This window comes from Gymnogyps californianus, chromosome 4, assembly GCF_018139145.2.
Source record: "Gymnogyps californianus isolate 813 chromosome 4, ASM1813914v2, whole genome shotgun sequence".
NCBI lineage: Eukaryota > Metazoa > Chordata > Aves > Accipitriformes > Cathartidae > Gymnogyps > Gymnogyps californianus.
Genome location: NC_059474.1, coordinates 48,786,421 through 49,074,778, shown reverse-complemented (window position 1 = coordinate 49,074,778; position 288,358 = coordinate 48,786,421). Strand labels below are relative to the sequence as shown.

General features: G+C 41.4%; 4 protein-coding genes and 1 non-coding gene across 7 annotated transcripts; 2 read left to right on the top strand and 3 right to left on the bottom strand.

The window, feature by feature from the left end:
* Nucleotides 1-101,346: 101,346 nt before the first annotated feature.
* Nucleotides 101,347-221,605, bottom strand: DCHS2 (dachsous cadherin-related 2). Its single transcript, XM_050895588.1, has 20 exons — nucleotides 219,776-221,605; nucleotides 171,715-171,906; nucleotides 163,166-163,397; nucleotides 148,438-148,674; nucleotides 146,047-147,066; nucleotides 144,439-144,626; nucleotides 143,840-143,939; nucleotides 136,998-137,155; nucleotides 134,974-135,817; nucleotides 133,775-134,014; nucleotides 128,439-128,573; nucleotides 127,986-128,195; nucleotides 125,899-126,756; nucleotides 119,845-119,955; nucleotides 116,769-116,980; nucleotides 115,125-115,276; nucleotides 112,113-112,243; nucleotides 110,314-110,600; nucleotides 106,493-106,631; nucleotides 101,347-103,973 (listed from the first exon to the last, which is right to left on the bottom strand). Exons 1-20 carry the CDS (start codon nucleotides 221,603-221,605, stop codon nucleotides 101,347-101,349), a joined length of 9,903 nt encoding a protein of 3,300 aa, XP_050751545.1.
* LOC127016338 (U6 spliceosomal RNA) lies at nucleotides 108,769-108,871 on the top strand. Its single transcript, XR_007766486.1, has one exon. It is a non-coding gene; the product is annotated as a U6 spliceosomal RNA (small nuclear RNA).
* Nucleotides 221,606-247,867: 26,262 nt separating the features above from the next.
* On the bottom strand, nucleotides 247,868-264,225 carry PLRG1 (pleiotropic regulator 1). Of its 2 annotated transcripts, none has more exons than XM_050896152.1 (15): nucleotides 264,168-264,225; nucleotides 262,175-262,281; nucleotides 261,813-261,955; nucleotides 260,700-260,753; nucleotides 258,971-259,064; nucleotides 258,451-258,541; nucleotides 258,156-258,257; nucleotides 255,823-255,915; nucleotides 255,330-255,479; nucleotides 255,112-255,213; nucleotides 254,496-254,598; nucleotides 253,794-253,902; nucleotides 252,119-252,258; nucleotides 249,082-249,275; nucleotides 247,868-248,073 (listed from the first exon to the last, which is right to left on the bottom strand). In XM_050896152.1, the coding sequence occupies exons 1-15, from the start codon at nucleotides 264,174-264,176 to the stop codon at nucleotides 248,014-248,016; spliced, it is 1,551 nt and encodes a 516-aa protein (XP_050752109.1). In that variant the 5' UTR covers nucleotides 264,177-264,225; the 3' UTR covers nucleotides 247,868-248,013. The 2 variants fall into 2 exon arrangements, with proteins under 2 accessions (XP_050752109.1, XP_050752110.1); XM_050896153.1 differs by having other exon boundaries at nucleotides 260,727-260,753.
* Nucleotides 264,226-269,670: 5,445 nt separating this feature from the next.
* Nucleotides 269,671-277,115, top strand: FGB (fibrinogen beta chain). 2 transcript variants are annotated; one of them, XM_050896154.1, is made up of 9 exons: nucleotides 269,671-269,782; nucleotides 269,857-269,858; nucleotides 271,362-271,550; nucleotides 272,820-273,003; nucleotides 273,589-273,816; nucleotides 274,405-274,518; nucleotides 275,069-275,191; nucleotides 275,377-275,662; nucleotides 276,571-277,115. In XM_050896154.1, exons 1-9 carry the CDS (start codon nucleotides 269,671-269,673, stop codon nucleotides 276,797-276,799), a joined length of 1,467 nt encoding a protein of 488 aa, XP_050752111.1. In that variant the 3' UTR covers nucleotides 276,800-277,115. The 2 variants fall into 2 exon arrangements, with proteins under 2 accessions (XP_050752111.1, XP_050752112.1); XM_050896155.1 differs by lacking the exon at nucleotides 269,857-269,858 and having other exon boundaries at nucleotides 269,671-269,736; nucleotides 271,347-271,550.
* Nucleotides 277,116-279,714: 2,599 nt separating this feature from the next.
* Nucleotides 279,715-286,643, bottom strand: FGA (fibrinogen alpha chain). The gene is made up of 6 exons (XM_050896150.1): nucleotides 286,593-286,643; nucleotides 284,619-284,747; nucleotides 283,374-283,557; nucleotides 282,931-283,076; nucleotides 280,887-281,967; nucleotides 279,715-280,514 (listed from the first exon to the last, which is right to left on the bottom strand). The coding sequence occupies exons 1-6, from the start codon at nucleotides 286,641-286,643 to the stop codon at nucleotides 279,805-279,807; spliced, it is 2,301 nt and encodes a 766-aa protein (XP_050752107.1). The 3' UTR covers nucleotides 279,715-279,804.
* Between the last annotated feature and the right edge of the window lie 1,715 nt (nucleotides 286,644-288,358).

Below are 288,358 nucleotides of genomic sequence, written 5' to 3'. Positions count from 1 at the left end.
TTGGAAACCTCCCCACAGCTTTCAGGGTTCAAGCTATCTGGGCTCTTGAAACGCCTTGGATTTGACAGACTTCTGCAAGCTCAAAGGTGAGTTTCTGCCAGGTATGGCCAGAGGTGGAAGCTGCCAGGCCCTTAACCCTGGGGCAGATGGATCTACAGGGAGGCAGGAGGATGTTTTCATTTGGGCTGAGGAATGATAAGTCTCCCCATCCTGCTCGGTGGTCAACTCGTCTGGAAAAAAGTGGGTTGTACAGGACCAGTCTATGGACCAGCTCTAAGAGGGGGATGGATGGACATGGAACCCAGATGGAGGTAGGTGCCTTCCTTCAACAGGGTGTAGGTGTTGGTTAGACCTTAAGCACTCGTCTCACTGCTGTGCACTGGCTGATTTCCACTGTCTCCTGCTCATCCTGCCGGTTCCTGGCACCCAGGTTTGCATGGGAGGGAGACTGCCTGCCCCGGATGCGGGGCGGGGGCAGCGAGCGTATGCCCTCCCAGGCTCCTTCAGGTGTGGGAGGTGAGTGGAGGCTTCACCCTCAGCTCAGCTCCCAGCCGGGAGGAGGTGGAATGGGAGGGCAGCCAGCGCCGAGCCCCGGGGCAGGCAGTCCCCTTGCCCCCACGCAGCTGGTCGCCAGCAGGCCAGGTGTCCCTGCGGGTCTGCAAGGCTCTGGCTGCAGGCCCCCAGCGAGCTTGCAGCCGTCGCTAAAACCTTCTGTATCTATCTCCCACCCTTTTTTTTTTTCCCCCTTTTTTTTTTAATGCAAGTGCAAAAGCCCAAAATGACTAACGTTCCTTCCAAGGCAATGACCACAAAACAGAGAATCAAACCCACAGAAATGCTTTCTTTTAAAAATTACTCACATTTCATCAAGCTTTGCTTATACCAAGGTGACACAGCCAAACCCACTGATGGTTCAGCTATGTGGCCTGAGAAATGTAACTGCATTAACAAAGCTGCTCTCAGATGTAGAGCAACACTTTTCATCTTTGTTAAAATACCACATTGCTACCCCATTCCTAGCCTGTCAGCATCCCTTCTCACTGGCCCTTCTGCCTGTCCCACTGGAAATTAGGCATATGTTGTCAAGCTCCTTACAGCTATATGAGCTAAATATTCATCCCAGAATGCCTTAGAGATGTGGGGAGAACTGCTTCTTTGCTCTTCCTTTTTCAGAAACCTAACTAAATCTTGCTATTGTGTGAGTTACTTTTTTCTTTTATTAATAACACTATATTTCATTTCATCCTACACAGCAACAGTTGCAGGCGGCTGCCCAACACTTGTACTCTTAAAAAGGGAAAACAATGCAAAGAGAGGATGTCCCCGGAGGGAGATCATGCCCTGCCCCAGCTGCTCACACATGCAAGACAGATTTTTTCAAGCACAACAACCGGTTGGGAACATGACTGCCGTTCATGCCCTTGGAAACACCCCTCTTTGCCTTGCAAGTATTTGGAAACTTGGCTTCGACTACTGCAAGGGTGGTTAGGGACTTCACTGGTTTTGAGCACTGGCATTTCACCTGAATGAGTGTATCAATGGTCAGTGGTGTGACACTGGGTGTGACACACTCAGGGGTGGGACACACGTACGTACCCCCACGGGGTAACGAAGTTTGAAGAGAAGGGCCAGTTTCTTCTGCCCTGTCCTGACTGGAGCTGAACAGTCTCTGATGGATGAAGAGGGACTTGCACAGAAACTGAGCAGGATCTGGCAAGCAGTTTTGTTGTTCTGCTTTTGGCAGTTTAGCAAAAAACAACCTCGGTACTCCGGTAGAAAGCTAGGCAGTTAGATACTTGCTCAACATCTGTGTCCTTGGGGTATCCTTCTTATTGAAATGGGTAACATTTTAGAGCATATACCTTGTGTGACAGCTGGGAAAGGTAATGCTGATGTTATTAGCAACTGCTGCAAGGCTTGAACAAAAATAATGGCTGGCCACAAAAAACAGATTGGCCACAAATTCTGCAGATAAGTGGAGGTCACCGGGGTCTACAGGATGCAAGATGTGTGCCATGGGGACCAGAGACCATATGGGGAGAGGCAGGAAAGGCGTAAGATGCTTGGCACAGCAACTCAGCTTTTCCCTGTGGATGTGCTGGCGCTGAACGTCTGAAAGCAGAGCGGGTGCACAGTTTGGATGCTTTGGCGCAGTCCCCAGGCTCAGCATACGCCTGATGCTGTCTGCATTTTCGGTCTCATCCTTGCCCCCAGCGGATAAGAAATCTTGGAGATAATTGGCTCTTCCAGTGGCCTGTAATGAAAGCAACATTATTCCTTCACAGAGGTGTCTTTATAAAGCAGCAACCAAGGTAAATGCATACAGTTGTGTACTACTTCAAAATGTGCTATAAAAACCATGAACTAAGCTGTGCATAAGGAGCAGTTTGGATGACTATATTTTTGCCATTGAATACTTTAGATCAGCTGTTATAGCTACAAGAATAAACTCTTATGTACTGAAAGAAGTTGCCCATAGAGTATATATGCGCATAGAGTGTTGAAAGCAACGGACTGAGATTCAGGAGGAAAGGTTCAGCTGCCAACCTCTCCACAGGCTTCCTTTGTGCCTTAGTTCTCCACCTGTGAAACAAGGAAGCAGTACACAGGGGAATGTAGGGATAAGCATATCCTTACAACTTAAGACTCAGTTTAAGGTTTTGGTGAAGCAAGCACTGGCATTTATCACAGTTCCAATAATAAAACCTGTCCAAATAGCACACAGATGCTAAAATGACGGGAACAGCATTTTTGCATAAGTAGAAATGTTTTCCTGTAAGCAATACAGAAACCATCAATAGCTGTCATGTCATTATCTCAATGTGGTAAAAGCAGTTTTATCACGGAAGTTTATCACGGAAGAAACATGTCAAAACCCTTTCATTGGTGGAATATTTAATTTTCTTTTTAGTGAGTGATTAGAATCATCAAACTATAGAAAAACATAGATTGCAAAGGATGTTTGGAGGTCATCTGGTCCAACCCCATGCTGAAAGCAGAGCTGACTTCACAATTAGATGAGGTTGCCCAAGGCCTTGTTTGGTGAAGCTTTGCGTCTGTCCGGGAGCGGGGATGCTGCAGCCTCTCTGGACAACCTGTTCGTGTGCTGAACTGCCCCCTGCAAGGAGAATCCTCTTCCTTCTTCCAAGAGACAGGTAAGAAAAGACCTATTTCCTGATTGCCAGAAAAGCCCAGATGTAAGTTGGACACTTCATTCTTTAGGCATCTTAAAATGCAGGTAGCTGTGCATACGCCTGGAGACAAAGACTTTTGCTTTTCAGAGCCTGACCTGTTCTAGTGTTGAGCAATTCCTGACGAAGGCTGGGAGCAGTCTCTCTGCTGATTTTTTCAAACATTTGGTGAAGTTTTTCTTTCTGTTTGTGACTTTTTAATGATAATTCAGTTGTAAGACTCATTAGCTGCTTGCTTTGAGAGTTGGGGTTCTGGGTTTTTTTTTGGTTTGGGGTGGTGGTTTTTTTTGATTGTGACATTGGCCAGAAAACTTACCTGATTTTGCTTTTAACACTGACAATGGGAAAAAAAATCACTTTCACTGTAAGGTCTCACAAATCATAGACCTGTCATTCTGACAGTTGTAGACATGTGAATAAATTTTTCTGGTAGGACAACATGCGGTGTGAGATAATATAGGAGATATAGTATATAATAACCATTATAGAGAGGGTAGGATGAGAGTAAAAGTAGTAGTTTACTAGTTTTGAGTAGCTGTTACTGGCACCTTGGTTCAACCTAGATCTAGCAGGCCGAACAGAAATTACAGGATCAGAAAATATCAACATGAAAGACACGAATGAAATGAGACTATCTATAAGCAAAATTTTAGTAGAATGAGTGTGAATGTTAAGTAGCCAATAAATGTTAATTTTTATCTTATTTTGAATAACAGCAGATGGTTATAATAATATCCAATTGCCTTCTATAGATTAAGATATTTTGTGTTATTGCTGAATATGGTAAAAGATGGGTATGGCCCCTTGATGGTGTTCCTCTGTTCTGGGATGCCTCTTCTTTTATCCCTGTCTTGTAGTTTCCATCAGCCTTTCAAGGCAAATTTTTATGATATGGACAAAGGATGGCGTATAATCTGAGCTACAGAGATTGTTGGGTTTTTCTCCTGATTTGTAAGGGAATGGTGTGCAATATCACCTTAAGATCTAGAAATAGAAGCTCACTTTCACATAAATACAAAGTAATCCTGATAATTCATTGACAAACAGCATCAATTCCTGTTTCTGCGGGCATCAGTCATTAGCAAGTTTCTGGATGCTACTTAAGCTGCAACAGCATGGGGGAAAGGAAAGTTTCTTGTGTCATTTTCATTGGCCTTCAATCACAAGTTATGAGTGCGTTATTTTCTGGTCATGAATTTTGTTATGTATAAGGTTGTCAGATATTTTGGGACTTGGTGATTTATGTTTTCTGAAAAATGTAGAGCTTTCAGACAGCTGGGTTGTTTGGGGCTGGAGGAGCTAATGTAGCAGAGAAGGCACCCATTTGGGGAGAAATCTGTGAGAGATATGGTCTGCATATGAAGAGGACAAGCTACTGGCACAAGAATTATAAAATTACGGATAGCTATATAAAATACCAGATGTGGAGAAGTGGGATGCCAAAAAAGCCAACAAGATCTCGGTGGGAAGCTTTTGGCATGTCAACATTAATGATCGAGCAAGACACCATGAGAAAGGAGAATTTTTTCCAGGAATCAAAAACCAGGGATGTGGTTGCTGAAAGCAAGAATTCCAGGAGAGGGAAGGGGGAGAGAAAATGTCAGATAGAGATGTACAATGCATTGCTGGAAAGCTTAAGCCTTAAAACATTTGAGTAAGGGCATTCCAGTTTAGAAGTCATTGTGTTAAGGATAATAACCTAACCAAGAGAATCCCGAATAAATGGGGAGTAATTGCGTTGCTCCGCTGCATGCTCCAATACTACTGCCATAACACAGCAGAGTCCCCGTGGGTGAGGACTGGGTCAGGACGTTGCTCGTGAGGACCTGGTGTGCCTAACTTGCAGGGGTGAGGCAGGTATCATCTCACCTGTTAGCAGGAGACTGCGGTAGCCCTTGTGTTTTACAGGTAACTACATACAGGCATAGCTAGAATAAGCAGGATGTCTTCTACCAGTGGCAGACCACTAAACGGACATCCTAGCTTATTCATAATTCTCACTAATGAAGTACCATAGGGATATTTTTGCTGGGATAACCACGTTGGCTCCGAAACGCTGCTTCTTTCTGGAATGAGAGTCCAGTTATTATTGGTATGTTTCTAATATGCTTAAGGCAGTCACTTTTCCCACACTCTAATATTGCAGCTCCACATTTTTGGTAGTAGCCAGTCAGATGTGTTATAATTATGAATCAGACATTGGTTTTAAGGCTTGCAGACCTCTCTCATAAAGCTTTAATTTCCTCAGCCATTTTCAATATTCATAGATCTGTCACATTCGCAAGGTATCTAGACAGGGTACCACCAACTACCAAGGCTGTGCCAGGCACAATACTGTATTATGTCTGCGGATTGTACCTAATTAAGCCCTAAGTAGGGCTTGACAAGTCACTGGCACACGATCCAAGTCTTTCCTATTTATCAGGGGTACAAGTGGTTTGTGGTCAGTCGAAAGTTGAAATGACTCTCTGGAAGAGCTTTTTTATACATTTTTCACATGCTTCTCTTACAATGAGACACTCCTCAGTCTGCAGAGAGTGATTTATATCATCAGCGAATGTCCAGGAGCAGTATGTAGCAGCCCCGCCGGTCTGACCGGGTTGCAAGAATTCAGTAATCTGCAACGCAGTTATAGCAGGCGGCTGCGAGCGGTTACGGGAAGGGAGCACTGGTGTGCTTCAGGTAGGGCTTCCGCCCAGCTGAAAACATATTCTCGTATTATGTTCAAATATCAGGTGCTTTCATTTTCCAGGAGTTCATTCCAAGGATATATTATTGCCATTCATAACCCAGCATTCACTTCACTTTGACATAGATTCAGGAGTTTGCATTAATTTATTACTTTCTTAGGCCAATTTACCTTTTCTCAGTCTGCCCTTATGCCTAGTTTTCGTGCATGTTGTCTCAATAGTTCAGCTAGTTTTGATGTAGCCCAATGTTTATTGCATTTTAGACCTGAATACCAAGTGTCTCTGGAAATCTAGACCAGCTTTTATCATGTTTCTCTTCTTAATGGCAATATCCCAGGACTTTGTCTGTACAAGCAACTATCCCTTTCCAGGTGCTGCAGTAGCCTTGTCATTTCCTTTGGAATATATTGGGTGCAGTAGCGATGCCAAAAGGAAGTCTGCGGAAAGATTACCATCCAAAAGGCATAATAAAAGTAGTTAACTTGGCGCCATCTGGGTGTAGAAGCATCTGCCAAAAACCATTTGCGGCATCTAAAAGGGGAAAAAACTTGGGCATTCATCTTGGAAAGATGTCGTCCACTGTGGATAGGACACTGCATCTCTCAAGCACTTTGTTTCGTTGATTTAGGTCAAAGGATATGCTGACTCGTCCATTTTTGTTAAGGCCTTATAACCGCTGGTAAACACCGTTCAGCGGGTTTGGCTATTTCTTCTGTAACACTGACAGGGCTTGGACCGTCTGCTCCTGCTCTTTGCTTGGGAAGCACTGAACTGAGCGTGTCGTGACTCTCTAGACACCTTAAGGAGCTGTATTGCATTGCGTAGTGGGGACATGAGCTTAGTGGTCCTCTTTCCTCCAGTGCTTTTTTGTTTTCTTTGGGCTGATATAGCAATGCCATTGGCATATCTTACCGAACAGTTAATTTTTGAACCTCTGGGAACAAACACAGCGCCCCGAGTGTCCTGTAACCTTGCAAATTACTACAGGTCTTACTGGCATGTATGTTCATCCATGACTGCAAGTGACCCAGTCACTCGTTATTTGGTTTTAACCAGTTCTTTCCCACTTCTCATTTCTGAATGCCATCCTGTGCCTCCCCTCAGGGACTTTCTTCTTGTTTCTCCTTTGCCTTCAGACCCAGGAGACTGCTTTCTACCTATTTATTGTCCTGCTCCAATCTCTAAAAGTCTGAGAGGACCTTATTCAGCTTTTATTGCCCAATCTACTTCCCTCCATTCCTGCTGGAGTGGACACCACCAATATGGTCTCAAGGCCTCTGTTGACTGAAGCTCTCGTCCCAGAGATGTCCTTCTTCCACTAGAAATCTGTCCCACCATAGCAGAAAATGGAGGAGTGAGGGCTCACAAGGAGTTTTCATTGCTGTCAGTTAACAGCTAGCCAGGACAAGAGGCCCTCAAATGCATGTGCATTTTCCCATTGTTTTCCCTGGCAAAGAATTAATTCATGTTGCAAAAAAATACTGTAAAATTTCTTCCATTTCCTCCTGTCAATTTAGCCTGTGCAGGAAGGTAAGTTGTGAGTGTGCACACTTTCGGCTGAGACTTCACAGACAATAGCATTGCCAAAAGCCAAGAGCTGTCATAGCAAAAATATGGGTTTTTAAAAAATGAGAGTTGATATTGATTGCCTTGCATTTTATTTGACCAGAGCAAGGGGTCTGGTTTTGAGAAATCATCATGCCCCTTTAAAAAGATCAGGCCTTGGTCTCATTTTAAAGCACTCAGAATTGAAAATCATTCCTGAAAATGTTGACTTAAGCTGCTGCTATTATACAAAAGGCATCACAAACTTGTTTGACCGTCAGAACTGAAATTTTCTTCTACCTCCAAGTTCCAGACCCACATCCTGCACACTTTCTTTATATCCCTCTGTTAAGTACTTCCAGTTGGACTTCTCAATGAATAAGGGAGTTAGAAGTTGACCATATCTATGCATGTGTATGTTCCTATACATATCCATGATCAGGATTGACATGGCCCAGTATATATGTGTATATTCTTGTTAATTCTGCCTGTGTGAGCCTACAAACTGAGATGCTTTTGTTGCTGGAACCAAGAGGGAGAAAGATGAAATTACTGTAGCCAAGTAGAAAAATGTAAGATATGGGAATTTCCCTCCTGGAGGAGTATGATACTAGAAAACACAGGGAAAGCTAGGAAATCTTAGCTAAGAGACACTGAGATCTTTTCCTCTTCTTCTTCTTTTTTTTTTTTAAATGTGAGAAAAAGAAGGAAAGAAAAGGTTGTAGTGGCCCCTTTCCATTCCTGAAACTCATGCCCCTCATAGATCACAGGACTCTGTACACCACAATAAGCAGCTCTGAGTGCAGTGTGCTGTAAGTAATTTAAAAGCTACTTTAAGAGAAGTGCATACTTTTCATGTTTTATACATTTCCAAAAACATCAATCATTCATTTCTATTTGCCTGTTCTGCACAATTAAAATTGAAAATTAAATGAACAGAAAGGAATGAATAGAATAATCTTCTCTGTCTTTCTCTCTTTCTCCCTTTCTCCCTTTCTCTCTTTCTTCCTTTCTTTCTCTTTCCTTCCATCCTTCTGTCCCTTCTCCTCTCTTTGGTCTTTCCTCCATAAATGAGACTGAATGTGTGGTATCACTCTTCTTATGGTATGGACTGAATCCGTGCATGTGGACAGATAGCTCAATGTTTGGCCAATGCGGTCACTTGATAAACAATGAAATTTAACCATCTGCCTGAGTCCTATAAAACATGTGAACATTAGACACGCAGCCATAGGATGCCTGGAGTTGTCATTTGAGATTGTTGCCCAGATACCTTCGCCTGGCCTGCCCTGGGGCTTTTCATAGAAACAGCTAAGGGGAATGGCTTCCCTTCGCTGGAAATCTTGGTGCTGTCCTCCAGGACGGGGGGTCTGGGTGCCTCTGAGCCCCTCTGCCCCCGCGCCCGCAGGCTCTGCCCCCTCCCCTTGCACCAGCTCATCCTCCATGACCCCAGCACAGGCCTGCTGGAGCTGGTCACCAAAGCTTTCCCAGCCAGCACTGCTGGTGGCCCCACAACAGCGAGGACACTGTTGAACACGTATGGTGGAATGTATGTGGTTTTCTTGGCAAGGCAGTTTGAGGAAAAAAGTTTTGTGTGGTCATGAAACCTCAGATGTGGATGGCCCCAACTGAATGCTATTAGACAAGGGAGTGGCTAAGAAAGATCATTACCATTCAATATGCTTTTATTTTAACGGAACTACTGAGTGTTAAAAATCTTTGAATGTGTGGGAGATCCTCTTGGTAGCGTCTAGTTGCATCGTGACTTTTCACATCAACAACATGCAGCGTGTTGCTCTCAGAAACCCTCTGGGGATCAGAGATGAGGTTAGTTTGCCCTCCGATCCGCTTTGATTGGTATTTATGACTCGAATGAGGGGTGCTTTTGAAAGAAAGCGCTTGGGTCTCCTTTTGTCACAGTGACGGTTAATCTTAGTATTGATAGGTGTCTAGGCATTTGTATTTGCCATATGTTTTTCTCTTTAGCTCTAATGTTAAAGATTTGAGGGGTCAGTGAATTTGGCACACATGTTTTTTCACTTGACTATGTCTTTGACTATTAAGTGTTTCTAAATCCTAAAATAATTGAGGTACACATAGGTTCAGATATTTATCTTTAAATATTTGGAACAACAATAATAACAATAACAACCTGCAAATCCTTTTTTCATTATACTTTTCTAGTTAATGACTGGTTTTGCAGGAACCATAGTCCTCACCCCTGTAAAGAGAGACATTGTCAGGAAAAGTCCTGTGCAGTTGGAAGTTTTCACCAAGAGGTGGTGCTAACAATTACCACAGTCAGAATAACATCCTTGTAAAATCTCTATAATCTATTTGCAACCGAAATTAAAGGTTTTATGTGGGCATGTGCGCTTATGCAGTAGTACGGCGTCCTTCTATTTATGAGCTGTGTAATTGTACGTTTAGTCCTCTTTCGGCATAGGAAAGCCACACTATAATGTGTAATTATAACCTTGGTAAGCGTAACACCATTAAAGTTAGAATAAGTGGTGTGCGCAGCAGAGCAATGATAGGGTGATGACAGAGTGACATGCTATAACCAGCACGGCATAATAAGAAGAGTCTTGTTGTTCCTGCTATTAAAAAGGCTGTTCTCTGTACCAGCTAACTTTTGGTTCCACAGGAGAAGGAAAATGATGCTAAGCCTCACAGAAGCGCTGGCTATGTCTGTAGTGGTGACATTTGCTGGACACTTACCCAGAGGCTGTTAAGGACCTAGACGTGTGGGGGCACTGGGGGTGGCAGAGCCTCAGGAGGTCCCGGCAGCCCTTGGGGGCAGCAGCACTGGCCATGCCACGGGTGGACCTTGCTGGGGTGCTTGCCTCGGGTTGCTCGTCCAAACCAAGCCCTCCCCGAGCACTGAGCACCCACCTCAGCCTTGGTGGGCAGGAGGATGTGCCAGCCAGAGGGCTGTACCAGCAGGTCCCTCCAGTGCAGAAGAAAGCCTTTTTCACAAGCCGGTCTGGGGCTCGTTGACTGCTGTGGGTACAGATAACTGACCCTCTCTTTGCCCCCTCTGTTTTCCCAAAGGCAGGGGAAGTAAAGCAGTAGGTGCTCACTGATGCAGGGTGCAGGAGCCTGCAGCGGGCGGCGTGGTGGGGGCGGTGGAGGACCCACCGGCGCCCCATGTTGTGGGGCTGATGGCTGCGGTGGGGAAGCGTCGTCGGCCTCACCAGGGAGGTGTCTAGGTGAAATGCTGGAGGCTTCCCTTCAAAGCTTCCTGTAGGTGGAAACAACCAGCAGTCTTGTTGTGAAAAGCAGCCTGGGGGAACCCAAACTTTGCCCAAGGAAGCACAAACTTTGCTCGGCTTCTTTAGTATTGCTGCCAGTGGTGAATCCCAGGCTCATCTCTGTGCTGGGGAGTTTCCACTCCTCTGGTACCTGTGGGCTGCTGTTGGCCGCATTGGAAGTGCGTACCGATTAACATCACTGAGGAAATTAAAAACCTTAGTGTGGGTATATGGCCTAAACTACACTGCAAATTGAATTAAACTCTCTGAAAATCCTGCCAGAGAGGACATCCTTTTACCGATTAAATCCCAGCCTTGCAAGCACTTTTATATAAGATTGCAGAAGAGAGCTTTAAAATGGTCCTTATGGCATTTTTAATGGAGGCAAGTCCCAGGGCTGGTTCAAGGTAGCTGGTCCAGTGGTTCTGTTTTCGCTTTGGCAGGAGTACATCACTAATCTGAAAGCTGTTGACAGTCTTCTCAGTGATGCTTTTTTTCCATGTTTGTGTTTTGTATTTTCTGGCTGAGTTAGCCCGTATCCTGTAAACTTTCTTATTGTGCTTCGTACTCATTGCAATGACATCTACTGTGGAAGGGAGAGAGAAAGCTTATTAACCACAGGCTCGCCTCCTGCTGACTGCAGTCGGAGACGGCCTGGGACAACACTTCCAGCAGATGTTTCTGCTTTATAGATCAATGGAAACTTTACAGAGATATTTCCCTCTTCAGTCCAAAAGCGAATGCCAGCAAGTCTGAGATCCAATAACTTTGCGCTGGACACCAAGAATTTTATTTGGTTTGTTATATTTTTTTATACACACACAAACTAGCTACCAGAAAGTTGTCTTTAACATTGCTTTAAATGGCATCTCTTACAGGAATAAAGCTGCTATCCACTTGCGGAGAGCAGTCTTGCTGTCTTTGCCCGCACATGAAGTATTAGTGTAGGCTAGAGCCCGGCGGAGACGGGCACGCACAAGACACAGACCATCAGCTGTCATCGTGGGGTGGTATTTTCTGGTTCTGAGTCTCCATGGACTCTGTGGAACAAATCCGTATTTCAAAGGATAAAAGAGAAATGCACTATTATATCCGAACAAAGGGGGGGAAATGCATCTTTCTTTCTGCAAATTATCTTCTTGCTTTCTCAAGGAGGGGCTGACTGGGGAAGAAGGGATATGGAGAGGAAGGGAAAGGGAAGGCTTAACATCTGTGCCCACTCGTGACTCCACAGGGACGGGAACACACGACCCCTTTCTCAGCACAGCACTCGTGTCTGCTACGGCTTCAGATGCGGTTGCTCCCATGCTACAAACTTCCCTCAAAGCAACTGCAAACAGGAAATAAATATTTTTACTATTTCAACCAAGAAAGCTTGTCTATGGTTTCAGATCACCCATGTGAAACCAGCATAACTCTCCAGGACTCCTTTTTCTCTCATACTTTGCTGTTTGGGTAAAGGAAAACAGACAGTTGCAACTGAAGGAGCTGCTTCATTTCTGTGTGTGTGTGTGTGCTGCAAGAGTGGTGGCATCTGTGGGAAACAGACTTTCATACATCCCACTCTTGTGTGATAGAGACAGGGAGCCTTTTGGCTCTACAAATGTCTGTAGGAAACTGCAAATTCAGAGACACATCTTTCAGTGATAGAAACCTCAACTATGTTGAAACCTCAACTGATGTTTCAGTGATGGAAACATCAACTGTCCTGTCAAAGGAGACTTAAGTTAGTGGGAGTATTTTTTGTAGCAGCAAGTAACAAAATAGTCTTCCAGTGATTGCCTGCCGTGAAGGAGCTGGAGACTTCCTCTGACTGGATCAGGCCAGATCTGGAGATATTTAATGTTCCTTTAATGTTTAGGGATCTGCATATTTGGTGGGATATCTGCATGAAGAAACAGCTGTGCTGTCTCTGGACATCATCTTTTCTCAAAGGGCATCTCTCTTTTGAATGTATTGCAGCCTTCCCTTTAGGGAGAACAGAGAGAAGCAAGTAGACCCCAGAAGTACGTGCACGGACTGCACAATAAGAAAAGTTTCCTATAATTCAGTTGGCATTTCTGTGTTTGGTCAAAAAGCCCTTGAGGCCATGAAGTTTGAGAACGCCGATTTCTTTTAGTGCCTGGCTTTTAAATGCCTGCTATTGTGAAACACAGTGGTCAGTCCAACCAGGTCATGCCAGAGACTTATAAATGCACAGTTCCCTACCTTGTCCTTTCCCAGCTAAGTTTCATTGTACTTACGGTATTTAGCAAATAGCATTGAGATTAGAAAAGATATGAAAAGCTTATAATTTGCTTGTTAATCGAAGTAACCATGATCATCCAATTTACATCTGAGGTTCTGGCTACTCCTGTCTTCAGAGAGTGGCCTCATGAGCACCGGGCAGAAGCAAAACCATTTAGTGCTGTGGGGAGCTCAGGCAGCTGCAGGTATCCTTTCTGGTCAAAAATGCTGTAGACACACTCCTCATCTTCCTCCTGCCTAAGGTCTGGATAAGGTGCTTGGGATGGTTATTCCACACAGGATGGTTATTTCACACACCTGCAGAATCACCTGCGGTTTCCTGTACGGACGGGTACCTACAGCATCACTTCCAGTACACGGCAGCAGCTTTCAGGATGCCCCATTGTGGTTTATATTTGGCTTCTCCTTAAATATTTCTTCATGCACCAGCAAGTCCCTGATGCCCCTGAGCTCATTTTCTAATAGCATAGGCAATCTCGATTTCTCATTTCTTTTCAAAAAAAAGTCTGCAGCTGACAGCCCATATGTCCCTCTTGTTATTTTATAATTTAAAAGTACTAAATATAGATCTGATTACCTCTCTCCCTCCTTTGCCAATAGGCACTTTATTACATTGATAGCTTCACTCACTGGCCCGTTATGCTGGTATAAAGGGAACCTGCAGCTGTGTGTCTGGGCCTTCACTGCAGTCTGTTTAAAACTCCAGATCACCAGTGCAGCCTGTGGTCATGTACTCTTAGGCAAAGAATGCCGTGTTTAGTACAGGCAGAATGCAGAGCAGCCCCTTGTTTAGTGGTGCTGTCTCCTGCTAATCCTCTCCAGGAATGAGGGTTGTTGAGCTGTGTAAGGAGGCACTGAGCCCCTGCATACTCCATGCCAGGAGGTGGACTCTGCAGGTGCAGAGCTTGGAGTGGGTCAGTTCCCAGGGCTGGGGCTTAAGGTGCAAAAGCGGGGCAAGTCCTGTGTCCCTGTGAAAATCTGTAGCAAAAGAGCATCCCAAAGATGCCTGGCTGATCTCCCCTCCCTGCCTTACTGGGGAGGAAAGGGCAATTTTCCTTGTAACATGAAGATCTCTCTCTCTCGCCTTGGCCTGTAGTGTTACCCATGCAGGAGGAAGTAGCTGTTTCTTTCACTGGAGGCCACTGCAGCATCACCCACCTCTGGTCTTTGCACTGTTGCATTTCAGACCATTGCTCTAGAGGCTGTGTTTCTGACTATGACCTCTCTTCTAGGTTTTTATTTGATATACAAATACTCTCTTTTAATAACAAAAAAAATCTCCGCTGTTCCCAGGGCAAGTTTGTCATGCTCCTTTCAGCAGTGGCAGTAGGTGGCGTAATGTCCTTTCCAGCTATTACGAGCCTCCAGTAGATGAAGACATGAAACCTTTGACACCCAAATACTGTAGTCAAAACCTTGTTCTCTGTTACAACACACTGACATTTTTATTAGCATCCGTGAGACATAAACTCATGCTTTTAGGAGGACCTCACCAGTATCCCTCATGGAAGAGTCCAAGGGCTTCTCAGTTTTTTAGTTACTGTCTTACTAGCTCAGGGCTGAACTTCTTCAATACAGTCCTCTGATTAACTACCTCACACCTTTTAATGCAACCAGCATCTTATGGTCCTGTCTGCAGAGACACACTTTCAGGCTTTCAGGTCAAGTAGCTGGATTAAGCATAAATTTCCTTTTCTCATTCAGTATTTTGAGGGATGCTTGTCCTTTTTGTACCCATTTCTGCTGGCATACCTAGAGTGTCATGGTCTTAGTCCTGGTACCTCTCTGGCCATTCTGCTGTGTTCATTTTCCTCCTAGGAATGTTATTTCTATTACACACAAAGCGTATTTTTAATTTTTCAGCTTTAGGCCAGCACACTGGTTTTTTCAGTCTTGTGCAGAGCCTCTACCCCTGCTATTTTCCTTCTGATCAAAACTTTGTTTATGTCAACCTTTGCACACTTTACACCATCAAAAACGTAATGCATTCATTCAAATCATCAAAGCCATTGGACTTCCAATCCCCATGGAGAAGAGGTGTCTTCTCCTTTGTTAAATGAGCACAAATGTGTGCTCCATTTGTGTAGTGGTACCTGCCAAAACCTTGTATCAAGCACAGTAAAAACATTTGGCATCAACCACCTCCCCAAAGACTTCTCCCCTTGGAGGGGAAAATTTCAATTTTCCGTGTTACATTCTTTCAATAATGTGCATAAATGAAGCTTTTTAAGGTTTGGCTGTGTTTCTCCCCCTCTGCAAAGACTATGAACTCACAGCTTCTTCTGCTCTCTCTCTGCTCCCTTGCTTCTCCTTCCTCGATTTGGTAAGACTTGCGTTTTAGCCATTAACACCCTGTTTCCTGTGGTTTTCCTTGTAATGTTAACGTTACTCTTTCTGGCACTAGTCTAGTCTAGAGCTTGAACACTCCAAGGAAAGCTTGTGATGGAGCTGGCCTCTTTTCCCAAATGCCAGCTGTCTGCTTGGTTGCTGTTATATGCCACAGCAAAGGTATCTCCATATACAGTTCCTCCTGAATTCAGACTCTGTGCACCTCTCTGACCTGAATGTCTTCAAACGGGGTCTGGGGCTTTCTGGGGTGGCCAGAGCATCATGAGCTTCAGTCTCGGTGGATGCTGGGATCCCCAAGCATCCTCCTGTGGGACTCCAGTCCCAACCCAACAGCTTGATAGCAGCTCAGACACCTGAAAACACAAATGGGCATTTGCCAAAGGGCCGGAGCTGTCAGCCACATCTTAAAAAGAAAAGTATGGATTTCAGTACAGGACTGAGCATCTTCGACGAGGATTGTGCTCCTGGCTCTATCACTGGCCACTGTTCATCTTTGGATAGGACACTGCCTTTACGATGCCTCTGCTGCCTTATCCATAAAATAAAGGTAACAATCCTAATCCTTTCTGTAAAGCGCTCTGAGACTCACTGGCAAAGGAGTTGTGGCGCTGCAGAGCTAAGTCAACTGAAATGGCTGCATTATTTTTGCTGAAGCCTAGAGCTTCTCAAAAGCCTGAGCTAACTGAAGCAGTAGTTAGACAACAGGAGAAATAACTGGGTCGGGAGCTATATTTATGAACGACGGCAGGGTCATATTACTCACTGTGAATAATTTATCTGACAAAGACATATAGTTTGCATAATTTTCTTAAAACAATGTACTGTAAATATTGCAGTCTGCTGAATAATTTGAGAGATGAGTCAATGGGATTTGGTTAAGATCCAACAACTTTTTGAATTATTGAATTCCTTGCTCCCAGACGCTTACTTGAACAGCACCAGTTGCCAAGTGAGTAGATTCCCACTCACTCCAACTGGAAGTTCCTTTCGCAAAGTGGGTTTGAGAACTCACTCAACATGGTAGACAGAAATCTGGCCCTTCAAGGATCATGGGCTACTTGGCTGCTGTTGCAGACAGTACCCCACCAAGTCTTGCCTGTTGCAGTAAAACTTGTTTTGAAGAGTGGGGGCTTGTGGTAAAACCTTGCCTTTTGCTCTAGGCAGCTGAGTAACTCTTGGACTGGTCTTTGTGCGATGTTAAAGCTCGAGCGTTGCACAGTAACGTTTGCTCACATGAACATTCCTGCTCACAACGGACTTCTGTGAGCAGCACAACAGTTAGCCTTCATAGGGCATTATTCTGAATTTAACTTAGCACCCTTGAAAACTTTCAAACCCTGTGTTTGTTGGTTCCTGGACCCTCACTGTCTTCTGGTTAAATAAACCTTTGTGGCATGAATAGTGCTCAATAGTATCTGTTTGAATGTGTTTGAATGAAGAGCCTTAATAGTTTCTGAGTGTTATTCTTTCATTCATAGTCAGAAAAAAGCTCCTGCATCTGATGGGGACAATGACAACCACTCCCCTCTGTCAACTCCTCTTTTTCACCATTTGATTTCACAAGACAAATCGGGTCAGTGCACTGAATGGCCGTCTGGTTTCTGTAGGACCTGCTGGAAGTGGCTCAGAAGAGTGCAGTCATGCTGAGCCAGCTCTCCCGCAGGGAGAGCTGCGCCACTGGGAGACAGGACCTTGCTGAGGGCTGCTGCAAGACATGGCTCTGCATCCTATTTTGTTTCTTTGGAGAGATCATGTTGCAGTGAGAGTAACTATGTCTTGTCCACCAAAAGTCCCCTTGATCATGATCAGACCTGTGCTCCCCTCCTACCCAACAGATCAGAGCTGCTCTTTCACCTGCCTGGTTGAGCTGCATGGTGCAACCCTCAGAGCTTGGGGCAGGTCCACCAAATCTTTTCCTTCACATTCATTTCATTATTATTGCCTTCCTGTTTGCACTGCCTTTCCAGGCAGCAGGAGAGGCAGAGATGCTGCTCCTTCCTGGAGAAGGACAGATTGAACTCTCATGAGTTCCCTTGGCTGGGGGAGTGGGGCCATGCAGATATTGCAGGAGGAGAAAGGAGCATGGGATGAGGAGGAGACTGAACCTCCAAGGGAAAGAGCAAAGCAGTCAGATAGCAGGGAACGAGAGATTATAAAAAAAAAAAAAAAAGGAGAAGTTAAGCTTTGGAAGAAGAGGGGGGAAACAGCTTCTTAAATGCAACTAGCAAGGGTAAAGACTGATTTCTTCCCAGATCTCCCACTGTCTGTGTGTACGCCCTGGAAGAAATTCCTTCATGACCCTGGGCTTCAGTTTTGCTGCTCCAAATTTAGACTTTTCTACTAATTTTTCCATCTCTGGTGTAAATAACAGGACATGGTGTATTATCTGGCATTTGGAGTTAGAGAGGACAAGACCCACAGGGAATCACAGGGTGCTTGCACTTTTAATGTGCTGCCCCCTCACTCACTCACAGTGAAAATGTTGGTATTCCAGCCCTGCCCTGGGCATGAAATACAGCGTCTTAATTCAGCACTGAAATTACTGCCCTTAAGTGAACGCTAACCATGTGCCCAGACAAAAGGAATGCATTTGCTTGGTCAGTAAACATCTTTTTATGGGCATTAAAATAATTTGGTTTCCATTTTCTCCTCACCAGGCAGATTTTATTTAGTCAATACCGAGGCTGTCAGGCTGCGCCGTTTTATTCTTTGCCGTGCCCCGTGAGCTGTGTTATTGTGCTTGGAGCTCTCCTTAGTGGTGCTTCAGGACAGACCCAGGCACAGAGCATGAAAAAGCTCAGCTGCGCACGGTTGCTGCTTTACTGGCATTGTAGCACCCTCAGCAACCTACTCAGAAAGCTTAGAGCTGACTTTGCATTTTTTGGCCTTGATCTCTGGCACTAAAGTTAATTGGGATAATTCAGAGTTCACACCCATCTCCCTGAGGGATTGGTTTAAAAACACATGTAATGTGAGTTTTAAAATAATTTCTTTTGATTGGAAGTATTTGGAAATGTTCCTCTCCACTGGTTTTAAAAGGTGTCATTTTTTTACGAATGCTGAGATGTTGATTAATAAAATTCCGAAAGCATTAACTCAATTGAGTGGACTCCAACTTTTCCTTTTTTTATTATTATGATTTGTGAAAATAAATGCAATAAAAAAAAAAAAAAATCCCAGCAGCTCTGTTAAACTGTATCCTCAGCAGTCTTCCTCCTGATAGCCCTACCAGATGTTTTATGATGCTAGACACAGGGCCGTTTGCTCTTTTCTCGGGGGAAGGCCGAGCGAAGCCTTGGCTCGGCACCACGAGCCTTCAGCTTGTGACCCTGTATCTCAGGCATGTCGTACACTAGCCTGTACCCTGGGAAGGGGCCGGGTGGTTTAGTCTCCTGGCTTTTAAGACACCTCAGGGAGGAACAGGTTTTTGGACGGCTACCTTTGGTTGCCCTCTTCCAGCCTCCCAGGGGCAGCTTATGGAAAGTGATGCTCAGGTCCGTCTTCTCCACTGCATGTCCTGGGGTGGTCCTGGGGGTCATTTGGGAGGATGGCAGATGCAGGCTCTGGCTCTACCCAGCCAGGGCCACCTCCCGTGCAAGGATGGCCATGGCCACCCAACGCTGGGAGACCCACCAAGGGAGACCCCTCTCCCTTGAGGCTGAGCTTCTGGTTTTGCTCTTCCCAGGTCTGCCATGAAATATGCCCTCTGAACGGAGCCGGAGAGGCTGCAAGCCTCTGTATTTGGGAGGGACGAGGGGGGTGAGGACTGGGGGAGGCGGAGGTGGGGACTGCTCCTGCTCCTAGCTGCCGGCCGGCCAGCTGAGGAAGGATTTATTGCCCTGGCTGCATTTGGGATGCAGACCGCTCAGAATAGCCATCCATCCTACATGTCCAAGTGAGCTGCCACAGGAGATTCATTTGTAAGCCGGCCTACCTTCTTCCTGAAGTTTCTTTCTCCTTTATACTGCAAAGGCTAATATATTGTTCAAATTAAAGCAGGCCTGGGGACCAAAGACAGAGCTGGTTATTGAGTGGAATGGACTGATGAGGAGTGGGTAATATATTTAAAGACTGTGTAGGAGCCGCTAGGGATGATATAGCCTGATTTATTTGATTTAGTATAATTTATAGTACACCAGACTATGTTGTGATTCTTCGGGATTTTTATCAGGAAATTTGCATTCAATATTTAAGGATCTCTGGGCAGAAACACTCTCATTCTTTTATTATTTTGGCTTTAAACATATCATGTACCACAGAAGAATTTATAAGTGTATAAAGGGTTTTAGTAAGTTCAGATGGCAAAACCAAAAAGTTTGAAAGCTAAGATCAGCAAGGGAGGAGGATTCCTGCTTCACCCTTTCCCAAAAGCATGGGTGGACTTCGTTAAAAAAAGGCAATACTGTATCTGCATTAATTCTCCTTTTTTTTGTCTTTAGGACAGAGCCAGCATTGGTAGAGTTGCTGACATCCAGAGGCCAGTGGCTCAACTGGTGTAAATCAGCACTGAGCCTCTCTGCTTGTGCCCACTAAAAACCACAGATCTGGTCTGTTGTGCACCTCCTTCCTTTCTGAAATGGTCCTTGATTTTAGGGCTGGAATTTTGCTTAGTGGAATAGATGATAGTCCTTTTTTTTTATGCTCTAAGCATGATTTTTACATCGTAAAAAACTTGTGTTTTGTAAGTTAGTCCTCTAATAATTTCCTCCTCTTTAGAGACCGTCCCTGAGGGGAGATACCTCAGGTGAAACTGGGGCTGTCATTAGAGCAGAAGTGGCTTCAGCACAAGATTGGGTCTCTAAGCACACCATCAGGGGAGACTCAATCTTTTTTTCCTGGAACTTTAAAGCTTTTCCATACACAGAGCAGGAGGGGGGGGCGGTCCCTAGCCTGTGCCCTACTGAGGTACCTCATGATGCACTGAACATCTCAGCAGATGCCGTGTCCAAAATATCTTAAATGTTCATAGAAGGATCTCGATCTTAAATCTCTGACGTCATGGTTTCAGCCGCTCTGCTGGACCTTCCCCTGACGTGATCTATTTGTAGGTACGTTCCATGTTTTTGAGGTTCGCATCCCATTAAAGCATAGCGGGATGCAGCCCTTGAGCCCTCAGCCTAAAGGTGTTCAGTTGGGAAAGTCTGAATCCCTGGTGATCTGCAAACTGCAACACTATTTAAAACCTTTGTTGACAGTCAAGCACATTGAGTTTTTAAAGTTTTAATAGGCTTAGAGTTAATTCTGGAGTCTACCAACATCTGCGTACATCCGTAATTTACGAGCACCTCTTACTTGGTTGGTTTAGTAAATTGTACCTAAGAGTGTTTTTGAAACTTTGGCAGCTCCACGTAGAGTTTCATGATTCATCTGTGCCTTTGCCAACTGTTTTGGTTCTTTTCTTTTTGCTTCTTTCTTTTTTTCTTCTCCCCTTTTCCCCATTGGAAGACGTTCTTAAATACTTAATTCGGGGCTGGGGTTTGGAATGCACTTTATCACACACCTTTTCTGTGCCAAAACCCTTTACACACTCTATTAAGGACAACTTTCCACATACTAATGTATTTATTTGTGAAATTGCTTTTAAAGCTGGTGTAGATGGCAGAAGGCAAAACACGATGGGCCAAGTCCACATGTGGAGGAGCCCTGCCCCCTTCTCGCAGCTTACACCCCTGCTACGTGCAGGCAGGGCCTGCTCTCCTGCAACCTCTCCCTCTTGCAATGCCAGCAGCGTGAGCAAGGCAGCCGCATGCGGTTTTGAGGAGAAAAGCGATGGGCTGGGAGCTGTGGGAGGAGCTGTGGAGGGGAAGGCGTGGGTGGGTGTGCACCATTAGCGGCAGGTCCCCGAGGTACCACTGGGTGCCTGACTTCTGGCCAGGGACATTTGCTTCGGCTGGGAGGGTCCTGTTGAGAAAATATGGGACAGCTGCCTGGAGGCAGCCAGAGAACATGGAGGCTTCCAAAAAAACCTCTTTGTGCCTTTGCCCTGGACAGCCCTTAGGAGCTGGGCTGGGAGCCGTCAGTCCGGTTTATAGCAAATAGAAGAGTCAGTCTTCCTCGCGTGTATGAAACTTTTAGTTTCTGGCAGTTCTTGTCAAAATAATCCTGTTTTCCTCAAAACATGTGAGTGTTTCTGGGCTCTCGAGAAGGCTGACTGCCTGACAAACTCAGCGCTTGTCTCTTCAGGCAGCTAGAGGTGGCGGGGGCACAATGGCGACGCTGGCTGCATTGGCGGCTCTCATAACTTCCCTTGTTATTTTTATTGTCTCAGCCTCCAGAGTGCTTTGATTAGGTTGGAATCCTAGCTTTTGTATTTTTTTTTTTTTTTTTAAAGCACGTTCCTAGCCCTTGTGGCTCTGGAAAAAGTAGCTGGAAAACATGCAATGTGCTTTGGATGTGCTAAAATCAGAAAGGGAGCAAAGAGAGCCCAGCTGGGACTGTGGGCACGGGACATGTCTTTTTTTTAAACTCTAGATTTTTTCTCTGCCTTGCAATAGCCTCAGTCTTCTTATCATCCTTTTAGCAGAGGTGTGAGGCCATGGCACAGCTTGCCCGAGGTGACACAGCAGGGTAGCAGGTCAAGAACATGCTCAAGGTGTCCTTGCCACGTGCTGCGCTGCTGCTGCCTCTCTGTCTCACATGGGCATTTCCCAAGGGCTGGGCTGGTGCAGACGTTGGTCACGTCGGGAACAGCTGGCAACAGAAAACCAAAGAGTTAGGAAAGGAGTTGTTTGCATCTCGTAGCAAGTCAGCTCGCTTTCACTTCATGTTTCCACCCCAAACCTCATAATGGTGCATTTTCAGTGTGTCAGGTTTTGATACCTCCAGCCTTGTTGTCACACGCTTGCAAGACCCGATGCAACACTTTTGCTGCAGTTGGCAACTCGGTAAAATTTGCCTTTTTCACCTGAATTTGACAGCATTAGTCTGAGAGCATGTGCCCTCTCTCCCTCTCAGATGCCACCTCTTTCTGAAAGGGTGGAGCTTTCGGCGCGTCTCATGGCTGGGCAGTAAAGCAGTGAACATGCAACAAGATGTTCCCAGCTCTAAGGAGTCAAGGTCTAGGAACTACGCTGTGAAAAAAAGTCAGATGCGAGCCATAGAGCCATTAATTGTCAACAACTTGTGCTCTGCTGACGCTTGGGTTTGTTTTACATTATTCCTATAGTGAAACAGGAGTGGCTGACGCTCTTGTACTTATGCTGGTTGATTTGACTCAGGCAGATAGCTCTTCTGGGCTGATAAAAGAGGATTTAAACTGAAGGGAGACAGAGTAAGGAGTGGAAAAAGATACAAAGTAGGCCTGGTCCCATCTTAAAAAAACGACTAATTCACAAAGAGTTAATTTGAGCAGGTTTATATTTATCTGTCTGATATTTATCTGTCTGGTATTTATCTGTCTGACTCATGGTTGATACAAAGAACTGGCGTCTACTCTGTCAGTAGAAGTATTTTATTATTATTAATAACTATTTGTTAACTCTGGCATCTATAGTATGCCAGGCGCTGTGCAAAACCCAAGGAAAGCGTAGTGTCTCCCCAGAGAGCTTATACTAATCTATTCTATTGCAACAATATTTTTTTAAAACTGTGTCTAAATCATTCTTCTAGCAGTATTTAGTACAGAGGTTTACACTTCCCCATTCATGTTTTCATGGCAAACAGATTTGCCACGGTGAAAACACTATGCAGTTCAACCCAGCTATATTTTACGGAGTTTCTTCCAGGCAAACCATTGGAAACCATTGCTGCAGAGAGGCTCTTAACACACAGTTAACTTTGAGATCTGCCTAAGCATCATTAACTTTAATGGCCCTGAGCACATGCTTCAGGCTAAGCATGTGCTGAAGTGCTCTCCCAAATGTGGACAGGATTAGGCCCATACAAAGTGTTTTGGTGAAATGCGGTGTAAACCTTTAGAGAGATTAAAATCCCCAGGGATTCACTGTGGAAGTGGGTATCACATTGTCTGTCACAAGGGGCCGTGCTCAGATGCCTCATCAGACAGCGCGAGCTGACCCTCCCATTCAGGACCATTTTCCCATCTGAGGGATACCGAAATCTCCATCGACCCTGGGGGCCTTTAGCAAGGGTGGACTCTGTTTTGCTGCATGGAGAAGCACTGTAGTACTGCCCCACATGTAGGAGAAATGACTCCTAAGAGAGTAGATGAAATCATGATGGGCCAATAGTGGAAGATAAAGATTTTTAAAAAAGAGACCTTCATTGAGCCTGACTAGAACTAAATCTGTAGTTAAATAAAGGCATATAATGAAATAGAAGCAAGAAAAAATGCAAAAACTAGAAATAAAAATTTATATGCACTAAACAAACAGTATCATCCAGTCTCTAGGGGAGAATAACTGAAAAAAGATAGTATTGGAATAACTTAAAAAATAGAATAATGCCTAATGAGGTCCTTAGGGAACTACTTATGTAGCCTGCATGAACAGCTTGATTCAAAAAGGAGTTTTGCCCACATTCAGAATTGTGTCCAATTTAGTCTTATTTATTTAACACCTGAAGCCAGCTTGCGTCCACTGTTGAACTGCCATCAAGAAGCACTGGAGATGCCTGACGGTGCCCTCCTGCCTCGTTGGGAATCACAAACCAGCAGATCCATGATAGCACTTGCCTGATGGCAAATGCGTTTTGATTCTCCACTGGGTCGCTGCCCCAAAAGGACCCTGTGTGTCTGGACCTTTTGTGAGCCTCTGGAGAGTCGGAGGCAGAAAGCCTTCCTAATGCAGAGAAATTTCTGAGCTAACTTTTTTTGCCACAGGAACATGATGCGGAAAAGGGGTGCAAAGGAGACGGTGGGAGAGAGAAAAAACTTTGGGCTGCCACGAGATCCTAGATTGGCTCACCACATCTCATACGGCTTCTCCCTAAATTTCTGAAGATATACCCCTCACTGTAGGGATTTTTCTATTATATCTTTAGAATAAGTTCGAGTGGGCTTTGGCTGTTCATTATAGGGAACACAGGCAGAAATGAACTGTTCCTTAGGAAACCAGCTATGCTGTGCTGGACGTTATGGAGAAACAACATAAGCCAAGCCATAGCAGAGACTCTTTTTAAGGTTTATGAATGACTATTTTTCTGGCTGATGCTTGTGAAATAAGTCAGGTTGGCACAAACAGTTCACTGAAGACTTTACTGAATGCCTGAAAGCCCTGAGAACAAAAAGACTGCTGCAAGCCTGTGGGTGGGACATATGAGTGAATAAGCAATTTCTTTCCCTCGGATTTGATTATTTTTATGTAAATACACACAGACATAATTATAGGTAAGACCACTTGGATAAAATAGGTGTGCGAGGGCAATTGCATTTATTTCTTTTGAGTCTCTCTAGAGGCACAAGGCTTCAACAATCGAAGTCCTAGAATCCCAAAATGGTTACATTATGAATATCCTTTGTTTTTAAGAAAGCTCAGTGAAAGTCACCTCATTTTTCTTTTTAGAATATACCATCATAAAAAGGAAATCTTCCAAACATTAGTCAACCACGGCATGGCTTTGTAGAGTGTTTTAACTTGTGTGACATGAAGAAGAGTGTGATGCACGTTCTCAAACAGCTCTGTTTGTAAAATTATTTACTAAACAAGCAAGAAAATGGTTTATTTAGAAGCACTAAATGACAAGATTGAGAACTGGAAACCAATAAGAAAGAAGGGAGCAATAAAATATTGGGCAGCCAAATGACTGTGGCTTGATATATCTTGTCTCAGCTTTTCTTTGATTTTCCCAAAAGAAGTTGGCAGTGACAATAGAAAGGCTGTGAACAATGTAACAATATGATGTACTCATGCCAAAATGTAAATACAAAAGAAATATTTTAAAATACCCTGTCTCAAATTATCTGCAAGAAGCACAAAAAGATGAATCACATTTTCAGTTCTTTGGAAACACAGAGAAAAATCAAATGCAGAGCTTAAGAGTTTATCTTTACATAGGTACAAATTCGTTATTAAAAATTTGATCCCAATTAGAGAAGATCAAATGAATAGTTTGATGATGGTTTATATTTATATATCTGTCAATAGTTTGACGGATGGGGTACATGAGTGATGTGTTTCATCATGATCCCAGTAAATTGAATAAAAGCAAAAATCCCCCAAAATTCAGAATGTGCCTCACACATTTCTTTCTCAACAACTAAGGATATGAATGAGGACGTATTGACTTTTTAATGAATTTCAAATTCCACAAATGGGAGCCTTTTAGGATCAAGATATTAGGTGAGCATGCAATATGACATTTTTATAAGGTTCTCAGATACGGGTCTTAATGCAAGAGGTTCCAACTCACTCAGATGGACAGTAACTCTTCACTAACCCTGGATTAACACAGGCACTAGAGAGAATATGTAGGGAGGAGAAAACAGTCTCAAGCCAAAGGCCCACCCTATGTGCCTATATATAAAGCACAAGAGACATAAAGAGCTTTATCTACCTTTCCTTTCCTAATGAAATCTGTTTTCACAATAAAACAAATGCCTCATTTGTATTATTTTCTTACAGTATGCCATGAAATGGTTATTTATTCAAAAGCATTTCGAGTGAAAGCCAATGAATAGGTCTGCAGAGGTTCCAATATCTGATCTCCTTTCCTCGGCTCTGAGTCTGTTGAACATGAGTCCAGCCCAGCCAGCCTTGAAAATGTGAAGTTTATTCCCAAGCTAGTGTCTCTGGATTCATGGCTTAAGCAGACAACATGCTGTCCCAGGGAGGCTCAGGGTCACAGCTGTTAAAATTGCTGGGTGCCTCGTAAGTTAGGTGGTGTACTAGACACTCATTTGAAGCACCAGAGTTTGTTCTGTTTTCAGAGGCGGGTTGAAAGTTTTACCCTCTAGCATTGCTCCTTGGCCTTCTCTGACCTATGGCCAAAGTACCAAGCCAGTTTGCAGGTGAAATTGTATTTCCCATCAAGACCGTGGGCCTTGGTCACCACTCGAATACTCTCTTTTGCTCTTGCAAGCCAAAGCATATATTGTAATACTGAAGCAAATATTTACCATTTGGTACACAATGCTCTATAGTCTTCCTGTGGTCTTCGACAAAATTCACTTCACTGGGCTTGTTTTCCTAGATAAAAGCTAGTTAAGGAAACAGATGGATGATTGCATGTGTGTGATGTTGAACTCTAAGAGGAAAGTCAAATGCTTTGCTTTTTGCTCAATGTGAACTCAATCTGAGATCATTGGGACTTTGCTTTTAGGAGGTTCTTTTTTCCTAAAGTAACCCAGTGGCTTCCAGCAGGTCAATGACAGAAAGACAAAGTAGTCTAAGAAGAATACTGTGATAGTCCTCTCTTCCACCTTTAGTCCTTAGTTTTTTCAGCCTGACCTTAGGTTTTTAGTGGCTACAATTTTATAAGCAATATGCCTAGGTCAGTCCATAAGATTAAGAAAACATTACACATAAAACGTGTACCTGAGTTATTTTTATTAGTTTCTCAACTCAGCAGAAATGATTAGATTTTGTGCAACGCACTCCCACAGCAAAAGGATATCACAATATGCTCTGATGGGCAAGTGTAGGAGGCTGTAAATTAAGTGAAATATACATTTATTGGGATCATCCAGTTTTACTTTGTGAGAAAGCTGGTTGTCTCAAAATAACCCTTGCTGCTCTTTCTTTTCTTAAGGTCGTACAGATAGGACATCTGGCACAGGCTCAGTCCCAGTGCAACCAATAACATTAACCCTGAGCAGCCCAAATTATGACTGGGTGCAATATCTTGCCACAATGCAGCAGCCCAGTTGGGTTTACCTCTGCGTTGCCAATTACTCCGCTTCCATTGCTGCAACCACCCCCACAGAGCAAAAGAAATCAAGCACAATTTCCTAGTTGCCAACATTTCAAGGACTACATGAAATAGTTCTATTTTCAGTAAATATCAAGGTCAGGCTGATTGCAAGGCCTCCACTCCAAAGACCCTTTGTGCTAATAAAAGCCCATTATCTTTGCAAAGTTAGTCACTATTTCATTGTGAACAAGGGCATGGCAGTCTGCCCCTAAATTAAAAACTAAAGCCAAATCCCATTTGTTCTGCACCCCCTGTGGGTTATTGCTATAATCTCTAATTGACAATGATTGCATTTTATGAATCCATGAACAAATATTAATTTAATTTACAGCATGTCCAGTTTTGTTAAATATCAAAGATGGTATGTTATGAATGACATCAGCAATAATTCTGCCTTCGTTCAGGACCATTTCTGCTGCCAGTCAAGGCTCGGACTCAGCACTTCAGCTGGCAGCTGCCTGCAGGCACCAGATGATGCCCAAGCATCTGTCTTCCAGCGAAATGGATGTTTCTTTTTCTGAGGGCGAGGGGACACCTCATTCCCCGCATACCTGGGAGGAAGGTCTGCCTTCTCCTGGAGAGGGGCAGCCTCCAGAGGCACCTGCCCCATGTTGACTTGACCCACAGTACACAGAGTTGTGCTGAAGTAGAAATTCTTTCCAGGGCTTTGAGGTAACGTGGGCTGCCCCCCAGCCCCAGTGCAGTGCCACTCCTCCTGCTTCACACGGGTGCTTCACTGGTCTCAGAGATGCTGTTTTCACACAGCCACTATAGCAGCCTTTCCACATGTGCCTCTGGAGAGGGTGCTTTGCAGTCCCTAGGATCATCTTCTTGTGGTACAGGATGGACAACTCAGCCGGCAGCAACCACCTTCTTCCAAGGCACTGGGAAGCTGGAACACCCTTTTCTAGTTCTTCACCATTTTTGGCCCCAAACTTGGCCGCTCTGAACCTAACTTGGTACAACAGCTGTCCCACAGAGTGTAGGAAGGTCAGGGAAACGCTGTGTGTAGATCCTGAGCTGTTTACCTGAGAGAAAATTAAACTTTTCTTCCTTTTAGGGGACCATGGATCTGGAGAGGAAACTTCAAGATAAACGGTTTGGCCATCAGTGCTTCGCACGCTTTTTCTACCTATGCCTCCTCCCCTGGACATGTTCTATGCTTGTAGTGCATCAGCCTCAGTCCACCTTCTTCCTCCACTTGCTACCCCTCAATGGACCTCCCACTCTTGCAGCTGTGGATACAATCTGAAACTGGCCAGGATGCTATTGCTTGATTTTTGTTCTTCATTTCCACGTCTTCTCCAGGAGAAAGAAAAAACCAGCCACTGGGGAGCACACAGGACAGAACAAGACAGTGCTCAGTGTTACTAGGAAAAGTGTGGGAAGGGAAGAATCCCTTATGCTATTGAGACAGGAGGTATGGAGACCCTTGCCAGCAAACTCTGCCACCACAGCAATGCCTCGCAAATGTTGCAGACATCTGCACGTGGCAACAGAGATACATCTTGCTCTCAACTTAAGCGTCACATCACATCAGCATGTAACTGCACTCATAAAGTTGCCTACACCCAAAGTGAACTGGCTCTGTGCTGAAAATATCCCGTTACAACCGGAGACTCTGGAAGCAGGAAATATACTGTCAAAACGTAACGGTCCAGCTTATGGCTTGATTGAACTTTTTATCATCTTTGAAAGGCATGACAGCTGGTGTGAACTTTTGTATCAGATATCAGTGCTCCCCACTCCAAATACTTCCATGTGACTGGCTTTGGTTAAAGAAGGCACTCTTGCTGAATTTAATTAGATAGAAACACAATTTAAGGGCAGATACCCCCCCTTCTCGTTACCAAGGAAGATGGCCCGGAGCATTGCTTCGTGCCCAAGAGTCTCCCTAGCACAGCTTTCTGGCTGAGAAAACAACATGCTACATCCAGAAAAAATATGAAGGCTATATCTGTGCCTAGAAACTGTCACACTGGTATCTTTATAAATTGTACTGATATAAAAACAAAGTGCCTTAATTTAATTACGTGTGTTTTCCTTGGTTAGTGTAAGATGAGTTCGGGGGGGGGACCTTTTTCCTATCAGACTGTCTTGAAAGGCAGAGGCCTCGAGGCGGACCCTGTCTGTGCTGCAGAGATGTACGCACCCACTGCAGGGCCACGGGATGCTCGCCCGTCCCCTTTTTGTAGGACCAGTCTTGCTCTTCCCACATGCACTGTACCCATGGCTTGGTCGGTGACATTTCGGTTACAGCAACAAATTCTGGGTGAGGGAAGGTTATGACTGGGCCTGGGAAAACCATCTGAGCGGAAGACTTTATTCAGCAATTGCCTTTCTTTTCCTTCTTTCTTTGTGAGTTGCCTGCAAGCAGGTGGGACTTTTTCCAGATGAACTGCTCACTCACAAAGTGAGTTGCCTGGCCATCCTGAGTGCAGCTTTCCGGGCAGACCCACACCCCGAGCCTCTCGGTGTGCGAGGGCAGTGCATCCTCTTGCCACAAATCTGCAGGGAGAGAGAGCTTGCCCTGGCCTGGTGCTGCTCCGTGGGCTGGTGTAGGGGAGTGAGTGCAGAAGCCCCTGTGCTGCACGGCTGGGAGGCTGCTGTGCCCTCGCCGAGGAAGTAGATGAGTCTTTAGTACAAGGATAATAATGGTTTCTAACCTTTCTGCAGATTACACAGAGGAGGAAGACTCTTTGCAGTTGTGTATCTTAGTATAAGGTGCACCAAGTACAGAAATGCATTTTGAAGGAAAACAAATGCTTTCATTTGGCATTTCCAAAAAATACATGCACTTCGTATTACCCACTGACAATCCATCCCCTTTTAATGTCTGCAAGCAGCTCGTGATCTGTAGAGAGCTGAACAGCTTGCTAAGAGCTTGCTGATCAAACCTGCTTGGTTCTGCTCAGCCACGTGGCATATTCCCATGAACATGGAGCAAAAGCCCTGTGCTCTCCTCAAATAGTCTCCAAAATTATCTTCCAGCTTGCAGCTTTAGCAAATACTCTTGCCACAAGCATGTCCACTGTATTTGTAAGTGAAAGGGAACAGGAAAGGGACATGGAAGTCAGGCTGTGAAAACAATCTGCCATCCCTTTTTTAGAGAAGATGAGACAAGAGCCTGCAAAGTTTGGGAGAGCTAATGCTGCCGGTGCACTTGAGTGGGTGACATCTGCAATGAAGGTAAGCATGAACTAAAAGCCACAGCAAAACATGCCTGGTGAGGTTCTGGCCCGAGCATATTAAGGAAGAGGTAGGACAGATCCCCATTATCATACTGAGCATCCTGGGAAATGGGAGTCGCACCTAAGAGCGTTCACCAAAAATAGTAATGTTTGTACAGGGTGGCAGGCACCGAACTCCCAGACAGAGCTGAATCAAACAGCTGGGGATAACTAGACAAGAAAACACATGGCTGGAAAGATAGCCATCAAATTCCTCTTACTCCTTTCTCTGGCACTTTGTTCTCTCTGCAAAATGTTGACAACGTTCCTTAGACAAAAGGAGACTAGAAACGGAAAAAGTAAGTGGATAGGCCATGGTTACAGCTTATTTTCTTTCCCCAACAGGGGAGTATTGTATAACAGAATTTTGTTCAAGTATCAGTTTTATTCTTAAAATAGTTATTATTCTTCATACTGCATATGAAACAAGAGCTATGTTTTGGGTCTAACATACTTCTTGATAACGGGCTGTGAGTGAGCTTTTTAAAAAGTCATAAATAAAAAAGTATTTTTATTAAATTCATTCTGAATTAATTTAATTTAAACTAAATTGAAATTAAATAAAATGTAAAAGGAGATATGAAAAACCCCTTTTTCATGTGTATTTGGGCAAAACAGACATCTGTGGACCCAGGGACTCTGAGTACAAAATCTTCTGTCCTCTGCTCTCTGATAAATGAACTACAAAACTGGAAAAAATGACAGGTGTATTTTGAAGATGGTGACCAGGTTCTGATATCAGGTGTAATCTAACACTGCTGGATTGCCGTGTTACCCAAAGTCAGAATGATATCCACTGGGAGACTGAGGGTGTCTCTTTAAATGACACGTCCATGAGCTGATGCAAATACAGGATCAACAGTGGAGATGTATAATGCAACAACCATCCATGTGTCTGAGTGCTCCTGTGTCAAAACAAGGCTACTGTGTTTCAAGAAACCTAAAAGCCCTGAAAGAGGAGAGATCTTGTATGGTTACACTTCAGAGCATTACAAGTACTCTACATCTAAAGCCAAAACCTAAGCGGCAGAATTCCCAGATCAATCTTTCTAATTTTCTTTTCTGTTTTGTTGGGTTTTGGGGTTTTTTTTAGTTTAGTTTGGTTTGGTTTTTTCCTTGCATTGGAGCAGAAATATTATCAAAAAAGCATCTCTCAAAGTGATTTCAATACTTCCTGCAGTCCTGAGAAAAGATATATAAACCTGAGAAAAATGCTGGAGGGGTGAGACAAAGTAGCTTTGAAAGACTGTGGTTATTCATGGGCAGGTTGTGTAGCAGGGGCAATGTGCTTCATTCTGTGCAAGACAAAAGATTTAAACAGTCCTTTCTCCAAATATATTACCGGTATAAAAGACAAGATGTTGGACCTAATTCAGTTTTCATTCATTCTATCCCAGTTGAAACAACTTTTGGAAATTTAGTGTGAGAACAGTTTCCAAAAATAAGTAAGAAGTTAAAGGATTGATGATGGAGATGGCAGCATCCATGGGAAAAGGGTCAGGTGGCCACAGTACTCCCTCGCCTTCTCTATGCCTCAGAAAACTTTGTCTGGTTTTTGCTGAGTTTTGAGTGAAAATGGAATTCTCTGGTATTATTAATTTTGTTTTCTTTGGGTCACCTTTCCCTATATATTACCTCAGCAAAATAAACAAGTGTAAGGAGTTATAGCTTTGATTTTGAGGTGGGTATGTGTGAAATACACTGAGTCAGGAGGGCTATGCTAACCATATGTACTGTTGTATGTATGTCACATAGACAGATGACCATGAACAGGAAAATGCAATCAATCATGCCGGCACTTTCTTCCCAGCCCTCCTCTCATGTGCCTACACCAGAAAACCATTGATATGCACACATGTGTAAACAAAAGTTGGCATATTTCTATTGCTTTTGTATTTTTTCAGATCCTTCTGTAACACAAGGGATAATACTTGCCTCTCATTGTTTTAAGTGGCAATAATCCACTTGCTAAGTGGAAAAACTACAATGCAAAAGGTTTTATTTTAAAATACCAATACAGAAAACAGATTATTGCTGAAAAAACAAAGTTCTGATATCCAAGTATTATAAGAAGAACCTTTTTTTAAAATAAGTTGCTTGATAAAGCGAGAGGCTAATAGCAGTGACCTTAAATCAAGTTTAATTTAGGCACAGTTTGTGTAAACTTCCCTGAAAAGCTTTGCCAGGCTTCTGGCAAAAGATTATTCTTCACCTGTGTATCACTCCTTGCTAATGCAGCTGGCTACACCACCACCGGTTTTGTGATGTGGAGCTCCAGGTGAAGTCACCAGCTCTCCCCACCATGGTGAGATCCTGAAAAACGAAGATCCTGAAAGATCCTGAAAAAGTTACCTGCCTAAGGAAACCCATCAGCTCTAACAGGACTAACCACCTATCTTAATGCTTCCAAAATGGAGATCTGCTTCAGCTCTCCCAAAGTTACTTCCTGATGCATCAATCACGTATGTGATTGTCCAGCTAAACTGCACTAAACAAAAGCTATTGACATATATCCTAAAACCACTACTTGATCTTGAATCAAGTTTACGTGGCAAGCTACAGAAATTACTTGTCTTTCAGGCATTGTGAATGCACAATTTTTGGAGCTGGGAAGCCATTCAGTGTGCTGGCGCGACAGCATATGAATTCTGGAGATTTGGGAGCACCAGCGGAGGGTCGGTTACACAAGCAGATGCCTTAAGCAGGGCTGCTAAGTGGTTTAAATGAAACCAACACCATGCCACATAAAAAACTATTGCTTGTGACAACTCTCTTCCATGGGGCAAAGAAATTAAATTCTTCCCAGACACCTCTAAGGAAAAGAAATCAGTGGGCTCCCTTGAAAGACCTCCCTCCTTAAAAGTTTGTTACTGGTTTCTGTGGCCACTTTGAGCTGCTCTGCTGTTATTAAATGACACTGAAATTCCTTTACTGGCCATGGTTTCAACACTCGGGTAGTCGAGGTTGTACAGCCCTGGGAGCGTTAGCAAGGTAAGTGGTGAGATGCATTTGCCCACAGGTTACGCACAGCTCTGTGCTGCCGGGGCATCTCACCGTGAGCTCTTTCCACCTCTGGCCCGTCTGCATGGACACCAAGCAGCACCATCACAGGTGCTCGGTGGCACCGTCCTCACCGATTGATGCACGCGCCCACCACATGCATGCCTCTCCCGAACTGAGACTCCTTTCTTCCTCATTTAGCTGGATTTTCATAAAATAACCTGTTGCTTAAAATAAAAAAGAGTGGGCTTTGGGTGTAAAAAGCTGGAGTGCTGACTCTACACCATCTGGTGACTCCTTAACTGCAACCACGCAGCGCAGCAGAAGCCCTCTGAGGGAAGAGGTGACTAATAAGCTGCACAGAGATCCTGAGCTGGTTAGGAAGTAACGTTAGATTTCTGCTGTCTTCACTAGTTAATGTGATATGTAAATGAGTAACATATGATGTGAAGCCCTTGCTGTCTGTAGGAAACATATGCCAGTGTTAGTGCTTTGGAGGAGGTGGTTTTCCTAATGAATATGCTCTTTGTTTGAGAATGGCAGTGAAATCCCAGTTTTCTTCTATCATCTTGTGCAACTTGTCTAAAGCAACACTTGTTCCAGGGGATGGCAAATGTTTGAAATTTGAACGGGATTGGCTCCATTAGCCTGAATTTGTACTGTCACACCCTGATTTCCACACTGCAAGAAATCCTAGCCCCTTCTTCAGCTGCTGGAAATTGACTTTACAGTGTATCTCAAGCCAATAAGAAATCCCTAAATCCGCTGATTTGTACCGAAGCTAGAGGTAGCATAGCAGACATGTGAAAGCAAATTTAAGGCAGAAATTTCAAACAGACACACCATGAGTTGGATTTCCACATTGGACTGAAGCACCTAGGCAAGGGGCTTGCTTTTTGACCCTGTTCAGTGTCTCTCGGCTCCCGTGGATTTCTGTGAAGACTGGCAAACGGTCAGTGTCTTTGCAAATCAGACCGGTAGCAAGGTACTGACTAAGAGCAAAGAACACTACTTTTAGACATCAAGTTATCAAACTGCTTTATTTAAGCTTTCTGCTGTATGGCTCATCAAGTTGCAGTGAAAGCTGTTGACTCAAGTAGCAAAGCTGGGGAGGTTCTCATCACGTCTTCCTGCTGACTCTCCATTTTAATTTCTTGTATCTTCCATTTGTCCATGTGCACAGCCTTCCTGTGTTTCTCTTATGTGAGGCCTCTGAGGAGGGGCTTCTATTGTCAAAACTGGTAGAAGGAAGAGATAAATGCAAAGAGACAGAACACAGCCTCCAGTCATGTCTACCTCGAAGGGGATGGATTGAATTTCATCCTGAGTGAGCAAATTTTGAGCAAATTTTAAATTTTCTAGTATTTTCTCCAGCAACTTAATCCTTAAAGTCATACTCCAGTAGTTAAGAAACAGAAACATACCACAAATCTTAGGGATCCAGTCAAAACAGCAGAAATTTCTGATGATAAAATGTTGCAACAAGCTATTTCCCAGCCAGCTTTAAAGCAAGAATTCTTAGTAAGGATGCTTTTGTAACTCAATTAAAACTAAATAATATAAAATTGCCCACTGCAGAAAGAGGAGTGTTGTTTGCATCTTATATACAATTTTTTCATTTCAGATTCATTTCATTCAGGTGTACTCCTGGGGAGTAATAATAGCACATCCATGGATTCTCACATTTTTTCAATGTGCTGTGAAAACATCTGCTAGTACTCATCAAAATCCTCTGTGGTTGGTTGTCCCCATTTTACAGGTTGAAGAAATTAGACAGGCAGGGTAAAGGACTTGCCCAAGACCACACAGGGAATCGGATGACAGAGTAGGTATTAGAATCATAATTTCCTGGCTCTACTTCCAATTACTTTGTGCCAAGGAAAAGGCCTTTTTTTCTAATGTAACACCTTGGTTATTTGACTTTGCTCTTTCTCTCTCTCTCTTACTCTTGCTCCATCTCACCTAAAATGTAATTGAAAAAAAATTCTCCCCTTTAGTGTGCAGCTTTGTATTTAATCTATGGTGCCAAACAGATCAAATAAATGTTGTCACCACTCCAGAAAGAGCAGGGAGAGTTTATTTAGCTGATGTGATGGCATAGGTGAGTTATAAAAACCTCCCAGATTTTTGGCAGGGAGGTGACCTCTCGAGCTCTGATTAAACTCACTCGTGTTAATCAGGCTGGTCTGCACAGTTTCCCAGGCAGGACAGGTGCAAAGCTGACAAAAACAGCACGCTGAAACCACAGTATCCCACTATGGATGTCATCCAAAACGCCCACCTCAATTCCTCATTTTTCTTTTCCTGTAGCTCTCCAGCCAAACATGCCTCTATATCTGATTTTGGTGACAAATGTTGTGATGGGGTAGGAAAAAGGTTACTATGCCCTTCTAAATTAAGTCCCCAGAGAAGGTATTTCTTTATGGTCCTCCTTTGTGCTGTGAGGAAACCTTCTTCCCGTATTTTAAAGGCGGAAGTTACTTCATTTGCTATAAAGGTTGAAGGGATTTGATATTAACTCATCCTCAAGATTATCATTTTTTTTTTAAGTCAGTAACCATTGCTCTTTTATAGATGCCTTTCAGTACATTTTTGGAGGAGTAGTTATCACCAGTCCTGGAGATCAGGTATTTGTTATTCTTGTCCTATTTTGTCCAGTGCCTTGTTAGCTGGAGCATCCAGTAATAACTAGAGACTCATGAATTAGAAGTGATGTGAAACAGCCCTCTGGGAGTCACTGCAACTTCATTTGTGAGAAGTTTTGTAATGCTATTCCTGCATTTTTCGCCTCGTAACAAACACAACAGTTCAGTTCTGGCTTGCTTTGGCAAAGGGACGCAGATGGATGATAATCCAAATCAGCTGTGCCACAGAGCTCACGTCCAGTGCCTGGGCTATCGAGGCTCCAGCCTTGGCTGTGCAGTCCAGCCCGGGCAGCATTGCTGCCGGCGCTGCCTCCTGACCGGGTTGGGGCACGCTAGCAAAATGGTGAGCAGGACCCCACTGTGCCTGGTGCCGCTGCCATGAGATACTTGGGGATCTCACGCTAGCGTGGTCAGCAGAGGTGCTCCTCAGCTGGTGTTACATCAGCCTAGCTGTCAAGTGAGTAAGTGTAAGTGTGCCCGCGCTTACTCTCATCCTCTCCATCCCCTCTCCATCTCATACTCTCATCATTCTCCATCCCCTCGGCATAAGCAGGATCCAGCCGTCATGGGGAATTTAACTTGTGCCTGGAAATGTGTGTGGATTCAGTGCTGATTGTAACGGTGCAGTCCATTTACCTTAATGAAAACAGCTCAACTGAGCAGAGAAATACCTGTGTGGAAGTTGCAGAGATGACATCTCTTGCACTGGATTAAGCATATTGTACACTTATAGCAGGATCTGGAAAGCTTTGATTGAGTTATCTGTAGGTTAAACACATTAGCCCATTCTTAAGCTGCCTTAAACCCCTGTTACTGTTTTTCATCCAAATTATGAGCAGCCTTGCAATACCTGAGTGGTGCATGTGGCACTCTTCCTCGTCTGCCTCTGCAGTTGTTCTTGCATAGAAATGGATTTCTTATAATGCAGAACTCCTTAGTGCTACGTTATCTCTGACCACAAAACTGGACTGCATCCTTCCTGTGAAATACAGAAATACAGTATCAGAGTTTTTTTAGATTTTAAGCTTCCCAGCAAATGATTACTAAAAATAGTTTACTGACTCTTTAAAGTGTCACAAATACAGCATAATGGTCTGCTGCCTCAGGGCATGGGCTGCTCCTTGGGGTGGTGTCTAAGCAAGCACTAATACCCGCTAATACCCATTAACCTAATGACACCGTTCATGCATAGTATCTATGAGCAATTGGATGAGGACATTAGAAACTGTGTAAGAGATACATGAGTTTGTGCTTGTCACCGTACTAATCTGCAAAGTTTGTACATACTGCTGCTGTTGGAAAAGCGACAAGAACGGGATGCAGGAAATTATACGGACAGAGATCTGTCACCGCCACATCCAGACCAGCAGAGAAACTGTTCATTAATGACATACTTAAACAAAAAAAAACAAAAATGTGTTTGGTATAACGGAGTGGATTAGTTCAGCAATACATGTTCAGCAGGGGAGAATTTCAGGTTTATATCTAAGTAAACAAATGGTTACTTATCTTCTCTTGTACCAGGTGGTATGATGTGCGTCTTGTTCTTCTGCTGCTGTATCATAATCCCCGATACATATATTAAATGTATGTGGATCAAGCTGTTTTGGTTTCTAATCATGCTTTTTAAGAGGAGTCACTGGACATAATGGTCTATTTATAGAATATTCTCAGGTTTTATATTTGCCAGAGGTGGCAGCAGCGGGAGTACAGTTTGTCTAGTGCCAACTTTTCACAAAAGAAAAGCTTCATAAATCACTTCCCCGAACTGTCAGTGCTGTTAGCAACTCCCTCTGGCGCTGTACAGCTGAGGGGGTTATGTTGAGCACAGCACTCCTCTGCAACCAGAGGAGTCCTACTTTCGTTTATTTTTCTTTCCTAATTACCTATAGTGAGGGAAAGCTGGTCCAAGCTGAGGAACCTTTATAAAACACATTGGATGATCAAAAAACCGTGACAGGCCTCTTCAGTGCCTTACAACTAATTGTGCACAGTAGCCTGCATCTCTGCTAGAGTCAGCCTGGCATCACTTACTCCTTCCTAAGCATCATGGTAATGAGCATTCCTTGCTGACTTTTAAAAAAAAGTGTTTTTGAAAAAGAAACAGTGTGGGTGTCTGGACCCGAAGTCATATAGCTAGTGCACACCTATAGACAATGCACACAAAAGCTTCCCAGTGTCAGATGAGAAGAACATGGGCCATAAATTCTCTGTTCTTAACTTGTAGCCACACAGATGTTTTTCATTACAGCAGATGTTGTGTGAAAATTAGCTTCAGCTTGTGGCTGAAAGTGGAGGAGCATTTGTAGACAGGGGTTCAGGAGTTGAAGGCTATTTTTAAGACTCCTGTACGTAAAACAAAATCTTTGTCCATAGCAAGGTGGTATAGTTGACTCAAGATGCAGATTGCATGCACAGAGGGGTAAGGAAAATATTTAGCTTTGCACAGCCGCCTTGTACGGGGTTGCTTGTAGATGTGGCATTTCACATAGCTTCTGCTTAGTGTTTTTATCTGCTTCAACCCATTGCTGTGCCAGTTGTCACATGGCATGAAGAGTTTCTCTGCTGAATATCAGGCAAGGAAATGAAATGAGACGCAAAAGCTTATCTTATCTTACATGCTGCTGTTCTTTCCCGCGCTGATGTGCAAAGAGAAGATGGTGTTGACTGGCCCTTTCTCCCGGCCCTGGTGCAGAAAGCCAGGAGAGTTTCCTCGCTACAGGCACAGACTACAGTAGCATTTGCACCCGGCTGATGTACGGGACTGCCCACCCCATCTCCCCAGAGCTATAAGGCCTGATTTCGGTCCATAAAGGTGCATGCATGCCACAGGTGGTATTTCAGGGAGCTGGAGCCACCAGGACTTCCCTACCAGGCACCAGCTCTCAGAGGAGCATGTGTGTGCTGACATCTGAGGCTGACGGGGGAAAACCACCCCTACCGCCTCGGTTGCTTCTCCCTTTGCCCCCAAATACATCCGTCACGGCTGGGATTCGGCCACCTTTTCCAGCAAGATGACACAAGTGCCCTTGGACTCGCCAGGGTGGGCGATGGGGTGCGGAGGCACAGCCGGCTGAGCCGGCCACCGCCGAGCCACCAGGCATGTTGGGCAGCTCTTTGCATTCCTGCGTGGAGCGTTTGCCTTGGCAACCGCTGCTCAGCATCCATCTCCAGCTCTTGGAGGGAAACCTTCTGCAAATCTGAATATGTTGGGGAGAGAGAAAAGCGTCTCACAGCGGCTTTGTCCTCGCAGCGTAGCCAGCCTCCAGCAACCACCCTAGCAGCCCAGAAACAGAAAAGGAGAGCTGCTGCTTCCTTCCTCAGAGAGCACTGTTTCACAGACATCTGAGCTTTATTCTGCCTTTTGTCCTTATTTCTACTTTTCCCAGAATATGCAGACAGAGCTATCTTCCATTTAATATTTGGTATATGAAGATTTATACAGACTCATTTTCTGCTTTTTGAAACTCCCCAGTTAGCCAGTTCAACTCCACTGTACTTGAACATTTGCTTTCAATAAGAAAAAATGTTGATTAAATCAGTGGCCTGGCCAAATCTAGTAAGTTTTTTCTGGCAATACCTTTAATGAGTCCCATTTATTAATTTTTTCCCCCTACCTTACTTGTGTAACAAATTTCCAGATATTAATGTCAAGAAAGGCAATATTTGGCCTGTCATATGAGAAAAGTAAAAACAAACCAGCACACTTCCTTTTGTAGTTCTGGATCTCATGCTCTCTTAATACCTATGAAAGGACCATTTTGTAAAGTATAAATTTGGAGCTAAGTGTTAAAGCATGCTGGTTTATACACGATTATGTACAGGCATGTATGTCCTTATATATACACATGCATATTTTAATGTGTACATTGTAATCAAGCGACCATTGACCCATGCAGTCTTTTTATTTTTGGCAGGTCTTTACTGCCCCCTCCCCTTTATCTCTGGGGATTGTTCTTTAATGTAATTATGCTAAATTGACCTTCTCTTCGTGGTATTTAAAAAAAAGAGTCATCGTTTTTTAAGCGTTCATATATTATGAGTCTGTATTTTTTTGCTTCAAATTAAAATGACATTTGATTGTGTTTCTAAAATATTATGGCTAGATAAATGAATTACACCAGAAAATCCAGAAGAAACAAACAACAAAAATAATAATAAACATCAGCTGTCACCTCAGTCCAAGCTCACGTATTATACTTTAAAACTTTATTATTTCAAGCGGACATATAATTACAGGAAGGTGGAGGAAGAGGCCATTACTGATGCAAATGCCAGTGAAAATCCATCGGTCATAGTTGTTTGTCCTGGGAGCGCATGGTTCCCAGGGAAGAGAGGGGGGTAAAGGGGTCCCTCCTCGCCCTGCTGGGAGGAGGTCTCTGGGTTTAGCATCTCTGTGGGGCTCGTGCAGGACGCTGGGCGCATTGCCCCAGAGGAGGAAGGTGCAGTGCCGCACTACCGTGGCAGCAAGAAAGGCAGCACACGTTGCCCGACAGGCTCCACCTTGGCTCTGGTGGGACCACCCGCCACACTGAGAAGGTGGTCAGGTTTCCACCACGGCTCTGTCCTTAAATTCCCAGGTAGAGCCAGCAGCGGTGTCAATTAGCTCCACTTCTGGTTCTGTTTTTGTGATATTTGCCTCCGTTAATGGAAACCGGACTCACACTATCAATTTATTTCTCATTCTGTGGGCCACCAGCTGGTAACGATATGATTCTTGTTTACTGCTGACCTTGGCTGGATGTGAAAGAGTGACTTAGATGTAAACGGTTCCGTCTCCCCTTCCCAGACCCTTGAGCCATTATTTCCTTCTGCCCTACCAAGCAACGCGCTGGTTTTAATACAATATATTGCCATCGCTTTGAATATTTATATGCTTGAACCATTTAAAAAATCTATTCACATTAGTCTGGTTAGGCAAAAATAGCCCAAAGACAGCACCCACTGCCAACATTTTCTTTGGTTACTGCTACCGAAATTTCCCATTTCATTCTATGGCTGAATTGCAAGACAGTTATTCCTTATTAATCGTGAGCATAGTGCCATTAAGACTGCCAAGTAACAGTATAGCCAATATAACTCCTACTCACTTTATAAAGACAAACATTAAAGTCATCACTTACTTTGTGGCTAAAAAAGGGAAAAATGCAGGAGCATACCAGATGAACCTCAGACATCGCGCCCTTCAGCACTTGCCCCAAAATGCCGCGTTGCTGTAAATGCTGTCAGCTGCCAAATCCACCTGGTTACTGTGGATCCTGACGTCCTGGCCGTACAACGGAGGCAGTGGCTGTGCGTGCCGAAGCTAAAACGCCCCTGTGGTGAAACTGCCTGTGACTGAGGATATGTGAGGATACACCTCCTGGTCTCGTGCCACCAGACTTTTGTTTATTCCTGTATCTAAAGCTACACTTAAAGCCGTATCAGAGCCAGTTGCTTTTGTGGACCAGTCTGTGGCAGTGTCATAGGTTATTCTGACTTTTTAAAATCATGTTTCTCTTAAATTTTTCCCCTCTGTGGGAAATGGACATTTGGAAAGCTCGTTCCAGTTGCAGATAAAACCAAATGTTGCATTGGATTTTCCTACAGGACAGAAAGTCTCGTGTTCAAGAGGCTCCAGACAATATGCAGCACTACACGGTGCTTAAAGAGGAAGAGGCAAGCTTTCCTTGGGAACTGGTTTCCGAGGTACAGTAGCTGGGCTCTGGGACTCTGATAGATGGTAGCTCATCATTACCATACTGGTTTGCAAAGGCAGAGTAAGCTGGAATATTTCCACCTGCTCCCCACCCCCAGATTTCCTGGAAAAGGATGGGGAATCTGTAGTGATTTACTGGGGTTAGTGTGGCATTTTGAACTTAATAGGCTGCGAGATCACGGCGGATGCTTTGGGTGCCCTTCTGAGAAGAGCACAGCACAACCTTTCTAGCAGGATGAATAACAGCCCATTTAGCAGAGGGTGGTGCAGCAGCATATTCTGCTGTCTGCTTAGCCTTGGAAAAATGCATCTGCCTAGAAACAGGGTCTGAGGCTGGGGTTTCAAGGCATGCAAATGTCTTACTGGTGCTGAGACGAGCCCTTCCTTTATCGGTGCGCATATTTCACACATTCAAAGTACCTGATCATTTCTCAGCTTAAAGAGTTTTCTGCATATTAATTAAAGGAAAAGTGTTTTTTCTCATTTATTTCATTATAAACTTTTACAAAGTGACCATCAGTGAATTGTTGTGTGTACTTTGGCACATACTTCCTTTAAGCTTCAGTAAAACCTACTCACACACATTAACAGTATACACACAGGCATGAATCACTATTAATCCTTGCTCAGGGGAAGGAGTTTATGGGGTCCCAGCTGTACAGGGCTGGATGCTAAGACGCAAGGTCTTGTTCTTGTGGAGCCACCTGCAAGTTTCCGAACCCAAGGGGCTGCCTTTGCTCATCAAGGCAATAAAATATACTCTTGTTCTTGCTGGCATGAGGGGTTTTGAGAATCGCAGTCCTGATGACGTAATGGGTTGCAGCGCACAGAGCGCGATACTGTCTCCGGCTCCCCCGTACTGAGCGCGGTGAGCTCCTGCCTGCTGACTCTGCGTGAGCCAGGCGCTGGAAGGAGCCCCTGGGACAAGAGGGATGGCGAGCCACAGCGGTCGCCCAACAGCAGGGATGCTGTTGGTGCAAATACAAAAAGCTTCGTTGTTCAACTGACAGTGGTTTAGCCAGAAAAGGATTCAGACCGCCTGCCCCTAAAATGCGGGGGTCTGCGGCTGGAGATAAAGGAGCCAGGTTTAGTCATGCTGCTTGCGCGGCAGGCTCTGGGGATAACATCCACAGCCACCTTGGCACAAGAGCACACAGCCTGGAGCAGCGCTGCTCAGACAGACAGCCTTTATTCCTCCAACTCCCCCAGGACGAGGGCATGACCAGCTGGAAGTGGTCACTTCCATTCTTTTGCTTTTCTCCTCCCTTGGCCCTGAGCGGGCCCTTAATGTTTCTCTGGTAGCACAAACTGCCATAAAAACTTCTTTAAAAAGGATGACTGAGAAATTCCCCGGCCTTGGAGGAAACTGATGTCTGAATGCAGATTTCAGCCCAGCGGGCACCCTGCCCACATAAATGTCTCCTCAATAGACTGATGCATTGGGCTGCTTTGCTTGGACAGGCAAGTATCTATGTTATACAACTGGTAAAATGGGACCCACAATTGGTTTTTAAAACACATTTAATAACATGCTGTATGATGAAAAAGTAGCAGTTATATGAAATATCCAGCTTGCTGGTACTAAATGAATACTTCCACTAGACTTTAATAATGTTCTATGGGACGATAACCTCACAGCTGCCTTTTCAAAGTGTTGATTAAAAAAAAGCGAAGGACATGAAGGAATGGTCATAAATTGGCAACGACACTCATTAAACCTGTCTTAGAGCAGCCTCTCCCTGCCCTGGGCCAGGGCAGGTTGCCAGCAGGGAGGCAGCGCGGGGGCTCGCTCCTCCCTGTCTGTGGCCCACTGATGGAGCCGGCTGAAATTCAGCAACTGCATTCCCACTTGCCTACAAGCCCCGAAACAGGGGAAGCAGCGAGGCGGCCGAGCACTGGCTCCGTGCGCTGCCCGCGTACACTGCCAAAGGAGCCTTGGAGGGAAAATAAGCGTCTCGCATGGAAAAAGGTCCAGTTGCAAATTATGCTGTGCGTGGGATGCAGAAATCTGGGAAGCTTCGTAGCAGGCAGCCGCTCTGGGGCAGGGCCGCCGAAGTCCAGTTGCGCCCTAAGTGATGGAGCAGGGACGTGGCTGCACTTCAGCTGGGACAGGTCACCTCTCCTGAGGTATTCACTTCAGCTGGTTTTGAAAGATTCTGGAGCAGAAGGATAAGGCTTTTTAAAATATAGGCCATATATAAATATTTATGTGGAGCTATGTAAGGGGTACTATAAAAGGGCTATTTTTTCAGTGGGTATTTGAAAATAAATCTGCACTTTGTGTAGTTTGCAAGCCCGCATTATGTTAAATATTTTGGGGTTGTGTACAGCGACTTCTTCTAAGACAGGCTATTAAAAAGGAGACACTAGTGACACAAACTTGCCATTAAAAAGCAACATTTTGTGATTAAATAAATGAAAAAAAATCAGAACCCAGCTTTCCTAGGCCAAGGAAAATGGTGATGTGCTTACAGTATATATTGTGCTGTTATTGCCGTATCCATAATGGAAGGTTCCTCTTCATCAAATCCACTAAAGCCAGGCCCATTTGCTTAATGAGTCTTGCCTTCTGTCTGGGTCAGAGGGAGACGGGCAGAACTCTGCTCAGCAGAGAGCAATAACATTTCCACAGAGGCAGCAGGTTTTGTGGGGAGAGAAGAAACTAATTTTTAGAGAAATGCATCCTTGCAAATGTATGCATAGGTCATCTTGGCCAAAATAACCTTAAGAGTTACTTACCCCTTAGGGGGTTTAGCTGAAAAGTGTTACAAATACTGATAAAGTATCCAAGTAGAAAATTTCGTAAGATGACTTCAAACACACATGTGGTAATCCTTCTCCATTTCAGTGTAGTGAGTATAAAACCTTAGCACTTCAGTCTTTATCACGTCCTGCGGTTCTTATCCAGACAGAGAGGGAGTGGGGAGAGGGGAGACAAAGGGGAATGAAGAATGAGGACAGAGCCACTGAGAGCTGAGCAGATTTGGACGTGGGTGTCACTGAAGCGTCTTCCTTTCTGTCGTTTGTAGTCAGCCTCTTTCTTAAGGGACATAGGTACCCCGTGTGGACTCTGGTGGAGAAACTGGCTTTATGAACCTCTGTGAGGATTCAGTTTGTTTAATAGGGTGATGTTGAAATAATCAGAGGATTCTGCAAGAATTTTCCTGGTGTGAAATATCACCAAAATTGATCTTATTTTGAGAATTCCACTGTTATCATTTTCCACTGTGGCTGATGAGAAATGCTTGTGAAACTATGTGCTGGTCAAGAGAGCTTCTCTTTCTCAATCCCTTCATCAAAGCAAACTAAACAAAGTCTTTGGACTAGGGTTTTTTTTTGCACAGGCGTCTCTGGTGGGCAGAACCTGTCCTGGGTGCGAGACCAGCCTTGGAGCTCCCCAAAGGACCGAGCATCCTAATGTTAGGCCAGGGCGCGCAGCTATGGATGGCAAAACCATTCTGAGATGTGCAGTGAAACTGCTCTTCACCCCTACTGCGAGGTTGCAATAATCCTTCAAAAGCACTTTGGTGCACCTCTCCCTCGCAGGGCATGCAAAACACAGGAGTGACAGAATGGATCTTGCAGAGAAGTCGTTCATCGCTCATTAACGTCTCAACTGTGGTGGGTGCAACGATAGTGAAAAATGCCAGCTGTTTGGGGGTTTAATAGCAGTTCTTCAATGGATGGTGAATTGTACCGAGTCCTATCATAAACATTTTCTGACAAGCAACTCATTACCACAAAGCTAAGACTTTTAAGTGAATGTTTAAGTCACTACATAATCATTTTCAGGATGATATCAGAAAGTAGAATACACATCTGGTAATGTTATTCTTGCACAGTAAAACTCTGCGAAGTGTGCGGTTAATGTACAAACCCCAACAAAGATGCATTTTGATGAAGGACTCATCTAAAAGTCACTGAAGTCAGATACACTGTGCTTGGGGATATGCTGGGAAATTGTATTTACATTCCCTGACTGCCATTAATTTCTGAAATGTCTTGTCCTCTTTTTTCCCTTGTGGTCACAACATTTCAGAAACAAGTGTGAAACAGCAGACAATTAGGTTTTGCCACTGAAAAACTAAAACTCCTGTGTAAGTAATCATGGCTGGGAGGCTGGAAAGGATGGATGGAAAAGAAACACTTATAGAGAAATACATTTCTGTGCATTAGAGGTGACAGAGCCTGAGGCTGGTGGAAATGGTTTGGGTCAGACAGAGAACATGCTTTTTAGATCCCGGCACCTACCTCACTTCTGTCTGTGCAATGGGACTATAAATGACTGAGCTGTACGTAGCAATCAGGGTGGTTTGGAGGCTTGCGAAAGAGTCTCCCACCTTTTTCTGCATTGCCAAGTGAGGAAGAAGAGGCTTAAACCTGGACAGCTTTGGCACAGGGTGCAGAAGTTGAGGGCGCAGCAGCAGAGCTGTAGGGAGAGCTCCCACACCGTCACAGCTGGGGCAGACACGGGGGCTGCCGGCACGGCTGGTGACCCCAGGGGGAGAAGGCTGTCTGGCAGCCTCACCCATGAGGCATCCCTCACTGCGACCTGAGACAGCGGTTAAAGTTGCAATCTACAGAATTAGGTGTTGCGTCCTCTCTGCTGGTCCATCTTGAAACCTGTTAGGCTGCCTAGAGCCTGACTGGTGTTTAGAGTCGCAAAAAGAAGAGAGGAATAAGAAAAAGTCACACCCATCAATTAGTAATAAGGGCTGAACTGCTCTGATCCACGATTCGTTAAAGAATAGCAGTAAATTATAGACAAGTAACTGACTTCTAACATCTAAATGCTACAAGCTGAAACTAAATACAAATTTGAAGGGATGGTCTGCACTTAATTTCTTTTTAAGTAACATGCTATAATATTTCTTGAAGGCCTTGTATATGACTGAATTTTATTTTAACTGTAATACATAAGGCAAGATTTAATGGCTGGCTTACAAGAACTAATAAGCATCTAAAGGAAGCTATCTTAAAATGTCAGTATGAGCCTGGCTGAAAAGAAATGTCCTGTCTCTAGTCATCTGTTACACTCTGGAGTTAAACAGACACACAAGTGCTTTTTCCTGGAAGCCATCTGCACAAATATTGATTGAGTAATTTCATAAAATTCCGATTTAGTAATTTACCAGTTGACGAGGTGATAGTGCACAGTGTAGGTCTGAGTTCCCTGGCATTTCTACTGCAGCTAAAACAACATTGATGTGCATTTCTTTCGCCATTAGCATTATTGCAAAAGGAGACACTGGAATCAAGTCCAACATAACCTATTGAGAGACTCTGTAAAATATTTTCCTATTAACATCAGGATAAAAAATAATGTGGTATTCCAGAAAATTGAATGGCACTTACATTCCATAATCTTCATCAGACCAGCTTGCATGGGGTTTTGTTTTTCCTTTGCCTGGTTTGAGGCTGTTTATATTAATTCCATCCAGTTTTATTTTAATTAGTTTAAAATTCTAGGGACTCAAGATCATCACGGTGTTTAAAAGACTAGGTTTCAGCAGCCGTCAGCAGTGGCTTTTTCATCCCCCAACTATTTAAGAGTTGCAAACCTTTTTTCATTTTTCCTCCCTCCAGACACGGACCTTGCCGTGGTGACTCATGCCTTCGTGACCCCTGGCCGGCAGGCAGCTGCCTGCAGCAAACCGCCGCTGGGGTTTCAGCCGGGGCAGCAAACCGCTGCTGGGGAAGCAGCCGCAGAGCTTGCACCCACCCACCGCAGCACGTCCCTCCACCACCTCTCCCCAGCCCCGCGAGCCCTGCAGAACGGCGAGCTGGCAGCGCCCTTAACCTGCCTCTTGCCATAGAAACGGATTTTTCCAGGGATGAACTATCCCACTGTGGATCCATGATATTTTCCAGTTTCATACCTTAGTGAGCCACTTTTTGAGGAAGTATTAGAGATATTTTTTGTTCCAGTCTCTTGTCACTGATTCTTGCCTGATTTCCACAAGACTTGACCAATTAAAAAATGGATCTAATCTAAGAGTAGAAGATAACTAAGACTCCACTATTTACAAAATATGGAGAAAGAGTACGACTTCTTTTAATATACCTTTTGGTGAACTGAGTAAGTGAGCAGCCTGGTAGAAGAAGCAGGGTAAGGCCCCACGAGGCTTTTTTAATAGTCACAGTGTGACAGAGGCAGAGTTTGGGTGCCCAGTCCAAGGAAAGTATCCACAAAGATCATGCTGTAATTCATGCTGAAGAAAAACTTTTCTGGAAATGAAGACTCATTTGGTCCTGAAAGTCTGCAGATCCCACCTTAGACCCCAAAACGGAGGCTGAGGCAGGCACAGGGGGGCAGCTGAGGCACTGCACTCCCCCTGCTCCACCAAGAGCCAGAGTTAAAAGAGAAATGGTCCCTTCTGCACTGATGCTCCTGTCACTTCGGCATTGCCCCCATCTCATGCTGCGTTTTTGAAAGAGCAAGTTCTGGTCAGCAGAGGTGGCTCAGGAGACAATGCCAGGTGCGGGTGCTCAGAAGTGGCCATTCCTCTCTGCTGGGGCGGTGGGACCTGGGCAGCCCGAGGCACACATAGCTCTGGCCTGTGGTTGCATGGGGCGTTTGCAACCCAGCCAGAACCCCACAAAACTTTTTTAGGTATCAGCACCCCGAGGGCTCTTCAGCTCAGCCTGTAGTGTTAGGAGATGGGCTATGTCAGCCTCACATCTGCAATGGGCATCTCCACTCCTCCCAGAGCGAAGGTAGGGGCTTAGAACTGGCAAGCACGGATTTGCTTTGCAGCATGGCTTTCCTGGTTTGAGTGTTTGGGGGCTGCAGCCCTAAATACTGACAATGAGAACATGAAACCTGGCAGGGACAAAACTTCCAACTAGTATGACTGGCCCCCTGGATCCATCCTGAGCGTGTGTGATCTTCTGTGCACACGGGAGCAGCCACCCGTGGCTCATGAACACTATTTTAGATGTTGTTCCTCCCTTCGGTCCAGCATGGGTTGAATCCCGTGGGTCACTTCATGGCTCATTTATAGACAGTCGGGATAAGAGCAAGGAGACTGCACCACGGGACTGGTAAGGTCAGAGAGTTATGAAATCCCAAGCAGAGAAGACATAGGGGAGACACGACTACCTGTAAAAACTTGTTGCCAAACGGAGTGGGACAAATTCTTCTCTGTGTCCATTGCAGATCAGACACAAAAGGATGGGCTGTCACTTCAGCAGCTGTGACTTAAGAAAAACATTTTACCAGAAAGGGTAGTGAGTCATGCAATAAATTGCTCAAGAAATTTTTTCAGCCCTCAGCACCAGGGGATTTAGAGAAAAGTTAGATGAACCATGAACACATTAGGTATAGGTGACCCTGCCTGGGATGGGGAAAAGGCCTCCAGATGCCCTTCCCAGCCCTCCTCCCAGCAGACTCGCGGTGCTGTATGTAATCCCATTGCATCTGGGCCTGCCATCCTTCTTGCACAGGAAGGGAAATGTCCATCCTTCTGTCACCGTTACATAGCTGAATACATATTAAGTGAATGCATATGCATATATATGTAGCATATATTTCACAGTTCAGTTATAAGACAGCCTTCCAACTTAAAGCTCCCAAACTGTTCACAAAGGAAACCTCTTAAAGTATGAAGTGAAAAGAAATCTCACTTGCACATGCCACGGCTCATACTCTGTCGGCTGGAATAACACTGATTTTTTAGGTCTTAAGGTATAATGTTTATTATGCTTATGTCACACTGTGACTTTGTTTAATAGGAAATAAAATGATATGAGGAACAAAATGGGAAAAAAAAACCCCAAAGGATCAATTCAAGTGAAGACTTGGGAAAACATTGTCATTTTATGAATTATTCCAGTGCTCATAGCTGAATCTTAGCTGACGGAATGAAATCTGATCTGCTCTTTATACAAACACCAGAGGAAACTGGAATCTGACCTTGTCTCGGCCCTGTTTCACCATTTGCCTCCTTTGGGAATCTGGGATCAGCCCAATGTTATCTGTCGAACAATGCCCCTGTGTCAGCTCCCTGGCCCGGGCATCTGAGCAGAGCTCCTTCAGATAGGAGAGAACGGGGAGCTTGTTTTGAGGAGAAATGAGCTGTTCTGAGGACAAACATCCACCCAAATTAAATTAGCTGTTAGCCTAGAAATAGGACTGCGGAGTCCTCAGCCGAAATGCAGCACTGGAGCCATTCATTCCCCACAAAGCTCTCCTTGATGCTGCAGGGCATTTTCTCAGGATGAACCTGGGGCTCCGGTGGTTCAGCAGCAGAACGGGGAAGAGGAGCTTCGAGGAGAAACCTGAACTCATGGGGGTCCTGGGGAGCACATGAGGATGCAGCGGTGAAGGGATGAGGTATCAGGATGAAGCTCAAGGTGCATTTGAGGTTGATCCACCTGGAGGGCTGTCAGTGAGCCATGCCAGGGCTGCATGGTTTTTCTAATTAACCACAATACAAAGCAGAAGCCCAGCTGCCAGGAGCAAAGTCTTCCGGGTCCTGTTTACCCCAGGAGCCCCACACAGGGCCCAAATGTAGCTTTTGCAGACTTTCAGAGCCCTTCTATAACCAGAGTCCCATTTCCACTTGTAATCACTACATTATACAGCTCTTCAGGAGAAATATTTTAATCTGTCAGTCTCAGTTCAGTGATGCTTTAAATTTATATCACTGACAACAACTGTATTTATATATATTGAAAACCAAAGTGATTAGCATCTGAGGTTCACCAAGCCATGAGAAGGCAAATGCTCAGCTACGTTGCTTGACTGTGAAATATTTCACATAACACATTTTTAATAAAATATTTATAAGTGAAAACACATGATTTCTGTTTTTTGGGTTAATAGATGGAGTGAAATGTTCCATTAACCTACCTTTTAAGGTCTCTTTTCAGGAAATCTCTGTAGATGGTCACATTAGGATGGCTTTTTCTTTAGTTGAAATTACAAGAGAAAAAAACACAATTACCTGTATCACCACCTTAAAAACTAATAAATAACAAACCCAGCCCATTTTGCGGTAATAATATTAATACATGATATGAGACACGCTGCCATTTCACCTGAACGGTTAAATGTTAGCGGTCACTTAGGACTGACCTCACCCTTGCAGAGCAAGGAGCTCAAGGTGAAAGGCTCCCAGGGGCGAAAGGTGACTCCAGCAGCCAAAGCGCCCTGTGTTTTCCAGCAACCCAGGGTGAGCCTGACTTTACAAGAAATGGTCTTTCGGAAAAGCAGATGACAGCCGGACTCAAAACTTGTGGCATTTTGCTCACGGCTTGTCTTATGTAGCCTGTGGAAACTTCAAGTTTCTGCATGCTCAGCAGTGCAGCTCTGGTCCCCAGCAGATGTTTGCAGCCCTCAAAGGATATGCAATAGTAAACCATGGCAAACGCTGCCCTGAAATGGCAATTTTCCCCAAGCTCATCCTTCACCGCTCCCTCTCCCGTGGGGAGGAAGCCTCCAAAGGGAAGAGCACTGACTTACGAAAATCGCTTGGGCAGGGCCCAGTAAGTCTTATTGCTGCTTGCATTAATGAAGTTGTCAGTGGTCCCTCTGCGTCACAGCCCCCTTCAGCCACCCGGGTTTTTACTGTGCCTGGGGGAAAGCCCACAACAGCCGCTCATGCTTACAGTGCCCCTCCAGAAAAGCTTGCCTGGGGCCCCAGGAGACACGTTTGTTGGTCTGTGGTGGAGCGTGATACCCGTCCCTTTGATCCGGTAATAAGTACCTGTTTGTCACAGAGCAACCCACCTCTGATCAGATTTTTTACATGCAAGAAACACTGAATCCACAAAGCAGTAGCTAAAGGCAACACTCTGATAACTACCATAGCTGCCTTTTAACAGGGCTTAAGTCACCAGGGAACATGGACTAATTTGCTGTAATTCAGTTAATATGTTTAGTCTGAGCAACATAATTTCAGCCCAATAGACACCTGAGAAATCCCTCATCAGTGTTAAATGGGAGAGGGTCACAGCAGCACCCGAGGTGTCCTAGCCTGGGGGTGCAGGGCTTTGCTGGCTTCCCCCAGGCAGGGCACAGCCCTCCTTTGGGGCAGCCCTGGGGTGCCCCGGCCGGGTGGCTGCCCCCTGCCCTTTGCTGCTCTTGGGAATGCAATCTTCACTGCCTTGTCTTTTTTCTTTCTTCTTTTTTCTTTCTTCTTTTTTCTTTCTTCTTTTTTATATTTTACACAACCAGAATAATAAATAAATAAATATCTGAAAGTCAGTGGCAACTTCTAAGCAAATAGGCCAGATGATTGGTTTAGGTCTTGAAAACCCTATCCAGGGTCCACCTGAGTCATTGCATGACCCTCATATACTACTTCATGAGTCACACACCAATTTGCACGTGAGCGCTCACTGCTTGTCGTCTCCCTCTGAATGCAGTTGACAGTGGCTTCAAATATCGTTGTCGCTGCTTCTGGGCAACCAGGAAGATCTAGACCCCAGGGGTGGGGAATTTCCTTCTGCAGAGACAGATGAGTTAAGACAGATACAAGATACCATATCCCCGTCTAATTTATTTTGAAGTATGTACATTCCTGAACAAGGATATTAGATGGCAAAAGCAATGAGAGCTTAATAGCTCACAGATGATGTGCACACACACACTTTGCAAACTCCAGCAGACATCTGTAGCCCAGTCCCCAGCTTATGCCCCGCACTCTTTGCTTTCCTCAAACGTTGCTCCAAGTGTGTAAAAATGCTAAGTCCTACAGCCACTCCCCTCTCCCCTTGGCCTTGGCAACTTTGCAATGTGAAATGAAACCCATCTGAAGTATCAGCAAAGCTTTATTTTTTTTTTTAATTCTAAGGCTCAGATGTCTGTTGATAGCAGATGCTCAAGTTAAAAGTCATCGATTGGCTTTATCAGTTAAATGAACTTACTGCTGGGTGTGATCAAAAATAACCTATTATTATTTTCGTATCTATTACTTTGGCTACGTCATATAAAGCCAGACTTGAAACCTGACTTTACATGTATTTACATTGGTTTGACATGGGCTTACCTCCACTGAACTCAGTGATGCCCTTTCATTAATTCCAGCCTTGTTGGGAGGGATCAGCTCAGCCCATTAGGTCTGCAGGCACATATGTAAATCTGACAGGCAGCATATAAGCATACCAAGGCTTTTTTTTTTTTGCCGTCGACAATAGCAATCAGAAAGTCTACAAGCAATCACTACCCTGTTCAAACATACAGCAGCGATGGCTAACTTGTTTACAGATGCCCGGTAATATCTAACAGAGCGCTATGGCTACCTCCTCAAGGGTGGGTCCCAGGGACATCCACTCAGCAGAGAGAAACCCAACCTTCCCATTCTCCAGAAGTCCCAGCTGTTTCCCACAACTCCCAGAGACATTACCTTGGTGACAAGGAGCATACACAAACCTTGTCCCAGCTCTGCTCACAGTTCCTGGGAGACCAGTGCTGCTAACACAGAAACAACCAACCCTCCTTCCCTCCCAACATGCTGGCTCTAATAATCACTTTAATTGCAACTTTGTTTAACATGCATCTCTTATTCTAGGTCCACAAAGGTAATAATATCTCAACAAAAATCCCAGCTAAAACCTCAAAACTTAGTCCTACTGACACCAATCAGGCTGACACAGGAGGGAATTAAAAAAAAACCAACACTGAAAGCTATGGTGATATACAAAGAAAATTGTAAAATACTGTTTCCAAACAACAGTACTTTGTTTTTAAACAAACAGCTGTGTCACGCAGGGTGCTGAGGTGGCAAGCCAGCTGATCCTGCCCTCTGCATCAGAGGAGTTTTCTCCGCCTTTGCCAAGTGGTAAGGTCCAGCTCCTCTCCGGGTCTGACCCTGAGCAGTAAATGGCATTAAGCAAGATGCCTTCTGAGCAGGTGGAAATTTTGCTTGAGTGAGGACTGCAAGATTTGAGCCAAAGCTTCCATGGCCATTTGCAAATTGCTGTGAAACTTTGTGCTGTAGGCGCACAGGAAATTAAAAAGCATTTGGGGGCTCTTACGCACTGATGAACACTGAACACGCTATGCAAACCATGTCAAACCCTTCAGCAATGCCTACAAAAGGCCCAGCCCCTTCCCCATTTCAGCAGCCTTTTACATCTTTGGCTTCGAGTCTTAAAAACCATCTCCAGTCCTGGCATCCCTTGCTGCCAACAGAACTCCAAGGGAAGAACTTCAGGGGGAATCCAAATTTCAGACATAGGTATGCACCTTTGTTCCCTCTCTTCTTTTTCTTCATGTTCTTCCAGAGAGTACCTTGTGAAAGGACACCTGGAGTATTTTCAGAGCAGACATTTCAAAACTTGGAAAAATTGGACTTTATGCTCAATGTTCAATAGTTAGAGGTGGAAAAGGTCTGTGCAGCAACATTTTGTAGTAGCCATTTTTATTCTGCGTCTGGATATAATTACTTTTATGGGAAGAATACACATGGTTCACATGCTTTCAGCATCTTTGTAAGCTTCGTTCATAGTCTATAAACAAATACAAATCTCCCAAGCGGGCTCTGTACACTTTTCTGGCAAAAATCAGAGATGAATATTCCTATTTCCTTCCTCATTTCAACCAAAAGGACGTTTTGAAAGGGTGAGATTCACCATCCTTAGTGAGCATAAAATTAAACTATTAAGAAGACAACTGCTTCTCTTTACTTTAAAAAAAAAGTAGACGATGCATGAAATATTTTCCCGTGCTATTTCTTTTGATTCAGTATTCAATCTGGACACAAGCTGTATTTGTCAATTCATACAGAGACTATAGGCTGAGTTTCACAGATCTGAATGCACAAGTCTAGGAAGGATGCTCTAGCAAGGAAGGGAGCGAGCAAACGTGGGCTTGCAGGCAGAGGTTTTCTGGGTCAAAGCTTAAAGCAGCTGTGGCTGGAAATTTGACCAAGAAAAAGGGATATCATCACCAACCTTGAAATGTAATAGTAAGAATTTGACATCGTCGTGCAGTTCATTTTTCATAAAATTCCTCATTTTGCAAATATCTGGCAGGCTGAAGAGAAATGTGGGGATTCTAACTGCGGTTTCCACTCATTTATTAAGTGCCTTTGCTCAGGTGATGTCTAGAGCTGGATCATTTCTTACATCCTCAAGAATGGATGGAACTTACTTGTTGCCAGTAATAATAAACGGATGGGTTTGGTAGCTCATAAAAATAAAGTCATGCCTGGAGAGGAATGGTGAAGCAGCCTGACAAATCTTCTGAACAGCAAAATGAACATCAGCTCAAGTACTAGGGAGGTGGCTGTTCCGGATGCTAAAAATGCTGACTTTCTCTTTCGTTTGACAGTGACATACAACCAAAATGTTTTCCTGAGACAGCACAACAGTAAAGGAAATTTTAGGTGGAATATTAGGAAAAATGTCCTAATGGTGAGGTCTACTAGTCTGTGGCATATCTACCCCAGGGAAATGATAGAGGGAAGCCTAATTGCTTGAATCATTTAAAACTGGATTGGAGAAAACACTGGAAAACACACTGTGAATGAAGAACTACCTTCCACTGGCAGATCTCTGATTTCTGTCATTCTTCAAAAAGCCACCACCAGAGTCATTTTGGGAGTGATGGATTGCTGTGGTTCGGGTGCCAAGGCTTCAAAACGCCGCATCAGTCGCATCTGAAAGCAACCGGGAAGGCACAGGGGCCATGTTCGGTACACGTGGACTCATCCTGCTGCGATCGTGGGAATCAAGCTGAGACCAGCCCTTGCACCTGGGAACTTGGCCAACAGGCAGCGTGCAGCGTTTGTCAGCCTCAAGACGCACCAGTTACCTCCACCTCCCCCAGGTGGGTACCACGTACGTGGCACGACAGCATGAAGTTCGGAGCCTCATGGTCAGAGTTCTTCGAGGATTGAGATGGCTTTTGCTTCTTTTGAATTCCAGGATTTTTGGCTGAGGTTTGATTTGGTTTTAGGCTTTTTAAGTCTGTCTGGAGCTGAAGGACTTGTACAACTGTTCACCTAATGCATCAGGTGAGGACACCTTTCCTGAATCAGTAATTAAAGCCTAATGCTAGCTAGAGCTTCCAGACTGGAGAACCCTCCATTGAAAAGGCCCTGCTACTGCTGCCCTGAACCTTGGAGGGTCCCGTGTCACCAGAGGGAGGAAGTTTCCTGGCTAGCAAAGAGACGAGCTCCCCAGGAACATGGGGAAAGAGCAAAGACCACAAAGGTAATGGGCTTCCTGATGGAAAATTTGGGGTTGGGTGGAGATGCTCAGACTGGGAAGAAAGCAAACAGTCTGGGCAAACTGTGGATACTGCCATAGCTGTCCTACACCAGCCTGATAGAATGGGCGATGGTTACTGCTGAGGAAAGCAATGGCAGAAGGGGAAAAACACATCGAGCAAGTCCAGAAACCCTACTGTTCATTTAAAAGAAAGCATATTAAAAACTATGACACCCAATCCCATCATTGCTTTTACAGACAACCTCTATAGCTCATGCAAACCTGGTCCTGTCTGTTCCCCTGCGGAATAAAAATAGGGAATGAGAAAGACAGACACATTTTATTCTGAAGGTTTCAAGACTGACAGTCGGTTCGGGAACTCTGCTAGTTTCCAATCCACTAGTTAGTTCTCCGCACCATCTCTGTGACCCATCACTGTCACCCCGAATAACGGCGCCTTCAGCCTGCAGAAAGTGCCTTGGGGTTTTTCACTGGCAAAAATGAAGGAAGCACAAAAATATTTTCAATCAGTACTGGAACAAACTTCACATTGCACAGCTGCAGTGTAAGTGCCATCCCCCAGAGACCCTCTAGAATTTGATTAAGGTATATGGAAACTTGACTCATATTTTATGAACATTCATTTTTGTGATACATTTTTAAACGGACAGTATATATTTCCATCGTGTGGAAGAAATGAAGGCTGTTATTTTGACAGGAATAACATGTTTCTAACATGCAGCAGGTATTGACGGCAGCTGAAGAAGCAGCACAGGAGCTGTGGCATTAGCTGCTGCGGGGGACTCTTTGGTGGGAGAAGCACCATGAACCATGGTAGAAATCACAGTGATTTCATTTTTTATTTTTAAAAAGAAGAATAATTGGGAGGAGCAGAAGAGCTTTAAAGAGAGAGGACATGGTTTCCCAAGCCGCCGTGGGGTGTGGTCCCCGGGCTGGTGGGAGCAGAGCCAAGTGCTCGGCAGCAGCAGGCAGGGAGGGAGGCAGGGGCACATCCCGCACCCACTGGCGAAAGCCCAGCCGAAAAGCTGTGATGCGCTCTGGGACAGAAAATAGCATCCAAGAGGGATGTGGTCCCACCTGTCTGCCCACAAAAAAGCCTTTGGGCTGACATCTTATCAGCATGGGGGGAAATAAATTAATAAATGGGCAAATACATAAAAGCACATTGGGCTGATTAATAGCAAAGCTGGGTAATGCTCAGCAGAGCACGTGCTCCTTCGGGCCATACCACGGGCTGTGAGAACCGCTACCACGTGCTGCACCAGCCCCAGAAAGCGGGGGGCATGCAAAAACTGCCTCCCTGTAGCCCCTAACATTTCTGCAGGCTGTAACCACGAAACTCGCAGGATGCTCCGGCAACGAGAACAGGCTCTGCCCTGCCTTGTACCTGAGCCCCCAGGGAAGTCAGGGGAGCTATCAGAGATTTACACCCCTGGTGACAGCAGAATAAACCCCGTTGTTTGCAGAAAGATGGTTATGCTGTGGAAGACATACTTTGCTAAAACATCATTGTCGCAGTAGGAACTCTCTCCATCTGTTTTTATGTAAATAATTTCAAAGTGTATGATTTATGTAATGGATTTTGTTTGAATTAGTTTTCACCAGTGAGATGAGGATAAAGATTTTCTTTTATATTACACAGCTGGTTTTACTTCTTCTTAGCATCCGATACTTTTATTATTTCTATACAAATTCCTTTACTGCAGGAGATTTATTACTTATAGTAATCTTGCGTGGTGTGAATTTCTTATAGCTCATTCATTTGGTCTTTCATGTGACTACTCTAGACTGGAGATAGAATAAAAATGAGGAGATCTAAATCTGGTAAATATTATGGGGTGGTTCGTCAGGAGTCATGCCTGCTGTCTCTTTCACAGTATCCAACATTGTATGCACATCACTCAAAGAACTAACTAACTAGTTAATTCAAACAGAGCAGTAGAACCGAATTATTTCATGCATCAAGATCCCTCAGAGATGTTGAAAATGATGAGGTTTCAGAGACAAAGACTGTTTTTATTACATAGCCAGACAAGGACCCCTAAACCCACAGGTGCTAATGCAAATAATAAATAACAAAAATTGCAGGAGCAGTTTTAGAAAAATGCACTGATGCTGAACACAAAGCTGCATGGGTCTAGCTGACAAATTGTTTGAGTACAGCAAAATTTTGTTAGGTGATAGAAGCAATAACAAATTTGGCTTGATTTCCTGGGTCATTTGGATCCAAAGAAGAGAAGATAGGAGGAAGGGAATTATGTACATTCAGATAATTTCTTTTGGCAATTTCAGAATGAAACCTTTTGATGCTTTTGTTTTGAAACAACATTACTTTTAGAAATGTTATTTGATTTAAAGAATAAAAGTAGAAATGATCAGAAGAGCAAATAAAATATCTTTGCCATAGTACGTGATGTTTCATGCAGCCCAAAACACATGCATACTGACTGTGACATCCGATTGCTTCCTTGGCTGAGCAGCTCTTTGCACATCCCTATGCGGAGGATCAAAGTTTACTGACAGAAGTCGTACAGGTTCAAGTTGCATATACTGATGCTTCTTTGTACTACACTAAATTACTGCCCCTCCATCTAGAAGGATAACCCCACAAGATTTTATTGCCTGCCTTAAGAGTCTATTTGGTACGTATCAAAATAATAGCATTTGTAAATGAAGTGTGTGAGAGGCAAGGGCGGAAATGTTAAGTAAGCATTGCAGAGCTACAGCAGCAGGGCAGCACCATTTAAAACAGACTTTAGAGATTAAGGAGTGTAAGCAATTTCTAGGTATCAGCCGCATTGATCTCTTTACAAATAAGCAAGAGCAGTGAGATAGACAGCTAGAGAGAGGAAGGCTTGACATAGGAATTTCTTTTCATTTCAGTCCCAGCCCTGGCTGTGCAGGGGACGGATTAAACCGTGGGAAAGAGAGAGGCTGAGGATGACAAACTAATGCTCTCTTGCAGAAAGATGGAGTCCACGAAGCCCCACGAAGCCCCTCTGCCTCCCACAATGCCCATTTCACATGTAATGGCAAGGGAGGGAACCTCAACTCACTCCATCCCTGGAAGCCTCCGGACTTATTGCTGTGTATAATCTTATTGCAGGCCAAGGTAAAAACCTGTCTCCGAAAGCCCTGACCCTACAGTGGTCTGGGGAACAAGATCTGGCAGCGTGATCCAATCCCACCCCTAAACACAGGGCACAGGGTCACTGAGCATCGTAAGGTGTGCAGCTCCATTTCCACTTTGGGCTACCACAGGACCAGTATCAGATCTTACTTAAATCCTCTCTCTGGGTGTGGTACAGACAGGATGCAAAGTATGGACCTGACACTGCATCTCAAAAGCCAAGGGCTGAAATAGTCTAAGTAAAACCAGTTCTTCCTCATTTCACTCTTTCGTTTTAAGTGAACAGATTAAACACTATGAAGCCGGTCCAGATAGAGTAAAAGGTACAGAGCAGAGTGAAATACAAGCAACGGCAGAGAGAAAGATGTAGAAATTGTTTCTGGGCAGTGTCTGTTACCTTTGCCTGCTTTAAAAGCCTTGTCAACTATACTGGATTACTATATAGACATACTGAATATGCCTTCAGTTTTCAATGCTTTTTCAAAAAAAATGAGTAGGTAATTACTGATGTATTTCACCCTGATTAAAAAAAATAGGATTGCTCATTTTTTTAGTGGGAAATGGAGTTAAGCTTGCAGTTTCTTTTTGGAGGCTGTAAGTACAGTTTCCTGTACTTACATCCTCTAAAAATTGAGTACTTTGACTTTAAAGCAGCCACTGGAGACCAGTGGATCAATGTATAGGTGGATTTGCCTAAAGAGTTACTGCACTCTTGCCACAAGGTTAGCATCAAGTTATGTTGGACATAAAACAAGGGAAGTAAGATGACTTTGTTAACTTACGGTATATGTTTCATTATTGTACAACTCCCCTGCTTGTGGGGAACACTTTTAATCTCAGCTTCTATCAGCTGTTACAGCGTAAAGGTGGAAGAAAAAATACACAGGACTTCCTGAGGTCTCCTTTGAGTTAGGAAAATAAATCAGGGTATGTCTATTTTTTAAGAATTAATTTTGTTCCTTGTCTGTCCTCAGTATTGCCACAAGAACATTGTGTTTTCCTCAAACTGTTGTTTTGTCCATCACATTTGTCACAGCCCTTATAGGTCTGCTTCTATTCTATAGACCGGTCATTAACCATTGACCGCACGTATTTGATAGCTGGTACCCAAAACTCAGCCTGTCCTCACCAATTGACTCCATCCTCTAAATCATGTGGTGTAAAGAGCTCCACGCTCCAAACCAGAGGGCAGAGGAAGCAAGGTGCTCCTCAAAACAAGATGATAACTTTCAGTAATAACCTTTGCAAACCTAAGAGCGAGGCAGCATGGGCTGGAGCACCCTCTGCTGGCATCCTCTCTGCTGACTGCTTGCATCGGGGCGCTGCACGTTTTGGTTGCTCCCACACATCCCTGGGCTCCACAGCTTATTGTCCCCAGGGGACATGGTGGCCACGGATCCTCGCTCCCACTTCCCTGCGGGGCGTGGGACATGGCGGCATCCCCTGGGGGGATGCAGCAAGGGGAAGGAGTGTGGCTTTCCTCCTCCACCGAAGAGTGCCCAGGAGCCCAGGGGGCTGCGAGAGCAGGGGTCCAACCTTGCCGGCCACCCTCTCCAGCCGTGCACCCTCTGGGGACGCTCAGGGAGCACAGCCGGGTGCAGACACACACCCAAGGCACTTCTCAGCCAGCAGCCCCATAGGGCTGCGCGTCCCCCACGCTCCCACTTCCCTGTGACCTGAGCACGGGAATCTCGCAGCCGCTGCTGGAGCTTGCCGCTGCTGGAGAGGCGAGCATCTCAGCAAAAACAGCTGCTTGTTACAGTGCGATCGCTTTCCCAAACTCAACATTTTTTGCTTTCTGGGTACCGCTGACCTTGCCTGAGGCCTCCCCTGAGCGGAGGGGAATAGATTTGTGCAAGGTTGATTGGCCGCCAGGAGAATTAAATATGTTTATTTTTTCTCAGCACGTTATCGTAAGTATTCTCCCTGTAAAGCATCCTTTCACTGTCTGTCTTTTTAACTGTCAGAGGACATTCACACATGTTCCCTTTTCCCCCATGAGCTGCTGCAAGCTCATTTCATGTACGGATTTCTTGCTACAGGCACTCCACAGAGGACAGAAGGGCCCAGGCAGATGTGGAGAAATCCTGGTTCGCGTGGAGGTCTCCACAACTTGGAGCATCTGCAGGTGCCAAAAGTAACTTTTTGCATGGCCACATTTTACATTTAATAGTAACCGGATAAAATACACAAACACTAGAGAGAGTGCAGAGGAAAGACCAGCAAGAGTGTTCTCAAAAATGTGACCTGTGAGGAAAGGCCAAACAAACTGAGGCTGCTCAGGACACCCTTGAGACGCAAAGACCAAGAAAGGGGAAAGTAACTATCCCGTCATGCTGCAAGGAGAAAGAATACATTGTTCTCTGTGTCCCTGGGAATAGGACAAGGTGTAGAGGGCTCAGCTTACCATGAAAAAGGTTCAGATTCGACATTTTGGAGACCTTCCAATAGGACAGATAGCACAGCACTATGTCGAGTTCTGTGTGGGGTCTCTATGGCCAGGACCAAGCAAGGCTTTTCTCAAGAATGAGGGAGGTATAACTGACCTTGTTCCAGTGCGCTGGGGTGGATCTTGAAATCCTTTTCCAGCTGTGTAAGTCTTAGTCTCCTGGGAGCAAACTCATGCATCCCTGGTGCAGCCTTCCAGGAGGAAACACATCTGTCCTCTCAGAGGCACGACTTGGGTGTCTGGAGAATTGGAGAGAAGCTATGGATGAAGTTATGGAGCAGATGAAAGTGGATGTCCAGAATTACAGGTTTAAATATAGGCAGAAACTATGCCCAAATTCTACTGTAGCCTCTTAAACATTTTTTCTCCCACTTTGGAGCTGAAGATTAGTCCTTCCTACCACAGTCTCATGAATAATGTTAATAAAGACCAGGCCAATGTCTAAGCATGCTCAGTGTCTCCTAACATTTTAGGCCCCAGTTGTATTTTTATGCGTTATTCCTGTACACATTCTCAACCTTATAAACTAAATCTGGTTAGAAAAACTCAGGGGCCATTTTAGACTCCAACAGGCAGACAGAAAGTTTGCTATGTTAGAGTAGACTATAAGGACTCTTTGTCTGTGTAAAATTGAGAATTCCCATGGTCAACAACTAGATGTGGGAGGAAGGGGAAAGCAAGGAAATTTTTAAGGAAAGATAGCAGACTGAATGCAAGACTAAGTTTCAAATGTTTCCAAATCTCTGTCACTAGCATCAGTGTACTTAATAGAAATCATGCTAATATGAAAATGTTTTCAATTCAGCTATTATCTTTTCAAATTTTATTTGTTTATTTAGTCATGGTGTTAACAGTAAAAATATCTTTTCAGCACAGTGCCTTCAGGGATATTAAAAAAAGTTCCTTTTTTATTTCAGGCAGCTCCTGAGAATAGTGTATGTGGTTTATATAGATGCGGCAGATCAGTAAAAGCATCCCCTCACAAGACATACAAATCCAGCATTTTGCATTTTGCACTCATGCAAAGGGACAACAGAAGAAAATGATGAAAGACACAGACCAACAAGCCAGGAAAAATCCTACAGTCAAGCAACACAAAGAGCCAAATACTCAAGCCTCTTTTAAATTAGGTCTTCCTAACTTGTATTCTAGATCCCAGTACGTAACTCACACCAACTTACACTCTCACCTGTTTGGGTGTAAGTCTGGAAGAAAAATGTATACTTCAGCTCTGGATTTCACCCTGCATGCAGAACCCCATATATGCCTCAAATGTCTCAAATGTGTCTCTGGCCAAGGGTTAAATTTTAATCTGCATTTTGGAGTACCTTTGGTGGTGAGTGAAAAAACTCAGGGAGAAAAGAAACATTGCTGTAGCCACAAGTTTTTTAAAATGTCATCTATTTGAAACTGTCCTGAATGCTGTAGAGGTAGATTAATCCAGCTGGTGAGGTAGATGAATATGTTGCATGAGGCTGATCTGCTCGTATACTTCAGGTAATTCATTATACAATGCCACTGATATGTGTAAGAAAAAGAAATGGCAGGAAGTTTCTCCCAAGCCTATTATGTACATCTATGTGTAGATGTATACAAGCAAAACGTGGATGAACTCAGTGATCGTCAAGCTGGCAGCATGAAAAAGCTTCTTTGTTATGACTGTACACAACTTAGGGACATTTTTTTCTGAATAAGGGAAGTCTCTGATGATGAATAATTTCTGGAAAGCATACCAGGCTGCTTGTTATACATTTCAGCACTATGAAAGACGACCAAGTTTTGTAAAAAAAAATCACCGTATCTTACCATTATCTGTATCCTGCCAATATATAGGGCACACAGCTGAATCCTGAGTGGAGAAAAGCAGTGACTGTAAAATTTGTTACAGAAGCTTATGCCTTGAGATAGCGTTAGTCTCCTATTTGTCTGAACTGCATCAACACTGCAATGAAAACAAACCAAAGTCTTAAGAGGCCACAAATGCAACATTCTCTGCTGCGTTGATGAAACTTTTAATTACAAAATGAGTGAAGCTAGTTAAGCTCCATAAAACTGTCAATTGTGTTGGTCTAACACAATTACAGCCATTGCAGAAACATACCTTTCTGCTAGCTCTTTCCCCTTTCTCTTAGGCATATTGCTCCAAAAACGTGGAAGAACAGAATTTTGAAACTCCACAAAACGCAATTTGCATCACTGGTTTTGTGATGCCGTTGTTAACGGCCAAGATCAATAAACTGTTTAAGTGTGTTGGTATGCTTTGCTGGCTGCACATAGGTATGAAATGAACCCAGTTTCTGGTGTAGCCTTGTGAACTGGAGAAACTGAATGTATTGGAAGAAATCCATATCCGCTCACTGGAAAAGTGGGGAATTTATCTCTGAAAGCACATTTACAAATTTGCTAGCTGTTGAATGAGATCAGTACATAAAATGGATCACATTCATTTTTGGTGCGATTATGTCATCCTCAAAAATGGGTTGAGCTCTACATGGCTTAAATTCCAGATCTTACACTTGGTCCCGTAATTTTTCTGCACGGTTTTGTAACAGCAGTGTCCATCAGTGAACTCAGCTTCAGGTATGCTAAAACTGTCAGTCTTAAATTCATAATTCATGAAGATAAAACATTGTAGGATTGTGAAATAAATATGTGTGAATAAAAATATTCTCTAACAGGAGCTGCATGGATTTTAAGGGAGTTACACCAAGAACGCTTCTGGCCAATTATTTGATACTAACAGTCACTAGATGCTAAGGAAAATAACTCATGAAATACTGCTACACGAGTTCTCACAGAAATGTCTGTTATAATGTATTTCTATGCTGCACAGCTGAGCAAAGAGGGATGCCATGTAGTGTCCTATATTACATATTAGCAAGGAAAGACATTGGCCGTACTAGGCATGGGGAAGGCAAAGCCACTGTTATTTTTGAGTCAGCTAAATACATTTTGATGTTTCTGAAATAAGATAGCAGGACAAGTCCTGAGAAAGCCAGGCACCTGATAAAAAGTGATGCTTAGAATCTAATCCAACAATAATGGCCAAATTTCTACAGGGATAACAGACAAGGCTCCCATAGGCTCCATCTATGGTAGTAAATTAAGCAGTGCCAGGAAACATATTGTGGTAGCAGTCCTTACCTGTTCTCCCAAACAATTCCTGGGCATGGTGGACAGAGATTGCTATCTCCACATTGCCCTTGGTGGGCCCATATTTACCAGTATGCATCTTCCAATGGACGTGTACTTCTTGCTTTAACAGCTCCCATAATGACTCTGTCACTGCAGCAAACAGTTTGATGAAAAAGAGCCTGAGATCTGGAGAAGAGGATCTTCTTAGAGGTCCCTCCCATGTTCTCTGCAGTCTCATCTCGCAGACGCACTTGGAAAAGTGAAATTCTCTGAAACAGAGGGCAGAGAGCTGGCTTTTGTCAGTGCATCCAGCACTCCTGCCCACTCACCCTACCGTGCTTGGCAGCTTCCTTCAACAGGTTTTGCAGGTGCTGAGGAGTGAGAGCTGTGTGTTTCAATGCAATAGGAGCATTACCCGCTGAGGCTGCGTCCACTTCCCCAGAAGCACCTGGTGGCCCTGTTTGAGGAGCTGAGAGCGGACAGAAATGCCGCAGCCACTCTTGTGGTGAGCGGATGGTGCCTACTGCCATGGCCCTGTGTTTCTGGGATGAGTTGACAAGCTGTACGACGCCCTGGGATTGCATTCCCCTCAGAGCTCCCAGGCAGGGGATTGTGCTGGTGCCACCTTCTGCTAGGGAGTTGGAGGACACCGGAGGGAGGCGCAGCTGCTCAGCACTTGGCCACCGCTAAGGCTAAGGACCGCAGTGCCAGGATGAAACCACCTCCAGTTGCTACATCTGATTCCCTGCTTGCTTGCACACACGCTGAGTCACAAGTCACTTCAAGAAGTCAAAAGACAGCACAATAAACAGAGCCAAGAATCAGACCAAATAGGACTGAGGTCTCTAAAAGCCTTAGTCATATGGGTAGCTCACAAAAGAGTTTCTTTCAGCTCCAGCCTCGTACCATCAGTGTTTGCTTGTAAAAATCAGCATCTTTTGTTCTGCTCTACCGTATACATTGGCTGTAAGTGGCTTTTTTTTTTGCCCTTAAAAACAATCAGCACAAATTGAAGGCATCTCAGGCACTTGCTGAAGTCCAAACAACCATTTAAATTACATGGGGAGGGCTTACCTACCTCTGCGCCTCTGGCTGAGTTGTGCTGTTCAGTCCTGGCGCCTTCCCAAGCACAGAAACACCAAATGCAGCTGAAAGGCCCCACCAGGCTGAAAAACAACCAAAACCACTACCCAGTTCCTGTCCATACAGGTTTGTCTTGCCAGCCTCCACTGGTTTCTTTTCAGGTTTAAGCACAACTGTAAAGACTATCTCTTTGTCTAGCTGAGAACTTAACTAATGGACTGGATATGCCTAATGACGTGGGTGTAGGTCGTTTGCTCTGGACACTCTCTGTCAGATAGGCATGTGGTTTTCAGTGAAGCCCATTGGGTTACTGGGTTTTTTACAGCCCAGGGGCAAGTCAGTGTGCTAGGCAAAATGTTAAAATCCCAGAGCCCAGTTACACAAATAAATACACAGTTAGCGACATCCAGCGAAGGAAGCCAAGCTCGGCTCTTCCTACACCAACCCCGGGATTTACAAAATTATTGCCCTCAGACTGGGCACACCTGGCTGCACGCAATCCCCTTTCGCCCCCCTGTCACAGGGCAGTAGCTGGATCTCCCCGAGCTTTGATGGAGGCTGCCTGCGGTAGCAGCCCGTGGGCAGTGCTAGAGGGACCTCTGGTGAGCCCTGGGTGGGGGCAGTCAGTAGCAGCCCGTGGGCAGTGCTAGAGGGACCTCTGGTGAGCCCTGGGTGGGGGCAGTCAGAAGCCACCTGGACCTGTCCTCAGGGCACGCTCAGCCTGAGCATCACAGCTGCACGGTCAACCTCTGCCAAACCTCAGTGTGCTGTCCCCAGCGTGACGCTGCAAGTGAAGTAAAACCAGTCACATCACGTAAAGTCCAGTAAAATCACGTGGGAATCAAATGCTGGGTTTTTATTCACCTTTAAAAGTAATTCAAGGTTAAGCCTCCTCAGTGCCCTTTTTTCAGTCAGACGTAATATGCCCTTTCCTAAAACCAGATTGATTTTTTTCATAGGAATTATATATTTTTATATATATATGTACATCCACATATATATACACATATATTTAATATTTGATAGATAGACAGCTATAAATAGTTGCATTTAATTAAGGTGGTACTCCCTCCTGGCTGTTCACATCTGCACCTGCTTCATACCAATTACGTTCTGGGTATCTTCACAAACCTCAGTTGGGATTCTGCATGTCATGGTGCTCACTTTCACGTTTCTCTGGTCTCACTGACAGTGCCTACACAGTGAGGTCCACAGGACCTTTCCTCTTGGGAACAAAGGTAAATCCTGTTGTGTTTTTTTTTCAAGGACCATGTTTCTGTGTCATCTGAAATTCCTAACTGGCTTCATATCTAAAATATCATTTGAATGCGCAGTTTATTTCTACTGAATACCAGTTTGCCACAGCTGAAGGCCCTTGAAACCCGTGTTAAATCATGGCTTACCTGCAGTTCTGTTTTTCCAATGGTACTACACACAAAAGAAGTACGTATGGCAAAGTACCCACTGCAACTGGCAGCTACATGAGGCCTGCTGTAGTATTTTAGTGGTGAATCTTGGGGCCAGCCCATCATCATGTAAATCCACACTCCTTTGTTGGTGCTGTTTTGTAGGAACCTGGTACCATTAGTGTCTCCCTCCCAAGTCCAACAAAACAGCTCATCAGTGGGGAACCCACCAGCCCTGCTTTGCAAGTGAAAGGCTCATCATGAAGTCTTTCAGTATCAGCAGGCTATTTAAAAATGGAATTTGTGGCACTCTGCAAGAGACTTCTGTAATTTCAATTAGGCTTTCTTTGGAATGGGCTATCTGAGAAAAGAACAGTTTTGGAAAATAAAGGCTTTATCTACTTATTAGCAAGTCAATAAAAGCCATGAAGACTCCAAACTTCTGCTTTGGCTTTGTGTGCGTTAACAGGCCAAACAACCTAGCTTCATTTGAAACTGGTTTCAAATTACTTGCAGATGGCTGGATGTAGATGAAAGACTGCATAAAGGTGTTCCTTATTCTATTCTCTACTCCCTAGACTATTGGGCTATGTGCTGACACTTGGATGCTTGTTTTACAATATCATTTGACATGTGGGATTTATGTGTCAAAATTTCATTTAAAGCCAAGAAAATGTCAACTAGCAAGTACAGAGAAGCAGCAAAAGACTGTGCTTTTCAAGACAGAAGTCAGTGAGTCGGACACTGCCAAGTCTTAACCCTGTACCAGGCACACACAGACAAAAATTTGACCCAACTGCCAGCAAACTAAGATTCCTTTGGTGTGTTCTGCTGAGATTCCATTACTGCCTTTATCATTAAGAAAATAATGTAATAAAATGAGACCTTTTCCCTGAATGCATTAATAAAGATAACTTGTTGGTCAAGCTCCAAAACCACTGGAGCCACATTTAATTTACTGCTTTTAGGGATTTAGGATTTGGTTTGCTGCTATGTTCAGTCCACTGCAACAATATAATGGGAAATTGTAATGGCATGTTTAAAAGAAAGGGTTCATAATCTATCACTGAAGCTTTAAAATGTCTTGTGCAGACATCCACAATTAAATGCTACCAAAAATGGGCATTTCACATGGTTTCACCACAGCTCACCAAAGGGGGAAGGGGGGAAGATCCAAATAATCATCAATATAGCTTTTTGTGCTAGTCACCTTAAAACAGTTTGGGGAAGTGAACTGCTAGAACAGCTTTTAAGGGCCTGCAACCCCATTCTGCTGCTCCTCATATTAAGAGTCTCTGGGTGTTACTTCATAAAATATCGGATGGCATACCACTTCATTTCCAATCAATAAAAATAATAATGAGTTATGTGAAGGTCTTTCTGACACCTTATGACTAGCTGTTCAGAAAGGCACTGGTCTTTTGTCCATGCCTAGTTCAGGCAGGGAAGACTTTGCTATCGCCAACACATAAAGCATTGAGAGAACCAGAGCACCTGTGGAGCACAGGACCATGGGCCTGTCACATCATAACAGGGATAAAGGTGGTAGGAAAGACCTGAATCCCATCAATCTCCGCATAAGAAGAGCCCTGCTTCTTAAGGGCCTGACTCTGCAGCCTACCACATTGAGCAGAAACTGCTCCAACAGCTGCCTTCACTTGGGCTTGCTGCTGCCTTGCGATGGGGGAAAAATGGGGAATTGAGTATTGGCTTGTTTGAAATGTCCCTTACCTGTAAAGGAGATCATTCTTCAGCGTGAGGTTTTAAGGCAAAATGCCAGCCTGAAGGATTAGACATAAACTGGCACGGCTTCGGCTCACAGACAAGAGATGGGCTCAAGCTATCCTCCAAATGCCACGTGCACTTCTTCCCTCCTCATCCCGGGCCAGCAGGAGTCTCCTCTTTCTCCTGCTCGGGCGCTGGGAGATGACAGCAGGAGCTCCCTCTCTGCACCACTGAGCAGTCTCCCGTGACGCCATGACGTGATCCAGCTCTGGGTGAAAACAAAAAAAAGCTCCTGACAGAGAGCTAACACCAAACCCACCCGGTTCCTTTGGATTTATTTTAAGACTGTGGGTTTTGGTAAAGAATGTCTGACAAATCCTTTCAAATTGTCCTAGGAAACGTGCCCGTCTCTTCGCTTTCGGGCAAGGGAGGAAGGAATTTGCCATTTTAATTTTACCAGCGGGATTGATTAAATGCTTTGTAGGTCATGCTGGAAAAAGGCATTCTTCAACCCAGGTGACAAAAAAGGCCTTATTTAGAAAACACAGCTTGTACAGAGACTTGCTCTAGCTGCAGAATTAAACAAACACATTGTTTTTCATTTGCGTTCAGGAGTTTCCATTTGTGCAGCTTTTGCCAGAAGACTGAAGAGGTCTGTGATGTGTAATTTACTGCTCAGTGATTTTAAAGATGAATATTTGGATTCTCATTGATATTTGATTTTTATTGCTCATTTTGTTACCAGGGAGGTTTCCACATGCAGCTTTATATAAACTCGGTCTGGTTTCTTGTTCTGTCCTCAGGATACAGCATGTCTTGTTTCGCTAAGAGTTTGGAAACAAATGCTCTGGGTTTTTTTGGTTTGCTTTGCTTTCCTTCCTCTCTACAGCTCATGCTTATACTTTCTATTAATTCCTTGCTGAAGGTAAATTCTTTATCGTTGGGATTTCTGTCGGTAGTTTTGGGACTCCTCATCCTTGCAGACCTGGCGAGCCAGGCTCCCCACAGCAGCCACAGCAGCAGTGGGGCATGGGGGACGCTGTCCGCATCCACACTTCTGCATGTCCTAAAACCTACCTGAAGCCTGCGGGCTTGTGTCTCCAACATGGGCCCACCATGACCAGCGAGAAATGGGTGAGACCCTGAACAGCCCAATCGCACCAGGGTCCTTTCTGCCAGCTCAGCTTTATCACCGTATGGATGCTGTGAAGTCCACCCTGACCAAAGCGGCTTTTAGGAAGCTCTAAGAGGTGAAAGTCCACAAAAAGTCCTGAGGGACCTAAAGTAGGGCTCAGATCAAGTTTAGAAGGTTAAATCCAAAACACTAATCCCGACAGCTCATGCTCAGCAGGCAGCTGACCTACTTGGGAGCATTGGGACCTGGACGCCCCATTGATAAGGGCTGAGCATGGTCCTGCTGCCCACACTGGGAGCTGCCCCAAGCCTTGGCAGCTCATCAAACCTAAGCCAAGTCAAGGCCCACTAAAGAAAGCCCCTTAGGGGGTCGCTCCAGCAGATGCCCAAGTGCATGCCTAATAGGTGTTGTCAGAATAGGACTTTTCACAAAACACAGCAGCAACGCTCTTGAAAGGTGGACAGAGGGAGGTGATACCCCTTTACACAACAGCTGAGCGGCTGTAACGCTGTGCCAAGGAGCAAGCAAATCCACTTCATTTCCTCCTCCCTGCGGAGGGCTTACAGCTCACCAGGTTCCCCTGATTGTGTTTCACCTGGGCGCCTAATCAAACAAACCGTTCATGAAATAAGAGCTGACTGAGCAATATTTCAAACCCTGCAACTCTACGTACAATAGAAGTAGTTTTAAAATTACTTGCCAAATTAGGTCAAGCGAGCCAGAAGCACTAACTCCTAGCCAAAGCCCTCAGTGCAATTTTGAAAGTTGAAATAAAACTTTTAGGACTCTTGAAAGAGCAGGAGATGAGGGAAATGACATTCACATTTATTACAGAAATGTAATTCATAATCCCAGTGGTGTGAATGTTAATGCATTTTGATTGATTATAGCGATTTCTTTGTGAAAGCAAAAAGATCTCTGGACCTGAGGACACTACAAAGAGCAAATGAAATGTCCTGTAATCATGGCTATGACTCAGGAAAGCAGTTAGGTGTATGCCCTTATGTTAAGGACCTGCTTAAGTGCTTTGCTGCGTAAGGTTGTGCTTAAGTCAATGTGGTTTTTTCCTGTAATAACCTTTGTCTTGCCTTGTTCTTAATGAATGCATTCTGTTTCTGCTTCATTTGATTTTTCAGAAAAACAGCTTTCTAGAAATGGCTAAAAGCATTTTCAAAGATTTATCACTGATGTTTCTTATCCACCATTAATAGAACATACAAGAATTGTCTCTAAAAATTAACACTGACTTCAGTATGTCTATCATTCCACACAAAAAGCATGTGTCTTCCAACACAACACCTCTGAACACCTCTCTTGACACTAGATATTTTCACCCAATAGTGACCTCTAATTAATTTTTTTCCTCCCTCTTCCTGCACATTGGCTTGTAGTGTGGAAAGGCTGTGGCAGGCAGAAGTACCTGTCTTGTTCTGTGGGTATTCCACCACGGCATATGAACCACCTCCTATCTGTCGCTCTGTTTGTAGAAAGTGAGGTTTATTTACTGTCACAGACACACACAAATAGCACTGAAGGCCAAAAAGACATCCAGAAAAGTCTGAGTTACAATGCAATTGCATTGCATCCCTTACTGATCCTTCTCATGAGTACCTGGTGCAGCACACATGCTCCTTTAGGCCATCATCCAGCAAAGCACTTAAGCGCTCCCCTAACTTTAAGCATAAGATTAGTCCCATTGATGTCTATGACAGATAATATGCTTCCTCTCACTGTCTCTGCAGTAGATAGGGGAGAGATCAGATTTTACCAGATCCATGTATATTTGGAATAATAGGTAAAATAGTATCTTATGTCCACATGTTGTGCAGTTTTCTATCACTGATAAACTCTTGAATTCTTAGAAACAGGTAACTTGGCACTGAGTATATTCCTCTCTGAGAACTAGATGCCCGCTAGGCCTGAGGTTTTAAACCTACACCACCCTTCAGTCATTCTTGTACAAGAAATACAGTGATTTTTAATTTAATGGGAAAATGCCTAAGTGGATTTTCCTTAAAGTTGCACATATGAGAAGTATGTGTCATTGTTCTTTTGGAGGGAAGGACTTCTAAGCACCTGTAACTAAAGTCTTCAAAGGAAAGTGCCATGCAGAAACATAAGCAGAGTGGTTTCAGTGTCATTTCCCTGGACATCAGCAGTAAAGCAAACTGTGACCATTCAGATCACTAAAAGGTTTGCATTAATGTATCATGATTCCTGTAAATTTCTCCTATGAATAAGCATGCTTTCAGATTAAGAACTGGTAATTTATCTCTACTGGCTGCTCCACTCTTGTTGCTTCAGCTACACCCCCACCCTGGGGATCACAACAGGGGGTGATTGCCTGCATCTGACAGCTCCCTCCAAAATAATAAAAAAAAAACCAAACCAGAAAAGGGGGGGAAGAGAGAAAGGAATATAATTGCTAAAACATGGGCTGTACTCAGAAATTGCTTTTTTTCCCAAGTAATATACATTGGAATCTCAAGTAAATGGAGTGTATAATTCTTTGTGAAATGGACACAGAGTTAACACAGAAACAAATACTCAGAAACACAAACCGGCACATGCACACATATGCATATATGTCTGTGTTTTACTCAGACACAAACAGAAACTGTGATTCCTTTCATCCAGTTAATTGTATGTCTTCCCCTAACATCTTACTTTCTGTACTTTCAAAGCCTTATTTTTTAATTAAAAACACTTAATTTTTTAAATTTTTTTTTTTAACAACAAAGCCACAGCAGACTTGTGGTAGGCTTCTGGAGTGCAATTACCCAATTCCACAGCACCAGTCCCTTTTCTTTTTGGATAGTAGTCACAGACTCCAGATGCCAATGTACTGAGGCTAATTTTTTCCATCAGCAACATCTAGCTATTTGGCAGGCTGCTCCAGCATTTTTGCTGGCTGCCTCAGAGTGGTTAAAAGGCAGCGCTCTCCATATATTGCCTGGGAAACTGATTTACCTGGGTGGTATTTTAATCAATGTTTTGCCCTACCCATCCATTTTATGCAATGGCTTCCTACTAATAAACATGCCTGTGAATTATCTTCTCATTAGATTTCCACAAAGATATATTTTTATTTGTAGTCGGAATCCTGTGCTTAAATGTTCTTTCGTGATTCACAGGCTCCTGTGGTCACAAATCCAGGGTACAAGGATTCCTGCACCCCTGTGTTGAGGGGCAGTGGAAGCCATGCAATTAATTCTCCTCAATTTACCAGCCAGCCTGAGAGAGACAGAAGGGAAATGGTTTCAGACTGATCCCAATTTCAAATTGCATTTGTTTCATCAGCAGAATACTTCCCTTCTCAGTGTTACTTCTAGTTGACTAAAACATTCTACATGATCCAAAACTTGTAGAACAAACTAATTTCCAGGTGAAAAACTATTAAAAAATCTATTTTTTTTTTCTAATTTGCTTGGCAAATGTTGAAAAAAGGGTGTTCTTTTTTGTTTGGTTTCTCTTCTTTTTTCTAACCAGAAGCGTTCATGGAGTTTTATAAGAATTTACAAGTAAATTTACTTGCCTTGAAGCTTCATTTTTTATCCAGAACGTGTAATTAACTTCATATTATACCATAAAGCTGACATAAAAATAAAAGATTGGTGCTAACTTCATATATATATGTAAAAACACATAAACACGTATATATACACACATATACATACATGCATGCTATTAGGTGCCCAACATCCATAGTTTACTTGAAAATATATAATGCTTAAGCTGAGTGACATAAAATTGGACCTCAGTAAAGGCAAGCAGAGGGCATGGTTCAGTTGAGACAAGGGCAAGGCTGCAAGGAGAATCAAGGCTCTTGGTGCCCACGTGGCACTAGATGAACAGGACAGACCTGCATCTGGGGATGCTTAGGTTAGATACCAAGAAAAAAGTTCTCACAATGTAGCTAGTTAAATGCTGTCCAAGCCTGCCTGTGGAGGATGGAGATACTCAAGATCAGACCCGAGAACTACTTGTTGGAAAAGGTTTGGGTGCAGGTGATGTCACAGGACAACAGGAAAGAGCATCTCGGTGATCCATAAACCCAACCTCCACCCCAGCTCTGTGAGCCTGGGACTCCAGGTTTGCTCTCCTGGCTGTCCTCACCTCTTTCTTTCACCGGAATTTGCGTCCCTTGCAAGTGAGAGACAACAGGCCATTACTTACATCCCCTACAATCAAAACATCAGGCGCTTTCCAGGGAACGACGAACGGTAGTCTCTCCTCACAGGAAGTCAACCATGTGCTGCTGTTCACCTGAAACGCTGGACATCTTTCCCATGAGCTGAGTCACGATGATTAAGCCTTCTGCTGGTTTGTATAGCATACCTTCGCATTTTAACTAGGGGTTCGGGAGGAGGGTTCTTTGGAAAGGGAAGGATGTAATTTTCATTTTTTCCCTCTGGCACTCCCTCCTTTTGGGAAAGTCCCCCCATGGAGCTGAAGTGTGGATAATTTGCTTTTGCATCAGGAAAGGTGTCGTCTGTGCACCACGTATGCCGGAGGACAAAGCGTCCCTTGGCTGCGGGGCATGTGCTTCGGGGCAGGCAAATAGCCATGGGCGGCAGGCGCCTCTCCCCACTGCCCGTGTATGGGAAGCGCTGCCCTTTTCACTGCCTGTGCACTGCTCTGAGCTAACAGGAGGTCTCCTACCTGCCCCTGCAGAAGCAGGTATCTCTGTGCATCTGTGCCGTGCGGGTGCAGAAAGTGTCAGGGAAAAGCACCAGTGACCTGGTTTTAATGTGCACTGAGACCCCTCCACGTCCCTCCAGAGTGATGGCACTGCTGGGTTGGCTTTACACCCTGTGATGGACTTTCTCCACATGAGAAACAGGTTCTTCATGCTGGAACTTTTCTTCCTGTCCACTTTTTCTGCAATCCCAGCTGGTTTCAGTGCCATCAGAGCCTTCACAAGAGCCGTGCCTGCCTCCCCTGGAGCTGGTGACAAGCCACACGAATGGCCACACGAACATTTTGTCTCATTCCTGTGCCTGGAGCCTTTCTCCTCCCCACCCCAAATCACAGCCTTACCCAGAGCTGGGGAATGGAGGTGAAGCATTAAAACACATTTTGCTCTGTGCCAGTGAAAAAAACATAGCAAGCAATCATATTTTGTAGAAAGTAGCAAACAATAATTTTTTGGAGGACTGAGTGCATCAGAATGACAAGAAATACCTCTTGAGCTTTCTCTGAAGCGAGATTTCATATCCGTCCCTGACATGGTAGCATACAATGTCCATCTTCTCACCAAGGTACCATAGTAGGAAATAAGATGATGACTGGAACAATCTGTAATTTTTATTTTAAATTAATGGAGGGCAGGTCCTCTTTAGGATGAATTGAAAAGTCTCCCTCTTGCCTTCACCAGTGATTTAATGTGCTGGACTGTGCCCAAGTGTTGCCAAACCACCTGCAGGTTGGTGCCTCCTTGCTGCAGCCGGAGCCCCTGGGGAAGAGCTGGCAGTGCCAGGGCTCCCACTGGAAAACCAGGACAGCTGCTCCCTCCATTTATCAGTTTCGCAAGGAGCCTGCTACCGGCTTTGGGCACCTACATTCTCCTGCAAATCTGGCTCCACTGTCAAATACGACTTCTCCTTATGGTCTGAAAAAATGCATCATTTTCTTCCTTAACAGCAGAATTTAAGAAACTTCATCCCCATGTCAAATGTGATATTGCAAAATTGTTTATCATTTATGAGCAATTATATATCACTTGCAGCCTGACTTCCAGGGCTACTTAGCAATCTCAGTTTCCATTTAACTCAGCTGGGTCACCTCATCCTCCAATGCCTTTGGCTCAGTTATATTGTCTTACAAAAGATAAATTTACAGATGGAGACCCAAGGGTTAAATTGTGTAGGGTATGAGACCAAGATAAACCTATGGAGGCCTAAAGAACTCATGGTTTGATGTCAGCCATTACCTCGCACTGGCATTCTTGGGTCATTCAGAAATGTAAGTAAGTTGCACAAGCATGCTCTGTCGGTATTGCTATTTGTCCCACGAAGTGTTTCTCCTCGGCCAGTGACAAGTCAGATCCTGGGACATAAATCCCAATGCTATTTTATCACTGGGTGCTGCCACGCAGAAGATAAAACATGCTACTCTCCCCGTTTTACTGTCAGCCCTTTCTTCCCCAGCAGCTTGTCACATGCCATTCACAGATTACACAGCTTTCATCTACCCAGCGGTGGACGCCTGCCTGCCGTGATTTCGCATGCTCACAGCTGTAGGTCACAGGGAAGACTCAACGCCATTCACCCCACTGATGCAGCCGATGATTGCTCCGTTGCGAAGCTCGCTGGCGGGCGACCAGGAATAGGAAGATCCAGCGCTTACAGTGAGCAGCAACACTGACATTGCGATGCTGTCGTGTAATTTGCAAACTTGAGGCTGCAGCTTCTCATGTCCTTAGCCAGTAACAATTTGATGACTGCCTTCATACCGGCTGGGCTCCAACACCACAGGGCTTCACCTTTCCAAGAGCGGCGGCAGCAGAAAGGAAATACAAAGAAATCTGAGAGCAGTGTGACACGCGGAGGGCTTTGCTTGAGGGTGGCAGTGCCTCATCCTTCATTTTTACTGCATTATCTGTCACGGATGTCCGTAGGCTACGGCTTCCCGGACTCCTGTAAGATCAGGCTCCGAATAGGAGAGACCAGATGAAGATCTTTAACTGAGGGAGAGAAATCAATTACCATGATAGATGGGTTGTTGCAGTTAGAGGTGAAGAAAAGAAAAACAGCCAGTGAGCTCTCCTACAGCACGCAGCAATAGTCCATGTGAAGCAGCTGTAGTTCCCCTTCGGAAGGTGTTTCCAGCCACATGAAGCATCCATGGCAAGCAGAGCCAACGTCCACCACCAGCCAAGTGTGCTGCCAGGAGCATCTCCTGGCTGACTCACAAGCTTCTGAAAATTCTGCCTTGAAGAGATCATACTGGTTTTCATGTACTTGCATGGCTTGATGCTTAGAAAGTAGTCATCCATCAGCAAGGAAAAGTGGTGGTGAAGAAAATATTTTTTCCCCTTTGATAAATCCGCTGATTTTCTAAAGATTTTTTCATTATTTTTATGAACGAAAGTGGGTAAAATTAAAAAATAATAGCACTGAGTGTATCACATCTTAGGTGCTCAACATGAGAGGCTCCGACAGTGTCAGGTCTTCAGAAAGCATCAAGCAGTAACCTTCTGAAAATAAATCCTTTCTAAAGGATGTGGTAGAGGTATCCAAGAAATTTGACCCCTAAAATAACAGCTTATTTTAAAAAATGTTTCTATAACCCGGGAATCACTCAACTATAATGTTGATGTAGCAATAATTAATCAATCAAATTCTGCTGGATATTTGTACATACAGTCATTGACGAGATCATTACTTTCTTATCTCTTCTTAAGCTAATGTTAATATTCAATTGCTTGCATAGAACAGGTTTAATCATTATTTTAGGTATAAAATAACTTGTTTTTATATTAAAAACCCCTGCTTATCTCCTATACCTTCTGTCCAGCAGATCTGAAACACAGCACTTCTTCAATATCAAGGAAAACACTATATCTGAGGTGGTTTCTCAGTGCTCAATGAGAAAAACAGGCCTTGCCAGATATGAATAGTGGCCATGTGTTAGATGATGGAGTTTCAGTGTGCTTGTTTAATTTGCAATCATACACAAACTTAACAGTAAACAACCTCAGCAAATAATGAGCATTTGATGTAGAGCATTTTTTACTAGGGACAACGAGCATGAAAGTCAAGATGAATACATTGCTTCAATTTCACGGACAATGTGAATTAGAAACAGGCTGCATACATTCTGTTTTAACTTAGAGAATAAAATGTTTTCATTGTCTAAAAAACTAGATTTATTTTCAATAACACTCAAACCCTATTTTTCTTCCTCCTAGTGATTTTCCCAAAATTTTCACAAGTAGGGAGCAGCTGTCTTAAATATGGCCAATTAATTTTGTTACTTAGTTGGCTGTGAGACAGTAAACAGTAACTTTCTTGCTATTAATTGATAGCTACAGAAAAGATGCAATGGATCACCTCAGACAGCTCAGATCAATCTTTTCGTGTTTAACATTTGTTTTGAAAACACAACTTTGCAAGTGATAGATGCGAGGAAAATTGGCTACAGTCTCCTTCTGCCATATTGGCTAGAAATGTCTATATTTAACACCTAACAGACTGATTTCAATGTTTGGTGGCTTCCTCAGGCAAGTTTCTCCTATGTACCAGTCCCAGCCCATATCTAAAGGTGCCGAAAGGACACTATAGTAAGAGTGTCAGTTTTCAGAGGTAAGAAAGAAGTAGGTGGAAGCCCCACTTCTATTCCTGCTGTCACATCTGAGAGCTGAGTGACTTCAAGCCACTTCTCCTGGTCTCCCTGCCCTTCCCTCTCCTGCAGGAGAGAGCAAGGAGCACCACCACACTCCTTGCTTGATGACTGCCGAGCACCAGTCCAGGGAGCCTTGCTCAGCCCCTCTGTGCCCCACACTAAAGCAATTACACCAGCAGATTGCAAGAGAGCGTAAAAAAAGATGCAAAATCCACCGAGATGAGCCAAATCAGCTCAAGCCTGCAAAGTAACAACTACTATTCGTAGAATAAGAAAGAAAAGGCTGCAGCATAAGTACCCCCACAGATGTAAAATGTGCATGGGAAAGAATACCACAGCTCAGTAAAGCAAGGGGAGAAAAGCTCACTAGGAAGAGCACAGGAGCAGCAGAGAAGGGCTGCGCTGAAAGATAAACAAGCAAGAAGATGGGAAGCAAACCCTGGAAAAAGAGAAAAAAAGACAAAGAACAGATGGTGGTGAATAAATAAAGCAGAAACCTAGCAAGGATTATAAAACATTTTTATATAAACATCAGTAGAAGAAAGAGCCCATAAGACTGGTAAAATATAATTTATTAACTCACAGTCTGTGCATTTTGTGGTGCCCACCTGATTGGCAGGTGTATGAGCCCAGCTGCCGCAGAGAAAACTCACTCTTCAGGTGTGCTGCTGTGTCTGGACGGAGGTGTTTTGTAGTTGTTTTAACGTGGATTTTTGCCTACATCCACAGGCTGTGATTTTGCTCAGAATCTCCCCACATGCTGCAGGGAAAGAGACTGCCAAAGACAGTTCAATTTGCAGCTAGGACCAGGGGACTCTCTGCCAAGCCTCTGTAAAAAAGGGTGTTTTCCCACTTCTTCAGGGAGGATGACTGTGGATGTCACACATGGGACATTCAAGTTAGAGGACTGAATTGCTTAGAGAAAACAAACGTTTGGGGAAAACTTGAGCTCTCTGAAATTGGAAAATATTCTTGGTCTGGACACAACCAGAAGAAACAGTCCATCCTTGGTATACCAAATATCTCTACAACAGAGAAGATATACTAATAACTACCTCGCCTAATAGCTATTAGTTATGAAACTGCAAAAATGTGTTATTTTTACTGAAGCAACAAAAGTGAGACACGTGGAAGGATGATACATCCTGGTGCCTTCATACAGGGACATTGAGACAGACACTTAACCTGCAGTACAAGCTCTGTGTTAGGCCATGGACAGAGGGTGAGGCTAAATCAGTTTATTTTGCACCCTGTGGTCAGTTTGAAGGCTGGGGTCAATGAGAAATTTTAACTGGTGAGTTAGACTGAGAGAGTTAGCCCAAGAATTATGTTTACTGACCACATTGGATCCTACAAAGGCTATTTATTACCTCTTACTAAATAATTAAACTTACTACCGATGGCACGACCAACGCCTGCAGTGTCTTTTGTTGTTGCTTGAACCTGCTGTTCCCCTTGAAATACTAGAGCAGCTGCCAAAAAACAGCGAGTCTACTGCTGTTGGCAATTGTGCTTGGTTGTGTTTTATGTGCTGTCGTTATCTTGTGCTATTTGTGTGTTATGTTGTTATGGGCATCTTTCTGTGGTACCCCTCTTGCTTGCAATTGTTACAGAAACCCTTTGTGAATGTGTTGTGTCCTGAGACAACAAATCACAGTGGTTTCTTGTTGTTGGGTTTAACCTTTATCAGTTCATACTGTTGCCTTGCTCCAGTTTCTCTGGCCTCAGTTGCCAAAGCTACAGGAACTCTAGCTCTCAGTTTTTTGTTTAAAAAATACACGAGAAGCAACGTGTTGTTATTGCTGTCCTGACATGTCCATATGGATTAGACGTGGATGGATAGATAGATAGATAGATAGACAGACAGATGGCTGTGCAGTTTTCTTCAGGAGCCATTATATTATTTACTAACATTTTTGCCCGTGCAGTGGATTGAGCACAACAGAGGTTAATAGTTACCTATCCAAAACTGCACTTCGTGGCAAACTGGCTAAAATCATGCCTCCCGCCTGGAAAGTGACATGTAAAGCATTGTTCGAGTACAATAAAACCCCAAAGGCTAAATATGAAATGGATAATATTTAATGATGAAAGTTGTCCAGTCATGTCTGACTAAATTAGATGTATACTATTTCTGTTTAGCTATAGTCCCCTCTAGCAGGGGGACTATGCTAGGGGACTATCGCAGGGGACCGGCAATACCTGTTTAAAATGAGAACATAGTTCTTGCAGTAAATGTAAACCGAGAGGAATTTCATTCACCTCTGCCCCCTCTGAGGGGGCAGGGATTTTTCTTGGCCACCGACGTTAACTCTTTCCTTTGCCTGGGTACATATCCTTGGCATGTGTGATCAGCTTTATTGGTTTTGTCTATTCTTTTAAGGAAAGAATGAAATGTCTTTCCTTGATTTTACGCTTTTCAATTGACCCAAACTTATGATTTTGAATATGCTTTCCTCCATGCCCAAAGAATCACCCATCAGGCATCCTAAGGAAGTCCTGAGTGGGACAGGTGGGAGGTGCAGTCCCAGTTAGCCTCGCTAACAGCCTCAGCGACTTTCTAAAGCATCTCAACCCCACGGCATGACCGGCCACCACAGCCTGTACTTTCTTAGAGACTGGACACTTTTGCAAGGTTTGTTACATCAAGCTGATGTGTACAATTCCTAGTTCTTTTCCTCAAATACTGTAGAAAATCCTTCTGCAAATACCAACTCTATTCCAGGCTTCTATTCAATTTGCAAATGCTGTACACATCTGTGTGTTAGTCATCTGGAGGTGAGGGGAAGGCATTGCAAAGGCCGCTTTTGGCAATGTCAGGATGTTATTTGTGCCATTTAACTTTGGCAATGTCAGGATGTTATTTGTGCCATTTAACGTGGGCTTCACACAAATAGACACTAAACCTTTAGCGCCATAGCCACAGCTGCCTTCTTTCTTTAAAGTTCTTGACTGTAAAACACTTTGAAGTGTTTGTTAGTGTCTGCAGTGCATAAACTGCTGATCTAATGCTTTAGGTTTTAAATCAAGTTGACACTTGTATCAGTCTTAGTAATTCATTTGCGGTTGCACAGAAATATTTCCAAACATACACATCACCCAAACCAATTCATTCTGAATGCCACAAAGAGAAAGGAAGGCTTTTTCCCACACAGTGCATAATTAAATGGTGAAATGCATCGTTCTTACCTTATGGAAACCAGAAGTTTAAAGGCATTAAAAAAGAGATTAGGGCAGTTAACAGAAAACAGGTTAGTGCAGTGGCTCTTGAACACAATTTTGCCCATACAGCTTGCAGCTTACGACGTGTCACGGCAGATGCCAGGCCCCCAATGGACCATACTGCGCTGGGTTTGGTACTCTTCTCCCAGGCATCCGCTGTTGGCCACGGCTGGGGCAGGATGTGGGAGGGTTCCTATGATCTTCGCCGCCTTCCTTGGGAGCTGTGGATACAGCAAGCCTTCCTGCAGCTGCCTCTGGAGCAAAGTTGCAACACTCTGGGAAGAGACTACCAAAGCGTTTGAGCTGTGTCCTTGGGAGCAGGTGCTCTTTGCTCTTTCTTCTGGTGGTACGCGTTCCAGCTCCAGTACCATCACAGAGTAAGATTGGGCTAAACGTGCACATGGGTGCAAGGAAAAGGAGAGTCTTTCCAAAGCCAGACACTACCACAGTCCCTCCACTCTGGGACTATTGATGAATGTTTATGCTCACAGCACTGACTGTTCATTAGCAGAAGCTGTCATTTTTTTCATCTGAGAACACTTAGCTGAAGTGTTTTGCCAGTAAATCTCTGGCACCCCTCTTCACAAGGAATGCCAGACACAGCAAACTGCTCACTAGTTGCTGCATCTACACTTTTAAATAATTGACAGTTCCATTTTGTTCATTTTTACAGAGACATTGATGTATCTGGCAGTTCCTTAAGAGATGCCTCTGTGCTCAAACTGAAGCCACATCTGAAGAAACAGCAGACTGGAGATGCAATATTTCTTTTTGCTCTTCCTCCTTAATCTAAATACCTTCAGCCTGAAATGCCAAATATTGGACTCTACCATCTCCTTTATCTCTTTATGTATAATAAAAAGGAAACGTATTTCCAAAGATGACATTTTTATTGTGAAATAACCTGTTGCTTTTTAAAATACTGTTTTAATTTCCTCTCTGTTTTCCCAAACTCTTCACAGTCTACCCAAACTAACTTTGAGTTTTCTAATGCTGTCCATCATTAAAAAATAAATAAATCTGAGCCCACATTATTTAAATTACTAAAATCCACTGGGGCCTTTCTACAATCTCTGACTTGTTTCTTTTTCGAGGAAAACGTGGTTGAGAAGAGCTGGAGGGAGGGAACAACTGGAAGGGGACAAGCAGTGGTTGACGGGAGGTTTGGGGACAAGTTTTGTGAATGGCAATTCTGAAGACAGGAAAGATGGAGGTTTTGCTGTGTTTCCTCAAGGGAGCCACCCTCTATGCTTGCCTGATCTCTTCCAGGCCCTTGTGACTGAGCCATCACACAATGCAGTTGGGTGTGCCAGTCTGCAATGTCGCAGCTGTGCTGGTGGCACACAAACTGAAATTCAACCTTTTAATGTAGCTAGGACTTGACTGATCAACATTGTGGAAGAGTGGGGCCTAAGCCCTAACCCAGCATCCAGAGCTAAGAGCCAGCTGAAGGACTTGAACGCGGGCCCAACATGCTCACCACATGGAGAAGGCAAGCAGCCACATGCTGTAATCCTAACCATCCTGTTCAATGGTCACATCTCTAAATATCCTATTAGACTCCACGGCAACAAGCAAAACCAGAACAAAAATGTAGAAATCTTGCAGATCAGTAGATGTGCTCTGAGCTTTTGAAAACTAGACCACTTGGATTAAACTGCCTAACTTCATAATTTTGGTGGGGCAGGGAGGGAACTTTAGCCTTAAACTCTTTAGTTTATTATCGTATCTAAGCTCTTGCTCACATTTTTGATCAGATGGAGCAGATATACTCAAGAGGGAATATCACTCTCTGGTGGGGTCTTTACGTAGTTTTGCGTAACAGACTAATGATTTTACTTGGCTTGTTTATAATGTTCTGTTGACTAGAGAAGGGTGACATTTTTTTGGAAGAAATGCTTTTCCTCTAAAAAATGTTTATTCAAGTCAACCAAAATTCTTTGTGATTTGGCTGATATTTTTTGGCCAAAAATAATTAAACCTTCAAACATTTCAGAAGTTTGAATGTTTTGGTTTGTCATTAACTTGAACTGTTTTGCTTCCTGCTTTACTAAGGACTTCTTTTTAAAAATAAAAATGCTTTTATTCAGCCCTCAATTAAATCCATTTTTGGTGGTGGTGATGATTTTACAATGACTTAATTCACTGAACCTTCTTCACCCCTTCCTCCAGTTTTGGGGGTTGTCTACCAAAACCAAAAGCTTATTGTCTTAGTATGTCTGCCATTCAGGCAGTCAGGGATAACTATTTGTCCTGCTTACTGCAATTTAGAAATGCCTTCCTAGTGAGACTTGCTGCTGCAAATCATTAACACTCCCTAATCCAGCTGATCCACAAGAGAGTTCATAGGCAAAGTAGCAATGCTCAAAATGTTCAGGGAGCTTATGATCACTGCATGGGCACTATGCTCCAAACCTGAGTGCGCAATTTCCTAGGTTTTCCTAGAGCTGGGTCTATTTTTACCTACATGAGACTGTTTGTGTGTCTAGACCTTCTTTTATTTCATTAAATATCTCACACAGGAAGTTGTTGTTCTTAATGCCCTCTTGGCTCTACTTCTCATGCCAGAAGAGGCAGCCTCTCACTTGTGAAATGGGGCTATTGCCTCCTCCTAGAGCTTCAGTGTTTTAAAGTTAGCAGTTACCTTGGAGGTGAATGCCCTAATCAGCAGTTTAGAGGGTCAGGCTCACTCTTATAAGGCCTTTCTCATCTGACCAAATCTGGATTTATTTGGTGCTCAGCAGCACAACTTCAGCAGAGAGAAATGAGTGTCACTTAACAATGCTGTTACCACTCTTGTGGCTCACCTCTAAACCCAACCCATATTCGACATATTCTTGAATAATGAGTGCCAGAAAAGGACAGAGTTTGCACAGCAGTCACTGTGCCACCTACAAACATGAAAAAGTCCCCACACCACGTAATATCTCCTTGATTATAGATGCAAGGCTGAAGGCTCAGCTCACCTTTTTTAGCCAGAGGATTGTACAGGGAGCCTGAGTTAATCCATTAGCCACCACAATTCCCAGCTCTTTCCTTGGATTGCTGAGTACTGTGACAAATCTGGCCAACATTGTGCCAAGACAGAGGGTCGTATCAGAGCAGAAAGTATTTGACTGAGCCCCTTTTGCCATAACACATCCCTTGACTACTTTTCATTCACGGTCTCTGGATTAACTGCAACTTACTTTTCAGGCCATTGATAAATGGTAGGAAACTGCATGAGTCCAAGATCTGATCCTGTTCATTTCATTGACTAGGTCATACAGATTTTGCACTCCTCTTGTGTCGAAACTAAAATATAGCGTGGAAAAACAAGTAAAATACCAGGAACCTCACATCAGTACAGCAATCATTAGCAAGTAAATTCACAGCCTCATCACAGCTCTATCAAATTAAATTGGTAAATTCTCTTTTCCCTCACCTCAAGTCTCTGTCTCAGCCTTTGTGAACTGGCATGTATTTTACTGCTGTTTAATTCCCTCTTGAGTCACACCTCAGCTTTTCCAGCATTTTGTTCAGCCAGGCCAACAAGTCCACAGTGATGACTCCAGTTGTGTCCATTTAAACATTGACTTAATATTTACATTTATATGAGGTCCCCAGGGTGTGGGGGACCACCACATTTAAAAACCAGCCCCTTCTCAGGTGCCTCTTTACAAATTCTTATGGTCTAATTATTGAGACCTGTGGCTTAACCTACTTGACTACTGTGTTAGTGGAAGGCATTTCACCATCAGCCAGCATAAAAGCATTGCTTGCTTGCCTCTTCTATCTGTCAGCTCCAGTATATGGCTGACATGAACTTCAGTGCTAAGTCTTACTGCTTAGTTTCATCCGCTGTGGCTGACCCAACGGGATTAACAGCTTGAGTCATTCAACAGCAAAGCCAGCTGCAAACCCAAGAACCAATCCCCAGCTCCTCATCTTCACACAGCCACAGGAAGGCAAGACCCTTCTCCAAGCATCCTGTGCACGAGCTCACTGAGAACAAACTCAGCATGTCCATCTAACTCCAAAGCAGGGTGCTAAAAGCACTCAGGATATTTGCAATGACAGCAGCTGCAGCGGGAGGGCTAAGCCTGTGCTTCTTCCATGGAACTCAGGACAAAGCAGTAAACATTCAATCTTCTCACAGGAAGTTTCTCTTCACGCTGCTGTTGTTTTGTTCACCCAAGTTTGAGTGTACTGGATCAAAGGTTCATCTAAACCAGCAAATCTAGTTTTTCCAGAATACGTTCCCAAGCTTCAGCCAGTTGCAGCTGAAGGATTTCCTGAGCCAGAAGCAATGTCTTTCTATTAAGACCCCTGGGCAGACTTTTCTTCCACAAACTTTTGCAGGAACTTTTAAAACTTTGCATACAAACACAGGCGTATATTATGTGGCACATTTTTGTTGCTATAGATACATTGGTTTAGAGGAGACTACGTATCATTGATAAGCAAAATGATTATTAGAGCAGCTGCTTGATAGGGGCCAAATGGTTACATAAGCAAAATGAATCCAATTAAAAGCCCATTTTTCTCACAACCACAGTCTTCTGAATCATTCATTGTTCAGGCTGAAGTTTTCCATGCCTAAAGAGAGGGGTTTTTTTCTTATCCCCTTAAAGTCAAAGCAAAATCCCTGCAACCATTTTTAGGTTATGGGAGAGTGATTCTAACCAAACTTTTTCCAGAAGAACTACAGTAAAAACAGATGAAATCTGAAACTTGGCCATGACTGAGTAATCAATGAAAATTAGTGTTCTTGCATGCTTTGAAAGGAATTGGCTTTAATTTAGCAAAGTTGTGGCTTTTCAAAAACAGCGTGCTGTATACTCATGGCTAAGATGTTGTCTACAGGTGGATGTACTGCAGGGGTCAATGAGCACATGTACTGATTTCAAAGAGATCCCTATGTTGCTGCAGAACCTGTCACTCACTGAAGTCACCATGAAGAAGAATAATTCTCTTTTATGATGTTAAAAAAATATCATCCAGGGCTTGCTTTCACAAGATCTGAGCTAATCCAGCCCTTGAACTTCCTCCAACCTCCATCAGGTGTGGGAGGGCCCTGTGCATGCTCAGACTGCACGAATAGGGTAGCAGAGGTAAAAGGGAAGGAATCAACAAACCAACTATGTTTTTTAAGAGCACTACTGAGTCTGAAAGAATCAGCTTCTCACTCTTTCCTTCTGGGAAGGAAATCCTTGCAGCAGCTCAAGGCGGGAAGGGAGAGTCCCCCCTCAGAAAACCCAGTGGTTCCCCTGAGATACAAATGGTGGTGATTAGGACCCCTTAAGATAGGTCTTACCTCATAACTCTTATTTCTTGGACAAGTGCTTTAACTCCTTTGCAGCCACGGAACAGGATGAGTCCTGGGTGAACAGAGGCAATTGGAGATTCCTGCTGTTCCTTGTGCACTCTGTGGGACACTGACAGTGGCTGGGTCACCTTCTGAGCACGGCCAGTGTCGTTAGGGAGTCAACAAAGTTAAACAGCTGGTTGCTTAGCAGCACATCTCCAGAGGCATCTGTTGCCTCTGTAAGGAATTCACTGACTGAGTAAATAATTCAGACTAGGCAAGAACCTTGGTAGGGCCAAGCGCTTAGGAAATTGATAGGCCGGTGACCAAGTTAGGCTACTTGAACTACCCCCTCTGCTTTTTGGAGTGAATATTTCCTTTAATGGTGGCCGCATCTGACTATTTTTAAAGCTTGGTTGTGCTTGAAACAATGTAAGAAATTGTGTAAGACAACATCCAGCAAAGCAACAAACAAAAACCAGCCTCAGCTGCACCCACTGACATTTTCTGAGAGTTCTCCTGAAATACCTCCTTATACCTAGGCACCACTCATTTGCACATCTTTGTTTACTTTACATGAATAAATGGTTCCCACAACATCTGAAAGGTTTCACTTCTGGCATTAATCTTCAAAGAAAGAAGCAATGCTTCATTCTTATGAAGCAATTTCCACCATGTCAATTTATAGCTCTTTAAAATAAGATTCCTCTTCTGGGAATCATTTCCTTGGACAACTAATTACAAGAGCAACCATTTTTTGTCAGAATTTATAAATGCAAGAATAAAGAAAGATAACACCATTCTGACTCATCTGAAAATTCCTATTGTGCTTTTTTCCTATTTTTAAAGTCTTTTTAGCATTTGGACGATGCATGACAGATTACTACCTTGAATTTATACACCAGCAGGAAACGCTGTTATCCAGCAGGCAATACTGAAACACAGAACTCTAGAAGTTATTTATATGATTTACGCTTATCGTACATTCTTTTTTTTTTCCTCAAGAGCTCATCTGTTCTTCTAGTTTAATATATTTATCTATTTTGTCCTTCATCAAAGCACACAATGTCAAGTTCTGAGCCCTTTGAGGAAATGAAGTGCACAAAAAAGGTTGGCCAGTTAATATCACATAGAAGATTATGCAAGAACATGATGCTAGAATCACTTTTAATATTAAAAATGCTGTAATGGATGACCTGGGGCAGGGTTAGGTATGAAGAAAAGAAAATTTCTTAAATTCTGTAAAATCTTAGGTTTTGACTGCTTTACAAGTTTCAACTCTTTTGCAAAGATGCAGCTATAACTGAATAAAACCTGTTAACATAAATCCAAAGATAAACAATCCATGACGATTCCTATTTCTTTCAAAATGCAGAATTACTTTCAATATTAATTTTAGCAGTATTCCACATTGAAGTATAATAAGCATCTGGTACAAAATAAGCAACTTACGTGTTCTTTCCCAAACATCCAAAAAATATTTTAACGTTGGGTTAATCAACCTCTAATTACCAGTGTAGAAAGGACTGGAATACTCTGAAGCATCTCAGCATAGGCAAGCAAGAACCAAGTCAGACTCAATAAAAGAGTCAGCTTTGAAATCCTTTGGCAACATAATATAGTTGTTTCTTTTCCAAACTCTAAATTACCTTTTCTTTTATGGGCTCCCAATCCCACTAGTTGAGTTCTTAATTTTTGTCACTTGCCATAGAAAGACTTTGATCATGTGCTAAATGGTTTTACAATAAGTGGGTAGGACTGCAAGTAGCAAGATACAGAATAAGGAATTTATCCTCAAGAGCCTTTCTCATTTTGATGGGTTGCCTTTGATCCCACAAAGACCAGATTACAACTTTAAAGTCCGTCCTAGCAGTGGGTGGATCACCTCAGGAACCGACTAGAGAACAAAGCGCATTCCAAAGACAGAAATTGCAGGACCTGGCTTAAAACTCTGAGCTGCAATTCAGGGACTTCACCAAAAAAAGAAACCTGACACTTGTGCCAAGCCATCTGACAACCACAGAATGTGGGAGAGCATTCAGCTCGCTTCCTTTTTTATCTGTTTGTCCAGCCTCCAGCTTTCCCCTTCAAGATCACCAGGTTTGTTCTTCAGCAGCCACTGTCAAACAAAGAGTTATTCTTTGAATTGTATTCTGTTTTGCCTATACCTTGTGCAAATGACAGGAACTGTTTAACATTTACGTGAATGTAACAGAGAAAAGAATCTGGCCTTCCATTCCTTAGGGCAGCTTAAATACTGAGGATGCTTTTACAGTGTTGAAATACTTCAAAACTGAGGAATCGGAAGATGAAAAAGGGAGAAAAGCATTCAAAATGTCTACAATAAAAGAAAGAGAAGGAAATAACAGAAGTTAAAGATTTTTCCTTCGGTGAAAGCCAGCAGGGAATTCTTGAAATTCTTCAAGGTACATTGAGCTACATCTTCTAGATCTAAATGTGAAACTGCACAGGATTTAAGCACATGCTTCCAAAAGCATTTCAACCACTGGCAATTTCTGCTCCCACAGGAAGGCTACCTCTTTTCTTCTTGTTCCTCTACATCTTCTGCAGTGTCTTTATTCAAGTTGTTTCTGACTTGTAAATTTGTTTTCTGAGTAGTGAGTTTTGTGAAAATCATAAAGCGATAGATTTATTGCAGAGGGAAGCATAAAATGATGTAATTTTCATGTTGTTAGCACTCTTCCATGTATCTAAGAGAACCATCCTGTCTGAGAATTCCCACTGAAGCCCTGGGGGAGAACTGGATTCAACTGAATTATCCCCAGATGGCTAAGTTATAGTTTTATACTTACAGGTATTGAAAAGAGGGAAACCTTGTGGATGATGCCAAGAAGCAGAAGAGATGTTAGAGAGAAGAAAAAGAGTGGGACACCTCTCTCCTGTGTCCCATCACAGAAACAGGGCCCTGGCTTGAAAGCTGTTTGGGGAAGGGAACTGTTTGTATTGTGTTTGTATTGCAGCACTCTGACCAGGAGGAACATCCATAGGAAAAAAACAATTAATTAAACCACCAACAACCCATTTAAAACAACAACAAAGCCTGCTGGGAAAGTTTCTGGGGAGGAGATACTACTGTTCTGTTTGGGATGTTTCCTCCAAAATTTCCACAGAAAACCATCCAGATTTTAGGCTCTAACACATAACATCCAGTGACTGATTCAGCCCTTGAGCCACAGATGACACTTTGCAGACTTTCAGCAGCCAGGAACTTGGGATCCAGCTGTGGTAGCTTCATTTGCACAGAGGACTCAGACCCCAGTCCCTGCGAGCAGGGTGCCACTTTCCCCAAGTCAACTCCTCTCCCCCAAAATAAACTATGAATCTCCCCCTTGGAATTAGCCTGCTCTGAATAAATGCTACCGATAAGCTTAATGACCCTCCTAGGCTGCAAACAAGAGATTTAATTCCATTAAAAAGCCAGGAAGCTCTTCCTACCTAACTGTCTATGGTTAAAAAAAAATCTCTGTCTGTGGCTGATCATGAGATATTCCCCTTTAAGAAGTGTTTCAAAAGTTCTGCAAATCATTTTTAGAGGCTTCTAAATGCATTATTTATAAGTTCCTTTCCTCTCCCATAATTCTTTATAGCTGGAATTGTAGCATTAATGGAGCTTGGCTTTACAGGCAGAGACAGAAATAGAAACAATAAAACTTTAAAACTTACTAAAATATTTTACAAATAAGCTGCTGTAAAATATCAGGCATCTACAGAGCACACTGTGGTGTGAAATATTCTAAAGGCCTTATTGTTGCTTCTTGGAGATGACCTACATAACTCACTCACAGCATCTTCACTCAGAAATAGTGCATCTTTCCAAATACACGCTGAGAGACTTTTTCAGACCACAATCCGAAAATGTTACAATCTTTGTCTATATCCCATATACATATCTTTCTTACTTTCACATCTCTAAAATGGAGTGAGATGATTCAGTAATGCAATACTTAATAGAAAAATGTGCTTTCAGTCATCTGACTACAGCTCCCCAATTTGAGTTCAATTCCCAAAACAATTTTTGGCAGGAAGAGATATTGCGGGGGGGAAACAGAGGCAGGGAAACAGAAGAGGAAAAATAGGTAGATTCGTGAAATTGGAAGCTTAAATAAAATGCACCTGCCTTTGAATTTTCATGCATTATTTATTAAATGTGATCATCTCTATTAGATTTCAAAATACCTTGATGAAAATTCAAACAAAATATTTTAAATATCTGAATCTCTGAGCAAATTTTGAAACAACTCTATTGATCCAAAATTCACATCAAGAAATAGCAGTTCTTGATAGCCTAATGGATTAAACAGAGCTCTGTGAGTTATGGTGCCTTTAAGAGCACTGAAGTCTGTGCCAATACTCACGATCCTGGACACCACCATCTCAGTACATTCTCTTTTGTATTTGCATTCATGTTTTATGCAACGTTTTCAAATGAGAGTATTTTCTTTCTCTGTGCAAATCAAGGTAAATTCTTTCTTCAAATACAACTGTGTGAAGCACTATTAATTCAAAAGTGTTCAATACATCTTTCTGGTTTGTACTACTGAAGAAACATGAAGAACCTCCAACATTATCTGGGGACAATAAGCATTACCCAGTTCATTATTAAGTGAAGGGAGTGGTAATGTTACTAAGGTCAGAGAACACATACGAGGATGAGTACAGCTGAATTAAAAGCTGGGGTATTGTGCGTTCAAGAATCAAATAAGAACTGGCTGCAAATGCTTCAGGTCTACATATGTTAAGTTGCAATAATTTTTGGTATTATAAGAATATTGGAATAACAACTGAATTCGATTTATTTCAAGATGCTGAAAAGTAGGTTCTGATGAGAGTCACAAAAATTATTCAAGGACTAGAGAAAATGACTCATGGTGTGACAGTAGAAAAGGTCAATATTTTTAGTAGGTAAAAAAAGAGATTAAAATAGATTTGGTTACAGTGAGCAATCATAGCAGAAATTCAGGTGCTCCTTAATCTAGACCAGAACAAGGTATTATAAGAATCGATAGCTGGAAGATGAAGTTTCACAAATTCATATACGAAATTAATCCAAATTCCCTCTTATAAACTGACCAAGCTCTGTTCCAATCAGGCTTGTGTCTGTCACTGTCTCTATTGGAAAATATTAAACAATCCAGAAAAATCTATCTGTGAAAAACAATCCAGAAAAATCTATCTGTCTCTACCAATGACCTTGCTCCAGCTCTGTTCTTCCCTTTTTAAAGGTCGCCCTTTGCTCCCTCTCTAGTAGTGCTCTCCCCACCACACTATTCATCTAACTGACAATACACTCTGCAATAAATGTATAATGTTGTAATTCTAGAATTAACTCCTACTTGGCACTGTGTCAAATGCTTTTCTGAAACTCAAATACATGAATTCCATTGAATTTATCTATTGAGTTATCTCCTCAAAGATTGCAGAGTTTGGGCACATGACCTACCCTGAAACCTGTGCACAATACTATTGCATCTGTGTGTCATGATTTTTCTCCAAAGCTGATTCTAATCTGATGGAGGTAACCATTCGAGGGTTGTGTGAATCACTTTATTTTTCCCTTCTTTGCTAGGGGGACTTCATCATGATTTTCTAGTGGCATTCTCTCTTCCCTTCCTTGATGCAATTATTTAAATGCCATGCCATACCATGCTGTTGGGCATGTTAATTCCACACACATATACTCTTTCACAATCTTAGGACAAAGGCTATTCTTTCCCTTCTGTATGAGCACATTAAGATCTTTGAGGTATGTTTTCACGTTATGTGTGGTCTCTTTTCCTTCCCTGCCCTTACTATTAGCTCTGTCCTGTTGTTCATCCCACGGTCAACATCATCACTAGCTTTACTGCAAATTAAGACTAAAAATGTTTTCACTTGAGCCAGGAGCGATTATTTTTAACCTCTACCTCATTTTTCAGGGGTCCTACTTCTTTTCTTTCTTTTTATAAGCAAAGAACTGTTGGCAGTTTGTTGTAATTTTCTGAAGTCTATTCACTGACTTTTTGCAATTCTTACACTTTGTCCCCTTTAAAACATAAACACTCCTTACTGGACAGTCCATGCCCTGTTTTCATTGCCCTGGATAATCTTTGCTATCCAGACAGTTCCAGCTAATGTTCACATCTTTGGCTTGATACAATACTGAACTTCCTCAGCATTCAGACTGCTGGGTCCCAATGTCTTCACCTCTATATTTATGAAAGTTTGCTCTTTGAAGTCAGTAATCCTAGAATTTAGCTTACATGACACAGTAGGGAATATGATCAAAGCTATTTTGGGTAGTGTAGCTATGTCAGTGTGATGTTCCACTTGAGCTAATATACTTTGAATCTGTTAGCCTGAGCAAAGCATGTGGCAGTACAGCTTCAGATATTCACATCATCCCATTCAGAACTAATTTGGTTCTCTTTGCTGGCTAGATACTGTTGTGTAGACATAATTCTTAGTTACATACCTATTTCTTCCTTTTATCTGAAAAGGTGGGGTTTTTTTAATTTAAACAAAACTAACTTTTGATTACAGATACAAGCTTGTTTTCTACAGTGAAGTCTTCCATAGCGTGTTAATTACTTATCAAAATAAAAATTAATATAATCACCTTTTGTCATTAACTTTGTGAATAAATGTGTTAGCTCTATATGGTCCTAGCATGATTAGTAATATCTGTTCACCAGCCATGCATATATTATTACAGAGAAACATCCCAGCAGTACAATTACAGAAAAATCCTATGTGTATGTATATACCTGTGTCTAAGCCAACCTTAGAGACTGCAGCAAGCTCTGTAACCAACCAAAACCAAAAGGAGCTCTTTGGCTACCTTCTCCCAAAGTAACAGTAATCCAAAACAGCTTTATTTTTGCTGTCCCTTCCCATTTCTTTACAGCCTACCACATTAGTAATGTACGGTGCTACCACATCACCTTTTGCCTTTAGTTCTGCTCTCCCTGGACAGCACACATTTTTTTGATACTCGTGATCCAATTGTAATTACTATACTTGATTTCACATCCTGCATGAGCAGTTGAAGTTTCACCATGCTGCAAAGTATCTTTTTGAGAAACGTACAAGAACTTCAGTTGTGTCTGTCTAACCTCATTCAATACCATACCTGACATTTCATCACCCGCTGCATCATCTACCTGATCACTATTCTTGGTGGTAACACTTCTTTCTTACCATAACAGAGTTATAGAATAATTTAGGTCAGAAAGGGCCTCTTGAAGTCTATAATTCAACCTCTTGCTCAAAGCAGTGTGAGCTTCAAAGTTGTATCAATTTGATCAGGGCCCCGTTCAGTTTTGCAAACTTCCAAATTGCTTGTCCATTCCCCTTGCCTCTGTGACCCCTTTCTCCCTTATCTCCTCCCCACTCACCTGATTTTTCTCTTCCATGTTCTAGAACCAGGCTTGAGAAATTATGTGTGTCCTCGCTGACCTTCTCTGCACTGTCTTCCCCTATCCTCTTCTCCTTCTTGACAGACCGGCACAACTCTGCTGAAGGTCATCTAGGCTGCAAGCTCTTGAAGCCTCAACCTCTCATCACTATCCTTGACGGACTCCAGCAGAGAGTTTCTTTTGTTGTGAGACTGCAGGTGAGCAAAGGAAGCATTTTGTTCCTCAGAGGTTATTTCTCAGTGTCAGGTCTTTAACATGTAATTCTGTCCCTGGCAGGCAGCACAACACTGTCTTCTGGACCAGCTGAGCTGGCAGGCACTTAGTTCTTCTTAACAGGGAGTCCTCACTAACAGAGATCTGCTCCATGTCTGTATGTATCTTTGCTCTTCCTTTCAACTGCAGTTTATCCCACCGTCTCTTCTCTGTCATAGACTGTCACATATCACCCTCTTTGTTCATTGCTGAGCCTCACAGCATCTCTGCTTAGGAGATACACACAGTAGACAAATGTACACACATTTCAAAAGCATGTAATCAGCAGTCACTGGAAGGATTTTGCTCAGATTATTCATAATGAATTTCTCTCTTAGGAAGAACACCCCATAATTTGTCTTTTTTATTATTTATTTGAGGTGGTTTTTTTGTAAACTAAGCACCTCATTGGGTGATGGGTTTGATGGTGTTCTACCAGTCCCCACTATTGCCACAAAGCATCACTGATTCTGCCATGGGATACAATACCAGGCACTTTTGTTTATACATGTGAGCATTATCATTGCTACAAAACAAAAGAGCTGTAACAAAGGACAGCAGCTCTACACTCCCCAAAGCACTACCTAGCAGTCTTGGCTATCACAGGATCTTCCTAAGCAGTTAATGTCTCAAGCAGGCGGATGAACTGGACGTGCCTTTTACTCAGTCTCATGTTTTAAAATTCAATTATCAAGATGTCCTCCTTGCTTCATCATTTCATCTTTACACTACTTGCAGTAATCAAATTTCCTTGTTGCTTTTTGTTTCTATGGTATAAACATCACTACTTAACTCAATTTAAGTCACAAAATACCTCATTAAACCCCATCCAGAAACTGTTGGTAAGAAGAGGCTTGTGTTACTAAACCCTCATTTATATCTAATTATAAAGATGGAACATACCACATTATTTTAATAGGAAACATTCACATCTTGGCTCACACCTTAACTGATTAGGGATCAGAATCCCCAATTTTCAGTTATTAAAACTAAGTTACAAGAAACATACGAGGGATGAAAATGGTGGACACTGGAACATTTTAGCTAGATATGGAAAAATCTGGAGGAAAAGTGGGTGAGTTCAAACATATCATTGATCAATCACAGTGTATGATATTCAGCAACAGTTATAGGTAGTTTTCTGCAATTCTGCTGCCAGAGTAGGCTGCTGAAACTTATCAGTCTCTACCCAGTAAATGTGTGATCAGCCAATGGCACAAGATGCTCCATTAGTGTGACAGAAGCCGAAGTTCAAAGTGCAAAAGCTATATGACTGCAGAGTTCAGATTAAAATTGAAAAAACACATGCACCTCTCAAAAAAACCCACAAAACACCCCAAAACCCAAACAAACCCAAAAAATCCAACAACCACTCAACAACCCACTCAACAAACCCCAAACCTTTCCCGACTACCTTAATGTTAACAGTTATTAGGATCATTTTGAAAACTAATTCTACCCAGCACTTGACCTCAGGTGAAGCGCTTACAAGACAAAGACAAGTAGAAAAATCCCTGTCTGAAGGCATGATTATTCTGTGCATTCAGTAGAAGCAGTAGCAAATCAGGCAGCAGACTGTAGTTTACATAAAAGTAGAACGAGGAAACAGTAAGTGACCTTTCCCTTACAGACCTTCTCAGACTTCTCTAAAAGTCACTCCAAAATAAGCATATAAAGCAAGGCTTGCATCAATCACCATGAAGCATAGAGGAACCTCCCCTCCAATCCCCCCACCCCCCCCACCCCATGCTGGTTCTACTCTCTTTTCCAGGCTCCTGATTTCCCTTCTTTTAATGCTCCTTCCTGCTGGTTTACAGCCCTGCACTCCAGGGAGCCAGCTCTCTGCTGCCAGTGACTCTTGTTACAGTACCAGGGAGGCACACATGTTGTCCATTTCTTCCAGGTGCGTTTTTTATTCAAGTCCCACTGAAATCAGTGGAAGAAGTCTTGGGGTGTTGGATCAGAACCCAGTATTCTCAAACCTTTTGAAATTAAATGAACCCTACAGTTTGTTAAAAGGGAGATGCTGGAAATGAGTCTACACCCAGCTAGACGGGGCTTGAGACAGGAATTTCTGAGGTCAACGCAAGCAAGCTTAACTTGCTACTCATTTCTTTTGGTTATGGCACCAGTAAGACCATTTTAGAAACTCTTTTGAATTTCCCATTTTAAAGTTTTCAATGAAGTGCTGTAGGCATATATATGCAACAGCAAGGTATTCCTCCAGCTTGGGCTAGTGAGTGGGCATCATCAAGCCCCATCCATTCTCAAATGTCATCTTTATATAACAGCTACTGTTGGCTGACCAGCTCTCACAATCAACAGCTCAACTTCCATTTTCTGAGTTTTCTGAGAGCTTTTCATAGGCAATTAACATGCATTTTTAGGGAAGGTGACCAGGATTGTGTTAAATACTCTAAGCTTCAAAAAAAGTGTTAAACCTAAGATTATTTTCAAGTGGATAAGGTGACATGGACATGGATGACAGTTTTAAGTGTAGTTTGTAGTGCAGCAATCCTTTGTTTTGAACATAATATTCAAGAAATTTGAGTTTTCCAATTGTAATGAGATTTTCAACTGATGTTTTGAATACCATGGTGGATCACTTCAGTCCTTTACTATGACATCTGCATTTTCAGGCATGTGGTTTGGCATCTAATGCTTCATCCGGCACAGGAGTTGTTTGGGTCAGTCAAACATTTATACAGTAACAGGGCAGCAATTTTGATTTTCGTGACTATCATCAGCTAAAGGATTTGGTATTTTCTACATTGCTCAAGTAACTCATAGGTGTCAAGAAACAACCATTTTGCAATTCTAGCCTACTCTGATGCCTCTCTGTATTCCTTTTATATATATATATATATATATATATTCCTCTTCTATTATGTTTTATACATTTTAGAAGAAAAGTATCTGACATTTTATGAAGAATAGCCCTAGCAGCAATATAAAGTGCAAGTCTAAAACAGAAAGTTTTAGATCCTCAGTTCTCCTTTCTATAAGGCCCCTTTTCTTTTGCTTAGGCATCCACATTTTTTCCAACGTTTTTAAAATGTTGTATGTATTTATGGTGGAATTTTCAAAGCCACCAAGAGGATTTGGATGCCAGACTGCAGCTCTTTTTAATGAGATCTGAACATCCAAATCCATACACAGATTGAATATACATTAGGCTTTGCATACGTGCTAGCAAACAGCTAGCAGAGCTAGCAGCTATGCAACACCTTAGTTATTCCAACCATATCATCTACAGGGAACTAAGCCACATACTGCCATAGTGAGTTGGTTCTGTTGTGCCAGATACTAAGAGCAAGAAGCTGCAAAGCCATTTCACTTGCAAAGTAAGCCAAATTCTAAATATAAACCTCCCACCACAGTATATTCAATTACAAAGTCGCAACTGCCTCCCATTCCAATTAGTGTTTTTACAGGATTTTAGGGAACACCACCCTCCGTTCTCAGCCAACCAGTGCCAGTTCCCTCCCCGCAAGGATTCTCCTGTGTCCTTCACCCCCAGGGGGCCAGTTTTCAAGGAGCAATGTAGTCAGCACGCATTGGGAGGAGGTCTAATCCCAATGGCCCCGCACGCCTATGATGGCCAACTGGATTGCCAATTGGCCTTTGACTCCATGAGCTGTAGAAGTATAAAGCCATACGGGCGCAATCATCAGTCTGGTGCTAGTTGATGTTCTAGTAATGTTTTTTGTCAGGGCAGCATTTTTTGGCTTACAGGTCTCCCAAAGAGAAAAGTTAAACATAGTTATTCAGGAAGCTACACGTCAGTTAAAGAAAACAAGTGACATACAGCACAGAGAATTGATGGCAACCAAATATAAATGATAGTAGGAATCGGCAATGCAATAGACTTAGCAACAAGGGTTCATTTTTATCGGAACTATTTTTCTCTAACACTGCTTTAGGAACAATTCCCGTCTTCAGTGAAAGATAAAATACAAACTAAATATGAACTTGTGTAGGTAACTAGTGTTTTTAGTATCATTTTAGAAAATAGGTACATATATTTTTATAATCTGTAAATGATGGATTCCCTAAAAATATGAAGGTTTTTCCTCTTTGCAAAGGAATCTGCTTGAACGTCAATTTAATGATTACTACTGGTAGATGGAATTTTGATATCCATTTGGTAGTGATTTACACCAGTGTTTTCAAGGCTGCCAACAAGCAAGTCCAGAAGGCAGGCAGCCAAAATTCCAGAAGAGACAACTGTCTTTTATTTTATAGCTTATGCATTTTGAGCTTAATATGATTTTCCACTAACAAGTTCTGTACCTTCTCCAAAGTGCTAAAACTGGTGTACAGAATTGCAAAGTAACACAGCCTCTTCGAGGCAAGCTATTATTAAACTCATGGTAAATTATAGAAGTTATACTGTTTACTTAGGGAAAAAAACAGTAAGGTTAAAAGAACTACACGTGATTTATTGCAGACACTTGTTTCAATGGTCACATTTTTAAGCTTGACTATATATGAAACAACAATATATCAGCTAAGTGTTGTTTCCTGTTTGATACAGAATGAGCAAAAACATAAGAGACAGGGAAAAGATTGCTGTAACACTTAAGAGGAGCACAAAGTATGCATTGGTTATATAGTGCACTTGATAAATAGGATGCAAATCATATCTAATCTTTTCAGAAAGGCATTGAAAACAAGCTGCATTTGAGGGAGCAAAAAGGGCACAAACAGAAACAGGGTTTTCTCACTTTTCAAGCAGAACTATAGGAAGGGGGCACACATTAGCATGGTGATGTCCAAATCTTGTGCTAAATATGATGACTGAATGCTTTCTAATGATTTCTAATGCTAATAGTATTCCATTTGCAACAGCAATGTTAGTGAAGAAAAAGGTACTCATCCATTAGCCTAGACTCCATACATGAAATGAAGCCCTAGCTACCACTTCATAGCCATCGATGTGAAAGATCAAACACAGTTTTGCTGTGTAAAGTGTTTATTCTTCCACCAATCACCTATTGGAAAGATGAGCCCTATCAGGACAGCATGCGCTCATTGCTCCTCAGAGCAATAGCTGCCACTTGACCATGACCACCTGAAACTAAAATCAGATTAGCTGAAAGTTGTTGACTGTATAGAAAAGGTAGTTCTGTGTGCCATGTGTGCTTCCTGAAACTATAACTGCACAGAACTGAACACCACAAAGAACACCTCTCATTCTATCATAAATTACTTTACAAGTTCAGACATATAAGTCAAAACCAAACAGGCTGTAGATAGCATAATGTTAACAGGTGGAGAATAATATTCATTCTGAAATAATGGCCTTAAACTGATATTCTATGTTCAGATATGAACTGGGAATGACTCCTCTTCTTTGCTTTCCTCTTCCCTGCACAGGTTTTTGTCTGACTATAGAACTTATCATCCTGTCTCCTTTCTGAGTAACATTTGTCTATCCTAATGAATTCCTAAGCTACGTCTTGTTTCATACTCCACAGCAGTACAAAGAACAAATGCCAGCTTTAAAAGAAGCATTCTTGCATAGCAGGATGGATCCTGTTGCATGACAGTACAGTGCAGGTGTAGCTTTAGAAACAGGATCTTATTCAAAGACAGGTTATGAGCCCACAGGCTGCAACTCTTGACATGCATGACTGAGGAAACGACAAAAGCCACTGCACACATGATGCTGATCCCACAAGATCACTCAGCCTAACTGCACTGTATGCTTTTCCTCCGCCTGTTATGACCTGTACAATATATACCTCTGTACACACCCAGCTTGTAACAGATTCCCAGGCACCAATTAGACCCTTCCCAATAGCCCAGTTTTAATACATGTGATGCAAAAGACTTTTAAATATACACTGAAGAGAAACCAGAGTTACTCTAGATGTATTTTCTGTGTATTTTATTGATCTGATACAATATACAAGCATACACAGCAGTACAGGCATGTGTATGTGTCTGGATATACATACATACACAAAATGCCATATGTATGATACATACAACAAACAAGGCCAGATTATCTGGTCTTGCAAAGATATGCTTAGCACAGGACCAAAGACCAGGGTGGAGGCATACAAGCCCTTCAGAACTGTAACACTGTCTGTTCCTACAGTTGCCTGGGGACCAGGACAGCTTCTGTAATAGGACAGAAAAACAATAGGTATCTATTTTAGATCTAGTAATAGAGAAGATGGTTGCTTTTATCTTACCACCGGTTATTCTGTTTTCCAAGGGTGATCTGTTATTATTCAGATAATCATGACTCGCTGGCTTTACACCAGGAGATAAACGAAAGGTGCACAGAAACTGCTAAGCAGGATTCCACAGCACAAAGATAGCTAATAAAGCCCGCTGGGGAGCCATGGCAGATGATGAAACTGCACCAGGCCCAACAGGTTGTTGGGAGCCAGGGGCTGAGATGTGGGAAGTCTGGGCAAACACTCGAGAAAGAGCTCAGTAAAAATCCTTGCTTTATTCTTTGCCCACCCCCAGTCCTGCCATACTTACACATCCCTCTAGTACCCTCTTCTAATACCACCACAGAAGCAGTCAGAACCCACCAGCATGCTAATAAATTTTTTCCACAGTAAAGAATTACTACCATTTATTTATTATTGACATATTTTATGAGAAAAGCAGTAAAATTGGTCAAGTTGGTTATCAGGCACATGGCTGTGTGATTTACATAGGAAACCACAGTTGTTGGGAGCCAAAAGAGGAGAAGCCTCATGGCCTCACAGTGTATTCTGGGAAGAACAAGATGGATAATTACCAAGCTTGTGGCTATTTTATATTTTAAATTTTTCAGCTCATGAAAACAGAAAGAATACTGGTGATATAGCTCTGACAGGCATATTTTGCTTGTTAAACAATAACAAAATACATTTTAAGCCATCTTTTTTTACCATAAACTACCATCAGTTAACAACCTACACCTGAATTTCTTCCTCTGTTGCAAGTTCATGGCTTAGATCAATATGACACGGTCCTATCATTTTCCCATCAGACATTACTGGAGAAGCAGTAGGCGTCTGCACGGTAAGTAAAGAGAGAGAAGGAGAAAAACTGGGGGTCATGGCTGGTGGAGGGTATCCAAGATTATGGATAAGGGGAGAACGAGGGTAATTTTTAAATGCTTGCCCTGATATTATATTTGGCATTCGTGGTGGCACTGTCCTTATGCCAGGCTGAGCTACTGATGTTATCAAGGGAGGAGGGAAAACAAGAGATGTCTTCTCCTTAGGGAAGCTATGAATGTGTACGTTTTCGTCTTTCAGTTTTGCAATATCATTAAACACTGAGGCAAGAGGTTGAAATCTGGGTTCCCAGCTGAGCACATAATTCCAGTTATAACCACCTCTGAGATCCTCATCAGAGGTGCCAAGAGTTGCAAGCGAATCATACCCAGAGTCCTCCCTATCTGACATCAAGACATGTTCTCTTGTGAGGTCTGTCATTATGTCTTTCTCTTTTATTCCAATTTTCTTAAGTGTTTGAGACAACATTTTACGTGCATAGGCTGTGTCACAGGCTTCTTCTCTGCCTTCTCCTTTAATAGCCTGCACCCTCTCCATGCTTTGTGTGGTAGCCATGACATCCATTTCTCCAGACTGACAGGAGAGCTGATCAGACTCTCTTGAGATCCCTGAATCTGGCACCCGTGAGCCACGCTCGCTCAGCACTGAGCCGGTGCTCTTTCTGCAAGGATGCTCATTGATCCTTTTGATTTCCTCATCCTCTGCAGTTTCTCCTTCAGCAGAACCGTGGCCACTGGAGTCCGAATGCCTGCAGGGGACACCATCACCCTTCCCCTCTCCGATTCCTGCTAGGCTCAGCCATTCTGCTATGGCACCCATGGGAAGCATACTGCTCTCAGTACTTTGGATTTTCTGGCAGTCCTTATCTTTGCTGGCTGAATTCATGTCAGTAGCTGAGGAGGATACTGCTTCTTTTTTCACACAAGAGTTCATCAGATCTTTCCGCTTATGTCTCAGAATAAGTGCAATAAGACTGACTGCAAGCAGTAGGAACACTATCAAGGAGACCGAAATGCTAACGGTCAGGCTGTATGCTGACACTATGGGATAACTCTCAGAAGAACTGGAAACATTTACCAAAACGGTGCATACTGCGAACTTTGACTCAGTTTTGGGGCTATGAGCTCTTACCAACAATTCCAGGGTGTCATCATTCCTTTTGCTGCCATTTTTCTTTCTGTGAACAGTTTGAGTCAAATAAATATTACCACTGGTTTGATTCACAGAAAAGAATGGAGAAGTTTTTAGCAGGGAGTAATGAACAACTCCGTCCAATCCACCATCACTGTCTGATGCTGTCACTCTGCCAAGCAACTGGCCTGCTTCGTTCTTCTTAGGGAGATTAAAGAAATACTGATCTTGTGTAAACACTGGGTCAAATTCATCTCTCCCCTCAATATCTACCTGAACTGTAACGGTAGCCAGTGAGTCACCTTTGTCTTTTGCTTGGATTATAAGACAGTACCTATTCCGACTTTCATAGTCAAACATTTGCTTTGTATGAATATCTCCTGTCAAAGGATCAATGAAGAACATGTCATGGTCTCTAGGAGCTTCACGATGAGCCAAACACGAAGACTGGATGGAGTAGGTAAGGTGTCCATAGGAGCCTTTATCAAAATCCAGTGCATTAACAGCGCACACAAAAGAAAAGGTAGGCAGATTTTCACTGACAATGCAGCTCAGGCTGGGAAACAAAAACAGTGGGGCATAATCGTTGTCATCTAGGATGCTAATAAGAACAACAGAAAAAGCCACATTTTTTACATCAGCTCCTCCATCTGTGGCTTGGATGATCAAAGTGAATTTCATAGTATCCTCATAATCCAGTGTTTTCATCAAATCCACTGATCCTGTTTTCCCATCCAAGCGAAAATGTCCCCTGTCATTTCCAGAGATGATAGCATAAGTGATCTCTGCGTTAGTGCCTGCATCGCAGTCATTTGCTGAAACTTCAGCGATGTGACTACCTACAGGGATGCTTTCTTTGACATGAATATGGTACTCTGGGCTGCTAAATACTGGAGAATTATCATTAACATCCAGCACAGTTATTAGCACAGTAGCAGTTGAATTCAATGAGGGTGTTCCACGATCAGAGGCAAGGAGGATCAAACGGTGAGAAGAAGCCGTTTCCCTGTCAAGAACATTGCTCAAAACAAGACTGCCAACAAGTTTGTACGATGTTTCTGACTCCATGACACTTGTTTCCACGCAGAATAAATTCTCAGCATTGCCATCAATAATAGAGTATTCAACATATGTGTTTTCACGTGTCCAATCGCAGTCGATGGCTGAAAATGTGAGGACACTTTCTCCAACTGAGGCATCCTCGCTCACACTGAGATTGTACAGAACCCTTGTGAACTGAGGGGCATAGTTATTTACATCTTCTACGTGCACCTCTACAGAGGTAACTGCACTCAGAGTGGGACTGCCACCATCCGTGGCTTCTATCAGGAGCTGAATAATGGAAATCTTTTCCAGCTGTGTCACTGGTCCCGAAGCAAACACTGAACCTGAAAATAAAACAGAATTAACAAAAGCCCACTTCACATTCACTAAGGCAAGTAAATGTGATTCCAAAAGCTGAATCTAATCAGTCATGTTTGAAAATGACTCAACTGTAATGGCTGTATACCCCAAAGTAATTCTCTCACATCCAGAGAGTAGTGGGTCAATGGCTCAATGTCTGGATGGAGATCAGTGATGAGTGGTGTCCCTCAGGGGTCTGTATTGGGACCAATACTGTTTAATATCTTCATCAGTGACATAGACAGTGGGATCGAGTGCACCCTCAGCAAGTTTGCAGACGACACCAAGCTGAGTGGTGCAGCTGACACACCTGAGGGACGGGGTGCCATTCAGATGGACCTGGACAAGCTCGAGAAGTGGACCCCTGTGAACCTCACGAGGTTCAACAAGGCCAAGTGCGAGGTCCTGCACATGGGTCGGGGCAACCCCCAGTATCAATACAGGCTGGCGAATGAAGGGATTGAGAGCAGGCCTGCGGAGAAGGACTTGGGGGTACTGGTGGATGAAAAATTGGACATGAGCCAACAATGTGTGCTCGCAGCCCAGAAAGCCAACTGTATCCTGGGCTGCATCAAAAGATGCATGGCCAGCAGGTCAAGGGAGGTGATTCTGTCCCTCTACTCCACTCCGGTGAGACCCCAACCTGGAGTACTGCATCCAGCTCTGGAGTCCTCAGCACAGGAAAGACATGGACCTGTTGGAGCAGGTCCAGAGGAGGGCCACAAAAATGATCAGAGGGATGGAACTCCTCTCCTATGAGGAAAGGCTGAGAGAGTTGGGATTGTTGAGCTTGGAGAAGAGAAGGCTCTAGGGAGACCTTATTGAGGCCTTTCAATACCTAAAGGGGACTTATAAGAAAGATGGGGACAGACTTTTTAGTAAGGCCCGTTGTGATAGGACAAGGGGTAATGGTTTTAAACTAAAAGAGGGTAGATTCAGACTAGATATAAGGAAGACATTTTTTATGATGAGGGTGGTGAAACACTGGAACAGGTTGCCCAGCGAGGTGGTAGATGCCCTATCCCTGGAAACATTCAGGGTCAGGTTGGACGGGGCTCTGAGCAACCTGATCTAGTTGAAGATGTCCATGCTCATTGCAGCGGGGTTGGACTAGGTGACCTTTAAAGGTCCCTTCCAACCCAAACTATTCTATGATTCTAAGAAATCACAGCTAACGCTGCAAAGCCAAGGCCTACCTACAATGATGCAGTATCAAATACACATACTGCATTTAGATCAGCAAAAATTTCTCTTCCTAGTAGTAGGCTGAATGTAGAACCTGCATAAAATAAAAGGCAAAACAAAGCTAAGGAAATAAAGGCTCCTTATTAGAGATGGCTATGCTGTGCGAGTTCATTACTGAAGGTCGTTAGTTCTGTTTTGCTTGCAATCCAGTAACAGCATTATGGACTTGTTTGTTATTTAGACAGGTTTCCCAATAAGTTATGTAAACATATTCCATTCAAATTGCTTATTTAAACATGGAGGTTGGACTAGATGATCTTGAAAGGTCCCTTCCAACCCAAACCATCATAAGCCACCTACTTCTACTTCACTCTTCACGGTGTATAGCTAAGCACTACAGAGACAACGCTGTGTGACAATTTTCTGATCACAGTTGAAAACAGCCACTAGCCAAACATAAAGACAGGTTGGCGAATACAGAGTAACAAATGGGTAAAAAAGAAAACAGCTTCAACTGGGTGAGACATTTGTATATTCAGTGTTTGTAGTTACCATCACCCAACAAACAATGCATTCAAAAATTCATCTCATGTGAACACCTGGGAACAGCAAATAAGCAATAAGAACTTGCTCACTGAACAATAGTTGCACATCATTTTTGCAGTATCTAGTAATCTTTGAAGCTGATATTCCCAAAAATCTTATGTAGACATGCATACAAAGAGAGAGAGACACACAGTTTTCCACCTCCCAGAGTGTTGCATTAGGCCAGAAAATTTAAATTGGTAAATCTCTTAACTATTGAAGAAAATTATGTACTTTGGAGAGAGTGTTCTCAATTTAGAAAACTTCTAAATTCCATTTAGGATTATAGGATAACATAAGCTCTCTAAAGAGGCAATCTTAAAAACATTCTGTCCAAGCTGTAGAGAAGCTCCATTACTCTAGGTTCAACTTATACTGAAAAATAGTAAGTATGAACGTAAATTGAATGAAATCTAATACATGAGCTGAAATGTTATGAATCAATGCAAAATGTACAGCAACTTTTCTATCAAATCACATCAGAGGAATAGCACCTATAGGATGTTGTGACTAGCTGCCTCGTGCATGGTTCAGGGACAAACTGAGAACTCCAGCCTTTGATGCGATCAGTTCTTCAGTGATAATGGCAGACTTAGCCAAAACATATGGTGGACTTTGGCCACCAAAGATTTCCAGAACTCAAGTGATCACTGGCAACAGGTGAGGAAGTGCAATAGGACTCTTCAATTTACACTGAAAAAGCTGAAATAATAAACCATGCTTACAGACTCACCATTCTTGTGATCAATGGAAAATCCCTCAGAGGAAGAGAGGATTTTGTAGGAAATCATTCCATTATGCTCCAAATCCCTATCCACAGCAGAGACTGTCAGAACAGTGGCATCCATAGAAATGAGCTCTGACAAGCTCACCTGACATACAAAGCAAAATTACAGTTTTGATAGAGCTTAATAAAAGATTTTGAACATAAAAAATACATTTTCCTTCATTTGATCTTATTAGGAAAAAACAAACACAGTTCCCAGCTTTGGAAAAAGTTTCACCTACCCCTTTTCTTCTGGGACAAAACTATAAAGAGTTGAGATATTGAAAATGATGCATACAATACAGCCAAAATTTACAGTAAACTTTAAACAGTAGTAAAATCCATCTAGTTCTAGTTCATTATGACAATGACTTCAGAGAATCACTGAATCTCTTTTTTCAATAGTACACTAATGGAAGGAATACCTGCAATGGATGGCAACTAAAATTGGCTTTTCTCCCTGCTTTCAGAAACACTTTGATTTTCGTACATGGAATACAGTCTGCAGTCCCTGTCTGGAGTATATGATTGACCATTAAAAAAACCAACAGGTACCCTGAAAATTCCAGCACCAGAGCACTTAATCATCACTGGATTATTCCTAGAATTCAGTTTTTCAGAATGCTCCCTTTTTTCTTCATATAATCTGGGAAACCAAGAAAGTCCTTTCCCTTCTTAAGAACTTCATTATTTGAAGTCCAGATACAGTACTTCTGTGACCAAAGTTTCCTTCCACCTTATAAATCCAATTTCAATTGAACAGTATGATACAGCGGCTGCCTTTGTCACAACTTCAAGTGTTAGTTTAAATCATTTTAACAGAGCGATTATATGTCTATAATAGCCATATATACATATGAAACTATATATGAAAAGTATAAATACAAAAACATTTGAAAGGACAATAAAAGGGTAAAAATTACAGGATGATGAATAGGGAATTATACATATCTTTGACCGAAAAGAAGCAGTGTATCTTACTGACCAAGCAACACATCAGAACATCAGGATTGTGGAGAGAAAAGCTCAGCTGTTTATGTTAGCATAGTCAATAGAGCTACACTGTTTTGCATCAGTTAATAACCCTGCCTGTAATGTCTGCTCCGATCTACAAAAAAATTCCTAGCACTTGAACAAGCAAGTAGTTGCCTAAACTATTCTCCAAAGTCAGACACATACAAGGGTTGAGGAAAACTTAAGGCAAGGTCTAAAAATCACTTGAGCATTAATAGTGCTTTTTTTTTTTTTTTTTTTTTTTTTTTTTTTTTTTTAGAATTTAGACTTACGAGTTTAAGTGGACAGTTTACACAAATCCTGACAACTCAGGCACCTGAAAGTTTCACAGGTGCCTGCAGTATGTCCCATAGTTATCTAAGTGACTAAACTGCTGTGCCTGCACATGCTCAGAGGTTGAAATTTCTTTACTAAGCCAAATGTTTAGACTTATTTCTTGGCTAAATCTGTCTGAGATTTATAAATGAAGCATTATTAAATCCAAGTCTTCTGTAGTGCCTCATATTTTTGGCTCTGAGCACATCCACCACACACAAAAAGCACCAAGTCAAGCAAACAGCTGAGTTCACAGGATCGCAGAATGACTGAGGCTGGCGGGCATCTCCAGAGGTCATCTTGTCCAACCCTTGCTCAGAGCAGGGTCACATAGAGCAGGGTGCCCATGACTCTGTATAGTTGAGTTTTGAGTATCTCCAGGGATGGAGACTCCACAACCTCTCTGAGTAACCTGTGCCAGTACTCAGTCACTGTTAGAGTTTTTAAAAAAAGTTTTTCCTGATTTTTAAACAGAATTTCCTGTACTTTAGTTTGTGCCCACTGCCTCTTGTCCTGTCACTGGACACCACGGAGGAGAGTCTGGCTCTGTCGTCTTTACTCCCCCCACTAGTATTTACACACATTGGTAAGATCCTCCCTGAGCCTTCTCTTTTCCAGGCTGAACGATCCATGCTCTAGGCTCTCTTGGGCCTCAGCCCAAGCCACACAGCCTAGCCCCACACAAACAAGTCCTAAGGAAACAACTCCGCTGGCAACCTCACCTTTCCTGTGGCAGCATTACTGCAGCTTAACTCCACCTGGAGCTCTAGGCTTTGTCTCTCTCCTATCCCTAACCCTAACTCCAAGCCATTTCATGTGCTGAGCCTTAGCACAAGCCCCACAGCCTTAGGGCTGATGAAATCAGGCCAAAACCCTTTTAGTGGCCTACCCTTGAGAGCCTTGTATGATATCATGCTCACTTTGGTAGGACGTATACTAAAATTGGAACAATACAGAGAAGCAGCATGGCCCCTGCGCAAGGACGACATGCAAATTCATGAAGCGTTCCATATTTTTTTAGGGATCTGGGGTTGCTGGTCGACAGCAGGCTCAATATGAGTCAGCAGTGTGCCCTGGCAGCCAAGAGGGCAAACCGCATCCTGGGGTGCATCAAACACAGTCTAACCAGCCGGTCAACAGAGGTGATTATCCCGCTATCCCGCTGTATTCAGCGTTGGTGCAGCCTCACCTTGAATACTGTGTGCAGTTCTGGGCCCCACAATTTAAGAAGGATGTGAAGGTCCTTGAATGTGTCCAGAGGAGGGCAACAAGGGTGGTGAAAGGGCTGGAAAGCATGTCCTATGAGGAGCAGCTAAGGACTTTGGGCTTGTCTAGTTTGGAGAAAGGAGGCTGAGGGGTGACCTCATTGCTCTCTACAGCCTCCTGAGGAGGGGAAGTGGAGAAGGAGGTGCTCATCTCTTCTCCCTGGTATCCAGTGATAGGACGCATTGGAATGGTTCAAAGCTGCACCAGGATAGGTTTAGACTGAACATTAGGAAGCATTTCTTTACCGAGAGGGTGGTCAAGCACTGGAACAGGCTTCCTAGAGAGGTGGTCAATGCCCCAAGCCTGTCAGCGTTTAAGAGGCATTTGGACAATGCCCTTGACAACATGCTCTAACTTTTGGTCAGCCCTGAATTGGTCAGGCAGTTGGACTAGATGATTGTTGTAGGTCCCTTCCAACTGAAATAGTCTATTCTATTCTATTTTATACATGCTCCAATTCCTTTAATCATCTTAGTGGCCCACAGTTGTCCATAGTCGCTAAACCAGCTTTGTTTCAAAACATTGTCGGACAACTTGACTTCTACAACAGTCTAGCAGTTCAAATGCTTGTCCAGAAGTCCAAAAGCTGTGCTCTGTACCCTCCTGAGTCTAGCAGGGGATGTTGGGGAGGCCAAAACTCATATCCCGCATTTCCTAGATGAGTGCCGTTGCTATAAGGCAGGATTACACATTACAAACTGTATGTGCATAACCTACCACAGGGGCATTTGCTACATCTCTGTGGAGCTGTGTAACTGAAAATGAAGAAATTCATGCCATAGTAATGAGGCCAGAATAAATGTACCAACTTGTTTACCGTTCTCTCAGAAGAAGGAAGTTCTGAACACTTGGACCCTGCTCCCCAAACTGGTCTGGATTATATCCAGTAACTCCTAGTAATGAATGCATGGTGTATGGAGTACAGCTAGCATTCACACCACTTCCCTTCTGAAGTCAGAAACCACAAACATGAAAACTGAACAACTCCCTCAGTCCTTTTAGCAGAATTCCAAGGAAGGGGCTGGCATTTCCCAGAAGAACTCTGCTTTGTTTCTGCTCAGTAATAGTTCGCAGAGACCTTCCTTCTCAGTGCTCAAATGCATTTTAAAGACAAATATAAACAAGCACTCCTAGTATTTATCATCATATACGGAAAGACATCACACGTTTGTTTCCATTTGCCACGTTCCCACCTGATACGAATCCTGAGTAAACACTGGTGGGTTATCATTGACGTCCAAAACAAGGATGGTGAGTTCTGCTTCTGTTTCATGTACAGAATCTGAAACTATGATTCTCAGCTTATACACAGCAGTTTCTTCAAAATCTAATGGTTCCACCACTGTGACTACACCAGTGTGTTGATCGATGGCAAATTTCATTCCAGGACTATTATCATAAATAAAACCAAACTGAAGTGCTGGCCTGGAGTCTGCATCACTTGCTGACACCCGAGTCACTGTAAAACCAGGCAGGGCATCTGAAACAATAATTTTCAGAATGTCATAGCTAAAAGATGATGTTACAGTTTCTGAAGATTTTGCCTATTTTGCAATATTGAATCTTAGATATATGTAATCTTTCTGTATTAGCTTTTGGTGTATTTTTACTTTGTGTTTTAGAATAAGAGCAATATCCAGAAATGCTATGGAAACAGTAGTGGATTTCTTCAAATGCATCTCCTTTATCCCAATTTTAATTTGGGTTTTCTTTAGACTTTCCCAGATCCAGTGTAGCCATAACTGTTTCTTCACCAGCAACAGGAATTTCCATGGTTTTCCACAAGCATGTAGGTGACAGGAATTTACTGAACAGTGTGACAAGCTTCCACAAGAATATTTAACTGAGGCATCAGTGTCCCCTGGCCTGTGTAGAACCAGTGAATGCAATTCTGAAGCTTTGCCAAAAGAGGAGAAGGTCACTAGAGAAAAACAAGACCTCCAGCCAGACCTACGTGGCACAAAAATCTGAGAAGCTCAAGGTATAGTCCTATAAGATTGAGAAACTGGATACAGGCAGCTTTTGTCATGTGCCAAATTGACAGCATCGGGGATTGCAAACTGTACCTATCAGTGATCATCTAACAAAGCCTGGAGCTAACAGAAACTTAAACCATTTCCCATTTGCATGCCTGGGGCATTAAGCTTCAAAAATGCTGTGCAATGTCCTAAAGCAAGTGCTCTTAAACAGAATACAAAAACCTAAATAAGTAGCCAGTAGTTTACAGCTGCTGTGCATCCATGACTCCCGTACTTGTCATTACCAGTGGGAGCTAAATTTAGGAAAGGCTAAAAAATATCACTAGAAAGGCAGCCTTGATATCTTTTGTTAACAGGAGGAGTACTGGAATTTCAGCACCTAAATCTTCATAAATTTTCTGCTGTGTATCTTAATGCATCACATGTATGATGCCTGTATTTGAAAATGCTGGGCTTAAGACTCAAGGTCTGCAAATGTTGAGCTAATGTCACACAACATACCAGATGTATGCTGGGATGAGAACTCAGGAGGTCCTGGGTCCTCCTCTTCATGATCATCTACTGGATTAAGCTACAAAGCATTTTAAAGCTTCATTCAAATTTACAGAAATTATTTCTTTCATCACAATGAAGTTCAAAATGTCTCATTTCTAGCAATGCTGGTTTTAACACCAAGTACTTTTATTGGAGAAAAGCAGAAATTGAAGACATCTGAAGAATATGACACTGGAGTCCAAAATGAACAGATTACAGATGTATTTCTGCAGAGTTTGTTTTCCTCTTTCTGAATTGCCTATGGTTTTGTTCCAAACTATTCTTAAACACAATGTCTAAAGATTAAGAATAATGCCTCTGAGGACAAAAGCAGATCACAATTTACTTTGATATTTCAGTATTAATATGATCCATTATCCTTTTTACTACAGTTGCTTGGTTACACAAATCATCAAAAGCACTATCGTTATCTGACAAATCCCAGTCTTAACAAAACTTAACTGTAGTATCACACTTACTTTCTGGGACCTCCACTTCACCTAGTGGTTGGACAACTGGAGCATTGTCATTAACATCTAACACTTGTATCCTCACAATACTTGTAGCAGAAAGTCTGGGGTTTCCTTTATCAGCAGCTTGTACAACCAACCTACAATTAAAGGAAGCAGTAATTGTCACTATTGGTCAGAAATCACCGAATTATCCACCAATGTTATAAGCAGGCGAAAAATTACAAACAAAAAGATTAGCCCTTTCTGCTCCTCATTGCAAGTCTTAAATTCCATCTTTCTTTCTGTAAGGTTGACTGTCTGGAGTTTTATTTTTTGTGTCTTGCATGAAAAATGTCCAGAAGATTCTAGGTGGCAAAAACATAACAAAATCATACAAAGAAAAGGAAGTAGTCATCTGTATTTTGATTTCATACCAAATGTAGGTGGTTAAAAAAGCTAGCAAGACTCTTTCAAATAACACACATTTCTCCAGTTGGTAATTCAGAGCAGGAATTAAAACTTAAGTACAGAATTGTCCTTTGGAGGAACCTGGATCTCCTCATTGTTTATAAAGGGACAACAGGAATATGAAAATTGGGTAATATGAAAACATCCAACATAATATTCAGCCAAAATGTCTGCAGAGATATAGAATAGCCCCCCTATTATATTATAAATGTAAGTGATAAAGTGAAAAACCTGAATACATGCACCATTTGACAATAGCAAAGTTCCCACTGATTTTAGTGGGACCAAAATCTCACTGTAAGATTAAAAGAGTTTGCCTGTACACTTCCATTTTACACCTGTGTAAGGATGGGTAGTAGATTCTGTTAACAACCTTTTGATTTCCACAAATAATGTAGCACAGAAAATGGTAAGTAACGACCTGATAAACATGGATAAAAGGATGCTTACTCTCTGTGGGAACTAGCTTCTGAACAATAAAGAGCAAATGTTTATTGTAAGCAAAGATTATTTGGAAGACTTCAGCACTCCCCAGTATTAAAAATTATCCAGAAGGGAATTCAAAATTAAATCTAACTCAAAAGGTGCTCTAAAAAAACGAACAGACAAAAAAATAAAACATCAAGCTATGCGAAAGGATATACAAGTCAGAGCCTGGCATCTCAATTAAATGTTTTGTGTACTAACAACGGTTTGCCTGTCATGTCATATTTTCTGGGTCTCCCTGCAGATCTTCTGAATGCTTTATTTCTCCTTCTTTCTTCTAAGTCACAGTTTCTGTTTAAAGTGTCAAATAGATATTACTTCCTAAACGTTCACATGACAATATGGAATACCAAGGCTGTAACTCAAGCTGTGGATTGCAGCACTTCCATTCCTGAACCACACCAGCTCTGCTCTGGGTGTCCTTGTGGTTTCTGACGCCAACAGAACACATAACTTGAATTGCAGGCTAGTATTCAATCAGTGACCATGTACAATTCCATATAGAAAGTGTATTTTTTCTAGAATGAATATTGGTAAGGTATACATATGGAAATATTTTACTAAAAATAATCACTTTCTAAGGTTTCAAGAAAAAACTCTCATAAAAACATCTCAGCCAAGGCATTAAAATTAAGGTTCTGTCAACACTTTCATTATAACTCCTATTATAAGGGACTTAGAACTTCTGGGGATGAAAATGTTCAATTTAGATAAAATAAACAACTCCTTGCAAATTTGAAAGAACCAATGGTAACATTTTGAAATTAAACAGGAAAACAGTTTTGAAAGCTTCTTTTGCTATTCACTTTTCACCTAACAATGTACAGATTAATAACGTATTAATAAAAAGAAGGAATATGAAGCTTCAGATTCCTCGAACAAACTGTCAATTTAAAAGGCTAGAATTCCAACATAAATATTGAAATAAATCAGGCTCCCAGTTAAAGACACATTTGAGAATTATTATGCTTACATGTTCAATGTTTCATCAACAGTAAACATCTTTCCTTTGAAGGATTTATTCCAGGCATTCTTTTAAAGTACTAGTTACAAATAAAATGTATTACGCTATTTAAATGACTAAAAATCAGAACTGATGTTTTTGATTCAGTGAAAAACTGAAAATTAAACTCCAAATGAAGTGTTATGTATATTAAGTTAAAACAAAGTATTTCCTTTAGGACACTATTATCAAATTACACTGATATTAAAAAAAATATCATATTCTGTTGATCTTTTTGATGTGGTTTTCTAAAAGTTATTCTGGTTCATCAGAATTCTGATTGGACATTTTAAAACTTTGAGGCCCCAGAGGATAGGAAAACTTGCAAATACTTTAACTGATGCCACAACCATATGGAAAAAGAAAAGGTAATTTCTACTGACACATACACAGATATCTACTTTTTGTAGAGATTGCAGTATATTAAAAAGGTGTATTAATGAATCTGCATACTCATATTTTCTCTTCAAGGCATGATTTATTTGCTTTCTAATTCCAATTATGGTATGACCTGTAAAGAAAAATTGTCATATCCACTTGATCATATTTACTCACGGTTTCTTGGAAAACAGGAAAAAACTAATACTTAGTACAAGACAGCTTGTAGATGGAAACAGCTTACAGAAGCATCTTTATCAGATTATGGAGAAGAAAATTTGAACTATGTTCTTGTTAAAGAACAGAACATGTCCCTATTTCTCGGATTTGGTTTGAGTGTTTTCTCTGTGTCTTTACATATTTATAAAAAATGGTTCCAGAGAGGGAATGGCTGTACAGTTCTTAATAAACTAAAATCCAGGAACTGTCATCATTCCTATAATGAATCATCACACTCACTTATATCAGTAAGTGTTGCCATTGATTAAACAAGACTACATTTCTTCCCCTAAATTTGAGAAGTATGCTAGAATCCATGGTACAAATGGACAGCTTTAGTGCTGTTCTCAATTCTGTCTGGCTTGCACTCAGGCTTTGTGGGTAATGGATATCAACAGAAAACTGTAAAATACGTAACACAAGCAATCTCAAGTTCAAGTGAACAAAAAGAAGAATACATTTTTATAAGAACCTTGCATACAAACCTGTAAGATGAAGTGTTTTCATGATCTAGGACTGTATTAGTTGTTAAAATCCCTCGTACCGAATCAATTAGAAATATTGCATTTTCATTACCAGATAAAATTGAGTATTCAGTTTCTCCATTCAGCCCACTGTCAAAGTCAGTTGCAAATACCTGTTTGGGAGCAAAACTGAGGCTTAATTCAAAATGGCAGAATGCGATTTCAGAAAGAAAAACTTTATACTACAGTCATCTATTTCTGGTTACTTTCCTTTTGACTGCACAGATTCGAGCAAATAATCATATTGGTCCCCAACATGAGTGTCATGTGAGGTCACAAAATCTGCTCATGAATTGCAATAGGATGCACATGAATTCTTTCCCTGAGTAATTTGAAATTCAGCTACATAAAGCACTAGGGCTGAATGTAATCATTTTACACTGCTTATATTACTATAAGGTTGCTGTTAGAATGCTGTCTCTGTTTAGTGCACAAAAATGCACTTTCTCAGGGGTCTGGGGCTGGCCCTTAAAGTATTACTGCTACACAGACAAAGGATAAAATAATTAAATTATTAAGTTTTCAGAGCTTTCATGGAATAGTTCATTAATTACTTTTTAAAATACAAACCAGAAAATGTAAAAAGGGCAGAGGCAAGCTATAAAACCAACAGAATAAATAACATTCAACAGCAGTGAACAGGTTTCTCAAAGACTCCTCTGACTCTTTGAAGAGTTGTCCTTGTACTTTTCTGGTTGCTGAACAAGCATTATAATGAGTACGGGATCCAAACCATAGCAGAGGCAACCAGTCAGATTGAATAAAGGCAACATAATAGAATGTATTCTGTCATAAAATTTTGACTACACATCTGGGTTGACTGCCTTTTGATTTTTATCCATTCCTGGACATATGTTTCTCTAAATACAATGTCCATCAGTTTCTAATCACTTTGCCCTGGAGGCATTTGTAGCTTTCCATTTATTTATTCTCTAGAGGAGGAATATCTTTAGTACCTAACATGACCCTCACTGTGACCTGACTTGCAATGCAAGAACATGTACTGAGGAAATTATGCGTTTTTCTAGTCCAACTGATGTCTTCTTTTGCTCTAACATGGCCAGCTGGAAACACTTTTGGAGAATGGATCCATTCAGAGGAAGAAGTGTTTGCACATTTAAATTGAGACAAGCTGCTCTTTAGGCATCAGATTTTAAATTGAACACTTGGGTTTGACTCTACTAGTCTGATGAGTTGAAAGTATTCTTTTTATTGCTATAGCCCTTTCAGTAGACGCATTAAGGCAATATCCAGCCTATATTGTAACCAGAACCACAGCTTTGAATAGTATTTTTCAACTACTTGAAGAGAGAAATAGAAAATTAAAAAAAAAAAAGAATTTAAAGTCCAGCTGCACAACTATTAAGAAGATAAAGAATTCTTTCAACTTAACAAATCTGAATGAAAGATCTGAAATGTGGCCTAGAAAAAAGTCATTGCATATTTTAGATATTCAAGCAAAGTAGTAACAACATCAAGAACTCTACTCTCGTTTTTTAAGAGACAGTGGTCCACAACAGACCTAGCAGGACGGTAGTCATGACAGATCAACCAAACTTCTTTTTAACTACAGCACTGGGCTCGGGAAGATATATTTCCACTTACCTGTATGATGTCTGTTTTAGGACTTTGGCCTTCCCATACTGATGCTTTGTAATAGCTTTGCTCAAATTTAGGTACATTGTCATTCACATCTTGTATCAAAACTGTCACTCGACAGAGCGCTGAATTCAAGTTATTTTCAGCCAAAACTGAAAGATGTATTTTATTCTTAACTTCATAATCAAGAAACTTTGGCTCTTTTACGGTGATCGCACCTGGTTTATTAAAATAAAAATAAAAAAATATCAAGATGTGACATATGTATTCAGGAAAAATCACACACAAATGCAGTTATGAAGTCCCTAACATATACGGTCTCCTCCACTGAACACATGACAGAATTCCAGCAAGCTCCCCACCGTGTCCTTCCTCTACCTAACATCAGCCCCCACATGCTAGTTACTGTACAAATCTTGGATAGCTAAGTTTTCACTGATCAACCACCACGTTGGCAATTTCCTAAAACAAAGCCGATTTACTTCTAGAGGAATAGAGAGGAAGAAAGTGGCTGCGCGACGTGTGCTCCTTGACACATGACAGTGAGCCAGCTGTGTCTGAAGAGACTCTTGGCCCTCATCTGAGTGGCTACACCTAGCCCTCCATCTATATCCAAATCAGGCAATAGCTGTATCAATTTCTGTATCTGACTGACATACAGGTAAAACACTGACTCGTTCTGATGCAGTGAGCCTCCTCCTGTCCGAACTGTTATTCTATCAAAAGTAATCAGTGAAAACTATTGAGACTACAAGTACAACTAGACATCTCCACATTAAATCTGAAAGGTCCTTGGAAATCCATGGTCATTGTTTCGATGTTCTAGGTAATATAGTAATATACTCAAAATTCTTCATTACATCTAAACATCAAACATAGTTTGTATGTTAATTTCATTAGAATTCAAATTCAGTTTTGCATTGATTTTTCTGTAATGATGCCATGAATATCTATGTCCCAAACCTAAGAACCCATCTACTGTGGCTCTCCAAGCTAGTGTTTTTTAGTTTTCCTTTTCTAAGATAAGCAGCAATGATTGGCTATTGTTTATGGATCTGTCCAGTGTTCAAGAATTGCATCTCGAACATAAAAATTTCAAAGCACAACACTTAAAAATTATCACATTGTGTATACAGAAAAAGCAAAATACATAGTGACAGAAGGAATACACTTCAAGATGGCAGAGAGTAATTGAAAGACTCTGGTGTAGAGTGGAGCAAACAATCAAGTTTGAGGTACATCACCTAGAAGGAACAAGTGAAAGAGCCAGAGTTGCTCATTCTAGAGAAGTACACATGAAGAAGAAACAGGGTAACAGTCTTCAAATATGTAAAGAATAGGGGGTTTGCCTTTGTCTTATGTCTATTGTTACCAGGTTAAGAAGTAATAAGTTTAAATCGTTTCAACAAACATTCAGATAAGTATGAACAAAAACTTTCCAACCGCCAAGACTTGTACAGATTATTGAGAGGGTTTGCAGAATCGCTATCACTGCAGGTTTTTAAGAACACGACAAACTTCTGTCGGATTTCGGCACAATTATTCCCCTTCTGTGTCAGAGGACAGACTAGTTCATGTCTTTGGGTCACTTCCTACTATGCTTTATATGATTCTACAATATAATAAATCCCCCTAGAATGGAAGAAAGTCTTCTCCAAAATGGAGTTACTTAACATCAGTGCTTGAAAAGACAAGTAGAGCAGACCTTTGGCTTTTTAGAATACCTAAGATAGAAAGGGCATCAATATAGCTCAAAATACTTCTGCTGTAGAAACAATGGATAGAGAGTTACTGGTGTCAAAATTAATGCTGAGGTAAGAACTGCTCTTAAAAGTCCTGAAAGGCTGCACTTCAATTAATGTTTTCTAAGAAACAGAAGAAAGGTTCCAGAAGAAAGGAAACAGAAGAAACCACAATGGCTCAAATATCTCAAAAGAAGACTTGTGACATCCACTGCTATAGAAATTCCACTATTGTTTGTGAAGGGAGTGCTTATGAGACTCTTAAAAACATCATGTAACCATTTTTCAGCCTGGCTTGATCCAAGAAAGGAAAATTCCATTTGATATTTTTTTTTTTTTTTGGAGGTGATATTGGAGAAGATTCACTTTCTTGGGGATATACTTGTCTGGGTCTAAGATGTTCTTTAAGATTAATCTTTCTAGCTTTATTTCAGTGAAATAAGGAGGACTTGGAAATCAAGCATATGCACTTTAAGTGTCCCTCATCTAAACAAAACAAAATAATTTTAACTGTCCATCAGCATCAAACATGATAGCTTTACAGGAGTACACCACATGATGCCTGGAGACATCAGAATAATCAGAGATTAAAGCCTCCAGGAACTCAGAGAGAAAGCCACTTGTTAAGAGTACTAACTATTTACATTATTTCTGAGGAAAACTGCTTACAGTGGCTATATGCCCTCCCAGAAAGACTATAGCTATTCAGAAGGCAAACTCTTTTGTTGCAGATGTTTAGGAGCTGAGAGGCTACCAGAGCAGCTATGCTCTCTTATGCACCTCAGATGAGAGCACATAAATGCACATAGGGAACGCGCTGCTTTCCTGCCACTCAAAGTTCCTGACTGAAGAGCAGGTGAAAGCAGACCTGCTGGAGAACGCAAATACAATCGCCAAAAAAATAAACAAACTTGACTTTCAGAGTTGTCAAGGTTTGCCTGAAACAAAGAGCATTAAACTCAACACGGGTCTAATGCTTCCTACATTAGGAGTCTTTTCAAGGATTGGGCAACTTTATGATGAGAAACAAGATGGAGTCTCAGCTTGGATCACAAAGCAGTAGTTTATCAACTCCCAACACCTGCTGCTCAATAGTTAATCAGAACTGAGCATTTTAAACAGGTATACCGGTGTTCAATTTCTTTCCACATGAAGTTTACAATAGTGCAGGTCTCTCCACATCCCTGGTTTTACTAAGGATTTATTCACTGTAACAAGAGAGTAATACTCTAAGATATCTACCCCTTGTTCTTGTGGTAGGAACCTGCTATATTTTAGAGACCACACTCTTCAAGCTACACACAGACACTTGAAAAAAATATATATTTATAAAAGTGTACCTGTAATGGGGTGTATGGAGAATATGCTTTCCTTGTCACCGAAGATGCTGTATTTTATGTTTTCTCCTGTAAATTTGCGTTCAAAAGCTTCTACAGTTAGAAATGATGTACCTATGGAAGCAATAAGACATTTTGATCATGCCCACTTCAGAAGGTTTTATTCTCATTATATTACTGTGATTAATAGCAGATGCACAGCCAAACACCTATGTACTAGACCAGGTGCTTATTCATGAATTAAAATAGTAGACAATAAAAACAACTCCTCCATGACTTTAACTGCATTACAACTTCATAGGCAAGGCACTGTCTATCCCTCCTCACCCAGTAAATTACTCATCTGATCACAACTTCATCACCTGCCTAAATAAAACGATGACTTTTAACTTTTCCTAATTGCAAACTCCCAGGTACCACTGGAATTACCTCTTACCTTAAGTCGTATGTATTCCTTTCATTCAGGTTATGCCACCTTCGGTCATTTAAATCTCACCTTTTCATGAATTCTTTTAAGGAAAATAGTCCTTTTTTTGTGCATCATAGGAATGCATGTTACCCCTGAATCACTATAAAGAGTTTATTTTTCCTTCATTTCTCTGAATTCAGTTTGGATTTTTGAACAATATTTTAAATGAAATATTCTTTAAAATTTTAGTTAGCCATCTTTTGACAGAGAGAATGAAAAGATTAAACTACATGCATAGCTATGTGTCAATTCAAGCAGAATCCAAATTCCATGAAAAGAGCAATAATTTAATATAGAATACAAAAGACATGAAATAAAAATCCTGTTTGAAATAGGATCAGAGGAAAAATGTGGAACTGAATACATTATCCTGCTCAGAATCATCACATTTAACAAAAATGTAGCAAGTTTAAAAAGCATTATCAAGATTTCCAAATAACCATTCTTTTCAAGTGAGTTATGAAACTGTTTAGCATATATGGCAATTGATTTTAATGGATTTTAATTATTTAATTTAATTGTAATTGATTCCATGCAACTGTGATGGAGTGAGGTTACTGTGCAACCTGAACTCTTCCAAACAGCATTACAGACAACTAGCTATTTTATTACATTACAAAGGGCATGCTGTTCACACTCAGTGTCCTGGATGTTGGAGGAAAGGACTTTTATCTTTAGTCTAAAAATGAGAGGAAATGTTGCTCTTACAACTATCTGCTACCTTTTTTATTTTAGCATTGTTACTCATTAATTTTTAAAAACAGGAAATTTTGTTTTAAGTGGTTTGTCATTTGCTCCTAAAATCTGACTGTCAAAAGCAAAAATATGTCAATTTTGACAGATGTAATTTTCTGTACTAGTCAATATAGTTATAAGATATTTACTAGAAAAGTTCTGGAAGTAAGATCCAACCATCCAATAGGTAAAGACTGATATGAACACTGCATTATTTTTTTAGGAACTAAACCAGGGGGTTGTAGATTGAATTTTCATTGCCAAGCAACTTTGATTTACTACAAAAGCCTGCAAGGGCAATCATTCATAGCATCCTCAGAGCAGAGTTAAAGATAAGAAAAAAATTCAAGGTCTGAAGAATGTCACTATTTATCTTCTAACGCTGTCAGCAGTCTTTTTGTTTGTTTGCTTGCATGTTTAAGAAGAAAAACTACCAGAAATAAAGGAAGCAGCAGCATTTCTACTTGAATCCCTGTTTTTCAGGGGTTAGGTTAATAAATCGTTGCTCTGGGTCCTCAAATACTAACCCTTTAAGTTTCATATTTTTCATGTAGTTAAAATTGTTGACAACTTCTTTTTGGCAGAGAACAAATTTCTTCTGTTTCTGCTACCTTTCACAGAAAATGACTCCTTCAAACAGTGAATTTTTACAGTTCATTGTCAAAAAAATATGACCAAACTCTGAGGTCTGTTGTGACACAAACAGGCCCCATACAGGTAAATAGCAAAAGACAGTACCCATCCCCTGGAGCTCACAATTTCAAGTATACATGATTCAAATACTGCTTCAAGCAGAGGTGACAACATGTAACACTTAACCTGGAGAAAATTAAGAGGAAGGTAGCTTTCTGGCTGCAAAGCACACTGAAATGGCACGACGAGGATGAGATTAGCACTGAAGCTAGTGCAAGGAAGGAGGGAGATCAGGATCATAGCGGAAAGCAGTCAGATTGGCTTGAAACGCTATGCAATCGACTTCTGAAGTAGCTAAGAATATTAAAGGAAGAGTGATTTAAATGTTTATATTTAGGTTTTTTCCAGTTCAATCACAGACAACCTGATTGCATTTGAAAGTATCTCAAACTGCTTTAAATAGCCTATACACCAACCTTTACATTATGTCTGCTGACTTGAAACTGGAGCATGGCAGCATGGACAGTATTTGCCTACCTGGTCAAATAGGCTCAAAAACATTCGCTGTACTCTGTGTTAGGACATAACATATATACCAGAACTGAGCTACTATATCACTATATCACTGTTTTTCTTCTCTCTTCAGTACTCATTATAGTAGTCTCTTTTCCCCTCCTTTGTCATCTAACCCTGGTTCATCCTTGCCATTATTTCTTGAGACCTCTTAATTGCTCATGAAAGAAAAAGCTAACTGGGCACAGAGAGTAAGAGATGACTTACAGAATAAGAGGCTACATATTTTATATCTATTAGAAAAAAAAAATAGAGGAGTCAACAAGTTTTACTGGTGAATCTGTCTCTGAGGAAGTGCTACGCAAACAACCATTCAAGTGAAAGCTTGGTGAATAATAAAGGTTTCTTACCCTCTGGAGACCACAGTGACTTGCTTATTTATTGACTGGCTTCTAAGTGCCTGTTGTAATGCAGTTTATAATATGTAAAGACATTAAATATTCAATATTAAACAAAAAGTAGAAGAATGGGGTTTTCTGAAGGTCATTAAACTTTGAGGTCAAACACTTAAAGAAAATCTGACCACAAGGATCAATTGCTGAGGCACTCACCCAGTGCCTAAACTCACCCAGACGAGTTTAGACTAAATTAAAACTAAGGACCCTTGGCTTATAGCTTTCATTGTTTATACTATTCAGATTTTTGATTCTTTTAAAAATAAACTTAGAGTTTTCCCACTCTATTAGTTAAAGTAGAAATAAAATTAGGAGGAAAAGCCACATTTACTAATATCAGTTCTACAAATAATCAGTACGTAATGTAAATCTCCCCTGGACTGAATACACTGGTACCATTCATATTTGTAGGGGTCCCAGGATCACATATATCCTGTAAGCTCACTTCTATGAGAGTTTTAATTATAATCATGCTTTCTTCCCACTGAAATGTAAAATATTTGATATTTACTTATGCTTATATAAATAAGAAAATACTACAAATGGAGCCAAACAGTATTAGTATTTGGTAAAATCTCTCATATTCTTAAAAGAATTTGATCTTCTTAGGCAAATAGACTTTTATTAAATATACAAACTAACATTTTGGGATGAAACCCTCCTGTTTACCTTGAAGCTTTGCTAAATTTTCTTTAATCAAAACAAGTTAAATTGAATCTTATTTATATTTTCTATAGATTGAATGGGAGAACATGTGACTGTGGCATTCTGATACCACAGTTCCTTGGGTCATTTCCATAATTTCAGGCTGGATTGTCTAGCCTGACCCAGAAATGTATCTACACTTAGGAAAATTTAGGATCAGATCAGTTTATCTATTGCCACAAAGCCCTGATTTTTATTTTCTTTCTTTAAACCTAACAAAACCTACCTTCCCTCTTATTATTTTTAACTAGAAAGTAATTTTAATGCAGGTTAATCCCATCTCTCCTGAAGAGACCGAAACCCCAGGGCCTTGACCTTACACTCCCCTGGGAAGCCTGACAAACAGGTTCTCACGACACTTTCTGAAAATACGAGCCTGCTGCAGCAAAGGAGAGACAAAATTGAGAGCCCAGGGCTCGCCTCTGGAAACACCCTGGTCTCTCTGCTTTCCGGACACCTAGGATGGAGGGCCCCCGTACATCACCACAACTGACTCTCAATGGGTAGATCAATGAAAAGACAGAAAACGAAAGATTAACACACATTGCCATGACATCCGAACTGTATCTTCTGGAAGCAGCAATTCCCCCAGGGCAGACTCCTTTGCAAAGTGACACACAATTAATTACTGTACAGTGCTGACTCTAGTAAAACAGGGCTTGGAGGCCTTGGGGTATATCTGTGACTCACATTCACAGAAAAATTCAATTTTAGGGTGTCCAAAACTACTTGTAAATCCTGGTCAAATTCATGGTATAAAAAGCATTTTTTAAATGTCAGGACAAATGTGTTTAGGGATTTTTTTTTTTTTTTTTTTTTTTTTCATTTGTAATAGAAGCAATAAATGAAGCACTGGTTTAAAAAAATTTAAAGAACACTAAAGAACTTCTTATCCTGCAGGTTCCATACTCAGAGTGCTCAGTATGGAGTAAAAGGGAAATAAATGCTCCTCTGCCTGAGGAGACTTGAATCTACACCTTTCATATTTCAGGAGAGTGTTTTAACCACCAGGCTACAGCATGCTCCACTCTTTTCTGATGGAAGTCTTCCACTTTTTCCAAAATCCCACATGTTTTTTGACAGACAGTGAGAGAGCTAGAAGGATGCTTGGTGGTTTGATCACTCATCGCAACTTTTAAAAAATAGCCTGAAACTAAAATATTTCATCTATGGTTTAAAAAAAAAAAAAGGTCACTTTAAAAAACAAAAATACACTTTATTGCCAGTTTTCGATCTGTTAATTGAAACATCAGTAATACTCACAGCATTATCCTTATCTTAAAATACACTGCTGAAAATTTGGCTTGCAGTCCCAAACAGGCACAGAGGAAGGAATGGCTGAGTAACCACAGCAGTAATTACTGCAACAGCCATCTTCACCCTTCATTCTCTATTCTGTTTGTAATTATCCAAGGATATTGATCGGTTTTCCAAAATCATTAACACATTTATTTTTTACTGATTCCTAATCAAATATATAGGCTGTTACTCAAGATCTAAGAATTCACTAGTCTCACAAAACCCATTGGATATAAAGGAATATTGCTTTCATTTTACTGAGGGAAATTTGAACTACAAAGAGAATAAACGACTTGTTCAAGATGCACCTCACGAGGCAGTGTTTGAACAAGAATATAGCGCAGGTCAGATCTCTAAATACATCTAGTCAATTGTACAGTGGGATTTGTGGACAGAAAAATGTGAAAGGCATGCCTTTCTGCCCCTCATTAGGATGAGCCCATCCTCTGAAGCAGGAAAAGGTACTTACCATATCTAATTGGCAGGAGGCATAACTACTAATATTCTCTGAATGAGAAAAAGTAGAGCAGTAATTCTCATCATTATACGGAACAAAAATAAATAAATCTGTAAGCACCTTGTGACTGAAGCTGGTTTGTCTATAGGTAGCATTCAATAGCACAGGCTCTACCTAGAGATACACTGTAGAAGCCTGTCTGAGTGACAATGTACCACAGCCTCCGAACTTCTCTCCCCTTCACCCCACCCCACCCCCCATTCTCCTTCTTCTGGAAAGTCCAAAACTTCAGTAAGGTTTTAGAGTATCTCTGAAAGCTACTACAGTTCATGAAGGGTTTTGCAAAAACAAGAAATGTCATCTTGCAACTAGTACACAGCACTCGTCTCGTCTGAGCTTGTGTGCATTGACAAGTGAAACGACAAGTAAACGCTGTCCACCCATCATTAAAGTCATTTTGCTATAAGAGTGAACCCACTGATGCTCAGGGCTTCCCAGGCTGAGGGATGGAAACACACCACCTTTGACACGGGAGCTTTCTGTTTAATGTGAGCATCACTGTTGTATATGGGCAGCAAACTCAAGAGCCAGACAATGCCTCCAACTAACAGACCATGATTCTTTTTCATGCTGGTGCACTGGAAAAGGGCAGACAGGTATTTGCTACATCCAAATTAACTTTTCCCTGCTGCTGCACAGGAAAAAGGTTTCCCTATACTATTCATTACAATTACCATTCCAAAAGGAGGGATTTGCAACCGCAAGAACACTAATTGGGATTTGATGCCCACCTGCTGCACTGTTCTCAGGCACGCTTGCTTCATACAGACTACGGCTGAATGAAATCTCCTCCTCTTGTTCTTCTGTAAAGATAATGACCATAGCTGTGGCTGTTCGAGGTGAGATACCTTGATCTGAAGCCATCACTAGCAGCTGGGTACTGAAGTCCTTGGAAGCCAAGGGCTCCTGAAGAATGACGTCACCTGTCTTCGCGTCGATCTGAAATACAGTTTCCGCTATCATCAAACTAAAAACAACAGCTCCGTTTGATCCCAGATCCACGTCCTCCGCTCTCACAGTGGCTACTGTCTCATTCACAGGGGTTTCAGCAGGCACAAAGGCCCTGATAGGATTCTGCAAAAAAATGGGATCATTGTCATTGACATCATCAACGTGCACCACAACAGTGACAGTGGTGCTTCTTGGCAAATGGGTGCTACAGTCACTTGCCACAGCCCTAAATGTATACTGGGACTTGGTCTCCCGGTCCAGTGCCTTTGTAGTAACTATAGACCCCGTTACACTGTCGATAGCAAACGTTCCGAAGGTGTCATCAATGAGGGAGTACGTAACTTCGCCATTCAAGCCATCATCTTCGTCAGAAGCAAAGAGGTCCAGGATGGCTGAGCCTTCCTCTAGGTCTTCTCTCACAGAGATTTGATAGTGGGTCTTTGCAAACAATGGGCTGTGGTCATTTTCATCCAAGACCGTTAGATAGAGCTGTGCAGTGGAGCTTCTCGAGGGACTGCCTAGGTCATGACACTCAATTACAAGAGTAAAATTGCTGACGTCTTCTCTGTCTAAGCTACGAGTGACCAGCAGTTTTCCTGAAGTGTTATTTAGTGTGAAGTATTCTCCAACATTTCCACCTTTCAAACACATAAAAAATAAAATGATCACAAACAATTGCTTTTGAAAAAAGAATCCCTTGTGAATACCGCGATGTTAATTGCAATAACATGATCCAATTGCTCGTACAGCTGGTGCACTCATGTGCCTTTCACATATTTTATTTCTCTTATACGAATTAAAACGTGCATTTCATTTAAATCAGTGGGTGGCAATGACAGTAAATACAGAATGTCATATCAATTTACAGAGTGGCTATTTTGCCAGATGTATGTCTTTTTTCCCAAAGCAGCACACCTTATAAAATCTCCTGCAACTATGCTGCTGCATAAAGTGACCTCTTCCCAACCTTAGTTACAAATTCCAGAAACCTATAAAGCATTGCTGACAATTGTAATTACTTGCTCCTTGTTCTCTTCTACAAACCTGTCTCTTGGAAGTGAATAGTTGTGCAAGGTCTTGATTTGGGGGGTGTAGGGAGGGGGAGGTAAATATGAAGCAGTCAACAGAAAAGTCAGTGGTTTTAGTAACAGTGAATGGCATACTTTATAACATGTAGAAAGACCAAAGGTAATTAAATTAAAGATCATAAAAGATAGTGAAATTAAAACCAAGAAAACAAAGGAATTCATAACTGTTTCTTCAAAGAAAAATGCGTTGGCTGTTACAACAGTAGCTATCTGCCTACATTTGAGCTATTGCTGAAAGCCACAAACCAAAGTAAGCACAGCAAACTTGTATTTGTCCAAAGATATTACAGGAGGCTTTGAACAGCTGTGGAGCTTACATTGGCATAGTAGACACAGGGAGAGTTTGGCAATATGAAAACCAAGTATGACATTACTAATTGCTGGGTGAAAGAAGCTCTCATGAAATAAAATTAAATAAATAAAATTAGATTAATTCTTGTACTTATTTGCAGGGGTATATTTACATTCAGAAATTCCACAACTATAACAAAAAAGACAAAATTATGCCTTCATGATTAATGCCTCCTTCTAGCATTTGGTAGTTTTTTGGGTTTTTTTTCTGTACTATTTCAAATCCAGAAAGCAGACTGAAAGTATGCCTGGAAAGTGCTTATTAATGCTGACAAAGGGGTGAAAGACCTTTTTTTTTTTTCCGCATGAAAGAAGCATGTGGACAAGACGGGAGCTAGGGAGGGCTGGTAAAATCAAGACTAGTCTAAAATTTGGATACTGCTGTACTTCCTGATTTATACTAACAAAAATGATGGAGTGTAACTTACCAATTATTTTGTATTTCAGAGCTCCGTTATTGCCATCATCCATATCTACAGCCCGGGTAATGTAAATGACAGAAGGCTGTTGGTTCTCTGGAATACGGATCTCAGAGGCAGGAAGAAGAAATGTGGGAGAGTGATCGTTTTCATCCAGCACTGTGCAGATAACTGTCACCGTGCTCGACAGCGATGGGGTTCCACTATCTCGAACCAAAACTAAGATTAATAAAAAGAAAGCAAATTTTATACAATGGTTGTGGGTGCAATAGATGTTCCTTAATAATAGCAGAACAGGAGAGTTGTTTGTGCTATGCAAAAAGCACATGCTCTTCTGTACCTGAAGATCTTACCAATTCCATCTAATTCAGACGGCATGAAAAAAGGTAACGCTGATAGTAACACCACACCCATTCTTACTTCCCCATTTTACAGGCACTTATAGATATTTCATGCTGTTACCTTTAATACTGAAAACCTCCTGGGTTTCCCTGTCCATTGATGCAGTTGTTACGAGTTCTCCACTGTCCGAGTTCATCTTGAATTTCTCATAACCAGTTCCTGGTAAGACTTCATACCGAAGCAAGGAATTCAGTCCTTGAAAGCAGAATGGAAGTCTTAGTAAAACACAGCCACTCTCCTCACATCCAGGTCTACAGATTTCTCTCTTTCTTCTCCCCCTCCTCGGGAAATGGGTTATGGATGAAATTATTAATTTTAATGCAGTGAGTAACTGCTTCTTCATTAGCACAAAAGATCCAAATTCAAAATTTGGATCTTCAAAATCCTTGTCCAGATGCTGCTTTGTGCCTAAGTTTTCCAGCCACTCAAAGTGACCCCAGCAATATTTCTAGGCACCCAGGGCATGTCTCCAAACAAGCTGACATATCAACATGGTGCAAGAGAGCATTAACTTAGACCATGGAATACATGCGTTTGTCTTCTGCTCTCCCCGAGGTAGTTAGTTTATTTCTCAACAGGATGTCGGGCAGAGTACCGGGCTGCTCTGGCCGCTCTGGTTCTCCACTTAACTTCACTTAGAGCCAATGTAAGTATCTCTATACAGTACGACACTGAATAGTATAAACATTCAGAGAAAACATCCACTTCTTGGCATGCCCACCACTTCTAAATATTCATAATACTGAGCAGTCAGGTGCCTAAGTCCCATCAGGGCTCACAGGGCAGCCATCTCCTAGTTGTCTTCAACAGAAAAGCCAATTTGGTGGACATGCCCACAGCACATCTCAGGCCTTTTAGACTGCTCCCACTTGTAGCCAGTCTCTGAAATGATACTGCTTGGTTTTATAAAGTCGTACAGGATTTCCAGAAGGGAAGGTTAAAGAGTTTCCTTCCCTCCAAGTTTTTGTGAATGCCAACTCCATTCAGTTCCTAATCAGACCTACCATTTGTATATAGTACAGGGATATTAGCCTTCCTATCTTTCTCTAGGAAATAGGCTAAAACTGTACAGGCTTTTAAAAACTTTTCTTTCAAAGTTGCCCGCCTGAGTCGAACAGGAAATGTGACTCCAGATTCTTACCTATTATGGTTATAAAATAATTTCTTTCATATTTCTTCTAGTTTCAACACCCTCCTGAGGAAAGTATAATGTCATCTCCATCACACTTATATTATTAACTTTAATGAGTTTAATCCTACATTATACTTGAAGGGCTTGTACCATTGTGCGCTTCCCCCCCCCCCCCCCAAATTTTTCTAAGTTTCAGTCAATCATTCCGTGTTTTTCCAACCAACAACCAGTCTTTTAGTAGAGTAGGTAGAGACAGTTGGTGCACCTGGAAAACTACAGCACTCCCAGTCATACGAAAACTGCTATTCAGAGTCAAACACCGCCTGCCTGTTCTCATCTGCTGCAGTCAAAAATAGGACAATCTGCACTGGAGTTGATGGAGAAACACCAGTGTACTACTACAGCACTAAAACCTACAGTTTTTAACATCCATGATTTCCTTTGTTTGCCTTTGAATAGCTTTGCTGAATAGTTGACAATGCTACTGAAATTTGATTAAGAGAATTATTACTGTAAAGGCATTTGCACCTAAACTAAGTCAAGGGAGGGACATATTGACACAATACACAGCAGAAGGAAAAATTAGTTACAGAAATCCTTCAAGCTTTCCAGAAGAAAGGAGAAAAAACACAGCAGTAAGGACAATCAAGGAGAATGTCTTGCAAGTTTAAGGTTACCAACACACACTATCTGATCTGCCCGTATTAGATATCATTCAACTACATTTAAAAAGACATTCACAGCTCTGCCTGCGTTTATCTACCCTTAATCACCAATATGCTACAGATGGAAAAAAAAGACACGTGACCCTGCAGGGCTGATATTAACTATTAGCCTTTGGTCTCCTGCAACTGAACTGCTTCAACCCAATGCCTTCACTGGCAGATTTCACAAGGGACATCTTTATTTACAGACAGTGCCAAAAAAACATACAGGTGCCATCCAAGTTGACTATTCACACACTGTTGAAATCAAAACTTAAAACTTAAAGACACAGATATGTGACACCTTAATTAAATTTCTTTACCAAGCACTTACTGCCTCCTTTCTCATATCCAGCTGCTAGGAGCATACACCTAGCAGTAGGAGAAAGCTGCACACCATGCCCAAGAGAGAGGCGTGATGACTCTATGAATTCACATACCATGGCACAGCAGCTGACACATTTGCACTTGATCTAACTTGTTGGTTAATTATTCAGTAGTGCTAGTCACATTTTGGGAGCTGAAATTACAAACTGAAATGAGAAACAAACTATTGTCCCTGCGCGTTATGAGCTGGAAGAGGAGCTAAGCCCCTTCCTTGCCACTGGCCAGTGGCAAGGAGCCCTTTCCCTGCAGGCCAAATGGCAGGGTGGATGCATGGTGACTGAGCTGCAGCCAGGGAAAAGCTTCAGCCCCTTTTTCTGTTCCCCCGCCACATCACAGGCATCCCCTGTGTTCCCACAGCTTCTCAGAAGCAGCAGCCATAGCATTACATGTCTAGTGCCAACATCAATGAAGAAGCAATGGGAACAAATGTCCCCCCTGCCCCAAATCTAGGCTCAAGTCTCATCTTTATAATGCTAGTGTTGTTAAGACCATGGTAATCCATGAATATGAGCAAGACAAAATGTCTGGTGAATGGCAGTAAGCCCTGTCTCATACCTCTAAGTCAGCGGTCCCTATTAATCTTCTGAGATTTTTCTCCTAAGGCTCCAGACATAACTACTGAACCACAGAGGTGCACATCAGCTTAAAAGCAGACCTTGACAAATGCTAGTTCAGTTCATTCAGAGCTTCTGCAAAGACATATCTCAAGATAAATCCCTGATGTATCTTATATATGCTGCAGGTATCTTTACTTTCTCATGCATTTTTTCCAGCATTTACCCATATTACACGTGTCTTTACACTTGCATTTACTTGTGTTGTGCTGTTAGATGTCGGCCTTCAGGTGGGTGGAGAGCTCCCACAGTGTAAGAGGACTTAGAGAAAGTGAGGCAACATAGAGTTGCAGTAAGTGCAGCTCTTGTAATGTGCAGGAGGGAGTTGGCTGAACAAGATGTTTCATGGATATCCAGGCAAAAGAAAATCATGACAAGCAAAAATTTTAGTAGCGATTTTAAAAAAAAAACAAAAAACCCCCCACCTTTTGAACTGGAAGAAAGCTTAAAGCTTCGGTCAAACACAAAGAAAGTGATGGCTGCTTGCCTTCCCTCTTCCCTTCACAGGGAATGAAGTAGAAAGACAAATAAAAAAAAAAATTGATGATGGCTGATATTGTCAGCAAAAATTATTCCTCCCTGTGGTCAGTCAGGGAATATATGAAGTAGGAAAAAAAAAAAAAAAAAAAAAAAAATCTGTGATGGGGGGAAAGTCCTCCACTGCGACTATGCAGATATTACTGGGATGTGAACTGCAATTTAAAGAGCGAATAAAAATAAAGTAAAAAGAAGTGATATAAAAAATAAAGAACACCATGAGAGGAGTCATCTTATTCACAAATTCTGTTCCAAAAACGTAAGAAAAGTGAGTAGCATTATATTTATATGACTCCTATATGAATCTTATTTTCTTACATTATGAGCATCACTTCGGTATTTGTTTGGAACAATACTGTTACACTCACATGACATGGGGCCAAATCAGGCAAATGTGAGAAAAAGACCCAACAGAAGGACTGTGGTTACTGGAAAATGTACTTTAAAAAAAAAGCAGGAAGGAAACATCAGCCACAACAGTGCTCCAGCCCAAAGTGTCTGCACAGGCAGGCGCACACTGTGCCACCCAGTACACTTGGAATGCCCTTCCTCTCCACGCTGCCAAACCACCCCCACTCCCTCCTCCTAACGGCTCCCAAAATTTCCCTTCTGATGTATTTCCCACAAGATGTGCAATAAATAAATATAAGAGACAGAGAAAGGAGGGAGAGGAATTCAAGCAACTTCCCACTTCTTTTCTCTATTATCTTGCAAATTTTTACTTCAAATACTACCTGTTTTTTTAATAGCGTGATCCACAAAAGAAAGAAAATACTTGGAAGAGCGAGGTACAGAGGTAGACTGTAACACTGCTCAGTTGTCATGAAGATTTTCATAGACAGGGCTACCCACCCATTCCTAATTTCTAAATACTTTCCATACTTGTGGGGAAATGTCTCTTCTATATAGCACCTCTATTGAGCTCATATCAGCTTTTTGTATTCAATACGTGCTCATTAAAATGACAAATCTTACTGAATACAGAAAATTATTTTACTAACTAGATCTATTGTTTTATCTACTTTTTGGACAGCACAACCTTAAACAATTCTAAAGATGTGCAGAATGTGAACCCACAGTAAAAAGAAAGTAATTCACAGAGTTGAGACCACCTTTGGGCCAATTGCAGCAATACTGTAATATTTAATTCTCTTTCCAGATTTTCTCTTTACTGCATAACACGGACTCTGTGTAACTGCTTCATGCTACACCAACTGTATGCACTGTGCACGGTATTACTTAAGATGAGACGCTCTCCAGCACACAGACTACCTGTAACATCATATGCATTTTAGGTATTTCAAAAGAGCAGGTAGTTGAAGAACTGGAGGGAATTTTTTTGTTGCTTAGCAAAGACTCTCTCACATTTAGTCCTTACCCGTGATTCAAAGAGCATACGAACCACCCCTTCTCACTCATCTATTCTGCGTATGTTTGAAAAGCAATGCATTAACATTCTTCTGTATGTAAAATCCTACTTGAAATCCAGAACGGCTTCCACGACCCCTTCACAGCTCAACTAGCTGGAAAATCTTGGATGACAGTGCCCCTCTCTGGTCAGAAAAGATTAGTGCACATTTGCCGGTTCTGTTACAAAACCAGGAAGGACCCTTGTCTAGTGAACTGTTTTAAAACTATCCAAAATGCTGTGACTGAGAGCAACAAAACGTTCAAATATTAACTTTACCTGAGTTGAAAATTGTTCGCTGATTTATAACCAGAGCACACCGGCTATCTTCACATGAAACTACAGTACGCTGAGCTACTCTGCATCATGCAAGCGCACATTTTACATTTAATATACCAGTCGGAGCTGAAGCTACCTGAGTGTGCAAGCCAGAATACCTCCAAGCCCTGAATAAAGGTTCAGGGTCTGAATCAAAAGCCATGTTTGGAAACTCAAAACTCATACATTACCTTGGGAAAAGCACAATGGCTGTACACGCAAGCACAACAGGCAGCAAGATTTGATCGGTCTGCTATGGTCCACAATGAAATTAATAGCAAAAGGATAGAAATTACCTGCATCTCTGTCCACAGCTTCCACCTTTATGACAAACTCCCCTGGATCTTGGTTTTCACGAACTGCAGCCTCATAAAGTTGCTTCAGAAATATCGGGGTCTCATCATTCACATCAAGAACAATGATGGTTAGAACCTGCGTGGCAGAGAGAGCTGGGCTGCCGTCATCAAGAGCCATGACTGTCAAACTGTAGTGCTCCTGAATCTCACGGTCCAGAAGCTGGGCTGTAGTTAAGAGTCCTATTATAAAGAAAGAAGGTATTAAAAAAGTATTCTGGTCCAGATTAGGATCCCAGTTGCTCCAGCACTCACAACTTCAATGTAGCATCACCATGTACGCTGTGCCACTGCTGCAAGTCTTCCAGACTTTGGAGTCAATCATTACCTGTGATTCCCTTTAGAGTGCTAACTGGCCCAGAAATACTCATTTTGACATCAACGGCAACTGGGATTCATGGAATATTCAAGTGAAGTTCAAAGATTCCTTTTTATTTAACTTTGGGCTTAACTTTTTAACTTTATTTAACTTAAATATTTGCCTTCTTTTGCACAGAAGTTATGCAATTAGGAGTTCTACAAATCAGTGTCAGCTGTATCACATAATGGATTCAAAATCAGAATAAGAACCAGAAAATATTGCAACTATTAGGGTGAGATTTGCATTTGTGTGCAGATGGTATAATAGTTACAGAACTCATTCAGGAATCAGAGAATTCCAGAGGGCTGAAGAATGAAATTCATCAGCACTTTGAGCCTCCACTGAACATGTTCCACCCACAGTGTAATGCATATTCCTTGATCTTGACTTTGCCTTTCTCCGTGTGTATGTATAGCAACATATGTGTGTGCACATGCTTTAAGTATGCATCATGCAAAAATGAGAATGAAGTATTTCACTGCACACACTTTCTTCCCACATTCCTTCATGTGCTATTGGAAGGCACTCCAGTACACCTACACAACACAGTAATAGTGTCATGCAGAAATTTTTGAGCTGAGTCTCACTGAGCTTGCCTACTGCAAGTAGTACTGCCATGCTCGTGTGGTGCTCTGCCCAAGGTAATCACCCCTGAGGACAATAACTTAGCTGGGTAGAGTACCATAGTAATGTGGTATTTTAGTATTGCATTGTATGCACTCCCAAATATTACTGTGAGAAGCACAGTACAAGAAACTCCAGAGAACAGAAGTTACAGTACCTGTGATTTTATCCAATACAAATGCTTTGTTTTCATTGCCTGAAAGAATGTGGTATGTAACTTGTCCATTTCTTCCCTCATCAGGATCCTTTGCAATTATGCGGTGCACAAGGAAGCCCACCTCCACATCCTCCACGACATAGGAAAGAGGCGAAGACTTAAAACTGGGACTGTTGTCATTGATATCTAAAATAACAATTTTCACAGCCAGGGAATCAAGCCTGCGATCAGTCAGATTTATTGCCTGGTCTGCTGCAGACACTGTAACGATCACAGAGCGAGTAATCTCCCTGTCTAGTGGAAAAGCTGTGGTCAAGGTGCCATACAAAGGGTGAATAAGAAATGGATTTTCACCCATGTTACTCATTTCTAGGGAATACTGTATTTTGCTGTTCAGAAAACTGCCATCTCCATCTTTTGCATTGAATGTGTAAACCAGAGTGCCAACAGGTACATTTTCCTCTATGCCAATTACTACAAAGTCGTCTTGAAAATACGGAGAATGATCATTCTGATCTTCTACATCGATACTTAGGAAGACAGTGTTATTCTGTGGAGGATTATTATTATAATCCTTAATAATAACTTGCAAAAGGAAGTGTGAAGCTGTTTCATAGTCAAGTTCCTTGGAAAGAAAAAGGTCTCCTGTCAAGCTATCTATTTCAAAATGAACATCATCATCGTCATCTTTAGCGATACTGAAATGCAGTTTCTTGTTAGTTGTTAGATGATTATCAGGCCACTTCAGAGAATTCAACACTTGTGCAGGTTTAAAATTTTCAGGTACAACAAAGTGCTTGAAATCTTGAGAGAAGACAGATCTCCCACTGGGAAGTGGGATTACCTGCAACAAAAGCACAAAGACTGCAATATTTTCCCATTGTTATTATGAATAGTGTAATGAAAATTGTTTTCCTTAACTGAGAGTTTAATCATTTATTATTTGTGACTATATTTATCCTAACTATGCCTCAAAGCCAGAAAACAAACTCAACATGCTCCGTAAGAGTTCAAATAGTCCTTGGCCAGTCATTCCGTAACTCTGTCTTTCATTCCCATGTTAAAAAAAGGGACAAGACTGTCTCTCACCCTCTGAATCACAGGGGTCCAAAGACAGACGACTTGAATACTGCTATCTCTGCCCCTACTCTGAAGCACTTCAACTGTCTTTCTGCATAGGACAGCATCACAGGGACAGATGTGACAAAGAAAGCATGGTACGTTACGCAGTTTGCCAAATACAGATAGCTGGGTTTTTTGAGGGTTGCTTATGTCATTAGAGGGTTTCATTCATTATGGATTGCTGCAGCGTTCCAAGTTAATGCTTTAAAATGAAAGAATCTCTTTAACTGTGGGAACTTTTTGCCTTGTCTTGACTGAAGCATTTTTTCCCAAGCTATTCAAAATTAACCATCTTTTGGGTGACATGAAAATAGCAGCCTCGGTGACATTCAACCTCTGATAAAGGAGCACGCAGGCGGCCTGGGCAAAGCAGCCCCACTGCGGCTCGATGAACAGCAGGTGGCCGGCTGTGGAAAGAGCACACGCTGGATTTCACACTCCCATGCAGAGCAGCCCTGTATAAACCAGCACAAAGGAATGAGCTATCCTTATACAGGGTTACAGAGACAGAATTTAGAAGAGAGAGTAACATGGGGGGGGATCTACTTTCTCCTCCACTTTCAGTCCCTCTTGATATTTGCTTTTCATTCTGTCTACCTGGATATTTTCCTTCTCTTTTCCAGTGTTCGTAATGACCTCCTACTAAAGCACAAACATCTATTTGCACGACAACCCAGAATGCTGTTGTATATTTTTAACAAATCAAAATGAGTCTGCCCTCTCATTTCCTCCCTCAACAGAAAAATGGCTGAAGAAAATTACCACAGTACCATTACAAGGTGCTTATAATTTTGAACTTCTTCCTTTCTTCAGCTTATTTCCCTAGCTTCTCCCAAAACTGTTTTTTCAAAGAAAGGAAGTATCTAACATAACTGTTCTATCTGTACAACATAAACAAGTACCTGGATGTAAACGGCAGCATGTCCTTGAAGTGAAGGCACCCCCTGGTCCCTGGCTGTGACCATCATTCTGTAGTCTGATCTCTCAGCATGTGACAGAGACTGGGTTGTTCTTAACTCCCCACTGACAGCATCAATCTGGAAGTATCCTGTATCCTCTTCTATGGGGAAAAAACGGATATGAGTTATTGCAGATCTCTTCAGCTTGCCTCCACAGTACTGAAAATTGTAATTAACAGTAAGAAAGAGCAGGACCCAGAGGAAAGGGAACCTGCTGCACTCATTTTGATCTCTCTGGCTCATTTGGTGCACCTCTTCTTCCTTCGTTGAGTACATAGTTATTATAAACCACTTACTCTGGATTTAGAAAGCTACAGAGAGAAACGCCATGGAGTACTAAAGCAACTGCTCAATTTTGTACCACTATTATTCACACCAATGGTGTGTGCATCAGGAGAGCACCACACACTCCAGGACTGGTACTCCTACTTCCAACATAAGTTGGCAGGCAGTGCCAGAGAAAGAATTAAGTCTTAGTCTCTGAACTGGCATGAAGGGTCAAGTAAGTGATGCTGGATAGATACACAGCTGGCTCACGTCCCTCGCAGACTATAAGTCAGCAAAGAGCCCTATGTACCCCTAAGACACCGTAACTGCAGTGATGCTGCCTGTCCTGCCTGTACTCTGAACCGGGAGCTAACTGGGGGTAGCTAAAATCTTACAGTAAATTGTTGCAGCGCAACATGTGAATATTGGAAATTATGCTTACATTCTTCATCAAGGACTGGCCTCGTGCTAATAACAAGCAACTTCTGATTAAAATTACTAGTTGCAGATACATCATATTACATTTATTCTAGAGTTGCAAAGAAAAATTCTACAATAGAAGAGTAAATAGCTCTTTGTGACTTAGAATCATACAATCATTTAGGCTGGAAAAGACCCTTAACATCATCAAGTCCAACTGTAAACCTAACATTACCAAGTCCACCACTAAACCACATCCCTAAGTGCCACATCTACACATCTTTTAAATACCTCCAGGGGTGGTGAATCCACCACTTCCCTGGGCAGCCTGTTCCAACGCTTGATAAGCCTTTCAGTGAAGAAATTTTTCCTAATATCCAATCTAAACCTCCCCTGGCGCAACGTGAGGCTGTTTCTTTTCATCCTATCACTTGTTACCTGGGAAAAGAGGCTGACACCCACCTACGCCCATTTTCAAGGAATGCAATACAAATTACTCTCCAATTTTTAGAAAAATGGGGAAGTATCTATTACTTTGTATACCTTACCAGAAACTGAGAAAATTGACTTTGTTGTAACTACTTCTCTCTTAAAATACTACGCAAACAACTTTTTGCTATGCGCATTTTTAATAAGCTGTGCTAAACAAGTGGGTTAAACAAAGTCATGCAGCATAACATTCTAATGCTATTCTAATAAGCAACTGTGGTAAAAATAAATTCAGTGCAGATGTAGTATACAAAACACCCATAAAGAACTATATTTCCGTAGGCACCTAAGTGAGCATGAAGCTGTTTACGTTCTCCAAATCTGCACATGCAAATCAGTTACCTGCACATATAGATGTTCATTTTTGTATCCAATCACCTCACCTGCAACTGTAAAATATTTGCGCCTGTATAATTTGAAAAAACACTGAGCAGGCTAGTTAGAAAACAAGGTTTTCACAATCAACAAATAGGAGTTTTTTCCAATATTGTTCTGCTATTTCTGACTGACTATAGGTTTCTAATGCTCCATGAGTCCCTTCTGGATTGACTCTTGCAGTCTGGAACGTAATGAGGAAATTGCCAACAAAAGGAAACAATATGTAGAGACAATTATATTGAATGAGACAGTCCTGCATTCTGCTTTTTTCATGATAGTTTCAAAATATTAATGCTGCTATATTACTGTTTTCATAAATGGCTTTTGGTTACTTTCCTGGTTTAGGTCCCAACAGTATGTCTACATTCACAGCTATGCTATTTTGTTCCATATAATGTTTCATGACACAAAATCCCAGCTAAGCAAAAGGCAGAGGAGATATAAAAACCAGAACACATAATGTGAATTGCATGCGTGTATTTTTAACATTTTGCTAAAACTGACATTTAAAATAACTGATAGGGAGAACTAACAAGAAAAAGAAAACAGTAAACAGAAGTGCACAAAAACTATTCCCTTTGTATTTCTACCGAAATGGAGCTACAGTTACCAAACTGAACCAAAAAAAAAAGTTAAAAAAAAAAAAAAAATCAGCAAACAAAAACATTACAAGTACATAATTGCAACCTAAGCATGAGGCTATGAGTATTCACCCTTGCTTCAGCAGTGATGAGGATAGTCAGTACCCCTTAGCATAAAGACCAATACGTGTTTTTCTGTTTCAAGTAGCAGAACATAGATAGCTAAGCTCAACTGAAATAGGTGTCAGTCCACAGAGCTTCTGAAGGGTTGAAGCTTATTTGATAGGAGAAAGGAATGGTCAGAATCTACATTTTTGAATAAACTAAAAGAGAGCTCGTCAGAAAATAAATTACCAATAGCGTTACTCACTAGAGACGACAATTCCACTAAAATCCAAATATTGCATGAAATGGTCAGTTTTGCGCATATTTTGGTGGTGATAAAAGTAACAGGAAAGTCTGATAATGTTGGGAAGAGATATTGCATAAAACCAGAACCTCTTGGGACTTCCATTTTCAAATTGTTTCTCATTTTCATCTTTTTTATCTGGTACTGCGCTATAAAGACAGTCAAAACTGAAAATCTTATTTCTGGTATTTTTATCAGTCTATATTTTAATTTATTCACGGGCAATTTCAAAGTGTAGCCATTTGATTCCAAATCAGAAAAAACTTCAAGGAAAAAAACCCTTATGAAATGGATTTCCCTTCATCCAGACAGACTAATCAAACTTTTATACTACATTTTGTAGCTAAAACAATTTCTTCAATTTCTGAATTTCAAAAGCCTACCTAAAGACAGATCTTGCTTTTCAACTGATTTAATAGATGACATGTACTAAGAGAAGAGATAGACCACTTTTGAATAGTTTTGCCCAAGATTACTGAGGGCAAGTGCATGTGAGTGGTGGCTTGCTCACTTTCTAAATACACTCCAAATCCTCCTCCTCATTCTTTTGGAAGTTCAAAGTGAGGAATAAGGGAAAAGGCGGTTTTAAGTTTTACACTTAAAGAGCATGTCATTCATTGCTCTAAAAGCTCATGCTCCCTGCACTTCCAGAAACATTTGCTCAGCTTTCATCTCTGTAAGTCATCTGAATTAGGCAACTGCTGCTTATATCATACACCCTAAAGATGTCCCTTTATGTATGAAAAGGAAGAAAGTATAGGAGAAATGGATAAGAAAGAAGGAAATTGAGAAGAGCAGATGAAGCATGGAACAGAAAAAAATTAAAATCTCTCTATAACTAGACTCTAATGGCCCCAGTCTTTTCTTGTGCTTGCAACTCTACCCTAACCTGCCAATAAACGGATACGCTTTTTCACTTCAATTTTCCACCTCTGCATTGTCCAACCTGTTGGTCAGGCTTTCATTTACATGAGGTTCTCCCAAGCCCAGGCACTTTCTCAACTCTGTGCTCTCAAACATAATCACAGAAACTGCAGCTTTGGACAAAAAAAGATGGCCTGAGAAACCCCAGGCAATGTGTGGCTGTGAACCTTGGCAGAATATTCAAGCCTTCCAGGGACTGGCATTCAGGCAGACTGGCCCAGAAAGCAGACAGAAAGTAAGACTAGAGTTCTCTCAGTTATTCGTGACCTCAGTACGCAGTGATAGTTAGCTGCATATTTTTACCTAATTTCCTAAAGAACTGTATCTTTCCCAGGTTTTAAAATACTTAGTGCCTTGGCCATCTCATTCTCCTTTGAGATGAAAGAAAAGTTGTTTCTCTTAACGGAAAAGAGGAAGGCAATGCCATGGCTTCCAAAGAGCTTGAACACCACGGGGCTGCTGCAGAAACACAGCCCTCTGCAAGTCTAGGAATGCTCCCTGCATGCTGATTGCAAATCACCCTGGAGAACAAGTACTTGTCCACAGACATATGTACAACAGTTGCCAATTTCTGTGTGTTAGCAGTGTAAACTAGGCTTCTCCTAACACTCTGGTGGTCAAGTGCTAATGTATCCGCAGAATTGGTTCAAATATAACTGTAAAAGCCTCTACTTTGCTGGTGCTAGTCTTAACACACAAAGCAATAGTTTATGATGCACTATAAACACAGACTAATTTTTGTTATAAATGCTATACTATAACCTATTGACAGTCGTAAAGAAGGTCAGGCAAATCACTTTGCAATTGCCAGTGTCACTAAGGAATAGTACACATAGCTGGGATTCACCTCTCTCTGAATTAGGTTACTCTTTCAGTGATGACACAAAAGTAGAGGTATGGCCATATGATTGTGCATTTCCATACACGTGAATGTTTAAGGATGACCTGTTTTGATTTTCTGGGAAGAGGGAGGGGCATTTTGAAGGAAACACTTCTCTGAAGGCTAAAATTAATCTGTTGTGGAAGCCTCATAGTTCTTTTACAGATTTTTCCTTATGTAATTTGTTGGCATTTGTCATTAGCCCTCCTGCATAGCTTAATCTATTGCTGCTATCTTGGCATTTCTTTAAGGTCTCAAGAACATTAAAAATTACCCAGTGACTCTTATAAACTTAACAGCTGACACTGACACTCACAGCTCTTAATCTTGTGGCAGTCCCTCAACTGTTGAAAAGAGCACTGGTCTGCATGCTATCCTCCAATTAACCTGATGTCTTTGTGTTTAACAAATATGGCTGTAAATCAGATCATATTTCTTCTTCATATTTTAGTACTGAACAATGTCCCAAAACTAGAAAATACTATTTTAAATATAAACCAGGCAAGAACTTTACCATGAAACAGAAGACCAGATGTTGAAGGCTGTGAGCCAACTAACAACAACAACAAAAATTAGTATCAGAGAAGCTCAGCTGTTTCTGGATTTGTTTATCGGGAAAATATCTAGTTCCAAGGCTGGGAGGGCTCTTTCAGTGTTTTTTTGCTGCTGTTTTTATCCTTTTGTTCTTTCTAGAGACAGCACTTGCAAGACCCATCATATTTTATGTTGCTAGTCATTTTTGTAATTTGAACTCTTACTTACTCCCCTCTGGGGCTCTACAGTGAAGCCAGTAAGGAAATCCAAAGTGCTGTTTAAAGGAAGGGGATATAGTTAGATATACAGAGAGGCAGAGACCCCTGAAGAACACTTCCCATGTTGCCTGGCCATCACCCTTCAAACAAAGGGTTGGGTACTACTCCTTCCCTTTTTCTTAAGGGGGACCATTTCATGCAAAATATTATTATTCACAATGCAGAAGTCTACGATTCTCTCCAATTCCCTCTGGAAGAGGCAGTCACTTGTATCCAAATTAAGGGAATAATAGTATGGCCATAAACTGACCCTACAGTCTTTTATTATCTACATATATTTCAACTGCAAAATTTTCAATAGCGTTGTTAAATGTCTCAGTTTTTTAAGCATCTCTTGGTGGAAGAGAGCAGAGTTAGTTCTCCGGCCCTTGTGGATTTGGATCTTGAAGTCCTTCCATTACACCACAGAAGTCAAAAGGGTACATAAAAACACAATATAACATAATCCACAGCAATCTTTTGGTAATTTCAGCCTTGGCAAGGAGAGGCTACAGATTCCCTTGCTCTTTAAGAGTGAGGAGTAATGTAGCTTTGCAGCATTTTGTTCTTTGCAGTGATAAATAGTTGTAATGAGTTTAAACCAACCAAGCCCACATTTGAGCTCTGCCTACACAGAAAAGAACACCTGAGGAAATGCACTGAGTGGATGGAAATATGGGAAATGTTTTCTTGCTCTGATGAAACAGTATGCTCTATGTGCAAATTACCATAGACTACAAATATCAAGTTTAAAAGGTATTGATTACATTAAGCTGGTAGAATAGAGCAGGTACCAAAATAAAAGAAGTAGTTCTGTTCTTGGCACCTCTTGCTGTTTTGAACCAATAGCAAAGCAAAGCAGGAGGAACAGGCATGTTCTCCTCACTGGTTACAGACGGAGTTCTCTTTTGCATAAAAGTGTAGCAAGTGGTATGCAGCAAAAACAGAGATCACATCTATGTCTCTTACCAGTATTAATGCCCCAGTCCCACTCATGTTCTACTTCAGGACTGCTCTGTTATTGATTTCACTGCAAACAAAACTGGATCCTACAGCTTACCCCAGAAGCGAACTACTACATGTAGGAATTAGGGGGAAAACTAAAGAGGAGAAGTGTTTTTAAGCGGCCACGCTATGTCAGGCTAACACAGTGCTAAAAAAGGGGTGAAACATGAACTAAAACCCACAAGCCTCACTGTTTGCCCAGATTATTTGCTGATCCTTCTGATCCCTGTCTCAGACTGTCATGAACCGTTCTTTTAGCAGGAAAATTTTCAATTGGTCATGGGAAAAGGGAGATCATCTTTCCTTTAAGATGTTAAAACAACTGACTGAAACACTAAACTGTACAGTACAAGATCACGGTCCTAATCTTTTCTGAGTGCTGTTTGAACGCTCTTTGGCCAGCCACACAAGCAACCAAACCCCTGGGAAGATGAGGCAGAGGAGGAAGGGAGGAAAGGTAGCTGCTTGCACCTCCTTAGGTACTTCATAAGACATATGATGGTCCTGATTCCTATTTACACAGGCATCTTTATTCTAACAGACACAAAATAGACATAAAATCCTGTATGTATACATGGCACCTCTAAAACTCTAGTTATTTCAATGTATCTTTTCTTATGAATAACACTTTAAATTCTTACCTGATTCTATTGAATATAATACAACACCGTTGTTTCCAGAATCAAAGTCTTTTGCAAAGACAGTGGTAATAAGTGTCCCTGACGGCTGCCCTTCCAAAACCTGTCATCAAGCAGTTTATAAATAATTTGCAAATATACATGGATAACAGCGAGTCTTAAAATAAATTCCTTGCCATAACACAAGAGTTTAGCTGTTGCTCTATTTTCCATTTCAGTAATATTTACAGTCAGTGCAAAGAGCATTTCAGGAAACGGTTAAATAATACAGTTCCAGCAATCCTCTGTTACGGTCTGCATACATTGCTAATTCAAAAATCTTTAGTACAGCAGACTCAGATGTCAGAAATCGAAAGAGATTCTACCGTATACATAAATAAAATTATACACGTATATCCTTTACATCTAACAGCATACAAGGTGGAGAAGTGTAATCATTTGATAAATTTTGAAATTCCCAAATATACCCGAGTCTCAATTAAGAAAGGGTTACGTTTCTCTTTCGGTGCCGCGCTGTCACTGTTTCACAGCACGGGGGGTTTGGGCTCCTGCCACAGGGTGGTGCTCGGAGCAAGGCAGCACATCCCGCCGGCAGCACCCACCTTGAGGTGCAGCTCCTGCCCGGGCGCCGCCTGAGGGAAGAGGGGCTTGTTGTCGTTGAGGTCCCTCACCGCGATGTACACGGCGGCTGTGGCGTTAAGCCGCGGTGACCCGTGGTCGGTCACTAGCACGGTCAGCTGGTGGTGAGCTTGTTTTTCACGGTCTAGTGCAACCCAGTTTATGATTTCACCTGATGGACAAAGAAAATGAAGAAGAAAGGCAGTTGGATATTTACTATATGCTAGCACTCATCTTACTACATGTAATCATACATTTAATTTAACGTGGAATAATGATACATGTCTTCTGATACACCTTACTCCTGACATTAAAACCTCAGCTTTCCAAGCTCCATTCCATAGAAACGTTCTGTCAATCACAGTTTGCACTTGTACTTTAGTACCATATTACATCCTTTACTGTACAGCAGATACCCCAGAGCAAAGGTATAAAACAGTACGAACCAATGCGCTGACCTTCCAAAGAAATCCATCTGGCCTTTTCTTCACCACACTTCAGGACAGATAATATATGAGCACAGGGTTTTAACTGCTGACAAATGGCCTTTATTATGCCCCTGGGTTAGGAAATTCTCAACACAATGTCTGTACATTAATCGGGAACCTTTATGTCTCCTACACATTCTGGTAAACCCAGTGAATAAATCTGACCCAATCTTCTCTTCATCTGCTCAACCATGCTCAATATAGCTGTAGATTTGTGGCTCACCAAAGTCCTTCACACAGATAACCACACATTATTTTAAGATCTTCTTGGTTAACTCCTGGTACCCTGTTTGCCTTTAAACTTCCATAAACAGGAACCTGCTTTGAAATGACAATTTGATTTTGAGATTCATACAGAGAAATTCTGTGAGCTTATTCACTCCCCATGAGGACAGAACATCCGGGAACAGGAATTTTAAACAGCAGATCTTTGCTCGCTACATATCATTTTGCTAAACCGGACTATTTACAGTGCCTGTGTTCCTTACAGGATTCCCTTCGTCCAGGCTCTCCATGCTGTGGTCTGTGGCGTTACACTGTGTGGACACAGTACCTATTACTCAAAGCATTTGGGATTCACTGCAGAGTACAACCTGTGCCATGAAAAATTTCTCTCAGCCAATTTGATTTCTGTGGTGCCATGTACAACATGAACTCAGTTTTGATGTAACTTACAGAAGTTTTCACAAATATTTTAAATCATTGTAACTGTCAAATGTCATAGTTACCTTTACAGTTATTTATGGCTGATCTGTACTTTTCAACTGTACTTGATCACAGGCAATTAAGTTCCTCATATGAACTATTGAAGCTATAACTTAAAACTCCTTCTTTTCATTTGTTACAGTGAAACACTGAAACTTATGACCAAGTGACCAGCATGAAGTCATGAAAAAATCAAATCCTAAGGGTTAGTTCATTCTTCATGAACATGTATAAGATCTATTTCATTCCCCAAATTGTGAAGCTCTGAGTCAGAATATTCACATATCAACCCAAGAGATTCACAGCAGTTCCTGAAAGCTTTACACTTTACTTCCATTCCTTTAGGGAAGGCTGCTTTCCAAAAGCAATATTAGGCAGATTACAAATCATAAAAGCTACCTGTGTTGGAATTAATCTTGAAATACTTTCCATCAGACAAGAGGAAATAGGAAAGTTGTCCATTTCTTCCCGAGTCTTTGTCAACAGCTGTAATGGTGCCAACCACTCCCCTGGGAACTGGATTTTCCTCCATTTCAAAGAAGTAGCTCTCACGCATAAACATGGGAGAATTATCGTTTTCATCCAGGACATTAACTATTACTGATGTACTTGCATTTTGCCTGAGGTTTTCATCCTCGGAGGTGCTGACCAGGGCTCTAACGCTTAGTATCTGTGCACATTCATAGTTTAAACGTTTCCGAAGATAAATCCAGCCAGAATCAGAGCTGATTCCAAATGCAACAGAATCTGTGCTAGGCTCTAAGGAATACACCAGCTTGGAGGTCACGCTATGTGGATCAAGTGAGTGGGCTTGAACCTGAAGGATTCGGGCACCTGGAGAGGTAGCTTCACTGATTTCTACTTGATACACCAAGTTTTGAAAAACCAAAGTAGGGCCCATCTTCTGCTCTTCAATAATCACCGTCAACATCAGCAAAGAAGTCAGAGGAGGACTTCCACAGTCTTCAGCTGCTATGTGTAGAGTATATTCCTGCTGCTTATCTGTAAACACCGTCCTGGTGAGGTTTACCACTCCAAGGCTTGGATCAATGCTAAATGCATTTGACTGCTTGCTTGCAATACTATATTTGATTGCCCCATTTAGGCCACTGTCTTTGTCTTCTGCATGAGCAATGTAAACAGCAGTGCCAGGAAGCTGGGTATGTGAAATAGTTACCTTATCAGATTTGGTAAGAAATACCGGAGGGTTGTCATTAATATCAATCACAGATATGTTGACCTGGGTGCTACTGTAGACAGGGGAGTTACCCAACTGTGACTGAACGGTGAGCACCACAACAGACTGAGTTTCATGGTCAAGCTGTTTTTTGGTGCGGATGATACCGAACTGGGGGTCAATAGAGAATCTTCCATGTGGATCACCGGAGGAAATTCTGTAAGAAACCACTTCTAAAGAATCTAGAAATGGAAATAATAACAAAAAATGTAAAAAAAGATGAAAGTGATAACATGAAGGTTGGTAAGAACATCTGTGAAGAATGCATGCTATTAAATTCAACAGAACAAATGTAAGCTACACAGATGTTTGACTTTCTTGGGCTTTTTATGCTTCCTTCTTCCTGTCCCTGGAGTCCTTCAGTAAAATATGACTGCATACAGTTTGTCCTCTTGTGCATCGTTTGATTTTCATCTCACTAGTATGATAAAACTCCATAGAGAAAATAGTATAATGGCCTCTTGTTTTGCCCTGATCTAAAATACAGAAAAAACACTCCCATAAATTAGTCTCATGAAAGTAATTTCACTACACATAGGCATTCACTATAGCAAGGAATGAAACAGGTGGCAGTTCTCTGAAAGAACTGCATTTCACCGAACTTACTGTTCATGGATGACCATTGCTATAACCCTTATACATCAGATGCTACCTAAAGCAAAAGCTATCTAAAGGTTCAGGCTTATTACCAAGGCTGCTCCACAGGTGCTACCTCACCCTGAGGACAGTGGTCAATGCACTGTCCTTCCAAGAAGAAGAAAATGGGAGGACCTGACTAATCAAACTTATATAAAACCTCTGCCTCTACCACCTTACATGTACAGATCCATCATCAAGCTGGTACATGGACTCATTGCTCCCACTGGTCTGCATAGGAACCAAATATATATGGCTCTTAGGACAGGGTCTTTTATGACTAAGGCCTGGCAGGAGCTAATGCATTTCCCTCTAAAAATGATAATGAAAGCAAATGGATTAAATAAATTTTCAAAAGGTCCCATAAACATTCATCTGGACTTCATCATTTAATTTGAGAAAATGTGGGGCGGTTTTGTTTTTGTTTGTTTGTTTGTTTGTTTGGGATTTGGGGGGGGGGGGGTGTTTGGGGTTTTTTTGCAGCAGCACTTCATATAGATTCTCTGAAACTTCTGAATACTCTCTGATCATGAGTATTGCTCTGAGTTATGTCTTGTATGGCTAATGCTTTAACACAAGCCACACCCTCACACAGACCTTTCCTTACGCTTTCACAACATGCTTCTCATCACCCCATTTACAATTACAGAAATCCATCTGGAAGAAAACGGAGGCAGTTGCCAATCCCCATGGACTACCAAGGAGAGCACCACGAATCTCCATCTGTTCTAAAGAGCATCCTGATACAACAGCGATTACACCAGTTGCTGTAGATACCAACAGTAAATACTATTTAATGCTCGACAGGCTGAATGAATAATATGCAAGTTTAAAAAACAAAAAATTATCTGCAGATATTTCCAGTTAATGGTCACAACAAAAATGCAATGTAATCTCTCACTGAGCATGCAACTTACTTGGAGGCTCTCTGGCCTTTACGGTGCCAATCAGGCTGTCTTCAGGTGCATCTTCGGGAACAGAAAAAGTGTACCGGGACCTCTCAAATATGGCAGGCGCCGAAGCGGTCTGAAGGATGTTTACTGTGACAGCTGCATTGATGGCAGAGGGAAGGCCACCCCCATCCCGTGCAGAAACAGTCAGGAAGAGCGCATGACGCTCCAGGTGGCCAAGAGCTGAGATCAGGTAAATAATTCCTGAAAGTACACAGAAATAAAAGAGCAATGAAGTAAGTTAAAATTCAGCAGGCTGTCAAAATAGTTTCAACACGTACCACTACTCTAAGAGAAGGCCAGACAACGTGGACAAAAAGCAGCACTCCCAATTCCTTTTTGAGAGCCAAATTTTTTCAAATTATATGGTCTTTACCATGCACAAAGCCACTGACACACAGCAAGTTCTGTGTCAAAACACAGTGTCCATAATTCTGATTTTAGAAACACAGATTCAGCTAAATCTTTAACAACTTCATTGAGTCAGTGGAGTTGTTCTGAGTTTTCAGCAATGTTAGGAAACACACAGTTTTACCAGCACTAGTCTATAGGAATCTGGAAGTGCATTAGGGAAAAAAAACCACTTTATTGTTTCAAAAGAATAATTTATCTTTGCAAACAGTAAAGTTAACTTTATTTCAAACAGGCTGTGGAGACACTCTGCTCAAATAAGTCCCCAAATAAAACATCCACACAAATGGCGTTGAAGCCCCAAAATACAAATCTTAGGAGCAGTGGGCTCTGTCGAAAGTATCTGGGAAGCAATCACCTGCTGTCTGATCACAAGTTTCTGGTAAAATACCCTTCAATAGTGAATTCTAAGGTCTGTTGAATTTGTAAGCTGCTAACAATTACATTTTATATAAAGTATATGAAATAAGTAATTCTTTGAAAAGAAAATGCAATCTCTGTCCAGAAATACAGCACTTTGGATGTGTCCTCCTCAAGATAAATACATTTTCATCCTTTAACTCCGATGAATGAGACTAGCTGTCTCCAAATACATTCTCTTCTGACTGCTAAAATAAGTCTTTAGTAATATCAGATAGTTATGCCCCATTTTCAAATACTCTCTATACAACTAGAAAAACCCACATCTAACTATTATTACCTAAGATGACAGGATGGGTAGAAAGAATGAACATGGCAGGAATCCTGTCCCATCTTCTTCTACAGTAAAAGCTTGTATGAACTTCAGAGAAAGCTTTGTTTGAGTGAAGACTTCAGTCTCAGCAATGAGAACTACATCCAAACCATAGCTCTCTATGGGATGTTCATAGCGTTCCACAACAATTATTCAAAACTGATACTTTATTTGTTCTGTGACAGTCATTCATTGTCCTTTGCAAGGAAATTAAGGATTTATAAATTAAGATATAAACCCACAAATACATCATTAGCCCTCAGAGCACTCTAAAATATCTGGTTTAGATGAAGTGAACATAAATACTTAAAAATTTAGGGGTAAACACTAGCTCATAGAGCAATACAGCAGATCACAGTATGTTTGTTACTTCATAAATTGTATAGCTAAATTATAACCTGAGGCACACAGTCGAAGACCAGGTGCTTTCAGCCAGGTAAAAGATGGAATAAGGAAATGTAATTATGTCCTAGAGACCATTAATACTGGTTTGTCTTATCCTTTCCAGCATCTTCGCTATCATTGAGCAGGAGGAACAACACTTTCACTTATTCTGAGATGACAAAAACCCATCAATATTCTAAGACCCTTTGGTGGTCACAGATTTTGCAACACACAGGGAACTATTTGTAAATAAGTTTTTCAAGATGAAAATGAAGATGAGAGGTGACCAAACGCAAGAAAATTCTTCTTAGCAATGACTGAGTTTAACTAAATACATACTAAATGCTAAAATTGCACTGAGCTAAGTAGTAAGGTTGCAGTAAACTCAAGTGACTCAACTAATAGGGACAACTTTCTACATACCAACAGATATTTTTAAGAAATCACCTATGCTTTTTGTAGAAGCTGGTGAAGACACAAAACCTCTAGCAGCTCAGTAAAACCAAACCTTTAAACTTTGAGCTACCTTTGTAATTTCCTGGCTCTCAAGACAGGTTTAGTAGGGATGATGGCTGGCATTCAAGTCAGACATTTAGCGGTCCTATTTGTCAGACAGGGTGAAAATTAGATTTAACTCAAAGTGCCTTAGGAGAATCAGTCATGATTCAACTACAATATATCTTCTCAAAATTCAGCATGAAGCCACAATGCTAATTTGCTACAATGCATTTTTAAGCAGAAAAATGGAAAATACATAAAATCCTTATAAATATTCAAATGTGCATGTGGTATACTTTCCAATTACACATTATAATAACATTATATATATTATATAAGGACACTATAATAACAAACTGTGTCTTGACATGCTTAAAATGCATTCAAAGGGTCTTCAGGATCAAGGAAGAATGCTTTCCTCTAACAACAAAGGACACTTATTCCAGTGTGACAAACCACAGAAAAAACACAACAGAGATACAGATGGATTCAGAATTCATTGGTGATCCAGCTCCTATGCCAATAACTGATGCATTTCCAAGAATCAACCTTATTTTGGCCTTTTTTTTCTTTTTTGTCTTCTGATGATTGGGTTTTATGATTAGTTAGCTCAACAAAGTAGTCTTCCGAGGACATAAACTTTTGGCATTTCCTGAGGTAACCTGAGCAACTGTAGCTCGAAGGAAAAAGGTTTTTAACCTTTTTTTTCCAGAGGTTAAATGTATAAACATGGATTTTAAACACTGTTGCTGTCAAATTAAATGAAACCAAAATGAACTGTATTTTACTAACTTGACCAATTGGGTATTTTTCTATTGACAAGGCCAAAAATATCTCATTCCATTTTGGATACTTCAAGATGTATGTGAAGAGCAGGAAAACTTCTACAGAAAAGCATCTACCCTCAAAGCAGTAACTAATGACTTCAGAACATCCCTTAGCAATGGGTGGAGCAAACAGTGCTCCACTCCAGGAATTCTGGTGGAACAGAAATATTTCAGAACCAAAATTCCTTCTCGGGTGACCTAGACAGATTACAGCACAGTCCATGCCAGTTCAGCTACAGAAAGCAGACAGAAAAGAAAATGGATAAAATATTTTGCTTTCTCTCTTCATTCTTTTGCTGTGTCCTAGGGAGGGAAGGCAATAGGCAAGTACATCTCGCTGACTCAGTCCTCTCTTGCAGGACCAGGGACGCCTTGAGAACAGTGGCAGATTCCAAGTAAAAAGTGTATGTCTTCCATATGGTTCCTTCCAGCCTCAAAACTGTGGTATGCAGGAAATTTTATAACCCAGTTTGACTTTTAATTATATACATTCTGTTTCTTTCAGCATTTGTAGGACTGGGCATTAGCTTTGCGTCTGGTGATATATAATCTATACAGACATTTGAGACAGCTCTACCATATGTTGGGGAACATGCCACATTAGGCTCTATTATGGCACCATATGACAAGAAAGAAGCTGTAGAAGTAAGCAGCATCTGGGATCCTACTTTCTATATGGTTAGGTAAAAACACCGGACTGTGACTAAAATGGACAGTCATGATTGCTTGCATCAAAAGTAGCTGCCAGCATACCTCAGAGCAGGCTGGCTAGCTGCATTTGATCTGCTGAAGTACAGTGCAGGAGATCCCCTAGTACTACACTGCAAAGGCAAAAACATGAGGTTAACTGCAAGAAGTACACGGCAGGAACTAGCTGTGTAAGTCATGCATTCAGTGTGCGAAACTCAATAGAGGTATGCCTCGCTAAGTAACAGGCTGAAGACAAGTCACAGTTTTCCTTTCTTTCCTGTTCTGTAATTGAGAAAAGACAGTGGCTTATCATTGTTATTACCATAGTCCTTTGCAGCCTGCAATTTGTGGCTTCAGAGAACTTAAAAGACGATTAGATTGCTGTGGTACAGAATATATTCTTCCATTATGAAAAAACAGTTTCTAGAAATGCTGACGATGGAAAAGGAACAATGAGACGGCTCCTCTGCAAGGAACGTTTTACTGAGACCAAAGCTCCCAGCAGGGGACCACACAGACACAAGTGTGGTTCCACTTTAAGAAGTCACCGCGTGAAAAATGCCACCTTCTTTCTTACAGCTTGGCTCCCCATATATATGGACAGTCTTATCTGCTGCCTTTAATAACATTTAATTCCCAGTTTTTAAATTTGTTGTTTATATTACTGCAGTGCCTTGAAGATTTTACCTCTGGCAATTCCCCATTCTGCACAAGAGAGAGCTGGAATCAATTCTGCTTCACAGGTGAACAATCATATAATTATGTACCAGATGAAGCATTAACATCCAGCCTCACCCCTTGGCAATCTTATTTTCTTGACTAGACCTGCATGGGTGCAACTGACTGCAGATTCCAACCTTTATAAATCAAAAACATGACACAGAGACTGCCTATCATGATTTGCATACACATTTTAGACAGAATCTGCAATGCTGGTTGCATGTTAGCAACTGCCACTGCAGGCTCTAGTTTGGGAACAGCTCTGCTCCAGGGCAGGTTAGCTCAGCACAGCCACACTGGAATTTATAGATGTTTTGCTGCAGAACAGTCTGTGCTTACTGGCCAGCATAAATTGTTACAATGGTTTCAGGGATTCACTGTACGGTGAGAGCTAGTACTAATGAAGGGCAAAATCATGACTGTCAGCTCTTTGATCTGCTTCATACTTCCTCACTCACTGTACGTGCTAGGGCACTAACTTCCAAGAAGTTCTTGCTCTCCACTCTGTGCCTATCAACAACAAAAGATAAATGAAGCCCATGTTCACCCAGAATGTGCAAATGCATTAGTGAAAGCCAGGACTTCGTGGCATCCGCCATCCTCTGGCAATGACAAAATTTCTCGTGGGATTTTGTTGTTCTTACTTTTGTGGAGATGCACCTTACTCCACAGGTGGGTTAGCTGCTAAGTGCTGTTTCTCAAGAGTTAAAGGCAGGAGACTGGCACCCGCATATAATGATTCTTTTAAAATACATTTTTGATCATCTTCATGATCCTGTGTTCAGTCCTAACATTACAACAGCATACATCACCAAAGTAGGTTCACTCACCAAAAGCACTTTTTGTATGGCAGAAATAATAATGGTTATCCCAATAGGATTTCTACACATACCTCTAGCTGACCACTTTGAAAACCTATCTGTTTTTCTACAGGGTCCTCATGTAAGCAAAGCAAAAGCCAGCCCTACATTTATAGCCATTTGTAGGTAAACAAAACATTTTCCACTAGTCAAGTACTGCAGAGGCAAAGATAAAAATCAGGACACACTCACTTCCGTAACAAAGTCTGGATTGCATAGAAATGTGTACTCATTTAAATAGCTTCTGATATTTTCTCATTGTTCATGAAATAAAAAAGCAACTTTAGAACATGGCAAGAGGAATAAAACCAACAATTATCAATAGCGTTCCCTAAGACCACGAAACTGAACACCCTAACAACTTTAAATGATGGCAGTATTTCTTCAAATATCCTAGGATGGGTCAGCTGGCATGACCTGACACGCAGCTCAGACAGTAAGCAGATGGCAAAAAGGTACGTATAGTTCATCACCCCAATTCACCTTCAAAGCTGGCTGCTGGACCTGCTGTTTAATACTGCGTAGGTCAGTGCTGACCCACTGATCTGCTCAGAGCATGTCTTGCCCAACCTAGCATGCCAGCTTCTCAGTGCAGAGACACACGTACAGCTTTGCTTTTTATGTGCTGGAAAAAATTTCGGGATGAGCATAGACAGAGTGATCCTCCAAGAGGTGGATGCAGGTAGGAAGTGTAGACTTTGCACTAATATTAAACCATCATTGTTTGACGGAGGAACGATAGTGTTTCTGCTTGACATTCCTATTTAAGTTTATCTGACTCATTGCCTATGCTCTAATCTTAGCATCACATTTAGGTTCCAGATTTAGCAATTTACCTGTATTTAAAATGCACCTTTTTTAGTGAAGCTTAATGGTAACCATAACAACACTGCCAAATGTACTGTTTGAAGAGCTGGTTTAATAACTATCAGGGGAAAGGAAAGAATTAATGAGGAATTACATTGTTATTTACAGTCTACCTGCTGTAATACACACAGCTTCAGCTCATTGGAAAAGGCTTTAAAAAGCTTAATCTTGATGGCACAAACACTGTTTTGAGTTTCAGTGAATAAGAGGATTATTTCAACTTTGAAACTATTCGGTATTTGAATGTTTTTGTAGTAAATAACTGATTCAACTTGTATCAGTCTCCTATCTACATTTGTACTTTACAGAAGCCTCATACCCCTGCACTGGGGATGCTTTTGACCCCTCTCTAGCAGATTCTTGTGCTAAACTCACAGTTTTCCTCTTAGAAAAGGAAATATAAATAAAATAACTTAGTGTCTACAACCGATACTACATAAACATACTGTGTTTCATCACAAGACTTTGCCTAGCATATGAAAGTCTATACCAGAGCACTTCATCCAAATCTGACCAGGTTGGTAATCTGCAATATAAGGAACCAGTATCTGTATCTATAAACTAATGTATGCAGTTTTAACACTGCAACTCTCCCAGAAGCACACCACTAATATTTTAAATACTACAGGTTACAGACAATTTTAGTGAGCTAACAAGTATTCATCAACACAAAATACGAACTTCTAATTAAGGCAGTTCCATTACTCACAAGCAGAATATCCACCTGAGCATCAGGTCTGTTTTCCCTCCCTTCCCCCTGAGTGAGCTGCGGGATATGTGCAAAGATTTCAGCCGTCGTCCAGGTGAGCACATTATCACCTGGCTGCTCCAATTCTAGGACAATGGGGCTAGTAGCCTGGAATTAGAGGGTAGGGAAGCCAAGCAGCTGGGATCACTTTCTAGGGAACGTGGCATTGACAAGGTGATTGGAAAAGGGACACAAGCCCTTTTGGACACAAACCATCTCCCGCACAGCTAATTCCCTCAAGTGTTGGATACCTCTTTCCATGGTGGTCCACTTGCCTGGTTACTTTGCTTGCTTAGCTTATTGAAGTTTTCAAAAAACATCTTTTTAATCAAGGACCTTTTCAATCAAGCTGCCAGCCTGCAAATCCAAAAATAGCTCAATGCACAACCTGCTAACAAAACTTGACTGCCATGGTAACTGGAGATGATATTTCTTTGAGGGCACTATACCAAAAGATGCATGTTTCCAGCACAGATACAGAATGAAGCCTAATATAAGCCCAATAAGATATATTTGCTGTTCTTATATTACGAGCATTATGAAACATTCCACATGCTCATCTTAATCCTCCCAAACTGATTTTCTACCACATACACTCTCCTGCTACGTTCATTTCAACAGTCCAACAGTGTGAAGGCATTTTGCCAAGGCTGTCTGCTCTCTTTGTGTGACCTGCCACTTTCTTCTTTTCTTTAGGTTAACTGACAACATGAAGTACATTAAGTACATCTGTACTTAAGACCCATACAGTCTCTGTCAAAGAAAAGTGTTGATTGTCTGAACTTTACTGTACAAATCTCACGTTATTCCTCTCCTCCAAAATGGGAGGTTTGGGCATAATTTTTTCCTTTTCTCCATTTTTCTTGTTATCAGCCCACATCAACTGTGCAATGCCATGGAAGTTCGCTCTTTGTCTCATCTGGTGGGTTCTTCTGTTTCTGAGATCTGACATTGACTTAACTACAAGAAAGCGGGGTGGGCTAGAGTATTTTTGTAAATATTTTGCACTGTATCATGCACAATGAATCTCAAGTACACATATCACCCCACAATTGCATGGTTGAGTTTTTGGTACATAGCTTGTAGGAATTTTTCTCTTTGTAGATGGTCGATTCTATTGGATTTTATTCACAAAAGAAAAAAGAGACACATATTAAGAGCTGTTACTATGGATATTTCTTCATGCTGTTCTGCTACACAGCTTTCTTTCAGGGCCAAAATCTGCAGTCACACTTACTACAGCAAATTTTTTGTGCTTCGAGGAGAATATTTTATGTCAGATTTCTCATTAGATGATATCTCAGTGAAGGTAAATGTCCAAAAATTACTCAGCTGAAACCACTGTTTTTCCTTTGTGACTTAACTCAAACAAAAGTCTTCAAAGGTGAAAACTTAGTGAGCTAAACCAATATCTCAGACATATTCCTCTGATTTGCAGCATTCTGAATATGCTATCAATTTCACATGAAAGATCAGAAAAACAGTAACTGAAGAAACTGCAGTTTAAAAAAAAGTGGCCTCAAAATGTTCCAGAATAAAACACTCCTAATTTTAAATGTTATTTATGTGAACCTCTTCATATGTTTAGCAAATGTACTACATACTTATGAAAACGCCAAAAGTAGTTTAAAAATAAACTATTTTTTCCTACAATACTATATGAAAACATCAATCAATCATCACAAAAATGGCCTTGTTTTCTTTAGAAATGATGCATCCCCATTTTACTTTGATGCATAATACAATCTGCTATGTATTAAACATTGTATAATACATGGAGTTAAGCAAATTTTAGATTTTTTTTTTTCCAAAAAAAGAAATTTTGGTATTTCAACTTTTGTTTTCAACCTGTATTGTAATAGAAATAAATCAAAACTTTTTCATGCAATGAAAATCTCCTAAGATGTGACTGTTAAACAACAACATTTCCATTTTCTTCAATAAAACAAAACTTGTCAACAGCCTTAACTAGAATGAATCTATTCTGGTGCTCTGAACCAAATCAAAAAGTTTATTTTAAGTCAGTTTGACATTAAATTGCATTTACATATGGTGCCATAGTACAGTAATGGAAGTTGTACAGCACTAAATTGCACACTGTCAAAACAAGAAAAAAGTATCAGTGGAGGGACTGTTCTGCACAAGCTCTATGCTTAACCTCTCTTTTTGCATCCATTACCAGGCACTGTTAAAGAGATAAGATGCTGGACTTAAATCTGCCTTTTGGCTGATTAAGTTAATAATTCTTATATTCTTAAATTTGCATGTCCTTCAGGTGTATTCCTCCTTTTATTCTTCTCCAACAGACTAAGCTCCTAGACTGCTCTACATCTCCTAGAGGACATTTTAGTCGCATGATGCCCTACGCTATTTGGTTAAAAAGAAATCAGAATGCATCTTAAAGGAAATGAATTCTTTTTTTAGCAAGTCAAAATTTCCTCAAAAGAATGCTCACTTTGCAGAAGCTGTACTTTTGTGCTGAAGAAAAAATTTTAATGCTAAACTACTGACCAGCTCTTGTAACAAGGCTCGTCTGTTGTATTCAATATGTGTTTTTTGGCGTAAGTAAGTAACAGATGGTATTATGACAAAAGGTTGATCCAAGTATATTCAAGTCAATGGAAAGATCTCAAAATTCCTCACTGTATTGGGTTTGTGTGGCAAGGTTTTAGGAGCAGGTAGGCTACAAGGGTGGCTTCTGTGAGAAGCTGCTAGATGCTTCCCCCATGTCCGACAGAGTCAATGCCAGCCGGCTCCAAGACGGACCCACCGCTGGCCAAGGCCCAGCCCATCAGCAACAGTGGTAGCGCCTCTGGGATAACATATTTAAGAAGGCGAAAAAAACTGCTGCACAACAGCAGCCAGGAGGGAGGAGTGAGAAGATGTGAGAGGAACAACTCTGCAGACACCAAGGTCAGTGAAGAAGGGGGAGGAGGTGCTCCAGGTGCTGGAGCAGAGATTCCCCTGCAGCCTGTGGTGAAGACCATGGTGAGGCAGGCTGTCCCCCTGCAGCCCATGGAGGTCCACGGTGGAGCAGATATCCACCTGCAGCCCGTGGAGGACCCCACGCCAGAGCAGGTGGATGCCCGAAGGAGGCTGTGACCCCGTGGGAAGCCCGCGCTGGAGCAGGCTCCTGGCAGGACCTGTGGACACATGGAGAGAGCAGCCCACGCTGGAGCAGGTTTGCTGGCAGGACTTGTGACCCTGTGGGGGACCCACACTGGAGCAGTCTGTTCCTGAAGGACTGCACCCCATGGAAGGGACCCATGCTGGAGCAGTTTGTGAAGAACTGTAGCCCATGGGAAGGACTCATGTTGGAGAAGTTCGTGGAGGACTGTCTCCCGTGGGAGGGACCCCACGCTGGAGCAGGGGAAGAGTGTGAAGAGGAAGGAGCAGCAGAGACAATGTGTGATGAACTGACTGAAACCCCCATTCCCCGTCCCCCTGCACCGCTCGGGGGGAGGAGGTAGAGAAATTGGGAGTGAAGTTGAGCCTGGGAAGAAGGGAGGGGTGGGTGGAAAGTGTTTTAAGTTTTGGGTTTATTTCTCATTATCCTACTCTGATTTGATTGGCAGTAAATTAATTTCCTTGAGTTGGTTCTTTTTCGCCCATGATGATAACTGGTGAGTGATCTCCCTGTCCTTATTTTGACCCACGAGCTTTTCGTTATATTTTCTCTCCCCTGTCCAGCTGAGGAGGGGAGTGATAGAGCGGCTTTGGTGGGCACCTGGCATCCAGCCAGGGTCAACCCACCACAGTCACAGAAACATTCTCAGTAAAATACAAAGGAGGAAGCTCATAGCCTCTGTTTTGGGCATCTAATTTAGGTAGAATTCACAGAAACTCAAGCCTAAATATTTTATATAGAAACTAAAAGTTAAATGCTTATACTGCTGTAATGTACACTGTGTGAATGCTACTTTCTCTACATCCTTTTCACACTAGGTTTAAATCACTAATACCTTCAAATGAACATAAACCAATGGCTGCTGCCTTTTACTTAACCTTCATGGGAGTTTTCTCTGCGCACAGTGACTAGCTAGAGGACTTGTTCTAAGAATATGAACAGACCATTTACTTGAAGGCTGTCACATGAAGTCACACCGGCCCAAAATAATTTTCAAAGACTATTATCAATTTTGTTGATTTGAAACAGCTTCCTTGAACCAGGGCTACAGTAAGATGATAACCATCTTTTTATCCAGCTCTCAAGAAGGGTATCACTAAGATCAATGGAAAAATGAATTATATGCCCTTGGGTGAAGGAAAATATCAATGGTTGTAACATAATGAAAGTTTATAAATTCAATTGTTAATCCCAAAGTCTTAAAGTTAAGCACTGCATAGGTTTTCTGCCACACTTGTGATTGTATCCTGTGACTTACATTTTTAATTACCTGCTCAGCCACAACTATAAATACACTGTCCTTCAGATAGCTTGTTAGGTAACGATGGGAAACTAAACAAACATAGCTCAAATAGTTTCTTAGCCAGAAGAGCTCTTCAACTTGCTCTGTTCTAATCAATTCACGAGTGCTGTTCATAGATCATGCATGGATCAGATATCTACAAAAGGAAACATAATGAAGCCAAGATGTTGTTTACACCAACACTGGAAACAAATGACAGCAAGAGTCACGAACTAGCAGAGGAACTGGTTTACAGTTCCCTATCCATACATTTTTCTAGTTACACAGTTCTTAAAGTGTTTTTTCTTGTGGACAGTATATCATCAATCAAATGAAAAATACTTCATTTCAATTTTTTCTCAAAGGGAAATGCAATAGATGTTATATATGAGTATAAGAGCATATCACAAACAAGAACTGCAGTATCTAAAAGCTAAAATAGCAAACAAATATCACTAATAAAGACTTGTTTAGAATTCAAAAACTTTTAAATGGAATATCTATCTGCTCAATGAAAGGGTCTTCCTTCCCACTCCCATTTATCTCTATACGACATCCACATCACAGTGCTTGAAACAAAAGATGGAGCCCCTTTAAGGAGCTTGGATGTGGCTCGACCTCATAATATCTATGTATCAAAAGCACCATTGATATATTCTATACAGTCAGTGGTTGACCAGCTGGTATGATATCCTGTATTGTGAACACAGCTCACTATGCAAAGCTAAAAGCTTTCTTGATACATCCATACAATTGCTTTAACAAAGCAACAGCCAGAAGCAAGCCATAGCAGTGAAGAATTCGGGTTACAGTTTTTATTTCATTATTTTATCCATTTCTCTTTTAAAAATGAAAAAGGGAATGGGGGGAAAAAGTGAATCTTTAGTAAATATTCTAAGTGCAGCACTCCAAAAACACCTCCAAAGAAAACTACAGTGAGATAAATTTTCAAATCCACAATCTAGATGCCATAAAATAGAAATTACAATGCCATGGAGAACAGCATCATCTTGCATATGATTTTAATGTATTGCAGTGTAATGTAACAAACTGTTAGCTACTAATTAATTTAAATCTCGTAATACTGAAAATACCTCTGTCCACTTCATGTATAATGCTAAGGGCTATAATGAACATAATAAGTCAAAAAGACTAATGCACTGATTTTCATTCCTCATTTCTAAATGCTCTATCAGTGAAAGAAATGAATCATTTTAAAAATAAAATTTATCAGTAAGGCAAATTCATGGAAGACTCCAACACCGTCACTGTGCCTCCTTTGAGGTCCTCTAATAATGAAAAGAGCAGATAAAATAGAATATGCCATACTGCAAATTGGAAAAACTGCAGAACACATCAGTAACAGGCTGCACGTCCACAAGATCAGAAAACCAAAGACCAAAACTGTAATATGATCTTGTTTGGCTTATGGGTTTGGGGATCCACCTCCTGAAGAATTCCTCTTTCTTGTCATACTTGTCCATTGCCCTCTGTTCACAAAATGCAGCCTACATAACTAAAGTCCTTCATATAACCTTCAGAGAGACACATCTAAATTAGGCCATATATCAGAGCATATGAAGACAGCTTTAGCACAACGAAAACTGGAAAATGTCACCATCCTAACAAGAAGTAAGGAGGAAGAGCTCAGGGTCTCTGTGCCCTAACAGTAAGCCACTTGTTTCATCTCCCTCTGAATACTGAACAGCTTTTGCAGCTATTTAATCCACAAAGATTGCAAAACCTCTGTGTGACAAATTGGCAATTTTAATGTTTATTTTGCTTATAATGTTTATTTTTGCCAAGAGTTTAAAAATCATTCTGCTTGCCAGTGACTGAGCATAAGCACTCTTGTAGGTAGACGTGGAAGAATATAAAAGGAAAAAGTGTATTCTTCAGGAAAAAAAAAAAAACAACAGACACCATTAATATTAATAAGTTAAAATTAGACACAGTCTGACCTTGTGAGTTACCCAGGAGATCTGATTAAGTGCAATCAGATTCCAAGCACTGTAATGTTGGGAATAGTGTCTCTGACCTAAATGCTCTTCTCATCATGAAATGTCAGCAATAATGACCTCAAGCAACTTCACCCTGAATTTGGTTTGCCTTTGATAAAATACCATGATAGATCCGCAAGATAATAGTAACTTATAAACTTATATGGTCTTCACAATTAAGCATGACATTTTTCCTATACAAAGTGCCAAAACTGGAAAAAAAGGCCAAAAGGTCACAATCTGAGGAAGAAGCCTTTCAAAAGAGAGGACTGCGGCAAAGCCAGTGCCACTAGCGTGATCCACAGGGGCTCTCTCTGACAAGCCTGCTGGGGCAGTTTTAAAACGACCAGTTAAATGCCTGTGGAGATCCAGCTCCCTAATTATTGATTGACCTATATATTTTTGGCATCAGTTATGCCCCAGAGAATCTGATTTGACAGGCAGTTAAAAGTCCACAGTTAAATAAATTCTGAAATAGCCAAGACAAGCAGACTGACTTCCTAAGAAGATTAGTTTCTTCTGTTCATCAGAATATTTCGGGGACGGTGTAAGAAAGTGAAAATAGGCACCATTTTGAAAGAATAGAGCCTTGCAACATTTTGTATGCCCAACAGCTAATATATACACACATACAACAGCCAAAAGAATTCTTAAAACATATAAAATAATCCCCTGTGCCATGATCATCACAAAGCAAAACTGCTGATCAGGATACATTCATATGCAAGGGCTGGCTCTCAAGTAAAATGGTAGCTGCAGTTTAGTTAACCACCCCCTGAAAGACACTGTGGATATTTGTAGATACCCTGCTCATGTTCTTTCCCGCTGACGTTGATAACTATTTTAAGGTTAGAAAGCAGACTACAGGGGCTGCTTTGTGGCCATGGGAAAAGTAATTCAATCTGTGAGATTCAACCTGTCTTCGAAAAAATTCACCCAGATTTGTTTTTGCCATAATTGTTTTCCTCCTCTCATCGTCACTCCTTCATTGAACCTCTCTCCAGAAACCAGAAGGACGAAGAGTCACATCAGGAAGACACTTACAAAGCTAATCATTGAGTCAAACAGAGAGGCAGCTGGATATTATAAGACTGTGAGCAGAATGGGGACTTATTCTAGCACAGTGTGAGGAAAGAAGATTAGGACAGAAACAGAGAGATTAAATGAAAGGACAAGCATCTTGAAGGGTCTTTTATTGCTCCTCAAGAGTAAAACCTAAACATTTCAGGAATCAGATATTATTGTAAAAAGTAATGTTTTGATTATTTCTTACAATGATGAATAGATTTATGGCTGAAAATAGTGGATAAGTGGCATACTGCTTGTCCTGTATTGTACTGGCATGTACTATTTTTCCCATTCTCCTGTTTATTCCAGTGAATGCAAAGGCTTCATGTTAAACTTAAGTCCTCCATCTTCCTCTAGAATTATTTTCCAGCAGAATCTAAGTTTCAACTGTATGACGACTCCAAATAGAAAAAGCATTGTCAAGGAAAAGATACATGTTGTATAATTACAGCGTTTCTGAATCATAGACTCATACAGTACCTGTGGATGTATCCACTGTGAAGAAAGAAGAAAATTCTCCCGGGACCAGTTCATATGTGACAACGCCATATATTCCCGAATCTCTGTCTGTGGCAACAACATTGACGATCTCTGTTCCTGGCTGTGTGTGACTGCTGATGCTCGTCACATAGACAGCTTGTTCAAAAACAGGTTGATTATCGTTAATATCTTCTATCTCGATGCGAACAAAAGCTTGGGCACTCAGTCCACCCTGTTCGATAAATCAGAAAGATAAAAACAAAAAACAATTTTAAAAGTGTACACAATAGAATGATGCACATCTGGCTTCAGCCCATCATTAGGAAATGGAACATGCTGCAACAATATTGAGCAATGAAAATGTCTGTTAAAAACAACTTACGGTATCTGTAATACCCCAAAATAGCGCATTTAGGCAACCTACACGCTCAGAACAACTCCACTGGGCTGACTGAGTACACAAAGAAGTTCAACTTCTTACGACAGTGAGGCCTGAACACAAAGTTATTTTTGTTAATACTAATGAACACTACACATGTCAAATCCTTGCTAGTCTAACCTCACTTGGTTTTACTGTAATCACCTACACCCCACTTATTCCTTCACAGATAAAAGTCAGGGCTTTCTGCCCCAGAAACACATGCCCCTCAGGAATAACTTCTTCCTATCTTAGAGTCTTTCAGATTTAAAAGCGCGACCATCATAACAGTGAACATGAGGCTTTTTCAACTATTGATTAGGAACACAGACTGAGAGCAGAGCAGTGCAGGACAGCCAAAAGCTGACCTGTCAGGCTGCTGCTTGCAAGACCTATCCTCAATTTACCACCCTGGCAGGTTCAAGCAGTTCTGCTCATGCAGTGTATGTGTGTCTATACATACATACATATTTGTGTATATATAAGTGTGTGTGTGTGTATATATATCTCCATATGTACGCACATGTGCTTGTCTACATACCCACACCTTCATTTTCTGTACACAGAGACAGAACAATACCAAATTCAACTGAAGCACAAATCTGAAATGATCTGTTGATGTAAAATTCATAACTGATTACATAAAATTATTTCCAGCGCATTTGTGATTTTGCAGGGAAAGAGGTCTCGCCACGCTTTCCAGGGAGCTTGGCTCAACTTCTCTGCTCTTGTTTCTTTTCCTTACACAAAGGGCTGGGAAAAGAGCCAGGCCTTGGTCGCAGCTTCGGCACCATACTGCTTTGCAACCCCAGCCCAGCCACTGCTCTGCTCTCCACACGGTTGAAGCTCCTGCTACAGGTGCCCACCAAGAGCCCACTGAAACACCACGTGGGCAGCCACGGGACCATGTTTAGCTTTGCTCTTCAGTGAAACTGGAAAAGCAAGGAGCAACTGCAAGCTGGCTTATCAAACTATGCCACAGCAAAATCACAATTTGCATGGCAAAGCACTGAATTTTGTGATGATCTGGAAAAAAGACAATTCTGTGGGTGCTGAAGTGCAGACCTAACAGGGCCCTGAGTGAAACAAATGGCAATTTACTTCTCAGAGGCACTACCTCATACACCCTGTGGACTCCCTCCATCAGTCTGGAGGGGTTCATATCTCCAAGGTTATTTTGCAGCCTTAACAACTACAAACATTTTTAAAAGAAAGCAGTTTGTCCACTTGTGGCACAGCTAATGGTGAATGCTGGGGCATTGACATAGACAATGGAGGCACAAAGCGGCACACGTATATATAGCCTGCACATGCTGTACGCAGTACATTAAGATACAGACAGAGGAAGAATCCTGCACCGTTCAGTGACACTGAGCACGCTGTGCTTGTACCAATTAGTCACTTACGGAAACCGCTGACACAGATCAGATGTTGGTGCATACACATGACAAGCTATGCTGAGCTAGTCCAAACTTAATTTTGCAGTCACAGTAGCTACAATATAAAAAAAGAACTACGTTGCATATTTCTGCAACCTAATTGTTCATGTCAATTATTTTTAAACCTGACCTTCATGAAACTATCCAATGATTCAGACTGGATACTATACCTTTAGACTTGCCCTGCAGCATAACAATCCCCCCCAAAACTGTTTTTGAGGGTTTGCTTATTATGTCCACACGTTCAGACTTATTTGTGGGCAAAAAATACTATCAACATTCTCTTCCACATTTCTATAGGGATTTTTGCTTTGTTCTGTTTTGGTTTTTTCTTCCATGTAGTAACCTCTGTTGGGTGGCTGTGACATTCCCATGAAGGCTCAAGTATGTAGAAAATTAAGATGATCTTGTGCATCACATGTCTGTGTTTCACCTGCACACTAGGAGATCTGGCCCACATGCTCCTGGCATACTTGGGTTTTCTTCCAAAGAAAATAAGGCATGGCATAATTCCAGGGCTCACGCTGCTGCAGAGGCAGCCACCAGCCAGGACACATGCCTGGGGACCAGGACTGTGAAGGGTACTGGGCTAGCATCAGCCTCAAAACTACTGAGACAGCCATGAAACCCTGTGCTGATATGGAGAAGTGGAGATGTGCAGATCTAGTGGGCTCACTGCCAACACCCCAAACCCACTTCAGTGTGAGTCCCTTCCCCAGTACCCTGATTTCCATAGGAAGGAAATCCCTGCACAGGAGCTAAAAAGGGGTCCCCATGTGCTCTGTTCACTGTCAGAAGATGCTCTGTGGCTCCACAGCTTTCAGGTACTTTAGGACAGAAATCAGAAACACTTTTAAGGGAAGAGGGCCAAGGAAGAAGTGAGGTCAAGAATAAAAAGCATCTAAAAAGATGGTTGGAACAGCATGAAACCAAACTGCAAAAACTCATGAGAACTTGTGTCAAACTGCTTCTTCCAAGTTTCATTATTGCTAAACAGACATTAAAAAAAAAAACCTACCCCACTCTGCAGCCAATTTGTATTTATCCTAAAGAGTCATGTAAAGACTGCAAAGTCTTTGGAAATTGATTAATTCTAAGTATATGGGGGAATCTATTCTCTCAGAAGACAGACCAAATTTTATGATGGAGACAGATCCTTCTTTTCCTGAAGAAGCAGTGTATCCCCTCATACAGGAGTCAAGTATGATATTAACTTACTAACTTACAATATTAACTGGTTATGGCCCAATTCTTGCTCTGGCTATGAAAATTTTTAGGTATCATCCCAAGTGAGAAGGAACAAACTGCTTCTATTTCTAACCACATGGATATACTTCATCTACTCAGAAACAAGCCCGATATAGTAGATCTTCCAAAATATGAAGGCTGATTTAAACAAGTCTGTTGCTGACAGAAAATTACATTTGTCAAAACATGTTACAAGGAACAGAAAGCCACAGTTGTTCATTTTGAAATCCCTTTTCTCAAATGTTCAAGTATTTTTAACTATTGTTGTGCTGTTTGATGCAACAAAAGGTCACAGTTACAATGGCTTCTTTGTCAGACTCCTGAGAGTTGTGTCCCCTGTGGAACAAAAGGGGGACATAACAAACTACCACCAAGTCAAAATAACCACAAGTAGTATTTTCATTACTTTGGCAGGACCAAATCCATATGAAAATATAAAGCTATTAGTACACCTCTTTATCATGTCTCAAAAAAAAAAAAAAAAATTATCCCGCCTTTGGCAGGAGAGACTCTAGCTTAATACGTAGAAATGGTGCTATTTTGAATAGCTGTATTTCTTCATCTTGATGCTGTAAAATGCTTAAGAATCCATCACGATTTCCACCACAGCATTTTTGTCGGTGAACTGCGCTGTCAAATTTTTGTTCCAAACTAAACTGTGATATACAGGATCTCTGACATGAAGGCTTATTTTCTTTTTTTTTTTTGTTAAACCTAAAAGATATGTCAACTTGAAGTCATAATGCTGTCAAAATAGAAAGACATCGCCAATTATTTCAAAAGCCTTGACTTCTTCAGAAGCTTTGCCTGTGAGCGTCGAGTGCTTATCTCTACGTTTCAATTGCTTCAGTGTAAAAGACAAAGAGAATGGGACAAGCAGTGTGGTTTACCAAAAAGCAAGAGATGAAGAACAAAGTATTTTTCTACGCAGAAAGGCAGTAAGAGAGTCACTAATACACCTGCCAATGGTGTATTGAACCTTTTGCAATGATTATGTAGCAGCTGAAAAACTGAAGACCTAGCATTCCTTACAAAAGATACAAGGATGCTTCTTTTCATCTCCAGTTGATTAGTATTAAGATTATAAGACTTTTAATTGCCTCCCACCCAAATGGCAGCCTTTAAATCATCATTAAGCACAGTCCTATCACAGCACTCAAGAACCTCACTTGGAGAAAACAAAACCAAGCCAGTCCACTCTGCAAAGGGAAAAGACAAAAAAACCCCACAAACCCAAACGTCTGGACTTTCAGTAGGGTATACAGATGTGGTGTGTGGCACCTCTTATACTGGTGGGGGACAAAGAGTGGAAGAATGTCCTGCCTGTGCTCTGCAGTTCTTGAAACTTCTTGCCACACTGATGAAGAGAGTCGGTACACTGGCATGTGTACTGTGTTACCTACAGAGATGTTTGCTGCTGGAATTGGTCCATGCCTGGTAGCAGCTTTCACAAACGTAGGTCATCTGGTCTTCCCCAGATTTTGAAGAAAACTGTGTGGGCCAGCTCCTCCCTGAGTCAAGGTCGGACACTCCATTGTGCACCAACCCCAAGATTGTGCAACTCAGATTTTGGCTTTGAAGGCCAGACAACTGTTGTCTGTAAGCAGACAGTACAAATGCCACTAGACAGAATTTAAATTAGCATTATTCCAATTAATTTTCTCTGGATTGTGACAGGTTTTCTTTAACAGCTGCAATCATTACTGTTTCTTTGGTTGAAAGAAAAAGAGCGGTGATGGGCATCATAAAAAATGCAAATGAATACACAAAATGATTGAACTATGCATGACAGCAACAAAATTTGCCACCGTACAGCAGCAAAAATGTGTGCTGTTAAAAAAAAAAGGTTTCCTGTACAAAAATGAATTCACGTTAAGATTCTTTAAGGCAGAAGTACACAAAACAAGCATAAAGGAAGCATAAATTTACATATGCAGTAGTTTAGAGACCCCCGAGCATATAGGGAATAACACACAATGGAGTGTCTGTTTCAATCACTTTGTGAAAGCAAACAAAACAAAGCCAAACAGAAGAATTAAAACATATCAGACTTAATTTGCACATATTAAAAAACAAAAAAAGTACTAATTTTGTCCCCTATACTGCTTTGGAAACATGCATATACTTTTATTAGAATTCTTGTTTTTCCATATTTTCCTTTTGCAAGTCCTGATTTCACAGTATCTCTGATCTAAATCTCTCTCGTGCTTGTGGAAGTTCCCCAAGCAACATACTTTCATCTGATTTTTTTTTTTCCAGAGAGAGAAAAAAAATTAGAATTTTAGCATCATTACAAGAAATTTTCAGCTGACTGTAAATTCAGACTCCGCAAATGCCTACTGAAACTGTTTCTGATCTGTCAAAAGTGCATAAATACAGCTGTTGTGACTAAGGGTGCAGCTTGAACGGGGGGTGTCCCAGGCAGAGCTGGCATGTGAATCACAGGAGGGTCACCCTCACTTACTGGAACAGCTCTCAGTCTGCCACAGTTCAGAGACCCAAGGAGAGGGCTAGATGCAGATGCTGTGGGATTCAGTGCAAATACCTTTCTATAAACCTAGCTACATGATTTCTTTTCATATAAAAGCATTTCAAGGAGGAGTACCAAATATGTTTGTGAAGTAAGTGACTTTGGGACCAAAACTGATGCTGTCTACTGAAAAGGCTAAATGCTAATACTATGATCAGTCTTGTCCCCACTTAATCAGTGACAGTGCTCCCACAAGCTCTCATGGGATGTTTATTTAACACCAGTTTAACAGAATCTGTTTTCCACTTGCCCCTCCACAGGCTCTTGTGTGCAATTTCAGTTCTCCAATTACGCTTTCTACATAATGCATAAAAGATGTGACCAACAAGCTCCAAAACCGTGTAATGGAGTAGGCATGAACAGGTGGAGGAAACTGATAGTTTTGCTGTAAGATAAACTGAGCACCACCTGGAAAATACTTTCTTTTCCTCCTTATTTCTAATTAACTTTGTTATTTTCTTTCCTTTTCATCTCTCTCCCCCACCTTTGTCAACAGTGACCCTTCACTCTTCCTCTGTCTTTTCTGTACACATTTCTCCCCTGATCATAGCCTCTACTTTGAACCCCACACCTAACGTCTTTAATCCATCAAAATCAGCAGCGGAATGCCAGGAGATAAAATATCCTACTATAATTCTGCTGTAAAGGTGGAGAGTGGCTTAACATAAGTTCAGGTCTACTGACAATTTTGAAAAGCTAATATTGAATTTAGGTGCCTTAGTATTTAGGTGTCAAATGAGCAAATTTTTAGAAATCTATGGGATCTACAAAGTGCTGACTTCCAGTAAAAAGATAAAGTCCTGCCTGTCACAGACAAAGCAATCAAAAATTGAACCCCTCTCCCCATTATTAAACTTCTGAAAACACAAGGTCCCTAAATGAAGATAAATGACAGACCAATTTATAAATTAAATACTCTGTAGTTTCAATGCACTGGCTGTTTTCCTTTAACTTTTGATGTAAGATTTATCACTAGAGCAATAATTTAACCAAAAAATGCATCAAGCTTTTTTCACGTAAACCTATTTTCTTTTACATTTTCAAAATAATCTTCTGGACCAGACTGGATATCTTCGAAACTTGTCAGAATTTCACTGCTATTGTCCAGCTCTCACATAGCCTTTATTAATAAGACTAATCCTGATATTCCAGATATGTGTATGTGTTCTTTACATTTATACAGCTTCAAAACATGTGAATGAGAGGAAAAATGAAGTGATGAAGTATAGCAGAATACATAATTTTCTGCTGTTATACATTGTAATACTGACTGCTTTACTCTTCAAGGCTTGGATATCTGTACTCAGGTGTAGACTACAAAATTTTGCCTAGAAAGGAATTTTGAAGACAGAAATCACAAATCAGAGAAATTCCAAAATGATCACATAGACTTACTTCTGCTGTAAAGATTACAGACACTGTCCTAACAAAAAGACTTACATTCTTAAATTAGTAGACGTTCAAATAAGATACAGTCAGGAAACAAACATACAAACAAACAAAAGAATATACTCCTATATAATTGTTTCTCCTCAAAAGAAATCTATGGGGAAGAAAAGGCACTATTAATACAAGAGAATGCTTCTGTAGCCTCTGAAATAAACACTGAATAGTGATAGCTAAAAAAAAGCAGGTGAATTGCTTAACTATTACACATATATCCAAATTCAACAGCATACAAATATATCCTCAACTGCGACATTCTCAAAATGCAACAATTAATACCAAGCATCAACTGCAGCTATTTAAGTTCATCTACTCATGAATATGGAAATAATAGTTCACTAAGTTTCTTCAGTGTACTGTAACAAAAAGCACAGACATTTTAATGAAAAATACAGTATTTCTAGCACAACTGCATTTTTAAAAATTTATATTAGATACGCTTAGGACAGTATCTTAAATGCAAGGTTAATATTCAAAGTATGAAATAAAGACTGTATAGCATGAAATAACTTAATTTCAACGTTCTTCAGCTCAAATTGTGCTGCAAAATGTGACCTGAATAACATTTTCAAAAGTGTCCTTATGTTAATTTTAACATGTGAAGACAACCAGTAACCTTTTTCTTCAGCCTCTTCTACAGTTCACTACTAAAGCTGAAGAAAGTTAAGAAAAGTACTAGCTGGTCTCCTTATGGGCCTCTCATTGCAAATCGCCTTTGGATACTTTCATAACAAAATTAACCCAGGCATTATTTTCTTCCAGTCTTTCTCAGGAGTCACACTACCAAAATTTTCTGTTATGTGGCACCGGGTAGACCAGGTGTCCACACCCACACATCTCGATGTGTCCCCACCACAACGAACATCATCTCACCCTCCTTGCCAAACAGAGCTCTGAAATGGACTATTTCAGGCACATACAACCACCCTGTCCTCGCTGTACCATGAATACCCACTTCCAAGCACCAGATCTTGTAAAGTGAGAAAACTTTCAGACATGCTGCTGCAGGGAGGCTATACCCAGCCACAGCAGCAGCAATGGCATCAGCTAGCTAGAAAGGACAAGGAATTTATCCAGGAAAATCACTGGAACCTACAGTAGCCACACAACTCTAGCACAAGTTACTGGTTTATTACTGCTGCAGTCATCTTGAAAGCAGGGAGCACAGGTAACCTGGAGTCCACTGGTTCCAAGAGGAGCAGAAAAATCAGCAGAGACTAACACAGCCTAGAAATGGTTTTCAACAACTTGTTTAGGAGTAATCAGGGATTTCACAGCCAATTTTATCAATCTGGGTCAAAATTTATGGTTCATGAAGCATCACTTTCTGCCTTCTGTAGAGGTAAGAAATTTTATTCAAATTCATGCAATTTTTACATACTCATTACATTCTCATTCAAAAGTATACAGCACATCCAAATTTGCAAATGCATTCACAAATCTGGCAGTATGGAAAGGTGAAACTTACCCCATCTGTAGCTTTTACTAAGAGATCATAAGTGGTTGGATCTCCTTCTCTGTCAATGTCTTGAGACACACAGATCTGACCAGTATGTGGGTCAATCTGGAAGGCTTTGGATTTTTCATAATAATGAAATCCATCGTAAAGAAAATACTCAATTTCACCAAACTGGTCGGCATCTGCATCTGTTGCCTTGACCTGTAGGGAAACAACAGAGATAAAAAATGAAACCAGTGAAACTATTACTCATTCATTCAAAAATCACAGACATGTTGTTTTAAAGTTACCTCTTTGTGTTGTAAAAGCAAATGTGCACACACACAATAAATACAAACACACTCTGCTACCTAAGCCATCTGTCTGCAGTTTGTAAAATAATGACTCAGCTACTGACAGTGTAATTATTGCAACAAGCATATAAGATCGATTAGACCTGTCTGTAACATTACTTGTTTAACTGTCAATGACTGTCTCAACCAAGCAGACTTCCCATAACTGGAAAAGCCATACACACATTAAGCCATGTCAGTAGGCCATATCTTAAGCTACTTTCCCTTCATGTTATTTTTACCAGTGGAGGTAGGTCTTATGAAAATCACATCACCCGGAGATCAGAAAAGTGCTGCAAGACATTCTTACCTAATGTATTTTCTAAAAGAGTCCTCAGAGCTTAATTTAGTTTTCATTTGAAAGAGGGCTTGGTGGCACAATGATCCATACAAGTTAAGGACTGGAGGGGATTTTAATCTCCAGTCCTCTCTCCAAGGAGCCAGAGCTCTACCAACACAACTAAACGTGACCGTCACGTGCATACACAGTACAAAGCAAGAGATGCGCAGACGGCAGCAAGTCCCTGCGAGAGACTTAATTACCTTGCCAGTGTAGTCTTGCACGCATCTGTAACTGCTGAATGACAAACAAGCCTAACATCTTTTCTTTTCAGCCATATTAAGTACAACTAAAAAGCAGCGTGAATTCTGCTGTAAATCCCAAACAAGACGTGAAAACCTGGGGTGACTCTCAAGATGCTGCATCACCTGGGTTTTAAGGGACTCACAAGGCATTACACAAACAGTAGGAGGTCAATGCCCTTTAACTGAATGTGTGATTAAGGCACTGACTAGTCTAGAAAGTACAAAAACCCAATAATTTAAAACCATCAGGTGATTTTAAATTTTAATACAGAACATACCTGTAAGTTTTTTTCTAATACTAATATTTTTCTTTTTACACACATGGGGGGAGACAGAAATCAACATACCTTTTAAAATATTTTAATAAATGCTTACCGTAGCAATACCATATACATGTGCCTTGCATGAAGAGAGGCTGAGGGATCTGGGCTTGTTTAGGCTGGAGAAGAGAAGTTTTGAGGGGGATTTAATAGCCGCCTTCCCATGCCCAAGAGGAGGTTACTGGAAAGACAACACCAGGCTCTGTCCTCAAGGGCAGGGCAGGAGATGGGGAAACAGTGGTCACAAGCTGAAGCTGGAGAGGTACTGGCTGGACCTAAGGCAATATTTTCACTGTGAAGATGATTCAGCACTAGAAGAGGCTCCCTGCCCAGAGGGGCTGGGGTCTCCATCCTTGGAGTTTCGAGACCCAAGTGGACACAGCCCTGAGCAGCCAGCGCTGCGCCAGAGACCTCCCACCCCCCCCTGCATCCCCAACAGGGCCAAGGAACAAATGCTGCCCAGCTGCATTAGCACCACGACACAACTGTGCTGCTTCACCAGTCACCAAAAGTCAAGTCAAGAGGATGCTCGAGCGTGAAACTCTTGCTCTTTGGACCAGGGGTGGATTGGTTAAATATGTATTTGAATAGTTTTGTACATTGCGCCTTCAATTTTCTTGCCCTAAGATCTCTGATAACAAAACGTTTTGTGCTGAGTTTGGCTCTTCTCTAGCATGTTCCATTGTGAAAGCTTTCACTTAAATTTACAAACATCTCAGAAGAAAATAATTTATATAAGTATGTATACATTGAGAGCGCCAGTATTTTTAGTTCTCTAATTTGTCATTATTGGAGATACTTACAGGATTTCTCCTCCTCACTTGGTTTCATTTTCTACTTATTCTTTGAAGATGACAAATCCTGTGTTTTTTCCATCAGCCTACCTGTGAAAGTACAATGCCTGAAGACCTTAACGGAGCTTTGGAAACCTTACTACCACGAAGCCCAAGAGTTAGAAGTGGCGGGAGTTCACAGAGAAGACCTGTGCTAGCCATCGCCTGCACCTGACCCAGGTTGGTAAGGTGAGACCCACAGCCTTCCACCACAGACAGGGCAAAGGTGGAGGTCTGCACATGACTGCCCATACAAACGACTGACACTGTTTCAAAAAAGACCAAGCAGGCCAGGCCAGGGACTATTCCTAGCAAGAAGTTTGGATGAGGTCATCCTGTTCTGGGGATGTAAATGAATTTAGCTGCATGGACACAAGCTGTACCAGGTCATTTGGCCTTATGGCCCCAGAACAGCCTTTGGCTGCTTCTCCTACTAGTACAAACACGGCCTTAAAAACCAGTCAGTGCCTTCATCACACACTCACTTCTTTGCCCACAGAGAAATTGTTTTGGCATTGAGATACTGAACTGGGACTGAATTAAAACCAAATGAATGAAAACATGGCTTGGGAAGGCTGAAGCATAGAAGTGGAGAAAGGGAAACCAAGTAAAAAGTGCCAAGGCAAATTATGAAGCTAAAACTTACTCTAGACCAGTTACTTCAATCAGAATTTTAAAATGACAGATAGCCCAAAAGATACACGTTATTTCAATTATTTTTTTTGCTTGTTGCGGTTTGTTTGTTTGTTTTTAAGCACCCTGTGGACTTCTCCACTTCTGCATGGTATGCTCGAGATTTGCTGTATTTCAGAAGAGGTACCACTGTGACTGTAATTGCACCACATACTCCAATGCATCTTCCCCCCCGAAAAATGGTTTCTCACAGCACTGAAGGCCATTTTACCAGATTTTCTGGTGCTGCAAACAGAAAGCTCCTCCAGGGGAGCCCTGTGCTTGCAGAGCCCTTCATGTCCCTTTCATGCCCTTGCAGTTTGCATCCTATAGCTGCTGCAGAGGGTGCAACATGCGGCCGCTCCTGCCCCCAGTCCAACTGCTCGTTTTGGGTAAGTTAAAGGCAAAACTCACACTCAACTTCAGCCAAACAAATATCCGGCCCTAAAAATGCTTTACAGCTGTATATAAATCAAGTCTACAACACACATATTTCACCAGCCTTGTACTTTGTTATTTCTATCATAAAAAATAATAAAACATAAGTCTAGTGTGCTCTTGGTACTCTGCCACCCTGATGCTATGGAACAGTAATTCACTTGGCTCTTGTAAACAAAGTATTTCAATTTATTTCTTGTGCCTGAAATCTAATGCGGGTGACAATACTGAAAGGTTCTGTCTCCCTGTGCCTGCAAGCAGTTACATGTGTAAATGCTAACATTTATGCCTGCAATTGAGCGTGGGTGATTAATTACGGGTGTGAAATTCGAGGGTATTGTTAGAAGTTTAGCCCATTATGTTCAGCAACTTGTTTTCTTTCTTGTAAATTATGCAGTCCTCAGACTTTGAACAATACATGCAAAGGCATAATGAATGACGAATTTAAATAAAAATGCTTCAGTCCAAAGCAATACAAATTTGAAGGTCTAATTGTGATCAACTTCAATTACTTTAATCATCTCTCAGGCAGCAGAACTAAGTGGCATCAATTTTTGCATTCACAAAAATATGATCTTTCTCCCTGTTCAAGTCCGTCACATCCATCCAATTTCTACCCACATAATAGTCCTTTTTTCAATCACTCACCATGGAACCTTTGATCTGAAGAGGGAAGAATCTGGAATTAAAAGTGAATGAAAAATTTACTGTAGCAGACAGAGCTGAGGTTGAATGGCACTATACCTGAGGTCAGGGGAGCAATTAACTATTATCATAGAATCATTCAGGTTGGAAAAGACCCCCAAGATCATCAAGTCGATGCAAGCTGATTTAGAAGAAGGAATCCAGTGAAAAACTGCTAACAAATTCAAGTTTTGTGATACAGTTAAGAGACCAAGTTATCACAGATTTTAGAAATTAAAGCACACGGTAGTCACTGTCCAAAACACGTTGGGTTATGATAGCATACTGCGCTAGTACCAATCCTACGGAGTATTACAGCAGTTAAGTGCCTGAGAGCTGTGAATTACAGCAGTCCAAACAGGAGGAAATGAAGGCAGCAGCAGGAATTTTCACAGTGGATTGATCAAGAGTGTTGTATGTTGGCAGTAGAGCTGAAAGGATTTATATGCCTTGGAGATGTGGGAGGCAAGAGACTACCAAATCTGTAACACCTCTGTTCTGACAGGCTGAATATGAGATTGGCATCTAGGAGAAAACAAAGAGGGTAAAAGGAAGGGTTATGCTTACAGGGCCTTTCTCATTCTTTCACCAAATATGTTTTCAATACACTAAGTTGAAGACGTATGTTATTAAGGAGTGTAAACTTGGGAATAAGTAACTACAGGATGAAGTATTTCCCCAAGAAACATTTTTAAAAGCCAACAAAAGTCATGGTATGGATAGCTACTGGCTGGACTTCTCCCGTCAGTCATGCTTTCTGTAGCCTATGTCCTTTAGTCTGTTTGTACACTGTCTAGACTGCAAATTCATCAGAGAAAAAGAAAGTTTCTTCTGTCCTGTTGATGCTACCAATAAAGTAATAAACGGTCAGAATGTAGACATCCTCTCAAGACAAGGAAAAAGGGGGACCGAGGGAAACAATTAAAAAAACCTGATCCATCTATGTGATGTTCAGACAGACTACTGCATAAGGAGAATAAATGGTGGAAACTGGTAGACACCAAAGGGTGTAGGAAGAGAAAGAAAGAAAGAAAGAAAATTAGACAGTGTTGGAAGTACAGAAATAACCTTCTATTTGCATACGGAAAGAGGGGCTGATCTTAGAGAAATGAAAATAAAGGGAACCACTGTGTAAGGATCATTAACCTCATCTAGGTTTATGATTTTATTCACACTTTAATCTTATAACACATGGGCAGGTTTGAATGGAGAAAAAAATGCTGGCAATACACTTAAATAGGAGGGAACAGAAACATATTTTTCAGTGCTATGCTGAGGAAGGTGAGACTTTAGAGCTTACAGAAAGCAAACGTTTGGCAGATCCTCAGCTGGTTCCATTCACTTCAGTGGAACAATGACAACTCACAGCAATGGGCAATACGTCCCCATATTTTACGGGCGTGAAACAGTGTTACCAATAAATTAATAGTAAACAAGATTATAGAGAATTATATCAGCTCCTAAAGCCAAGATTGTTTTAAACACCAAGGCATTTTAAGAGAAAAGTCCCCCCCCCCTTTTTTTTTTCATTTCCACTGCTTCAAAATCCTCCAGCATATATTTAACTGTGTCATCCTACCATTTCAACAGATTAAAATAAAGTTCCTGTCTATAGATTTAGCTTTCTTTACTTTCTTTCCTAGGCATTACTTCCTGTTTTGTAACAATTGAATATATTTTGAAAAGCAGAGCAAATATTTTATATTATATGCAAAATGGGAGAAATGACTTGTGCACACAAAACCACATCAGAAAATACAATCTTATTAAATGTGCGGATCAAAAATTCAGGACCTATATAAAGACCATTTCTAGGATTTAGAGTATGCAGCCTTAAAGCTGACTGCTTTGCAATGCTGAATTTCACATGTAGGTGACCAGAATTAATTCTATGGCTTTCAGATGGACAGAATAAAAGTAGACTACAATGGGAAAGAGCAAGCAGTTTGGCCAAATAACTCATGACAGTGGTCATCTCTGACAGCAATTAAATGAGACTAAAAAATATTAAATCAATTTTTCATGGCTTAAGAATTGCTCCCATACCACATATTTTGTCAAGTTTACTCCGTTTGATTTCAGCTAACCAAGATGCAGCTTTCATAGCTCATAAAATCTGTTTGGGGGACTCTTAAGGTCAGAGCGTAAGACAGATTTTTATTTTGTGCATAAAAAGTGTGTTTAATTCTTTCAGTTGTACTGATATTGTGAAAAGCAAGTTAATTGCCAGCAGACAGTTTTAACGAAAATCAGAATGTAGGGTAAATAAAAGCATACTCCACTACTCCAAAATAGTCATCATCAAAATGTAAGACAGGACAAAGTAGACGGATACAGACATAGGGAAACTACCAGGAAACTGAAAGGAAACTGTTCAACGATAGAGTTATGCTGCTGATGAATGCTGTAAGCATAGTCCTGTCCTGAAGACGTCACCAACACAAAGTCCAACATCCTTCCACTTAAAGGACTGAAGGACAGGACAGCAGGCCTGTTCATGGTGGTATGGCAATGCCTGATGGCAGACCCTTACCAGATGAGCGCTGCAATTCCACATGCAGGCAGCCCAAATGCCACCAGAACGGCTGGCCACCAGAACGGCTGACCACCAGTGCTGTGGAAGTATCTGCTACACCAGACCTTCGTGCCAGGTCCATGGCCACAAGGAAGGAGAGGAGCAGCCTGTGTTGGCAGCATGTTGTCAGTAAAATGAGATTGTAGAAATACTGGCAGTGAAATAACTGGTAGTTGATATTCTTCAAGAGTCGTTTGAGTGTTACCGTACCTGTGAGATTAGCACGTGAGCTGCCAGACACACGTCATCAGATGTCTTCAATTCAGTGCCCTCACTTATAACCCTGGTTGGCAAGAAAATAGTATATAAAATACAAACCAATGACCTTTACCTCATAGCTGCCTGAGGCAGTGCAGACAATAATGCTTGACATCAAACCTCAAGAGTTTTAATAAATACATTACTTCTCTGGATTTTTGTCTGTCTCAACATGCACGATCACTGCCCATCTCCCTGGTACGGCAGGTTTAACGTACAGAAATAGGAATAAAGCTTCAGATCTACTTGCTGAAGTCCTAAAGGCATGAGCCTTGACTTCAAGAACAGGAACTGTTTGCCTGAGGACTTAACAGCCTGTCCTTGAACAACAACTTGCATTGACAACAGAGAAAGCCCCACTCCTCATCCTCAAACTGGACCCCACCTGGAAAGCCACAAATCAAAATAATATCCGGAATTTAAGCTGAACATTCAACTGGCATTGATGCTTACTTTGCCAACCACCACAGGTACCACATACTCGAAAAAACAAAAAATAGCAAAATCCTTAGTCCTCATCCTTGCTCTGATGCAAAATATCTCCACTGTGCTAGTAAGGTGAATGGACTTGACTAATGTCAATCTTTCTGCTTTCTTTTCATCTACTATAGCATGGAGACTACCACAGCTGAACAACTGACAGTAAGCACTACCCAGACACGACCTTGCTAACCTCTCCTGCAGCAGGTGCCAATTCCCTCAGGTCACTCCAGAACTGTCATCAGTTTTCCAAAGGTGCTCATAATTGCTTCATTCAAAGTCCCACCAGAAACATTCATTAATTAAATCTCAACAGCCTTTAAAGTGAAAGTACAGAAGCCTAAACGCAAGCAGAGAAAGAGGGTGGACACCCTCTGTGCTCAGTGACAGCATGTGCAACGTGCTATTCACTGTAACCTCAAGTAAGCATTAGATTTCTTAATTATGATAAGGCTTTTGGTTTTGGCCTTTCAAACAGTTACAAAATGGTTCAGCAAATGCATTTTGTGCTTACCTGCTTTTTTTTTTTTTTTGCATGTGGGGGTCCGCATGAGTTGTATAGAAATTCCCAAGAAACTATGAGGTTTTAAAACAAGGTAGGACTAACCCCACTTCACATACGAATCTCTCATAACAGATCACACTGATTTTTATCTTTTTAATAACACACTGATTTTTTTATAACATTCTGTATCTTCCCCAAGCCAAGTAAATGAAAGGAAACATATTTTATTTGATGAATGATTATGAGGTTTTAGCTCTTTGCCTTCTCTGCTCGTCTATGTACATAACTAATGACAATGAACAAACCTGCCAATAAAAATATTGACATATCTTTGATTTACTGCTTTCAGTTAGTCTACAGAAAGCAAGAAAGATGAAAATCACTGGAAGAGAAAACAGCATAAGTACGTTACAGCATCATGCTTTCATTCTGAAAACCAGATGTCATCCAGCAAGCCAAGTCCAGATCCAGGAAGAACTGGGCATTTCAGTCTGTATAGTAACCTGCAATTCCTGCTCTGATGCTAGCCAGAGCCTGAATTCTTTCCTATTTAACCCAAAAGTTCCTGACATGCCTTCAGTTTTGTTGCTATGCCTCCTGCAAAACAGCACGAGCCACTAAATCCCACTGACGCTAGTCGGGATCCAGAAGTGTGGGAAGCAGGTCCAATCTGGAAGACATGCCCTTATCACTCTTAACACACCAATAGGATCAACAAATACAGTTGTTGACGTCCGAATTCATAGCAAGCAGCAGTGCTGCTAATGCCTACTTATTATATGGAAGAGTAGTGGTTATAAAACGTGTTTTGGGAGCAGGAAGCTTAGGTTCCAGCACCAAAAACATCTGCTAAAAAGGAACATCTACTCTGTCGGTCTATTTGGTCTACATTGCCTTCCTTCTTATTGTGCAAATATAACCAAATAGAACATAATTTATTTTTATTGCCTATGCAAAATGGAAGAACAGAAATGAAAAGAGAACATATTTCTGAAGAAGGAAAACTAATTTTCATAGTGACCAGCAAATATTTGCAGGACTAAAGCCTTATTTAATCATCAAAGTCAAGACCCCTACTTTTCAGTAAAAGCAGCCCATCCATTCATTAATGCTGCTCACATACACTGCTATAATTTCAGATTTCATAACATGCTAAAACCTTGCTATGTACTGTTAAAAGTTTAAGTACAAATCCATTTTTATTCATTAACTTTAGTAAGCTACAGAGCTCCAAGTCTGAGTACCTCTGCCAAGCAACAGCAGAGCACAAAAATTTCCCTATTCTGTGCTAATTGCACAAAGCAAAGAGTCATGGGTTTAATAATCTAGAATATCTATCACACAAATAAAGAAATATTTTGTACAGAACATGTTATTTTAATGATCTCGCACTGAAGCATGTTTTAACTTTTGGTGGCAGGATTAATTTTAAAATTATATTTAATAAGATGGTTTAGAAAGCATGACTTAAGGTACTGGCTAAATTGTTGCTTAGGACGTTTTTCCCATTAGAACAATAAATCGATAATATGACTTATTGGCAGCAGGTATTATTACATTAATTAAAATTAATTAGAAGAATTCAATTTTTTGCTTAGATCACTCAACATAATTACTGTATTTATAAAGCTGTAGTGTGATATACTATCTAACTGAGCCTAAATGATCAAAATACATGTCCTGAATGCAGAGTAGGTGTATAACCTTAACAGAACACTAACGATAAAAAGATCTTTCGACTATACTGGTGTCTCTAATAGACAAATTACAGGAGGATGCTACAAAGGAGAGAAAGAAGAACTGCAGAAGTGGATAAGCAACCTTGCACCCGGCTGCCCCTTCCTTTTGGCACACAAGTTTGTGCAACTGGACTTTCAGTCAGATCAAGGAGATGATCCAGTAAAAGCTCATCATAAAAACTTCGTTATTGGTGCAACATTAGATTTCAGCCAAGTCAGTTCCTGATGCAGCTGACCCCAGGGCAAATGGTAAGAGGGTGGCAGGAAAGTGCAGTCCAGGTAGAGCCTAAAAATTCTTTCAGCAGTGATATGGACTTAAGACAAGATGAAACTGCACACTTACACATGTTTGTACAAACATTTTCCAAGCCCCAAAACCAGTCTGAGCTGCTAATTCCTGCCCACAAACCATAATGCTCCAACCAATACTCCTGGCTAGACTGATACAACTATTTATGGAGCCACGCTGTGAACAAGATCACTAAGAGCAGAGCTAAATTCCTCCATTTAAAGAAAGAGAAAACAGAATAAAAACCAAGAAGCTTTATTTGTATTTAGTCAGATTATTTCAAAAATTCTTTTCCTAGTTCACTTCAGAGTCACACTAGCAAGGATCAATGAGCAGCCAGGGTAGAAATCTCTTAAATTGATTTTGCTGTCAGAATAAAAGGGTTTGTTATTGCACCTTCTGGTGGGTTGACCCTGGCTGGATGCCAGGTGCCCACCAAAGCTGCTCTATCACTCCCGCTCCTCGGCTGGACAGGGGAGACAAAATATAACAAAAGGCTCATGGGTCAAGATAAGGACAGGGAGGTCACTCACCAGTTACCATCATGGGCAAAACAGACTCGACCTGGGGAAATTAATTTATTACCAATCAAATCAGAGTAGGATAATGAGAAAATAAAAACTAAATCTTAAAACACCTTCCCCCACCCCTCCCTTCTTCCCAGGCTCAACCTCACTCCCAAATTCTCTACGTCCTCCCCCCAGTGACGCAGGGGGACGTGGAATGGGGGTTGCAGTCAGTTCATCACACGTTGTCTCTGCTGCTCCTTCCTCCTCAGGGGGAGAAGGACTCACACTCTTCCCCTTGCTCCAGCGTGGGGTCCCTCCCACGGGAGACAGTCCTCCACGAACTTCTCCAACATGAGTCCTTCCCATGGGCTACAGTTCTTCCCGAACTGCTCCAGCATGGGTCCCTTCCACAGGGGTGCAGTCCTTCAGGAACAGACTGCTCCAGTGTGGGTCCCCCACAGGGTCACAAGTCCTGCCAGCAAACCTGCTCCAGCGTGGGCTGCTCTCTCCATGTGTCCACAGGTCCTGCCAGGAGCCTGCTCCAGCGCGGGCTTCCCATGGGGTCACAGCCTCCTTCGGGCATCCACCTGCTCTGGCGTGGGGTCCTCCACGGGCTGCAGGTGGATATCTGCTCCACCGTGGACCTCCATGGGCTGCAGGGGGACAGCCTGCCTCACCATGGTCTTCCCCACGGGCTGCAGGGGAATCTGTGCTCTGGCGCCTGGAGCACCTCCTCCCCCTCCTTCTTCACTGACCTTGGTGTCTGCAGAGTTGTTTCTCTCTCACGTATTCTCACTCCTCCCTCCTGGCTGATGTTGTGCAGCAGGTTTTTTTGCCTTCTTAAATATGTTATCCCAGAGGCACTACCACTGTGGCTGATGGGCTGGGCCTTGGCCAGCGGCAGGTCCATCTTGGAGCCGGCTGGCATTGGCTCTGTCGGACATGGGGGAAGCTTCTAGCAGCTTCTCACAGAAGCCACCCCTATAGCCCCCCACTACCAAAACCTTGCCACGCAAACCCAATACACACCTTTATAGTAAACAAAGACCATGCGTGGGCTGCCTAAATTGCTGCATTTGTTTGGTAAATGTGGTGGTTTAACATATGGGAAAGAATAGTATGGCAGGCCAACTGGAGACCTGCTGTCACTGGAGAAGCAACCTTTGAGATATCATTACTGGCCCAAAGAGCCCTAGCAGAAGGTTACCTCAGAAAATGTACAGCTTTGCTCAAGCCCAGAGAAGGTCTCAGAGAGGATCCACCCAGAGCCCCATCCCTCCCATGCCTGTATTACAGCTATGGCTATTCTATGCATTGCACATGGGTGTTTGCTGAGGCAGCAAGTTGACTGGTCACCACCTTTCCATAAATCAGGAAGGAGTCCTCCTCAAAAAAACCAAAACAAGCAAGTTGATCAAAGCTAGACAGGTTCTTTTGCATTCCTCATGGCATTAGCTTTTGACCTGCCTTTTCAGCTTATTTATTTCTTCAATTAGTGGTGGGCTTCCTTCTAGCCATACTTCTTTTACAAATATTTATCCTTTTGACTGCTACCTGAGTCAACGAGTTAAGTGACAATGGATTTGTTTAATTTACCTACTCTCATCCACACACCCTTGAAAAACAAGTATTTTTATTACATCCATTAAAAATCAGGTTTTGTAATGACTGTAGCCAATGGTACTAGTGTAGGTCAGATAACAGCAATATGATTATCATCATCATCCTGGTTTGTCTCATTTTGTTTTGATCAGCATGGTGAGGTTCAACAGCACCACTTCAAGACAGGCTTTACAGGACACATCAGCATAGGTAGGCAAAGGTTTCTATCACTTTGCACCTCTAACACTCTGATTCTGAATGCTCAAACAGTCTGCCAAATATTAACAAATATGAAATGCCTTCCAGTGTTCAGACACTGCTCATTTACACACTGGAGCCTGACTATCCTCCCATGTCCTCCAGCAGTTAGGATGACAGAAAATATGAGCTTGAATTGCCCCACAGGGAATATGTGAAAGGAGATAGGAAAAAAAAAATTAAAAAAAAAAAATCCATGAGTATTCTGGCGTTTGATAACAGTGGTCAGTCAGTAACATTTCTGCTTCCAGCTCCTTGCTCTGCAAGGTGGTGATTTGCCATTTTGTTGAAGGAGTACGATGCCAGTTAGAAGCAGGGGGGTTGGGGATTGGCTTCTTTGGTTTGTGGGTTTTGGGTTTTTTGTTGTTTGTTTGGGTTTGGGGGGGGGGGTGTTGGGTTTTGTGGGATTTTTTTTTTGTTTTTTCTTTTTAAGGTGTTTGTGTGTCCACAGAAGTCACAGAACTCTGCAAATCCCACAGGGAATGATCTGCAGGTTGTGGCACCTGAATCTCTTCAGAAAGCTGGCCCCTACTGCCCTGTCCCCTTACGAATATCTGTTAATGTGCTTATCTGCAAAACCACACTATTAATAACATCTTCTGATCATCAATGAGCACCTTAGCTTGGCTCTCAGAAATATGGCCTGCACTACTTTCAGTTATTCTCCATAAAATTTGTGTCCCTAAGCATTAACAAGAAGAATAAACTCTCTCCTAAGGAAAGCATATATTTTGTATAACTGGAGTCTTATAAATCATAGTCAATTTATATTTGGAAGTAAGCAGATGAGGGCTCTCAGTTCATTTCTGCTTTTATGGAAAATTTAAAACATGGCCAAACTCACAGCTTGAATAATGTATTCATAGCACTTGAAAAAATATTTTTGTATTTTGTTCATTGTAGACAAAAAATTAGCAAGGGATCTATATATCTCATAATGATTGGTGCAGAAATGAAGCCTGACACAAAGTATAGAGACATTTCTTCCCTCCTTCCTTCTAAATCAATTTTTCATATACATACCAATTTTATTTCCTAACTCACCAACACTGCATGTCTATGTTTCCAGCTATTTTTGCTCTATACAAGTCTCACACTCACACAATCTAGAGGCTAGCAGACTACAACATGCAACAATAAGCAATCATAAGAAAGATCAAAAGGCACAGAACATGCAAAATCTTAACCTCAATCACATGACACGAAGCAAAATCTGGGATATTGTCTAACAAAAAAGAAGCCTTTAGTACTTTATTTGGTCTGAAATACAAAACCCACCAAGTGCACAATAAATGTGTGTAACTAAACCAGCAACTTCTTCAATTTAAGTTAGCTATATATTTTACAAATATGATTCAGATGGACCAGCTTTGAATATGTGGGGGTGGCAGAGCCACTCCCAAAAAGTCAAAGGACATCACCTAAGATCCATGATATTTAAGCAATGATATACAGAAGCACCACAAAGTCATCACCATTCTGAAGTTAACACAAGCTGTTCTAAAGACAGAGCTTTTAAACACTCTCAATATCTAAAACAGAGCTTACCATAAATTACTTCCTGCTCCCAAACTACAAATCCTAATTAGTATTATGAGAATTACATTTATCATGCATACAACAAAAACTCTGTTCAGTGAAGGGCTGGTAAAATTTACCTGATACGCATTATCATGCCAACTAAGCCATACATATCAATAATTAATTGTGTGTACACATCCTTTCACAAGCTACAGATCTTCAAATGAACACAGTAACATCTAGGTCATTAACTACACCACCTCAGAATTATGGGGCCAGAAGTACCTCTATCCCCTTTGCAGACCAGGCTAGATGTCTGAATGAAACCGTGAGGTACACCAGCCTTCCTTCTCCTATGATCTGTCTCTGTTCATACAGCCTCTGTGCACAACACCAATTACGACAGCCACGAGACCAGCATGTTACATGCATGCACGTCAGGATACACAGCCAGATGGTGCATTACGTTCACATTTCATTTGACCACGTGACAGATACACCTTCATCAGATGGGGACCCAGGAGCAGACTGTCCTGCTGGGCCGTACCCACTACGCAGCTGAGAAGTTAAGAAATGCCAAGTTACAAAAGTTTCCAGGCCAGAACAGTCCAGAGCCAACTAACAGGGTCAAAGCAAAGAGAAAGGGGAGAGAATAACCAATACTATAGCCACGAACCTGCAGCACAAGTGGACCCCGGCCCATTTCAGCTGATGCATTACAAACTCCATTTACTTTATTCATCAATAGCTTTTGCTGCATGAGTTGAGAGCTTTTAAATAGAATGATCTAATATCTGATGAACCTTAAGCCTTTGCAAAATACATCACATAACAAAAGGAACATCGTATGTGGGAGTAGCTCAAGCACATCGACAAGCACAGAATGCGGCTAAGTTTTATAGTATAACATCTAAGGAAAGCACACTGTGTACTAGCAGCAAATTTTAATTAGTAAAAGCAACAGATGGATTAAGTTCCGGGAAGGAAATGAGAAGGGCTGACGGGGTATAAATTGGCCACATCAGTGATACAGATGGAAGCATCCCTTTTTTTCCGATAAGGAATTCTCCCACAAACAGGACACTGGAGTCCTACACTGTTCCTATACTTCTTGCACAGCAGAAGTCAGAGCTATTTTGAAGTGGGAGATGATGAAAACCAGACGGCTAGGTCCATTTGCTCAGCTCCAGAATTCTCTGAAGTCTTTTGCTTTCTCTTAGGAAAAGGAAATACTCTGTTCTGGGGACTGGTTCTGAGCATTTTAGATGTAGCCCCTTCAGTGATCAAAACAGCTAACTGGAATGAATTTCAGCTTCAGCGATCAGAAGAGCGAGATGGTGCTGGCAAGTAGAGGCATTCTTCAATATCTGCTCTGCAGAAACAAAAATTAAAAACATAGCAACTCCAAAAAGAAGTGTATGTCCAACTTGGTGTATGCAGAATTTGTACATCCATATGTTTTGGGAGGATTGAGGCCTCCCTGAATATTCAGACAGTATGTCTCTAATACTAAATCACTTTATCACATGTGCTACTTTTAGACGATCCATTCCCTATTTCCTCATTACATTTTTCTCAAACTAATGGATGAGACCATTTGTAGCATGGTATTTAAACTATAAGCAGACCAGATATTCTTATTAAGCCAAAAGGATCCCTACAGTTTTGTCACATCTATGTGCTAAATTTGTAACTCTTTAAGTTTCATTGTTGTGTAATGTTCCTCCATTTTCTGGAGAAACTAAAAAGACATGTTAGAATAGGGAACTGCTGAATAATGAGATTCTGCTCTCAATTGCTTCCATCTCTCATGCATACTATTGGTACCTGTCCATGATGCTAGTTAATCTCAGCTGCCTTTGTTGGAGCTTTTCACCATCTGGCCAAAAAAAAAGCTTGTTTTTCCCAACCTCTGCCATGTCATTTTATCCCTAGCCCTGGTTCCATCCTTTCCCGTGCCTCTGCAGAGAGTGGCAGCTCCCCCTCACCAGCAGCTATACAGCAGTCTTTTCATTTAACTTTTTAAACAAACAGTTTCTTACAGAGACCTGGCTCCTGTTAAACTATACAAACGGGAATCACAGCAGCTAAAATTTCACAACAGAGCTATTATATTTCAGCCACACAAGAGACACTGGGGAGCATACAGTAGAGAGATGGGAATATCTGGGCTACAGTGTGTGCTCTTTCCACTTTGCACCACTGATGTCCACTTCACTTGTAAATACACCAGCGTATTTTATTCTCAAGATCTTGTTCCACTGCACAGAATCAGAGCTTGTTTCCCAGTTTGTCCCGCCACATTACAACCTCTTTTTTTTTTTTCCTTCCTTCTTTCCCAAGTGAAACTGTAGCTTTTGACAGAACTTTATAGACACACAAAACTTCAGACTGGAGCAGAACAACTGAGTCTTTAGTCCAGGACCTTGTTCCTGGACAATGGCCAGTGCCAGAGCCTGCAGAGTAAGATGTAAGAACCCCACAATCAATAAAACTACTCTCTTCCCCTCTCCTTTCTTCTCCTCCTTCATGAAGGATTCAACCTAAGTATAACAACAGTTAAATAGGCTAATAACCAAAGGTCAGGGGTTTATTCTTTCCCAAACTTTTCTGAATTAATTGTCTTTACTTGTGTTACGTGCATAAATGTCCAAGCTTTCTCCAAAGATGTTACACTATTTGCCAAGACAAGTCATGGCTACAAATTTTCTACTCAGGAAGAATTTTATCTCATCATTTTTTAATTTATGCCTTTTCAATCCAATAGAGTATTTTATGTTATTAGACAAGGAGTGAAAAGCTCCTGATATCTACTCCGAACTATTCATTATTTCGTAAGTCCTCTACTGTGTCCCTTTGTTCATTTTCTGGCCAAGATAAACAATACCAATCTTTCTTTTCTATTTCCCATTTCTCAAATGGGAAACATTTGAGATCAGTCAGCCCAGCTTCTCAATGCAAGCTGTAACGGATCTGCAGACTCCCATCATTCAGCACTAAAAAAACCCCTATGCTCTTGACTGAGTATGAAGCTGCCATTGGTCAGCACTGTAGAAAAGGGAAATCTCAGCCTGTGACAGTGTCCTAGAAAATGGTGGAGCAGTGCCAGATCATCTTTCTCCACTGATGATGATCTACTAATCCTTGATGTCCATCCATGCTTCTGTCCACAGGGATTGCAGTAAGGTCTCTTGAGCCTGTGGGAACACTGGTAATGACTAATAACTAATCATTGCTAATGATCACTTACTCATGAAAGGTGAAAAGGCATGAAGTGATCTCTTAAAGGAGAGACCCCAATCAATGTGCCAGAGTCCTCCACCAAGAAGGAAGATGTAGCTGGTTGGTCTACCTTCTTCAGATCTTTATCATCGTGGGAGCTGGCATCAACAGACACCACTGTGGCATACCTCCACAACAACTTCTAACACTTAGATCCACTTCACCATGAAGTATGGAACTCGCTTAATTTTCAGATGTTTCAAGCTTGGAAATACACCATTTACTGTAACGCTAGAAGTATTCAGTGTGCAGATTTAAAGGTAGGATGCAATAACGGTGCACAGAACAGGTCATTGAAATCAACTGATAGAAAGGCTAAAGAATACAGATTGACATTAGGGAATAATGGAAGAACACACGTGGCCTAAAGCAAGCATGGCACCTGTGCAGCTCAAATTAACTCCAGCAGAGAAGTGATGGGGGGCAGCGGGGGGGGGGGGGGGGGGGGGGGGGGGGGGCGAAGGCATGCAGTTGGAGGAAGCCCAGTGTCTTAACTGCAAAAGCTAAAATTAAAAATTGACTTTTTAAAAAAGTCATTTCCAAGTGGAAAAAAAACCCACCATGAATATACATGTGTGCTACCATCAAAGAACTAGACTTTTCAGGAGATGAAAACTAAGAATGAGGAGAGCAATCTTAACAGGAAAAAAGCAGGAAAATAACATTTTAAAATGTGATTCTTCTTAAAAGGTATTAAAAAAGACACTTCAGAAATTTATGAAAGAATTAATTATGCTGAGAGTGATGGGGTTTGGTGGGAAAGCACCTGCTCTACCACAAAGTCAGTGTAGTCCATCTGGCCCACCAGCTCTACACATGCACACTTAGAGAATTAGAGAAGCCTGTGCACTTTAGCAGTCAACTGCTGTGTTTTGCAGACACAGTTTTTTGTGACAGTGAACAGAAACATGATCTCCACATAGCCTCTGTGCTCCATTAAGATTCACAACTCTGTCATTTGAGCTGCTTTCACATCTGTAACCTAACGCTCCAGCAGCCCAGCCTGAACGTACATCTGGTAATGTCATGCACATTGCATGCACCAGGAGCACAGGTGGGATGATATAAAATGAGTGTGTTTTGAAGCGAATGCAGAATGGATTGGAAGTACATCTAGAAATAATTGAACACAGTGACCATGTCAGTAGCAGCCAAAGCTCATGACCAGTGAGCTGTCTTTAATAATTCTTGGTAGAGCTACCTTACCATTAACACACACTCATAAATAGCCTACATGGAAAAAAGAAACTGCTCCTTCTTGACAGCAGCTGAGCTAAACAGGATTGCCACACAGCAGGGGATGCTTGCCAAGTACTTGATTATAATAATTATCTGCTAGGCTGTGCAATATGGTCAAAGAGATTTGTAAGCAAGGTAAAGAGATTTACAGAAAAAAATAAACAACAACAGAAATCATAGAATAGTTTGGGTTGGAAGGGACCTTAAAGATCATCTAGTTCCAACCCCCCTGCCATGGACAGGGACACCTTCCACTAGACCAGGTTGCTCAAAGCCCCATCCAACCTGGCCTTGAACAATTCCAGGGATAGGGCATCCACAGCCTCTCTGGGCAACCTGTTCCAGTGCCTCACCACCCTCACAGTGAAGAACTTCTTCCTTACATCTAATCTAAGTCTACCCTCTTTCAGTTTAAAGCCATTACCCCTTGGCCTATCACTATATGCCCTTGTAAAAAGTCCCTCTCCAGCTTTCTTGTAGGCCCCCTTTAGGTACTGGAAGGCTGCTAGAAGGTCTCCCCAGAGCCTTCTCTTCTCCAGGCTGAACAACCCCAACTCTCTCAGCCTGTCTTTATAGGAGAGGCTTTCCAGCCCTCTGATCATCTTCGTGGCCCTCCTCTGGACTCGCTCCAACAGGTCCATGTCCTTCTTACGCTGGGGGCCCCAGAGCTGAATGAAGTACTCCAGGTGGGGTCTCACGAGAGCAGAGTGGAGGGGGTGAATCACCTCCCTCGACCTGCTGGTCATGCTTCTTTTGATGCAGCCCAGGATACCGTTGGCTTTCTGGGCTGCAAACACACATTGCATACTTTGTGTTCTCATTGAGGGGCAAAACTTTCTTTGAAGTTACAATGCATTCTCCACCTGCCAGAGAGGCAGTCTTCAAAGGCACTGTAAGACAGAACAGTAAGATTTACATTTATTTTCTCTCACTAGTGACAATTTAAAATGGTTTCTCTGTGTCCGAAAACTGTCCATAGGAACCATAGTATTATTTACTCACAAAAGATTGCCGTTATCAGGAGAAAATATCAAGCAAATAAATGCACTGCTTCATACATGCACTACTACTACACTTTGTAATATAAAATCCAAGCTGATAAATTTAGGCAAGGAAGTGCCTACAGCTTTTGCCTAGTTGTTGTGCTAGGAACGCACAATTACAGCTAATGGAAGTTGACTGTATCAACTCCTGCAAACTATTTAAGCAGTCTCCAGTAAAGCCAAAGGAGACAGATTCATCAGTTAAACATAACTAATCCTTAAAAGACCCTTCACATCATCTCCTGGTTCTTCTGTCACTTGTCCAACGCCAACATCATGGTCTCATTTCCTGCAGCCTTCTCCTTTTCACCCACTCCTCCTCTGCAGGATTCGGTTTACTTCTCCACAGTTAGCCACACCAGTTAAAGAGTAAAGGTTTGTAACACTGGCTGCGGAACTCCCAATGACAACACTAGTGAACTGTAGGCACACAGTCATTCATGAACCGTCTGTCAAGTTTAAATCTGCTGGAGCGCCATGTGTCGTATGTTATTGCAGTTAGAATGGATGACCATACAGGCAAGTACTGAGAGCCAGTTCATCTGTTCTGTAACGAACTGAATTTACCTTTCTTCTAATTAGAAATAATGGTGAGAAGGCTCAGTTGTCTCGTCCTAATAGTAACAGTGTGATTTTTGAGTCACCAATGGTTCCCGTCCCTCCTGCGTCACAGCAGGATCACAGCACACATATCATACTATATTTGGCCTGGAAAGACAAGACTAAAGAGTAGCTAAAATAATGTTTCCTTTTATTTTTAGAATAAAATCTAGAATGAGAATAAAACTACAGAATGCAACAAAAATCAGGGTTTTTTCTCCAAGTTATTTTCTAACCTCTTATATAATTTCCTGTACAATTATAAAAAGCTATTCCATACAGCAGTTCAAAAAGCTGGAACTGCAAACCGATCCTCCACTAAATCCTGTGGTATTTTACCTTGTTTTCTATAAAAGAGTACTTCATTTACACTCACAGGCATCTTCTATAGGCACTGCTTAAGAAGCTATGGAATACATCAAAATCAGGAGCTGCTTAGTCATTCTTTGCAGGACAGACCAAGACTTGAATTATGATTAGTGATAATGAATACAAGCCATGAGAATATCAACCCATGGACTGAGCACTGTGAAACACAACGCTGTGCAATTTCATCACAAAAGCAGAAAAGGAGCGAAGGGGAAACTCAGCACAAAACTCTGGGAAAATGAGATGATCACAGAAATCCAGGTCTTCAGCCTTCAGAGAAAGCAACAGATACACATCATGGGTACCAAGTGGTACAGTCCTTTGTACTAAAGCTGCCCTCAATACTAATACCATAATGGCTACAGTATCAGCCTTTTCACAGCCCACAATGCAAAGGTCTTTCTTTTCTGATCCCGTAAAGATCTACTTCCAACAAATTAGAGTAATTCAGCTATTCATAAAAAATAACATCAATTTCCAAGATAATTTCAGAGCCAAAAAAATACTCTTTCTGAAGTCATTACAGTTCCTCCATCTCAGCCTACTAGCAGGAGAAAAAAGAAAAAGAAAAAAAAAAAGGAGGCCTCTCCACTTTAAAAGAAAGTTTAGTAACCTAAATTAATTACACTAGAAAGACAACTTTAAAGCGAAAGAATAGAGTAAATTGAACAAGTCAAAAAAGCTAATTCAATTGAAATTTTGCTGGTGCGTAAAGAACCAAAACAATTGAAGGAAAGAAGAACAAGCTTTCATGTAAAGACACTGACACCATCATTATGCACTGCTCTTGCTTGCCACAGCTTTTCCAGGAAGATGTGCAGCTCCACACACACAGCAAACTCAAAATCCCAAGAGCAAATTCAAGTTAATATTTGTTTTGTAAATGTATGGCCACATGCCAATACCCTTTAAAGTACATAATATACAAGAAGGCAAAAGAAGGATAGGCTGAGACCAAAGAAAGGACAGAAAGAAAATTGTAGAAATTCTCTGAAGAAAGAAAATAAAAACATTTTCTAAAGCCATGAGAGAGGATAGGAAAGAAATACAGTTAAAGTTTTTTTTCACCCAATTCTCAGAAAGGGCAGGAAAGAAGTTACAAAATTCCACTATAAAATTAATATAAAATTATACTACAGAGACAAAAACGATAGAAACAACATGACAGCTTCTGTGCCAAAGACAAAAACACATGGCAACATTGCTGTGAATTCCTACTGTTCTGCAGCACATGGAATTCAGGATTCTAATAACACTATCATGGTAGCACGCAAAGGCATTTGCAAAATGTATGTCAAAATCCATTTCCCAGCGTAGGCAGTATTCTCTATTACGGCATGAAATCCTGAAGGAATGATCTGAACCGACCATGACTGCACTCCAACATATTTTGAAACTAACCCCACTGTCACCACCTGTGGGTTCCAGACAAAAGAAAAGCCCTTTATGCAGGCCAGCATGCAGAAAAAGGTCTTTCTCAGCATTATTTTCCTCCCTGCAAGTGTCTCCTTTCTGTCCTGCCATCTAATCTATGATGAAACATGATGAAAAATAACTACTAGTTGCTCTAGCTTCCCTCCAGTCTCAATGACTCCTTTAATTACAGGAGAATTACATCTTCAGTGTTTCAAAATCCTTAAACTACAATTTTTTGCAAATAAACACTCTTATAGAATTTCTTGTTTATTATGGAATTAATAAAAATACATTTAAAACAAAATTCAAAGCAAACTGTGCCATGGTATATTCACCCTCCTTTAATAATCCTTCCCCTTGCAAAGAAATCCACTATTTTTTAATACGCTAGCAATAGACCGGGAAATTTCAGAAAAATGATCATTAGCTTTATAATGTCATCACCTTGGCATTTAAAGGAAAAGGAATGCAGACTCTGTGCCTTTATCAAGGCTCATTTCACACCTAGTATAGAAAATAACATCACTCCATGGCAATAGTATCAGTGATAAAATGTGAACAAAGTCATGCTGGCATGTATTCATCTGATACCTGTGCCCAAATCAATCACGTAGAGATAAGTTTCCTGAAGATAATGAAAATAAATTACTACTAAGTATTGATAATGTTTTGCAAAATCAGTAAAGGGATAAAGACAAATTATGGGAAGCCTGGAACGATCAGGTGTGTTAGACTACAACTTCACAAGAGCCCTCTGCTTCCAGGCAGCTGTGGGCAGGCATGACTGCTGCTACAGATGATAATACTACAGATAAAGACCCCCGCCCACAGCTCAAGCTACCAACGCCCAAAGATTGAATGCAACAGGGAAAATAAAATGCATTTCAGGAATTAAACAAGCAGTAGGATTCATGCATTAAGTGTAAAAACTCCCCTTCTAAAACTCAATTCTATGGTTATTTATTTCTAGACTTCCAGCAACAAAAGCAAAGAGGGTATGTCAACACTGAATGGGATAATTTCATGACTGAAGTGAGAAATGTCTCTTGCTGCAAAATACAGTGGTTCAAAGCCTCTTCAAGCAAGTAAAATTAGCACAGAACTCAACAGAAGAATTAAATCCTTAATGAATAACTGCTCATCATATAAGTGTGTCTGTCAGAGCGATCTCACCTTAAAAACAAACTCATTAATTCAAAAAGCAAGAATTACATGACAGCAAATGACACAACTCAAAAGACCAAGTGTAGAAAAGCACAGTCTTTAGTGAACAAATCCTGTGGTGAGTGTGTTTGCAGTATATCTGTCTGCTTTACTTTACATGCAGCTCCTCTGCATTCTTTGAAGAATTAGCACCACTGATGATAACTCCAAAGATCATCTGACTTCATCCATGGGCATATCAGTCATTGATAGACACCTTGGTAATCTTTAAAAGCTTCTCATCTTCACATGTGTTATCAATAGCAGTTAGGAAAGTAAGCTGTTTCTGCTGGTTTGCAGATAACAAGCATCTACAATTTTGAACTTTGAACCAGTGGAAATCAGAAAGATCTTCAGTGAGATACAACTTACTGCTTGCTTAGTGCCAAAACAAAGGTCTGTGCTGAAACAGCATTTTACTACAACATTTCAAAGTCTGAATAGTACTAGATCCTCTCTATTGCATGCAAAAATGGCTCATCATGTGGACTCCATCTCTGTATGAAGCTGTAGCAGCTGTCTCACATTAACATGCTTAAACACATAAATACAGTTACAATATAGATGTAAAGTTACAAATGTTGAATTAATTTTAAGCTAGTATATAGTTGATATAAGCCTTTTTTTTCAGTGAGCATCAGAATCCCATAAATCTCAGCTACTGTTGAGGTCTCAGTCCTTATTTTCTTTGGCTGAGTAATATCTAAACAGATCTAGTTTCCCTCTTTTTCGGGCTTTAATCACCCAGTAAAGTAACTATTATTATTTTGTCTATTGGGTTAACTTGTCCACAATTACATACTACTTTTATCAAATTTGGAAGGTCACATAGCAGTCATTTTGTGTGCGATCAGATAATGTCATGTGAACAACTGCATTTGGACCTTTTAATGTAAACAAGTGTAATGAGACTTTATGAATTTTGTGGGAAGCTCTTAGATATTTCCTTAATGTACACTTGGTTCCCATAAAAGCCCCAAACTAACAGCACTGGCAAAATGAAAACCCTTCTCTCCTCTGACAGGACAAGTTCCTGTTGATGTGTATTAGCACCAAGCACAAAGAAACACACTTTTAGTACAGAGGCTTCACTATCTGTACACTTTTGGACTTTTTTTTTTGCTTGGCTGACAAAAGGAGCAGCTTCTTTCACAGTGGTTTCTGTGACAAAGACAAATGAAACAGCAGTAACCAGCCCGAGACATTCAGTCCCATTCCTGAGTAAAGAGGAGTAAAGAGTAAGAATATTCATTAGTAACATACTACAAAGCTGTTCCTAACAATCTGGGTTTGTAGGATAAGCACAAATTTAAATTCTTCCTTGTTTTTCAGTTATGTCATATACCCTTTTAAAACTCTTTTGAGAAGGGTCTCCTTTGAAGCCCACCGTATTTGGTTCGCCATTTATTCAACTCCTCTATTTACTTACTGCCTGTAATATAACCTCCCAATTCCTGAGGAAGCCAAATAAGAGATTTGACAAGAACTGCATCCAAGTTTATGCAGGAACTGCCAAGAAACGGTATTCCTCCCGGCTGGGGATGTTACTGCCATAAACACCTTGCAGGGGTTATGGGGCTTGCACTGAGCTGGTTTCAGAGCTCTTTTCAGAAAATCATAAAACGTCCCTGCTCTTCCTCTCCACAAAACCACTGGGGAAAAATTAAATATAATGGCTTATGTACTGCTAACATCCCTCTCTCCTATCAAATATAAGAGCACTATTTTCTAGGTATCCAAGATGTAAGTAAGATTCACATGTGGATACTAGACAGCTGGCTGAACTCTAGCAATCCTAAGGTGGTGCTGGTGAAAAAGAAGAGTTGTTAAAAAACCCTACCACCTTTCAAGTAGCACCCATATCAAATGTAACCTCCCTACAGAACATTAGGCTACCTGTTTTGGTATTCATCTGAATTTATCGTTCTTCCCAAACACTCAGAAGGCCAGAGCACCTCAGAGGGTCCCATTCCTGCCACAGTTGGACTTAATCACAATGATCACAAGTTTTTTCACCTTTAGGTCTCACAACTTGGACTGCAACAGAGCAGATAACTGAACACAGCACGGCTTCAAATCCTGGAAAGGCTCCAACCAGACTGAAAGGCAGCAAGGCCGTTGCTCAGTGGCCACAGTCACTCAGCACATCTCTCTCAGTTTGTTCTCCTTTGACTAACTCTCCATTAAATAACAGGTCAAATTCAAGGTTCCCATCCTTATCTTTAGACCTCTTCATTGGAAATGGCTCACCTACGGGAGAAACTGCTTTTCTAAAGCAACAGAACCATCGGTTTCAAATTACATGTTCAAATGCTTTTTTCCACGATGGACATAAAAAATTTGGAGATCATTTCCAGAAGGGATGAGGACAACAACAAGCCTTAGCTTTATCAAAACAGAAGGCAAAACCCATTTCCTTAAACTATTCTTCTGATGGTAACAGCTAAAACAAAATCCCCCCCGCCAAGTAAGCAGTATTTGGTCAGCACCATCAAAAGAAAGGAGAAAGAAATATATCTGTGTTCCCTTAAGCAAACAAGCACCATGGCCGAAGGCACCACTAGTTTCTGAAAGAGACAGACGTGTAAGTCCTTCCCTTGAACAAAATTAAATTCCTTCCAGATGATTACAAAACTTCCCTTCTTCTCAAAGCAATGAACACTGAAGTAGCCGTTCAGTGGGAAGAATCTACAGCTGTGGTTCTGTCAGGTCCCACATTGCAAGGATGGAGGCTCCCAGAAGCACTGGTAGATTCTAGAGAGCCTGGGGGGCACTTGCAGATAACACAGGTATGTGAACAAGGAGAGGGAAAGGAAAGAACAGAATCACTGAAGGAGAATTAGAGCCAAAGAAAGAATTACTGTTATCTGGGGCCTAAAGAAAAGATGTTGCTGACATCCATTATAGGAAGAAGGAGATCTGACACAATGTTGAGGAGGTGGAGAAGAATTCTCACATTTTCAACTCTATTTATTGATAGAACTCTATAGATATTTATCCTACTCTATCTACCTATGAAGTTCATGTATTCTTACTGACAGACATAAAAAACCCCCTTCATTTTCAAAACCACATTGAACATAGCTGATGAGGAGATCTTAAAGCTTGTTAAGATATTACTTCACTACACAGAAGGTCAGAAGTGCATCTTTTCAATACGGCCATTTCAACAAGCTAAGCATTTATGAAGCTTAAGCTACTAAATGAAAATCTCACAAGGATGTATTATGAAAACAGTATTTTTATAGTATCGTTATTCAACATGCTTAAGAAAAAGAGATTTTTTTCCTTACATTAACAAAAACCCAGTACATTGACAAGTTTTATAAATTAGACTTAATGTGCTCCTTCTCCAGTCATTAACGTTACACAGTAGTGCCTCATTTTACACTTTAACAATTTCTTTGTGTATGTCATCTGACAGTGCCAAGCTTCCAGTCCAAGGGTCTGAATGAGGAGGTGGCACCAGAGCTCTGCCATGCTCCATAAAGACTTTCTACTCCCAAGAAGAAGCAGGTCAGCCACACTGGCTGCTTTTGTCCCAGAAGATAATGCATGCACAATTCCTTCCTTACTGTAACTGCATCTGCCACACATCTAGAGCCAGTGTGGAAAAAATACTCTTTATGGTTTATTTCAAGTTCTGCCCTGTGGAGTTTTCTTCCTCCCAAAAAATCCACATTTGCTTTTGTCATGTAGCCTCAAGAACAAAGTTGCTTGTGAAAACAAGTCTGCTCGCACCTGCTCATGTACACATCTACCCAACCTCTACAGTCAGAGCTGAGGATAAGCAGCCATGGAAACAGTCATCACCCAGGCACAGAGAATAATAGCCAGGCAAGTGGAAGGAATGAAAGTATTTTCAAGCAGTCAGGTTTCTTGCTGCCTAAGGACAATGAACACAAGCCTCGTGGAAGCATGTGAGCCTTCTCAAGAGAAACTAAAAGCAGCTGTTAAATTTCTCATTCTCCTTTGAGCCCTGATTTCACAGTGAGGAGTCAATATCCTGTTTTACCAAGAAAAGTGGGCGGTTGGTTTCTTTTTCACGATAGGACCTGACCTGTTGGTTCTGGAGCTCCTCAGATGAAGGCAGTTGGACACACTACAGCTGCTCAGCTCCGGAAGAAAGCAGATTTCATTCTGTAATAAAATACTGCCCACGGTCATTCTGAAGGTATGTGTGGCTTTAAATTTGTTTTAGGACAGTTGTTGACAAACTCTATCTGTGAGATACCTAGGAAATCTACACAGCTGGGGTGGAATTTTTCTGCAATAAAGACACCTGAAAATTTGACAGTTACTGTCAACTAAAATAATCTCACAAAGTTTTTCAATTCCTGCTGAAATACTGCTATCAAAGAATTCAAACTTTGATTCTTATGTTAAACATCCCTGGACTCAGTGAAATCAAGCTGCTCTTCATGTATACATGCATCTAAAGACAGGCTGCAATGAATCAGAAAGTTTGTTCAAAGTAACTCTCTTCATAATATCACAGAAACGTAGACAAAAATTCACAATAGCAAAAACGATAAAGTAGAAAACCTTAGAAAGGTTATGATGAATTTCTACAATTATAATGAATTTCTGCTATAATACTAATGAAAATAGTGCTGTCAAGTTCCAGAAACAAATGGAAATCTAAATGGCAGAGCCAAGCACATGGAATTTTGCTGTTCTTCATGGCTGGTACCACTGTAGTCAATGAGATAGCTTAAACTGCTATACAAGTGCGCTATCCAAAGCTCGACCTAAATAAACAGGAATAGTATTATTATAACAGACATCAGAGAACCAATAGTAATAAAATTAAAACTGGTCTTCCTCTTTATACTTACAGGCTAGATGACTATATGATTACAGTTACTTAAATGTCTCGGTAAAGCCCTGGGTACCGGCCATTTTCAAGGGCTTAAGACAGGACTAGACTGGAAGAGAGATTTTTCTTTTACTCTAAAACTTTGGACAGCATTGCCCAACAAGGATAATCAACAGCTTCAACAGAAGACACTTGCTCCTTTTCAAGTCAGACAGTACTAAAAGGGAAAATGAAGAACGACAGCAGGAAGAGGAACAAATGGCTGAGAAACCATCCCTGAGTACTTATTTCCACCCCATTTTTACCAATTAAAGCTTTCAACTTGAGTGGACAAGGAATTCAGAAATAGGACTATACATTAAACTCTGCAATTACTGAACTAGAAGTAAAGAATTGTCATGGCCAGGAATACAGGAGAAAAATGTACCTTTTGATATAAAAATATAACAACATTGACAGAACCAGAGCAGTATGACGGTTAATAGACTAAGCTTTGACGTTTGGAAAAGTCTGCCAATATGTGTCAGCAATTCTCTGCAAGAATGAAACAGACTGACCACTATCTTGGGTAAGACTGTTTGAGACTTACCAACCACACTGCAGAAAGACAAGAAAAAACAAAACAGGGTCTTTGGTTGACTTAATTAGAAAAAGAGAAACCCTGCCACACACCAAAAATGCATCACGACAGGACTAAATGTTCCGCATTTGTCACGTTGATGTTACTAAGTGTTCCTGACTGTTAAACCATGAAAATGCAAATGTTGCTGACAAACATAAAAGCTTCTTCAATAATCTACTGCCATCTGCATTATTAAAAGCATGTTTTTCATATAAGCAAGTTTTTTTAGCAGCACACAGAACAAGTCACCATCCTGGCTCATGCTATGAAAAATTCTAACATAATTCTATTGAGCTGATGAATATTATAATGCAAAAGTTTAACATGAACAATTAGAATTAAACCCCACGTAACTAAATTTTCTTTATATACTTGGAAACGTTATTCTATCAAAATCAGTCTTCACAGTTCATATATCTGTCAGTTTACTATGCTGTTGCTTACAACATGAAGCGTTTCATGGGATAAAGCACACTGCAGCAATACATGCATTTTGTATGAGTGACTTTGGGAGGAAAGTATCTGTCCAGACAGAATGTACAAGACAGATGTAAGAAGCTGAAATAGCTTCAGTTGCAAATCAAATAAGAAAAATAAACTAGTCACATGGTCAAAGGGTAGAAATACTACACACCTTGATAAAATATGAAAAATACAGAACAAACAAGATGAGTTTTGTAGTCTGTGTAGAGGACTGGGAGCAAAGAACCCTCCCTCCCATTCCAATTTAAGCACTATCAATCATCCCACTCACTGCTCAGTAACACTGGCTTACCTGAAAGCACAACTGCAGAAAAGTCTCGGTAACCTGGGCACGCTCCATGTTCTGTATTGCTGGGTTTAGAGGCCAAAAGCTTTACATGAGGCTAGATATGGGTCAGAGCTGCACCCTGGCATAGGTAGGAGTGGGAAAGGTAACTGATTATTATTTTTAATTCCCTTTATTACAAACATCAGTATCATAGAGAAAAATCAATGTATCTTTTTGCACAATTCCTATGGAAAATATTGATGTCTAAAAGTCACCAAAATATCTGTTTCAAATATCTGCTGGACTTCTAGAAGTTTTCTAGGTACCACCTCTACCGAGATGTAAAAAAACCCCTAACTTTTGCTGTGCAGGCTCACCACAACCTGACATTTTTATGTAAAGGGGACTTTCCAATCGAATAATAAAGCTTGTGAACAGCAAAATACTTGACTACTTCCATGTGGTCGCAAGCTAACTGTAGCACACTGTCCTAAGGATCTCTATAGCCTAACCTGGGGATTTTAAATTGGGCATGCACTTACCACATCTCAGTATCTTAAGAATACCTTTCAAATACTATCAAAATGGCTAAATAAAGACAAAAAGATGACAAAGACATCTGCTGCTAACTTCTTAAACCCATCCATTTCTAGTCACAGGGAACAACAGCATGAACTCTAGTTAAGCAGAGTTCACTAAAATATAATCCTCGTCAAAGGAAAATACAGTCTGTGAGACTTACAAATACCTGAAATTACTAAAGGTTTTTCCCACATACAACTATCAAAATACAAAGCTTTGTGATCAACAGACATTCAGGACACCATCTAAACTCACTGAGGTTTTAATTGCAATACGCAGGTTTAAGTTTCCAGTAATCCCTTTTTCCTGCTCACAACACATACTAACCAAAGAAAGACTAACACGTAACACAGGGGTCAGTGATATAATACTCCATTAAGTGGCAAGCAAAGAAAAGGGGCACATTAAATGCTGAACAGGTGACATTTCTAGGGAATGGGAATGAATATATTAGTAATCTCTCCTGCAGAAATTAAATCTATTAGGCAATTAACTGCCTAAAGTGTTACATCCCATCACAGTGAATGCAGATGAAGCTGTCCCCTTTAAGATTGTTAACCTGGACAAAGCAATTAGGCACTGAAGCAACTCGTTACCATTCCCCGCAAGTGCTCCTGCAGAAGCGTTCCTGAAGACTTTCACATTTTTATGCCGTTTCTACAACTTCACTGCAGGTCCCTCCCAAGTCAACCACTGATATTCAGTGTCCTCTGCTTTATATTGAACTAATTAATTCAAGATAATTAAGTCAGGCTTTCAGTACTAAAGAGGCCTCTGGGGGAAATAAACCAACAGCAGTGACAGGGTGGGAGTACAAACAAAGAAACCTGAAATTTCACAGTAACCTCTCCTTAATTAAAGAGAACCTTGCTTTACTGTCCAGGAATTTTCTTTCTCTTTCAACTTTCCTTTCTTAGGTCTTATTTCTGCAAGATTAATTCCATGTCCTGGTTTTCTTATCATCAGTTCCCTGGGAAACATCCTGGCATGCTACAGTGTCTCACCAGAATAACATCACAATGATTAAGAACACCTTCAAGACTAGAAATGTTTTCCAAGCACAAGTCTACAGCTGTGATTGTGGAAAACATTGTCTGAATTGTGTTGTTTTTAATGATCAGGAAGAGCCTTCACTTATAAATATCACACACTCTGTTCCAGAAAATGGGAGCTTGATTTCTCCCTCAGTCCCTGTATGAGTGGATTAATAACTGAGCTATCAGAAAAGAAGACAGAACATTTAATTTATTAATTCCTTTGCTTTCCTTGAAGGATCAAAAAAATTTGCTTTATTTCCAAAGAATGTCAATGTTTCATTCAGCCTGCAACACCTTGTTAATTTCATATTTAATTTGAAATAGAAAAAAGCAATAAAATAAATTTCAGGTTCACTCTAACTGAAAGCCCATATTAATTTTTCAGTTCAGACAAGGCAGGATAAGATCTGAAGCACTGAACCAGAATAAGTGTGATAAAAGAGCTAACAGAAGCCGCGGCTCTGGGGATGTGAACCAGAGAAGATATCAATAACAGCCTAATCCTGCTACTACTTATTCTGTGCTGCTGGTCTAAATGTGAAAACCATATTGATGATCCAAAAAATTCACCTAAAAGGACTTCTGACTGATAGTGCTGGAGTTACTGAAAATTGATAAATTACTCCAAAACACATAGATTGAAAGAACAAATTAAAGATGGCTCTACCAAATTAATGTTTGTATTTTAAATTTTTGAATAATTTATCACATAAAGATTATCCATATTATTGATGCCACAGCTAGAAGACATTAATATGCTTACAGCCTACTAACTCTCTGAAGATATAAAATCCTCCTGGAATTGTCACAAATACACATGATGTTCCAAATATCTAAATCTGTGTACTACATTGCAGTTTGCAAGAAGGTCTACAATGACTGCACATATGAGGAGGATGTGTACTATTCCAGCAAGCTGAATAATTCTAGAGGAGTTCTATGCAAAAAAGTGCTCTTGAAGTTCACATTTTAAACAAGAGTATCCAAATAACTAGAGCTCAACTTATGCTTCTGTATCTGATTGAATCCCATTTTCATTATCTTTTAAAGAAGAAGTAACACTACCACTTTATTTTTGCAAAAGAATATGACAAGAATCTTGAATGGACAGATTACTGTATACTTGGTAAAAAGCACGCAGATATCTAAAGAGAAGAAGGTGTTCTAGATGTATATGGTATTAAAGGGGGCTATCAGCTTTACATCTAGCTCTGGAAATGGACCTTTTTACAGCACGAAACAAAAATAAGCCAGCCTGCCTATCACTTTATCAGCATGTCCCCTTCTATGGTTTGCATCAAAAATATTTACTACTTTAGAGGAAGTCTCTTCCCTGAAATGTGTTACTCTCCTTTTACCCACCCACTCACTGCTGAATTTGTTTTTAGATCACAGTTTGTTACACAATGGAAATTTGTATCAGACAGAAGCCTCATATATGCACACTCTTACATTATTGTGTTTTAAATGACCAGAACATATTGAGCACATGAAGTGCCTGTAACTGTGACTCTCTCCAAAAGATGCTGCTGCAACTGATGGTCAGTTCCTGTCTCACAGCTAGAAGTGTTCCTGTAGATCAGTCTGGAGACCAGTACATTTAATGCTAATCATATGTAGCTTCATGTCATTACAAAACCATTTGCACAAATCCTTAACTTCGTAAGAAAGACAACTGCTCTGGGTGAGTGTCCTTCACTTTGACAGCATTCAATTACATACAAAAGAAAAACTGATACATCCTTTTGCTCTGAAAGCTTAATTGAATTTCTGGCAGTTTGTAGAACTCTACTTCAATCCTATTGACCATGTGAAACTCTCACAACAGCATTCATCTCCAAACTAAAATTTTTTCTTTTTTCCTTTCAACTATTTTAAGCACAGTAATCGCATACATTTGCAACACAACTCACACAAACCTAAACACTCTGCAGGACTCTCTTCAGAGACAATTCCTCATGTTCCCCTTGGCTCTGGTCATCTTTCTCTTCTGACCGCCAAGTCATGATAATGACCAAATGCCTTTTTTTCCTGGCTACTGCTGATGGCAGCTTAATATTCCAGTCTCATCTGTCTCTGTTAGTCTGCCTCCTTCTTATACCTTACGACTGTTTTAATCTTCCATCAGTACTTCAGTTACTTGGGTCGTCGTCTTTTCTCCCATTTGGTACACGCAACAGCAAAGTTATAAACAAAAGTAGGCTGAATTATAGCCACCAAAGATCTCATACTCACACTTAAGAACTTCACAGAGGCAAAAGGAATAGGACTGAGATGTTTATTCTCCCCAGTCACAATTCTTATTTCTTGCTTTTTAGCAAGATGCCTCTTATTTAATTCAATAAATATTAATTCTAAAAGGGATTACAGATATTCTAAATATTCAGAAGTCCTGAATTTTCTAGAGCATTTTTAAAAGTAGGGTGAGGAATATGACAGATGACTGACTGCCTCTTGAGGCTCCCTCAAGGCTTCATTAACAATTCCACCCAAGAAAAGCAGTTTTAGTACTGCGCAGTGAGAATATCCACACTCACTGTGACAGTTCAGGAATCTTCCCTGTAAACAACTCATGAACTTTGTCTGACATTTGGAAATTGTTTTATAAATATTGGGTTTTCATCGAGTAACTCTCGTACGCACCATTTCCAACCATACCACCGCAACCAGACAGAATGACTGGCCATTAAGAATAACAATTGCTTCTTTGGGTGAGGCTGATTAAAGTCAGGAATGAGTTTTCTCCTGTTTGTCCACAAGGAGGAAGTGGAGAGAGCAGAGAATACCCAAACAAGAAAAATTCACTAAGAGCGGATAAAACACAAGCTTAAAAAGACTTGAAAGAAGAGCCTATATAGGGGGCAATCTCAGTAATTTTCAGAGAGGAGAAAGAAGATGTGATCTTATTTAATTAGAGACACGTAAGATTCACGTGAGAACAAAATGTGAGAAAAGCTTTGTTATGAAGAAAAGCTGGAAGGTGCAGAAGCCAAGAGGAGCTGGGCTGAATCCCAACAGTCGCTTGAAAGATTTATGGTATCTCCAGAAGGTGCTTAGAGACCCCACGGAGGTTCAGATTCCAGGGGCTTAAAGAATGAATGGCCTAATGAAATAAATCCCTAAGACATCAGCCAGTAAAATCTCCCACCAGAGGAGGAACTCTACTAGCAACCCCAGTTAACCTGTATGTTATTAAAAAAAAAAACCAACCAGAATGAATTCACATGCAAGTCTATGAGCCAAGAGAAACATAGATGGTTAGTCCTCAGAGCAAGAAGATGAGATTTTAACAGCTGTAAAGTGTTGAGCTAATGCTCAGAGGATATGTTGTTCAGTGGATTTTTTCCCTAGCATCACATGGAATAAAGCTGGGTATCTGCTATAGGCCTCCTTGGCCCCAGGGTTAGACTTGAAGATATACAGAGAGAATTACAATGCTCTTGGAGAAAGAATATCACCAGGAATCTTTTCTTTATGAGGAGCTTTAACTTCTCAGAGACTCACAAATCAATGAAAATAATAAAGCCATTGGACATGAATACTTCAGACCATGTAATTATAACCTAAGTTTAAATTAAACGGAGGAATAAACAACAGTTAGTATGTATCTCAAAGTTTTTAAGTGATAAATACGTAATGTTAAAAATCATCATTTAACAAAGACAAATAAAAAAAGGGGTCTGGATATGAGAGAAGTCTGGAACTTCAGTCAATCATGATAAAAATATATAGGTATTCATGAACAGAAGAGAATAAGCAGAAACGGGTGTGCTAAGATGAGAAGATAGCACACTGTTAAAATTGGCCATTGTGCTAGTGCTGAAGGAGTACCCTCCTCACTTCTGCCATCAGCAATGATCATGGCCATCGTAACTAGAGTGAGAATACAGGAATTGAAGTTATGCATCTTAAAGTTAAAATTCAAACAGCATTCGAAGTGGGAGCACCCAACCTAGAACTATTAAAGAACTGACAAATAAAACTACAAGCTTGCAGCCATAACCATTCTAGATCTTAACGAAGCCATCTTTCTTGAAAATATCAAATGGAGGGACTACATTTAGAAAAGGAGAACAACTGAATGTGGGCACTACAGTCCTATCAGCCTGACCTAAACAGATACAAATTTTAGAACAAGTTTCAAAGAATAAAGATAAGATAGAAAAGAAGGTAAAATAAACCATTTTGCCAAGTACCTCAGTATCCTTTCAAGAATGGATTTTTCTAGACACACAAGTAAGTTGATCTGGATTTAGTAAAGCAACCAATGGAAATCACACTTCTTTACATTTTATTTAGTACAGACAACACAGCTATTAGTCAAAGAATCATATGGTAAGAAACCAGGTAAAGAAGAAATGAAAACAAGATGTCTTGAAAAAGGGAAGTAACAAGTGGGTCGGTTGTATTGCTAACCAGCTTGTTAAATCTATTCATTAATGAGAAAAAAAACAGAACATAAGCACTTCAATAACATTCACCAGTTCTTGAAACTAGAAAGCGCTGTCAATGTAGAAGATCAAGAGGATCTTTATATAGAAGAACTAGAAGACTGAAGTAATAAATACAGAATGACAAAATATGAAATTACATACCAACAAACTAATATTTTTTGCTGTAATCTGGGAATTTATTCATTGGAAACTGAAGAGGAGAAAAAAAATACATGGATGACTATGAGTCAAAGTGATCCAGCCTAAAAAAAGACAAATGCAAACTGATTTAGGTGAAATATTACCAGTCAACTTGTCAGTTCCCATTTGGAAAATACTAAGTACAGATGATGGAGCAGAGAGGTCCGGTGGTCTGGCTAGAGCCAGAGACTTGATGAAAACACCTGCCTGCCCATGCATTTCAGAAGGTGCAGCAGTTCTGCTCCGCTTCCCAGAAATGTGGGGTGGGCAAGGGGAGATGTAGTCACTGGGAGCCCTTGAGGACGGCAGGTACTGAGATTTGCACCTGATAATCCCCGGCAATGTTTCTAACTTTCATCCGTGCTTTCTAGGAAAAATAACCACAATTTAGTGCATGCTCATGGGCCTAAAACATGGTTTCCATTATAAGCAATTAGTAAGAATAATGCCATAGCATAAAATCAAAGTCTTAAAAAGTACGCTTTAAGTGGCCTCCAATAAGATACAATAGACATAAAAAATCTCCCAGGAAACATAAATGTTTTTCAACATGGTGTTTCAACAACAGAGTTTTAGAAACTACGGGGTAACTTGTGTCCCATAACTGCAGGGTTCTGGAAATGTAACATATGTTCTGGTCTAACTCCCAAATATTGACTTGGGTCCTCCCTTCAGACAAACATTTCTGAAAATTAAAAGCAGTCAGCCTTTCAAAAAGTGTGTTTCAACTGTCAGGTCTTTTCCCCCTCCTCAGATACAGGCACAAACGGAGATTAAAATTTTTAAAAAAAGTAATTATTGATTAGTTCCATGAAAATTTAAACCTTACTGTAATTGCAAATTACAAACCTAAGAGATTTGGGGGTTGTTTTTTTCAATGGAAAGAGAACACAAAAGCAGTCTGGTATCAGAGCAAAATCATTGTAAGACTGCAGCCCTGCCAAAATATTGCTAAAGACATTCACTTCAAAGACAGCTAAAAAAAGAAAAGAAACAAATTCCAGGATATGGAGTTTTACTTTAATAGTAACAAAAGGGAGCAAACAAACAAACAAACAAGAGAGGCCCAATATATGGGGGTTTGCCTTTCTTCTTTCTTTTTAAAACCAGAATGAAATGCTTTCTCTTAGATCCTTTAAAAATTATACAAACGTAAATCTAAAGGAAAAAGAATTTTCTAAGTTGTGACTTTGTTTTCAAATTAAACTTTTGGGGAAAATAATTATTCTACTATTACTAGTGATGGCAGCACATATTGTTTTAAAATGTTACATGAAGAAGTAGTTCTGTGCTCTGGGAAAGCAGGTCACATTTGTATTGGAGTTTATTTCATCCCCTTGCTCCTACAGCGTCATGCATACAGCGCTCTCTCTCCCTCTCAGAAACCCACAGACACACATTAAATTAGTTGGGATTTTCAAAATCCAGAGAACCTGAAAACCCCCCAAAGAACAAGTTGTGGCTGATTTCATTGCGGCTTATGTTCCTAAGCTCCCTGTACGCTTGTGCAACAAAAGCTTTTTTGAAAAGAGCCTCCCAGTTCCCCACTGCCTCACAACTTGTGCAGCCATCAATTGGTGCAATGTTGTTGTATAGTATTACCATATGGTAGCATTTTACACTTACTTTGCACAGGCTTATAGTTCTACACAAAGCAGAAGGCAGGCAGGAATCACCAGGTTCAATCATTTTTAAAATCCAGCATTACTGAATCTTGTGCTCCGAGTTAAACAGCCAATTTTCAATTTGAGCAATTTTTGCCCCGTCTTATTTTTGCACCATGAGCTGGAAACTGGATCCTGACAGGGCTCCAAACACCGACTGACCCTTAGTACTAATGGTGCTAAAAGCTACCCCAGAGCCACACTAGAGTAACTACAAGTGTAAGCACAGCATGCCCCAAGAAATCTGAAGTGCTTTCAGTGATTTCATTTCTCAAAACACTGTAAAATCAAATAGTATTTGATGTCTTCATGAGCAAGAGTAACAGTACATCACACAAAACACTCAAAACAGGAACCAACCTGTTGAAAACTAAGCGAGCACTGAGTTGGTACATTCAGGTTACTGCTCCCCTTCCCCCAAACATAACTGCAAATTTTAAGGTTTAAATTCTGTGTTGATACATTCTTGAGATTAACATATTTTCTAATAGTACACTAAAAAACCTATCTATACAGCATGCACTTATGGTACAATGTACAGTGTAAGCATTAACAAAGGGATAATCCTTGTCTCAAAGAGCTTATTCTCCTCCATTTGGGAGCGTCTTAAGACAACTGAAAATCTTTTCAGAAGAGAACGATGGACATGCTTTATTGAGTTCATGCCATGTAAGTGCACATCGATCCTACAGAAATGTCATTAAGCATCATAGTGATAAAAGTACCAAACTGAAATGTATCCATAAAATTAGCTAATTAATAAAAATGCTGGGAATTTCTTACAGAATCAAACTGGATAAATGTCCAAGACAATAGACTATCAAAAGATTAATAATGTATCCCTAAGTAAAAATAATTAGGTGCCTGTATATCTATGGAGAATATTTAGTATGTAATCCCATTTGTGTACGGAAGCAGAGATAAAGATATCAATATATCTGTGACTGATAACAGTCTATGAGAAAACATAGTTTCATACAAACGATAGGTCTATTATCAATGCAGCCACACTGCACAAGGACACTTGGGAGAAAAGGCTTTGGTAAATCATTACTCTGGTATGTCTGGACATGAGTTCAGAATTCAAAGCAACTATAAAATGTAGCAGGAAGAACTGAATGTGTAGTATAAAATTGTATTTATTGGGGTTTTACATATTTGAAAACCAAAGGTCATGTAGAAGGTAATGTACCAGAGGCTGAGTACAGTCGTCTCCAGCAGTTTCTCTGACTGGTAAGATACATCCAGTTCCGTGGACACTGCATTAAACCATATGTGTTTGTTTATGACTGTTAAAAAAAACCAGGGCATACACAAGTTGTTTGTCTCGCATTCGTTTAGTCAGACATTAGTTAAAAAACTGCCCTTCCTGTTACCCCTTTCCTAGTACCAGATGTAGGCACAAGCCAGTGGAAGTGGAGCAGACATAAGCATGACAACCTAATTCTCTGCATGAGGGAAGTAACTGGGGATGGGGAGCAGGAAGCAAAAGGAAACAAAAACACTGTACACAAGGTCAGTGCAGGAGATTGAGACATCTGTCAAGGCTGGAAGTTAGTACATTTGCTTTTATTACAGCAAATATTGTTGGTACTGCAACAGTTTTATGCTTAAAGCAGTGCAGCCTGTGAGCACAATTAAATAGGCATGACAGTATCCTGATTTTTATTTTAAGTCATATCCAGCAGGAAATGGAGCTAGTAAAGTCTGGCATAAACGTAATGCTTGTTTTCGTTTAGTGCAAAGGAGTAAGAGACAGAACCTAGAGCTGTGTCTCTAATGCTGTACTTTCAGTTAGAGAATGAAAACTGACTTCTAAACAAAGCACTATTTCAAAGTCCATAGATTTGATCCATCTAGAGTAACCCACATATCAATGGGAAACTTGTGGAAGTGAGGAAATAGGCACAAAAAAGGGTTGCAACATAAGCATCGTCCCTTAAAACACGTTCTGCTAACTCTCGCTGTCAGCTGCTTACCATGAAGAGTAAGGCTTTGGGTTGTACTGTCAAGTTTACCCATGTAAAGAAAGCCTAGTTAAAACTTCCTTTACACTACTTGATTTAAATGGGACTGAGTGAGGAATAGGAATTGACTTCGTACACAGCACAATTTCATCAGTAATCTGCCTAGTTTGGTACAGAGTACATGCATCTACCCTGAAAACCCTAACCAAGTAATTATCAAGAGGAATCGGCAGAGATTTTACATCCAAGCATAGCCAGCCAGCACACAGGTCCTTACAAACATCCCTTCTGCATTAGAGTGCATTAGCAGTTACTGTAAATGCTGACAGTTACTACATTTGGTCATGTATGTGTTAGATAGGATATAACTGTTTAATCTGCTGCACATTTATATATATATATAAAATTATATACACAAATTTCTATAGGAGAGCAGTTCAGTACAAAAAGGTGAGAAGCATCTGCACATCTTCTGTTGCAATTCTAAATACACCACCACTGGACGTGTTCTCCACGCATGACGTAAATCCCTTGCAATTCAACATTCACCAGAGAAGAATGATTTCACCTAAGTGCCAAGGAAATTAAAAAGCTCCTGATTTTGTACAGCTTCTTATAGAGGGGTCTCAAAGAGCTTAGAACTGATTGAATGAACTGTGATTTATAAGTAGTATTTAAAAAACATATTACTCCTCCTAACAGAAATGCCTTTTTACACACATTAGTAAACTTTCTTTGTAGACTGAGAGCAAGGATACTGTTTCATATCAAATTCTATAAAATGTGAACTTTCTTCTACTATATCACCTTTGTAAACAAGGCTTAATTTTATATTTTCACCAGTGGCACATTTCAGCATTCGGTGTTCAAGAGTATCTGCTAGCCAAACCCTAATTTTTTTTTCAGCTAACAAGAATGAGTACTGGAAATGAGATGGAGAGGTGATATACAGATGTGTGAAATCATGAGTAGTTGGGACCGATCATTCTCTCTGTCTCCAGGTTCAAAGCAAAGGGGTGATTCCTGACGGAGCAGGTAGCTGATCAGCACACCCCTTGCCACAGTACATCGTGGCTGATGATACTTGGGAAAAGCTGAGGGCTAGGTATGTTTCACACAAAAAAATCCATTCAGGGTTACAAATATGTAGAAACTCTTATCTTGCTTGGGATGTCCTTGAGCTGAAAATGGTTGAACACCGAGAATCCATGAGGGAAAGATTCACGTATGTTTGCCCCATTCTTACATTCATCCAGGGCGTACACTTTTAGCGTCTATGAGAAAAAGGATATGGGGCTAGATGGGATATTGGTCCAATACAATACATACACAGGCTCTTACATGTAACACCTGTGTCAACTGAGCTGTGTGATATTTTCCCCCAAGTGTTTTGTTAGCTGATATCTGTGCCTCCGTACTGTTGACACCTGCGGCAAGATTTGGATAATCAGTTGGACAGAGCGCCCCACTCCTTGCTACAGCAGTGTTCATATTACTTACCGTTTTAAACTGAACGTGGAGTAGGGATTGCTTAGACAAACTCTATCATTAATGCACTGCAGAACAAGTTTCTCCAAGCTATCTACACACACACTGAAGCCCATAAAGCTTCTGACTTGGTTCTAAATCAAACTCATGCATTTTAAAAGAGAAATGCAGACTCTGTGAATCACTGATTTTTTTTAGCATGCAATTAGAAGTTTGTTTTCAAGAATGAATCGAGCAGTGAAGTAAAATAAAAAGGCTCATTCTGCAGTGTGTCAATCTGTTTGCATAGTAAGCTGGAACTTAAGCGATTCCTAACTCATCTATTTCCCAATGCTTTAAAACCTTCCAGGAAAGACTAAGCCTTCTGCTGACCTAGCAATTTATGAAAATCTATATGGATGATAAACTGACATTAATATTTGATAAATGAACAGACAGGCCATACCCAGCCATTTACAGCTTATTAATAATTTGCTCGAGTGTATTATAAGACAACTGCTGAAGTCAGCTCTTTGTATAAAGGTGAACACCAGCAAAACCACTACATTTCTGAATTGGAATGCCTTCCATCTAAAAAACTAGTTCACAGTCATTACTCCAGAAGGTCAGTGGCTATGAATGAACACTTGCTGGCCACTTAACTGAATGTTTATTTGCTATGCTGCATAAAACTCTACAAACTTAGCAGTCAAAGATATTCAAGGACTCTGTGTTTGCCACTGGTGCTCTGAGTAGTCTTTTAGCTAATATTTTAATACAGAGAGCTCTGCAATATAAAGCACATGATTAAGACTGTTTAATATCATTACTCCTCTTCCACTACCCCAAAGCTAGGGATACATCTCATTTCCCTAACAACACCACCTTTATCATGCATGTCTCTTTGCTCATCATGGCTATAGACCAAAGTGTGCAGACAATTTCAGACTTAGCCACGCACAAGCCTTCAAACTTTCCCTCTTCCCAGACCCAGCTTGCTGACATCAATTAAAAGACTTCCCTGAGAACTGGGAAAAAAGGTAATTTTCTGCAGTAATTTTAAAAATGGTTTTGTTCTCAAACTTTCACATAATTTTTAATTCTCAAATAAAAGCCAAATGTTTCCATGCCAATGTTTTTCGTGTTTCAATGTTTCATATGTTCTCTAAGTGGTGGGTTTAGTTAGCAAACAGCTGTAGGTTCAGTACATGGGCGGTGGTGAATTACTTACCTCTGGAGATCTGTTTTTCGCATGTGTTGGACACTAAAAATTTAACACTTGCCACATTTAAGAGTAACTACAAACTAAGAGCACTGAAAGTCAAAGGCTTGCACCTCCCATTTCTCACATCCTTGCATTTTCAGGATCAGATCTTCTTACATCGACAAAGCATCCATTTGGTGTTGGATGCTGGCACTGAAAGGACTGCATCAAGGAACAGACTCTCATTCTTATAAACATTTCAATTATTAAACAGAACGGTTTTCCTATTGTTGAAAAGCTAGAAGGGCACCATATTAGAATTCTTAAGCAAAAGAATATCTAGAAATCCTATTCATTTAAAGTTACTTAAAAATAATGATTAATATATTTTGTTTTCTCATTTTTTTCATTTTTCTCCCTTCATGCAATCAGCTCAGCACTGCAATCATCAGCAGACTACTGCACAGATTCAAAGAGACAGTTATTAATCTCTGAGCCCAGACCATCCATACTTCTAAAGCTACATATTAATAGACCACATAAAGTTATGCACAGCCAGGAAAAGTGATTTTATAGCCACAAAGCTATCATAATCTACTGAGAATCTACTGAATGGCTTCTGGAGTGCCATAGGGTATATGTTGTGAATTTAGAAAGAAATAATTGCTACAAAATCATATACCTAACAGATAAATGATGACATGTTAACTGCTTTCAGACTCAGTAAAATAATAATATGAATTGGATGAACAAATAAATAGTTTTGCATTATAGTTATAGGTTAGATGATAAATTTATTTGCTGTAACTGTAGTTCAGTCTGGGGTTTGGTCTTCCTGTTGTCAATTGTATTAGTTTTAAAACACAGTAGCATTCTAAGTCAACAAACAAAATCTGTCTTTTCTGCAGCTGACTTCTTTAAATCGGATGCAGTGAAAATTAGGCCTGGAAAGCTCAAGAAGCCAACAGAGGAATGTATGGCCTGATCTCTTCTAGCTTCTTTTTGTCTGCCTCTAACTAGGATGAGTTGGATTTTATAGCTCTTTATAACTTATGTGAACCTAGTTTGCTGGCTTCTTTTCTGGTTTCAGTAATTGCAATGTGGACTAAATGATCCAGAACCAAAACCATCAGAGAAAGGACTGTCCTTTTAGGTCCTTGCTTCAACATTCAGGGAAAGAAACGGAAGAAAAATGAAGCCTGCAGCAAATGCTGCTACCTGCTCAGCGGCTCAATGGCAGATTACAGTCTCTAAGTCTCCATCCCTCACAGAAGGGATGTATCCTCCATCCCTTTTTGTCCTCTTAGTTTTCTTTTTTCTTTTCCAGAAGGCAGAGAAAAATTAGGAAAAGATGCATGTAAAAATGTCTTTTTTAGAACTCTCTCATTCTGCAAGTACCTCTTGGAGATGTGTATTTCAAGTAAGAATGAACAACTTCTCTCAAATATACTAAGCACTTAAAAAAATCCTCAAAACCCATGCATCCTTCTTACATATATTATACCTTTAAATACTATTTTCCAGAAACCCACAGGTTTATTATTCTGTAATTTCTGGTATACCTGGGTTAGCTTTAAGAGCTTTAAACAAAATCTTTCTTTGCTGTCATTGCATTTACAAACTCCCCACAATCTCAGCATCAGAAAGTCTGTTATTTTTAAATAAAAGGAACCGAGGAGCTCTAACCAGTGAGTTAAAACAGCCTCCTTAATGGACCAGAAAAGTGCAAGTTGTCATAACAGTGGAATGCATATGGGTCTTTATCATTTGACAGATAACATATGTTTTTTCTCTTCCTCTGCTCTGTCAGAGATGACTCTAAAGCCAATAAACATGTATTTTCTAATAAACCATAAAAGAAAATAAATTTAGTAAAAAACTACTGACATGACTGTCACTAATTCATGACAATTAATATTCTCTTCCAGATGCAATTACAGGTACATAACTCATTATACTTTTCATAAGAATGCATGTGCAGTATAAAGTGAACAACATTTATGCCACAGAGTACGTTACAACCTACAGCATACCCTGGCAGTGGAAGCAAGTTTAACCTACAAGCCCGAAACATATACAGAACGTACTATGTATTTGATTAACACAAAATAAACACCTTCATTAAGTTCAAAATATGAGTTCAGCTGAGAGCTGCCAGAGTCACCAAATCTCTTTCTAACTCTAAGCTCTGCACAGCCCAGTAAGGGAGAAATACTCTTTTACCCAGGAGTCCCTGGAGGATACGAAACAGAATGGGGTGTTTCCACCCCATCAAGGGAAAAGGTACAACACAAGGAAAACTGGTGCCAACCTGATGTGCTGAATTATTTCCCTTTAGATCAACTTTTAGACCACTCCATGAGAGAGAGAGAGAAATATAATATATTGCCACTTCAGCTAGAAGACTGAAAATCCTGACAAACCTGGCAACTCAGTACTATAATTTGGAGACACATTGTACTAAAGAGAACCATAACGTGAGTATTGAGAAGCACTGCAATCACCTAAAAAAGCTTGAAAATAAAATCTGTAATCAGAATTAAACCTATGTTAGCAAGGCAGGTCTACGGCAAAGCTTTATTCTTTAATTCATTCATAGGATTAAGAGAATGGCTCAGAAGAGAGACACTTTGTCACACTCTTAGGCCACAGAGGTGCAATCATCACAGAGGTATACATCATCAGATGCTAAATCCACCTAAAATTGCCAAGCTGACACCAAGGAGTGCAGAAATAGGACATAATCATCACCATCACTCAACAGTCCACAGGCATTTGTAATCACGTTGGTCCCTGAGAATGGGATGAAAGGTATAGTAAGAAAAACAGGAGAAAGCCCAAGGTGCTCTCACTTATTCCTCCATCTTATCCCCTTTCTAGGCCAAGCTGAAGATCTTCAGGAAACAGATTCATATTGTGCTGAAAGTTCATCATAATAATTGAATAAGAAATGTCACCCATAAGGCCAGTGACCACTCAAAAATAACACACAGTACCTCTACATGCAGAAACAGGGATGTTGATACATCTGCAAAAATCAAAGCATTACTAAAACATCTGCTGACATCACATCACACAGAGTGCTTCTGCTGCTTCCACTTTTGTTACTGCAAATTGCCTCGGTCTACAGTTTCTCTCCAACTGTGTTCACCTTTTCCTCCCTGTGCCTGTATCTTTTTTTGGTTTGCTTCTTCTTAATCATCCCACCAGTAAAGTTTAAATTTTAACAAAGGTGTGTCTATAACAACCGGTAATAAACCAGAAGTTCAGTATCCAAAAATGGACAAAAATGTGATAAATGCTGTTAAAGTCTTCAGAAATCTACTTATGTGTTTCACTGCATACCTTTGCTCTACTTTCTAATGTCCGATAACCCATTACTTTCCCATTGATTTTCCCTTTTCTTCATTTAGACTTTCTCCCATTTGTCTGCTCAGATTTCTGATCTCCGCCTGTGTTATCTTCCCCAGTGATGCAATCATTACCTTGCCATATTTCTTTTTTATACTAGCTGATGCAAACAAATTCCATTTATTTTTCAGGATGCGGATTCTCCCTTACTGGTCAATCTGCACTGTAAGGGAGAGCCTTTTGTCAACACAGAAAAGCCCATACATATGCCCGGAACAAAGCAGTGTTTCCAGAAGTGGCTGAAAACTACGTCTTCTAAGTGCACAGTTAATTATTCTAACCAGTGAATTCCTACAGAGTAGGAGAAATCGGTAAAAAACAGGCTTACATGCAAGTTGATCCACTTCATAAATCTAGCCCACATTATGGGCTAGATTTGTGGAGAGTAGGGGGGCAATGAAGATAACCTAAATAATAATCACAGCAGGAGTAAAAGATTTCCCAGAAGGAAAGAAATCTCCTATTATCAACATGCAGTCAAGAACACAAGGGAATAAATTGCCCAGTATTTAGTGGCTGGGCAGAGCTACAGCAAAGCACTAGGGCAGAAAGCTCTAGACACACGATCTATAAAGCGATGGTTCGTCACCAGTTGGTCCCCAAGCAAGGGTTACTAATGAACAAGACTTCAGTGATGCGCTACTGCAAGAGCCTCTCTGCTTGCAGAGGGGAAAGACTGGAAGGTTTAGAAGACTTCCAGCTACTATGATTGTGATCCGAACGTAAAACAGAGCACAAATGTTTAGCACAAATGTGTGATAAACAACCGTAGTCCTCTTCTGCTCCCCCAGGGTTGTGGAGCAGAGGAAGCTAAGTGACATGAGCAGCCTCCTTTGGTGTCTTGGTTCGTTTCCAGTTCTCCAGGAGCAGCAATAATGCAGTCCGTGGTCACCTCATTTTCATGCTAGCTCTTAAGTTCAAGAGCCCAGTTAGAGACAGGACTTATACCACAGACCCTGAAAAACAGCTTGGCCAAACCAAAACTTATTTTCTTCATTCTTATCACTAGTTGCAACTCCTGGAGCAACAAAAATGAAGCCGCCTCCTTCATGATAGCTTTTCCTGCTCACAATGGTTGAGTAGAAGGAAAATGGGGGAAAAGGTATGAGGATAATTTTAAAAGGCTGGCATCTTTAAAGTTTAAAAGGTGGGTATGTTTAAAGCTTAAGCCTACTAAACAATGCAGTATGAAACTTGGACATCACTGTGATGATCCAGGATTAACCTGCAAGTAGAAACACCAGCTTCCTTCCCTGGCAGTCCATGGGATGCTCATCTGCTATTCCTCCTACACACGTCTCCCATGCCTCATTCTCATTCACCTTTGGCTTTAATATCCCAGGTTTGACCATTCAGCCACCAGGACCTAACTATTTCTTTCTACACTCTAAACAGGATTATGGCAGCACGGTGATGCTTTCAAAATTCAGTACCTCACAGATGATATCCACAGTATGTGACACCTTTGACCTGCTAGAAAACCTGCACTATTAGTATACCAAAACCTGCAAGAAAAAAAACAATAAAACCACAATCACAGATTATTTTCTTTAAAACGCCTCAGGAATCCTTCAGGGCGTTTCCATCTGATTAAATCAAAAGCAAAAAATCGCTATTCATCAACTCCAGCCGCGGTACCAGGCTGTGGCAGCGCACCCCGACGGCTTCTGTCCCGCTGCGTTTCAGCACCACGGACGCCGGCGGCGCGCCCGCGCCCACGCCCACGCCCAAGCCCACGCCCACGCCGCGCCCACCTGCAGGGGCCGGGGCTGCCGTAAGGCCCCTCGCTCCTCCCCGGGAGAAGGTGAATTTTTAAAATTACGTTAACAACTTTCTCCTGGGCTTTCCTGGGGCCCCCGCTGCAGGATATCCTTTTGTTCCCCGGGGGTGGAGGGAAAAGAAAGGGCAGTGACGGGATTTTCTTTTCAGTTTGGGATACGAAATGAAAAGCTCCATGAGCTCAATCTTCCCAAACTTTTTATAGATTGGTTTTTCTTAGAGCTGTGCAAATTGTGTACTTCTTGAGCTCAGAGTGCAATTAAAAAAAAGAGGAAAATGCTTTTTGTTGAAATAAATTATTATTAGACCCAAAACATCATAAATGACTCCTGATTTTTAAAAATAAACAAATTAAGTAGGCCACCCGGAGATAAAGACAGAATGATTTTTCTTCAAAAGTGGTGAGAAAACACACTGCAACTCTCCCCAAGTCTCCTCTTCAAGCATGGGTTTTCCCCAAATTCATGCAAGTTTCTGCACAAACTCTGAAACATTTGTACCTTCACCTAGGATCAACTGCTGTGAATTTTCTACTGGTGGAGAAGACTTTGCTCACTCCAAAGGTATAAATTCTGAAACGTCCTTCCAAGCTAAAAGCAAAAGGGCTATCTGGCAGCTCCTGGCCCTGCAAAGCCTCCATTCAACCTCACTTGCAAAGAATAAAGGGTTTTTTGAGGGACAAGTAGAACATTTTTTCTATTAGCATTCATCAGTTTCTGTGAAGGCAGAGTGAACTGCCTCTCCTCATTAGCAGAGAGCTCTGGAAATATTGCAAGGCCCCAGAAGCGCTTTTTACTTTCAGGTCTCTCTGTGTTACGTTGCCTGGCCTTCTCTCCGCTTTAGCGCGGGTCACCCTTACCCTCAGGGACGGGTCTTACCGATTTTCCTCTGAGGACCGCCTCAAGCCCTCAAAAGCATCACGGGCAGCTCAGCTCCCTCTGGGATTTAACGAGAGCCGACACTCGACTCTCTCTGAAGATCCGAGCTGCTGCGCTCGCTCTCCACGCCACAAGTTTTATGGGATGAGGAACAGATTTTTAAGGGCACTTGTGACGATTACGGTATTACGACTGCACTGGCTGACTGAGCTCCACTGACGGCGCTCCAGCGCTCAGTCGAAGCGCTGAACAGCAGCGGCAACGCCGTTAGGCGCTGCACCTGAGGGCAGCGGCCCCGCAGCCAAGGAGCGCGCCCACCAGGCAGCTGAAACGCCGTGTCGCGACAGCTCCGCCCTGCACGCCCTGCCCGGCCGGGCGCTCACCGGCAGGCGAGGCGCGGCGCCGCCATTCGCTGCAGCGGCTGGACGGCTCGGCGCTGCAGGAGACTCGCCGCCCCCGCCACCGGGGGCCGAGCCCCCTCCCGCGGCGAGGCGGAGGCTCACCTGGAGGAGGCAGCGGCCCGGCGCGGCGTGCTCGGGCAGGCGGCCGCGGTAGACCTGCCGCTCGAAGCGGGGCTCGTTGTCGTTGGCGTCCTCCACGCGGACGCTGAGGCGGCAGGCGGCGGCGCGCGGCGGGCGCCCGCCGTCCCGCGCCACCACGCGCAGCTCCAGCGCCGCCTGCCGCTCCCGGTCCAGGCGGGCGCGGGTGCTGACGGCGCCGCTCCGCGCGTCGATGCGCAGCAGGGCCAGGGCGGCCGGCTCGCCCTCCAGCGCGTACCGCACCTCGGCGTTGGGCGAGCCCGGCTCGTCGGCGTCGGAGGCGCTGAGGCGGAGCACGGCGGTGCCGGGGGAGGCGGCCTCGGAGACGGCGGCGCGGTAGTGGGGCTGCGGGAAGGCGGGCGCCTCGTCGTTGAGGTCGGCGACGCGCAGCAGCAGCGGCTCCTCGGCGGAGAGCGGCGGCGCGCCGCCGTCCGTGGCCACCAGCCGCAGCTCGTAGAGGTCGCGGCTCTCGCGGTCCAGCGGCCCCGCCACGCAGAGGAAGAAGATGCCGGCGCCGGCCGGCCGCAGCGCGAAGGCGCCGTCGCCGCCCAGCAGGGCCAGCGCGATGCCGCCGCCGCCGCCCTCCGCGCCCTCCGCCCCGCCGCCCTCGTCGGCGTCCGAGACGGAGACGCGGGCCACGTAGTCGCCCGGCCGCGCCCCCTCGGAGACCCGCGGGCCGCCGCTCTCGGTGAGGTAGAGCAGGCGGATGGCGGGGCGGTTGTCGTTCACGTCCAGCACGGCCACGGAGACGAGGGCGCTGGAGACCTCGGGCTGGGCGCCGCCGTCCCGCGCCTCCACGACCAGGCGGTGCAGGGCCCGCGCCTCGCGGTCCAGCGGGCGGCGGAGGCGCAGCACGCCGCTGCGCTCCTCCACCGCGAAGTAGCCGTCGGGGTCGCTCTGCCGGCGGTTGATGGCGTAGCGCACCTCGCCGTTGGCGCCCAGGTCGGGGTCGGTGGCCCGCAGGCGGCAGACGGCGGTGCCCGGCGGCGCGTCCTCCCGCAGCCGCGCCCGGTACTCGCCGCGGCTGAAGGCGGGCGCGTTGTCGTTCTCGTCCAGCACCCGCACCGATACCCGCAGGCGGCCGCGGCGCCGGGGGCTGCCGCCGTCCCACGCCTCCACCACCAGCCGGTGCGCCTCCGCCCGCTCGCGGTCCAGCCGCCGCAGCAGCACCAGCTCCAGCGGCTCCGGCCGCCCGTAGCGCAGCTGGAAGAGCGGCGGCTCCCCCGCCGCGCCGCCCTCCTCCAGCAGCGCGTAGCCCTGCGTGCCGAAGCGGCCGGCGTCGGGGTCGCGGGCCGCCGGGAGGCGGAAGGCGGTGCCGGGCGGGCTGAGCTCCGAGATGTTGAGCTGCAGGCAGTCCCTCGGGAAGCGCGGCGGGTGGTCGTTCACGTCGGTGACCGCGATCTCCACCTGCACCACCTCGCCGCGCAGCGTGGCCGCCGCGAAGCTGTAGCGCGCCCGCCGCTCCCGGTCCAGCCGCCGCGCCGTGCGGATGATGCCCGTCTCCGCCTGGACGTGGAAGTCCGCCAGCACCGCCGACTCGCCGCTCCCCTCCGACAGCAGGAAGCCCCCCGGCGGCCCCGCGCCCGCCGGCAGCCCCGCGCGGATGTCCCCCACCAGCGTCTCGGCCGGCAGCCCCTCGTCCACCGCCAGGCTGAGGTTATAGACCGGCGCCGCCGCGCCGCCGCCGCCCGCCGCGCACAGCCACAGCGGCACCAGCACCGCCAGCGCCCGCCCCGTCGGGGGACCGCCGCCTCGCCCGCCCCGGCACCTGCCGCCCCGCAGCCGCCGCGCCATGCTCCGCCGCTAAGCCGGCATCGCGGGCAGCCTGCACCGCGCCGCTCCCCGCCGCCGCCGAGCAGGTGCCTTCGCCCCGCCGCCGCGGGAGGAAATCCCGTACGCCGCCGCCGGTGCTGGGAAGGACAAGCCTGTGCGAGGGGGCGGGGAGGGCGGCTCCCCGCCGCCGCCGCCGCCGCCCCCGCCCCGCGCAGCCCCCGCCCCGCCGGGTCCCGCCGGGCCCCGCAGCGCTGCTGGGCCGCCGCCCGCCCACTCCGCGTCCCCCACGCGCGGATATGGCGCGCAGTGTTTGGATGGCGCGGCCCTGCTCTACGGCCGCCCTGAAGTCGGAGAGAGAGGTCTTCGCCGAAACTGATTCCTCGGGGCAGCTGGCGTGGCTGCTGATGGGGGAAAGCGGTGACTAGCGCCCGGGCTGCCTCTAGATGCAGAGGCGCGCCTCAGGAAGGAGGAGAATTTAAATGAGACAGAAATCTGCGAGGATAAACGGGTTTGCTCAGTTCAGCAAGGATTTTCCTCGCCTTAATATTCTGGTCCTCATTTTCCATGAAAAGGCTTGCTCGTTATGCTAGCATTAGGTCAGTAAATAGTGCTCAGCACGGCAGGGAAGCATTTACCAGAAATAAGCTTTAAGTAGAAACTTCCATCAGCTTCAGCGAGACCAGAATTTCCTTCCTTTTTCACTATTCCTGACTCCCGTATCTAACTGGGAACGGTCTAAGGATGAATTAGTGTTTCTTCAGTGACACTGAGAATATACAGCATCATATAAATGCTAAGTGCGAACCATCCATCTCTCCGTGAAAGCTAAGTACAATACTTCAACAGTTAACAGTCTCTTGCTGTTCCCACTGGTCCTTTACCAAACTTAATTTCAACTTTCTGGCAAGAGTCTGGCAGTCGGTCAGAGAAAAGTAAATTCATCCTAGGACAGACAAGTAAAATCAGGGCAAAGATAATAAAGTAGCCGGAGGAGTTACTGTAGCTCAGTCCTCTCCTATGAAGGGGCGCTTGGGAGGGCAGCTGTTTTGCTATTTGCCACTTTTCCAAGTCACCAAAGAACTACCCAAGTACCGCTGCCAGAGCACCCATTCTCCGAGGAGGGGGCAAAGGCGCTGTCACAGGCCTTGATATATCCACGCAGGGGCGGGGAAGGGGAAGAGAAGTGTTTTTTCCAACACTGTTAGGACCTAACAATTCCACATATCCAGGTAAGAGGGAGAATTAGGTTCTAAAGTAGGTCTAGAAGTCTTAGTGCACGTGTGTGTCTGCACGCACAGGAGGGAAGACAGAGGAGATCGTATCCACTGTATCTGACTTGCCTCCTTACATAGAGAGACAGGGCTGAGCAAAAGCTAGATTTTGTCAGATCTTCTTAGCCACATTCTGAGAAAGTCTCTGTATATTTATATACTGTGATAATTACAAGCATAGAAGCAAGAAGGAAATGCTGAGGCCCTTGCCAGTTTCATTCATATTCATTGAGAAAACACATGGATCCTCCCCAAGTCACAGATGTTCAATATGAAAATGCCTGAATTCCATTGAATCACAGCAAGTTTGGAAAAACAGCCATGTCCCATGCAGCCCATGCAGTCACTAAGAAAACATGTGAATCATGTTCAATCAGGCACATTCACTGAAAAACTAAACAAAACCTTCTGTTGCCAAGGTCAGGCAGTGCCTAAAGAGTGAAGTTCTGTATTCAGATATAGCATGCATGAAGGTAGCGGGGGAAAAAATAAGATGGACGTAGTTATCTGTGGTTCTGGCAGTATTCGTGTGTTTTGTGAGACCAGGACACTTTAACAGTTTTATAACAAGTGAAGTCATATAAAAGCACTGCCCAACTACCACGTGTTTCTAGAAATACCACATCTTTGGGACACTACAGATGTTCTCTCTACTGTGAGCGTGAGCTTTACCTGTAAGTGTTCCTCCACCTTCTTCATCTTTCTGCCTTGTCCGAGCCTTTTCTTGTTTCCTCCATTCCCTTCTTAAGCTTTTTCTCTCCATCTCTTTTGCCATGTTCATGACCTCATTGTTTTTCTTCCACAAATCACAAACAGAAGTTTCTAAATCTTGAGGAGATGTTTGCCATCTCCTGGATATATTTAGATACCCCTCCTGTTCCCCGTCTTCTCAGTGACATGCTGACCTACACGAGAAAGAGAAGTGCCATCACATAAGACATGGAGGGAAGCTGCCACAACGACAGTACCCCAAAGGAAGCAAGGGTGCAAAGTGTTAGTGCACTAGCTACCTCCTACGTCCTCAACAGGTCACTCTCGCAGTGAAGACACTTGCCAGCTCCTCAGATCTACCAAGTCTTCTAGTGTAAAAAGTGGACAGGAGCGTAACCTTGTTTGAAGGCATGGGATGTTGGTTAGAGCATGCTAAATGCCTGTGCGTTCCAGTTTAGAAGGGATCGTCTGTTTGTGAGCCAGCATGCTCAGTCAGATAGCAGTAACCGTTACTTCTCCAGCTGTCCTCCCATCCCTTTCCTGGATGTGGCCACTTCTGACTAGGTAGGCAGGTGAACAGCATGTGAATTCACTTTCAAACCACCGAAGTTTCCAGCCCTGCCTCTTCAGGCAACCCTACGTGGGCATTGCGCTACTCCACTATGCAAGGCAGTGAACTCTGGTGCTCCCAGAGGAGCTCTGTCTGCCGATTCAGCTGTCCTTGTGGCAGGGACCCAGCCTCCAGGAAAGGAGCAAGGAAGGAAACTGGAAGGTGATAACTGTATCAGCTGCTCAAATTTAATCGGCCCGTATTTGTAAATCAATATTTGCTGTAGCTTAATCCTCCTTGGATTAATTGGAAATTCTTTTTCCTTCAAGGAGAATTAAACTGTAGCAAACTAAAGCTGTGGTACGACACTAGAGCACGAAAGCTCACTGAAACGGAGATAGCGTTGTTACAACCATGAAGGTCCATCATTATTAGAGTTAATTCTACCTATAAACATTGCCTTGCCCACACAACAGCTGTGGCAGCTTCTGATGTGACCCTCCCACGCTGAAGACATAGATGGCTGAGGTGGTAAAGCAGCATGACTACTTCCTTTTCTGCAGCTCGCTGGCTTACTGCAAACCATCTTCAGCAGCAGCAGCAGTTTAAGCCAAACCAGCTGACTCGGGACTGACGCAGGGTGGGAGTGCTACAGGATCCATTCCAGCGCTCGTCGGATGGGCGGTAGCAGCCAGCTGAGGGCAGAGAGTGACTGAACTGCTCCAGACAGGGCTGAAGCAAATAAAATAAAAAAAAGAATCTTTCCATGAAGTTATTTCCTATGGTGTTTGAAGGCAGTATGGTCTCAGCTGCTTGTTACTGCCTTTAAGCCAGCGGGCACCACGCTTCCATTTCTGCCTACCAGGTGGCGTACCCTGATCCTCTGTGGGTTTACTTTTAAGGACGAAGATTAGTTTAAGCAACGCTGAAACAATGATTTCCATTAACCCCAGTGATTTTTCTCCTACGCTGGATTACAGAGATCCCATATAAATCAGCTTTCTGGCAAAATTGTGGGGTGAAGAAGCACTAATATCTTCAACTATTGCAGCTGGATCTAAGAAAGGATGTCTGTCTACAGCCTTACTGGCTGGGGTCACTACGGATATCCAGCCTGGAATACGTGATGTATGGAGAAACGGTTAACTTTGCAGAGCATCAGGTGTTTCATTATTTATAGTTCCCCAGGCACACGTATATTGATTTCAGCAACACCTCTTTGAAGGAGTGTCAGCTGCACAAAAGATTTGCTGGTGACCAAATGAAGGCTGGTCACAGTTACTATAATAGAAAGCTATGTGTAGGATTGGTTTCCTTATAAATGCAGTGAAATGTAGTTAAGAGTGATTTTTTTTTTTTACTGGTAGCCATCCCTTCACTCTTGATCACAAACTAATTTGCAGAACTCATGTTGCTGTGGAACAGATGCTTTGCCTTCACTGATGAAGAATCACATTGCTGCCAGAATCTGATTGGAAATAATGTACCTGAGTCTGTCTTCAAAGGTAGGAAAGACTTTCATGCTGGTTTGAGAGCTATGAGGCTATAGTACGAATCGTAGTAGTGGGGTTTTTTTCCTTTCTTTCGAGAGGTACTGTGATGCCTTCGCTCCATCTGTGGAGCGGATGTTGCTGCCGCCTTCTGTGGGCAATTATTTCAGAATTTGTCACTCAGATAAAACTGTCTAAGTAGGATTACCCAGATCAATATTTTCACATTAACTTTATTTCTAGTTCACTTATTTCATATGCTATCATCCAGGACTAATCATCTCTCCCGATGTTGTGTTTCCATCTTACGGATCTTCATTAGTCTCTTTGTTGTCAATCCCATTCTGTTTCTACTCCACACCTTCCCAGCTGCAAACCCGAGTGTCACATCACTTGTCGAGATGATTGCTCAAATATATTTGGATCTGCCTGGAAATTTTGAACATGTTCTTCTACTCACATTATATTAATCTCACTATCCCCTGCAGGATGAAGACATTTCTTGTTATGCGTAATACATAACTGATCCTTTTTTATGAACAAAGTTTCTAGAAAATATGAATTAAAATAAAATATGAAAATAAATATTAACAGAATTAAATGAGATTCTGCTAGATAGGTGTTCATTCAGATTTTGACATCCTAACCGTTTTTTTATATATAGCTACATTTAGTTTATAAACTTAGCCACGGATTTTATTATTCTAGCAATGGGATTTATCCAAAAGTAAAAGACCCTATTTTTGATTGCTGTTCACTTCCTCATGTGGTTTGCAACCTATATCACAATTAACATACTATAAAGTTATCTTTAAAACAGAAGTAAGGCTTCTTTCTTTTGCTGTCTGTTATTCCGACAAGCTGATGACGATTTGAAGCAATCCCTTTAAGATGGCAAAGGGTTCACCCTTTTGGGCCAGGAATAAACACGCAAGAACTTCCCGCTACATGGGTTGCATTTCACATAAAGCTGTCTTTTGCCATCTGCTTGCCGCCGCTGAATTCAGAGCTTAGTGGTCTCTCTAAAACTTGGAGGTGAGCTCCAGAGAGCTTGATAAAATATAATCCCAGGTTGAATTTAATACTCCCTTGATATAATACCTCCCTTGACTAGTGCGTTGAATTTTCACATAAAATGTATGAGATTATCTCGATTATCAACTTTTCTCACACAACAATAGATCACAACCTGCAATCAGATCCAGTAGTCAAATTCTATGTGTGTAGAAGAACAAAAGAAAAAAAGACACAGATGTGAGAAAAGAAAAGGGACTAAATCCTGTTATCTGATGTGTTTGTCTGAACTGCAGATGATACTGAAAGTATGCAATGACCAAATGCAGTTGCAGGAGCTCTAAATCTACAGATAATCTTCATCCGGATGCAGCCTCTTAACTCAGGGACGCGAGTGCAGCATTAGAGAACTTACTCCATATCTACAGAATACGATATCCTAGCATTTCCTACACTTCCAAAATATCTCTCTTTCTAAACTTTGAAGCTTTGAAAAGCAAGAGTTGGCTGAGAGCAAGCAAAACAAAACCATTACAACCATATCTGAAGACATAAGAAGTCATCAAGTAGAGGATTGCTCTGAATTAGCTCTTCCCAGATTTCCCTTCAGGGATGTCAGTTAGCTGATGTTAATGTTGGCTAACACTGTGCACAGCACCACTGGTGCCAGCAAGCCAAACTACAGTAGTTGGAAATTAAAAGTCTGTTAACAGAGTTCAAACTGCAAACAAGATGCAAACAGCAAGAATGATTGCAACGGCATGCCACAGGATAGGATGCATTTTCTGTCACTTGCAGTCTTTAAATCAAGGTTAGACAGCTAACAGACATGTTCCATTTCAGCCACAAATGACAGGGCTTTAGGCAGGAATTACCGAGTAAAATGAAATCAGACTAAATGATTAGACTGTTCCTTTCTGGCTTTCACATCTATGAAAATCCAGTTTCCCAGGGCAGCTGCCCTCATCACAGAAGAGCAGCCCACACAACGTGCTTGAGATCTGGAAACCTGCTGCTATCACTTCATCAGTTGAAGTCCCTGCTGAGGACTCAAGCTTGTGGCACTGAGAGGAGAGAGGGTCGACACATAAAGCTGTATCTTAATATGCTAAGCCACTATGCCAGCTGATTCCCTTGCTGGTTTGAACTGAGTAATTATTTAAAATAGCTGTAAATCAGAAAAGGGCTTTGCTTTTAAAAGTAAAATATACTGTAATCCATGTGTGAATTAAGGCCCCTGGCTATTTTCTCTCTCTCACACACACACAAACACTAAAAGCAACTAATTCAGCAGCAGTTTTTGAGCCTTTGCACTCCTTTTCCAGATGATAATTTCATAAGGAGTTTGGATGCCCAAGTCTTGGCTGCTGCGCTCCAACTGACACTACCACAATTACGATCCTAAAAGGTTCGCCTGTTTTCTTAAAGAGCCAATTAAGACAAGGCTATAAATACACAAGAACAAAGCAATCCTCCTTGTCCCAGTATGAGCCCTGACCTGCTGACTTTCAGGGCACACAGTATTATGCAGTACTATGCATTTCTTTGGGGAGGTGACAGCTGGAGGTACGGCTGCATGGGGTGAAACACCCCAGAAGCCATAGGGGAGCAGATGTTTGCGTTACCTCCTGTAGCAGGTTTGTTTTTGTTGGCAGCTGGCAGTAAACTGCTGCTGGCTAATTCTGCTCATTTCATTTCAGTAAGCAGTAGTGGAGCACCTAGCAGCTTTTGGATAGGCACCCATTTTTACTATGTGTGAAAACACATTTGTGCAAATCCTAATTAATGGATCCTATTTGCTTGAAAGTAAGCCAAACCGAGTGCTGGAGACAGAAGTTGATTGCCTATTTTAATTTAGGACATACAAGCTGCATCTAAAAGCAGTTCTGCCAGCTTCCTCCAGCCACTCCACATCTGTAGGGGGAAATCTTATTTTTACGGTGCTCTCACTGAATTATCCAAGGTCCTCATCCTTTTTTACAGAGTTTATCTTTACAGAATCTTTATGGGGCTGAGAAGGTTCATTATCACCATTCCACAGAGGACTGCACGCAGATATTTAATTTAATACACATTTCCACAGGGCACATTTGTATCCTGCAATGGATGGAGAGCCCTTAGGTAATGCTGACCCTGCTCTTCAGCTGGAGATGTCAGAGCACCACCCTCAGGGTCCCCAGCCTGAAATAACAGGCCCAAGGGGTGGGTTATATGCCAGAAAAGCCCCAACTATCTCACCATCACAGTTTCTAGAGCCAAACTAGTGTCTTCACACAGTGAATGCATTGGGGTGAAGAGCTCCATGCTGCGCACTAGCTTGGTGTGCCCACAGTCACACAGGGAGTCCAGCAAGGCAACCTACACCCCCTGCATCCCAAGGCAGTGCCTTTGGGCTTGTTTTTCCTGCTTGCTTTTCCCAGCCTGTTCTAGCTGTATTTGACCGCTGACCTTTTTTTCCTGGTGTGCTCAAGAATAAAATAACGTGGGCTTTTACCAATTTCAGCTATGTATCTTCGGCTCTGGTAGCTGGAATGTCAACTATGAGACGCTTGAGATCACAGCGTCACCGCAGTGGTTTTAAAGTTTCAAACATGGAGACCACACTGTTACCCAGAGCAGATTGTTCCCCAACATAGAATTGTCAATGAAATCTCTTTTTTAATGTCTTTTCATCGCTCCTCGTCGTATTCCTGAATATTCACCTCTTTGACTATGTTAACTTTAACTGTTTATGGGTTGTAACACTTTCATGTATCATTCAGCAGTAAATATAGAAATCAGTGTTTGTATTTCAGAATGAACTCAGCCAAAAAGGGTAAGAAGGAGAAGCTTCTCAAGCCTTTAAGTAAGGCTTAAGATAAACTTCTGTAATATATTTAGAGGAAAAAGGAAGACTGCTAGGCACCTGTAAAAGGCAAGCAGTACTTCTAAACCCATATACATACATGCCCTAGAATGTGGCTACAGGAACAAGAAAATATCATAGGAAGACTAAATTCATACAGCTGATTTTAGGCAAGAACTGTCTGTAGGCCTAGCTCGATATTTCAGTCGCACTTGCTGTGTATTCATGCCTGACAACAACATTGCTCCTGAATTCCTGCATCAAAGGCTTTATGGCTGCTTCTTTCAAAATAACACGAAATGCATCCCTTCGCTGAACTGTGCTGAACAATGCCATTGAGCAAATGAAACCGGATTCCTAAACCCGCTCGTCAGAGTAGGTATCTCAGGGCCAGCACAGCTGGGGATGGCCCCTCCCAGCGCCGGGATCCCCCCAGCCTCAGTCATATGCTAAAACTGGGTGCCAGCGCTTTGGGGATTAGAAGAGTGCATCTATTTTTAAATACATTTTTCGTAACAAGAGTTACTATCCTTTTTTAGCACGCCAAGGAAAAGAATCGCTACTATGCTTTTCAGACTTTGCCAGTAAGAAAGATATGACACTCTTAAAAGGAATTGTAAAGTGTTTAGGTGTAGAAATGGATGAGCAGTGGATTGGACTCTGCTGGAAGCAGATCTCAGGCGCAGGGAGGGGAGGAGCACATTTATACCAGCAATCCCAGTGTTGCTCACATCTAGCGGGAACAAACCAGTACTGAGAAATATCCTAGTGAATTCAAATGCCATCCGTTCCTGTGCAGCAAAGTACTTAACTGACTGAAAATTCAGAATACAGAGAAATGGGGCGCTCTGCTGACTTTGGGCTGTGCCCAGAGCATCCTTTTCCCCTCACATGAGCCAGAGAAAGACCATTTCTGCAGCTGGCCTCAGGGCTGGTCCCCAGGAGAGGACCTTCCTCACGGATGCCACAGCCACCCTGGGGCCCCCACTCTCCATGGGAAGACCTGCTACTGGGATGACACACATGGGCTCCACACTGTACCTGCCTTGCACGGGATCTCACTCTGCATTTCAGCTTCCCAGCCCTGCCCACCTTGTCCCTGCTCCTGCCCACCACATCCCTACATCTGCCCACCACGTCTCGAATGAAAACGGGCAAGACTCTCAGACCACCACACAAACCCAAAGTTACACAGGGCAAAATGATGTTGTCCCCTCAGTAAAATCTAGATGTTTTCTCTCTGGCTCCATCTTCAGTTTATTGCTGTGTGGTGGGAAGGGAAGGGGAGGATACCATCGGGCAGCAGGACTTGCTGGGGGCTGTAGGTATTTTTCTAGGTCTGGGAGCAGTTCGCAACTTCCTCGCTGATGCTAAAGAAAACAACACGCATGAAAGTGCTCCTGCGAGGCTCAATATAGGGTCTCTCTCAGGCTCAAATCTCAGTTTACACCCATAGAAAAAACCATATTGCCAGCATGAGCTCATGACACAGTGATCTCTCTCTGAACGCTCGTTTTGGCTTATGCGCTTGGAACAGCCTGCTATTTTCTCTGTAGCTCAGTCGTGCGATATTTCACCTCGCTCTTCATCAAGAACCAGGAGGGGTCCGTATTGCGATGGAATGAAAAAAATAACAGCAGTTTTAATTTAACATGCATTTCTTTTATGACAGGGCCTTTTGAAATGACAGACACAATTTTTATTTTCATACACAAAGACATTCTCTGTAAGGGGAAGAGTTCAGGTCTGCATTTTCTCTTTTTCTTTTTTCTCTCTGTCATGAAAGAGCTGCTTTCAGTTGTTGACACAGGCTGTCAGGATTTCATTGCACTAAACAGATTGTTGGCAGCCGGTGGGAAGGTAAAATGAATTAATCTACATTGAAATAACAGTTTGTACTTTAAAAAGTGGCATTCGTTTGCGAGTCCTAAAGCTCTCTACAGATGTGAATGAATGAAGCTTTATAGCGATCCTGTCGGAGGGGTAAGCAGAGCACGCACATTTCATTCCGAAGCACAGAAGGCACCTGACTTGTCCAAGGTCAGACGAATGCACCTGATCCAAAATCTACTGAAATCAATAAAAGGTTTCCTGCAACCTCAAGGTATTCTGAGCTGAGACCTAAACTAGTGACAGAAATAGAAAATAATTCATGACCCTCAAATCTCTCTTCTAATTGCTATTTTAGGCTACTTTCCTTCCTTCTGTTTTAGAGCAGACTTAAACCAGAACATCAGCCAAACCATGATATTTTATTATAAGACAATATGATATAAGAGAACTTGTGTTAAAGCTTTCCAGAAAAAATTCATATTGCAAGGACAAATAATAGTACTTTGTGGCCAAGATAATCTTTGAAGGAAATCAGTAAGAGTTGAAATATCCCCATGGGCTGCTTTGCTTGAGCACTAAAGCACTTACCTGAATTGCTTTATTTACTGCAACAGTTTCATGCCATTATTGCCCAGATTAATTGCCTGACAGAGCTATAGCAGAAGTACCAACTAGAAGTCAGGACTCAATAGTGTACCGGGGAAATGAAAAATCTGGACCACTCAGAATTGCACACTGTTAGGCTGCCAAACAGATGCAAGTCTTTTGCAATGAGCAATTAAATCTTCTTATTAATTTAAAATACACCTTTTTAATTGCATAAATAACAGCCATATGGTCATAGCTGTAGGATCCATTTGGAAATATAGACAGCTCTCAATTATGTGGAAATAAATTATCGTGGCTGGGAATTAGTCATAGCACAAGTATGGGAGCCACCCAAGTCGCTCTGAAAAAACAAGCTTATTTACTTGCACACAATACCACCCGAACAGCTCTGCTGCTTCCACACCTGAGCTGGGTAATGTGGATTTGTCAGCAAAGGCTTGGCACTTCTGCACTCTGCAGTCAACAGCATCACCAACATTTTTCTCCTACCAGTTGTTCATAAAATCTTCTCACACTCTGATTTACATAGGCTTTATATTAGCTATGGTTTTATTTTCTTTGGGTGGCCACTTCTTATTCCACTTCACTGAATATTTAAACCAATTGCAGTTACAATAATGGAGGATTCCCCCAATTGCCTGCTAACAACAGTCTTGCAACAGAAAATAGCATGACATTAGCTTCATCCTCTTTCTCTCCTTCCCTAAGCTCCAAACCACTTATTCACCCCACTTGAGACGTTCTGACCAAGAAAAGAAAGCGAGTTTCCAAGTCAAAGATCTTGAACAGAAAATGGCTCTCCAGCTCCTCTTTTCTCTCTCACACGAGCAGCCTACCAGGCCGAGGGCCAGCACTCACTGGTGGCTGGGCCAGGAAAGGACAAACTCCCTTGGATTGCTGGAGCTTCCCGGGCCAAAACTAACATGTTCGAATCAAGGCAAGAGGTGGCCAAAACAGACTATGTAGCACAGGCACTGCGCACTCAGGGGGAGAAAACCAGCTCATAATCTCCACTGGTATCGGTTTCTGATCAGATGGAATGCATCTTCGTAAGGAACATGTTGAACGAACCTGCTGTTGGGAGGCAAAGGCCTGGATGAAATGACAAAGCCTGTCACCTGAAGGATTCATCAGAATCTCTCCTGGCGAGGCAACAGACAGACACACCAAAAAAAAAAAAAAAAAAAATTGTCCTGGCTACTAATGCTGTCCTGAGCATTTAGAAATCCATCCAGAATGAGACTGGAAACCCAACCAGGCCTTTCGATCGTAGACTTGGAACAACCTCAGACAGACACGCTCAAAGGGCAAGATACTCTCTGCTTTTTCCTCAGGTTACAACCCCCATCCAGACAACATCACCTCAGCCCCCTTCAGATCCGGTTTCAGACATTTTCTTCCCATCTGTGCTCCTTTCTCAGCTAACCTCTGTGTAATGCTGCTGTTGATGGATTATACAAAAGAGAGATACAAGATAAAGTATGTATCATTAATGTAGGAAAGACTCTCCCATCCACATTTCTTTCCAAGGACCCCAATATAGTAAGCAACAAATGAAGATTGCTCCCCCCAAGGTAGAGAAGAACAATCCTCATATATTCTCTACAGGGATTGGTTTAGTTCATTTGTGAATTATCATAACATATAAAAAGATATGTAAAAAGTATTGGGTGAAACGCTGGCCTGACTGAAGTCAATGGCAAATCTCCCATTTACTCTAACGGGACAGGATTTCATCCACTAAGTTCCAAAATAAACCTTTTTTGCCTACATTTCCTTGGATATGCATAGTGCATATTAGGCAGATGCTTTGCATTTGCTCAACTGCTAAAGAAAGTTATTCCTTTCCCCCAAAACACTGTCTTCTCTCCCCGCTAGAAAATAGACTTGGAATAGTTTCTTCAGAAAATAATACCAAATTGTCAGGGTTTGTAGTGTCTCATCTGGGTTTGGCATAACCAAGTGAACTCGCTGGCTGCTAGCCCTGCCGTTAATAGTGTGTAACAGCACAGTTTGGGACCTGTCCTTTGGTTTTCCACTCATACGTGTCTCCGTGTCCAATTTCAAACACAGTCAATCATGAAACAAGGAATAAACTGGAAAGTGGCAAGGTTAAAGACAGGGAAATGTATTGAAACTCCTCTCAACGAGTACAAGGGCAATTACCTGAGCACCAGGGAGAGTAAGTTGGGGCAGAGGAAAATGTTCAGAGAGGATGCCTAGCCATCACAGCAGCGGCGCACGACTTACCTCTCCCCACTCTCTGCTGCTCCTCTGCACGGGTCGCTGCCCTGCAGCTGCAGGACGAGACCCAGGCCAGCATTTAATCTGCTCCAGTTCACAATCCCGTGAGTTAACCTTAACTGCCTCAATTTGTACTAATAAACCTGGCGGTGAATTGCAACAGGCCGGGACATAGGCAGGCTCCTGCCAACAGCTGCCTCTGGCCGGGGCACCGTGGCCAGGCAGGTACAGGGGTGATGACCCAGAGACTGCAGCCCATTCTCCTGTGCACCCAAGTCATGGGCAGCAATGTGGGATATCCGAGGACATCAAACTGTTGCAGATAACAGGTGAGCAACTCCCCAAGAGGGGGAGAACATTGGGAAAATAAGTATCTTTTGAGGAAGGAGAACGAGTGTTAAGATTCTCTCTTGGGAGGCTTTGATTTCCTACTAAATTACTCCTCTGTGAACTCGTGCCTGGCTTTCCCCCTGCACATCAATTCAGGTATTAAAAAGCCTCACCAGAGCACTGGGAGATGCAATTCCCTCTTCAAAACCTAGATCTAAAGCAGCCGTTCGATGCGGGGAGTTTTTGTACGCCTAAGTTCAGAAGCCACTCCATGTTATTCGACCTCTCTGTTAGAAAGACAAAACGCTTGGGCTAATATCTCAGCCTGGGGATTTTTCCCTCTTTGAAGAAACACGGAGAAAAGGCAAGGGCACAAAAATGAGAAAATGATTCAAACTGGAGTTTTAAACAGGTGTTTAGATAGAACAAATATTGATCCCTTGGTTCATTGCTTTCTGAGCTGGGGAAGGACATGAAAGAAAGCAGCAGTACATTAATGCTGTTAGAACATTTTAAAAGGAATGAAAACATCCCATCCTAGCACGCCTAGCTTACCCCCTCTGCCTGCCTCACCTCAGTTAATATTAACTGATTGTAACTGAATATACTTTGAAAAATGAAACTGCTCAGTGTGGTAGAAATCAACTCCCCTGTTATTACTAGTACAGCTTCAAGGCACAAATATGACTGCAGAACTTGCTGAAAACAGCTTATGACCAAAAGTACTGGCAGAGAAAAGACATTTTAGAAAATGCAGCCATGAGGACAATTTTTAATTTCCCCGCAGGTGTATGTTGGGTGGATTTATTGACCTTTGGGCTATGAGGCAAGACTTATCTGTTGGCTTAAATCTTTGCAAAGGGGAAAAGAGGAAAATTAAGGGCTTGATAGAGGAAGCTTTATAGTATGAAATTTGGAAGGCTTGATCCTATGGTCCTACTTCTGTGGTGGGTTTATAGGACACAAAAGGTACATGAAAAATCTCACTTCAGCGTTATTTCTCAATACTCATTCTATTGTGCACTCTGATTTATTTATTTATTTATTTTACTTCCTTCTGCTAAAGGAGCAAAACCCTGGAACAGATGTGGAAAATGTAGAGATAGATGGGAAGTGAGTCAAGCAACCAGCCGAGACAGATATTTAAAAGATGACAATGCTGCTTCTTAACCACTCCTTGCTCTTTTTATTTAAAAGATAATGCTGCTGTTTAACCACTCCTTGCTCTTTTTACCTATCAATCATCCTCTTTTCCCTGGTACCTCCAGTGTCCTGTTCCCAGCACACAGGTCAGCTGGGCTCTCCCTGAGAGAGTACGTGGCAGACTTGGGCTTACAGCGGGAGAAAACAGCAAACCTCTTTCTCGCAGCTTGTGTGCAGCCCAACGTACGTGAAAACACATTAAACTTGGTGTGCAGGTGAGCAAGACTGGCTCAAAGAAAAGGAATGAAACAAAGAAAAAAAGAAGGAAAATGAATGAAAAGAAGGAAAATGAGTGAAAAGAAGAGCATGAAGCAAAGAGAGCAAATCATCTTCCAACAATTTATCAGACCATTGAAGGAGTGTGTTATTTTTTCATTTAAAATGCAATATTTAGGAATAATGAGAAAGAAACTCATCATATTAACTGAGGCAACTAATGGAAAACAAATGCATGGCTCCAATGAGCCAGATATGGAGAAAATGCCAATGAAGAGATTTTGGCAAGGCAAAGAAGACTTCAGAGCAGAGCATATACAAGCAACGCTTCCTCTCCTCCTCCCGTTATGGGATGCAGCAGCAAGGATCGCCACACACACACAGTGCAACTCACAGCATTGCTGTCTTGATCCTTCATTTAAAATGAGAAGAAAAGAATGTGAAATAGGAGCTGCAAACTTAGCTTCTCAAAATTTATTTCCTCAGGAATGTGCATATGCTTTATTTTTCTAGCTTAATGTCTATCATGCAAAGTAGATGGTTAAGTTGTGGAGCATGCTAGGTTTGGCATAAAGATCTCACATTTTTAATGACAAGGGAGATTGGGCTGGGCCTTTTGAGTGGAAGCTGTGCTATTACAGACATCAGCCTTGGCCAGTTGTGTCTCGGGGTTTCACTGGAGCCAGAAGTCGAAGGCTCCAGGATTTCAGTCCTGGAGTCCAGAAGAGATGCTGCTCCAGAAGAAGCGGTGCAAGTCCAACATGGTGCCCATCAGCAGCATGTTGGGAATTTGGTGGCCACAGACTGTCACTCCCAAGCGCCTGGTGGAGCTCTGCAAGGAGCCTACCTCCCCAACCAAGTCTGGCAGCACAAGCCAAAGCGGTGGTCTGGCTGGATCTAGCACATGTTTCATTTGGCCTACTGCCCCTTTCCCAGAGGGGACAGGGAACAGATGATCAGGCAGCAAACAGCCGGGCATATTTCCAGGTAGTTGACACTGCACTGCCAAAGCTGCTGTCACTGCCACTCATCCCTAGGAAAGGGAGGCAAGAGGTGGGACACGTGTGGAGCAGCACAGGCGGGATCTACCTCTGTACGTGTGAGGAAATCTGCAAACTGGGACTTGGCCCCCAGGGCTGATAGGGTTAGATCACCATGAGCCTTGTGGGAAATATTTTAAGAGCAAAAATATTTCAACACTAGCATCTTGGACCAGCGGCCTAGATGCAAAACCATTGTAGCAACCACCAGAGACGATGCAATTTGTAAGGAACAAGTTTTGCATGTAACTATAGTCATACAGTTCTATAGTCATAGCTATAGGAGCACGATCCCATGGTGCTATGCTTAGTTACTGCTCAGGCTGTATGTTTGCTAGGGACAGTGATTGCCGTAGGGAGGCAGTGAGCAAAGCCAGCTACATTTTATGTTCAGTTGTAGAGTTTCTTTTCGCTAAACTGTGTTGACCTCACCAAACAAAATTTAGAAATGCAATGGAGTGGATCAGTGATGCTGCTCAGTCCAATTTCAAAGGTGTCCTGGTTTCGGCTAGGATAGAGTTAATTTTCTTCTTGGTAGCTGGTACAGTGCTGGGTTTTGGATTTAGGGTGAGAATAACGTTGATAACATGCTGATGTTTTAGTTGTTGCTAAGTAGCGCTTATCCTAAGCGAAGGACTTGTTCAGTTTCCCATGCTCTGCCAGCAAGCAGGTGTGCAAGAAGCTGGGAGGGAGCACGGCCAGGACAGCTGACCCAAACTAGCCAAAGGGATATTCCATACCATGGAACGTCATGCTCAGTATATAAACTGGGGGAAGTTGGCTAGGAGGGGCGGATCGCTGCTCGGGCATCAGTCAGCGGGTGGTGAGCAGTTGCATTGTGCATCACTTGTCTTTTCTTGGGTGTTATTTCTTTTTTTTTGTTATATTCCTTTTCATTACAATTATTATTATTATATTATTATTCTTAGTAGTATATTTTATTTTACTTTAGTTATTAAACCGCTCTTATCTCAACCCATGAGTTTTACTTTTTTTTTTCCTCCTCTCTGCCCCAGTGGGAGGGGGGAGGGGGAGGAAGCGGCTGCGTGGTGCTTAGTTGCTGGCTGGGGTTAAACCACGACAAAAGGCAAAAAAAATATATGAAACTTCAGAGGAAAGCATGTGAAAATGCAACTCCACACTTAGTGCTCATTGTGGCAAATGATAGATCACAAACATTATTTTTATTGTCGTGATGCTTTCAGAGGGGAGAAACAACAAAGTTGCCAGCAAAGCACTTTTAAAGTTCATATTTCTACAGACTCCACAGTGAATTTTAGAAGATATGACCCTATAAACACAGCTGCAGTGTTTCCAGTAGGTGATCCCTTTCTCACCTCTAAGCACCAAAGGAAAAAAAGAAAACAATTCCTTCTTTCCCTGTAATACGCTCGCATCCCTGATGGTCTCTGGTGCACAGGAGGGAAACAACAGATTATTCTTTTATTTTGCTCATGAACAAACAGGAGACAAACAGGCTTTGGGTACGACTGAAGGAAGGGGCAGAGCTCTGGGTTGGGAGGAGAGGGTTGTGGCAGGGTTTCTGCCCACCACCTCTCTCCCCTCTGGAAGAGGCAGGCTGAGGATGAGGAAGGAGGTGGTGTGCCCAGGAAGGAGGAAAGCAGAATTTTACTCTGCTGCGCTGGTGTCCTAATCAGCCTCGGCACAGGGGGAAATTACAGCAGCCTAAGGAAATCTGAAAGCGCTGAAAATGAATTCAAGAAGCTGAGACATCAAATGCATTTTTGCAAGAGGCTTAGCTGACTATATCTACTTTATATACACTTATCAACAAGAAATGAAGCTAATACTTTTTAATCTTGCCCAGGTAAAGTCTCGGGGAACATTACTTTTACGCTCTCTTGGCTTAATGCTAATTTTGTTCCCCTTCTGTTGAGGGAGAGAAGTGACTTTACATGAACTGCATGTGAGAACGTGCCGGAAAACCTTTCAACAAAAACCATGGGAGAGAGAAGATGAAAGAGGATGAGGTTTCCTGTTCTTGGCAGAGCGTATTCTCCATACGGGAACATTTCTAAATTCCACCACATATTACTTCGGCCCTGTCTACACCAGAGAAACGCACCATGTTAAAAAAATGTGTGAACTGACATGTCTTAAAATTAGGACAGTGTGAAAACCCAGTATTGCCCTGAGGTATGAATGACAACAGCTGTGTTATTTTAAAATGTGCTGGCTCCAGGTGGTTAATTGCAAGGCATGTCCCACTAGTTTTGTTTTTCACATCTGACATGCCTCTGTCTGTACAGATATCAGTTATCATCAGAGTTGTTTCAAATGAACTGCCTCGATATAACCAGGGTGTAAGGCATACATTTACAGAACAGCATGGGGACATTTATGCTCTGGCCATTCATTTTCTAAACACACATCCACCCCACCACCCCTTCTGTTTTCTCTTTGAACAGAACAACAACATTCAGGCTTTTCTTTTTTCTGAAGATGTGGATGGAGATGCAATATTCTGAGGAGCAGAAAGTTCTCCTTTTTCTTAATTGTGACCATTATTGATAATGGCTTCTTGTCTGCGATTTTTTTATAGTAAGAGATACCATGTTATTGTGAGCCTTACATGTCCTGGGATATTCCCGAGTCCACAATTTTAAGACAATTTAGAAGTTCTGTCCATAAAGACCGTATTACCTGCAATACTAGATCTTTTTACTACACTATTCATAGCAACTATTTATGGAGTTTAAGAAATGAAGAATAGTGAAGAGCACTTTGTGAAACAGAGAAGAGCTAGACACTTTCCCATCACAAGGAGGACAGCCTTTCACTAGCAGAGATTTTGGCACTCCTCCACATCTTCCCCCACTCAGCTTCACCAATACAAAGCATTTGCAAGGACAGTCTCAACTGGGTCAGTCTGAACTTAGCCTACAGTAAGCTGAGGCCAATAAACTGTTACTGAGCACGATGCTGAGCAGAAGAGGAGGTTAAAGAGAAACAGCCCATGGACATGATTTACTTGAACGTCTTCCTGACTTTGGTTTAGGTTTCCTTGCTGTGTGTCTCATTCAGTCTTACGCTTTACCACTTGCCTTTATTCTGCCCAGAATGTGAAAATGTTGTCAGATTTTGTTATTCAAACCAGCATGAGGTGTTGCTAGCAACCACCGGAGCATTTTATACACGGTGTGCTCTATCAATAGAAGGATTGTTGAAGAAAAATCAAGTGGCATGAGAACTGGGAGGATGGAGGCAGAACAGTCATCTGTCAACATCAGGTTGCGTATTAGTAGAGAAAATAAGATTTTATCCAGCCAGTATTTTCCCCGTCTCCAAGAACAACTTCCCACCATAAAATGCTCCCACTGCATAGTTCAGTCACCCTGTTTGATGCAGCGAGGCAGAGCCACGTGGGGGCCAAGAGCAATCCATAGCACTGCACGCTGCGCCTGGACAACATGAAACTCTCCAGAACAGCTGAGGATCTCGCAGGCTCCGTTGGGATGCTGTTGATGGAAGAAGGCCAGGACAAGGTTGGGGGAAAGGAAGAAGAGAAAGGAGTTACCAGGTCATAATTAATCAGGCTGGAGATACAGGCTAGAGATAGCTTCCAATTTCTCAGCAGTGTTTTCCCCATTAAAGGCTACAGTTGCCTAAAAAAATTTAAGGAGAAATTGAAACCTGTGAGAGAGAACACAACACTAAAAAAAAAATGCGCTGCCATAGACCACAGGGCTATGTTACTGGAAAGCATGCGGACCTTGTCTTCAGTGTGTGAAAGTGTGAAACACACCATGCCGTTTTAAGCACAGTCATCTTATTTTAATGGCTGGAGAAAAACTGCATCATTGATCTGGCAACCGCATGTACCAACACCATTCACACTGGAGAAACACCAGGAGCAGTTTTCTTTCCCTTATGTAATTAAAGGACATTTACAACCTCACCTACAAATTTAAAAAAAACCACCAAACAGATTTGCTCAGGAAGAGAAATACACTGCATTTCACTACATTTGTTTTAATTAGCAGCAAGCATTTTTAGCTGTAATTTCATTTAGCTACCATGATGAGTTTGAGTCACTAGTTACTTTTGAATTTCCTGTTAAACATTGATTTAGAGCAACATGGAATAATAAAACTCCTTCACTGGGATTTTAAGTTCCAAAATAGAATAAAGTCATTAACAGAACTGATCGATTCCGGTAGGTTTGCATTGCCAAGCTTTCTTTGAAAGAAGCATGTTCATTACCATGTTGCATGGGAAGAAAAGAAATTGAATGAGCAGGAAAGAATGAATATATTTACAGGACAAGAAATTTGACTCATCTGGCAGCCAAAGCTATGTCCAAATTTTTGTATGGAATTTTTCTATTCATACTCTATATTGCTGCTTTATTGAGAGCAGATCTCTAGTTGTCAATGCAGGAAGCTTGCTTGTCAAGGGGATTTACTTGGAAATAGTTAAGTCATGTTATGATTCATAGTGTCTTTTCCTAGTTAAAAAAAAGTGCTGTTGGATGCAGCACAAAAGTTTCTCTGATTGCACAAACTACGCCCTTATTTATCACATGATAGTCTCCCAACAGCAATGCATCCTGTCAGCATGATACTCCGTGGCTATAAACTCATGTCTCATTCTACAGCTCACCATTTGCCTGTCAGGAAGAAGCAAACTCCGTGTTGTAAGGTAATTCTTACATTCAATCAGCTGTAAAATCAGCCTCACTATCTTTAAGCTATTCACAACACAAACTTTGGCTTTACTCTTCAGGCTTTACTCTTCAGCCTTGTTCAGAATTGTACTTACAAGTGCTTCCTCCATAAAAATCCCACTGCAGCAGCAAAACCCTCCAGACTCCTCACTCTGCACTGCTCTGCAATTCTGCATGTGCCAAAGAATTTTCTAAAGTATCTTGAGTTATACTTCAGAGCATGAGGGTACCGGAACATGCAGATACATACAATACTAGCGCTTCTCAGAAATGCATTTACAGGTAGCTGTCAAAAGAATTTGCATCAGGATGCCCACATTTTCCATTTTCACCATTGACTGCACCCACATTAGCTCACTATTCCCTCCCATTCCTTCCCTTATACCCATTGTCCTGGTTTCGGCTGGGACAGAGTTAACTCTCTTCTTAGTAGCTGGTACAGTGCTGGGTTTTGGATTTAGTGTGAGAATAATGTTGATAACACTCTGATGTTTTAGTTGTTGCTAAGTAGTGCTTATCCTAAGTGAAAGACTTGTTCAGTTTCCCATGCTCTGCCAGCAAGGTGTGCAAGAAGCTGGGAGGGAGCACAGCCAGGGCAGCTGACCCCAACTAGCCAAAGGGATATTCCATACCATAGAACATCATGCTCAGTATATAAAGTGGGGGGAATTGGCCGGGAGGGGCAGATCGCTGCTCTGGCATCGGTCAGCGGGTGGTGAGCAATTGCATTGTGCATCACTGGGGTTTTTTTTCTTCCCCCTCTCCCTCCCTTCTTTTTTTGTTATATTCCTTTTCATTACTATTATTATTATATTTCATTATTATTATTGTTAGTATTATATTTTACTTTAGTTATTAAACTGTTCTTACCTCAACTCACAAGCTGTACCTTCTTTCCTGATTCTCCTCCCCATCCCACTGGGAGCGTGGGAGGGGGAGCGAGGGAGCAGCTGCGTGGTGCTTGGCTGCTGGCTGGGGTTAAACCACAACACCCATGCAGCATTCATCTAATCCAGAAATACCTCCTCTCCTCCAGCCTGCCAGGTAAGTGTAGCACGTTTTCAAATATTTCCTTCCACATGTCATAGCTCTGGTCTCTTCTAGTCTTAGTTTTTCTACTGTCCTTTTCACCTCCCTGAGAGATTTCAGTTAATTACAGCTCTTTCTTATCTTGTCTCTAGGACATCTCTCTCTTCTCTAGGTATAGGCCTTGGTAGTCATAATTCATACTGATGCTGCATTGACTCTCCCTTGCTCTGGAGGCCTTAACCCTTCAGTCCTCCTCTTCAATGTATCAGCTGGGGGAAAAAAAAACCAAACCAAAAGAGACATTTGCAGCATCCAACGGCCCAAGAGTTGTTACTGCAGCAGAAAGAGCAAAGGTGAGGTGTCTTGCAAGGACTCATGCTCTCCCTAAAAACAAAGCAGAAAGGTTGCAAAAAAATGTTGGCAGAAACAAGTGTTTCACACACATTATCTGCACTTCTCAAACACAAGTGTAAGGTGTGGGGGTTTTGAGGAAAGAAAAAAAAACCCCAGCACAATACAGTTTTCCCAAGTCTGTGCAAACTTAAGATTTCTGATTTTCAACTGTTATTTTGTCAGTGATTTCAGTCTTCCTTGCCTGGGAGACAAGCATTTAGCTCAATTATTGTTTGTACTGTTGAGGTCTAATTTGCAGGGAAGTGCCCCAATTAATCCATGCTTTAGATACACATTTGGGGCTTATGTACTCATATTCAAAACAAAAACCCTAAAGAAAGGTTAACAAAAGCCTAGTGATAACATGCATCTGAAGGAAGTTAACATGTTACTGACTTAAGTGTTCACAACTAGACATTACAAAGCCGATACCACATAGTTTCAATACAAGCAGCAATAGGAAAACAGTAACACCTAAGGGTTGATGCTGCAAATCCCTCAAGTCAAAATCCTTGAAAATATTTTCAAGAGAACATTTTGAAAAAAGTCCACATCTAGAAACTCCACAGTTCCCATCTAAAGCAAACCCTATAGAGTTATTCATACACCTTTAAAAATACCCAAGTGCTGCTTTACAGCAATTGGTAGAATACATACTAATTGAAGAGAAAATTCTCTTGGTTAGATTTGGTCATTTCGCTGAAAAACCTCTCAAGTAATTTCCAACATCAAAATTTGTGAATGCTTATGCTGGTATTTTTCAAGTTTCTGACACATCCTAGATGAAATTACAATACTGAATGACTCCTGATGAACTTTTTAAGATAAGGAAGCATAGGAAAAATGCATGTGAAAAAGCGTTCACAGAAGCAATTACATTTTGCTAGCCCTGCAATCAGAGCTTACTTACAGAACCTTACTCAAAATCAAAACGAGAAATGCAGATTCCCCTCTGTGCATCAAAACTCTTGGAAGGATCATCTTTAGACAGGGATGGCCATTCATTTTTCATCTAACTTTTCTGCCAGTTTTCAGCCAACTTCTGTCCTACTAAGCACAGAACTAAATTCGTAAGGCTTCAAGATGTAAGAGCCAGAAAACTGATTCTTAGCTGCTGCCATTAAAGCATCAGATGGAGTCTCCCAAAGTGACAGGCTCTACGTAAATGACAGCCAGTGAAATCTGTAGTTCCCTGCCTGCCAAGTTTTCAAACTACAGACAAAAAACAAGTCAAAAAGCTTCTCTCTTCATGCAGCCTTCAAGCTCATCTCAGCTGAAGACTTGTTTGCTTTCAAAGGAATGAAGTGATTCACCAGCGGCATATTCTGCTTATGGAACAGCTTCCACAGAAAGTCATATTTATGCTAGTTTCAAGTCCTGCTAGTCTAGTGTTAAATTTTATACAACAAAATTGCAGGTTGACCTTTTTCAGCTGATCAGGCTTACTGGCATTCATTAATTTCCAAATCCTCACCATTTTCTTAGGTGTACTAATATTTAGAAGCCTCACCTAATAAAGAATGACGCATCTTGTGCACAAAAAAATGCACCTTGTGTGGACACTTACATACACAATGTGCCAGACAGTTTTTCCAACTCACTCGAGGCAAAAAACAAAAACAAAACACACCACTGAGTGAAATCTTGACTTCAAAAAAATCAATGATAAAACTCCCATTGATTTCATTATGACCAAATTTCCAGTTATGTGCGATGGACAGAAATATCCCTTTAATTTGCTCCCAGTAAGACATACCAAAATTAGTTTCACTCTAAGCTTTTTCCCACCCACACAGCTCCCATCCGGAACCTGTCCTAGACCTCATACTTAACTCCAGAGAGGTTTCAATTTTTCTTTAAACACGTTAGAGAAAATTCATGAATTCTGCATTTGTTTTGCTAATCCCTTCACACAGATAGGAAGCTCTTCATAAAATAGCAATCAGTACTTTCTCTCCATTACAGCTGATCTGCAAAAATATTTGTTACTGTACTATGGGAAACAGTCAATTTAATCCTAAATTACTTGAACAAAAAATAACTAAACATGTATTGACAGTTATTCTTACTACAAAACCCAAAATGGAAGAAAAGACATGAAATAATATTGTACTGAAGGTTTTATTGATGGCTAAATTGCTGTCACTTAAATCAGACATAGCACTTTAATTCTTATCTAACAGGTCTAAAAAGAAACTGGCTATTAAAGATTTACTTCTGTAAGCCTTTAAGTTGCCAAAAGACATACTGTTCTGCAAAACTTTCATGCTGCCAGCAAATGACAGCATTCTAGCTGCATAGCTTACATTGTATGCTTTAGTATACAGCAAAGAGTGATCTTAAAAATTATCACTTTTACCAGTTACACTTTTTTGAATTATGTTACAAACAAACACCATTTTCTTACTTCTCTGCAATTATGTACAGTATAAAACAAAACTCAAGGTTTGTGGAAGAAATGTGTATGATTTGATCACAGAAGACAACATCAAATTTTATGAAATAAATGACTGCTTATTTTCTGAGATTAGACTCCCAAAGATTTCTTTAATTGACATTGCAGCATGACACTTTGCAGAAGCATGGAAAATACATCCAATGGACCAGATCCTCCTCTTTTGCTTCTCCTTATGACTTACATGGACAAATCTAATGTCACTGTGTATCCTACACGATCATGTATATATGTGTATCACAACTATCTAGGCTTACTTTGCACTAGAGAAGCACTTAAATGAAGTCTGATAAAATAATACTTATAGAAGTATGTGATGATATTCACATTACTGTCAAGTGGAAGAAAAAACTGCTGCAAATGAAATGAACATGCAAATCAAATGTTAAAGAATACAATTTAAAAAAAAAATCACACTTAGAACTGCAACAGCATATTATAGAGCCCAAAAGGAGAAATATTATTCCAAATATTGGTGCATAGCCTTTAATTTGCAAACCAAATCTTTACCCAGGGCACAAAAAGAATGCCCTGGCAACCACTGCCCCATGCTAGCAGATTCCTGCAGAAGTCCAGGGAAGAAACGCAGGTTCTGCAGGAGACTTTCTGATTCTTCAAAGCAATAAACAGTGGAATAAATGCAGTTTTTGAAGGAAAGTGCCAGTACAGAGAAGATGTGCTAGAACTGTGAGCCAAAACCTCTAATTTCCCCTTCCTGATTCCAAATTATCAAAAGAAATAGACATTTCAAAAAACCCACAACAATCCCACCCCTTTTCAAGTAAGTTATTCCTCTCCACTCTGGCTTCCCACACAGGATTTCACTGTAAGCAAGAAAATTCTGTGTAACACCAATAATTCATCAATTTCTGGAATGAAACATTAGCAGCAGTATAAAATACATCTAAGCCACAACCTGTATTTTTCCCCGTTATGTTAGTTAAAATGAAAACAGCTGTAATAAAGATCTAGAAAAATTTGAATTATCATCCAAATAAAAGACGTTTAATCCAACTTGTAGTTACCAAATATTCCCCTTCCCTTTTTCATGAAGATGCTTCAGACAATAGCTGTCAACCAAAATTCACTTATTTATGCAGCATGGACTCCCTTAAAATGACATTGTCAAACATTCAAATTATAAATACAAAACCTCCTGTGCCTCATAAAAGACAAGACAAAAATTCTCATAATATAAACAACACTTAGTTTTACTAGCTTTTTGTAAGTTACACTGCAAGTAACTGTCATTTCTCTAACATAAATCCCAGATTTGAAAGAAGTCAGACTGGCAGAGAATAGAAATAATTATTGTTAACTGCTTGCTATCAATGCTGTGGCCACAGAACAATTCTCAGCATCCACCCAGCATGAAACTTGCCACTGCAGCTATTAATACCACTAGCAAAGTTGCCAATAACTGAATGGCTTGATGACTTAACACTTCCCACCCTCCCACACCCCCTGAAGAGAAAGTGCTTAGAGCAGCACAGACATCACAGATAAGCTGTAGCAAGGAGGCTTACATGTTTACTGCTTGTTATGTGACTGTTTGTAAACACAATGAAAGATTTGTCCCTTCAGGAATACAAATATCTTTCAGTAATATTTTTTAATTTATTTTCAATTCCTTCATAAGATCATGGGGAGACAGCAACATGTGAAATTAAGGCTGGAATGACTTAAGAGCTTTTCCTCTTAGAGCTCAGTTTTAAAAGTTCGCTGTACTCTAATGTCATATATGCTTTGCATAACTGGAAAAAACAAACAGGTATTTACAAAGAAAGTCAACTGGTCCTAGCCCTGTAATGACTGTGAACAATATGATTTGACAGTGGTCCTTGCTATAGAAGGCCCACTCTGAAATGAAATGAGTGAAGATTAGTTGCATATGAAAGCTTTCCTAGGGAAATAAACACTTTGAAGATCCATTTCATTCAATATCACAGCACTGGCAATGCTCAGTGGCTGTGTTTATAAAGCAAACTGCATTACTATTATTATATTGTCCTGCTTCTTTCTTGATTACTCTATTACTCTGTAATTTAGTATACATACTGTTCCATTACAGTGCATACTTAGCATATGTACAGTAAACAATACTGGTCTAAAATCTAAAAGTGTCACTCAAGATTTCCAGTAGATGGCTTCTATGCATAAATTTGCAATTAACTTTTGGAATCAAGCAAGGGTCTTTCAGAAAACCTGGCTCATCAAAATATCTTTAGACTTACACTCAATAGATTCACATAAAAAAGTAACCACCTGCACATCTATCCTCTTCATGAACTATACATGCTCCACAAAGAGAAAGTTAACAGCTGCAACTGGTTTGCTGGGATCACACCAAAAAAAGACAAAAGGAAAGAGAAATAAAATTTATTATAAAACATGTTGAAATAGCAATGACTTAGCTGACTTCCTGCTCTGCTGTTCTAGGCAGAACAAAAAGTGACTGAATGCTCTCAGGAAAGCCAAAACAAAATTACAGCGTAACTATGCTGCCGCACTAAAACCGCTTTCTCTTGATAATTTCTGGTTTCCAGCTGACAGGATGAGTTTCTTCAGTCTAAATGGAAAAAAGAAAAAATCTCATAAGGATTATTTTTAACATGAAATTCACCTGTAATTAGGGTTCAGTTTAAAATATTACTCACATAGTATATATACTCTATTTCATATGTAACATTATAATTACCTAATCTACTACGTAATTAATCTACCCATATGAAATTTTATATCACACTGTCTGAAGTACATGACAAGACTTGTTCTGGTTTTTGTTTTGTTTGGTTTTTTTGCAACAAGGACAAAAAATCAGGTTGCCAATGGCACTTCAGAAACAACATTGCAGTGATCAAAGCACAGAACAGGGATTCCAGAGACAGTCCTTCCAGCGATATCTACATCAGTATTGGCAGATGCCACAGAGTCTACAATTTGCCCAATTGCAAAATGGACGAAAAATTCCTTATTCTTTCATATCTAAGAGTTGCTCCAAGTCTAATTCAATGCAAAAATTCCAAGTTTTAATAAAAATCTTTATATTCTTTATATTGAAGACATACTCTGATAAACTATACAATAATCTATTGTCTTCTCCATTAGTAAATGGATTCAGATTTGAGAATAACAGTTTGAAAGTCAGCTATTTCCTCTGAATTCTAAAAACTGTCAAGGCAAATGACTAATCTAGATCATATACAGAAGTACAATAAATCTTTAAAATGTAATCTTTTTGCTAATTCCCATGTTTTAATTAATACAAACACACACAGTCCCCTGCTGGGTTCAAAACAGTGTACATGATTGTATTAAGATTTCTCCAAACTTTATCACAAAGGACTTTTGCAGAAGAGTTGACAGACCTGACACTTATTTGTACTGTAGCATATACTAAGAAATTAGGAGTGCAGAAACTAGCTACTGTCCTCTTAACGTTATTACATACACATTGCTTTCAAACTTCAATAAAATGGATTACAGAAGTCTGTGCACATCCCTTATTGATATGCGTAACAGTTGTTTGAAATTTTTTGATTTAATGAAAATACATTAAAAAGATACTTCGACATACCGCAGTATCATCTTCTTTGTATACTTTTATGGTTTTATCAGCTTCAGCAGTTAGCAATCTGCTTTCTGACTGGTCAAAAACACAAGCAAATATTCCTGATTCACTGTCCAAAGAGCCTGGCTGTACAGCTGCATGTACTCTCTGGAAATTGTATCCAGTTCTCCAATCCCAAAGATGCATAGTACCATTATCAGCTAAAACAAACAAACAAACATACTTAGTATTTTAACCAGTTAATTTCTATCAGTTTTCTAGTATCATGAACAACTAATTAATACATCAGGAATACATCAGCTGTAACATTCATGTAGAATAGCTCAGTACACCCTACAAGGCTTCCTGTTTTCTACTAGTTTCCTTCTTAGTTAAGAAAGGCTGATCTTGTTTAAGAAGGCTGATGGAAGCTTCCTCAGAATCTCATCCACTTTTGCATCAGATAACCCAGAGAGATGATATACTACATCACAAGGCAATTGCGGCAAGTTGCTTTGGAAGCACCGTAAGGACTGGCATTCTGAGTATCAAACTCCTAGTTCAGTAGCTCCACTAAAGTTGAACAAATAGGCATCATTCTGTCAAACAGATGACAGACATTAAGGAGTCCATAATGGGAAACAGAACCTCTGCAAACATAAAGCCTATTTCAAATAGAGTTTAAACCACTGCCAGTATTACTGCTACCGGCATCAGCTACAGGGTATTCACAGCAATTTGAACCCTGTATTCAGAAGGATGCTCTCAAAGCAATTTTTCAGTTACAAAAAACAACCCCCTCCCAAAGCATTATCTAGCCAAAACAGATCTATTAAAATTTCTCCACAGCTGCCAGCTAGACAAGAAATCCAGATGCTTCAAGAAAAGTGTTTCTACAGTAAAATACTCTAAAGGTAATCTCAACTTATTTTAATTCAGCATCAACTTTGAAGTTGCTGTAGATAGCATGGGGATGTAGAGGGGGAATCAATATTCAAATTTTGTTTTAAAAAAGTCACAAATAATATTACTAAAACGACAGGGTTTTTTATGTGGAGAAGGAACAAGTTTTTCTAAAGCCTCAACTGCTACTAACACAAAAAGAGTCCTACAAAGACCTTCTAGAAGTGTCTTCAAAATAATAAGGAATGAAATATGAGCCCAGTCCACTATTTTGTCAAGTTCTTGCTCTCACTATGAAGGCGTCAGTTGTCAAATAGAGCTTTATCCAAATTTTAAAATCAAGGGCCCCCTTTATACATACTTGAAAACATAACCAGGATAAGCTGACAACATAATTAGCTATCTTCCAACTCCTGCTTAGCATGTTGCCATCTTACTCCACATTCCCAGCCTACGGGACATACTGTATCAAATGGGACCAAGAGCACATGGGATCAAATGGGACCAAATGCATTTCAGTGTTCCAAAGTGTAACTTAACTGTTACTTTCTTTTTTGTTATGCTCTGGTTACAAACACAGAAATGTTTTTCACAAGTATCAGCTACTGCAAACTCACAGAACCTGTCTTAAACTGTCTTATCATGTGTGATGCTGTGAATTGAGTCCCATCCTTGTTTACAACTATCCAAAAGATTAGACAAGCAAAACCAAGAGATGAAAACTCAGGCTCGGCAAGTTATGTGGAGCAATACAGTCTAGCCTCTTAGTTCACTTTCCTCTAACAGCTAGAGCTCTCCCAGGACAATCTCATAATTAAGTAACTGGTCTAGGACCTCAGAGATTCGGGTTTAACCTCCTGCTCTAACTCTGTTTTCCCATGCAGTCTTGGACTGTTTCTCTAGAGCTCAGCTCTCAAGCTGTAAAATTAGCACTTCCTTTTTCCACACTGTTTACTCATTTCCTGCTTATAACAGCATCTACATTAAAAACACACTTACCATCTCCCTACTATGTAGACACAATGCCGTAACGAAAAGGTCTGAATCCAGCTGGGATTTCTAGAAGCTACTTTCAAAAAAGCTTGTCACTAAAAGGTCTACATATGTACTTGCACATCTTGTACAAGTCTTGTCTTGTACAAACATAAAACTAGGAAACATCACAGGTTATGGTTTCAGTAACACATACTTCCAACAAGTTATTTTTATTACCATGCTTGGTTAACTAATATACTAGAAAAATGCTACCTGCAATATGAGATTAATGTTCTTACATAAAATTATTCATGATCAGATACAGTAAGCATTCAGGATTCTCCTCCTACCCCCACAACACAGATACATGAACACAAACTACTAGTTCCAAGACTTTGGGGGCTCACAGACCACTAACAATACTCTAATGTATCAGATGATTATTAGCTTCTTGAAGCTTTTGAGCGAAAGATTTAAATCAATGTGTCACAATAGACACAAAATCCTCCCACAGGCACTGGAGCCAAGTGGCTAGTTTCTTAATTTCAGAACGCCCAAACATATACTATTGCTCAGTAAACATGGTTTTGATTCACAGATCCAAATAAAATTTGGAGTTTAGCCATCAATCTTTTAAACAACACAAAGATAACATCAGAAAATGCGTGCAAGAAACTTTGAGACAACAGAACCAATGCATTTGTGCTGCATAAAAAAAAACAGGGAAGAGTTCACATTTAAATGGTACAGCAAGCTTTAGCAAGATGTTTCTATATCCTCCATCCATTTTCACTACATCAACATGTTACTAAGAGAGCAGCCAACAAAGAACCAGATGTCTCCCAGGCAGCTTCCAATTTCCACACTACTCCTGAGGGGACGCTAATCATCAGGAGATCATAGAGGATGGACTCTGGAGCCTTGCGGCAGCAGCCATCTGAGAAGAGGAAGCCTCTTCCCTGCAGCACATTGAAAGTCCTTTCAAATACATTTTTGTGCATGGAGCTCAGTAACATCCAAGAAGATAAAAGTGGCCCTACTCACTAAGAAGTGAAGTTGTATACTGTAGCAGGCTTATAGGCCTAGATAAAGGAGAGCTCAGTGAGCATCTTTGTCTAAGGACCTCCAGCCATATATACATGGGTGAGTGGAGAGGAGAAATATGAACATGTATTTCTCATTTTACCTCCTGAGACCAGAACACCATCGGAATTTACAGCCAGTGTGTTGATAATAGCATTGTGACCAGAGAGGTTCTGAATGAAATTTCCATCTGGGAATTTCCACTGCTTAATATTATCTGGAGAACCAGATGCAAACGTGTAACTGAAAGAAAATAAGCACAAAATATTAAAGTTCAAAATAGCTGTAGGGATAGCAAACGTCCTTCATTGAAACTACTGTTAAATGCTAGTTGCAAAGTTACTTAATACCAAAACTGCCTTTCTGACATTTTTACTTCACATAAAATGAAGCAATTTTATGAAGTCATGAATTACACATTTCTACTGTTTCCTTTCTGTTCCATAGACTACCTAAACTTTATAAATCCTATGCCATATAGGATGTTGACATGCAAACAAATATTAAAAATGCACATTAAGTTCTTGTCAGTCGTTATTCTGGCAAATTTTCAGGTATAAGGGCATCATCAGCAAAGGTATCAGAAAAAAAAAAAGCAGCAAACCCCCCCCAAAAAAACAGTAATGGCTAGTCTTCCAAAACTACACAACCAAGGACAAAGCACTGCAAAAGTGAACTATGAAAGATAATTTGTTTACTGAGTTACCCCTAAAATAATCAATTCCCTCATTTTAACATGTGCAAGCAGTTACAAAGTTATTTGGGTAGCACATACAAAAGCCTGTAGGAATATCTTCAATTGCCACAATGTCTAAGCAATTTGCTCTCTATTTAATAGATCCTTCAATTAAAAACACAGATTATTAGGAAAAAATACTGGAATATTAAAAAATACAGAAATGCTGAAATATAAAAAAATATTAGGCTGACAGTTGCTACTGCTTGATAAAAACACTTCAAGTTTATTTTCAAAGAGGTATGATTAATGAAACTGAAACCAGAATTTTTTTTTTTTTTTGCAGAATGTAAGTAAAACTAGGGTTTTTCTCTGCTATAGCTAACAGGCTATAAGATTTTCCCAATTTTTCCGGCACACAGATTGGATTAGAATTTATTCATATCAAAGATTCTGAATTTCTGCACTGACACAATTTCATTTTAAAATATTGAAGGTGCAGAAGTACTGCAGTTCTGTGAATTCCTTTTCTCCATTGTTTTAATGGGGATTTATCCAAACAGGCAACTGTTGATGCATCAAGATATAGCACCTAAATTCAGAGCACTTCCAACAACACCTGCTTCAAAGATTAAATACTCAAGAAGTTTCTTTAAGGCCAGTTAGATTGAAATGTCTTGTGCATTGAACCACATATTAAAAAAAAAAATCCCGTTGTATTAACCACTGTCTCCTTTAGCATTATTCACACATGTGCCATTTTACAAAACTACTTCACTTTCTGCTAACAATCATTCAGTTACATATTTATTATTAGCCTTACAAGCCAGCGTCACTGATTTCTCAAGGACTGCAAAGGCACATGCATAAGAAATTCTGTGGGATGTAAGACATTCTCAGGATTGCTAATGTACACCAATGCCAATACTTGGGGAGCACAATCAGTATAGTAAAAGGTATTTGAGAACTCTTTACAGCATTCTAAGCTCATGCGTTTTTCACATTATTATGCCCTACCATTCTAAATCATCACTCACATTGGCTTTCTGTCACCACCCAATATTATGAACTGTGAAAGTGTAAAAGAATGAGGAAAACTTACTGTCTTGGATGTAGCACTACTGCTCTTACAGATTTCTTGTGATTTGTTAAAGTAACACGAGTTTTTCCTGCCACTAAATCCCAGAGCCGTATGGTAGTATCATGACTGCCTACAATGAAAAGAAAATAAAAAATAGTAGAAACCATCATATTGATTCTATCATCATTATTACTTTGATAAGGCAGCCAAAACTTTATATGTTAAAGAGACAAAAATATTATGCTTGTTACAAAAATATGATACTAATGCCACCTCAGATGAGAAAGATGCTGGGTTGTAATAGTCTTTTTTACGCAGTTTGAAATCCAAGAACCAAGTAGTTACACAGCAAAGCTAGATTTTGACATAATGGTAAAGAAGATGAACTTTACATTTAACCACGGTACTGGACACTTAACTGAATTGGGGAGAACTGTGAAATACCACAGAAAATGCAAGTCTCAGTACATATTACAACAAAAAATGTAAACACCAGAAACAAAGGAAGTGCAGAAAAATGTTCAAACAATGCATAGCTATATTTGCTTACACATACCATTAATAGTATGAAATAACCATTGCATGGTCCATTTTCAACATAAAACTAGTAAGAGAAATTGAGTAAGTTAAAGATAACATTATGAACCTCACACAACTACTGAACAAATACATTCATGATTAAGTTTTCCAATCATGTTACTTGTGCAACCATGCCCACTATACCTGTAATAATTTGTGGTTCTGCAGCTTGGCACTTCACTGTCGCTACGGCATTTGTGTGTCCTGATAGTGTGTGCACACTGGCTTTCGTCCTTACATCCCAAATCTATGAATTCACAGTAAGTCAGTCAAAGCTCAGTAACAGGTGCATATTCAATGTATTTTAGGCACTGTCATTGATTACATGAATTCCTTGTCATAGTTCTACAGATTAAACAATGGTATTTAGGTTGTATTTTTCATTCAACAATTCATCACACAACTGCCTCAGCTGGCAAATTTCAAGGTGAGCAGGGAGCCTGCCACTGAATTTCTAGACATACAGATAACTTAAAGTCACCATAAAACCATACCATCTTCTAAATACTAATTGATCCTATATATAGTATGTAGTCTACCTACTAAATTAAGAAATAAAACATTACCCTGAAGTGACACTGCATTTTTGTGTATTTGGGCTTCAGTTTTGTCGACAATGGAAGACAAAGCTAACATAAGTCATCTTAGTATTTTCATCTTGATTCACATTAATTTTTGGTAAGTATTCACTCTCACAAATGGAAGATGTTGAAACACACTGACATATCAAGACATTAAAACGTAACAATGCTATACTTACTCGTGCTGTTGAATCTCTGCTACATGTTACCAGGACATCTATTGTTGGATGCAAGTCTAAACCATAGACAGCACTTAGATGACCATGGTAATGTCTGATAACCTAGATGAATAAAAAATGCACACACACTAACTGGATATTTGAAAGAATATTCTAAATGCTTTGATTTTTATATTTGCCACCACCAATTAATTCCAATTAAAGAAACTACAGCTTACCTTATTGTATTCAAGATCCCAGCACTTCACTTGTTTGTCTTCTCCACAAGAAAAGAGGTATGGACTTCTTGCACTTACTATCACCCCTCGTACAGTACTGATGTGTCCCGTCAGAGACAACTTCAATTTGCCACTAGCAAGGTCCCAAATCTGCATCAAAATAGGTATTTTGAGGTAAACAGGTAAAAGCTACACAGTGATAGTCTAGCTAAACAGCCCAGATGTAATTGATCCTGCTGCATTTTAAGTTAAAAATTACAATAACAAACATTCACTCTCCAGCTACTACTACGTAATAAATGAAATCTCAAGAAGTAATACTCCACAAGTCCTTTATGACTAGGTAATAAAAATGTTCTACAGTTCACTGTTCTGCAAGCAGTAACCAAGAAATTGTTTCCAAGGGCTGAAGATATTTTTAAATAACAAGGGAACAAAAAACAAACAAACCACTCCCTGCAAACTTTGCCAGTGATTTCTTCCAACCTCTTACCTTTATGGTTCTGTCAGCAGAGCCAGTAACAAACCACTGATTTCCTGGTTCTACTGCAATACATCTCACCCAGCCCAGGTGACCACTGATAACCTTTAGAAAAAACCCAAAAATTTTTCTAAATCAGAAATAATACACATACATCTGTCAATATAATTTTCATTCTCCAACACTGGAATTTCTTAGTATTCACCAAGAAAATCATGCTCCTCAAAAAGCCAAATGTGAAATTAGATCTGAAGAGAGCGTGATTTCTACTTTAGTTTAAGGAAGACTACTAGAAATTTACATGTCCTACACCAGACTTGGGGAACTTGCAATACAGAAGGACCCTGTTCCTATAAGCAACTTTTTCAAATCCTTTGAGAGTCCATAACACTGTGGCTCAACACTTGAGGCTTTGCAGAGAAAGACTCTATTTAAGCACAAGTTCCTTATGCTCCTGTACAGTGCTTATACAAAAATAAAGAACAATTATATAAAATCTTGGCTATTACATCATATTGCCATATAACAACCTCTTAAAGCACACCACCACCTCCTTTTCCCCAAATAAGGGGTAATATGAGTATGTCGGAAACTTTCTGGTAACAAAATACTGGAGACGGATCTCACAAGAAAAGCTCTACCAATACAGGGCTTGCTTACAGCAGCCTTCCTGTTTCTCTAATTTCTCCAAAGTCAGACAGCTAAAATCAAACCCCATATCTGGTTTCACTGGATGTCATATTTCACGTACTGTCATACAGCTCATTTCAAAAGATCTAAAACACAACAAAAGTGCTTAGGCAGAAATAAGGCAGGAACACTTTGGAAAGCTACAGTGGATTCTTCTGACCAGATGACACCACAGCCACATACATTTGAGATAGCTGTCTAGATTTCTTCATAGTCTAGGAATAGAAACAGGCATTTCCAGAGGAGAAATCTAAGAAATAATTCATCTGACCTATTTTAAGTCCCCCTCTTTCACAAATGACTTCAAACCAAGCTTAGGAAGACCAGTTAAAATGTAGATGTTAAGTAACAGATAAGATGAAACCCACATTTGGTGTTCCATCTATGCTTCTGAGTTGCTTGAACAAGCTTTTGTCCTGTTGAGCAAGGATTTTGACAGCGAATCTCCACTAGAACTGTTTAGATGTGGAATTAGTACAGTGACTTGAATTGTATTTACAGTCTCTCTCTGAAAAGAAAGTGCTCCTAACAAGTAGGTATTTTTCATTTACTTATCTTAAATCTCTCATGGGTTTATTTTGGTGCCTTTTTTTTCAAACGGCATTTGCCTTAATTTTTTAGAAAGCACGTTCCAATACTGCTGTATTTAGAACACCTATATATTCCTTTGAGCTCAAGTGTTTTTCAAAAAATTACTTTGAGATTAGCCTTAAGATTTATGACTAATACAGCATTCAGGACTCTTCTGAAGATCTAAATGCCTACATATGGTGCTATATTTAGATAACAGTGCTAAAACAATACAATTCTGATATTAGAACATGAGGTTTTTAAATATCAGGAAAGCCTAACATTCCTAAAATAATATTCACCTTCTCAGACAAAATCTGAAATTGCTTAAGTTTCATAGTAAGAATCAGTGCATTAGAAAAAAATGTACATGTTCAAACAGATGTACCTGAAAAGTTAAAAAGATCTGAACCAATACGTATGTTTAAAGATTTTCCCTTCAACTCAGCTACCCTGCCATGTTCATCATCAAAATGTTTAAAGATGGTATGAGATTTTGGGGGAATGGCTATTATTACTCCCTAAGAAAATTAAAAGGCAAATTAGACTAATTCAAAAACAAAACTAGAAGTCAAGCAATCTAAACTGCAGAGGTAATTTGTGACTAAAGTATTCAGCTTTTCCCCCATTTTCATAGCAAGTAAAAGAAGTCTGGCTGACTCAGACACTGACTGCCTTTAAGTGTTTTTGGAGAGAATTTCATTACGTTAACATTGCTAGAGTATTTCTTTAACATGTTATTAGTTTCAAGTTTTGCACCTTGTCTTTGAGTTCCTCTACCAAAGAATCTGACTAGAAGAGAAAAAACTCTAACAAATTTATCATAATACAGCTACACCAACATAAACAAAAGGGTAGAATTAATAATATTCACAAAATAATTTACTAAATAGAATGAAAAATGTTTGTAATTAACCTCTTTGTTATTTAAGGAGAGAGTGTGCGTATACAACTTAGTTGTGATCACTTTTCATTTGATTTCATTTTTGTGAATGAGAAGAAAAATTATGCTTTGAGGTCTTTATAGAACATAAAATATTCATTTACTTTTATATGTATGTTCATGTCATGCATTTGTAACTTACTCTGTACAGTTTCCAAGGTGGATGCCACTGAGGTTTGGGCATGGTTGGAGCCTTCTTTGCCATTAATGCAGAATTTTTGTTTCCACCAGCTTCCACCATAGCCTGTAAGTTAAAAGGAAGGTTACTCTTATGCTTTATGAGTTACCTCTTTGCCTAAAACCTAAAGCCTTCTTGCTCTGACATCTCAACACCGATTAAATTTAGTCAGTCAGATCTCCACACAACACACAAATGAATCCAGAACCAATCTGGTGAACACTACGTACTTTTCGCATTAGATGCAGAACAAACTCACCACAGACATCCCAGGAGGCTGCGAACGCTCAGATATTCCAGCATGCCTGTAAATATCACCCACACCAGCAGCTGTCCGATTTGCATCCAACCTAGGTTGAATGAAAATGGTTGATGAATTGGAATCAACTTTCTTTTACTAAGTGATAAGATATCACAGGGCTGCATCCAGTCGAGTGTTGTACACCTCCAACGATGGAGACTCCACAACCTCTCTGGGCAACCTGTTCCAGTGCCTGACCACCTCAAGGAAAAAAAACACCCACAAACAAAGCCTCACTTTTTTCTCTTCTATTTAAACAGAATTTCCCTTTTTCCAACTTCTGCCCATTGCCTCTCATGACATCCAGAAAAAAAATTGTATAGAAAAATGATGCCCGGACACACTAAAAGTAGTTTCTTTAAACATTTTATAAATTAGAACATTCAAAATACTCAAAGTAGCCCTTATCCTGACTTCTGTGTTTTGCCTTGAAATTCCCATAGATAACAAAAGTGTTAATGAAGTAACACAGCAGTACCTGGACTGAGAAGCAGGAAGTGCTACAGCTAAGGACTGGGCTGCAGATTCACTAGGCATCCTCTGGACCTTAGTATCTGCTGTCAGAGCCACACCTTGAAAAAAAATAACACAGCAAAAGCAAAGACAACTCTATTAAAAAGAAAATCCAGAAAAGTATTATACAAATACATATATACACATACACCTGCAAACAAGGGCTTGTCACACCCCTGTAATGTTAAATCCCATCATTCAATGACATTATTTTTCACATGCAAGTCAAATCTACTGAGATTTTTATTTTGGCCCAAATTCTTTCCATCTTGATTCTCCTACATACATAGGTACACAATTTCTAGAGTAGAAAACAGTATGATTCTGTCATTGGAAACAAAAAAAGCCTAACTAGGAGGAGCGTCCGTCTTTTCAACCAGCTTCAACTACTATGGAAATCCAAACGTCACAGAAGAAAACATGATCTTGAGAAGTATTTGCTAATTTAGGTCCTTTATTGCAGTTTATTATGCCATCCCTATGTGGTGGTCGGTATCTTCCAGTGGTGTCAGAACTACAAAAAGTTTAGTCCTACTGTAGTGAGAATTTCAGACTACAACTTACAATTTATAACCTCATCCTAAGAACAGTAGATCACTTTCTCAAAAAAAAAAAAAAAAAATCAAAAAACTCTTTGCAAGGTGCAGTTTTGGTGCAGACTGGTGAATTTATTCCACTCCTATTTCTGTACGTCTCTTCCTAACCAAAAGTTCTGGCAGTTGACAAAGACAATATTTGGGTGAGATGTCCACCTTAAAACAAGAAACAACAATGAAAGAAATCTAATTTTTAACAGTGACATATCTGATTCTATTAAAAGAACACTGAACTTGAGGAAACCTCTGTGAGCAAGCCTTGTCCCCACAGTTACAGTCAACTATGCGCATTTTTTTAATGGCTGAGGGTCCACTGAACACTCACATTTGTTAACTTACAAATCAAGCCACAACACATTTCCCACCATACTTGTAATAAACTTAAGCACTAACAGTAAAAGATAACAGCTAAAACTAAACTGCAACAAGGAGAGCGCAGGATGGATCAGTAACAATGACAATTAGCAATGGCCAATGTCACAACACAGAAACATAACACTTCCAAGCATAGATAAAACGAAATGACACCAAAATTATTAGACCCTAATGTCTCTTTCTCAGAGCAAGGTGGCAACACCTACACCTTTCTGCTCTGATGGTGAAAAGCAGGATACATTCCCTCTTTTCATTCAACTTCCTTCTAGCTGGAACCTCCCCTCCTTGTTCACAACAACATTCTAAGAGCAGCTCTGCCACAACAGCGGAAGCACCAGGGATCTGTGGGTCTCAGCAAGCTCTCCAAGAGAAAGGGGACCACAATACCAGATAGGAGATTCCTAGAACATTTTTGTGATGATGTTACCACAGGAGGTGAAATCTCATAGAAATGAATGACCTGTCTCACAGCAAGCTCGCACCCACTGAGGCTTAGTGAGAAGACACTGCATCTGTACCTAAATCCTCCTCCTACCTCCTATCCCAGAACATTTATCAGCCACAAAACTCTCCGCATCAATACTATGAGAGACTTGAATGGCATTTCCCACTACTATCAGGTATGGATTCACAGCAAGAGGAAGCCTGCTCCTGCTAGGATGGAGGACGCCTTCTTACATAAAGCCAAAAAACCCAGGCAAACACTCACAGAATTTTACTTACCGGGCCCAGGTGGGTATGGATGTGTACCAGTTATCAAATACTCAAGTTCTTGTCCTAAAGAGCAACAAAATTTTGTATTAATAATTACATTTTATACTGCACTGCAAATGATGCACTCAAACAGGAAATAGAGGAAAACAGAGCAGTTCATACATAGCAGAAGAAACCAGCAACTGCTTCTAAGGTACTACACTTAGACATTTCTTATTTTCATTAATTTCATTTGTTCTGGTTATATCAGTTTTCTAAAACTCAATACTAAAAAAACATTTTTAAAATGGTGAGGCTACCTATTATGAAGAGGGACTCAAGAGAAAAATCTTCATACTGTCAAAGATGCCTTTTGAAGCAGATATCATGAAAAAGGATTCAAGTACACAAATAGCACGGGTGTTTGAAATGTAAGCTAGTCAAGACAACTGATTGTCTGTGGTATCAGAAAAGAAAAAGGTTCTTTTCTTCTTAAAAGATTTTTCATTATCTCTCAACATCTTTCACTTTCAGAATACTTCCAAATAAAGTACCTTGGGGGGGAAAAAAAATCTCATCTAAAATAAGGTGGCATTTGGCACTCTTCAGAAAAGAATTTTCCATATGGGATCTACCTAATACGCATACATTTCATATATAACCAAACATAGATCAAAAAAACCTGCAGATTTAAAATAAAAGAGTTTTCTGGTTTAATAATTGCACAGCTAAACGAAGTCGGAAAAAAAGCTACAAAACAAAATTAAAAAACCCAAAACAACAAAAGAGCATGTCCTTGACATTCATGAACTTGTAAAAAGGAGAAATACATTACTCATCTTTCTCTTTCTAACACCTAAGTATAGCACACACTAATGTTACCATAAAAATTACTTTTTACTAATGAATTACTGTAAAAATTTCACAGCACTCTATTACTTCTTTGTTAAAACAAACTTCCTCCTTGTTCTGAATCACTTACCTCCTGTGGACCCTAGCAAGAAAAATACCAAACAATCAAAAAAATATATTTTGATTTCCATATTTATCTCCGACATTAACATTGGGCTGCATTCTTCAGATTTTACATCAGTGAGACTGTTACAAAAGAAAGGACAAATACACTGCTAAGAGCAAACTAACCTTGATTTCCAGAATACTGTTTGTGTCCATAAGGATCCCCAGTGTTTGGGCCTCCTTTCTCTCTCAAGTTTTCTTTAAGCGTAGGCATGTGTAACACTGAGCCGTACTCTGTACGCAGCTTGACTGCCATCTTTACTTTGTGACTGTTGGAAAGTAAAGCATAATCCTGATTAAACCCCAATTTTTAAATTGTTATTAAGTTTTGAAATATCTTACAGAAGGTTTTATACAACTTACTTTACAATTCTAGTATTTTTCTTCCCTCAGGACTACACTGTTAACTCTACAGAAACATCTGAACTTCTGACTTGGATGGAGCAATCACTAACGTAGTTTAAAACTTCACTGAGTGCAGTACTTACCTTTCTTCATCTAATGGGATAGGCTTGGCATTATCAGCTACAAACATATCATGGGTTCTCTTCAAAGATCTGAACACAAGTGTATGCACAGAATGCTTTTGGACTTCCTAAAATAAAGAAAAGAGCATTTAAATACATTTGGACATAATTAAATGAAAATTTGAAGACTGAAACATAAATTGAACTGAGTAGCAATTTCAGACTTCAGTACTGTTAGATGACATAGCACTATTCAGTTCACAGAAAACACTACTCTTCTTGGAAACTAAAAAATTAAGTTTATCTGTTAATTGTTTTAATTCAGTGTTTACTCAAAATAACACTCCCTTTCTTGGAAACTGCCAAGACTTTGAAAAGCCAGCCAAAAACTTTGATCAAACTTTCTGCACTGGCATCTACATGACAAATCCATGAGCATGCAAGCTTCTTCCCCTCATCTGTTCCAGTTCTGGTTTTATATGTAGGCAATAGAGTAACCAATTCTGAGAACGCTCCTGTAAATTTTATTTCACTACCACCATAAAAAGAACAAGGGCAATCATCAGTTTCTGTGCACAGTGCCACTTTATGTAAGCACAGCACAGTTTACTGGGAGAAAACTTGGGATCAAACCTGACAAAATTTGTTTTCCTTTTATAGTTTTTGTTTGTTACTATGAGCAAAACATACTTAAAATCCCATTCAGGAACTAACAAGCAGAATTAAAAAGCTATTAACTTACAAAGAATATTTGCTTATCAACAGCACAATTCACTTTTTTTAATTTTCCTCCCAATGGACAAAAAAAATCATTAGAAATCTGAGCCTGCTTGCTTAGGTACAAAGCCAAAACTCTCTGCATGACTGTATGTTCTGTACGTCACACAAACAATGGCAATAAACCAGAAGCTACATTAATAACTTTTGGCACTGGATATCACTCAAATGCCCAGCCTTCAAGATTCATTACACAGGTGCTTTCCCTATTAAGCTCCCTGTAGGTTGTTTTCCTGCCCTGGAAGTTGTTTGTCCACTCACTGACCCACTTTGCAGTGGCTGTTACGCTCCTAACTCGGTAGCACCTACACAAAGGTTTTTGCTCCAGCTCAGTGAGCTCCTGCAAGCTCCAGGTATTAAGTGAAAAAAAAAAAAAACACCCCAACATTTGGGATTGGGTTAGGAATTTCATACACCTGAAGAAAGAGATAAGAATTACAGCAGCTAATTACTATTCAACAACAGCAGCTGTTGAAATCACCGCATGAGTAGTAGGTAACACAATGCCTCTACAAATATTTTTTGGCAGATGCTCCTCTGTAAAAAACAGCTAATAGTGTTGCCTGTAGCAGCAGTCTTCGCATCTTCTTATATACTCCTGACAACACTACTTGCTTTTAGAAGCACACGATATTCACCCCACAGTAACTATTCCACAGCCTATAAAACCAGCGGCCTTCTCTCCAGCTTTACTTCCAAGCCCTCACAAAGAAGCTACCATTTTCTTGACTACCTGACAAAGCCAGTAAGTCCCCAGAGGCTGGGCATCACAGCATCACTTCCCCAGACCCCAGCACCAATTCCGCATCCGGCCTAACGCTGGCAAAGCAAAACCGCTGCCTGCTGCTTACTCCTGCCCCAGACCCACAGAGCCCAAAGACCCGCACTACGGGCCCCGCGAGGCAGAGGCCACAGCCCTCAGACCGGCGAGAAACACCCCTCTTGCTTCCTGCGCGCAACTCGCTGTCCCCCGGGCGGACTGGGAAGACGGAGGGACCGCCGTGGTCTATCCCCACAACGGCGCTTTCGTACCAAGGGGGAAGTGAGGGCAGGGGGTGCTGCGCGGCGCTCAGCGGTCCGCGCACGGCTTCCTCCGCCCGGCCCCGGCCCCCACACGGGCCCAATCCGCCCCGCTGCCCCGGCAGCGCTCTCTAGTCTCGCCCGGGGCGCCTCAACGGCGAGGCAGGGAGGACGCGAGGGGCCACAGCGGCGGGAAAACCACCACCCCGCCCCTCACCTCCACCATGGCGCCGGCGAACTCCCACCGCCACAGCACTCCGCGGATCGCTATGGAGCCCCTTCCGGCGCCTGCCCCGCGCCGCACCGGAAGTGACGCGCCGCGAACGCGCAGGGAACGGGTTAGAGAAAGGGGGGGCGGGTTAGATAAAGGAGGGGCGGGGCCGAGTACGGGGGGGCGGGGCTTACCAGCACCCTCGCGGCGGACGGGCCATCGCGGGTTCGAGCCCCGCGGGCCCTGGCGGGGGCGTGCGGTCCGGCTCGGGGGGCGGCGCCCACGCGGGACACTTACGGGCGGCCCCCCCCCCGCCCCCCCCCCCGGCGCCGTCCCCCGCGACGAGAAGGCTGCAGTGACGGGTACCGACCAGAAGAGCGCAACATTCAGCTTTCTGAAGGGCACCTGGTGTGTTACTAAGCCTGCCCCAGAGGGATGAGGGAGTAGATGACATCTATGCAACGTTTCCCCACGCTGACGGACTGAATACGCTCTAGTCGGCCTGATTTTGTAGAATCCTTGGCCTTTGCAATCGTTTTGGGTCCTGCAGCTACAGCTTTGAAGTGTTGTTTTCTTTGTGAGTTCTCAAGGATAAAGCCTGTTCAGGGAACCACACAAAATAAGGGGGATGTGGAAAAGTAGGCCCAGGACTGAAATGCAACCTCTAAACAAAAGAAAACAGTGCGATATGGGATGCTAGCCGTTATACCTGGTAACTGTCTTTTGGAAAAAGTATCTTTAGTTTAGGTCCACAGGACCTCCTTTTGATGGAGACTGAAGTTGTGCGTGAACAAGCTGGCAACCCCTGCACCTCATGGCAAGGTGTACGTTGCGAAAGGGCGGAGGATGTAGTTCTTTTCCAAATGTATCCCGATACTCCAGCTAATTTTTCACTTGCCTTCATAAGCAGAATAACCAAATGCATATGCGCAAATTGCAAATAGGCGCCTACTTTCTTCACATATACTCATCTGCTCTTAAATTCCGGAAGTCTTGTCCTCCCGAGCCTAAAGCTGGGATTTGGTGAGCACATCTTTTGCAGCCCCACCATCATGTTGCTCTTCTTTACCACTCTACTAGCCACTTACTATGTCTGTCTGTGTCCCTGAGCTGTGAACAGTTTGCAAAATGATTTGGGCTAAAAATAATCAAGTGCAACATCTGTTGGTTCAGACCTGTCCTCTTTATTAGCCACAGGATGGCATTAGCCTGGGATTATTTCTGGCACAGGAACTGCCTGCTTGACATAATGACCATCTCTTCTCTTTTCTGGAGCTCATGGATCATTTCTGGCGGCTGCACTGGTGATTTATATTTAGTTATTTGAGATACAGTGATAGCTAGAAATGTACTCCAAGTGGCTTCGACCCTCAGTTCCTGGTCTGGGGTCGAGGTGGGGCAGAGATGTCCATTACCCTGTGCCACCAACGGCAGAGGAGCGTTGCCAGCTCACTTTCAAGCCAAGCCAGCCAGGTTTCATGTTTAACATGAGGACCTATTTCGGTCATCCCTCCGGTGATGCTGGGGATCCCTGTTGGGTTTCAGAGCCTCCAGTAAAGGTCAGCACGGCACCTTGAGGAGTGGGAGCATCGTCTGTCCTTGCTTAAATTGCAACCTAGAGTGCAAACTCCATGGGGCAGTGTGTCAAAATGGGGCAAGCCTGTTGCATCCTCCTGGGCTGGTGAGGTTCGACTGAAGATACACAAGGTTTAAAAGGAGATATTGGGGGCAAGGGATTTCAAACAGGTTTTTAAGTGTACACACAGAGTAATGTGTGCCTGGTGAGTGGTGGGTTGACTGATTAGTGGATTTGATGTGTGGAAATGGTTTAAGGGCTAATCTCTGGCAACATATAAAGTACCATGATGCAGTTGTTTCCTTTCTATTGTCTGTTGAAAGAAAACAGGCTTATTTTTACTGCCTTTTTAAAGGAAAACAAATTTGAAAAACAAATGCTTGTAGCAGTCCAAGAAAAAAAATTCTCCATTTATATTTTGTAAGAAAACTTCACTCATATGTGCTGTTTATTACTATTATTATTAGTGTTCACCCTGGCCCTGTAGTTGTTCTCATTTTTTTACAAATAAACATTCCCTTAAGAAATTTATAATCTCAGCTAATTTCCTGGTGTCCTTTTAATGCTTTAGAAAATCAGAGGACAAATTAATCTCTCTAATAATTTCATTTTTTCTAGAAGATTTAGTCTAAGGTGAAATTTAGTCCCAGAACTTCAGTAAATCATGACAGCAATATTAATTAGGATATTCACTTTTCTTTTTTTTGGTTTTTTTTTTTTTTTGTTATATGCAACTACTTGATGTATTCTTGCATGCCAGCTACAGCTCCAATTCTGGAAGTAACAAACTATGTGATTTTTTATAAATCACTACTTAAAAGAAGGTGACTAGTAAGTTGCATGTGCTTTTAGTGCAGTTTTAAGGCCAAAGTGAACAGCCCCACTCATTAATGTTTAAGAACTTGCTTGCTCTCAGAACATGAAGATAACATTAATTCTCATTTACGAGAAACTTTTGAAGTAATATTTGTTACCAGTACAAGCAAGAAATGAGGATGTTCACCTCACCAGAGATAACATTTAAGTTTACAGTATTCTTTTCATAGTATGACACTATTACACCACTAGTTGTTTAAAAGGACATTTCTAAATCAACTGCTATTTTTAAATTTAATTTAGTAAACACTGTAGCTCATTGTGGCCCAAGAAGGTTCTGTTCCCCCACCCCAAGACCACCTCAGGGGGCACATTCAGCTCCGAAGAGCCGTGATCCAGCGACCGTGACTTTGTGTAAAGAGAGTTGCACCACTGGCAGACACGTCGGCACAACAAACACAAGGGGCAGCAAGCAAATAGTCATTCTTAAAAACACACACATACGCCTCTGCCAGTAAGTGCCTTTTCAGTACAAAAATACTGTACAAAGGGATGTCCTGGAACACCATCAAGTCCGTGTTGTATTATTACCATTCCTAATAGCAGGTGTGCTGTGCTATCACTACCACGTTAAGTCCAGGAAGAGCTTCTCATTAACCGTATGAGTTGGAGGAGGGAATATGGAGGAAAAAAGATTACGTGTCCTGTTTTGAAAAGAAAGCCTCTTTCATACCATTTTTAGAAGAAATTTAAGCCATAGTTTTGGTTGTTCATAAGGCTTCATTCAATCCTTAGAAAGTGTCAGCCTAACTGTAATAGTTGCAAGCATGAGAGAAAAATCACATCTCATAACCAGCATGCTAACGTAGATTAAGTTCTGCTGCCAAAATATTTTTCTATATACACATATGTTTGTCAGTATAGATTGCTCGGTATGCAGTTCCAGATTTGGACTGTTTTTTGCTGATAAAACTCTCCAGGCAAAACCTTTGCAGTGTAGACAAGGCCTCCACTTACCAGATGAGCGGTCGCACGATCCCCATCCTGGGGCATCCGCTCATTTGACACAAAGCTGCAAACCCACTGTGGTATGACATACATGTGTTGTCCATGGTAAATCCCCAGGGAGACACAACCACCCAACTCTCTTGGGGAAGCCAATGAAAAGTAGTGGAGCTGGGAGGATCAAAGGCTGAGTTTCAAAGGGGAAATCCCATCTGAAGGCACATGAAGCCTGGGGGTTTCCCATGCTGGGACTCTGCAGCAGGCTTGGGGGCTCCTGCGCCAAACCCCGTCATCCAGTCCCCGGCACCCTCTGCACAGTTACAGCCACGCTTCTTCATAGGGGGGTGAAGAGTACTTAATGCCTGAAGAAGGACACCATAAATTACTGCAGAACATGGTGATGGTTTCAGAATGGATTTAGGACAAATATTGTACATTTGATTAAGATTTGTTTGGACTGAGCCAGCATAATGTAAGAGTAAGTTTCTAGCTCAGGACTAGTGAGACCTTGTTTTAGTTCTGCTGTACCACAAACTACCCGTAAGCCCTGGGCAAGGGTTCAGCATCACTGTGTCCCTTCCTTATACCTAAGATGAGGGTGACTGGACTTTCCTCAGAGGTACATGGGGGGAAAACTGCATTTAAGGTTGGGAGATGCCCAGAATCAGTGGTAATATCTTGGCTAGCATCTTTAAGTGGAAATAACCTGTTAATGATGTCAATTTTGGCCTTAGGCAGATTTCTTTAATGCCTGTAGGGAGAAGTTTGTGTTCTTCCAAATCTAATAGTGTTAGTGATGTCCTCAAGCAAGGGATCCAATTCAGTGGAGTTACAGCTCCTTGAGCCACGGCTGATTTTGGTCCAAGCTGTTTAATAATTAAACCAGTCAGGTTAAACAGTTTTCATATTTCGGGAATCTCCATAGTTTACAAGAATTCTGACAACAGCACAAATACAGGGAAAAGGCCTAAACCAAGCAATTTTAGCTGTTCTCATCTTTGCTTACCATAAAATCTCCCACTCCATCAAGTTGGTCTTTGAAATGGAACCTCAGCCCATGGTTCATGTCACTTCAGACATCGATACGAATGACTTCAGAAAACTGTGCTGGCCTCCACTTGGCACATTTTATTTAATTCAGTATATTATAATCATTTATAATGCACAAGAAAATCACAGGATAAAGACACTGAAATGTTAAAACTCTGCTAATATGAGAGCAGTGATGTGCCATACTCTTATAAAGCATCAGAGAGCATGTTTGAGTATTCCACTACAATTACAAATAACGTCATGCTGTATTCTTTTAAAAGATTATTAAAAATATTTAAATAATGTTGGACAGATATACTTTTTGTATTAAAAAAGGAAACCAGCAAATTAATATGTAAAATTGAATTATTTTAGTTCAAATACAATGTCATATTGCTAAAGTAATGGAATAGCATTGTTTTATGCTTACATTATTCATCTGATCTTTAATTAGATGAAAACAATGTTTTCATTCAAAATTATTAATGTAATGAACATAATATACTCTTTTTTGCTCTTGTACTTAAAGAGACCCAAAGACTTGCATACCTATCCAGGCACCATCAGAACTACTTAGAATAATGTAGCAACCTATATGATCTGAGTTTAAGTCAAATTTAATATGATATTTCTGAAACATTCCAATTTTCAGCAGAGAGAAAAGAAAGGAGACGTCACAGTGTGACATCTGACGATGTTTCTTTTCTTTGGATGTTCACCTTTTCAGCTGTTTTAAGAGACTTGTGATTTTTGAGAAAATGGTAACCTTGTGTAATCTGAGCAGGAGGTACTTTTAAGGATTTAAACGTCTATTTGATGCCAGCATCAACAGAGGTCTCTGGGACATGTAGATAAGAGTTGTCCAGAGAAATTGCTCAACAACAAATGTATTCAGGCACACAGTGAAGAGAAAGGTTGAATATTAACAGAGATACAGTGATTGCTCAGTATGGTTGGTCCTATCACTGTCAAGCTGGGAAATGAGGCTTGCTGCCCATATATATAGGAACAGAGACGACCTCTCCCTGTCAGAGCTGCTGGTGGGAGAAGGTCACTGAGCTGCTCAGGCAAGCCAGCACCATGAAACTGCTCCTGCTGTTCCTGCTCTGTGCTTCCTCCCAGGGCTCTACTGACTATGATGAGGAGGTTGTAATACTGATCATAATTAATAATAATAATAATAGTAGTAGTAGTAGTAAAAATTATTAATTTCATTTAATTGCATGCATGACTTACTCAGCGTATATGAGTTAGCTATGTTAGAAGCTGTAAGAAAAAATGATCCAGTGCATGTTCTTTTTCCACTTGAAGTGTTCAAAGAAATAACCTTTGTATTATTTCTTCGTGTGTATGTAACTGCACAATAGTTATTTTCTGAGTTTGGATATATTTTCTTCCTATTTCTTTTCTTTTTCTGTAAGGAATGAAGAATGTCTGCTGGTAAGATTAGTTATTTAGCTGAATTTATGTAAGGATATTAATTTAGCAATATTGACATATGATGTTACAGACAATTAATATCAGGTGCAAAGGAGTAGAAATGTGTAATTAATCATTGTCCTGTCCTGCCTCAAAGACAGTAAAAACTTTTCTACAGATTCAGTAGACATTGAAAAAAAAATTAACTGCCAGTTCATATAGCTTTACATTGGAAACAGAGAGGTAACAATTGTGAAACAAAAAGGCGAGCAATGAGGATCAATCTAAAACAACAGTTTAACCTATATTTAGTTTTGTTTAGGTAATATTTTAATGGGAAATACAATTTAGAATCTCAGTACATTTTTTATATTTTGAAAATCCCTGCAAAAATGAAATAGGTCAGGGTAATCAGAAATGCGATGATTTTCTGTTACACAATCCAAGCATTTGTGTCTGTACATTGACTACTGATAACACTACTATGCTAAATCATTTTCAGCAATTTTGTGATTTGTATGCTGCCTACTTTTGAAACTACTTGAAGCTTCTGATCCTGGATTCTTACAAGTGTTTGTTATTTGTAGCTAAGTCTGAGTAGGATTGGAGATGGTCAAAGATTTTGATTCAGTAGTTCAAACAACTATTAATTCAAATGGTTTAGTTTCAACAAGTGCTTAGGGACCAGGCCTGTTTTCCTTGCTCAGCCTCTTAGACTTTCCCATTTCTGGCAGAGATGGGGAATGTATGCATCAGAGGGAGTTCTAAAAACCTACCCTGAGAGATGTTATTGAATGCTTTTCCTAATTCCATCAGTTAATAGCTGGCATGTGGCCTGAGACCTGATAATGTATTTGGCTGTGCCCTGATTTTCTGAGACCTTACAAATTTTCCTGTAGCCCAATGAAAAACTGGGACACTGATAACGTGATGCTGAATATTCTTCTTAGCCTCAAGAATGTCTAATTACTTTTTTTTTTTTTAATCCTGCTACTTCAAGTTTCATGGTGCGTAGTGGCTCTGAACTATATAAACTTTATTCCTTGGTCAGAATGAGCTATTGAAATATTGTTTGGCTGTGGTTTGAAGGCTTTTTAGTTTGTCTATATCTAGGTGGAGGGAGTGTGCCTAGTCTTACAAGGGAGGGCATAGCAATGACTTTTACATAATGTCAGTGTAATACTCCCATTATTGCTTTTTCCATTCCATTCCATTCCATGGTTTTCCTTGCTGTTTAAAATATTAGAGAGTGCTGAACAGATGCCTCCACCCTGTGCATCGCCTTTTACAATAGCAATCCCAGATTCAGAGAGTTTCCTCTCCTCCTGGCTTTGCAGTACGACAGCCCTCAGCTCGGGGTTCGAGGCCACCGACCCCTGGACAAAAGGCGGGAAGCGGCCCCCACGCTCCGACCCGTGGCACCTCCCATCAGTGGAACTGGATACCAGCCCCGGCCCCCAAAGTGGATGAAGCCGGGGGACAAGAAAGAACGTATCATCTACCCCGACGCTGGTGGCTGCAAGCATCCTCTAGAGGAGCTGGTAGGTGTCTGCCTGTTGACGCAGCTGATAACAGCCGGTCCTTTTCTTCTGGTGCACCCAACACGGAGTTTTCTTTGCCAGATAAGGGACGGTCATTCATTTAAAGCAGCCCAACTTTGCTTCGTTTTGCTTGAGTTTGGTAGGACTGCATTCAGAAGAGTAATGCCACAGGGTCCACAGATTAGTCACAGAGTCAGACAGCCTAAGGCGAAGATGGGGAGATGAGATTTGAACTGTAAATGAGGAAAGGAAGTATCTGCGGGTTAGCCTGCACTTTCCATGTAGCTTTGCATAGGTAACTATTCAGAAGGACAGAAAAAACCTCTGCAGAAGTGCTGGCTTGAATTTCAGATAATCTCAGGGAACCCTAGGGACCAAAAAAAATAACGTCCCCTGTCTTTCTTAAAATTTGTTTCAGACCGTAATTAGAGCCTACCCTCAGTCACTGCCCCAGCTCTTACGAAAGAGCATGCAAGCATGCTAAGATCTGGCATACTCCTCGCTGCCTTGCAGTAGTCTGTCACACTGTCACTGCTGTGCCCTTGGCCAGAAAATGCAAGCTGTAACGGTGCTGAGAGACATCTTAGTGTCTGAGAGCAAATTTGAGCGCAGAGGTTTCCAACAAATGAAGTCTGTTAAAGCTTAATGAATACATGGTTGTGGTAGAGTCCCACTGCTGCCTGGGTATTTTGGTTCTCACGGGACTTCAGAATTTCCCACTTCTTTTTACAACCCTGCTGTCCTTGACAGTGCAGAGCTTCTTGCAGAAGCAATGGTGCTCAGCTTCTTGAGATTTTAATTTTTTAATGACTCATATGGCCATTTCATGAGAGATACATATAACAAGGTGTAGAGAACATGGTTGATTCTCTAAGGCTAGTAAAAGAGGAAAGGGGTAGATATAAACATGCACAGGCACCAGGTAGTTCTGACAGGCTTTAATCATAGTTCAGCTGGCATAACACCATGAACATTTAACAGTGCAGAAAAGTGAAAAGCAGATAGTGGACCAAAAAAGTGTGAAGAGAGAGCACTTTTTCCAAGAGCTTCAACAAAAGAGTCCTCCTGGGCGACTCAGGGCTCCTTCCTGACCTTCAGACTGCAGCTTCTTTGTAGAAGTTGGATGTCTTTGAGTCCTTATCTAGATGCTTAAATATCTGGTCTCACATTACTAACTATTCAGTGTGTTCAAAGGTATGGTCATTCACTGATGGGATTAGAAACTTATTATCTTGACTTTTATTCACAGCCCTTTTTGGTTTTTTTAAGGGAGTGCTGTGTCCAACTGGATGTGAGCTGCAAACTACACTGGTAAAACAGGAAAAAAATGTGAAACCAGTTGTTCGTGATCTAAAGGACAAAGTGAGCAAACTGTCTGAAACCTCTACAACTTTCTATGAATATGTGACTGTTCTAGACGATAAATTGGTAAAGACGCAAAAACAAAGAAAAGGTATGTTAGTTCTGTGAATTGCTAGTGTAAATGATATTGCAGTTCTGTTGGCATTGCTACTCTTACTTGTTAATGGGACTTCTTAAAAAAAAAAAATACAGTGGAATATCTAGCAAAGTAGGGTTCCATGACCATGTTCTCTTAAATCTTAAAAAAAATTGTTTGAGAGAGGCAAAGGAATGGATCTCATGGTAAGGCAAGGTTCATAGGAGGCCCCTAAATGTAAGGGTCTTGTGTTCCCCCCTTATCTGCTTTCCTATGTCCGTCCAGTCCCTTTGTGCACAGCTCCTGGCTTGGCACTGTGGCTCCCTGGAAAGAAGCTAATTATAGTTCTTTGGCAGAATATAGCACCACTGATAAATCTACTAGCTAGCAAAGAAATAACAATACACATGTACCACTTTCCTGAGAATCTCTGCATAATTTTTGCACATTGTGAAAAAGTAAGCAAAAGAAATGCCTATCCTTCCTCCCTGCTAAGGGAAGAAATTGTTTCTCAAATTGTGCTTACAGATTGCTCTTCGTTATTTCATAACTGAAAGCATGTTGAAAACTAATCTGCTTTTCATCTCTTTGCTTTTCTAGACAATGATGGTATACTTTCTCAGTACAACACAGAAGTGGAATTGCATTATAATTATATAAAGGATAATCTGGACAATAACATCCCATCTAGCCTTAGGGTCCTTCGTGCAGTTGTGGATTCTTTACACAAAAAGATACAAAAACTGGAAAATGCCATTGCAACCCAGGTGGACTACTGCCGTTCCCCATGTGTTGTTTCCTGTAATATTCCAGTGGTTTCGGGCAAAGGTACTCATGCAACTGTAATGACATCTTTTCTCCCATTTATATCACTGTGCAAATTGATAGATGCATCATTCAATTGGTTTGAACGTGCCTCTGAAGCCTGTGTCATTGATTAGGATAGCAGAAAAGATAGAAAGTGATCCCAAATGAAAAAAATCTTTTCTGGATACCTATGCTGGTCAGACCAAAGATCCTCTTACCCAGTATCTGTCTTCATTAGTGGCCAGTAGCATTCTAAAGAAATATGTGCTTCAGGGTCTTTGTAAGGTGGAGGCGATACATTTGTGACTATCATAGTTGTAACCTTGATTTTTTCAGCCAAGAATGGTTCTTCTTTCACAAGCTTGTCTAGTTCACAAAGTCATTGGAAAGTATACAGTCTTCCACCACTCAGTTTGAACTTTTAGAAATTCCTATTTGGAAAAGTAGAACAATGCAGGTGCACTGTTGTTTCTTCCCTGATTCTTTCACATGATGTATCAGAGAAATCATTAAAATTGTTCCCTTATAGTCAGCAAACTGAAGGATACGAAGATTGTTGAAGAAGTTCACAGCTCTTTCAGTAACTGAGTCTCCGGTTTATTCTTGCAGAATGTGAGGATATTATCAGAAAGGGAGGTGAGATATCTGAAATGTACCTCATCCAGCCAGATCCTTTCGTAAGACCATACAGAGTATACTGTGACATGCAAACAGATAATGGAGGTTAGTGTGAAATAACTATGTTGTTAAAATATTAATTAATATGGATGCTACAAAAAAAATCTTATTAGTTATTTGCATTTTATACAAACAAATATGGAGTTATAACTTTTGTAATTACTTAAGTCTGATTGACTTGTTCAGAAAAGTCTTGTTGGTCATCTTCAGATGCACAGTAGGATACTTCTATAATGAAACTGGAAATAAATTGCTGGGATAAGGTTGGTAAATAAAAACATATCTTACTATAACTACAATGGACAATGTATGGGTGGGCAGACAAGGACTGCCTGGCACATTTCTTATCCTGCTACTATGCACTAGACAAAAGACCAGGGCAGTCCTGCTTGTTCCACCTTTCCTTATGAAGCAAGGCGCTACTTAAGTGTGAGTAAAAATTGCAAGGCTGAGCTTGTAAGCAGTGAAAACTCAGACCTGCTGCAAGGAAGCCATATGCTCCGCTTGTCTTGAGATGAAGATAAAAGGGCTGTATCTTAATGTTTCATGCTCCTTTCTTAATGGCAATTTAGTTTAAATACTGTTGCTCCTGCAGGCTGGACTTTGATTCAGAACCGCCAAGATGGCAGTGTTGATTTTGGAAGAGTATGGGATCAATATAAAAAAGGATTTGGAAATGTTGCGAAGAGTGAAGGGAAGAACTACTGTGATACGCCAGGTAAAACACCAAGCATGAAACACAAAGAGCTCTTCTTACTGAAACTGTGTTCTCATATTTGTTGAAGCTCTTTGATTTTTTAAAATTAACTAATCCACTTCGGCAGACCTATAGGCAAATCATAAAGTTGCCTTGAAGTATATTGTGAAGTCTATTTCACAGAGCTCTCACTTGTTGCTTCTCAGGTGAATATTGGCTTGGAAATGACAAGATCAGCCAGCTTACCAAAATAGGGCCCACTGAAGTTTTAATTGAAATGGAGGACTGGAATGGCGATAAAGTATCAGCTCATTATGGAGGTTTCACCATACAGAACGAAGGAAACAAGTATCAGCTTTCAGTTAATAACTACAAAGGCACTGCAGGCAACGCGCTAATGGAAGGAGCTTCACAGGTGCATGGAGAAAACAGGACAATGACAATTCACAATGGCATGTTCTTCAGTACTTATGACAGAGACAATGATGGATGGTATGTACTTGCATTAGACATTTAAAATAAAAATAGAGCTTAAAATAAGAGCTGAATATAGAATATTTCTCTAATTTGCTGTTAGTTTTCACAGCATTTCGTAGTATCTTAAAATATGTTTTATCCCTGCAAGTTACCAGCCAAATGTCCATGCAGTTCTCTTGGCGTAGACAAGGGCAGGTAAAACTATATATTAGGTTAGTGCTGCTCCACAACAAAGTAAGAAGCAAGCATGCTGAATTTTATTGATTCCATGGATGACGTTACCATAGACAAATCAGCAAATCTGGATGTAATATATTAATTGTCAGAGACTGATGGTGGCAGTGCTGAGGACACTGTCTTGCTTAAGTAGGAATATTGGTACTCACTCCAGTAACACATAATGGGTCCTGAGGAAAGAGACAGGTAGCATGTCCTATTTAAAAACCAAAGTTCTGCCTACTCAGAAGACAGGAGCTGAGTTGTAAAGTACATAATTTAGCACTGTATCTCTAAACTATGTGCTATGTCTTTATCTTAATACCTGATTACATATTCATGAATAAAGGAATTGTTTAGATTGGGGAAGACGTACATTTCTCATTGGTTCATATCTTTAAATTGCATTAATATTGCAATTACCATTATGAACTTCAAGTAATTGTAGTTATCAATCAGTAAACTAAAATGACATTCCCAAAGAGATGCAGCTAAAATTTGACTTGTTTTTCTTAGCTGTTTCACCTGCCAAGTGCACTGTGTAGCACACACTTGTGGTGGTCAATCTTTTACAGAAAGTTCAGAGAGGATTTTAAATGTTTATTATGGTTTGAAAATTTCAGTACAGGGGCAGGTGTATGTAATCTGTTGATCTGTTTGCTTACAGTTCATCTGTCACTCTCGACACTTTTTTTTCCCCTCATCAGGTTAACTGCAGATCCAAGAAAACAGTGCTCCAAAGAAGATGGTGGTGGATGGTGGTACAATCGCTGCCACTCAGCCAACCCCAATGGCAGATACTATTGGGGAGGAACCTACAGCTGGGATATGGCAAAACATGGTACAGATGATGGTGTTGTATGGATGAACTGGAAGGGGTCATGGTATTCAATGAAGAAGATGAGCATGAAAATCAGACCATACTTTCCACATTAGCCATTATCAAAATGTACAGAATCAGGGATTTTCTTTTAATATTTGTACATGGTTATCTTTTTAGCCATGGTATTCAGGCTTATCTTTACATATGAGAACCAAATATGTATGTACGAGCATATTGTGACCTAAAGTGAAAAGCTATGTCAACTGTAAATCAAAATATGACCGATGAAAATAACTCACAGATGTATTTTGTTCCATTTTTCATTCGTTCACAAGAGAGAAGTAACTAGTATAGAATAATGCTGATAAAAAAACCCCAAACCCAACTTGTTTCACTCTTTTACAAAGGACTTCTATACCACATTTGAAGGAGGAGAGGATTATTTTAAAACGTTTTCTAAAAATTAAATAAAGCCTTAAAACTAAAGATTTCTTCACATGATTCCTAAGTATTTATGCATTATCCGGGGAGAAGCAAACACATTCCACTAAATAAGAGACAGTCATTTTCTTTTATATTATAAAGGTAACAGTAACTACCTGTGTAACAAGTTGAGAAGGAATAAAGTGAAAAGGTAGTATCTAACAAATGGGTAGGTCACCAGTCACTTAGTTCAAATCCTGTATGCTGGATAAAATATGCACTTTCCTGGGACCTGGCTCACATACTGTGCCTCTTAATATCCCTTCCACCATCCCACATCCTTTTATCATAGAATAAAATACACTATTAGAAGATCTGGCTGGGATGTCTTTCACACAATCACTATTGTGGGACTAGAGCAATTAGTGACTCCAGTCATAGGGTAGGTGGAGGTTGGGTATTTCATCGAAGCTAGTGGTCTAGGCTCCCTCTGTAGCCAGGAGCAGAGGTTGTCCCAAAGACAGGACTTCCCAACCCTGGTAGGCAGGATCAAACATCTCTCAGATGTGCCTTCCTCCACAAAGGAAGGGACCCAGATAACTAGTGATAGATGGATCCCATCTGAAACCTCTCATGTTGATTTAATCTGTGGAGCCCAGGAGGACAAGGAGGAGACATCATGGCAGCATCTCACTGCATGAGCACAAATGTTCAGCATCCCACATGCAGGCTTCCACTGAGGCTAGGGAACAAAAACACAAGGCGTAAAGCAGAAGCCCCTTTTCCAAAAGCACAGACACTTCTCCGCACATGGCTGTGAAGATGTCTTTGCTCTTCAGCAAAGTCTCCAAAAAGGTTAGACAGTGGCTGTGTTTGAGAAGCACTGCAAAAAGGCTAAAAGTGAGCTGCTGTGCCAGTATTTGATGATATTGTTAAATGGTATGAAACATGCTGGCCAGTGAGATTGGAGGCAAGGAACTTTGCTCATGTTTGTTTCTCAATAGAAGCACAGAAATATTAAACAGAGTTAATACTTGTGTAATTTTATGTGATAAGGTATAAAGGTAAATACAGCACGTTCTTGTGTAATTGTGTAACCAATATAACTGTTTTTCCATGCAGCCAGCTTTTTGCTAAAAAATCCTTACCACACACTGTCAGCAAGTTGCTGATTTAAACCCCTTATCTGTAGAAGAATCCTTGCTTGATGCATGTGCCGAGAAACATTCTAAACCAAGGAAATATATACTATAGCCATCGAGGTGCTCCTCATCTTGCTTGTGCTGCTTACAGTCATAACCTTTTAGTGGTCACTAGAAAATAATAGCCTGTTTTGGCAGTTGTATTTTGATGAGTTATCATGAACTGTCTTATTTTGAAGCTACAGTGTGCATGGTAAACTACCTACAATTCACCAATGGGACAGAAGGTCTACCTCCATATTTGTAGAATCAAAGCTTAGGAGATCCTTAAAAGTCAGTCCTAAAATGCATGCATCATTTATCAAAGTGTATTCCATGTTAGGTGTGTGGCAAAAGTGAGAACCCAAACCACCCGCAGCTCTGCCTGAGAACTGACTCCTGCCGCTGTTGTGCTCCCCTCAAAATGGAAATGAGAGGAGACAGCCTAGAAGTGTGACTGTTGAACTCAGGCAGACTTTCACGATTCATGTTAGTGGAGGCAGGAGTTCGTGGTGAACATATTTCTAAATTCTTTTACTTCTTTAACACTCTTAAACAAAGTAAATAATTCAAATTACAAATATTTTTATCTCCAGTCAAGGTGTGAGCTGCCAAAGACATAGACAAAGACAAAGACATAGTCAAAGACATAGACAAAGTTTATATAAAAAGGGTTTTAAAATCAGTATTTCCTTGAAAAGGTTTGTCAGTGTCCTGATTTCGGCTGGGACAGAGTTAACTCTCTTCTTAGTAGCTGGTACAGTGCTGGGTTTTGGATTTAGTGTGAGAATAATGTTGATAACACTCTGATGTTTTAGTTGTTGCTAAGTAGCACTTATCTTAAGCCAAGGACTTTTCAGTTTCCCATGCTCTGCCAGCAAGCAGGTGTGCAAGAAGCTGGGAGGGAGCACAGCCAGGGCAGCTGACCTGAACTAGCCAAAGGGGTATTACACACCATGGAACATCATGCCCATGCATACAAACAGGGGGGAGTTGGCCGGGAGGCATGGATTGTGGCTCTGGCATTGGTCAGCGGGTGGTGAGCAATTGCATTGTGCATCATTGGGTTTTTTTTCTTTTTTTTTCCCTCTTCTTTTTTGTTATATTCCTTTTCATTACAAATTATTATTATTATTATTATATTTCATTATTATTATTGTTAGTATTATATTTTACTTTAGTTATTAAACTGTTCTTATCTCAATCCATGAGTTCTACCTTCTTTCCCAATTCTCCTCCCCATCCCACTGGGAGCAGGGGGCGGGGGGCAAGGAGGGGGGGAGTGAGGAAGCGGCTGCGTGGTGCTTGGCTGCTGACTGGAGTTAAACCATGACAGTCAGTTATAAATAAGAGGAAAGAACTATTTTGTTGATAATTAATCAGTGTTTATTTTTGAAGCCACAGATGTGCCCAGTTGCCTTCAAATTCACACAGTAAAGGTACATCATGCACGTACATATAAAAAAAATCTTTTCAACTTGTAGTTGTAACATATATATTAAAAGCCTGTCTTTCTACAGGGTTTCTATGGGCCTGATTTTCATTCTAACAATTTTGAGGGAATAGTCAGAGGCTCTAAATGGCAGCCAGACCACACCGTTTTCGATCTCATAAGGAATGTTGTACCTGGGGTCGTAGTGGCCCCCCAGGTAGTAAATGCCATTGAGGTTGGCTGCCTGGCAGCTGTTGTACCACCAGCCACCCCCGTACATCTCCGCACAGCTCTCCTCCCAGCGGTCCTGGTCCCGGTCGAAGGTGCTGAACTGCATCTGAGCATGGGACGTGTATTCGGTGCCCTCTTCCAGCCAGCCAGCGATCAGCGCATCCCCGGCGGTCCCCTCGTAGGAGGACACGGCAAGGGCGTACCCTTCTGCTTCAGACCCTACCTGTATGATATACTCTGCATACACAGCATTTCCATCCCAGTCCTCTAACTCTACCCGAAGGAGAGTGTCGTTCTGAGTCAGCAAGTGTATGTTTTCATTGCCCAGCCAGAACTCTCCTCGCCCTCTGCCATCCACGCTGCCGAAACCTCTCTTGTAGTCTTGCCAGGTCCGGTTAAAATTCACTGATCCATCCATTCTCTGTTGGATCAATAGCCATCCTCCCAAAGTGGTCTCTTGGTCGCAATAAACTGACAAAACCTTATTGGATCCCGCTGGCTTGATTTTGAAAATGCCACTTTTGGCACCAAAAGTGTGTTTCTGGCGGATATCATCACAGTCTAAAAAAAAAAGTTGATCTGGTTTGACAGGAGTTATCAGCAAAATTTAATAAAAGGTTCAGAGGAATCCAAGTACCAATAGCTCTGAGGAAAATTGTTAAACATATCTTGGACTACACTAGGTATAGTGACAGGCAACATTGAAAAGAATTCAGAAAAGAAAACTTTACATACTTCTTAAATTGTGAATTTTCTATGTAATACCCCAGTATTAATGAAAAATTTTCCTTTTTGTTTCCGAGGTGGCAACAGACACAGTGCTTGCATTTTATCATCACACTATTGTACTGCAGTATCTAAAACCAATGTGTCTGGTTACGGATGGAGTTTGGCTCCACTACCTCAATAACTACTTCTGTGATGCCTGTGTACCTTTCCCAGTGCTGGCTGTCCTTTGCTTCACTCGTGACGATCTGAAGGTGCGTGCCTGAAAGTCTGGGATATCCTCTGCACTCTGATCATGTTGCACCCCACCTAGCTGCTCAGTTATTTCACGGGTCTTTAGTGATTTGGTTTCGAAAGTGGAGCCTCCCTTGTTGAAACTAGAAGAGGCGCTGGTCACTACAGTCTTGGAGTGACTTGCACTGCCAGATGGGAATCCAGATGGCTGAAGGTGAAGTCCTCCAAAGTCATCTTCTTCCTCCTCTCCTAAGTCTGTAAATTTGCCTTTCCCCTCATAAGTCCCTGAATGACTGGATACTCCAGTACCTAAGCGGCTACTGCCTGTGCCAGTTACATGTCTGCTAGTTGAAATGCTGCTAGATCCACCAAAGTGCCTACTAGCAGTGGATGAAGAGTCAGGGGTAAAAAATGAGTCTAGCTCAGGGAATAACCTCTCTAGCTTGTGGAAGTCATCTGTCCCACCAACATGGTACATGCTCCCTTCCCCTCCAACATTTGCTGCTCCTTCTAAATAGGAGCAGTCTGAGCCATCAGAAGAAACCATTTTTTCAACTACTTCTTCTCTGGGGCCATCAGGGCCAGTAACAATTTTTTTGGTGGTAGTTTTGGTGCATCTACGAACACTGGAGGAGGTTTTGTCTCCCAGACTAAGGGTTTCTCTCCCATGAGTAGGAGTAACTAATTTGCTGGTGTGTGAAGGTCCATCCCCCCTCGATTCTGCCATGGGATACAAGCTGTCACCTCGGGAGGGGCTCATGTCTGTTTCTGGTCTTTCTAATACCATTTGCATCTGCCTGATGTTATTAATTATGTTCAGAGCTTGCATTTCTGGCAGAGGCTTATGCTTAAAATGCTCAGGAACATTCGAGTCCTTAAGTGGCCTCATTTTCAGTGTGCTCAAGGTGGTTGTTTGAAGCTCTGGGTGCAAGTTGATGGAGTTGGCTTGGGTAAGCTGCTTCTGGATGTTGTCATAGCTTTCTTTGTCCACCTGGTAATCAAAACTTTTAGCACAGGAACCTTTGCAAGCTCGTATCTTAATATCAATGTCCACCTACATAAACAGAGAGAAATAATTTGGTTAGGGAGCTTTCCTGACTTTCTCAAGCAAGTGTATCCTTTAACTGGACTGGGGAAAGGTGGGAGCTGCCCTGGTACCTCCCACCTACAGCTGAGCTTTTCCAAAGCTCAGTTTTGAAATCATCCCTGGGTTTATTTCCACTGTAAATATGACATGCAATAGCACAGTGCACATGAGCTCCATGGAGAAGTATGTTGTAGCATGTTCCCAATCTCTACTCCCTTTATTCTTGGGGTGTAAGGGTGTCTTCCTGGGTTTGGAGGGAGTGCTGCAGAGCTGGGCACACTGCCTGGGGACCGGGGCAGAAACAGGTCCTCCAAGGAGAGGGGAAGACACTGGACTTGTCCCAGAGCCTGTCACGGCCCTGCTGTGAGGCCTACCATCCTGGGGTTACCACTGCTTTCCCAAATGATCCAAAAGCTGAATCTCTGATCCATGGATCAAAATGGGCTTTTGAGCAAAACCGCTGTTTGTGCCAGGAGTTTTCCTTGCATTACCATCAGAAAAATTGGCTGCAACCTGGGAACACGGGCTCTAATGCCAGCACTGGCTGTGGGCAGCGGTGGCAGCACTGGGGAAGGACAGGGCACGTCCCCCTCATCCTAGCTGCTCAGCAACTCCTTACAGGAGAAACGCCTCATACAGAGCCAGTTATCAGCAGATATAACATCCTTGCTGTCTGTCTGAGAGCAGAAGCGGCAGATGGGACGAGGAGTCCTCCTGAGCTCATGCTGGTTCCCACACAGCACGAAAAGAAAACCAAGCTGCACAGAAAGCAACTCATCTGGGGATTTGCCTCAGCAAGTCAGATCCTGTGAGAGCTGCATCATGTTTTCTTCCAGAAGGAGCACTGCTCGCCATGTATGGTATAACGGATAGACCCTCTTTCTGTAGCTAAGCCCTGGAAAGAATGGAAATTACATAGAAGCTACCTACCTCCAAGCGCTTCATCTCCATCACCTGTTCCTGGATGCTGCTCTGCAGAGCTTTAATTCTGTTTACTTGAGTGACAACTCTCTGCTTTAACGTCACAATTCTCCGCCTCAGTTCTCCTGACACATGACCGTAATTCTCATCAATCTCTGAAACAGAAATGCCTCACAGTTAGCTATGCCTGTGTGATTTTCTTTCCTAAAAGAGTAGCGTATTGTAAATATGTAATTAAAACATGTAATTAAGAACATATTTCTCATAGTACTGAGCAGGTAAAAATTACATTAGTTTTTACTAGTTAACAGTTAAGAGTCTTGTATTACTATGTTTATTCTGGCTTTTGGTAATAAGGTCCAGTGCAGTATATATTTTCACTACATATTGCTTACGCACAAAAAAAATAATAATTCAGCAATGGATAATAAAACTGGGTGTGAGATACTCACGCTGAGCACTGTCCAGGTTTGGTTTTAGTACATTTACGGTTTCCACAATTATCCGATTGGATTTTTTATAGTTGTTTTGATTGTCTGCGAGCAGCTTCTTGATTTTGTCTATTCTATGACTATAATCCTGGTCCGTTTCATCAATCAGTCCTTGCATTCTGCAGCCTGATGGACATTTTGTACCCTAAAATTGGAAGAGGGAAATAATTGTGTTAAAATCTTCACGAGTAAACCTTTTTTTAACGTTACATTTGCAGACTTTTGGCCAACGCTGAAAACACATTTAAAAAAAATTAGGGCAAGATTCTGCAAGTTCTCTCCAGATGTCCTGCCCTATTCATCCAATGACTTCGCCAAGGATTTGTGTGACTTAGAGCAAGCCACCTGGGGGCTGATCCTTTACCTCCTACACCTCTGGCACTGGTGTGATGGACTTAGTGAAGTGCATCCTCAGAAACCTGCCATAAGGGGGGGGCGAGGAACAAGTAAACCCTTAATTTTCCTTCTCTGTTCCTCAGGGGTGAAATAAGACATATATATATATATATTTCCCAAAGGGCTGCTGTAAGGAGAAGTCTGTTGTCCAGTTTGAGCAAGGATGTTAGAGGCCAGCTTATTTAAGCAAAATTTTCCTCAGAAAAGCTTAATGTTCTTACAGACTAAAGCTCTTTGCCAAGATTTCATCAAATAAATGTAGCATAGAGATGGGCTGAGATGCAAGAGGCGAGAGAGAGACAAATTAACAGTTTATACACAAAGACATCCAGTCAATCTTTATGAAACTTTTACTGAACATTTTGTCATCTGACTTCCTAAAAAGTAACTAGTGAAGTGTAAGTTATTTCTAGCCATTTCTTTTCTTTGTCAAACATCTTTCTTTCTGGTGCCTTTCTCTTACCAACTCCAAAAGTGGCAATATCAAAATTCTGAAAAGAAATCCTTCTTATTTTTTTCTAGGAATAGCCTTCTTTTATTTAATCCTTCTTTTCCAGACTTACTTTCTCTTCTGATTCTGCACCCCTGCAAACTTCTCTTCTCCCTCTTTCTTTCTCCTCATTTTTTTCTTTCCTTCTTTCCTGCAGGAGATCTCTCCACGCTGCCCCGACGTGAAGTGTTACCTGCCCTCCCTCAGACCTAAAGCCCAACTGCGTGCTGGCTGCATGGCACCCGTTGTAGCGGCCCGGCTCAGGTCCATGAGTGCCCTACTGACGAGCCCCGCTTTCGCCCCCAGAGCTCATTGCTCACCCAGTCATCGTCTGCACAGATGGGCCAGTTCTTCTCATACTGGCAGGTGGTCTGGGACATGTGCTCCACAATCCTGGGACCACGCACTCCTGCACCCTCCTTTTCAAAGGTACTCTCTCCATGTTGTGCCTGCCAGGAGGAAAAAGGGGAAAAGCAAAACCGAGATTAACTAAACAGCTGCCAAGAGAACAGAAGCATAATGCTGACGTCCTCAAACCCTCAGTAGCATAGCTGACATGTGGCAATTACAGTCATCTGGAAAGCATCACACCGAACAGTGCAAGTATTTTATTCCTGACATTTCTTGTAAGATATGTTTTTGTTTGTTTTGTCAGAATAAAGCTTTTCATCTCTTAAAATTAATGCTGCTATGTAGGGAGCTGGTGATGCTCAGGATATATTACGATAATATCATTCCACAGAAATCCTGTGTTCTGTGTGTAAATATAAAATTAACGTGAAATTAGATGGAAACTGGTTAAGTTAAAGCAAATACTAAAAAAATCCTATGTTCTACTTCCATTTGCTGCAATATTTCTAAATTTCTATTTTCATTCTACCACCTTCAGTCTACACAAAACTGGCTTAAAGATATATATGAAGAGAGTTTTGCCATTAGTGTTTCTGATTTTAATCACAGTTGCTACCTGTAAGCTTGTAGCACTGTAGCACTGTTTTGCCTGGTGTAAAGAGCAAGAAAGCTAACAACATCGTAACAAAAATAATAATGTCAGTGATGGATGGATTCCATTGTGCTAATGGAAAGAAAAGAAATAAATATACTGAGATTTTCTTCAAACCTGAGAAGAAAAAGTGCATATATACAAGCTAATTCTAAGCCAAAACACTGTAAGGATTCCTACTGTGTTATCACTTAGTAAAAGACTGGAAAATAATTCTTTTTCATAAAAGAAAGCCGTGTTTTAGGGCTTGAGATGTAATTAGGTCTGACTGGATTCCTCTGCACACCTTATGTTCTTTTCAAGCACCATAATTATTGCTTGAAAATGTTAATGATTGATTATTATTATGATTAATGATTAATTCTGAGGTAGAGAAAGTTTTCCTAATTCTAGCCTCCAGGGCCAGAACCTGAGCCCTGGGGAACTGGAATGTCATTATTAAAATCAGCAGATTCACACTAGTTTGATTCATCCTGAGGATCAGGACGCGTCTGACCATCCTGATCAGGATGGTCAGGTCACTTTTAAGACCAAGTGCGTCTTAAAAGTAACAAATAAAAACTTTACTTTTAGGTGGTCTGTGCCCTTTCAGCATTGACAGCTCCAATATGACTGCTTCTGTTTTGTCCCATCTGCTTCCTGTAATTTCTGTCATTTGTTAAGACATGCACATTCTTCAAAAAACAGTCACAGAGAGAAACGTAAAGAATCTAACATAAGATTATGGCCTGAGACCTCAATGAGAAAACAGCAAGGTTATATTAGCATAGTTGAAAATCAAGTCTATCTCCTTCCTTATCTAAAAATTGATTCTTACTTAGCTCTAGTTTAACTTGATGTTGCTGCCATGGGAATCCTTGTTTTTTAATGTGTATTTTATAATAAAGGTATTGTGTGTCATTTGTAGGCAGAAAACCCTGCTGAAGTACGGTCCAAAGGAGACTAGAATTCACCCTAATAAACATGAAAATTCCTGACTGGCTGGAGCCACTAGCATCCAGTCAGTTAGGTTTAAATCTTACAGCATCACCTATGAATCTATGAATTCATGTTAATGTATATGCTTTGCTGCTCCTGAAGCCAGGCAGATTCAGGAAAACCGAATTAAGCAAAACTAGAGAGCTGGATACTCAAGAACTACAGATGAAAGTCCAGCAGTAAAGTGGTTACAGTAAGCTTGTGCATATGTGTGTACATTGAATTTTACGAGCTAGGTGACAGCTGAAATACATCTATCTAATGAATGAACATGCAGAAAGATATGAAAAGAATCAAGCAAGCAAACTCATACCCAGGCTAAGTTGAGGCACAGCAACACACAGAGGATCCTCATTGATACCATCTTCAGGAGAAGAGCAAGCAGAACTCTGACTGAAAGGATGCTCTTCACTGGTCTTTTGGTGCAATTTAAGCCTTAATGCGAAGCTGAGATTAATCATTATGCTCCCTTCTGTTTGGAGACAAAACATGCCAAATGCCCCCTCCCCCTTAGGTGATTACTTAAGGCCTCTTGCACAAGTTTCTGATGTTATTTGCTCCAGATAAGTTTGTACAACACCAACATGCAGGCAACACCATGTATTCCAGGAAAAAATCTTTCTAAAGCTTAGTTTCTCATAACTGGATGTTCAGCTAAGATGTATGCAGGACCTAGCGGGATCCAGCAATGCTTACCTGCTGGAAGACACACACTCTGTGTGATGGGCATTTAGCTAGCATAATCAAAGAGTTGATATTTGAAACAGGAAGTCATTGATTTGCCCTTTCTGTGTGACTGTGTTCCACTGCTGTGAAATCCATTGGCCTTTCCAAAGCAAGTACTAGTCTAAGAAAGGATGATACAGTCTATCTGTGACCATGTGGTCATCAACCGAAATTAATTCCTGAGGAGTGCAGAGCCCAGTTTACATCACTTTTTACTGCTGGACCTTACCGGTATTTGTATAATGCATGATGTGTTTATAAAAATGGTATATTATAATTTTTTATCAAGTAGGATTTTTTTGAAATGAACACATATTTATGAAGAGCACAGTAGAGTGGTACTTGAAAATGTCCCAGAACAGATGTTAAGCATAATTAAATCTTCCTAAGGAGTCATGTTTCCTTAAATGTTTGTATAACGGGTATAGTTTGTGTGCGGCAATTGATGATAATGTGCTGCTGCTGTGAGCTCTATAACAAGCCTTACTGTTACTGGGACATGTTGTACATGGCTGTCAGACACTTGAGAGATGCTGCCCATCTCAAAAGTTGCCACTGCAGTGAGCAGGAATGAGCAAGAAAACCTTTGCTAGAGCAAATGTGGGCGTAATTAGTTGAAAGAACAAAATTCTCTCTTGGCTTTTTAAAACCACATGACATTCACAAAACTCTCCATCATCTACAGGTTGCAACATCTTATCATATTCTGCTTTAGAGGGACATGTTTAAGCTTGACTCTGGCATTGTACAACATATTTAATTCAAAATAGCTGATTTTAGCTTTGGATCCATTCCAGCAGCCTCTCAGGTTTCGTCTTCTCCTCCTTTCCTCTGCTTTTCCTCTTGTTTTCTGCCTTCAGGAGGCTTGAACCCTCTCCACGTAAAGTTCACTGCAGTTGAACCGGACCCTTTGTTTCCTCCCATTTCTGGCCTTGCATTTCATGCTTCTCTTATCTAGGAAAACCCTCTTAAACCTAATTTAACTTATACCAATATCACTAATAGCGAGTCATATCCTCAGGTAGCAGAAGAGCTCAGTAAGATGGTGCTACATTGATTAACACCTACACCACCAGGATCTGGTTTTGCATGGCAAAGGGTTTCTATTATATTTAAGGCTTAATCTTATCTGTGCACATTCTGAACCAAGACGTTTTGTTTATTTCAATTCCCTGCAACATGCTTTGTAAGGTCTTCTGTTGAATCCCATGCAGTGCCAGTAATACTATGATGCAACAAACCTCTTCTGATTTCAGCAACAGGACAGCCCAACTAACTTCAGCAACAAACGTCCAAACAGACCACATACTACCTTTGCTCAGTTTGAAGATGAGCCAGCCATGGCTGTGTTGT

Excerpts from the sequence above, each read along its gene's own strand:
- DCHS2 (XM_050895588.1), bottom strand. The coding sequence starts at position 221,605 with ATGGCGCGGCGGCTGCGGGGCGGCAGGTGCCGGGGCGGGCGAGGCGGC. Across the intron at positions 137,156-143,839 it reads ATTATATTCAATAGAATCAG|AAGAGGATACAGGATACTTC; the intron begins GTAAGAATTTAA and ends TTTTCCCCATAG. Across the intron at positions 103,974-106,492 it reads TTCCATTGATCACAAGAATG|GTTCAGTGTTTGCTTCGGGA; the intron begins GTGAGTCTGTAA and ends TTTTATTTTCAG.
- PLRG1 (XM_050896152.1), bottom strand. Across the intron at positions 260,754-261,812 it reads ACAGTATTCTGGAAATCAAG|GACAAGAACTTGAGTATTTG; the intron begins GTTAGTTTGCTC and ends GTTGCTCTTTAG. Across the intron at positions 253,903-254,495 it reads AGAACCACAAATTATTACAG|GCAGTCATGATACTACCATA; the intron begins GTATAGTGGGCA and ends TTTTCATTGTAG.
- FGB (XM_050896154.1), top strand. The coding sequence starts at position 269,671 with ATGAAACTGCTCCTGCTGTTCCTGCTCTGTGCTTCCTCCCAGGGCTCT. Across the intron at positions 273,004-273,588 it reads GACGCAAAAACAAAGAAAAG|ACAATGATGGTATACTTTCT; the intron begins GTATGTTAGTTC and ends TTGCTTTTCTAG. Across the intron at positions 275,192-275,376 it reads GAACTACTGTGATACGCCAG|GTGAATATTGGCTTGGAAAT; the intron begins GTAAAACACCAA and ends GTTGCTTCTCAG.
- FGA (XM_050896150.1), bottom strand. The coding sequence starts at position 286,643 with ATGGTATCAATGAGGATCCTCTGTGTGTTGCTGTGCCTCAACTTAGCC. Across the intron at positions 283,077-283,373 it reads AAACCTGGACAGTGCTCAGC|AGATTGATGAGAATTACGGT; the intron begins GTGAGTATCTCA and ends TTTCTGTTTCAG. Across the intron at positions 281,968-282,930 it reads TGGAGATGAAGCGCTTGGAG|GTGGACATTGATATTAAGAT; the intron begins GTAGGTAGCTTC and ends CTGTTTATGTAG.